At 56.1% G+C, this 269,169-nt stretch overlaps 8 protein-coding genes across 14 annotated transcripts; 5 read left to right on the forward strand and 3 right to left on the reverse strand.

Moving 5' to 3' along the window:
* Positions 1-670: 670 nt before the first annotated feature.
* On the forward strand, positions 671-99,122 carry SRCIN1 (SRC kinase signaling inhibitor 1). Its single transcript, XM_065699503.1, has 25 exons — positions 671-944; positions 20,748-20,898; positions 39,137-39,199; positions 57,562-57,845; positions 58,822-58,908; positions 61,674-61,991; positions 68,939-68,962; positions 80,736-80,928; positions 81,225-81,423; positions 81,617-81,710; positions 82,095-82,924; positions 83,221-83,313; positions 83,470-83,513; positions 83,839-84,017; positions 84,353-84,528; positions 84,742-84,872; positions 85,526-85,673; positions 86,465-86,777; positions 87,764-88,013; positions 88,187-88,341; positions 88,442-88,594; positions 89,206-89,319; positions 90,521-91,660; positions 93,190-93,327; positions 96,314-99,122. Exons 1-25 carry the CDS (start codon positions 768-770, stop codon positions 96,719-96,721), a joined length of 5,862 nt encoding a protein of 1,953 aa, XP_065555575.1. The 5' UTR covers positions 671-767; the 3' UTR covers positions 96,722-99,122.
* Positions 99,123-99,714: 592 nt separating this feature from the next.
* Positions 99,715-127,205, reverse strand: ARHGAP23 (Rho GTPase activating protein 23). Of its 2 annotated transcripts, none has more exons than XM_065699112.1 (24): positions 126,936-127,205; positions 115,191-115,370; positions 112,833-112,857; positions 112,015-112,107; positions 111,537-111,615; positions 111,372-111,426; positions 109,504-110,875; positions 108,466-108,621; positions 108,229-108,340; positions 108,080-108,137; positions 107,814-107,951; positions 107,416-107,715; positions 106,286-106,347; positions 105,849-105,979; positions 105,560-105,678; positions 105,322-105,477; positions 104,619-104,697; positions 104,206-104,279; positions 103,992-104,081; positions 103,718-103,843; positions 103,536-103,577; positions 103,353-103,446; positions 101,933-101,964; positions 99,715-101,819 (listed from the first exon to the last, which is right to left on the reverse strand). In XM_065699112.1, exons 1-24 carry the CDS (start codon positions 126,984-126,986, stop codon positions 100,815-100,817), a joined length of 4,629 nt encoding a protein of 1,542 aa, XP_065555184.1. In that variant the 5' UTR covers positions 126,987-127,205; the 3' UTR covers positions 99,715-100,814. The 2 variants fall into 2 exon arrangements, with proteins under 2 accessions (XP_065555184.1, XP_065555183.1); XM_065699111.1 differs by lacking the exon at positions 126,936-127,205 and adding an exon at positions 117,970-118,295.
* Positions 127,206-134,393: 7,188 nt separating this feature from the next.
* Positions 134,394-156,584, reverse strand: SOCS7 (suppressor of cytokine signaling 7). The gene is made up of 10 exons (XM_065699412.1): positions 155,663-156,584; positions 150,551-150,615; positions 147,622-147,726; positions 146,788-146,889; positions 145,851-145,981; positions 145,212-145,380; positions 142,617-142,745; positions 139,805-139,940; positions 138,836-138,993; positions 134,394-138,585 (listed from the first exon to the last, which is right to left on the reverse strand). The coding sequence occupies exons 1-9, from the start codon at positions 156,517-156,519 to the stop codon at positions 138,873-138,875; spliced, it is 1,815 nt and encodes a 604-aa protein (XP_065555484.1). The 5' UTR covers positions 156,520-156,584; the 3' UTR covers positions 134,394-138,585; positions 138,836-138,872.
* A 22-nt stretch (positions 156,585-156,606) lies between these two features.
* On the forward strand, positions 156,607-169,306 carry GPR179 (G protein-coupled receptor 179). Of its 4 annotated transcripts, XM_065699404.1 has the most exons (12): positions 156,607-157,073; positions 157,916-158,394; positions 159,246-159,354; positions 160,120-160,213; positions 160,624-160,820; positions 160,946-161,014; positions 161,747-161,856; positions 161,938-162,176; positions 162,525-162,663; positions 162,748-162,853; positions 162,940-163,086; positions 163,344-169,304. In XM_065699404.1, the coding sequence occupies exons 1-12, from the start codon at positions 156,846-156,848 to the stop codon at positions 168,696-168,698; spliced, it is 7,272 nt and encodes a 2,423-aa protein (XP_065555476.1). In that variant the 5' UTR covers positions 156,607-156,845; the 3' UTR covers positions 168,699-169,304. The 4 variants fall into 4 exon arrangements, with proteins under 4 accessions (XP_065555476.1, XP_065555474.1, XP_065555475.1 ...); XM_065699402.1 differs by lacking the exon at positions 156,607-157,073 and having other exon boundaries at positions 157,232-158,394; positions 163,344-169,306; XM_065699403.1 differs by lacking the exon at positions 156,607-157,073 and having other exon boundaries at positions 157,232-158,394; positions 160,630-160,820; positions 163,344-169,306.
* Positions 169,307-170,235: 929 nt separating this feature from the next.
* MRPL45 (mitochondrial ribosomal protein L45) lies at positions 170,236-174,929 on the reverse strand. Its single transcript, XM_065699413.1, has 8 exons — positions 174,830-174,929; positions 174,327-174,519; positions 173,753-173,870; positions 172,867-172,965; positions 172,341-172,389; positions 171,703-171,852; positions 171,449-171,622; positions 170,236-170,950 (listed from the first exon to the last, which is right to left on the reverse strand). The coding sequence occupies exons 1-8, from the start codon at positions 174,872-174,874 to the stop codon at positions 170,891-170,893; spliced, it is 888 nt and encodes a 295-aa protein (XP_065555485.1). The 5' UTR covers positions 174,875-174,929; the 3' UTR covers positions 170,236-170,890.
* Positions 174,930-179,570: 4,641 nt separating this feature from the next.
* On the forward strand, positions 179,571-213,700 carry NPEPPS (aminopeptidase puromycin sensitive). The gene is made up of 23 exons (XM_065699409.1): positions 179,571-179,981; positions 188,148-188,232; positions 195,149-195,226; positions 196,242-196,363; positions 197,233-197,340; positions 198,450-198,650; positions 199,092-199,188; positions 199,294-199,327; positions 200,664-200,778; positions 201,751-201,915; positions 202,245-202,349; positions 202,611-202,671; positions 203,497-203,606; positions 204,205-204,268; positions 204,847-204,986; positions 205,498-205,632; positions 207,134-207,353; positions 207,950-208,092; positions 208,841-208,897; positions 209,366-209,473; positions 209,701-209,856; positions 209,967-210,014; positions 212,205-213,700. The coding sequence occupies exons 1-23, from the start codon at positions 179,859-179,861 to the stop codon at positions 212,355-212,357; spliced, it is 2,628 nt and encodes an 875-aa protein (XP_065555481.1). The 5' UTR covers positions 179,571-179,858; the 3' UTR covers positions 212,358-213,700.
* A 4,299-nt stretch (positions 213,701-217,999) lies between these two features.
* On the forward strand, positions 218,000-241,697 carry KPNB1 (karyopherin subunit beta 1). Of its 2 annotated transcripts, XM_065699408.1 has the most exons (22): positions 218,002-218,381; positions 218,657-218,715; positions 221,511-221,693; positions 222,527-222,727; positions 224,333-224,485; positions 225,306-225,365; positions 225,660-225,749; positions 225,935-226,045; positions 227,573-227,674; positions 228,887-229,111; positions 229,468-229,659; positions 230,811-230,941; positions 232,116-232,263; positions 232,512-232,583; positions 235,021-235,165; positions 236,776-236,858; positions 237,438-237,545; positions 237,805-237,948; positions 238,041-238,146; positions 238,490-238,604; positions 239,169-239,330; positions 240,226-241,697. In XM_065699408.1, coding segments are annotated over exons 1-22 (2,631 nt in total). In that variant the 5' UTR covers positions 218,002-218,341; the 3' UTR covers positions 240,227-241,697. The 2 variants fall into 2 exon arrangements, with proteins under 2 accessions (XP_065555479.1, XP_065555480.1); XM_065699407.1 differs by lacking the exon at positions 240,226-241,697 and having other exon boundaries at positions 218,000-218,381; positions 239,169-239,334.
* Positions 241,698-246,654: 4,957 nt separating this feature from the next.
* TBKBP1 (TBK1 binding protein 1) lies at positions 246,655-258,174 on the forward strand. 2 transcript variants are annotated; one of them, XM_065699410.1, is made up of 11 exons: positions 246,655-246,839; positions 247,692-247,923; positions 249,478-249,702; positions 249,778-249,900; positions 249,981-250,085; positions 250,529-250,682; positions 250,761-250,921; positions 251,010-251,059; positions 254,756-254,874; positions 255,560-256,305; positions 257,115-258,174. In XM_065699410.1, exons 3-11 carry the CDS (start codon positions 249,481-249,483, stop codon positions 257,241-257,243), a joined length of 1,809 nt encoding a protein of 602 aa, XP_065555482.1. In that variant the 5' UTR covers positions 246,655-246,839; positions 247,692-247,923; positions 249,478-249,480; the 3' UTR covers positions 257,244-258,174. The 2 variants fall into 2 exon arrangements, with proteins under 2 accessions (XP_065555482.1, XP_065555483.1); XM_065699411.1 differs by having other exon boundaries at positions 249,829-249,900.
* Positions 258,175-269,169: the final 10,995 nt, after the last annotated feature.

Below are 269,169 nucleotides of genomic sequence, written 5' to 3' on the forward strand. Positions count from 1 at the left end.
GGGCTCGGGGGCCCAGCCGGAGCTGTACGCAAAGCAGGAGGCCTCCCCTTCCTCCTCCTCCTTCTCTTCCATCTCCTCCTCCTCCTCCCCCCCTCCCTCCCCGAGCAGCACCCCTGGGGGGGATCCGCAACAAAAGGAGGGAGGCTTTGGGGATGCGGAGCCCTGCGCCAAAGGGGAGGATTTGCACAAAGATGCCTCGAACAATGGAGCCTCGTTAGGCCCCGGTGAGCAGGCGGAGCGGCCAAGCGGAGCTTTACCCGAGCGAGCGCCTGCCCCGGAGCCGGCCCCGGTCTCGGTACCGGAGCTGGCGGGGGGGCCCGGCCCGGTGCCCCCCGGGGATGGGGGGGAGCCCCGTCGGGAGCACTTCGACCGGCTGATCCGGCAGTCCAAGCTGTGGTGTTACGCCAAAGGCTTCAACCTGGACGGGAAAAGTTTGCGGCAGGGCGGGAGGCCGGAGCCCGGCAGAGCTTCAGAGCTCCCCCCCACCGGCTGCAAACGGCCCGGGAGCCCCGGTGCCCCGGTGAACCGGGCTGCGAGGGGCAGCGGCGCGGACGGGAGCGGCAAACGCAGCCGCCCTGCCCGCGGCACCGGCGGGGAGAGGCAACGGGGCTCCGTCAAGGGGGGGGCACGGAAGGCTCCGCGGAGGAACGCCAGGAAGGGAAACGCTCCTTGCAAACGCCTCGGCAACGCCGGGCCGGCCCCGCCTCGGAATTCCTTCAGCCTCATGGGCAACTTCCCTTGTATTCCCTCCCTGGTCGTGGGGGAAGATGGGGACTTGTGTCCTGCCTCTTCCCTGGGGGGCAAAAACTCTTGGGCTCTCTCCAAAACTCACCCGCTGTGGAGCTGGCACTTGGGGGGCAACGCCATTCCCGTGCCCCCCAGCCTCAAGTTCCGGGGCTGTAGCTTGGAGGATCTCTAAGGACAGCGCCCGGCCCGGAGGAAAGGTTAACGGGCAAGAGATGAAAGCGGTGTGGGGGGGGACCCGGGGAGGGGGTCCGGGACGGGACGGGGGGGTGTTTGCGAGCAGCCCCCTCTTCCCACCGAGCCCCGGGAGCGGGGGTCCCGGCCTGGGGGGGCTGCCCGAGGAACCGGGGGAGGGGGCCGCAGGGTGCGAGAGCGTTTCGGGGGCCCCGCTCTGGTCGTGTGGGAGATGCGATATTTTTGTGGCCGTGTAAGTGCCGGGGGCCGGTGTTGGTTTCCTTTGAGGATGAAGCTAAAGCCTCGGGGGTGGCGATGGACCCCCCCCCCCCCGTACCTGCCTTCCCCATCCTCTCGGTGTGCGGGGGGGTATTCCCAGCGAAGGGATTTAGGATGAACCGCGGAGCTGAGAGCGGAGGAAGGGGCCTCCCGGTTAAACCCGGGAGAGAAAAGATCCAATTTCTCCCTTTTCCTGCAAAAATGCATCGGATTAAACTATTAATAATGACAAACTGAGGGCAACAACGGTGGCCCCGAGCACAGGCACTGGCCTCCGCTTGGGATAGTCCCGGGAAATCGGGAGCCGAGATTCCAAACCACGGCGTTACAGCGGGGCGATGATGATTTCTGTCTGTTTGAGAGACGGGAAGGGAAAAAAAAAAGGAATAGAGCAGGAAATTCAGTTTGTTAAACCAGGATTCTTGGAGAGGAAGTGATTTGAAACTGCTGCGCCTATGTTAGAGAAAAGAAAGGAAAATTAAGGATGAAAACTGAGCAGGAAAAGGGAGGTTTTACAGGGTTTCAGGCCCGGTAGCCCGAGGGCAGCGTTTGGAAAACCTTCCCCCCCCTGCCCCCCAAAGAAATCGGATCCGGAGCATTGGCAGGAAGGGACAGATGGACAATTTGATCCCGACCGAGCTCCGGAGCGGAATGCGGGGAGGAATGCGGGGGGAATGCCTCTCCTCCGCGGAGGAAACCATATCCCAGTTTAACTTTCCTTGCGAACCAGTGGCTTTGTAACCGGCCCTTTTGACTATTCCTGATGTGATTTCCACCCCGCTTTGGCATCAAAGCCCTACGGGTTCTCTGAAGTCCGCTCTGGTTTGGAAAATCAAAGCTGGTGTGGGGGGGGTTTCCCTTTTTTTTTTTCCCTTCTTTTATTTTTTATTGAGGGGGATGTGGGTTATTTTTCCCTCCGTTCTTTGCAACAGAAAATATTCGCAGCCCACGGCCGGGAATCGCTCAACGCCCGCTCGGGAATTTCTATTGTTTCCTTCCAAAACTTGGCTCCCCGAAAACTATAATTAACAACAACAATAATAATAATGATAAAATTCCCTTTCCAGTGTCTTTTGCTGGAAGGGAAAGGGGAGCCCAAGGGGAATCATCGCAGGATTCAATAGGAAAGATCCCGATCGGGCCTGGCCCGGTTTGATTTGGTTGGTTTTTGGTTTCATTCTATCAATGGGTAAAAAAAAAGGGGGGGTGGGGGGAGAGGAAAAAGGCATTTTTGAGGTCAAAGCGTATTTCGTCTCTGTTAATCGCAGTTTTTCTTGGAGACGGGAATTGTTGTTGAAAGCGATGTTTGTTTGACTTGGGTTTTTAGAGGCTTTTTTTGGTTAACTGCGGGTTTTGGTTTATCTCTCCCCCCCCCACCCCAACCTTCCCATGCAGAAAAGGGGGTTCGGTTCCCCCCCAGATATTCAGGTTTTATCGCCGAGGACGCTCACCAAAAAAATCACCCCCCAAACCCCCAAACCCTGCGGGGGGGGCTGTGGAGAAAAGCCGATTTTGGGGAGTTCGCACCTATGAATAAGGCAAATGGGGGGGGGGGGTGGGGCTTACCCCAGGGGTCTCTGCACCCCCCAACTTAGGAAGAGGACATGGAGATGGGGGGGTAACGCTCCCGTTTGCCGTGTAACCCCTGAGCACGATCGCTCGCTCCCGGCCCGTGACTGCCCTGAATCCGGATCGGGTTAAAAATGTATTTTCTAGGAAAAAAAAAAAATACCCAAAACAATTGAAAATGAAATAAAATTGAATTTAAAGGCAATTGCGGGAGGGAGCCGTGACCGCACAAAGCGGCGGCCGCGCTCCGCGCCCGCGGAAAGCGGGCAGGAAACCCCGAGATCCGCGCAGGGAATGAATGCCGATATATATACGTACATATAAACGTATGTATATATATATATATAGATAGATAGATATGTACAAAAGCAGCAACCCCCAGACTCCGCCGCTCCATCTGCAACAGCCAAATAACTCAGGAATTCTTTTTGTTAAGGGATATAAACACCTCGGGAAGCGCGCATGGTGGTGGTGGGGGGGTGTCCCTCCGCATGTGCGGGTCCCTGGCTATTTATCTCAGTGTATATTTGCCTATGGCCGTGTGGGTGTGCGGAAACCACGGCGATTAATTCCTACACGATATGGGGGGACGTGAATCAAGCCGTAGGTATTGATGTGCCGAGCTGGGGGAAGGTGCAGGGATCTGTATATAATGCGGGGGGGGGCTGTAGCAGGGCTGTGAATAACAATATAAAATACCTCAAAACTTGCCATCCCCCGCTTTTGAATGGCTCCTCAAGCAGCAGAACCATCCCATTCCCAGCAAATAGTAATAATTATTAATATTAGCCATAATTATAATCCCCTTGGTTGTTTTTAAACCAGTTTTAAAGGGAATTAAGAGATTTAAATAAAGAAAAGCCAGCTTCCTAGCGATCCTCTAGTAGGAAACTGGAGGGTGGGGGTGGCCTTGCATTGAAAGTAAATAGAATTCAATTTAAAATGAAAAAGAAAGGAAGCCCCAAATTATTGTCAGAAATTGCCCATTTTGCCATCAAAACTGAACAAACCAAGCGCTAGATGGGTAGAAGAAGCAATTCCTCCGCGGGACACAGTGAGCTCGAGGTTCGGGCCATACAAACTAGTTCTGGTTTTGAGCTAAAAGATCAACTCGTACGGCCAGGACAGCGTAAAGGGTATAAAGGCACCTTTCTAAGGAGGTTACTGCGTTGTTTTATCTCCAAACGGGTGCAAAAGAAGCAACAAAAATGTCGATTTTCGTGATTTTTATTTGATTTTAATCTTTTTTTTTTTTTTGCCCCCATAAAAACCTTTGTGTTGGGAGGAGAAAACCGAAAGTATCTTGTAAAAAAATACATTAAATAAAATAAAACTTTTATGAAAGGGCGCTGCTTTTAAAAACGCAGCTTTAGACTCAGGAAAAGAAAATATCTCAGCTTGGATACGGTTGTGGTGCTTTGTAATCCCGGTTTGTGAGGGTTTCTTTTCGGGCTGGGGGGGGTTCAGGGATCTTTGCTCTCTCTTTGCGTTGCTGGATTCAATATTACCCCCCCCCCCCTTCTCGGTTTTAAACTGTCCCTCGTTTCGTGGGTGCTTCTCTGCTGGACCCCCCCGGATCCAGGGATGCTTCTGCCCCCCGGGATCATTCCTCTTTGAGGGGTGCTGTGGGTGGGGAGGGGGGGGGGGGATTTCCCCGGGCTGGGCCCATCCAGCGGCCGATGCTGCCGTTCCCCTAAACCACGCTTTTCAATACAACCACCCAGGGGAGGAAAAGAGCCTTTTCCAGCCATGGATTGGGATTTCTGCTTAGATTTACTGTACCTTTATTTATTTGAAGTTGTTGTAAGTATATGACGATGAAAGTGTTAATTCCTGCGTGCAATATGGAATCTAGGCTGAGAAATAAATACCTTTTTTTGTTGTTTTTTTTTTTTTTTTACAGAACTGGCTGATATTTGGCTTTTTTTTTTGGGGGGGGGGGGTGGGTTGGTGTTCACCCATGTGTGTGCAAGGTGTGGGTGCTCTCGGGGAGTGCTTGCTTTAAGGGGGTGTGTGTTTGTGCACCCAGAACACGTGTGTTTGAATGTGGGTGTGTGCATGCGTGCGCTTGTGTGCTGGGGAGGGAGCGTGTGCTGCTGGTCCGTGTCCAGCTGTGGCCGTGCACATCTGGAGCATGTGCTTCGCAACATGCGCTCCTCCACTTGCCCCCACCCATGATCCTGGCACCCTCCCTTGTCCTGGATCCCCTATCCTGGGATCCCGGCACTCTCCCATGTCACTGATCCCACACGGATCCGTGGCTCCTGCTCCCAGGCATGTTTTGCATGTGCGAGCATGTCCCTGCATGTTTGTGGCCACATCCTTGTCTCCACACAACTCCATGCCCTACATCTGTGCGAAGCAACATGCGTGTGCCCATCACATGTGATTGCACACACATGTGCTCAGCTGCTTGGGGGGGGGTGGTGGTGTTTCCGTGGACAAATTTTGCCTGAAAGCAACATTTTTCCTCGACATTTAATGGAAAATCGATAGCTTTTCCCCCTCTAATTCGTAGCCCAGAGACTGCTCCCCAAACATGTGTTTCTATTTTGAGGGCCTCAGGAGGTAGTGCCCCTTAAGGCAGGAGCACGCCAGATAGAGTTTTAAATCCCTGCCAAAGGAAAACACACCCAAGGAGTGGAAGATCCCCTTGAAGCAGCACCGGTAGAGCCAGACCCCAGCACAACCCCAAGAGTAAATCAGAACGAGCGACCCAAGGACCAAGTGGGTTTTTATCAGTGCAACGTGTTGAAAGGGCCTTAAAGTCTGTTCTTTTGGATGCGAGTTGAAATTCCAACCTGGGAAGCATTTACACAGCTGGGAAGATTCTCTGTCTAAAGCAGGAAAAATGGGAAGAGCAACAAAACGCACCCGCAGTCAGGACCTCATTAGGTATTATTTGATGGCCGCAATAACCATCTGATGCCCTTGGTGCTGCAGGTAAACCCCCTTGAAACTGCCTGACACCCACATCACATCCCAATATCGATCTGCAAAGCACCTCTTTACAGCTTTTTTCCCTCCCCCTCCTCCTTTCTGGCAGGGAGGGCAGGAATCCACGTTAAAATGAATCCCATTTCAATAAAATTTACTATTGGGAGAGGCAAAGCCTGGGAGCAACCGGAGCAGGAGGCAACGGCCCCGCTCCTGCTCTAATCACAGCCAAATGACCCTGCTCTTATTATTATTATTAGCTTTTAAAGAAGGCAATTTAATAATGATGTTAATTATCTGCAGGGACCTGATTGGGGGGGGTTGGGTGGGTGTCCCCATCCCATCTCCCAACTCCTATTTGTGACGGGTTCATCCCCAAACTGAAGTTTGGGGGGGAAGGAGCAAATCCGGAGCCTCACAGCAAGGTGTGGGGGGAGCTGAGCTGCATTTATTTAGTTTAGTGTCAGGGTGTTAATGATAAATTAGATCGCAGGGAAGGGGCTGGTAAAGCAGCAAGCTGGGAAGCAAAAAGCAGCCTAACCCCCTCCCGGGGCCTGGGGTGGGGGGGTTTGAGGTTGGGAAGGGGGTGAGGGATTAAGTGTCACTAAAGGCCTTTCATTTACCGTGTTTACATGTAGTCAATAGAAGAGAATGGACAAGGGTTGCTTGTGAGTTATGGGGCTCTTTCGAACTCGGTATCTCCCTAAAAAAATGGAGCTATGGATGTATCCCTAAAGAAAAGTCTTGGGACGCAATAAAGGGCAAAAAATGGTAAGGAAAAAAAATTAAAACAAAATTAAATAAAGTAGTTAAAAAAAGAAAAAAAAAAGAGAAAAAAAAAAAAAAGGAATTCAGGAAAAAAAAGGGAATTCAAGAAAAAAAGGGAAAGAAAGATCGATACTCCAGCTTCCTGGGAGGGTGGGAGCCCACAGAGCACCTCAGAGGATCCTTCAGCTGTTCCATAGAAATCTATGGGCTCAAGAGGTGGAGTTTAGGCTTTTAGCCATTGAAGGGAATTACCCTAAATGAGGCCAGATGGGCAACTGTGGTCACCCCCTCCTCAAAACCAGGCTGTTGTGGTAAGAAAAGGGGGTTCAGGGGTTGGGTTCTGGTTCTTCCCCTTTCCCCTCATCATCAATCCCATCCTGGGCTGGGGGTGTCAGTGCCAATGGATCCCAACTGTGGTCCAGTTTGCACCCCCCATGACTGGCAAAGAGCACGGAGTCAGGATGGGGTTGTGGCAAAGGGATCTGGGTATATGTGGAGTCAGGATTCATTTCACCCCAATTTCCCAGATCCACTCTCTCTTTTCCAAGAGGATCCAGCCCATCTGCACTCTGGTGTCCACACACTCAGGGTTTTTATCTTGAATCCCACTTTTTCCTATAGTTTTGGCCTCATCCAGGCTTTTAATCAGCTGGAAATAAGTGAAGACATTGCGAAGGAAACTTGGGATCCTGCATGCAAATGGCATATCCTAAAAAAGAAAAGGTATGATCCATCGGGATGTGCTCTGAATTCCATTCTCCCCAAGCAGCTCTGAGTCTCCAGCAAGGGCCGTGCTTTGCTATGGTTTCAAATGGGATAAAACCCCCTCCTTCACTTGAGCAAAGGTCTAAGCTGAGGGATTGTTTTCAAGCGATCTTTAAATTTCTCTTTGGAGATGACCTTGGGAGGGGGAAAAAAAAGAGAGAAATCACAAAATTTTGCTGTTAAATTTAGAGTTTTATGTTCTTAGTTTTAACTATTTCGATGCAATTCGCAGCATCTCATTTGCTGGGGTCACTTTTCCCCATGGATATTGGTAACAAAGGCAAAAAGTGAACTGAGGGCTGGATTTTGGGAGCAGGGAACTCCTTTATGGGACCACCTCATGTCCTCAAGGGTGGTGGGAGCTTGGGGAGGCTGGAGGAGATGCTGTACCCACAGCCTGGTGGGAGGGCAGGGATGCAGCGTGCTGCTGTTTCCTCTTTGCAGCCTGTCTGCAGCTGCTTCCAGGTTGGAAAACCTGAACCAAGGTGGTTGTGGGTGCTGCAGATTTGTCCCCCTCTTCATATATTACCAAGTTTAAAGCCCTTGAGATGAATTGCGGGTGAAGAGAAGGGGAGGAACGTGGTTTTCAAAAGCGATTTTCCTTATGTTTTATTAAATGTGAGAAAAATTAAGACAGGAAAAAGGGTTTTGGGGGGGGGGGGTCTGGTGTGTTTTCTGCACGATAAACCTTTGGTAGGTACTAATACGTGTAGCTGTGTTCCTATGTTGTATGGGTGCTCATGTTCTCAGCCATCACACGGAGCACGTATGTCCACGTGTCCATATATGTAATATACATGCTGTCACAGAGCCCTGTGGTCCAGGCAAGCTGAGTGACGCCACCCCCCCATCCTCCTGCTATATGTATTTATAACATCCCAGGGGTGCAGCTCTGTCTCTCTTGGTTTAAAACAAAACCAGACAGAGTCCTGAGGGTCAAAAGGGAGGTGGGGGAGGGCTTTTCCCTACCTACCCCCAGACAAAGATCCCTTTGAATCTAATCAAGCAGAAAAGAAACCCCTTTCCTGTGTGTTTTTGTATGAGGGGAGAGGGGTTAGGGCTGCCCTGGAAGGGAAAAGGAAAGGAGATCCCATTTTTCCTTTCAACAACGAGATCTTTATACATGTTCTCAAGAAAAAAAAACCAACCCTAAACCCAACCCAACTGCAGCAGTGGAAGGATGTGGCTGTGTTTTCCCAATGGACAAGGCGAAGGTTGGGGTGATGCCTTGGTCTATAGGGGTGTATGCCGGGGAATGGCAGCAGAGGGGTCAGATGATGCTTGCAGTGAGGGTGGGGAGGGAGGGTTTCCAGTGCTTCCACCCTGCTCTGCTGCCCTCGGAGGGTGCCTGGTGAGGCACAGGCCTGCCAGCAAACAGCAGTGATGTCCCACTGCAGCCCATGTGCATTCTCTAGCAACCCAATTTCCTACAGGAGACTGCTCCTGCAGCACATCTGACCCTGTTTCCATCCAGATTAACCAGAAACCCTCACCAAGAGCCTATTTCCTATTGTCTGTTGCCTGCCAAAGCCCAGCTGAAGGGCCCAAAGACCCTCTTGTGCTGGAGGGTGTTTCCTTCCATGCAGAACACTCCCACAGCCTCGTGCTTCTGCTTTGTGATGGTTCTTCTTGATGACGTTGGGCACATCTGGACAGAAGCCACATCCCTGTCCCCTGCCACAGGGTGACTGAGGAGATCCATGCACTGCAGGATGAGGATCCCATTGGGGTGTGATGCAGGATGAGGATCCCATTGGGGTGCGATGCAGGATGAGGATCCCATCAGGATGCGATGCAGGTCTTGCTGGTATCACCCCTGAAACCTCTCAAGCCCAGGAAGTCTTTGCTGTGCCAGAGCTCTTGGGGTCCCCATATAGCAGTGCTGGGGTCCCAGTGTGAGTATACTGACAGCACTGCTCTCTGGGTGCTTTTAGTGACGTCCTAACAAACCCATCCCTGGTTCTTTTGCCTAAGAGCTCATCTCAGTCTCCCCTCTGGCAGGTTAAAGCCATTCCCCTTGTCCTGTCCCTACAGGTCCTTGCCCAAAGCCACCCTCCAGGTTTCTTGTCGGCCCCTTTAGGCACTGGAAGTTGGTCCTCAATGAACCCTGCTCTTCAGCGCAGACAAGGCCTCAGACACTGCTTTTTACATCCTTTTAACTAATACCACACAACAGTGATTTAAGCTGATCAGTACAACCTCCCCGTGTCAATGCAAGGATCCTCATAACCTCGGTGTTTACACTGAGTACGGCAGTGTTTCAGCTATAAAAGCACTTTCAAACTGACATTAACTGCACTGTAACGACATTAGATTGACTGGAGTTGGGTCAAACGCTTACCAAAAGCCTGCTAGAAAGAAGCTGCCCTCAAATTTATTGCCAAAGCGTTAGTGGGGAGCTCTCCTGGCCAGGCTGGGCTCACATAAGCTGGTTTGCACCTATGTCCCTTTGCTGTGTGCAGGTGGGAGCTGCAGCACAGGGGGAACCCTTGGGATCAGAGGCCCCCCCTCTCTGCTTCAGATGCAACCTCTCTCCTGGTGGAGGGAGCCCCAAACTGCTTCTGCACCTTACCCTGGAAGTGCCCAGCTCTCCCTTCCCTTCCCATCTTACTGCACGACTTTTCCTCCTCTGCCTTCTCTTCTCCCCAGGGAACGGGCCGTGCTCTGCTCTAACACTGTTGTGTTTAAAAATAAACCAAACAAGGTATTAAATGAAAGAAAAAGCTATAAAAGCAAATAAAGAAGCTATTATTACTATTTCCCAAAGCCCTGGTCCTGCAGTCCCATCCTCTGCATATTTTCCTGCAACTGCCAAGGAGGATGGAGCTGGAGCACGAAGGCCATTTCCAATCCTATGTGCAATGCAGGGGCTTTAGTAGGGACTGTGTATCTGAGCACACAGGTTTCGGTGTACAGAGAGATAGAGACCAACCCCAGTCCTGCTTAATCCATCATGTAGCAACAGCTTTTTGACTCCTATTTATGCCTTCCTATAAAGCCAGGAGGGACCATGAACATCCTTCTCCATAGCAGCCTTTGCCTTAACAGTGACTATCCGACTGCCTCAGAGCTTTCCAGGTACTTTGGCTAGTGGCATTTCCCTGGGATAGGGAAGAGGAGCCCCCCACCACCTCTCCTCTCTGGATGGGTCCATACAGTGATCTTGGAGATGAAGGATGAGCTTTCCACTGCCTGAGCTGAATTTTGCTCCTCACTCTGCCGGGATTCTGGCTGCAGACCATGGAATAATGGAATACTTTGTGCTGGAAGGGACCGTAAAGCTCATCCATCTCCAACCCCTGATGCGGACAGGGACCCCTTCCACTGGAGCAGCTTGCTCCAAGCCCCTGTGTCCAACCTGGCCTTGAGCACTGCCAGGGATGGGGCAGCCACAGCTCCTCTGGGCATCCTGTGCCAGCGCCTCAGCACCCTCACAGGGAAGAGCTTCTGCCTAAGAGCTCAGCTCAGTCTCCCCTCCCAGGGAGGGTGAGGGCTCCTCACAGCTGGGGGCAGTTTGTTTTCTAGCATGGGAGGGAGACCAGAGGAAGGGTTTGCAGTGTTTAACTTGAGCTGGCTCTGGCGCATCCTCATCCTCCCCACACGGTGGCAATACAAGCTCGGTAAGCGCAGGGGCTGCAGGGGGATGCTGCTGCTCCCGGGCTCTGCTCGCCCAGATGAGGGCTTTTTTGCCCAGAAATGGGTGTTTTTCGCTTGTTTCTCCCGTTGTGCTTTGGCTGAGCTGTGCTGTTGCAGCGGTAAAGGGGGGTGGGCATCATCCTGCCTTTTCTCCGTACAGGGTAACGCGTGGGGGCAAGGGGACCAGCGGTGGGTTTTGTTCCAGGGAGGTGGTGGCTGTGCCCATGGGTGGCAGGGCGCAGGGGTCAGGGATGCTCTGGGGTTAAAGTCTCTCTCTGGCTTCATTCCCCATCCCAGAGCATGGATTTAGCTCCACGGCAAGGGCTGGTCTGGAGCTTTGTGTGAAGCTTCTGAGGCTTCCTCCAAGCAAAGCCCCTGGGGACCCAACAGGTCCCATGGAGCCCCTTGCACACCCCTGCACCAAGTGCCGCAGAGGTGGAGGATTGCTGAGGCCTCATCCAGGCTGGGACCTGCCTTGCTGGGTTCTAGAGGTGAGCAGCTTTTTGGCTACCAGGACTGAGATTTCCAAGTGTTTTCCCACTCTTGATTGGGATAAAAAGGTGTTTTGGAGCCAGTGGGAAACCCACAGAACCACCTGATTACTGAGCCTTTTTTCTTCCTGCCACTTCAAAAACTTTGGCTTGACCTCTCTTAACATTTTTTCCCTATAAATAAAGTGGTGAATTAGAATGTATAATGGTTTAAAGGAAGAAAAATTCCAGCACGTTTCTCTTTGGTTCTTTTCCTTTAACAGGGCAACTTCTCCACCCCAATAGTTTCAAGCCAATGAGCTCCATCTCAACCAGCTGGAATTTTCAATGAAAAATATTGAATCCAAACATTCCCAAACAGCCCAACTGTTAGCAACCAACAGATGCATCCGTGTTCATTAGCCTGGATGCTCATAGGAGCTGAGCGGCATCACTGGGCTGAGTGTGCATCCCTGCTCTGCAGCCGAGTGTTCCTGGTTCTGTGGGCGAGTGTTGGGAACGTGCAGCTCCAATGTGTGTTTCTGGTGTAGGAAATGCTTTGTAATGGGCCTGGTCTGTGCTGTTACCACCTGCTTGTGCTGCCTTTGTGTTTTCCAGCCATTTCCCTGCTGCCAGCCTGGTGCTGTGTCTGGGAAAGGGAGGATTGGCCAGGTAGGATGGGGCTTGGAGCAAGCTGCTCTAGTGGAAGATGTCCCTGCCCATGGCAGGGGTTGGAACTGGATGAGCTTTAAGGTCCCTTCCAGCACAAACCAAGCTGGGATTCTGTGATTTCTTGGAGCAGGAGGGATCAGGGTGGCAGCCACTGTGCTCTTTCATTGCACCCAATACATTGAGCTGGCCTTGCTGCGTTGTTCTGAGTGCTGGAGGTGAGCACTGTGTCTTCACAGCCAGAGGTGGGTCTGCCCTGCATGGATGGATGGGATGGGCAAAGGGAGGAGGGTGGCATCCAGCTCGCAAGAGGGGGATCAAGGTCCTAGGGTGTTTCCTATGGTCAGGGGTGAGTGATGGGGCTCGCACCCATCTCCAGCCCATCACCTCTAAAGGTAGCCACCGCTTCTCTTCACGTTTCACAGGCAGCACCTCGATGCCCATTAATGTGGATGTCTGATGGACCCAGCCAAGCTTCCAGACATCTGATCTGGGGCTGAGGGGTGCAGCCCCTCCTGGTCTGCTGCTGTTCTCCCTTTCCCCCCCACACCCGTGATGCTCCCGAGACAAAAGGCAAACCAACGACTTTTATTTCAAAACACGAAGTAAAATTAACAGGGGAGTGAGGGGGGGCGATGGGGGGAGCGAAGCTCTTCTAAAGAGCACCAAATTGTGTTGCTATGGAAACGGGAGGAGAAGCCCAGTAGCTGATGCTCTCCTGGGGCTCGGGGCTGGCTCTACCAGCCGTGATGTTTTCTCATCTCTCCTTCCTCTCTTTTTTTCCTGCGTAATTGTGTTTTTTTCCCCCTTTCTACCCTTTTGGAAGTTCTCTTGGTGACTTTGCATCGGGTGGCGGCCCTGGCGGGGGTTCTCTGCCTTAGATTTGCCCACAGGGCTGTAGGTAGGAGGCTTCTTCTGCCAATGCCCAGCTCCTGCCTGCTTGGAGGTCGTTCGAGCTGTTTCATTTGGGGCACACAGGAGGAAGAGCCCTCACACCCCATCCTCCTTGCAGCAACTCCACTCTTTAGTGCGGTCTGAAACCAAAATGTGCTTTAAAATCCCCAATTCCCTCCCAAACCTCTCCATGTGTGGTGATGGTTGCAGGCTGTCTGCAGGCTCAGGTGTGTGTCGGGCATATTTAGCTGGGAATAGTGGTGCTTCCCAACAGCTCCCATGGTTTGGATGGCTCTGAGCACCCATAGGTGTAACTCCAGGACCAGCCCTTGGCAGATGCACTTGGAGCATCTTTGGCAAACCCAACTTCCAGCATTTTCCAGCCTAGTTGAGCATCCTCAGTGTGCAGATGGTTTGGGACACTCATGGCTATCGACCCCTGTGCAAGCTGCTGCTCCCAGCAGCTCCTCTCCCAGTGCTGGTGCTGGGTTTGGAGGTGCCATCATGTGGCATCTCTGGGAGTGAGGAGGATGCTCATGTTCTCACTGAGCTTTGGTTTTCTCAGCGTTCCCAAGTCTTGTCCTCCCTGAAGGGAAGCTGGCATGCATGGGAATGGCTGTGGGGTGAGTCCTGCATCATTTGCTCTTGCTGCTTGACGTGTGTGTGTGCCCTTGGCCTTGTAGAAATCCTAAAACTGGGTCAGAGAGACCCTGGGGAGAGGACAAAGCTGTTGCTGGACGTGTGGCTCAAGGCAGGGTTAAAGCTGCAGGCACTGCTGCCTGTAACACAGGGACCTGTTGTCCCCTGCTCATCTGATCAGGTGAGAATCTGCCACCCATCACTCGCCATCATCTCTGCTTGTGCAATTCACAGCCCCAAAGGCATTTCAGTCCAAGCAGGAGGAACTGCAAGCTTTTGACTTCAGGGAACCATTGATTGGAACATCTGCAAGGCCAATTTACCCACTGATGACTCCAAAATCAAATCACTTCAGTCCATGTTAGGACCGGAAAGGGTGTGTGGGTCCAGGGAGGATCCCCCTGCTCCAGGCAGCTGCTTTATGCTGGCTCTGGAAGTAGCTGGCAAAGTATTTAGGGGTGGGGAAAGATGCTGTAGAAAGTAATATTTAATTAGCCCCAAGAGGAGCATTAATTTGCAGTCTTAATTTGAAGTCTTGCCAGAGCCTGTTGTATTCCTACACCGTTTAGCATAAAATAGGTCTAGAAGCTAATTTGTAGGTCACGGTGATTTGATTGCATATGTAGGGCTGTGATAGCCCAGACTGGGAGGCTTTGGGGAGGAGGATGATGGGCTGCGAGCTGGGTACCAATTACCACCTGCCCCATGAGCATCCCTTCCCCATCCCTCACCCCCTTTTCTCCTGTGAAGTAGTGGTAATGCCACCACCCTGCTCCTGGCTTTCCTCATGAGCGTTTGTGAGGTGCTCTGAGCTTTCTGCATGAGTGGAGGTTGTGTTCATCGCATTCCCTTTCTCCAGGCTCTCTGAACTTCTCTGGATGTTTCGTGTCGTCCTGGCTATAACCCAGATTATAACAACTCCGCAGCTCCACATCCTTCTCATGTTGTTGCCCCCGGAGCTTGCTGCAGTCAGCATCCCCCTTCCCTCCCATGCTCCCTCATCAGACTCCGGCCTCGCCAGCAGCTCTTGGGAAGCTGTGCCCAACCTCTCCTGTGTCTGGAGAGCTGTCTCCAGAGAACACTACAGATTTATAGTATAATAGCATCAGCAAGGCACTGAGCCCATCAGAATGGTCCTACCCCCCCCACCCCAGTCAGGAGAGGGGAGTGGATGCAGCCCCTCTGTCTGCAGCCTGGCCGTAAACCACTCCAAAATGCCCAAACAAACAGTCAACCTGGACCCCGTGCCGATACATCCCATGTCCCCTGGGAGAGTCAGGCTCTTCCCTTTGGCCCGCATGAGATAATGCTTGCAGATAGTTCTTTACCCTCTCAGCAAATAGTTGCCAAGCTGCTCAGTGAGGAATAGAGGTTACAGGAGGGAGGAGGTGGCTCTGGTTCGCTTGTTGGGTTTATGCTAAAGAGCTGACATGAAGAAAGAGCTCTTCTTTGAAAAACAAGGGAAACCCTGTCACTGTTAGCACCATTTCATGCTCTAAACTGCAGATCAGTCCTGCTAGTTTCCAGGCAGCCTCTTCCTGCATGTAGGTACATCTCCTGGGATAGATGGAGCTCATCCGTAGCTCTGGATACTCCTGGTATGCTGGGGCAGAGCTCAGCAATGGCAATACTTGAACTGAATGCTCCCAAATGGTGCTAAAGAGTGGTCATGCAAAAAGATGCTGCTTTATAGGCCTGATTTTTTTAACCCCATCTGAAATACTTTGCCAACCCAACAGCCCTTTCCCCCAGGACTCCTTTCCTCCTTTGCCTCTGCACTTTGCTTCCCTTGCCTTTGCTGAGGGTTTCTCCTCCTGGATGCCTTTGCAAGGAGCTGGTCCACATCCCCTGCGGTGACCGGTCAACCACTCCACCCTGCATCTTTGCGCCAGGGATGATGGGTCCCCGCTCTGCACAGCTCTGCACCAGCCTGGATAAGCTTTGCCCATGACAGCGTGTTTCTGATGGTAGGTGGGCTTGTTTCCTTAGGGAGATGCTTTCCCCTCAGAGGCATATCCAGCCTCTGGCGACATGGCTAACAAGGAATTGCAGAACGGGAGAGCTGGAGGGGCCCTTAAAAGGTAATCTCATTTATCCCTTGCCCTGAGGCAGGATGAACTATTCCTATATGATTTCTGACAGATATTTGTCTGCCTTGTTCTTAAAAGGCTCCGGTGATGGAGATCCCACTCCAGCCTCCCTGGCCTGTCTGTCGCAGGGCTCTAATAGACCTTATTATTAGAAAGTTTTTCTAGCTATCTAGTCAAAATCTCCCTCGCTGCAGTTTAAGCCCATTATTTCTTGTCCTTTCCACAGCAGACACAAAGAACAGATTATTCCTGTCCTCTGCTGCTGCCCTTTATGTCTTTGAGGACTTCTCATCACGTCTCCCTCGGTCTCCTCTTATTCAGACTAAATAAACCCTGGTGTCACCAGCCTGCCTGCTGCCTCCTCCCTTTCCATGGGTGACAGTGCTGTGGGATGGGGTTTGCTCAGTCAGCTTCGATGGGTGAAGCTACAGCAGCATCTGCTCCAAGCCAGCAAAGGGCTGCTCACAAGTGGCATTTGGATGTGTTTTCCTTCTGGAAGCTGTGACCTGTGTAGGCTTCCCACAGGGTCACCAGGGAGCTCTGGGGAGGTGATGGTGCCTTTGTGCGATAGCTATGGAAACTGCAGGGCTGGGCTCTGCTGCAAATGCTGAGCCACATCTGCCTGGAGCCAGGCTCAGGACTTGCTGGTGAAGAGGCCAAACGTGTGCTGATGGACCCGTGTTGTCCTCACGCTGGGTGTTTTGTCCTCCTGGCAGAGGAGGACCCAGCTTGGTGGTTGCTGCCATCCTCGTCCCTCCCATGCCCTGGGATGGAGTCCTTGGCACATCTGATGCTTGGCTGGGGATGGATGCATGCCACAGGGATGGACAAACAGCTCCACTGCTGCCAAACCCACTGAGCCTCAGGAAACCTGAAACACCCGCGTGTTCCCTACCTGCTTTATCCCAGATTTCTCCATTCCCACCAACTGCCCATCTCCCCCCATCTTCTGAGCAACTCTGCCTGCTTTTAGCTCCCTGTAGCCACCCTGCAGCCACCCAGCTCCCAGTGCCCTCCATCCAAGTGCTGACCCCTTGCTTAGGCTGCAGCTCCCATTTGCACGGTTGATGTTTAATCACCGACCTGCCTGCCACATCTCTTCCCTCCTGTCAGCACTTTGCAGTGTAATGACTGTTTTGTTCCTGGCTGTCAGCTTTGCAGGAAGCAGTTTGCCGATAATCCAGGAGAGGAAACGTGGAGTTTTTCCACACCCACCCCTCTATTCTTCTGGGTTTCTTAAATATATGTATAAAGTGTGTGGTTTTCAGGCATAGCAATTATTGGTGTTTAAGAGGGTGGGCATCCCCACCTCTTCTCCCTGCATCCCTGTGGTGATGAGCTTGGCTTACTGGGATATGGAATCTTTATCCCCAGTGCTTCAAGCATTTTATCAAAGCATTAAGTGGAGCAATGGGAACTTTGGGGCCTTCTGCACCATTAATGGGAAAAATCACTTAGGGAAGCACCGTGGCTTAGGAGATGCCAGGAGTCCTGGCACCAGTGGAGATGATGCTGGCCCCTCCATGTGGGTTGCTGGTTATTGCCCTGGCTCCACATGCAGGTGGGGAGGATCCTGGTTTCCATCCATCTCTGAATGTAACAGCAGCTCATGCTGACTCCTGTCTGGCTTAGGAGATTCACCACTATTTTGTGGTCCAGCATTATGGTTCACCAAGGTTTTCATTAGGGAAATCAATGAGCCACATCATCCTGGTGCTGCCTTGGTCATTGGAAAAGCATAAATAATGCTGAAGCCTGTTGTGTCTCCAGGGCAACAAGAGCGACCATCAAACAGGTCTGGTTTCTGCGCAGAATACCCAAACCCCATCGTTCTGGTGGGTTCTGGGCTCAATAAACACCATCTCTCTGCTTCTTTGCAGACCTTGGTGGTGTGATTGTTAACACCAGTTCAGTGTAATCAGGGCAGGGCTGGGAGAGCCCCATTGATCCAGCTTTATCCTGAAGTCCAGTGGTTTCTTTGGCTCTGAGGGGGTGAATCCTTCAGGCTAAAGGTTCAGGAAGTAACTTCTGCCACCTGCAGCTGCTCTGTGCAGTGAATGGGCTTAACTTTTCCTTCCATTGAGCCAGGGAAAAATACTTGGCAGGCTCCTTGGCTGTGATGAAGTCTGGATCCGGACTCACCTGCAGCAGCTATTAGCATCATGGCAGTGGCAGGGAGCTGCTTTGCAACCAGGTGTGCTGGATGGATGCTCACCTTGTAGGGCCTGATGGCTATTGAGATGCAGAGGGGTTGTGGAGCTGCAGGTGCTGCTGAGCACCGTGGTCCCAGCTCCTTCCCTTCTCCTTAGTTAATGGCAGCCTTCAGCCCTGCAGGGTGATGGATGAAGGGGAAACAACCGGCCATGGTGCCTGTGTGGATGAGGTTGTTGCCCAAAAGCCTGGGTAGTGGTGTGCAAGCCTCATGCAGTGAGACAGGTTTTCCATGCTACTTGCACAGCCAGCTCTGCCTGCAGGCTCTTCCGTCCCAAGAATATGATTTATTTGCTGCATCTTCTGGCCTCAAGTGGTTTTGAGCAGGTTTATTGGAGAGCTGGTTTCTAGGCAGGTTGAATTAAGGATGGGAGCTTGTAAGCACTTATTTTTCTTTCATCTCCTCCTTGCTCTCTCCCTGCTTGACTCTGAGCTCTTTCAGGGATGACTTCCCAGGTCCTGGTGTCAGAAACTGATGTGAATGGAGCCAGACAAAACCTGACTCGAACTATGAGGGTTCAGCAGGTCCTGGTTTCTCCCTGGTCTGCACCCCCTTTTTGTGCCCAGCCCTGGATGTCCACGATGCTCACGCTGTGCAGGCCAGGCTGTGGTTGCCAGAGCTTGTGCAGACCAAATGGACACATCTCAGGATGATGAGGGTAAACCGTTTCCTCTGCAGACTGGTACCCAGCTTTCATAAGAGCACTAAAAAAGTCCCACAGAGCACAACAGCTTGTGAGAGCCTCCCCACCACCCACCTTCCCTTAGAGGCAGGCAAGTATGGAGAGCCCAAAAATAGAGATGAAGAGTCCCTGAGGAAGCATATGGCAGATGGGACCAGATCCCTGACTATCGGGTGTTCTGTCAGTGCTTTAACTGGATGATCATCCTCTCTGCTTAGCTTTAAAGTATTGTGCTATTCCTCGTGCTGAGGGGATAGACTCTGCCTGTTGGGTTAATGCCTGTGAGGGCTTCTGAGGACTATGAGGACTTAGTGATATAGAAGGTAGATTAGGGAGGTTTCCCCAACATTTTAAAGCTGTGATGCCTTTTGAAGTCTCCTTAAAGGAGAAGCCCCATGGGGAGCAGAGGGGATTAACTGGAGGAAACCAGAAGAGAGCAATCGTGTTGCTGCACCAGAGCATCCCTGGGTTTCATACTGCAAATGGTACTTGAATACTCCCATCCTGTGCTGAAGTTCTCCTCATAAAGCACTCACTGGAGCTTGTTTCCCCCATCTCTTCCTTTTATTTCTTGTTTTCCTTTGCTCGTTGGCTTCTGGAAAGCGACTGATGGCTTTGCCTCCTGGCCAGAGCTGGGTTAAAGGGGGTAAGAGCCTTTCCTGGCTGCCTTTTGCAAGCTGGAGCACAAAGTAGTGTCTTTGGCAGCTCTGAACCGAGTGCCTGGCTGTGAAAGCACAACCCATGGGCTTCCAGGTACCTTTGTGCTGGGCTGCACTGTAATCTGCCACTCCAGCCATCACTTTTGGGATCCAGCTTGTTGGTTCAATGCCCTGTGCCACACCAGCATGGCAACAAAACATGCAATGCAAAGCTGCCGGGCCCCCCTGAGCCCTCCTGATGGACCTGGTGCCCATCATGCATCTTGTAACCCCAAGGGGGGACTTGATGCTGAAGACGGGGAGCAGCTCCCATCCCGGGAATTGCAGCTGGCTCTTGCATGTAGGTTATTAGTCTCTTGCAAGCACCATGGATGTTAAGCCAGAGCAGATCTGGGGCGGGGCTCTGGACCTGTGCATGCAGCATGGAGCAGGTAGGACCACTGCGAGCTGGCTGTGCCAGATGCTCTTGCTAGGTACAAGTAAGCCCAGGCTGCCTCCATCCTTGGCTTTGCTATGGCAGGAAACAAACTTGCATTGAAGCAGTGACTGCATCCAGGATTTAATTAGCTCCAGTTGCCAAGCCCAACCCTGATAAGATCACATTGAAGGTAAATGTGAGTGGTGTTTCTGTCCTAAACAGCATCACATCAGGAAGTCCTTTGGGGCTTAGATGCAGGCAGGGAATGTCGGTGCTCCTGCCCCACTGCGGCATTCCTGTTCTGGTTTGGATCGTGACTTTGTGTGCTTTGGTTTAGTTTTCTAGCTCTGTTCCTTCTGATGCAGCCGATGCTCCCCAGGGCAAGGCACTGAGCTCTTCCCTCTATTCAGGCTGTGCTCTCCTGGTCATGGTCCAAGCCAAGTCCTGTCACATCACTCCTGGCACGGGGCGAGCTGGGCTCACTCGTCCTCTGCAGCTCCCCTTGCATCATGCATTCAACTCCTGCATCCCCTCCGGCTCATGGGGCTGAACATCATCTTCACAGCCTCAAATACCTGCAGCCGGGCAGGCTCCACTCCATCAACCCATGTTTGCTAATTCCTAGGGACTGCAGAGGCTCTTATCCCTGTCGGAGCTATGGATATGCCCTTTCCAGCTGCTATCCTGGGGATCAGCCTGTCTCTGATTTAAAGGTACAGTCTGCAGGCAGCTGCTGCTGCACTTCAGGAAAACAAGGGAAGGAAAAGTCCATTGGAGCCGGTTTCCTCGGGGCTCACCAGCTCTTGGAAATGGATTCCCCACCCGGGTGGCTTTGTGTGCGCCTCTGTCCTCTTACACATTCCAGGGAGTTTCTCTCCGGGTGGAGGAGAGCAGGGCAAGGAAGCTGGGAAGGAGGGTGTGTTCCTGTATAAATCAAATGGAGAAAGCGCCATGAGCACAGGAAGATGCTGCCGCCTTCATAGGGAAGAGGAGAGCCGCAGTCGCCAGCTTTAGCTTTTCAGGAAAAGCTTTTCCCCACCTTGCGCATTTCAGACTTCTCAAAAGTTTTCCTCATTTGCACTGATATGAACCCAAGTTTTCTCGAAATCTTTGCCAAAAATCCTTCTTTTTCTGTGTGACAGGAGAGAGAGAATCAACAATCTCTGAATTGCCAAGCCCGGATCAGTGAGTCAGTGGGAAGCAAGAAGGAAACTTCGTGCGATGCTCCCGTTGCTCATCGATCGCTGTGGAGCACGTCATCCCAAACTGCCTCCCATCGCCGGCCCTCCTGGGGTGAGCACAGCACGGTGCTGGGGGAAAGCAGGCTGCAGGCACGCTTCGGCATCGACCTGAGCATGGCTCTGTTAACCCATATGGAAAGGCAGATCCCTGTAAGCTCCTTAACACCATGTGCTTTGCAGTCCTGGGGTGTTGCTGGAAATGGTACCAAGTCCCTGACTCTGATTGGAGCATGATTGAGCTGCTGGCATTGGGGAGCTCATCCTCTAAGTCTGGAGAACCGTCTAGCAAACCACTGACACATCTCCTATCCCTTCTGACCCAGATTTCTGGTTCTTTCTGCTGCAGAAATAGCCTTCAAACTCACTCTTTTTAGACATTTCCACCTCCCAGCGTGGCTGCCCTGTGCAGGGCAGCATTCACACACATCCTCCCACCCAGGGCAAGCTCCTCTTTGTACCCTGGGTGTCATGGGCAGCACAAGGACCCTCTTGCTTGAAGCAGAGACAATTCTGCTTCAGGAGAGTGAGGACCTGGAGGAATCAAAGTTATTGCTGGCCCCAATTCGATTCCTTCTCCATCGCTTGCTGTTACTTTGGGGCACGGGGAGCCTGTGAGCTCGCTCTATCTCTGCTAACGCCTCAGGACTGCCTCTGTGCTGTCTCCTGGTGGCTGTCTAGCCATCAGCTCAAGCACAGCCATGCTAAATAACATTTAATCCCTGTCTTTGAGTCTTCTCCCCTACCCTTTTCCTTCTCTTTCTTGGCTGCTGCAGACAGCGCTGCTCTGCCTGGGCTGTGGCATTCACCCATGAGCGAGGTGTTAGCTGTGACTCAGCTCTCTCCTTGCTTTTCTCCTTCCACAGTGTCTTAATCCTAACAGTCCCTTTATTTTTGGCACCGGATATTGCCCAAACTCTGCTCTTCGCAGTCCCTTCTCCAGCCCATCGCTGGCATCTCCTCTGCTCCTGTCTCCAGCACCGCAGGGCTGCTCTCGACCTTGACTAATGCTGCTTTGCCCCATGCTGGACGCTGCTGTGGATGCGGCTCTTCAGGTCTGATGGATTTGCTCTTCCCTTTGCTCCTCTCTGCTGCCCTTCCTCCTCCCAACACAAAACAGGTTTAATAAATCAGCTGCTGTTTTTTGCTCTCCTGCCCTTCTACGACCTCTCCCTGCTTGCCCCAGCACGTCTCCTTCCCTTTTAACTGTCAGCATCTGCCTGTGATCAGCCTGTGATCACTCATCTCCCTTGTCCCATTGCTGAACGTCCCGGCAAACACCTGGGCTTTCTCCTGAGATGCCCCAAGGCTCTGGAGAAACCCCCATAGCCTTCTATGGGCTTCCGGATGGCTCCTGTTTCCCACAACCTTCACTAAACCCTGGGGACTAGTAAGATACTGGTGAACCGAAGTGATTTCCATCGTCCATACTAACGTGTCCTTGTTGGGATGAGGGCGGTGCATGGCTCTGCAGGGTGTGGGGACATCCTGCGCTATGGCCTGGCCAGGTTTTCCAGCCTCCACTGACCTCTTGGCTGCTGCTACATCCCCAACATCATCCTAAGGCCATGGCTGGCTTGGTTCAGAGGGCTTTATTCTCTCTGTTCAATGGAAGGCCCTGCCATTGCCACCTACGCTGGGTCTACCGGGGGGTCTGGTAGAGGCAGGGCTGGTGGTATCCTTAGCAGTAAAGGGAAAGGTGGAGCATGGTGAGCTCCAAGCCTGTGCTCCCCCCAGGGTTCCTAAGGCGGGGGTCAGTGCAGGATTTCTTGCCTGGTGAGAGGAAATATCGGTCATCGCTGCAATCAGCAAAGCTGCTCCTTGGGACGAGGAAATCCTCTTAAAGCTGCAGGGAGAACACAAGCCTTGTAAAGCATCCGGCTTGTCTTCCCCTGGAGAGGGTGTGTGGTTGCTGGGGTGGCTCTGTAGGGAGAAGGGAGGCTCGGATGGCTCCTGTGAGGATGCAGAGCTGTTTGTCCTGGGCACAGGTCTGCCCAGTGGCCCCTGAGGACTGTCCCCAGGCAATGGCCAGGCTCTGGGACAGCGCTAATTGTGGCTGAACATCCCATAGAGCAGGGACTTTTGTGAGGCTTTAGGGGACAAAGGGTCCACACATAGCAGAGAAAGGTGCCAAATCTGGGCTGAAGAGGGAGCGGACCTGACTCCCTCAACCTCTTTTCCTTCTCCTCGTCTTTTCTTGCTCTCCTGCTCCCTCCATCCCCCTCCTGCTCGGATGTCCATACATTATGCATCAACAATTCCTTGCCGACACAGCACTTGTGGAGAGAAACCTGGCTATGGGCTGGTGAAAGCTAGAACCTCCTCTTCAATGCTAACCCAGGGAGCTGGCCACAGCCTCCAGACTTGGTGCAATTCACAGCACATCCCACCCTCCTCCTTGCAGCCTTTCCTGGCAAATCCGTGGGGGCAGCCCAAATATCCTGGTTGAGCTGGAGAGACTGGGCTGGGGATTAGGAGTTGGGATCCAGCCTCAGTTCCCTTGTGTGAGCTCTCCCAGGTTCCCCGCAGTGAAATTTGGGCAGGTATAGGTCAGCCCTCCTTGTGTGAGTGATGCAAGGAAGGTCTTGCAGGTGCTTTGCGGTCTGCCTGGTACATGGGTGCCTTGCTCAGCCCCAAAACGTGTCATGGTCACATCTGTCCTCGGTTGCCATGGAGACTTTTCCTCTTCCCAACGCCCAAAGGAAAGCAGTGGATAACGGCAGGGCAGGGAGGTGCTGCTGGAGCACATCACCCCAGGAGCCTCGCGCCTGCATGGCCTCTGCCATCCTGCATCCCAGGGCGCGTGAGATGCAGCATCCCCTTCACAGCTCTGGTCCAGCTCCCAGCGGCTCAGCTCCAGCCACCGGCTGACTTTAGTGGTGTGATGGCGCTGGGTATTGATGCAGAGCTGTCACTACCCGGGGCAATCCCTGCGGATGCAGACATGCGATCCAGATGTGCAGCGATAGGTACAGCTGCTGCGGGTCAGCCTTGATGCCAGTGTGACTGTGGGTGAGTGAGGACCCGGCTCAGACCTTTGCATTTGGGTGGCCACATTAGGGCTGGAGCTCTTTTCCTTTCCTAAGAAACAAGCTGAGTCCAAACGCCCCGACCAAGGCCTCTGCTCTCCTTTGTTGTTTGAACTTCTCTGGTTTCAACCCTTTTCCTTCAAGCTGCTGCAATTAGAGGTTGTCACCTCCTTCCATCACCTGCCTCCGTGGAGGATGGGGTGGTTGTCCCCATCCACGCTCCTGGATTTGCTGCGGGAGGGCTGGGAGACAGGGATCACTCTGTCTTTGGAGCTTGCTGTGCAGACGTGAGCTTCACAGACCCATTCCCAGTGGAAATCAGGCATGGACAGGCTCCGAGAAGGACTGTCGGCTTCCTCACGTGCTCCAGATGGGAAGGGACATGCGGGCAGCAAAGGGCCCCTTCCTGAGACAACAAAATCTATCCGTGGTGGTGGCTTTGCTGATAAGCATCTGCCAATCCATATATTATTTAACTGTTCCTAAGCCCTCACCAGTCACTGGGAATGTGGGCAGCCAGCTCCTCCCAGCTTTATCCCTGGGTGGGAATGCTGGGGATTCATTCCAGCCCTGCAGTATTTCCTGTCTTCTAGATACCTTTTATTGCTTGCCCAAGCTCGTTTCTGGAGCACTCCAGCCTCTTCCTTGCCCTCCCAAAGGGAGGTTTCCATGGGCTGAGGCAGTTGGGGCAGAGCAGGGATGTGGCAACGCCACTTCCTCTGCTCTGTTTTCCTGGTTTTACATTTGGGGAAGGAATAACGTGGATCATAGTTAGAGGATGTAGCATTATAGGTGCGGGGCTGCTCAGAAGTGGGAAATCTGGGCATTGCAGGCACGAGAGTGGGGGTTTAGGAGGAAAGGGATTGGTTGGTGGTGCTCAAAGAGGATATAAAGGCTTCCTTCAGCCTTCCAGGTGGCTTTGGGAAGAAGATGGAGCGTGTCTGGATGGGGGGGGAATGGCAAAGGCACGTCCCCAATCTCTGCGTGTGGCAGGACCGAGCTGCGTGACTGGGTGCAGTATAAATGGAAACGTGTGGCCAATGTGGGCAGGGGCTGGGCATGCGGGTGAACGCCGAGGGGACAGATGTGTGTGGGATGGCTCCGTGTGAAGCTATATTAAACGCATGAGCAAGGCAGACTCTGGTGCTTCAGATGCTCAGCTTTGCTTCCAAGTCTCCCTGCTGAGGTGGGGAAGGGAGAGGGATGGTGCTGGGGAGCAGGGCTGAGCCATAGTGGTCTCATTTTGCTCCTGCCCCTCTCCTGCTTTTGGGATGGGTCTGCAGGGATTGCACATGGGATGAACAGGGTTTCACCCACTAAATCTCTATGGATAGAGCCTAAACCCTTTGGGGGGGTTTTTGGACTAAGGTGCCACACACAGAGCATCAATAGCTGCTGTTAATGTCGGGGATGAGCTCAGAGCAACCCATCCTGTGCTGACACAGGCTCAGGTGATGCTCACACCAATGCTCCCATCAAGAGGTCCACTTCCAGCCTCTCCCGAGCCCTGGGTTCTTGCCTTGGGCGGAGCTTTTATAGAGAACCTGGGGCTTATTTATGTTTCTAGGGGAGGAGGGGGCAAGCTTAGCACTGTCTGGTGTGAAGTACCCTGTTAATGGGGATGAGACTCCCCAGTGAGGTGGGTGGCAGAATCAGACCCTTTTTGATGGCTGCAGAGATTGAATGGAGCTTATTGCTGGGGGAGTTTCCTGAGACCAAGAGGAGGGATGTTGCAGGGCTAATTAGAGCATCCTATTAGCCTCATGGTAGTAAGGTTCTGGGTTACTGGGTCTTCAGGGTGGTTTGATCCAGCTGGGTGCTGACCCTCATCCATCTGTGGCAGGAGCTCCTGGTCCCCAGAACCCTGCTCAGCCACTGCAGGGGTGAACTGCTCTGGCCAGCTTGGGCTGCCCAGCAGAGGAGAGAGGATGAGGATGGTTTTGTGTGTGTTTGGGGAGGGCTGACTAAAGACAAGGAGCACCCAAGTCTCACGTGTGGCGGGTGCTGTGAAGGCCTTTCAAAGGCAAGTGAGGCAACAAAAGAAATGGATGATAAATAATTGAGAGCTGAAGCTCAATTTTCTCCATGTCCAGCCCAGCGGTGAAGGGGTCTTGAGCCCTTTCTGCAGGGCTGAGGGGGTTTGGGGATGGGAGGATGAAACAGCAGCCGAGATGGGGAGAGCAGGAGGTCGAGGAGCCTCTTTTCATCCTTTATTGGGAAGGGAAAGGATGCAGGTCTCTGCAGTGGGGGTGTTTGGGAAGACCCAGCCCCTATGCGATCCCATTCCCTCAGCTCTTGTGTGGGTCCGAGGTGTTGGCTCTTCTGCTGGAGTGCCAGCTCCTGGTGTGTTGTGGCTCCGCACATGGAAAGCCACATTAAATTCCTCTCTCTTGGTGCCTGCAGGACCTTCCCTCTCCTTTCCCCTTCCGCAAAGCCTCAGAAACAAACAGACTTGTGCTCCCGGTTGACTTTCTTCCATGAAACCTTGGATGTTTTCGGGTCACTCCCATGACTTTGGGTGGATCCGGCTCGTGTCCCCAGCCCACTGCATTGACTTCCATAGGGGAGCCCCTGGGGACATGACTGCCCTGCCCTGCCACCCCCCAACAGAGGCACTTGGGGGGTGACAACCCCACCGTGTCCCCAGGACCGGCCTCTTGTGCACGTGTTTTTAATGGGGTTTTGAAAGCAGGAGATTGCCTCGTGGTATCTTGCATGCAAGGTTATTGGAAGGAGACCAGCAAAGGTCCATAACCCCTCTGCTGATGAGGATGAAGTGCTTGTTTAATACATTTTTAGCTTTCAAATATTTCTCCTTAATGTGTTTTTGAAATGACTGGAGCTCTGAAGGGAATATGTAACTTGTTAGGAAATAGATGTGCCGATTAGGCTGCGTTTCAGCTCATTCAGAGACGTTTCACCGCCTCGCTTGGATCTGCTGTGATCAAAACCCCTGCCTCTCCGCAAGCAGGGCCCCCCTGCCAAATGCCTGGTGGCACCAGGAAGCTGTCACAGCATCGCTAGGCTTGGGTTGGGTTGTTCTGGCCCTTCCCAGCTGCACAGTTTTATGTCCATCCCGGATACCCCAAAATGCTTCCCATCTGCTCCATGGCGGCCAGGTTGGCTCCCATTCCTAGGAGGGAACGGTTGACACCCTGTCTCCTTGAATTTCCCACCTGATGCTCCATATAAAGTAAAGCCGTTGTATGGAAAACCCCAGAGCCCCCAGGGACAGCGGGATCTGTCCCATGAAGGTTATGTCCTTTGGTTTGGGAGGTGTGGGGTGGCCCCATGGGGTGATCACGCTCCCCTCGGGCACAGCAAGGTTCAGACTTTCCTGGTGGCAGCTCTTAGAAAGCAGCAGATTAGGATTTGGTATTAAACCGGAGACTGTTTTAATGCCGTGGGGAACTTCAGCTCCTCTTAATCTGCCTACCAGCAAGACACAGGCTGGGGGGGATTTCACTCGGAGTTACAAGCACTTCACCTCTTATTACAGCTCTGAAGTGCTCCCAGGTCTAACAGCAACTCTTTCCATCCCCATGTTTCATTCATCACTTTTCTCTCCCTAACCCGCACCCCCAGCAGGCAGAACTGCCCTTTCCCCTTCTCCCATCAAGATGCAGTTGCAGGTGTGCATGATGGTGATGGGGCGCACTGGGAGGTGATGGGGAGCATAGGACCAGCCTGCTGGGGTGCAGCGCATTGCAGTGGAGCCCTGGGATGCCCCAGTCCCCCCTGGCCATGCGTGCTGGGGCGTCCTGCTGTCAGGAGCACATCAACCGCATCAAGATGCACTTCACTGGTGCTGGAAAAGGCTTTTGCCCCACGGATGTTCTCTAATGGAGCCAACGTTGCCGCACTCCCCGTGCCGCTGGGCAGCAGCTAATGCAGCGCTGCAGGGAGCATGGGGCTGGTGTGAGCTGGTGTCTCTTCCACCTCCCTTTCCCCATGCTGGGGAGGTGCTGGTGGGCTCAGCACCCCACAGGGATGGGAGCAGCACTGGTCTGGAAGGAAAGGTAGGAATCCTGCGAGCCCCTCGTGCTGCTCCTGCGAAATAGCGCAAGACAAAGAGGATGCTTGTTTAGTTTTTCCTCCCCTATCCCTCCCCTTTCTCCCTGGTGGGACCTTGGGTTTGTATCTCTTGGCAAGGAGGTGCCAAACGGGGGTGAGGTACCAGTCGGGGGGGCACTTTTATGTACCCATCACGCTGCTGCTCTCCTCTCTCTTGGAGCCTGTGGCTGGGTCTCCACCATGGTGGGCACTGCCAGGGGGAGATGGAGCCTTGGTGAAGGTGCCCTGATGCCATCACTGCTCTTTGCCTTCTGCTTGTGCAGGTGCCACACGATGGACAGGCTGTGGCACTGTGATAGCTGGGAGTCTCACAGGGCCAGGTATGGTCATTCCTCTGCTGCCAGCACTTCCACCACCCGTTTGGCTTCATTTCCCATGTCCTACCTTTACCACAAATCAATCCCATTGCCCAGGCACGATGCCACCCACCCCACCCTCTCCCTAGGGATGTGCAGACTCTATTTTGCCATCCGCTTTCGAGGTATATAATGAATAGAACACCTTAGGGATGCTCCTCCTGCACATCACCCAGAGCTGCCTCTCCTGTGCATCCCCCATGGGTCCGGCTGCCTCCTCCGCTTGTCGGTGAGCGACGGCACACCGGGGTATCTTGCCACCGGCCCCGGATTGCTCCTGGCATTTGATCTAGCCACCTATCACCGAATAAAACGTAGGGGCCTTTAAGAGGGAGCGGAGAGGGGGAGCCGTCTCCCCGCACATTAATCTCTCATGAGCTAATGTGTTTTTCCCATTTGTTCCTTTGTACATCCCGAGCTGCGCGCTCCCACGCGCATCCCTCCGCGCTCGCTCCCGCTCGCTCGCGCTCCTGCCTCCGTCTCCCATGCTCGCTCGGGCCTGAGCCCCTCTCGGAGAGAAAGGAAAGGAAAAAGCAGGCGAGCAAGCAGAGCAGGAATGGGGAATACACCCTCTCAAGGCATGTCACTCTCACTATGTGCATCCATTCTTAAGTAGCAGGTATTTTTTTTATTCGTGTTGGTTTTTTTGCCTCCTCCCTCCATCTCAACCGGGGCAGCATCGCTGATGCCCAGGGTGGGGGAAAGAATTAGCCCTGGAGTTTGCTGGTGGTGAATTGGTACCCTGGTGGAAGGGTGTGCGTGAAGGCGGTGATGCTCCGGAGGGGTGTGTGTCGGGATGGGGCTGCACTGGGGATGCGGTGCCTTGCCTGGAGGCTCCCCCTGCGCCGCGGACCGATGGGCTGGGGGGATGCTGAGCTGGTGCTGGTGGTGATGCTGCTGCTCGGGGTTGGTTCGTTGTTGGGGCTGCCTGGTTCTGGAGGGATAAAGTAGCTGGAGAGCCACTGTCCTAGAAGCACCGGTGCAGGGAGCTGGAGCAATGGGGTGCTTGGGGGCGGGGGCTCACCGGGGATGCTCGAAGAAACCCGTTATTGTGCCGATGGCTGCTCCGGCTCCGTTGTTGCAGCGCTGTGCATTAAACACGATGTTTTGCTGACCGAGCCGGGCTGGATGCTGCCAAGCTCTGGATTTCCTTTCTCTGTGAGCTTGTGGAGACAGATGGGTGAGGAGGAGGGAGGCTGCGGGTGCTCTCCTACCTGCTTTCTCCCTTTTTTTGTTCCTCTCCAGCTGCTGCTGAGACACAAAGGGCAGGATGAGCCGTAGGGCTGCAGGTTGCCCCTTTCTCAGCATCCTTGCAGGAGGAGGAAAAATACCTGGGTTTGGGTGTGGGGAGAGGCGCTGGGGAGGGAAACTTAAAATAACTCCAAAGGCTCCCTGCCCTGTGCCACAGGCAGCTGCTCCCTGCGTGGATGGGGCTAACAGGTCCGCTCCCCCCTCCCTGTGTCACACAGGAGCTGCCCAGCCCCGGCGGGTGACAGGGATGCTGTCGGGGGTCCCTTTGTCTGCCCTCGCTGTCGGGAGCACCCAGCAGCCTCTCCCCTCTTTGTTCTCTCTGTGTTCTTCGCCCTGGCTGTGGTGAGCCAGGCTGGGGAGTGGTGATGCTTCAGCCTCCGCGCCCACCCACCCGCTGCTGCGTGGGTACCAGCACCCAACTCCCAGGGAAGTTGGGTTTGTCTGTGCTTAGCCTTGGGAATGCGCCTGCGGAGTGGGGCCCTTGGGAGCTGCACCCCTTTGTGGGCATCTTGGGGTGGGAAGGGGGTCACATCCAGACACCTCTTGCTTAGGGATGGAAGGGGTCCCTCGGCTCGGCTGGTCCAGGGTGGGTGGGTGTCCGTTACCCCAATATCAGGCAGGGAATTCAACCCTTCCCTGTTGCTAAATAGGACCCCCAAACTTGCTCAAGCTCTGCCTGGGTCCAGCTGTTGGTGTGGGGGCTGCTGGTTAGGATCCCCCCCTCCTCAGCAAACCCAGCCCAGGGCGGAGGAATGCCTCCCCCCCCCCCCCCCCAAAGCTGCCCAAAGCCCCATGGTGGCTCTTCCCTCATTTGAATGAGGAATACATCACCAATGTGCTAATTACCCCCCACCAGCAGCTGAAATGGTTCCCCCAGGGAGCTGTTGGTGGGCTGTGACCAGCCCGATGGGGAGGGACCGGGTGGGTGTTTTGGGGGGGTGAGTGAGCACCTACAGGCCCTGGCAGCTCCAGGGCTGGCGCATTTGTATGAAGGGAGCTTTAGTCTTTGTCAGGAGCTGTCCCTCCCCTCCCAGCAGGATGGGCAGGGAGTGGTGCTCACCCCGTTTGGTTTTAGCTGGAATGTCCTGCTTGTACTCTGGGTGATGCTCTGGGAGATGCTCATCCTGATCGCGGGGAGCTGGGCTGGAATGCGGTGGGGGGGGAACAAAGGGGGGTGATGCTGAGAACTGGTGTGGCGATTGCACTGGACTGGGAGGGAAGCATCAGTGCCAGGCTCAGTCCTGGCTCCCCACGCAGGAAAGCTGCACAGTTCCCCCAAAATGTAGGTTTTCCCTTTTGGGGAAGGAGGATAAAGGCCCCTCTCTGCATGTGTTTTGCCTGGGGCATGACCCTATTCCATGCAGGGAGGGCACCTCTGTCACTCCACATCCTCCTCCTCCTCCTCTCTCCTTCCCTTCCCTTGTTCCTCACAGCATCATCCTCACAGCAAAGGCCCAGCCTGGTGGGAAACACCCACCCCTGCCTGCCTCTGCTTTCTTTCTCCACCAAGAAATTCCCCATACCAAAGTCTCGCTATGGGAGCAGGAGGCCCTGGGTGCCCTTCGCTGCTGCAGGGACCCAAGTGGGTGCTCCCTTGGCACTGGCTGAGAGCATCGTTCCCCACGGACCGCTGCTGTGGGGCTGAAAGACCCCACAGCAGCGCCTGCTGGGGGGAGCAGAGCAGGAGGGATGCAGCCCAGCAGTGCAGGGTTTAATTATAGGCATTGATTCCTCTGGTTGCCACACATCGATCCCAGCTGGGTGCACGGTGGCTGCCTCTGCGCCCCAGGGACATGCCTGGCACGCATGGATGCGTGCGAGTGATGTCCCACAGACTGGAGAGTGGCCCAGGGCTGCAGGGAGCATCCCCACACAGCCAGGGCTGGGTACCTAGTGAGAGGGTGAGCTGGATGTGGTGGGTTAAAAGAGGAGGTGAAGGGGTCTGGGTATCCCCAGGGTGCTGTGTGTGTGGATAAGTGGTGCTGAGGCTCCTGCTGTTAACGTTTTGGGGAGAAAAGAGGGAGGCTGCAAGCATGGAGAGGTGTTTGGGAGAGGCTCGAGGGTGCAGTGGAGTGGGGTTTGAACTGAGCACTGGGAAGCTGCAGGGTGCAAACAGGGAGGAGGAAGGATGCTGTGCCGCAGGCCCCGCTCCTGGGGGGAATCACTTCCCCATGATGTTGCTCTGCTCCCAGTGCTGGGGTAGCATCCCCTGCTTGCTGCTACTTGTGATTTATGAAGCACAAACTGCTGCTTGCTCCAGCACTGCAGCTCTTGGCTTGGAGGTGCTGGAGCTTCAGTAAAGCAGTGTGATGGGGACCAGCACCCACGGCCCTGGGGCACCACTGCCATGGGGCTGGGTGAGGAGCTATGAGAAGGACACAGATCTCCCTTTTGTGCCAGCTCTGTGGCTCTGAAGTTCTTCCATCACCAGTGCTTTGCTCGGTGGGCTCTGTCCCAACCAGGTTTGATGACCATAATTATTACTGCTAAAACACCTCTAGGTGGGTGAGGCGAGGGATGCTAGGTCTCAGGTCCCACGGGTGTAGAAGCTGCTTGGCCAAGCTCTGCAGAATTACTGGCTTCAAAAAGCAGCCAGCAACCCTGTTAGCATCACCTGGGCAGGTCTGGAGCCCACCACGGGTCCATTTGAGTGGGTCTGGAGCCCATAATGGGTCCATGCGAGTGGGTCTTGCCCATAGGCCTGGCTCCATCTCCAGCAGCCGCAGCAAGGCAGGAGGATGCTGGCTGGCCCCAGCTCACCCCCGTGAGCATCTTCAGCTCGAGCTGGGTGCTGTTCCCCATCAGCTGTGCTTGTTCCCCATCGAAGGTCCTTGTTAACCCCCCTCCTGGCAGTGCCAAGCTGCAGGTGCACCAAGGCTCAAAGAGGCACCCGGAGCTTCAATGCTTGGTAAAAAATCACTGATTTGCTCCTCGCCGCCCAATGGGGATAATAAAAGTTGGCTGTCAGCTGTTTTTATTTTCTCCCTCCCCCTGCCTGGTTTCCACTTTCAGAATGAATGCAAATGAAGATTTTTTAGGGTGGTTTTTTTTTTTTTTTTTTTTCCCCTTTTCTTAAATTCATCTCCAGCAGAAGGGCTGATGGAGAGGGCTGGTGGGGGCGGGAGGAAGAGGAAAGGAGGGGGGGATGAACACTTCTGGTTTGTTTGTTTTCCCCTCACCCCCGTGCTGAAATGTTCTGATTGCAAAGGGAGGAGGGTGAAGGCAGATGATGCATTTGGGTTTCTAGCATAACGAAGAGCTCCGGCTGGGGGAAACGTAGCGCCTGCACTCCAGTTCCAACTGGGAACCAGTTTTCCAGCATCTCTAGGGAAGGAGAGTCAGGAAGCAGCTTCTTTTCCAGTCCCACGCCATAGCCCCTTGCTCAGGTCACCCCATGGTGTCTCAGCCCTTGGAACAGGGCACCTGGAGGAGGATGGGCCATGGTTGTGGGTGGAGGTAAGGGCTCCATCCTCCTCACCCATGGGTGCTCTCTGCCCTCAGCTCCAGCCAAGCCTGTGCACAACCTCTTTGGCTGGCGTTGTTGGATCTCCTCCACCTCAAGTTTATATATTTCAATTACAGCCTGTTAAAAGCCTCCATGTTTCAAGAGCTGCCCAGATTTATGGCTCCTGTCCTGCAGCCAGCCTGGGCATCTCGTGCCTTTCCCTTGCTCTGGAGCTGCAGCCTCACGGAGCATCATGGCTCAGCCCCCGGCCTGGGTCTTGCTGCCCCACAAGCTCTGCAAGCCACAGTGATGGGAAACAGCGTGAGGCTGCTGATGTCCCTGTTCCCTGGCATTTTCCCTGTGAGCACCCTGGGGTTATGGGCATCAAAATCTTATGGTCAGTGGCTCCCATTAATGGCCTTGATTTCCCATGGGATACACGGATACCCAAGGTGGGGAAGGGATGCGGCAACTCCCAGCGCAGCAGCTTGACTTCCAGAGAGATGGGTTTGAGAAGTGGTTGTGGCATCTGCTCTGGTTTCTGTGGTTTTCTTTTGTGATGGGATATTTGGAGCAGAACTGGGACCCAGCGCGGAAAGACAGAGGCTCCAATCCTGTTCCCAGCTGAGCTCAGAGGGAGCTGTTGTGGGAGTGGGAGAGAGGGATGGAGAGGTGGAGTGGGATTTCTGCAGGATGCATTTCCCAGTGTAGGATCCGCCTGGTCCTTTCTAAGCCCCATGGTGCAATTAGGGAAGGAAGGAGGCAAAAGAGATGAAAATGCTGAGGGGAATCCAGTGATGTGGAGGGAGGAAGGGGCTGCACTGGGTTTCCTCTCCAGTTGGATCCAGGCTCAGTGCCGCAGCCAAATTCCCATGGAATTGATGTGCATGGAACATATGCATCTTGCAAGCTTATAGTCAGCCTCATGGCACTGCCTTGCCCACCTCCGGCTCTGCCCGGAAGCTCCTTAGGGATCATGAGTGCAGCGGGATCCTGATGGTTTTGGGTACCTGGTGACAGGGATGCCGTAGAGAGAAACCCCTCCTCCAGCTGCCCAACATCTGGGCCTGGCAACTCCTCTCCCAGCATTACCAAAGGCTTTGAGTGGTTCTGCCCTTCCCGAGCATTCCCTCGCTCGATCCCATCCATCTGTCAGTGGCTCGGAGGCGGCTCGGCCGAGCTGAGTGCTCAGTAATAGGGTGTGAAACAACCACCTGCCAGTTGACTTTCCTCCTCGCCGTGGTGCTTGGCAAGGGCAGAGCTGGAGATGCAGAACCTCTCCTCTCCCCTGTTATTTGGAGGGATGCTGTCACGCCGCTCAGGGGTTTATTTGGCTCGGTGGTTTTATGGTAATGAACCAGCTCTCGCGCTCCGCAAAGAGAGAAGGGAAGAAAGTGTCACTTCGGATCTTCGTGCATGGAAAAATACAGCACCTCCCTCCCGCGATTCCAGTTGGAACGCTGGGAGAACGCACTGGGAGACAGGCAGGAATGGAGACAGGGGGGTCTGCCTCTGTGAGGCAGCATCAGTGGTCATCACCTGCCCTGCTTTGGCCAGCACATGCCTTTTCCTGGCTTCACCATCCTCTTTGCAGTGACCTGCTAGAGCCACCCTGGTGGGAAGGCCCAAAAAACCCCATATTTGCTCCTTTTCCAGAATCATGGAATCCCAGCCTGGTTTGTGTTGGAAGGGACCTTAAAGCTCATCCAGTTCCAACCCTTTCCCCGGGCAGGGACCCCTTCCACTGGAGCAGCTTGCTCCAAGCCCCTGTGTCCAACCTGACCTTGAACACTGCCAGGGATGAGCCCATCCCATGGATCCATTCACATGGATGAGCCCATCCCAAGCTGTGCTGTCTGTGGGGAGGGCCGGAGGGGCAAGGAGGGCAGGGGGTTTGGAATGAGAAGACCTCCTCCCAGTTGCTATGGGGTTGGCTTTGATCCATTTTGTTTCCCAGATCTTTTCTTGCTTCCCTGATCATTTTTGTCCCTGTGGAGCATCTCTAGTAGGGAGGGAGCTCCAGTGCCTGGCAGCCCTTGTGACCAACAGCCCTGGGGACCAGCAGCCCATGTCTACATGGGCAGCAGGTGCATGGTGGGGCAACGAGAAGCATGAGCCTGGTGTTGGCCAGATCCAGCTCGGATCAGTGGGTGTCACCAAGGGATGTGAAGCAGAGGGGATGCAGCCTGGAGAAGAGAAGGCTGCGTGGAGACCTCATAGCAGCCTTCCAGTACCTGAAGGGGGCCTGTAGGGATGCTGGGGAGGGACTTTTCGTCAGGGACTGCAGTGACAGGACAAGGGGTAATGGGTTAAAACTTAAACAGGGGAAGTTTAGATTGGATCTAAGGAGGAAATTCTTTCCTGTTAGGGTGGTGAGGCACTGGAATGGGTTGCCCAGGGGGGTTGTGAGTGCTCCATCCCTGGCAGCATTCAAGGCCAGGTTGGATGAAGCCTTGAGTGGGATGGTTTAGTGTGAGGTGTCCCTGCCTATGGCAGGGGGGTTGGAACTGGATGATCTTGAGCTCCTTTCCAACCCTAACTATTCTATGATTCTATGATTCTATAATGTGAAGCAGAGGGGATGCAGTGAGGGAACATGAAGCAGAGGGGATGCAGTGAGGGGACGTGAAGCAGAGGGGATGCAGTGAGGGGACGTGAAGCAGAGGGGATGCAGTGAGGGGATGTGAAGCAGAGGGGATGCAGTGGGAGCTGCAGAGCCGTGGTCCCCCTTCTGCTGACTGTGCCTGCTGCAGATGAGCACTTGTGGCCCAGGGCTCCAGCCAGCCCCACGCTGGGTCCCTTGTAGAAGCGGGGGACAGGGCTATGGGGATCCCATCTCAGTGGCCCCACTGAAAGCAGCACAGCAGAGGCAGCTCCTGCCTGCTTGCCTGTGCAACAGGCAGCCGTGGCGCTGCCCGCGGGCGGCAGGATCTGTCTCATTTCAGGAGGATTAATGATTCCAGCATCATTTGAAAAACATTATATGGCTCATTAAAAACACATTGCCCAGACTAAACACAGAGCAGTTGCGTGTTTCCAGCCCTGCCAGCTCACCTCCCCGTGCCAGCCTGTGGCATTGCCCTCTGCCCGCAGGGCTGCAGGGGATGATGGGGAGGATGAAGGCTGTGCTCGCTGTGTGTGGACCGTGGCCATCCACCTTCCCTTCCTCCTCCAGCTTCTTCTTCCAGGAGCAGCCAGGGGCAGGCAGCCAGCTCGGGAATGCTGTTCCCTTGGGATTATTTGGTGACGGGTGTGCTTTGGGGAAAGGGCATCAGTGCATGGCTGTTGGGAGCATCCTCTGCCCTCACCTCCCCTGTGTGCCAAGAGTCGAGGCTCATGTGTGCCCTCTAAAGGGACCTGATTCCCAGGGGAAGGGGACCAGCAGTGTCTCCTTCCCCCCCCAATACCTGCTCTGTTTCTCCCTCCTCCTTTCCCACACTCCTCCTCCTTTCTCTCGCCTTCCGCTGCTTCCTTTCAACTCTCTCTGTGGTGGTGGGAATCAAAGAGGAGAGCAGTTTGGGATTGTCAGTCCTTCCTCATCCGCTGCGCTGCGTGAAAAGCGAAGCCGCTAAAGGACACTCAAGGACATTCAGATGGCGCCTTCCCCACTCCTCTCCCTGCCCTCCTCCTCTTCCTCACCTGCAGAAAGCAATGCCCTGCTCCTGCCCTTCTCAACCTGCCCCATGGCACAGCCAGGGCTTGACCAGGCTCCTGGCTCTGTCTGGGCCTCTCGTTTGTTCTCGCCATGTGAGGTGCCCAGGCTCTGTGGTGAAGCAGCATCTTCTCCGTGCATGATGTCCCTCATTAGAGGACGGGGACCCGTGTGGCTCCCTTGAGGCTTGCACAAGAGTGCAGAAGGGCCCCTGGTAATGCTGAGCCCTGTGGAACCAGCACATGGATAGGATCCCTTTGGTCCGGGAGCTTCCAGGAGCAGCTCCATCCCCAGGATGCAACAAGACCTTGAGCGAAGGGTTGGCTGTGAGTCGGCATCTCAGCCAAAGTAACTCTGGGGAGGTTGTGCTGCTCCGCAGATAATAATGAGCTCTTCTGAGCTGTCAGTCCCAGCTCTTCACAAAGCAAGTCTGTTATCTCCCTTCCACACGTGGGGAAGCCAAGGTGCAAGTCCTTGGCCCAAGGTAACATCAAGTGAAGCAGAGACTGAAACCAGGAGCTGGGATCTGCTGCTGGGCCTCAGCTTGGGATGCTCGGCAGTGCTGAAAACACCCCCAGCCTTTTCCTCCCCCCAACACCAAGAACATCCTGAGGATGAGATTGGAGAGCTCAGTCTTAGTCTATGGAAAATGTATCAGAGGAACCACGTTTGTCCCCCTCCTTTTATGGTTTCATAGAATCCCTGAATGGTTTGGATTGGAAGGGACCTTAAAGCTCATCCACCTCCAACCCCAACACTTTCCACTGGAGCAGCTTGCTCCAAGCCCCTGTGTCCATCCTGGTCCTGAACACTGCCAGGGATGGGGCAGCCACAGCTTCTCTGGGCAACCAGCACCTCATCACCCTGGGTAGGCTGGTACCTATGGCCCAGCACCCTGCCCTCAGTGAGGTACCACAGCCACGACCAGCAGCAGCTTCACTCCGGAATGGTTCCTGGTGTATTCCAAAGCATGGCTTCAATCATTAAACCTGAACTGCAATTATCAAACAAATGAATAAAGCACATCCAGGAAGGATTTCCCACTTTTCTGTCTTTGTTTCTCTCCTGTTGTGCCTTGAAGGTTATTTACTCGCGCTGGGCGTGAGATCCATTCCCGAACCACAAGCGTGTGAATCCACACCCTGATCCGTAGGGATGCCCCGAAAGAAGGGAGTGGGGGGGACCTGCATATTCTGAATTCCCCCTGCTTGGATCTGAGGGTGAGATCCCACCACAAAGCCAGGGATAACAGGGAGCATCCCGGGAGCGGCAGAGCAGAGCTTCAGAAGCGTTGGGATGGTTGCTGAGTCCATCAGTGCCGTTTATTGTGGGATATTGAGTTAGAAACAGCATTCATCGCCCTGCTACCCTCCTCCTCCTTCTCCTTGCTGGGCAAGTGGGGGCCCCAGAGAGTCCCCCTCAAGCTGCCTCATCTCACCCCATGGCTGAGCCCAGAGGGCAGCGATGGAAGGACTGACATAAGAGGAAGAACACGTGGAGCGGAGACAGGACAAGGGGACAAATGTCCCCTGGCTGTGATGGATGAGCTGAGCTGCCTCTTGGCCACGGGAGCTGCTCTGCTCCCTTTGCCAGCAAAGAAAGAGACCCTTGTGGGTGCTGCGGTCTTGCTGGCTTGGCCGTCCCCTGCCTGCCCCTGCCCTTGTAACCCCGCTCCTCCAGGCACAGGGGCTTGCGGGGCGGGGGGGAGGACAAAACCCCCCCATGGCCCTAAAACAAAGGCTCAAAGCAGCTCGGGGCTGTTTTGCTGGGAGCTAGGGCTCAGCGCCTGCGGGCAGGATGCTCGGGGAGGGGGGGGGGGGTCTGGCTCGGGGGGGCTCTTTGGCAGAGCCTCTTCCCCCCTGTATTCACCCATCTCGGTTCTCAGTGTTGTGCTCATGTCTCTCCCTGTGCGGAGGTTCAAGCCCCACAGAGCCGGGGTGAGGAAGGTGCTTTTTGGTGCTGGTGTTGCCGAGGCTGTGCTGCTGCTCGCATCACCTGGAGGCTGCGCAGCTTCATGACAGACAGGTCCAATCTGAGCGTGTGACAGAAAACACCGTGATAAGCCCATCTACTCTGAGTCCCCCTTGCTCTTCCATGCCCACAACAAGCAATCTGCGCCTGGGCTTGGCAAGACCCCACAGCAGCAGCGGATTGGGGCATCCCGGGGTTCATTGCAGCCCGTGTGCACGGATGTTTGCTCCCTTATGCATGGGAGCAACCCCCCTGCGTGCAGACAAGGCACCGTGGCCATGGGGTGGAAGGGGGCTGCTGCTCCTGTTGCCTGCACAGTGAGGCACATCCCGGCTCCCCATCGCTCCCCGCACCGCGTTTCATTCTCAGATGCTTCCTGCTGCTGCTCTTTTGTTTCACAATTATGATGTGTTTGCTTGCTCTGATTTATTTCTTTATTCCCCTCCATCCCTGGCAAACTTTCCCGCTTGGATCGCGTTCATTCATGAATCTCCTCCTTTCCTGTCCCTAACCAGGGCTCGATCGAATTGCAGGAGGGAAGAAGCCAGGACTCTGTTCCCTTTGTTTAAAGTCTCCAGGTCAGTACCGGGGCTGGGGGCCAAGCAGCGTGCTCCTCCCCATACCTGCTTGTTTCATGTTTGATGTTTGCTCCTTCCCCACCCTTCCTCCAGGTGCAGGGAATGTGGTGGGTGAAAGCAGCACCTTGAGCTCGTTTTTGGGTGCTTATAGGAGGTCTCTTGTTTGCATTGATGGTTAAGGCATCAGCCCCCATCCCTTCTTGCAGGGGAGGGTTTCTGCAGTTGGAGGCATCACTGATGCTCCAGGAGGGACCGTTTCTCAACTGAATGCTGGAGCTTGCAAGGTTTGGGTTTTTCCTGGTTGGGATTATGAAGGGAAAGCTCTCGAAGGGGAATGAGAGGAGGATGCTGGCTCTCTGGGGGTTAGGAGGAGAGGCAGGTGCCTTATTTAGGAGCCGGCTGTGGAAGTGTGGCTGGTTCAGAAGAGCTGTAAGAGGGGAAATGTGGTGGAATCTGTTCAGCAGCAACCCCTGCTGGGTCTGTCATAATAATAGATTTGATTTCTGTGGCATCTGCTGGCCTCTAACAGGCTGTTTGCGTTGCCAGAGTGTCTCTGCAGTGATTTCAGCTATTCCTTTTTGGGAGGCTGAAAAGTGCACCAGAGCCCTGTCAATCAGGGCAGCAGCCCCAGGCTAAACAACCCCAAAAGCAGCAGCATTGATCAATGAAGGTGATCAGGGAAACATCTCCCTTCACCAAAACCTTGTTCATCAGCAGCATCACTCAGTGGGATGCCCTGGGGAATAGCAATGGGATGGGCTCTTTAGGAGCTGTCCTGAAGGCTTTGGTGGCTTCCTGCCCTGGAGCAGGTAGATTTTCTGTGCTGGTTCTAGCTTGAAGGTATGGGGAGAGGCACCAGCCTGTCTGTCTTATGGCATGAGTTTCTTAGACATGAACAAGCTCTTTACTGTGAGGGTGGTGAAGCACTGGAACAAGCTGCCCAAAGAAGAAGTAAATGCCCATTTACCAAAGAGGTAAATGCTCCATCCCTGGTAGTGCTCAAGGCCTGGTTGGACAGGGTTTGGAGCAACCCGCTCTAGTGGAAGGGGATTGGAACGGAATGATCCTATCCAAGCCTAACCATTCCATGATTTTCTGTGGCTGTCAGGCAGGGCTGTGCTGGGGAACCCAGGCTGGAGATGGAGGAAATCAAGCTTGTAATAGGTGGGGTGTGCCAGGCTTCCCCAACCCAGAGCATTCGAGGTGTAAAACCAAGGCAACGGAACAGTGCACTGTAATTTAATTGCCTTGTTGGAATGAACGCATTATCCCATGGGATAATTGGAGTGGGGAAGCAGGATGAAGACCGCAGCCCACAGCCAGGTCCTGCATCCATATGAGGGTGTGCCCTGGGGTGCTAAACGCTGTTCTAGCTCATTTCCCACCCTGGAATTACACATGGAATTACATTCCTGGCTCCAAATGGCATGCATGCTTTGCCCCTCAGCTGGAGAGCAGATTGCACAACTGCTTCCTTGGGAGAAGGCTGGAAGGCTGCTCCTGGCCATGGCTTCTATTGCTCCTCATAGGAGGTTGGAGTTGGCTCTCCAGACTGGAAGCCCAGCCAGCCCTGGTAGGTTCATCACTGGTGCTCATGGCTGCAGGTCCTGCTGGTATTGAGCCTCAGTGTACTGGGGGAAGAAGAAGCCTAATGGTGATGCTTTGCTGGGTTTCTAGTTCTTGAATGGAGATGTTAAAACCAGCACAACAAGGAGGGCTGAGGGGTGGGGGTGAAGCGTTTGTGGGATTTTCTGCATTCAAGGGATCTTTTTAAGACCCTATTTCAAGAGAAAAACCCTTCTCATCACCCAGCTTGACCCCAGCTGTGTGACAGAGGCTGTAAAGTCTCCGCTCTAACTCCCGCATGGAGAAGGCAACTTCTGGCTGAGCGGATGTTATCTTTCACCCGGCCTCGGTTCAAAGTGGGAAGTGATGGAGAAGCCGCCCTGCTCCATGCAGGCGCTCCCTGGTCCTGTTGAACGCGTTTCCCTTCTGTGTCTGTGCGTCTGACGCTTCGGCTTCCAGCTATCAGATCCTGTTCCGCCTTTGTCTGAACAAGATTAAAGAGCCCCCGTTCTCAGAAGCTGCATCCTAGCCGAGGTGAACGTATAGACAGTTATAAGGTCATCCTGCAGCCGGGTAACGATGCCACTTAATGAGCTTGTCTGCCATGGAAAGAAGGCGGCTTTGACCCCTTCTGAAAGGCTGCTGGTACCTGCTTAGGTGAACAGACCCGCGGCTTGGCGATGGGAATCAGCGCTGCTCTTTCATCCTGTCTCGTGTTCCGGCAGTGATGTGGTTCAGGGTAACCCTCGAGGCAGGCAGGGAGGTTTGTGAGGTGTCTCTGGTTTCCCAAGTTCTATTGCGAGCAGACAGGATGCAACAGGGACTCATTAGATGGAGCCGAGCCCCAGGACCGAGTGGGGAGAAACAAGGGATGGAGCTGAGCTGGGAAGGTCCATGCAGCCTGGATGCTGAGGATGCACTTGTGGCTTTCCCAGGGGAAGGACAGTAGCCCCAGGCAGGAACGATGCTGGCTCATACAGACCAGAGGGCAAGGGACTCCTGGCTGCCATGGGACAGGGAATGGGGATGTCCCCATCTGTTGTCCAGTGGTTCCCCCTCACTTCTCCCCTTGCTGGGGTTCCCCAAGTCAGGATGCTAAAGCAGCCCATGCTGTCTGAACACTTTTCCCTGTTAAGCAACCCAGGGAGGAATAATTCACAGAGTCAATGGCTTTTTAATATCTCTGTGCTTCAAGTCAACTTCCAGTGCAGTCATTTGCCTTTTAATTAAAATCATTGCTTCCCCCCCAATGCAGTTTCCACCCCAACACGGTCCAGGGCCATGGAACCCCATGGGTGATGGAGCTCTCTTTCCAACCAGCACCCAGAGGTGGATGGGGCTGGTGGTAGTGGGATGAGCCCCTGGTAATGGGGGGTCTCAGGAGTGTGAAGAGATCCCCAAAATAGAGCCAGGAGCGGGTGGGAGGGACATGGCCCCTCTGCGCTCCCTGTGGGGTGTCTGCAGTGCTGTGCTGACAGGGAATGACGAGCTCCAGACTTGTCAGCGCCGGTGATGTACCTATAATTACTGTCTGATGTGCCAGAATTAGACTGGGAGCTGAGGAGTTTGATGCAGACGTGAGTGTCCTTGGCTGCCAGCAAGAGGTTTAACAAGTGCGAGGCTGCAGGCAGAGCAGATCCCATCCCTCCCCGGGCGCTGCTCCTCTCTTTTCCTGCTGGGAATGAATTTCTGGGAGGGATGGATGAGGAGCAAGGTGCAGCCCCGGCCATGGGGTCTGCAGTGGATGCTGCTGCTGGGGTATGGGTTGTTGCATTCAACTACTGGTTTCATGGCGCGGCGTGTGAAACCCCAGCTCCCCACTGTGACCAAACCATGGGGCTGACCTTCCCCATCCTCCAAACTGCATCTGAGCACCAACCTCGTCCCAGCATTCCATCAGTGCAAACCCATCAGCCCCTTATTCAGAGCTATATAAAGCCCCCAGATGGCTGCACACCCTGTAGCATCCCTTCAGTCAAGGCACTTCTGTCTATCTCCTGTACCACTCGCCTGCTTCTTACCACGGTTTCTGGTTCTCAGCTCCCATCCGTGGCTGTGGCCGTCTGTCACCAGCAGTGCTGGGTGTAAGTGATGGGTACTCCCAGCCTGCACCAAGGTATTAAAGCCTTTATCGTAGTCCAGGGCCTGTAATTCACAGCACAAGAACCAATAAATGGGAATGATTCACAATCATTTAGCAGCTTCTGCTCAGGAAGAGGGAGACCAGGACCTCAATTAAGCTATTTGTAAATTGTTAATTTAAGCATTTCACTCAGATGCCTTAAATTGTTCCCTCCTGCAGTTTACAAATGGGTAAAGAGCACAGAAATATAAATGGAGCGGTGGGGAAATGCCATTTAGTTTCCAGTTTTTGGCAGTGGTAATAGCACTGTTGCTAGCGGTGCTTTGATTTAAATCAGAGTAAACCAGGGCTGCCTTCAAAGTAAGATTGACTGGGAAGCAGTGGCCTTCTGGTAATGGGGACTGGCACAGAGGCATTGAGGGTGTGATGCTCCCATGGGATGAGGAGCTAGGGGTTGCCAAAATGCCTGGGCAGCTCCGGAGTCACTGATCCCAACCCCAGGGATGTGCACTTGAGGCTTTTTTCCATGCCCTGCGAAGTAATTGTTAAACCCCTTCTACCTTTTCTCTGGGTTTAAGCCAGGTGACTGCTTCCCTTCTGGCATGGATGTCCTGGAGAGCTTTGGCTTTCCAGGTGGGCAAGGAGCATCATTGGCTGGTCCAGATGGATGCGGCTCCCAGGGCTTGCTGTGACACCCCCGATTCATCCCATCCTGCAGATTTACCCCCAGGCACTCAAAAAGTTTGGCATTTGCAGAGCTGGTCCATGCCAGGTGGTTTTAAGAGTCATGAGCCTCATCTGTGGCACTTGGGAACTCTGCTCCCCCAGAAAGTGTCAGGGAGGAGGGAGCTTGTGGTCCCCTAAAACCCAGCACAGCCCTTGCCAAGGCTTTCTCTCTGCAGAGCTAAAATGGAAAGCTCCTTCCAGAGACCTGGACCAGGATCTGATCCTGCACCAAGTGCTGCTGCAGCTGGCCCTGGCGTATGTTCCCTTTGCTATTTTAATGCAGAACGGGGCACGTCTCCTCTAAACCCCCCCCCTCCAGGAAGGGACAAGGCTCAGCTCTGAATCCCGTTGTAGGAGTGGGATTTGCTGCATCTGCGCTCAGCAAGTGAGCAAAGGGAGAAGGGTGCTGAAGTCCCCTGAGCGTGGAAGGACTTGGTGCTGTGCCACGGCACCGGGTGGGAGCCGGGTGCTGCGGGCGCCAGCCTGGCCCGGGAGGTGTTGGGTGCTGCAGCAGCTCGGGGCTGCGCTGTGCTGCCAGGCGCCGCTCGGGTTGTGCCATTTGGGGAGCAAACTCTCGCTTCTCGCTTCTCCAGGCGGGTTTTGGCTTCCTCACTAGCTGGGGAGCAAAGCCCCAGCCCCACGGGCTCACCAAGCGGGCGCCCGAGGGAACAGCTTGGGATGCGAGCGGAGCCGAGCCCCGGCGCACGGCAGCACCGGTCCCCGTGGGAGGCTGATGCACCTCCGGGTGCCAAGTTCTCCCTTCGGCTCCACCTGCCACCGCTTGGCACATCCCGGCTTGGATCCCTGATGGGCTCTGCCAGCGCTGCCGGGTGATGCCAGCCTCGGCAGATGTTGCCTGCAGCCTAGGCAGGCGGAGCAGCCACGTGGAGCTGGTTTCTCTCCTGCAGATCTGTTGCCTTTAGGGATGAGCCATCTCCCGAGCTGCTTTGACACCTCCGGGTGCTCGTTGGGGTTTGAAAGAGTTTTTTATTACTTAAGAACTTATCAGCTATCAGTTGGCTGGGTTTAATGAGAAATTATGCTCCCTGGCCCTTCAGCTGTGAAATGCATTGAGTGCCTTTAACTGTGTGGTGTCAGAAGGTCTCCAATGGATATTTTATTTTCCTTTTCTTTTTCTTTATTTGGCTTCTTCCCCATTTCTAATAGTAGCAGACATGCAGCTGGTATGGTGCAATCAGTGCCTCTGAGATAGAAAAGACCTTTCTGTCCACCCAGCTCTAAGCTGCCCTGAGACCAGTGCATCCCTTGTGCACGGGTGAGGGTGTTCCTCCTGCTCGTGACACCCTGAGGACTGAGATAAGGTCTGATATAAACAGCCTGACCCACAATCAGTCCCGACCGCTGGATTGAGGCAGAGCTTGTGTCTTAATGGGGCCTTTTCTGGCCCAGTAATGGGCATTGTGAGGTGAGAAGGGGAAAGTGAGACCCCGATTTCCCATCAGGTCTGCACTGCCCAGCTCAGTGTCGTGCCAGGTTGGATGCTTTAAGCAGAGGCTCCTTCTTTTTCCCCCTGAGGCTTCAAACGCCTGGGGACAGGCAAGGAAAGGCTCTGTCTGTGGCTGTGGTCATGAGGATGGGCAGACTGGCTGCTGCAGAAACAGCTTGAATCCTGCCACTAGGAATGGGGCATGCTCATTCCCACAGGGTGGACCTGGCCACAGCAGAGCAGCACAGAGCACGCAGTGACACTGAGCATGGAGCTGGGGCTCCCAACATAAGAGGGATGTGGACCCATTGGAGTGAGTCCAGAGGAGGCCATGGGGATGCTGCGAGGGCTGGAGCAGCTCTGCTCTGGAGCCAGGCTGAGAGAGCTGGGCTGGGGCAGCCTGGAGAAGAGAAGGCTCCTGAAGGGGAGACCTGAGAGCAGCTCCAGTGCCTGAAGGGGCTGCAGGGAACCTGGAGAGGGGCTTGGGACAAGGGCCTGTAGGGACAGGCCAAGGGGAATGGCTTGAACCTGCCCGAGGGGAGACTGAGCTGAGCTCTTAGGCAGAAGCTCTTCCCTGTGAGGGTGCTGAGGCGCTGGCACAGGGTGCCCAGAGATCTCAAGGTCCCTTCCAGGCCAAACCAGTCTGGGAATCTGTGACCTGCTCCTGGTTAACTCCTCTTTGCCTCTCTGAGCATCCTTGGCTGCCTGGTGCAGCAGGTTTCTGCTCCTTCTCCAGCACTGGAACTCAGCATCTCTGCCCTGAGCAGCATCGCCTTGGTCAGTCCCCAGTATCTTGTAGTTCAAATGATGTACAATAGACCTACTGTGTGCAGCGTGTCAGGGCACCGCATGCATGAATATTGCTGTATAGACTGCGTGTGCTGAGCCCAGTTGTGAGCAGACACAAAGCTGTGCTCTGTGTCCCGGCTGTATTCCCACCCCATGACTGTCTCACTGTGCAGATTGAAGTGGTGCCGGGGCAGAGCGAGGCTTCATTGTGCTTGGGGCTGTACACAAGCATTGTGAGATGCAATCGTCTTTCTAAAGAGCTTACAGAGTAAATAGGAGGATGGAGAAGGAGGAATTGGCTGATGGAGGGGAGAGGCTGGAGCTGGCACCAGCGGCTGGAGAGCAGGCATAGAGCAGGGCAATGGGCATCCTTCTCCCCTGCAGGCAGGTTTGATGCTGTTGCTGTCTGAAAGCAGCTCCTTGTGTAGCTGCTAAGAGCAAGCCCATGTCTGGGTTGCAGGTGTAAATGGGGATGTCTCACCCTGATGTGTTATCTCCTCTGCCCAGCCTCTCCCTGGGAATTGCATTGCTGGCACACAGCTGGTCCCTGGTGAGGATGAGGTGTCACCGAGCAATGGGCTTTTTGCATGTACAAGTGGCTCAGGTTTGCACTGCAGAGAAGTCGGAGCCTTGGAAGCCCCAGAGGGGGAAGATCTGCCTCTGATTTGAAAGCAACCATTTGCCTCCATGACTGAGCAAGGCTGGGTGCAGGGAGTGGTGCCTCTTCCCATGGTGACAGCAGGACCATCCCTGTGGTGATGGTGAGGCAGGCAGTACTGGTGGGACCTGGGATGGGAGATGATGGGAGCATCCTTGGGTAGACCTGGGTGCTCGGTGCTGCCCTTGGCTCCAGCCCCCATCCCATGGCAGCTCAGTTCCCTGTTGGAAATAAGGGATGTGTGGGGGTCTGCCCCGCAGGAGCATGGGGACCATCCGTGTGATGGACGTGAGACAGCAGTAGATCTGCAGGCGGGCTCTTCTGAGCAGCTTTTAACTGATAATAATGCTTATTTACTTCTCATCACAGAGCAATCAGAATTAAAAGGTCACCCCATCCTCTGGCCCTCCCCGCAGCAGGAGTGAGCCAGGTTTCAGGGATCAGCAGGAAGGACAATTAATCCTGCTGGCAGTAATGGTGTTTGCTTTTCCCGTGTAGCATCCTCCCATCCCCACACACTCTTTGTGCCCCAAACCTCCAACTTCAGCTCTAGCATCCTGTGGTAGGGAGCACAGGGGAGATGCTGTGGGTCCTGGCATGCAGGAGGTCCCCAGACCTGCTGTTTGCCCTTGGCTGTGTCTCCTTGCCTCTCACCTCTGTTGCCTGTATTGACTCAAAGCTCTTTGGAGCAAGCCCTACCCCTTCCCCACGGTGTTGGCCAAGCAGAGCACAGCCGCTGTGCCAATACAAATAACACGCAGGGTACAGATGATAGTCATGATAGCAGTGTAAAAGGACAGATGCCCTTGGTCCCAAACGAAAGGAGGAAGGGGAATAGGCCCCCTCTATGTGTATGATGTGCAGGAGCCAGCTCCTCCTGAAGTGCTCAGCAAAGAGGAACATGGTTTTGGGGGGCTGTCAATGCAGAACATGCAGTGAATGCCTGTGCCAGCTGTGACTCACATCTAAGGCTGTTGGAGAGCCTGGAAGGGCTCCAGCCCTCTCAAGCTTCTCCCTTCTTGTCCTGCCACTGCTGGGCTCTGAGCCACGAGTGCTCCTGACCCCCCCCCCCCCCCCACTCCATGAGTGCCTCAGTTTCCCCATCTGTGAAATGGGGATAAAACCTACCTATGGGTCTTTGGTATGAGGGCTCTACAGCCCTTCCCAGCCAGGACTGAGTGGGCTTGGGTGGTTGTAAGTCCATGAGAGAACCCTCAGGATGTTGCAATGAGCTGGATGGAGGGAGAAACACTGGGAATTGGGGATGGAGGAAAACAGGGGGAGTTTGCAAAGCCACAGTGCAAGTGTCCCCCTAAATGCATGTGCAGGTAGTTTTGGGATGCTGCTGGAATTTGCTCTCAATCGCATTGCATCAGTGTTTGGGTGCTGGGTGCTGCTTGACCATAGGGGATCCTTGCAGGACAGGTCAGGGCTTTCCTGGGGTGTCATGGCCTTGGGTTGGGGTAAGCCTGAGTTTTGGAGTACGTGCGGCGAGATCAGCATCTTCCTTGCGGGGAGAGGCAGGCAAACACCCACTGAAATGCAGGCACAGCAATGGTCTTCATTAGCCTGGGTTAACCAAGAGGACCTGGCTTGTGCCTCCAGTATCCCTTAGGTCGTCACTGCCTGTTCATCACCCATTCAGGGTGACTTCATCAGCCCCTGCCAAGGCCAGCCTGGAAATGGGCTCTGCTGTTACCCTGATGCCCTGTACATGCGCATCCTCCAGGGTTGCACCCAGAGCCAAGGCGGATGCGGGAGCATAGGAAGGGCTCCTTGAGCCGATAGCCCATCACCAGCCCTTGCTTTGGCAGGGCAGGGAGGGGACAGTGGCAGCGCTGGTGGCTGAGCACCAGCTCCTGGCTCCTAGCCCATGTGATGTGTTTGAGGGGGCACGTTGACATTTCCAGAAGAAGAGAAAGAAAAAAACACACCCGGAGACCTACAGGGAGCTCTGAGCCGCCTGAACCAGGAGAGCAGGAGACACGGGCATCCGAAGAGGAACTGAAACGGGCAGGGGGGGAGAAGTTGCTGGGATAGGGAAAGGATGTGAGGAAAAGTGCTGGCTGGGAGCCGGGAGGATGCAATGGCGGCTGGCAGAGGAGCTGTGCCACTGACTGTGAGCCATGGAGACAGCCCTGCCGCGCTCCCCTCGCTAGCCTGGGGACAGCAGTGGGGACTGACGGGTGCCAGGACCCGGGTGGCAGCAGGGCACCAGCTCCGGAGCTCCTCCGGCCACCCAGCACTGCTCCGGCTCCGCTTCCCGGTGCGGGGGATCCGGCTCTGGATGTGAGGGATCGGTGTCCGCAGGGTTGAGCGCCGCCGGTCGCTGCGTGCAGCTTTCCTCGGGGTCAGCGCCGTGTGATAAGGTCGGTACCACCCCAGCTCGCTGCATACGTGTTTAATAACGATCCGATCCTGTATTTCATTAACACAAGCAGCTCAAGCGGCTCCATCCGTCTCCTTAGATTTAACTTGACGTGCTGCTTTAAATGCCAAGTGATCAGGAAAAGCATCTTTCCCTCGGTTTAAACATATGCGATGAGATGCGTGTGTTTGTCACACAGATTTCGGAGCCCTGCTCCGAGCCGTCTTCTGGTTCCTCTCGGCTGCCTGGGTACCACCATGCTTCCTCGCTGGGCAAAGCATCCCTTTGGAGCTTCCCCTAGAGCCGTGCCGAGGCTGCGGGAGCAGGAGAGACCCGCCGAGCCCGGGGACTACAGGCTGACTCCGTTGCTCGTGGGTATGGACCAGGGGGGTGACGTGATGGGGATGCAGGCACCAGGTGATGCTGGTCCCTCGGGGATGGTCCCAGCACCATGAAGGTGGGCTCTGCCCCCTGGGAGGTGATGGTGTGGGGCTGGGTCGGGTGCTCATTGGGGTGGGAGGAGGCAGCAGGGCTGCAGGCAGATGCTGCTGCCCTCCTTTTGCTTGACTAAACCTCGCTGCCTGGACAGCTTCTGACTGGTGCTGGTGGAAGGGCTGGAGCTCTCCCTGTGATGTGCCCTGGTGTGGGTTAAGAAGTGCAAGAGAGAACAAGAGGGTTTGCTCAGTGCCAGCAGGAGGGATGGAATCTGCCTCTGGGGATGGTTGCACCTCATCCTAGTGTCACCTAACGCATCCCACTCCGAGGTGGGATGTACTGGAGAATGCAGTGCCAGCCAGGCACTGTAGGGACTGTGCGCCTCGGTGTCCTCATGCCCTGTGGAGAGGGGATGACGTGTCTCAGCAGCATCCCCATGCCATGTGCGCGCAGGGTCTCTCATCAGGCTGTCAGTGAAGCATTGTCGCATCTCATGCCATGATTTCGGATTGGGAGAGGCTTTGGATGTGGGTCTGAGCAGGTTGTTTTCAGCATTCCTGATTTTTAAGTAGCTGTGACTAACCATGCTGGCACAGCGGGCTGTGGCCACCCGCCTACATGCTACCTGGGCGCTTATAAATAGGGTCTGTTCTCCACACCCCATCAGGAGCCTTCCTGAGCCCCTCCATAACACCAAACCAGCTTCTTCCAGCCTCTCCCCCGCAGCCATCAGAGCTGGCATCACCCCATCTCCTGGCAGGAATCACTCAAAAAGGCAGCTCCCCCATAATTCCAGCCTGGAGGCTGCGGGAGCAGCACTTGGTGCTGTGGCTGGACCTGCTGAGCTCCGGGCTGTGCATCCAAGCACATCACGATGGCAGCAGGAGCCAAGTCTTTGGAAGAGTTGGGTCTTCCCGTGCCAAGGCAGAGATGGGCCAAGTGTTGTGCCGGGCTGAGCAGCCAGTGGTCCCCAATGTGCCAAGCTGGGAAAAATCCCCCTCCTAGGCGCTTTCTCATGGAGCTGAGCTCTGTGGTGACTCCAGGCTGCAGCACAAGGGCTGGAAAAGCCATGGGTTTGGCTTGGATTCTTCCCTTAGTGATGATGGGGAGGTGGTTCCCTCCCTCAGCCCTGCCGTGCTCTGTCAGATGAATTAGCTCCCGATACGGTGCAGCACGTTGAAGCTCCTGTCAGCAGCTCCCGCGGTCAGCATCACTGTGCTGATGGCAGGAGATGAGAGGTGCTGCTGAGCTGGCTTAGAGAATCGCACCCAGTGCATTTGGCACAAGGGGCATGAGCATCACCCCTGCATCATTTCCCTGCACGGGAGGTGCCTCCCATCCTTTAACCTTCCTCTCCATCCACTTGTTGCATTTTGTCTCTGCCTCCGATCTCAGGCTCTCCGAGGTGAAGCTTTGCCCGTGTTCCCAAGCCGCTGCATCCCTTGAGCAGCAAACGGACTCCTGTGTGCCCGGCTCTTGGCTATAACCTCACAGTTGCCTGTGGCCATGGGCCCGGCTGGAGGCTCCTGTTGCCAAATCCCCGCTCCTGCTGCCCGTTCCTGTTTCTCCCGTCATGGAAGCGGTTGTGGCAGCCTTGCTCTGTTTAGTGACTCCCCTCAGTGTCTCATTAGAGGGAACAATGGTCCTGTCAGGAACTCATTTCTGATCGTGATGTGTGCTCCCTCCTCCTCTCTGCCAGCACCAACTCACCCCCTGCATGCTCCACAACCTCCTGGTGCCTCTGCACTCTTGCTCTGCTTGCAGAGAGATGAGAGTAAGAAATGAATCCAAAGCTCTGACTGTGAGCTCAGATGATGCCCTGCCTCCAACCCTCCAACCCTCCTTTCCTCCATTCCTCCATCCCTCCATTCCTCCATCCCTCCATTCCTTCATCCCTCCATCCTTCTCTCCATCCTTCCATCCATCCCTGGAACTGCACCACATGCAGACATGCATCTTCCCTGCTCTCTGCCACACCAAGAGCTGGTTTGGGGGTCATTTTCTTCCAACTGGACCCAACATCTGCTTGTAGAGGAAACCCTGATCCCTCCCCTTCTCCCACCTCCCTCCCTCTGCTCTGGGCTAAGAGGAACCATCGATTTGGTGTCTTGAAGTGATGCCTGACAGATTGGAATTGATTTCCAGAGCCATTTGTCTGAGCAGCTCCAGGCGGGAGCACCCAGGACCCGTGCTGTGACTTGGCTTTGCAGGAGCGTGATGGGTATGGCTGTGCCTCTGGGGCTGTTCCTGAGCTGTGCCTCTGTGCCTCAGTTTCCCTTTCCCATCTGGCTCCAAAGGAGGTCTCCAGGCTCAGATCTGGCTGCTTCCATCCCAGCTGCCAGGCTGCGCTGCGTCGAATCACTGCTGCCTGTACGTAGGATGTGACCACAATGTGGCTTGTGTCTGTGCTGGGAAGAGCCTGATCCCTTCCAGCCTCTCCTTTATTTGTGTCCTGCATCCCCAAGCTGTTGGCATGTCCCAAGCCATCCCCGCCAAGGGCACATGGGCTCCTTTCTCCTCCCATTGCCAGCAGGGATGCTCTCCATACACAGAGGATGCTGCTGCCTTCAGCCTCCTGCTGACAGTCAGAGAGGAAGCTGATGGCAGGGCAAAGATCTGCCCTGGCTTTCCCAGCCTCCCTGTGCCCTTTGCCCATCTTATTTGCCCTTGCCCAAACATGGGAAGCTCCTTGGGGATCGATGCTTCCCATTGCTGGGGTCTCCAGGAGGGCAAGGACATGTGGGGAGAAACTTCCACTTGGATGCTGCTCTTACTGCATTGCATAATGCATGATGAGGGCATTTCTGCCCATCAGTTGCCTTCAGAGCATCCCCTGGTGCTGTGTACCAGGCCCATGATGCAGGTCAGGTCACATCTGTGCTTGGTGCTGTCCCCTCTGGTCACTGAAGCACTCGGGTGAGGGTAGGGATGGTTCCCAGCTTGGACCTGGCAGGAGATCCCAGGGAGATGCTGAGTCAAGGAGACAGGGTGAGGAAAAGGAAGGACAGGGGCTGGCTGATGCTTTTCAGCTGCTGTAGTGGGATGCTCGTGCTGTGTGCAGGCAGGGACAGGCAGAGTGGTGGCAGGAACACCACAACAGGAGCTGCAGGATGAAGTGGACAAGGCTGGAGGAGCTTCTTGTGTGCCAGGTCCTCCTTTTGCAGATGGCAGCATGGGGACCAGCCTGGCTCATGTGCCTCATGTCAAAGGATGTGGGGATAGGGCACAAAGTGAGCAGTCGGGCGTGCTGGTCCTGCTCTTGGCACTGCTGTCCATGGGATCTAGGAAGTGAACTCCTCTCCCGTTTCCATGTGCATGTGTGGGTGTCATAACACCCGGCGAGGTGGGAAGTAGCTGCTGCTTTTCACAGGGCCAGCCAGATGGGATTTCTCCTTCGGTTTGGGTTTTGACAATGACATGGGAATTTATCCGGTCTTTTCTCTGCTTCCAAAGTTAAAGGAGCTTCTTGTCAGGGCAGTGCAGTGGAGAGCTGCCAGCTGGATCATCCCATGCTCCAACTGGGAAGCAACGAGGGGGCACCAACATTGCTTTGGACAGGCTCCTTGTCAGCAGCATCAGTAGGGCTGGCACTGGTGGGGTGCAGGCAGGGTGCAGGCAGCATCCAAGGCACGTAGAGGCTGGGGACAGGCAGGTCTGGAGGGTCGCATCCGGACTGGCACCGTGTCCTGGCTGTGGTTCCGGTGGGATCAGCACAGCCCCAGCTGGGAAGTTCCCAATGAAATAGTCAGTGTGTGGGGCTTTATTTTCCTTGGTTCCACTCGAATTTGGGAGTGAAAAGCACGGCGGGGAGCTGCTGAGCCCGGCCTAAGCTGGGAGAGATCCTTTGGGATGGGGAGAGGAGATGGGAAACCCACAGCCCCCACCTCCCAGAGCATGGGCATGGGGAGCTGTGTCCTGGCATGGGTGTTAATGGTCCCTCATGGGTGGCCTTGGCGTTGTCTGGCTTTTCCCAGGCAGTTCGGTGCTGGGTCTCCATCATCCCAGGAGCAAGAGGATGGAAGGGATGCTTCAGCTTTCACTCCTTGTATTGCTCACCCAGCACTGAGTGAGGGATGAGGAGAGTGTGCAGATGCCTTCACTTCAACACCCGTGTGCTGGGATGAGCCCTGGGTCTGTCCCACACCTGCCATCCCCACGGGATAGCGGCATCCATAGCCCGTAGGCTCAGCTCAAACCAGGGATGTATTCCTCTGCAGACTGATTTTAAACGAGACCTGGCTCTGTAAAGCAATGGTGATGGCTGGGTCCGTTTGGCTCACGGTGGTGTTTTGGGGGGAGACGACACTCGTGTCCCCCCTGATGTATCACTGCTTCATTGCTGCTCCTGGGCACAGCTTCCAAAGCAGAACACCAACACATGTGCAGCTGCAGTGCTTTTGGGCTGTGTTTGCTGGTCCCATTGTGGGGGTGAGATGGGAGCTATGGACAGACCCCACAGGGCACTTGACCATCCCGAAATGCGTGCAAACAGAGCATGGCTGTGCAGGCATCAGGGATGCCCTGGACAGCAAATGGCTCTGAAGGTCCCTTTACCCCACCAGGTCCTAGCTTGGGTAAAGGTGTTAACTTCTGGGGTGCCCACTGAGTTCGGCTGTGCAGCACGACAGGAGTTAAGTGTATCCAGATCCATGGATGCACTTCGCAGTTGTGGCTCCAGTCCCCAGGGCCTGGCAGCAGCACGGCAGGGAAGGGGTTAGTGCTGAGCAGAGCTCTGGGTGCTGGGCAGCCTCCGTGGGTGCTGTGCAGGCAGTGGGCTGGCAGTGCAGCAGCCGCAGCCTCTGGGAGGAAGGCGAGAGCATCCCAGAGCATCGCAGAGCTCTTCCCTCTGCCTTAATGGCCGGGTGCGGGGGAACCGCATCGCTCCGGGGGGCTTCTATTCTTTCACCTCCCTTTCTCTCGGAGCGGGCTCTCTCCTTCCCCTCGCCTCATCCCCTTCTGTACAATTGCTTTCTCGGGCTGTGTTTCATGCTCCGGTAACTGCCGCTGCTTTCACGACCCGCGTGAGCTTCGCTGCCTCATGAAGATTTATGAAACTGCAGTAATAAACTGTGTTTGAAAGATCCTCTTCGTGATAAAGCCCTGCCAAGCTGCCTGGGGGGGGGATCAGAGAGGACCGTGCCGCCGACCCTGCCGTTGTTCTTGCTCCTGTGGGGCAGCACCCGCAGCACGGGGCAGGGTTTTAGGGATCTTTCCCATCCCCGTCTCCCTTTGAGGGAGCAGGGCGCTGGTGGAGAGCCGCTACTTGAGCTGCAAGAGCATTACCCAAAGCACTTCTGGTGCTGCTGCTTTCCTGGGACGGAGGCGGTGGCCGCATCCTGCTAGGAGCCGGGGCAGTGGTCCCGGGACGGGTGACCCCTCTGCTGGCAGGTAAGGGAGATGGATGAATGAATCGGCAAAGGGAACCGCGCTCCCTTAACCTCCGGCTGCTCGGAGAGGGACTTGCCCGGATTTACCGTGGGATTTTGGTTGCGCTGGGAGCCCTGCGCCCGGCCAAGGAATCGCCTCCAGCCCCTGGAGCCCCGGGGGCTGCCTCCGCCGGGCCGTCGAAGCAGTTTTCCAGCCGTCATGGAAGCTGTCCGGCTCCCCCGGGTAAGCGATGGGGTGGTCCCTGTGCTGGGGACACCCCGCTTGGGTGGGCTGGGGCAGGGCAGAAGGGGGACCGTGGGCACTCTCACTCCGTTGAGCTACTTGGGAGCAGCCTCTGGAAGCACTTAGCAGGGATCTGCGGCTGCTGGCAGCGGGGCAGCCTGGGTGCGGGTACCACTGCTCCAGCATCCGTGCATGGGATCTGCACAGGGGGAAGAGAAACAGCTTGGTGGGAGGTTTTGTCCCCGTCCATGGCAGGAGGTTGGAACCAGATGATCTTATGATCCTTTCCAACCCTGTTCTATGATCCTATTCTATACTTTCGGGTGGCAGGATGCAATTATCCCCTTGAGGTGAAGGCAGGAGGGATTAGGAGGGATGGAACCAAATGATCTTTAAGGTTCCTTCCAGCCCAAACCATTCTATGATCAATGTCCTTTCCCCATGCACAGTGCCAGGGAAGCACGATCCTGCGAGGTTTAAGGTCTCTTTCCAAACGAGCCCCTGTATCCCAGTTGTTGGCTGTTATCAAATTGCCTCCTCCCACTCCGGGCTGGGATACCTGAAAGGGGAAAAGGTGGCCAGCATGGGGACAGGTACACGTGTGTCTGTGGTGGCTTTTCCTCTTCTCCACTTAGTGGGGTTTATGGACCATGGGCTGCCTGATGAGGGATGTGGGAGCGGATGCAGCACAGCCGGGAGGGGAAGAGCCCCCAGTGGCTTCCAGCTTTGCTCTGACCCCAGTGCAGGTTGTGCAGGGCTTTTCAAATCACCCTTTTTAGCAGTCGGCAGAGGCAGAGAGCTGGCGCGTTCCACTCTTGGAGCATGTAATTAGGGAGCTGGGATCTGCATGCTGATGCATGGCTTGGCATCGGGAACAGGAGGAGAAGGGTGGGAAGGAGCTGGGAATGTGGCCTCACCCCAGGGATGCTACACCCAGGGCTGGTGAAGGCACTGGGGAGGTGGCTGCAGGGAGCCAGTGCTCAAGGCCAGGTTGGATGGGGCTTGGAGCAAGCTGCTCTAGTGGAAGATGTTCCTGCCTGTGACAGTGGTTGGAGCTGGATGAGCTTTAGGGTCCCTTTAACCCAAATCCACCTGGGATTCCATGATCTCGGGGTGTTTTGCACGGGGCAGATGTGCCACCACGATGTGGTGATGCAGGGACCTGAGCAAAGTGATGAGGGAACGGGAGCTTCAGCCCTCGCGCAGATTCCACCTCCTGGGTAAGGGGGTGAGGTCACGTTTGGTGATGGAGCTGTGGGGGACGGGAGCTGGACCGGTTGTGGTTTAGAGGAGGAAAGGGATGTTCAAGCTTTGGCAAGGGTAAGGATGTCCCCATGGCATTGCTGGGAGCGTGATGTCCCTGCCTGGCTCATAGCAAACCCCGTTGTACGACCTTGAGCAGAGGAGTTATGTCTGTAGCACACACTGGAGTCCTGTCCTACATTAAAAACACAATCAGTTGATATAAAGCTAATACGTGGTGCTGATAAATAATTAAGGGAAAAGGAAAAACCCGCTATGATTTGCTTAACAGGAACTTGGGACTGAAGGGGGTGGGGTGGGGAGAAGGACAAGGAGAGAGATGAATAATGGATCAAGGTTAAATGGTGAGTGAAAAAGGAAAGCTGTAACGTGGTGAATCCCTGCAGTACGCTTGCTGCGGCTTGCCAAACTAGTTAGAAGTGGCAAAGACAGCGTTGGGCACGGTGGCAGTGGCCAGGACCAGCCCAGGGCTGTGGGACACGGGCTCTGATACCATCAGACCCTCACAAGTGGCTTCTTGGTCTGGGCAAGGGGCTATGGGCTGTGGGGTGGCCCCATCCTGCAGCCAGGCAGGAGGTGCCAGGCGCTGGCAGCATGCAGGGACTTCCAGGCATCCATCAGCGCTGGCGCTCAGCACAACTTCCCAGGAAACCCACAACGTGCAGCTCATGGATTATTAGCAAAGGGACGAGCCCCTTTCCCTGCGCTGCCTGCACCCTGCCTGCACTCACTGCCTGCTCTGCTACTCGGGATGGGGTGAGCTGGCTGAGCGGGACAGGATGGGATGCAGCAGAGGGTCCCGTGGTGCTGCTGAGTTTGGTGCCCATGGGTGCTGCAAGCAGCGGATGCAAGATGGGGTCTGATGCTATGTGGGGGGGGGGGTGTTTCTAGCAGGACCTGGCAGGTAGGACATGGGGGTCCTGCATGCTCTCATGGGCATCAGCACAGTGCAGGATGGGCAGACACCAGCATCCCCTCGCCCTGGCTCCCCTTTCATTTTCTTTTTGGCTTATCCATGTGTCCATGTCCCCCCGTCTGTCTGTGCTCTGGAGCAGTGCCTGGCTCCTGTGTCTTGTCTGTTCTGTTTCAATGACCCAGCACTGTTTTAGCCATCATTCGGTCTGAACATCGTGGTCTCGGTGGCATCCCAGCCCCTCCGTCCCTCCTGCTCCCCCCCTGCCCCATTCATCTCCTGCCAAAACCAGGCCCATGCCCGTTACCATTGCAGGGGCATAAACCCTGCACCCACCAACCCATCCCACTGAGGGATGCCCCTGCTCCCATCCAGGCTCTGCTCACCTCTAGCTTAAAACCCCCTCCCTATCCCCAAATCTCAACACCCCACCTCTGCCCCATAGCAGTGGGGCTGCCCCAGGGCTGATCCTGACCCCACTCTGCTCTCCCCCTCCCCGTGCAGATCCCGAGAGGACGAGCACCCACATGATCTCGGCGGATGATGCCGAGTACCCACGGGAATACCGGACCCTGGGCAACGGCACCCGGCGCTTCTCCAATGTAGGGCTGGTGCACACCTCGGAGCGCCGGCACACCGTCATCGCTGCCCAGAGCCTGGAGGCCCTCACCGGCCTCCAGAAGTCGGAGATGGAGCGCAAGAGGGATGCATTCATGGACCACCTGAAGAACAAGTACCCACAGCATGCACTGGCGCTCCGGGGGCAGCAGGAGCGTATGCGGGACCAGGTAAGGGGCTTCTTCTTGGGGGTGGAGGGGACGGGGACCACATCTCACCTTTTGAGGCTGGCTGGGGGAGAAGAGGCTCAGTGGGGGCTTGGATGGTGCATGAAATGGGTGGCTGCTTGCAGTAGCCTGAGGTGGAGCATCCCCCAGGTCTGAGGAAGAGCATCCTCTATCCCTGGGGAAAAGCATCCTCCAGCCCTTTTGGGGAGCATCCCTCAGCCCTACTAGGGAGCATCTTCATCCCTCCCCAGAGCCGGAGGGCTCCCAGGCAGTTTCCTCCAGCCATATGAGTGGATGCAATCCCACTGGCTGTCAGCAATAGTGGGGAGGAGAGGGATGTTTCCCCATGCAGAGGGGTGGGGGTGATGGCTGCAGACCCCAAACTCACCCAGAAAGGGGCAGCTGGACCCATGGGCTGGTGTTTGCAAACGCTGCTGCATGCCTGGCTCTCCTCTGTGCTATGAACCCCCCAAAATTGAAGATACTGGTGCAAAACCATGATGTGAGCAGCACAAGAGACAGGATGGATGCTTTCTGAGCTGGGGGGTCAGTGCAGCTCCTGGGGCAGATATCTCCTCCCTGGCTGCCCAGGTGCTGGGGGGCTGATGAGCTCAGGAGGGGCTATGGGGCAGGATGAGGCAGTGAGGAGCTGTTGCTCTACCCCAGCATGTGCTGCTGTGCAGTGTGGGATGGGGATGGGCGATGCATGCCAGGCATCCTCATCCTTTGGCTACCAGTTCCTCATGGAGTCAATCCCACCCCAAGGACCTGCTGGTCGTTGGAGCAGGACATGTGTGGGCACCCCTGCTGAAAGCAGCAGAGCCCAAGGGTTGAGTGGTCCCCATGGCTGGGGGTGCACCCCTGGACCAGGCAGCATCCCCGGGTGCTGGGGAGCCCATCCTGGTCTGGGTACCAGTGACGTGCCAGTGATGCTGTCGGGGCAGTGATAAATCCCCACCTAAACTGGCACTTCTCTAAGGAGGCACAGGGGAGGGTGAGCACGGAGCTGCTGGAGGAAGTGCCTGGAAAGAAAAATCTTATATCATCTCCAACTAGACACCTCCCGGCGGGATGCAGGCGCTGAATCCCACAAAGAAACCAGCTTTGTAAGGAAAACCCTGCATGCCGAGGCATCGGCATCGCTGTCTCCTCTGTGTTGGGGTGCACCGGGAGGGGGGGGGCACTCTGCAGCCCCTCTCCTTGCCCAAAGGAGATCCACAGCAGCGCAGCATCCCCATTTTGGTGAAGGGCTGTTGGCTGGTGGTGGCTTGGCTGAGATGGAGAGGTGACATTTCCAACCAGAGTGACATTTCTCAGTAAATAACCAGAAATCTTTCCCCTGTTATTGCAATGATTTCAAGACTATTTTGTGTGGGTTTTCATATCAGCAGCTACAAAGGAAAAACCCAGCTCCTGTTGACTCAGGGTCTGAGCTTTGTGGAGTTTTATCAGGTGAAAGGAAAATGAGTTGGATTCTGGAATGATCTTGTATTCCTGGAGCCCCTTGCTCAGGGCTGTGGGTCCAGGTTGGCTCCATCCCCGTGCCCTGGGCATGATGGTAAGGGCTTAGCTCCATCCATCAACCCAGCCACAAGCATCACCTCTTTGCAGCCAGTGGGGAAAGAAAACACCCAAATCCCATTCTTCTTCTCTATTTTTTTGTTTCCTTTCCTTTTTCCCCTTATTTTCCCTGCGGGTGGTAAATAATAACAGGGAGAAAAATGCAACTAGAAAACCCTGGAAACCCCAGGGGCCAACCTTTAAATGACATTGGGATGCAACACTCTGGGCCTTCCTATACCGTTTGAAGCTTGCTTTGCTATTCTAGGGGAGCCTGGCAGGTATTTCCGATCAGGCTTTGCTATTATGTTGGGGTTTTATGTGTCATTTCAAATGTGTTTGCCAAATCAGAGGTGAAGAGAAGCATTTCATGAATGTCAACATCCCTTTCAGCGCAGCAAAGCCTGCAGCAAAACGCCATCGTTCCCATGCTGAGGAATTGGGAAGGGAAAGCAATATTAATTTTAATCGTATGTATATGTAACAGAGCAGGGGGGAAAGAAACACAAGGAAATCATTGTACCAACACCCAACAGACTGCTAGCAAAGCTGCGGAGAAGTCCAAGGAGGCAGCGAGCTTATTTAAAACCCAGATGGGAGAAGGCGTTAAACGGGAACGTTAACAATAAAGAGGGGAATGGGAATTGGGATGAGGTGGCTGATGGAGCACGTTGGCTCCTGGGCTTTGAGGCTGCTTTGGGGGGAAATCCTACTCTGAGAAGGGGAGATCTAGAAGGAGAGGGATGGCACGGCTGGGATTCTTATCAGTGTGCTCTGGGATGCACGGTTTGAATGGGGCCACCCTGTGGTACCCAATGCTGAATACACGTGCACCTATATATCTATATACCTGTATACCTATATACCCATATACCTATATATATATACCTATGTATCTATCCCATATACCTATATATCTATATACCCATATACCTATATATATACACCTATGTATCTATCCCATATACCTATATATCTATATACCCATATACCTATATATCTATATATCTATTCCATATACCTATATATCTATATATCTATATACCCATATACCTATATATCTATCCCATATACCTATATATCTATATACCCATATACCTATATACTTATACACCTATGCATCTATATACCTATGTCTCTATCTCATTATATTTATATATAGATATATATAAAGTTAATAGCATCTAAACAAAATAATTAGATGATGGTTCAAAGGGGTGACCCCATCACCCCTCCCTGCTTCCTACTAATGCTCACATTCCTATTGGATGTGCATTTGGGATGGGGCTCAGAGGGTATGTACCAACCAGGACAACATGGTTTTAATGCAGATAAGTGATAAATCCCAGAAAAGAAGGGATTATACCCCCTCCTTTGCCTGTAAGCAGGTAAAACATCATTCAGCCCTGTGTGCTCGGGTGCCCTGCAGCTCCTAAGCTGCAGCGTGGGGTTAAATACTGCAGCGGAGCTGGAGCAGAAGCGTGCCTCATTCAGGGCTACAGGAAAGTACATAAAAGCTCGGATTTTAGCTTGTCCAGCTCTGCTGCAGGAACAAAATAATAGGGAAAGGCTGGAGCCGAGTGGGAACGTGTTGGTGGCTGCCTGACAGCAGCAGATCTGCAGCTGCACAGAACAAATCCGACTTTGGAATCAATAAATACCAACCAGTGCAGATGGATGTGCTCACAGAGCCAGGCCCTTGCTCTGTCCTGCCTGCACAGGCAAGGATGCAAGCAGGATGCAGGCAGGATGCAATGGGGATGCAGGCAGGGTGCAACAGGCTGGGGAGATGCTGCTTTGCTGCAGGTGGCTCAGTGCCTCAGTTTCCCTGATTGAAGCGTGTGTCTTGGCTGCTTCCCCACTCCATAGGAAGGGAGAACTTGCAGAGAACTCAGGGTCCCAGAACCCTGGGGGACTGCTGAGGCTGTGCCAGTCGCATTCGGGTACCCTGTGCTTGCAGTTTATGGGGTGTGTGAATGGATGCATGCACCACGCTGCCAGTGCTGGGGCCTCCAGGACCTACCCCTGCCCATTGCACTCCCAATTCCCCCCAGCACTTACCCTTGCCCGTTGCCCTGCCATTGCACTCCATTACATCCCAGCACCCACCCTTGCCCCATTGCACCCTATCGCCCGTCTCTGCCCCAATACATCCCTATTGTACCCCATCGCTCCCCATTGTACCCCATCACACCCCATCGCACCCCCCCATTACACCCCATCACTCTGCCCCGCCCCTTTGCCCCCTCTGGGCCCCGCCCCCTCCGGGAGCGCGCTCCCCCTCCCGGCGGCCCGGCGCTGCTGCGGGGGGCGGCAGGTGGAGTCGCCGTTGCCATGGTGACCGCGCCCCCTATCAGGGCGGGCGCGCGGGGCCGGCAGCGGCCGCAGCGGCGGGAGGTGGGGACTCCGCTCGGCACCGCCCGCCCTCTCTTCACCCCCCCCCCCCCCCCCCCCCCGCCCCTCCGCGGCCCGCGCTGCCGATCTGACCCGAGCGAAGCCGAGCGGAGCCGATCAGAGCCGAGCGGGGCCGATCAGAGCCGAGCGGGGCCGAGCGCGCCCGGCCGGCGCTGCGGATCTCACCTGCCGCAGGTACCGGGGCCGGCGGGGCGGGCGCGGCGCATCCCTCCGGTGTCGCGGTCCCCTTCTGCATCTCGGGGTCCGCCTCCCCTTGCCCGGATACCCTGGGGTCGCTCCCACCCATCGCAGCACCCCCTTCCCAAACGTCCCCTTCCATCTCCCCCGACATCCCGGTGTTCCCCTCTCCCATTCCCGTCACCGACCGGCGCTCCCGATCGTGCCCTTCCCTTGGCCGCGGCGCTCAGTCCCCCGTGTTTCTCCAGCCCCTCCGCCCCCCCTCCAGCCCTCCCTTTCCCCCAGTTCACCCCATTTCCCTTCCGCGGGGTTCCCCCCACGTCCAAGTCCACAGCATGGAGCGGGTGGCAGTTTGTGGGTTCCATCGTCCCTGCATTACCCTTCGGTGCAGCAGCTGGTGGGGGGGGGGCCTCACCCTGCTCCTCCCGGTGCACGTGGAGCCATGCAAAGCCCCCCGCGGTGCCTGTGCCAAGCCCACTGCGCAGTCCCCATCTTCCAGGGCACCCCTGCATTGTCACCCTTGTCCCTGCCCTTTTGCAGGGGACACCGGTCCCCTCTGCCCGTCTCAGGCTGGGGGGGGGGCAGACGGAGAGGGGCAGATGGTGGCCTGGGCATGCAGCATCCCTGCGCCGTGTGGGATCTTGTCTCACCTCCAGCTCACTTGGCCGAGCATCCTTCCCGTGGGGGTCCTGCCAACACCATGAGGACCCACCCGGGTTTGAGCCCACCCCGGCCCTTGGCTTAACAGCATGTCCCTGCAGTCCCCATGGTGTGAGGTTGGCATTGACTTGTTCTCATGGAGTGCCTGACTGGGCTGGGGGTCCGCCCCATAGGCACGGGGTACCTGGACCCTCTGCTTTTGCCAAACCAGTGCCCAAAGTGAACCGGTTGATGGGAGCTCGCTGGGGCAGCGGGAGCGAGAAGCAGGGCCCTTCGTTGCGCTTCCCAGGGTCTCATCTTGGTCTCCAGAGGTGGAGCGTGTTGTGAACCATCACAAAGTGCTGTAATGGTGGAAGAGAGCGTGTGTGCCTGTCAGGAGTAACATGAAGGAGCGTGTGTGTGTGTCCCTGTGCGCAGCCAGAGCTGTCTCTATTTGATTCCCTTATTTCTCCCCTCCTGGGAACGATTGTGGGCTGATTAAAAGAGACCTGATCCACGGTTTGGCTGGGAATCAGGTTCTCAGGAGCTGGGAGTCAGTCGAAGGTCCGGGGGTCACCCCGCTTCCTGAGAAGTGGATAATAAATACGGCCGTGTTGATGACAGCAACGGCGGCCCTGGGGAGGGAATTCATGAGCCTGTGGTGTAGTCCAGCAGGGACATATCCATTGGACACCCACCAGGAATCGGATCCGACTCCATCCCGGCAGCAGGTGGGATGCGCCTGGCGCGCTTCCCTGTCTGCACTTGGGTTCCCAGTGCTCCCGGTTCCTCACTGTGGTTCCCAGGAGCACAGTGCCAGTGCTGCTGCCCCTGTGTACTCCGGCTCACACGGATGCGGGGATGTGACCATGTGCATCCATCCCTGCCCCTCCACTCAATTTCCTGCTGTTCTTAACCCAAATGTGCCTCCTTCTCCAGAGGGTCCGTCCTTCCTCGCTCTTGTCATGGAGTTTCTCAGGGATTTGCCATCAGGGATGAGCTTCCTTGGCTTGGAGGCACCTGACGGAGGGTGGAGGTCACCCCAAAGCTCTTGGAGGGGTCCAAACCCTGGCGCTGTCCCTGGCTGAGTGTAGTGGGGAGTGGATGGATGCTCGCTGCCTGCTCGCTGCTGGGTTTACCTTGCAAGTCCCTATTGTGCTGGTCCACCTACGCCGTGCCGTTGCCATAGCTACTCTGCAATCTGATCTGCCCAACTTCTGCCTGCTTCCCCTGCTTTCCCCCCGAAACCTTTGGCCCTGCACCTTGGCTCTTCTTCCCATGGCCCGGCAGCGGGATGGAGGTTGGAGGGGATCCTGATCCCTGTGCTGGGGTGCATGGCTGCTTCCTGCTTTGGCCGCTGCGGGGTATGGGCAGTGATGGCACAGAAACCTTGACTTTGGAGGCCACAGAAGGGGGATTCTGAACACCCAAACACAGATGATCCTCAGCAGAGCTACTTGGGGGTGCACTGCTAGGAGCAGGCGTTGTTGATTTGCTTTGTATTGGCATCAGGAAAGGAAGGGTCAGGAGCATAAATCCATGGACATTCAAAAGCGCTTGTGCTCTAAGATCACCTGGGTGTTGTAGGTCAAGGCCATACTGCTGCGGGAGTGCTGATGAACCTCTCTTGGAGAGCAGGCTGGGGTGTGTGTGCAGATGAGGGATGGTGCGGGTTGCTAGGGGTCCATCGGTGATACCTGCCAGTGGCTCATTGCCACAAGCCATCTGATGCCATCTCTTGGTGGCCGTCAGAGCATCTTTGGGCTGGGGACTGGAGAGAGGTGTCATGAACCTCAAGTATCTGCCTGAAAGACAAGCAAAGCAAGCCTCTTGGTACCCTTTGCATGGTGGGGTCTGGGGTGGGTGGCTCCTTGAACCCCCTCAGGAGCCCAGGTCTGATGGGAGCCATCCCCTGTGCTCCCACATCCCATCCTGTCTCTCTCCTGTGTGCTGAGATGCTCAGGTTTGAGAGGTGCTCCTGCAATAATTGCGAGGCCTCTGATGACAGTATCTGCAATGCACAGCGCCGGGGTCGCTCTTCACTCTATCAGGTCCCTGTTTGCATTTGACTCTTTATCTTGTCATTTTGCTATTTCCACTTCCATTCAGTTTCTCTTGTGCTGAAAAGCATTAAAAAAAAAAAAAAAAACCAACTTTAATACGGCAAAAGCAGATTAAATTCCCTTTACTGTTATTTTTCAAGGAGAGTTTTGTTTGTCAAGACATTGTGCCTGAGGGGGACTCCATCAGAAACTGCAGCTCCTGAAAATGGGTGAATTAAGAAGCCTCTGTCCCTCCCTTTGGCGGAGCACACTGGAGCTGCTGCCTGCTTTAGAGGGATGCATTCAGTGCTGCCTTGTTAATCACTAACGGATCTGTGTTCTAATTGCTAACCTGGGGAAGTCTGCCTTGGTCAAGGCAGTGACTCACTTGGATTTCCTCCATTTACCTCCTGTCTTCTCCTGGGATAATCTCATAAAGACTATAAAGAATATGATTGTTAAACTCCACTATGTTCTTCAATACACCCCCCCCCCCCTCTGGTTTTCCTCTCTTCTGCAGCACTCATGCAGGTGCATCTCTCCAAGCATTCATGCGTGCATAGGTTCCCTCATGGCTATGGGTTCACAGGAGCATCTCAAGCCCCGTTTTGCTCTTGTTCCAGCTGGTAAACGTGTGCCTGTGCACACATGTGCACGTCTGTGCTTTTAGGGGGGCCCCAGTCCTCATTAGTCCATCATTTTGCAGCATCATGGACATGACTTTCATCGCAATTATCATCTCAGCCTTTGTAATTCTCCATACCTTCTGCACAGCCCTGCTGCAAGCGAGCTGCCTGGTTTATTGCTTGTAACAAGGCTGTCGCTTCAAATCCTCTCTCAGACCATTATCTCCCTTTGATGCTTTTGAAGAGCCAGCGATATGTTAATTCTACCTTGGCCTTCTCCTCTCTGTACAAACCCTCCTTTGCCAGCCTGGCTGGCTGGCGGGGTGCTTGCAGGGGAGCTGGGGCTGGCCCTGCTCTGTCCCCTGCCTTTTGGGTGAGCTGCATTTAAGGCTGGGACTGTCCCCTGTCACTGTGCCTGTGCTGGGGGAGCGTGTCCTCTCTGCTTTGGGAGATTTGGGGTGGATGAAGGACAGGCTGGTGCGACAGCAAAGCCTGCAAGGACAGATGGAGACCTGAAAGGTGGTGTCCATCTCCTGCTTGGCCCTGGTAGACAGCACCAGATTGTAGGTCCTGGACAGCCCTGCCTCTTGGCAGGGAACGGGCAGGGCAGGCAGCGCATCCCCTACCCCGCATCCTACCCATACCCAGCTCCTTTGCTTAGGGGTCCAGCATCGCTCATGGGGATGCCAGCGAAGGGGCTGGATCCAGGGACCTGGGAGTTTGTGTTTGTGCCAGGGCATCCTGGTGTGTGCTTCAGGTCATGCAAACCAGCCCAAATTGCTTCCAGAATATTCTTGATTCCATTCCACAGCACTTGGGGTTCAGACAAGCTCATCACCGGTTTGGTGGGGAGTGGTTGTGTGCGGTGGGGATGTAATTTATGGACTTTGTGATAAGCCTGTCCAGTCATCCTAAAATAATAAATAAAACACATACCAAGGGCTGGCAGGAGATAGGATCAGTAATATCAGGGTCTGAGGAAAATTACTGAGCCTCTTCAACTGCAAAAGGAAGAGTATGGAGGAAAAAACCCAAAGTTGCACAAGGACAAAGTCAAGAGCATCCTCTTCTACCACAGACTGAGTTGAGGCCCTTTGGGGACTGGGCCAGACTGGTATTGACCACTCTTCCAGCAGCACTCGGCCAAAATATGTATTGAGGCCCATTGCAGCCATTCAAAGCACAGAGGACCTGGGGGGGATGCGCATCCCCTCAGTCCATGTTTTCAGGCACCAGGCACCTCCGTGTTGCCCTCCTGGGTGGGGGGGTTCTCGTGCTTCCCTCCTTGTCGGGGTGTACTGGTGGGGAGAATCGGATGCCAGAGGGGGCGAGTGTGGCAATGGAAGGGGATGAAGGCTTCCCTCCCGGCTGTGGTTTATTAAGGGTCTCTCGTGCAGCATTTCCTGGGAGGCAGCATCCAAGCCTGGCCCTGGGGAGTTCGGCTGCGTGCAGCTGAGCAGCAGCGGAGCCACAAAACTGCTGCCCTGTGCAGCTTAGCTGGAGCTGTTTCCCCGTCAAGGCGCAGCACGTCAAAGCCTTCAGGAGCTGATGCAATGCTGCTCACCTCCCCGAGACAGTGAGCTCCGAGGAGGAACGTGCTGTGGGTGTGAGCTTCTACCCGGGGTCAGATGCTTTGGCTTGACACAGGGCAGTGCTGCAGTCTGGGATCTGCTCCTGTGCATGGCCAGGCAGGTACCAGTGCTGCCAGTGGGCCTTGTGCCCAGCATCTCACCCCGGGCTGCAAAGAGCTGCTGGTGCAGCGGGTGTGTTAATTGTAGATGTGATGGATGGAGTTGTTTAGGACCAAAAGGCATCCTGAGGTGGTTTCTTACTTCCAAGTTCCTGGTGTTTTGAAAGAGCTCGACATGCCCAGGATAGGCTTGGATCCTGCTGGTTGTTATCTAATGGTGCCTGGTAATCACAGCTCTGGGCTTCTATTTCTGGTTCTGCCTCTGAGTCACGATGTGCCCTTGGAAAAGACCTTTGTGCCTTGAGGCTCGTCTGCATGAAAACACTGCAGCTGTTTGACTTCAAACACTTTTCAAACCGTTTTGGTTTGGTGGAGGCAAAACTTTGGCTCTACGGATGTCTTGTGGAATATGGACGTGAACTGCATCTTGAATGCAGTTCACACGAATAAGAGCATCCTGCTGATGCTTGAGATGAGCCAAGTGGATTGGTGTTTATATACATAGGCTAGACCTGTATTTACCTTGTCAGCAGAAGGGTTAATTCCCCAGCAGCGAGTCCTTGCATAAATACTCCGTGATGATCTTGGCAGGCATCAGGACATTGCTGGGACTGGTGGGGAGAGGGAGCTTGGGGGGGGGGGGGGTTACTTTCCATTTAAGATAATAACCCCAAATAACAAACCAGGTTCGCAGCCGTAGTGATTGTGGTGGAGAAATAACCGCTGTATAAAAGCGAGGTGATAGGCGGGTGTGAGAGGGGAGAAAAGAGCAGCCGAGCACTTTGATCCCAATAAAAAGAGCGCTGGGACAAAAGTTGCTTTGTCCCCGTTTCTTCCACCCTTCCCATTATCTGCTCATCTCGGTGCTATCAGAAACGCTTTCCCTTCCAGCAAGGTGGATCCTCACCAGGTCTAACTTCCCTCCCAGGGGGGTATTCCTCAAGCCCTGTCTTGCGGTGCTGTGGGAGCTGGCTCTGGGCTGCATGGCACTGGGGGATCGTCTCCAGGGTGGGATGAAGCTGCTTGTGCTGCTGCTGTGCCAAGTGCGTGCCCTGCTCTGAAGCGCATCCCTGCTTTGCCCACATCTCTCCTGTCCCCATCCGGTCCCCACATTGTCCACTGGGCTCCATCCTGGTTGTGTGAGCCCAGTGCTGCCCTGGGAGGGCGTCCCCAGTCTCTAACTCATATGCGGCTATTGCCGTGAGCCGCAGCTCCGAGCATCCTCAGCACTTAGAATCATAGAATAGAATCATAGAACCAACTAGGTTGGAAAAGACCTTCACGATCATCAAGTCCAGCCATCAGATTTGATGATCTTAAAGGTCTTTTCCAACCTACTTGATTCTCTGGTCCTATTTTGTCCCCCAACCCACTGGTGGTTATCAGCGGGTGGCTGGGGAGAAGGAAGCTCCCAGGCTCTGCAGCGTGCTGGGCTGTAAGTGATGCCAGCTCCTGTCACTCGCTGTAGCACATTGACTTGGCACCGGTGGAAACACTGTGAAGAAGCAACAGAGGGAGGTGGCCAGGGCAGGGAAGGGGGATTGGAAGATCCCTTTATAAATGAACATCATCCTGGCTTCCAGCGCCAGCTCCCAGGGCAGCAGCCTGACCACCACTTGGGCTATGGGCACACCAGTGACTCCAGTAGCGATGCTGGGCTGCCATCCCGCTCCCTGCTTTGCTTTGCTTCCCTGCCTTTGCACCCCAGCCTGCATTCAGTGCCTGTCACCATCCCTGCCTGCTTGCATGATCCTGCTCCCCCTTCACCAGCCCTTAGCAGCATGAAACTTAAGGAATCCGTTGGGAGGGGACTTGAAGCAGAAACGAGAGCAGGTTTAATGTCGCCGTTTAAAGCCAACAATTCTCAGAAGGAAACCAAAAGTCAAAGCGGAATGTTAATGTTCTTTTTTGTTTTCTTCTGTTTTGTTGTTTGATTTTTTTCGTTAGCAACCCAACTACTGGAGCTTTAAGGTCAGTATTCCTGATTTTCCATGCTTCTCTTTGAAATGCATGCACTTTTCCATCCTTGCCTCGTCTCTGTCTGTGTAGGGGGGGGCGGGAGCTCGGGTGTTTTGTTAAGGAATTCTGTGCCAAAGTAGTTTGTCCTCAGCTCAACAGCAATTGAAGCTCATGAGATGGATCTTTAGGCTTTTGGGTCAAGTTGTGGTGTAGATCCAAACCTGTTCTCTAAGAGGGGTGATGTGTGTCCTGCCCTCCTTTACACCACATGGTCAAATCCTGCTGCTTTGGAGTTATTTGATGGCAGAAGAAACCTTAATGCTGGGTAAAGGACAGGCTGGTGGTGCTGAGAGCTGCGGGAGGGGAAGGGGCAGCTCTGTCCTGCGTTGGCCATCACATCTCTGTCTCCATCCTCTGCTCTGTTGTTCGGGTGTTACGGTACCAGCCTGTTCATCAGGAGGCTGCAGGAGAAACAGAATAGAGAAATCCCAGCCTGGTCTGGGTGGGAAGGGACCCTAAAGCTCCTCCAGCTCCAACCCCTGCCACGGGCAGGGACCCCTTCCACTGGAGCAGCTTGCTCCAAGCCCCTGTGTCCAACCTGGCCTTGAGCACTGCCAGGGATGGGGCAGCCACAGCTTCTCTGGGCACCCTGTGCCAGCGCCTCAGCACCCTCACAGGGAAGAGCTTCTGCCTAAGAGCTCATCTCAGTCTCCCCTCGGGCAGGTTCAAGCCATTCCCCTTGGCCTGTCCCTACAGGCCCTTGTCCCAAGCCCCTCTCCAGGTTCCCTGCAGCCCCTTTAGGCACTGGAGCTGCTCTAAGGTCTCCTTAAGGAGCCTTCTCTTCTCCAGGCTGCCCCAGCCCTCAGTCATTAGCATTTCCTTTATTGCACTGGGATCTTTGTGCCTAAACCCACCTCTCCCAGGCTACCCAAAGGGGACCATGGCAGGAACCTCCTGGCAGCAGCAGCAAGGGTCTGATTCCTGCCAGCACCTTGCAAACAGTTGCCCCATTGTCTGGCAGGGTGAATGCGCAGTCATCCCCTTGCCCTTCCTCCCTCCTGCTCGCCCAGGGATGCGGTGGCAACACTTCAAGGCCAGGCGTGTTGCTGGATGACCTTGGCGCGTTATCCCTGGTGGGTTTGCTTTTCCAGTGTGGAAAAAACAGGCTCTTGGATGGCAGCGGCGAGCGGAGGAGCTGTAGAATGCAGAATATGTGCACTTGCTCCGAGTTTGCATTCCCGATGGACGCGCGGTGTCAAAAGGGTGTGAGCAGCAGCTCCCCAAATGTTCAGCTGTCTGAGTTCTCACTGACCACGTGCTCCCGGTGACATTCCCGACGCTGGGAATGGGGGAAGGTGCAAAAGCCTTCATTCTGTTTGATTTTTTTTCTTTCTTTTCATAAGTAAGAAGTAAAATGGGGACAAACTTTAGGAATTCGCGCACCCCAGAGGGGTCCTCTTTGGCAGCAGCCACAGGGGTTTGCATCCACAGAGATTGGGATCTATTTCCCCACCCAAGCTTGGAAGCGCCTTGCATTGCAAGGGCAGCGTCCTGCCTGGATGCATCCACAGTGGGAATGTGTTATGGGATAAATCACAGCTGCCTGACCCCATAAACAAGTGGGGCATGAGGCAGAGGCAGCTGAGGATGCTTGTCATGGGGAGAGCCCTGCGGGGATGCTGAGCCCACAGGCAGGTGCTGGGGGCTTCCTTGAGGCCACTGCAGCCATCTGCATCCCCTGGGGTCTTGTGGAGCTGCAGGCTTGGCCTTCAGTTGGGAAGCTGCGTTCTCAGATAAGAAAGCTTTAGGTTCCCTGTCCATGCCACCCATCACTGCTGGGGATGCAAACTCAACCCTTCTCCAAAGAGGGGGGCTGCAGCCAGAGCCCCAGCTGAGGGGGTTGGAGGGGATTGGATGGTGGGAAGGACTGTGCCAAATTCCTAGGGACACCAGGGATGTGGCTGATGGATTCCCAGGGCAGGACCTGCTCTGCTCTTGCCCTGGCACCCCCATCTGCAATAGCAGGTGCTGATGGGGCTCTTTTGGGGCTCTCCAGGCACGTGATTTGGGGAAGGGGGGGCTCTGCATTGCTGTGTTTGTCTGTTGTGGCTGTCTGAGGATGAGCAGATGCTCCTGTGTCGGTGCTGTCGTTGTAGAGGGGGTCCAAGCAACCGCACGATCCCCAGCCCTTTCCATCCTCTGCATCCCCTCGTGTCAGCAGGTCCTGCCACAGCCTCTGCCCTGCTCCATCCTCCTGCCCCAGCGCATCCTTAGGGTTTCTGCACTTGCCTCTAGATGGAGCCAGCCCTGCTCAGCTCATGGAAGTCCCTTCCCCTCGCATGGAGCCATTGATCCTGCTGCTCCATGGCCATTGTCGTGCCTCTGCTGGTCCCTGAGTCCCCAAGCAGATGCTCGAGTCCCTTAGCCAGGACAACCTGGTACCCACCCGTCTTCCCATCACCTAAACCACATCCCAGCTCGCAGCCCCCATCCCTTCCCAATTTGGGGTTGTTCAAAACCGTGTTCTGGGCATCAGCACCTCCAGGGCAGGAGCATCTCAGCCCTGTGGGCTTGGGAGGCTCCAGGGACTCATCCCTGCATCCAGGGATGCAGCAAAGAGAGGCAGTACCGAGGGCTGGGGGCTCCTGCTGTGCTAACACAGGGAGGGGGCTGGCTCCTTGCTGTCACTTATGGGCTGGAGGAGGGATGGGAAGAACAGAAGCAGAGTCTTGGAATCGCTCCTTCAGTGCCAGGGCTTTAAAAGAACACAAAAGGGACTAAAGCAAAAGGTAGTGAGGAAAAGAATGCCTGGGATGTGGAAAGGGGAAAGCAGGAGGGGGGACACAGGACACCTTTGTGGGGGACCCACAATGTGCTGTCCCTGCCCAGCTCCGGCTCCAGCAGCACTCGGGCTGCAGTAGCTTGGGCAGGGCATGGAGCTTCCCAGGAATGCCATGTCTCCTTAGTGGGAAGCCATTCCCATCCCACAGCAGGCTGGGACTCGAGGCGTTTCCCTACCTGGTATTACAGGCAGGCAGTGCTATTTACTTGTAGGAGACAAGCAAATACCAGGCAGGCTTAGCTGCTGTATCCTGCTGCTCCTGCACCAGCCCTCTTCCCTGTAGCCTTGGCATCCACCGTGCTCTGTGGGACTGGCATTTACCAGCTCTGTTTTGTTGCTCACAGGAGGAGGGGTTTGGGCTGTAACCTCTGCTTTTGGGGCGCTTGCTGGTTTTCTGCCCTGTCCATGTGAGCTGCTCTGGGTTATCTGTTGATCCTGGGTGTTGTCGTGATTCATTATCTCAGCAGGGATGGCAGCAGCATCCTTAGTGGAGGGATGGAACTGAGGTGCAGTGGGACTAGGTGACACATTCAAGGCCAGGCTGGATGTGGTTCTGAGCAACCCGATGTAGTTGGGGGTGTCCCTGCTCATTGCAGGGGCTTTGGACTGGATGAGCTTTGAAGGTCCCTTCCAACCCAAACCATTCTATGATTATATGATTCTATACTCAGTGGAGATGCATCAGAGGGACCTGCACCCATACCTGGGCTGATATCCCAGATCTGGGGCTCTTTAACCTCCAGATGAAGTTATCAGTGGGGTTTTTTCCACCTCAAACCAGCCCCTTCAAGCCTTTTCCCCCCACCAGAAGCACCGCATGTGTTAACCACAGCCCGGTCTCCCTGTATACAGCTGTTAAAGCAAATCATGCCTGGGATGCCAAAGAGCTGAGCCTTGTCACCTGTCACCGCGAAGTCCTTGTCACTAATGCTGCTAACCCGTGTCCCTGCTGGTTTCCAGCCTGTTCCAGCTCCCATCCCTTGGTGGCTACATCCTGGTGAGCCCCAGCAAGGGTTTGTCCCTTCTTTCCCTGCTCCCCATCCCCTTTCTGCTGCTTCCCCACACCCGGCTTTGCTTCCTTCCCGCCAGCATCCCTGAAGGATGCAGTAATTTGCTTATTTTGGAAGGTGCTGTCACACAAGGCAGCGTCGCCAGAGAACAGGGATGGAACACAGCCGCCGCTGTGAGGAGCGGGATGAGCGTCCAGGGATGGAGGCAGGACTTGCACCCTCACCCCCCTGCCACATAACCCATCTCCTGCAACCACCACAGCCTCAGGGGATGTGCTGCATCAGGCTTGTTTCTGGTCCCCCCCTGCCCAGTCCCATTTGTCCAGGGTCTCACACAGGATGCTCTCCGTATGGATGCCAGGCTGGAAATGCCTGTGTGAGGCACGGAGAAAACAACCCCAGGAACAAAAGCACTTCTGCCTTTGCTAGGGGATTAATGGTTACCCATCCCAAGGGAGCCAAGGTTGGACCCAGTGCTGGGAAGTGGGGATGAGTGGGCACAGCGAGTTCCTTCACTAGGGCTGGTCCCAGCTCCCAGCCCCTCTGCTCGTGATGGATTGGGATGGAGAGGGACCACCACCGTGGCAACCATCAGCCGTCAATATTCATGAGGCTGCAGAGGATCCAGGCTTTGAAATATTCATCAGGCAGGAGGCTGATGGTGCCAGCAGGAAGGGGAAAAACTGCAGAGAGGGGACAAGCAGCCACCCGTGTCCTCCACGGAGCTGGCAGGGGCATGTCTGAGGGCAAAAGGGTGTTTTCTGCTTCGGAATATGACATCCAAGGGTCGGGCTCCAGCTCATCACCTTCAGAGGCTCGGGCAGCTCCTGTGCTTTGCAGGGCAGGATGCTGGTGTCAGGAGATGCTTGCTGTAGGAGCACCCTATTTCACCCACGTCACCCGTCCATGGGGCCTGTTGCAGGGTATTGAGCACCCACTCAGCTCCTGCTCACATCTGGCTGCCGGTAGCGGGCTGTGCACATCTGGCAGGGAAGGCCCCTTGCTTTAGTCAAGGGGTCTGGTTTAAAAAAGCCTAATCCGATTTTAACGCTAATCCTGTTAACATTGAGATCAGGATTAATTCTGGGTTAATCGGGATAATCCTGACAAAATGGTGAGCATTAGACGTGGGATGAATTATTGCTGCCGTGAGAGGGAACGCTTGGAATTCAGTGGCAAGAGGGGTGGGGGATGCTTGAGAGGGATGGAGAGGCCACAGCCCCTTTGCGTGGGAGACACTGGAGGTATATCCCTTCCTATGATGCTCAGCACCCTGCTCAGCACGTTTCTTCCACCTTTGCTGCTGCAGCCCCACTTACTTCCAGTTTTTCCTCCTTTTCTTCCTAGCTGAGCATCTCCTGCTTGCTCTGTTTTGGGAAGCAGGAGATGGGGTGCTGGAGTGTTTCCCTGCATGGAGGTTTTGCTCAAGTTCAGTGCTCCTGGTTGGTGGAGATGGTGTGAAACATTGCCCAGGGATGTAGAAGGGTCAATCCTGCTGGGATCAAGTGCCAAAGCTGGGATGTGCAGGAGCAGGGCAGCACCTATGGATGTGTGGTACTGGGATAAGCCGGGCTGCCCTTTGAAACTAGTTTGAAACTCAAGAGCTGATACCCAGGCTGGTGGTACCCAGTGCTGGGGATGCTGCGTCCCAGTCGAGGATGCTCTGTTCTGCCCGGGGATGCTCTCTTCTGCCCAGGGATGCTCTCCAGGAGGGATTCGCAGCCAGACTCGAGGTGAGGAGGTGTCTGCTGGGGAAGTGTCCCATTACCTGGGCTCTGCTCCTCTTACAGAGCAGCCGCCAGCTCCTCGCTGACTCACTCCCTGGGAGCATCAATAATTAAGGATGAGCTGAGTTTGTTAGGAATAAGTGAGTGAATAAATGAATGAATGAATGAGAGAGTGAATGAATGACTGAACGAACGAAGCAGTTTGTGATGTGCTGGCACCGGGTTGTTTGCAGAGGGGTCAGATCACTCCTGATGGGGTGAGCTGCCCAGGCTGCGAGCCTCACAGGCATTGTCCAGACACCAACTGGAGTCCGTTTTGCAGGGAAAAGTTTCAAGTCCCAATGCAAATGTTTTCCTTGGGAACGTTTCTCCAAAGGATAAGGATGGAGGAAGCTCAGATCTGTCCCCAAGCAGCCCACTGAAGCAGCACTGAGCTGGTGTGGTTGCTGATGGAGGCTACACCTGCCTGATGGAAGGCTCTTCCCAGCATGGGGAGGGCCAAGGGATCGCACCCGCTGTTTTTTCCCCCCATCCCTTTGTTTCTGAGATACATTTATCCAGGGAATGGTGTGGGCTGGAAGCTGCCAGGATGGGTGCTCCCCTCTAGCAGTGTGCCAGAGTCTGGGGATTCAAGGCAGGAGGCCTCGAAGCCCAGCAGGCAGGGGTAGGGATGCAGGTAATGCCTGAGAAAAGCAGATATCTTAATCATGGGTTATATATATTTATATCATTTTTATAGATAGACAGATGGAGAAGAGTGATGGAGAGCAAGGGTCCAAGAAGCATCAGGCGGGTCCCTACATGCAGGGTCCTGTTACCCTCTCCCATGGCTCTTCCCAATGCCAGCTCCAAGGCATGCTATGGAGATGGCACAGAAAGGTGCAGTAGCTCACCCTGGTCCCACAGCAAGAGCCTGGGGTGACTCCCAAAACACCCTTCCTTACTCCCAGCATTGCTGCTGGAGGCTGGTGGTGTCTCCTCATCCCCAGCACAGCCCGGACCATTGGGATGCTGAGCTCCATCCCGAGAGCTCAGCAAGCCACCAGATGGGATCTGTAGTCAGATGCTGGATTAAATGGTGAGAGGGGGGATTATGAGGAATTAATCCAGATCTGTGTCCAACCAGGGGCTAGGGCCGGGGCTTTATGCACTTGGTAAATAACCGGTTGCATTGCTTTGCCCAGGGCTGGCTTTCCCAGCTCCGTGCCAGCTGTTTCCCAAGCTGGCCAGAGTGGATTTGAGGGAGCTCTTTCCTTTATCCCCATCATGTGGCTTGGCAGAGGAGATGCAAACAGGCAGCAGCACCCAGTGCTGCAGGACCTTCGCAGGGCTCCATCCATCCATTCCTCCCTCCCTCCCTCCCTCCATCCATCCATCCATCCATCCATCCATCCCTCCATCCATCCACCCACCCACCCACCCACCCATGCAAGGACGATGCTCAGCCAGCCTGGATGCACTCTGGTGCATCCTCCTTGCCAACGGGACAGGATGGAGCATGAGCTGGAAGGGACCCGGAGCAGCCTCCAGTCCCAGCAGTGCCCAGCACAGCCCGGGCAGGTAACAGCCTATGGTGTTAGCACGGCGAGGGCTTATCCATCCCAGCTGTGAGCACAGGTCTGTATCGGTGCCTGGGGGCTGTTTGGGCTGGGGTCTGGGGGGAGAGGGGCTGGTTCCTGTGCCAGGACAGGGTGCAGAGCTCGGGATGAGCTGGGCTGGGTTCTAGGTTGAGGGCAGAGGAGCTATGTCCCTTGTGCATATCTCAGCAGGGTGCTTGGGGACCCCCTTTCTATTATCAGGGGGGTCTCCTTGTTGCAGGTAAGGACCTTACCATGGCTGAAACACCCCCAGCACCAGGGATTGCGGAGCGCGGTGTGTGATGAGCAGAGGGGTCAGGCAGAAGTGGGGCTGAAATGGTTCCTTCCTCCTCAGGTTAAGTCAAACGCAGCCCTCGGAGCCTGAGGTGCTTGTGGAGGCTCTGCTGCATCCACTGGGATAAACCCTCCAGCTCCAGGGTCCTTTTGCCTGTCTTAGGAAGGGAGTGGGAAGACGATCGAGCTCCAGTGGCTTTGAGTTTGATGATCACTGCGGTGCCCATCACTGCTGGGTCCAGAGGGATGTCCCCATTCCTCACTAAGGAAGGACCTTGGGTCCTTCCCTCCCTCCAGCTCTGAGCATTCAGCCCTTGAAGCTGGGGAGGGTTATATTGGAGAGGGGTGCGGAGGAAGGAAGGGAGGGATGAGGACAAGAAGAAGGGAGAGAAGGAGGAGAGGAGCATCCTTACCTAGCCAGGCAGATAGAATGAAGCTGCTTCTGCGCTGACAGGAAAGGGATTGGTGGGAGTTTTAGGAGCTGAAAGGATTGCTTAATTGTAGCTTGTTTTTAGCTCTGGGGAGATAAAAGACAAAAGCCCCCACGTCTCCTTCCGTTCTCCATCCCATCTCTTTCATTTAAGGCTCCCAAGGAGGTGTGGGGGTGCTGGGGATGCTCCTGTTGCCAGCGGCGTTGCGGGGATGTTCCCACTGCTTCCCAGGAGGAGTCTTGGGGGGGGGACCTGGGTGCTCTGTGAGTGGGTTTTCACTGGGAGAATCACCAAAGCAGCACCCATGGAGCATTCCCAGCGTGCAGGGCTCTGCTGCTGCTGCGATTCCCCCTGCTTTCAACCAAGGGCTTTAAACCGCTCCCTGGCAGGTCCCAAGCAGGTTTCTTCCCCAGGGTAGGCTGCAGATGCCCTGGCCTTGGTGCCCATCACCGCAGCTCTGCCCTCCCAAAGCCTTTCCTGCCCTTGGTGCCTTGGGAGGAGCTGCCCATGGCCTTGGGAGGTTTTTGGTTTGCTTTTGGGCAGCTGCTTCGCTCCTTCCCGTTGTGCTCTGCCCATGAACCTGCTGCTTCCCGTGCTGCAGGCATCCCTGCGGGTGGCTTTAAGCGATCAGGCCAAGGGCAATGGCTTGAACCTGCCCGAGGGGAGGCTGAGATGAGCTCTTAGGCAGAAGCTCTTCCCTGTGAGGGTGCTGAGGCGCTGGCACAGGGTGCCCAGAGAAGCTGTGGCTGCCCCATCCCTGGCAGTGCTCAAGGCCAGGTTGGACACAGGGGCTTGGAGCAAGCTGCTCCAGTGGAAGGGGTCCCTGCCTCTAGACCCATCACCCCTTGTGCTATCCCTGCAGTCCCTGATGCAAATCCATCCTGCATCAGATTGAAAGCTCATCCCATGCACACGAGAGCAGGGGCCATCCATCCCAGCAGTGCAGACACTCCAGATCCAGCAAGGTAGGATTGGGCCCCCACAAAAGCATCTCCAGGAACCAAGGACCCTGTTTAAACTCCACGGGGATGGATGAAGGTCCTGACACCGCTGGGATGAGCCACGGCCTTGCTGCGTGTGGTCAGGTCTCACCTTGTCCAGGAGGGCTGTGAATGGGGCTGGGGGGTGCCGGGGTGGCTGGGGGGCCACCTCAGCATGGGCACAGGCAGGATGTGTGGGGCTGAGTTGCCAGGTTATTATCTCCTAGGAGGAAAAGCCATTAGCGAGGCAGAGCAATAAAACCCAATTCCCTTGCAGTCAGCTCATTATGGTCTGCTGGAGGCCAAGGACAGGGCATCGCAGCTCCCCGCTGCTGCTGCAGGGACATTGGGGGCACCCAGGTCCCACAGCAAAGCCGGGGTGGCTGAAAGAGCCACAGCTAAGGAATGGCAGAGACCCCCCCACCCCATAGCACTTGGGTGCCTTGGCTGGGGGTACCTGGGGGTCCCATGCCCCACAGCAGAGGGTCCTGTACCCATGGAGGTGCCCTGCAGCAGGGGGTACTGGGGAGGTGGATGCAGCTCTTGCCCTGGGGTGCCAGTGAGGGCTCTGTGGGGCAGCTGGGAGAGCATCATTGCAGAATGGTCCCTTCCGGGCTGAAAATCCATTCCTTTCCATTCATTTCCATCTCGCTCTTCTTTGCCTGGCTTCTTTTTTTGCCGGATGCCAGGATTGGCTCCATCAGAGCAGCTTTAATGACTTGGGGTCAGCTGGAGCCCAGGGAAAGGGGTCTGGGCTCACCTGGAGCAGGGCAGCTCCTGCAGGCATCCTGCAGGTATCTGGGAGCTATCCCACAGGCTCCAGTGCCCACCGTGCTTGGGTGTTGTGCTATAGGGCCTGTAGGGACCATGGTGTGGTGGGCGGTTGTGCTGTATGGTCATTGGTGTGGTGGGGTGTTGTGCTATAGGGGCTGGGGTGTGATGCCATTAGGGACCGTGGTGCATTGGGGTGTTGTGCTGTAGAGACCATGGTGTGTTTGGGTGTTGTGTATAGGGACTGTGGTGCATTGGGGTGTTGTGCTGTAGAGACCATGGTGTGTTGGGGTGTTGTGTATAGGGGCTGTGGTGCATTGGGGTGTTGTGCTGTAGAGACCATGGTGTGTTGGGGTGTTGTGTATAGGGGCTGTGGTGCATTGGGGTGTTGTGCTGTAGAGACCATGGTGTGTTGGGGTGTTGTGTATAGGGGCTGTGGTGCATTGGGGTGTTGCGCTGTAGAGACCGTGGTGTATTAGGGTGTCGTGTATAGAGGCTGTGGTGTGTTGGGGTGTTGTTTATAGGGGCTGTAGGGGCCATGATGTGTGGGGGCTGTTGTGCTGTAGGGGCTGTAGGCACGCTGGTATATTGGCATGTTGTGGTATAGGGACTGTGGTGCATTGGGGTGTTGTGCTGCAGAGACCATGGTGTGTTGGGGTGTTGTGTATAGGGGCTGTAGGGACTTTCGTCATCTGGTGTGAACGCTCAACAGGTTTTGAAGCCCGGTTGAGGTGTGGGCTCTGGCTGGGGGCGATGTGGGTGGTGGGAGCAGGGAGGGATGGATGGAGATGGAGCAGGGTGAAGGCATGGAGCAGAGAGAAAAGGGCTGCCAGGAGGGCAGAGCATGGATCACATCCTGGCCATGTACTTCCTGACCCATCCCTGCAGCCATAGATCCATCCTGGATCGGGAGCTGGGAGCAGCACCATAAACCCAACCCAGGCCGGACGGTGATGGGGAGCCACAAGCCCCACAGGTTCCCCAGGGCTGTGCAAGGATGGAGACCCCCAAAATCCAGCTGCTGACCTGGGTTAGAGGAGACCAGGTCTCTCCATCACCTCCTGCTCACTGCAGCTTCCTCACCCGTGGATGGTGCTGATCCAGCCCCACTTCCCTTTCTTGATGTAAGCTGTTCAGCCTCAGCGCTGCCAACGTGCTTTGTGCTGGAACAACAACAGAACTAAAGCCGTCGATTTTCCAGCAATTAGCTACATAGAGCAAGAACATTTGAAGCCATTGGAAACCCCGCCCTGCCGGATTAATTAACACCCCCCCATTAATGTCTAATTTAAAGGATGATGATGATGCCTGTTATCATTTCATACTGCTGCTTCTTTTCGATCTTAAAATAGAGCCCTTGTCCCTTCCACGCTGCCTTTTCCACCCCCCGGGAGCTGCTTGTTCTCCCTCGGTTTGATTTGCCAACATTAAAGACGGTGTCTGGGAAAATCCAGCTTTTTATTTGGAGGGATCCACGGGCAACGTCGGCTCCTGTGGCACCTCCCTGGGTGTTTGGAGGCGGTGGTGCAGGCATCCAGTGTGCGGAGCCTGAGCTTTCTATGCTGTTGGATATACCCTTGGCCAAGCGAAATTGGACTCGTGGCATATTAAATCTTTACTGCTCAAACCCCAAATCCATTACCTTCCCCCGGCGCAGGAAGCCATAAACCTTGCTGCTGCTTTGCTTCCAGAATAAGCCAGGCATTTATGTTTCCCGGGAGCTGGTTCATTGGTGTAATGGATGTGTAACCTCCTGTAATTGCTAAGGTTATTCCAGCGCTCGCATGCGAGCCTGGCTCTGTCAGCAGCTAGCTAGCACTGGTTTTATTTCCACTGGGTTGCTGATGGGAGAACTCAAAGGTGCCTGGAATGGCACTGGGAGGCTTTGAAGTACAGCATGAAGAGGAAAACGGGAGTGAGCAATTGCAGGAGGCAAGGGGGCTGTAAATGGTTGTAGATGCTTAGAGGAGATGGAGGGGGCCTTGAGCTGGCGCTGTGTCTGGACCACAGCAGTGTGCTGACTCATCTGGAGAGGCAGGAACGAGCATCCCTGCATCTCCATCACTGTGGGAGGCGCAGGAGCAGCACCCAGGGGAGCTCAGCCTGGGGCTGGGGTACCCAGCCCAGCTCTCCTCTGACCTCTCCTCTTGCAGACAAGGAGCTCCCGGCACTCCCAGGGCTCCCAGCCTGGCTTGGCCGATCAAGCCAAACTCTCCTTCGCCTCGGCCGAATCCCTGGAAACCATGTCGGAAGCGGAGCTGCCCCTGGGGTTCAACAGGATGAACCGGTTCCGGCAGAGCTTGCCCTTGTCCCGCTCCACCAGCCAGACGAAGCTGCGATCACCAGGTACCATCAGGGCTGTGGCCAGCCCCAAGACATCCACCGCCACCAACCATCTCTGCTGGCAAGATGCCTGCATGTGCCTGGTGTGGGATTGGCTTGGGATTGGCATGGGATTGGTTTGTGTCTGCCCAGATAACCCCCGATGGAGGTGGGGGCACTGCAGGGTGGCCAACCAAGGGGGATGAGCTGCCTTCGGCCTCACTGCTTGAGGATGAGGCTGGGTGACCAGTGGGCAAACCCTGCATTGTGTGGAGAAGGGATGTGGGCGCCTCACCGCTTCCTGCTCCCTCTGCTTCCAGGGGTCCTTTTCCTGCAGTTTGGGGACGAGACGAGGCGCGTCCACATCACCCACGAGATCAGCAGCATGGACACCCTGCACGCCCTCATTGTCCACATGTTCCCCCAGAAGCTCACCATGGGGATGCTGAAGTCTCCCAACACGGCCATCCTCATCAAGGACGAGTCGCGCAATGTCTTCTATGAGCTGGAGGATGTCCGGTGAGGGGCGGGGGGGGGTGCTCAGAAATCCACCACAGATTGATTGCTCCTTCCTTTAAGGTCATCCCAAGCAAGGAAATCAGTGGGATAAGGAAGCAGAAGGGTGGGGGTGGGTGCAATCCTGTGTCTGGGACTTGCTGGGGGCTCGGTGGCTGTCTGTCTGGGATGCTGATGGCTCTGTCTCTCCTTCCAGTGACATCCAGGACAGAAGTATCATCAAGATCTATCGGAAAGAGCCTCTCTACGCTTCGTTCCCAGCTTCACACATCACCAACGGTGACTTGAGGGTAAGGGGGGGACAGTTGTCACAGGGTGGGTGCACCCAGTGGGCTGGAACCAGTGAAGAGGGAAAGCGATGGAGACAGGGACTTGGCAATTGCTTGTGTTTTTGGAAGGGGTGATGGCTACGATTCATCTTGCTCGGTTCCAGCACTGTTAAGTGTTACTTTAAGAGAATGGATGTTTAGGGCCTGACAGCAGGGTAGTAGACATGATAATTAGGAGATTCATCAGAATAAATCATCCTGCTGGATGGGAATAAGGGAGATGCCGACAGGTGAAGATGCAGGAGCTGCAGCTCTCGGGGATGCAGCAAGGCAGGGTCCCATCCAGGCGGATGGAGGGCAGGGAGCTGCTCTGCAGGTGCTGACCCCCCCTGCCCCTTTCCGCAGCGGGAGATGGTGTACACATCCAGGGAATCCTCTCCCACCCGCCGCCTCAACAACATGTCCCCGGCTTCCCACCTCGCCTCGGGCTCCCCTCCACCGGTGCTCCAGTCCTCGTCGCCATCCCGCTCCCGCATGTCCTACAGTGGCGGGCGCCCGCCTTCCTACGCCGGCAGCCCCGTCCATCACAGCGAGCGCCTCTCCAACCTGCCACCGGCCCAGGGCGTCTCACCCAGCCCCAGCGCCATCCTGGAGCGCCGGGATGTGAAACCGGATGAGGACTTAGCCGGGAAGAACGTGGTGCTGATGAAGAACGAGGGGCTCTACGCCGATCCCTACGGCATGGTGCACGAGGGCCGGCTCAGCATCACCTCCACGCAGTCCTTGGCTGGCATGGGAGACCCTTTTGGCTACTCGGGGGGGCTGTACAAGCGCGGCTCCGTGCGTTCCCTCAGCACCTACTCGGCGGCCGCCCTGCAGACGGAGCTGGAGGACAACCTCTACAAGCCCAATGCCCCCATGTACAGCGACACGTACGGACCCGGTCTGGGTTTCCGTATGCCCCCGTCCTCCCCGCAGAAGATGGCTGATGGGCGGCTGGTGGACGTGCAGCCGGGGCAGAGCCCGCACAGCCCCTACTCGGGACCCCCCAGCCGCTCCTCTCCTGTCCGTCAGTCCTTCCGCAAGGATTCCTGCTCCTCCGTCTTCATGGAGAGCCCTGTGAACAAGCCACGCAACCCCAGCTCCTCCGGCCCTCCGGAGCTCTTTCCTGGCCCTAGCGATCGCCCGCTGTCGGGGTTTGGCTCCCCTGGACCGGCTAAAGACACGGAAACCAGGTGAGGTGGGACGTGGGTATGAGCTCTGCTGCACTGGTGGTTGTCAGTGCCACTGGGGAGGGAGAGGAAGAGCAGAGGAAGGCTTTGCCCTGTGGTGATGGGATGGGCGATGAAGCACTGAACCGGGGGTCGCTGGAGGCACCAAGGGGTGAAGGGGATGGGTGTAGCTGCTGCCTCCCCTGTGTCCCTCCTTGGGACACGCAGGGACCCAGTGGGTGGGAGACAGGACAAGGCTGAGGGTGTCCGCGATGCCCAAGCCACGACTTCACCCAGCCCCTCTCCCTTCCCCACGGCAGAGAGCGGATGGAGGCGATGGAGAAGCAGATCGCCAGCCTGACGGGGCTGGTGCAGAGCGCGCTGCTCCGCGGCTCCGAGGCTGAGACCCCCAGGTAAGGACTTGGACCCTGGGGTCTGCTGTGGGGAGGGGGATGCTGTTTGCTTCCAGGGGACACCAGCCCCCCCTGTGCCCCTGTGGCCACCCCTGAGCCGATGAGGATGGAGGTGCCTGGTCCATGCTCTCACTTCCCTCCTCTTTTACATTGCAGTGAGAAGACAGAAGCCACCAATGGCGGGACCCCCCCATCAGCGTGTAAGTAACTGGGGAGCCAGCCCCTCACCCTGCCCCATGGCTGTGGGGAGTCCTGGGGTGGGCACAGGAGTGGGGGTCTGCAGCCCACACCGTGCGCTGGCAACCAGCAGGACCCCCTGTCCCACTATGGAGCATCTCCAGGGTGGCATCCATGGATCCAGCATGGTGATGCTGCGGATGGGGTTATTTTGGAGACCACCCCGAGCTGCCGGACCCAAGCATGGGTTGGGAAAGGTCTTTCCTGGGAAAGCAGAGGCACGGAGCCTGCAGCCTCCTCCAGGCTGGGATATCTGCGCTCAGCACCCTCTGCTTGCCCTCTCCGCAGCGACCAGCCGCAGCAGCATGGGGACACCGGTGCCCGCGCCACCACCGCCCTCCGCCACCAGCACCCCCGCGGGGCAGCCCACGGCCATCACCCGCTTGCACATGCAGCTGCACCTCCACGACCTGCAGCAGAACGCCAGCGACCTCCGCAACCAGCTCCAGCAGCTCAAGAAGCTGCAGGTGGGTGTTTGGGGGCTCTCATTGGGGTGGCTCCAGACCCGGGGCAGGAAAATCCCCCTTTCCCGGTGACTTTGCATGGGGCTGGGTGTGGGAGAGTGAGGGGATCCCTCCCCACACTGAACCCCCCGTCGCTGCTGTGAGGGTGATGGGGCACTGGAACAGGTTGGCCAAAGAAGTGGTAAATGCCCCATCCCTGGCAGTGCTCAAGTTTGGACACAGGGGCTTGGAGCAAGCTGCTCCAGTGCAAGGTGTCCCTGCCCGTGGCAGGGGTTGGAGCTGGATGAGCTTTAAGCCCCCTTCCAACCCAAACCTTTCTATGATCCTGGTCCCTGCAGCTGCAGAACCAGGAGATGGTGAAGACGATGCTGCGGCGGACGGAGACGGAGATCAGCGTGCGGGTGACGGACACCATGCGCAAGCACGAGGACCCGCTGCAGCGCCAGCGCAGCTTGGTGGAAGAGGAGCGGCTCCGCTACCTCAACGAGGAGGAGCTCATCACCCAGCAGCTCAAGTGAGCCAAGGCTGGGTGTGCAAGTGGGTAGAGGGTCCTTGTGCGTTGACCTCCATGGGTGGAAAGCAGCAGCTCTGCCACATCCAGGCCACATCCTTGACTGCATGTCTAGCATGTCCCCAGCCCACTTGTTCTTACCCCTGTGGCCACCCCCGGGGCTCTGCAGCATCCCGGTGCAGCAGTGACACCCCTGCCTTGTCCGTGTGCTCACAGTGACCTGGAGAAGTCGGTGGAGAAGATCCAGAAGGATTTGACCCACAACCACCGGCTCATCCCCGTGCAGGAGCTGGAGGAGAAGGCAGTGGTGCTCAAGCAGCTGGGGGAGACGCTGACAGACCTGAAGGGTGAGGACCTTGGGTGCTGGAGAGGGACCCTTCACCATTGACTGCAGCGACAGGACAAGGGGTGATGGGTTTAAACGCTGCCCTTGATTCTGCTGCTCCTGCAGCCTCCTGTTCCCAGGCTGTGCCCATCCTGCCTTTCACAAAGAGATGCTCAGCACCCCAATTGGAAGTAGCAGAGCCAAAGCAGACAATTAATGAGGATTTAGCAGCAGTCGCTGAGGTTGCAAGACAAGGGTCCATGGGGTGCTGTGGGGAGCACCATGGGGCACAGGGCAGAGGTAGGAGCTGCTCCCTTTTCCTGCAGCCTTTCCATGTAGTCAGGCAGATGCTGAGCAGCAGGGATGCTGAGCAGAGCACTGGCACCTGCTCCATGCCAGCCTTTGCCACTGAGTCCTGGGTACCAAGCTCTCAGCTCCAGAGCAGGGTTTGGTGCTTGTGGATGTGGGGGGGACACCTTCAGGGGTTAAAATCTGTGCCTGCAGATGGATGGAGAGAGGATAAAGGACACGGGGAGCAGGAAAGGCACCAGCCCCAGCTCTTCGGGTTTCATCCCGCTCCATCTGGCAGGGTCCCCTTGCCTTGGGTGTGATGAGCAGGGGGGTTTTGGTGGCACGAAGAGGCTGTGGTGACCCCCAGCTCTCCCTCACCCCCAGCCCAGTTCCCCAGCCTGCAGAGCAAGATGCGGGTGGTGCTGCGGGTGGAGGTGGAAGCTGTTAAGTTCCTCAAGGAGGAGCCGAACCGCCTCGATGGGCTCCTCAAGCGCTGCAAGACGGTGACGGACACCCTCGCCCAGATCCGTAGGTGAGCAGCTTGGAGGACACAAGCGGTCCTTTCACTTTTCCCTATGCCCTCGGTATGTGTGCTGTGTCCTGCCTGCGCTACAGGTGCCGATCCCAAAAGGATGGGGAAAGAAAGCTCATTTTTCTGCTAAGGAACCAAAAACCACCCTCGGTCCTTCCCAGAGTGTGTGGGAGCCCCTCTGTCTACCCTGACTTTTCCTGATCACCTTGGAAAAGCATGGAGGTGTATCCAGATGGAAAAGCAGCCTCAGTGTGATCAGAAACCTCTTTCCCAAGGAGCAGGAAAAGGTTCCGCTGGAGGAAAATCATCTTCCAGATCTGATGATGGTGCTGGGCTGAGCCTACCTGCCTCTTCCCATTACGAGCCCTTTCGGATGGCTCACAGCTCACAGCCTCAGGCTCTTTGTTAGCCTGGTTTCCTATGGAAATGAGCTTGTATGATCACAGTGTCTGAATCTGCCCTCGCTGTCATTCCCTATCCCTCGTAGCTCCTAAATCCAAAGGGCAATTTCAGCCAGATCTGACAGAGGGGCAGGGCTTGGGAAGATCCGTTTTCCTACCAGGTCCATGCGAATGGACAGCCAGGTACAGGAGGCTGCAGCATCAATACCAACCCCTTCCCAGCCATCCGAGAACCTCAGCCTTCATCCCCGTAGCGCAGAGTTGCAGGAGGGCGAGCGTTTTGGTGCTGTGCCTTTGGTGCCTTTGGTGCTGTGCCTTTGGTGCCTTTGGTGCTGTGCCTTGGCACAGTGAAACCACCCGTACCTGGTGCCATCGCTCTGTCCCTTGCAGGCAAGTGGACGAGGGCGTGTGGACGTCCCCCAGCAACCTCAGCCAGTCCCCCAAGAAGGTGGCCCCCGAGACAGACTTCAGCAAGGGGCTGGAGTTGGAGATGCCCACCAGCCCCCCCGTCAGCCTCCACCATCTGACGGCGGCCACCGAGACCCTGGGCATGCCCGGCTTCGGGCACAGCCCCCCCCAAACCCAAAGCCATCCCTCCAAGGGTAACAACCCTTCCCGAGCGCCGGAGATGGTGCCAGCCAAGACCCAGACGGGCCCTGAGACCCCCAGCAAGAAGAGCGCGGACAAAGCTGTATCCGTGGAGGTGAGAGCCTGGGATGAGTTGGGGCTTGGAGGGGGGCTCTTCCAGAGGGTTTTTCCCTATGGAATGTGCATCAAAAGGAGAGTGAGTGACAAGTCGAGGGAGGCGATCCTACCCCTCTGCTCTCGTGAGACCCTGCTTGCAGCACTGTGTGCAGTTGTGGGGTCCTCAGCATAAGGACATGGAGCTGTTGGAGCAGGGCTACAAGGATGCTCAGGGGCTGGAGCAGCTTCCATACAGAGCCAGGCTGAGAACATTGGGGCTGTTCAGCCTGGAAAAGAGAAACTGCGTGGAGATCTCAGAGCAGCTTCCAGTGTCTGAAGGGGGCCTATAGGGATGCTGGAGAGGGGCTCTTCGTCAGGGGCTGTAGTGACAGGACAAGGGGTGATGGGTTCAAACTGAAACAGGGGAAGTTCAGGTTGGATACAAGGAAGAAGTTCTTTACTGTGAGGGTGCTGAGGCGCTGGCACAGGGTGCCCAGAGAAGCTGTGGCCGCCCCATCCCTGGCAGTGTTCAAGGCCAGGCTGTACAGAGCCTTGGGTGACATGGTCTAGTGTGGGGTATCCGTGTCCATGGCAGGGGCTTGGAAGTAGCTGACCTTAAGGTCCTTTCCAGCTCAATCCAGTCTATGATGGTTTCCAACCCAAACCAGTCTATGATCCTATGATCCTATGATTCTATGATTCCATGGTTCTATTCCCAGCTGAAGCTGTGAACAGGAATTGGTTCATCTTCTCCTCGCTGTGTTTGCAGCCAACAGGGTGGCTGAAAATGGGGAGCCCCCATTAATGTAGCTTTGGAAGTACCCCCTAATTGCACACTGTGGGGGGGGGGGTGCAGCTTGGGGATGGGCTCAGCGCTGTGTCCCCCCCATTCCTTCTGGGCTCAGCATCAGTTTAGGGGCTGGCAGGAGGGTTGTGGGTCACATCCTGCCTGCAAGGGCAGGCGATGCTGCCATGCGTGGGGGCTGCAGCGGGTTCTTCCTGCAGGCTGCCGAGCGGGACTGGGAGGAGAAGCGAGCGGCGCTGACCCAGTACAGCGCCAAGGACATCAACCGCCTCCTGGAGGAGACCCAAGCCGAGCTGATGAAGGCCATTCCCGACCTGGAATTCGCTGCCAAGCACAAGCAAGCCCCAGGCAGCGGCAGCACCGCATCCACCCCCGAGCACAAACCCTCCAAGCCGCAGCACGCACCGAAATCAGGGGGCAAAGGAGACCCCAATGGCCGCAGGGGCTCAGGTATGGTGTGGGGAGGTCACGGGTCCACCTCCATAGCCCAGGGATGGGGCGCTGTGGCTGTGCCATCCCCAGTGGGTCTCCCTGGGCTGAGCAGGAGGGAGCTTTGTGCCTTGGGTGTTGGATGAGAGGGGCAGGGACAGGTCTCGTGCCCTCACAGCATCGTTTGTGCCCAGACGAACTGACGGTGCCGCGGTACCGGACCGAGAAACCTTCCAAATCGCCACCGCCTCCCCCTCCGCGCCGGAGCTTCCCCTCGTCCCACGGGCTGACCACAACCCGCAGCGGCGAAGTCATCGTCACCAGCAAGAAAGAGCCCGGGTTTATAAAGGTAGCGAGCAGGGGGGTGGGCTATGGGATGGTGCTTGGGCTGCTTTGAGGGGGTCACCATCAGTGAGACCCCCCCTCACCGCCCTGCTCCCCGCTTGCAGAAGGCCGAATCGGAGGAGCTGGAGACGCAGAAGCCGCAGGTGAAGCTGAGGCGGACGGTGTCGGAGGTGGTGAGACCCGCGTCCACCCCTCCCGTCATCGCCTCTGCCATCAAAGACGACGACGACGAGGACCGCATCATTGCGGAGCTGGAGGTGAGCGCGGGAGGGGCTGCGGGATGCCCCAGCTTAACCCGCACCGCAGGCGATGCCACCCTGTGCCCCGCTCCCGGGAATGCGATGGGATGCAGGGAATGACATCCCCCAGGCTGCCCCCTCCTCGCCTGTCTCCCAGCAGGAGCACTGGGACATGGGGATGGGCAGCATGGAGCTGTTGCACCCAGCCAGACCCCTCGCTGCCTGGTTCATGGTCTCTCTTCAGCACTTCCACCCCATCATGGGCTTTAAGATAACCTCACCTGGTTTTACGCAGCTTCAGCTGGAGGGGTTTGTGTGCAGGGCATTGCAGAGATCCCACCCAACCATTGTGGCAGGCTCTGAACTCCCCGAGGCTGGCTCTGCCCCACATCCTTGCCCCATTTGCTACAGCTGAGGTGCCCAAGTGGGTAGTGGATGGCTTTTCCATGGCTGGTTTTCCCCCAGGAGGCCGGGGGACCGGTGATGCTGCAGGACAGGGCTGCATCCACATTCCCATGTTCCGCTTGAGCCCTGCTTCTGGTGTGACCACCACAAGCATCCCTGCAGCCACAGGCTGCATCGGTACCCTCAAGCCTCCCTCCTCCAATGGCCCGTGTTTGACTCCCTAGGTCTTTCAGAGAAGCTCTGCCTCCCCTTTCCTCCCCAAGCTCCGATACGATGCTGCCGTCTCCCCTGGGCACGCAGACTTGTGGCCCAACGGAGCCTGCATTGAAGGATGGAAGGTAACAGCGGACGATCCCTCCTCCTGCTGACGGGCTGCACTTTAACCACCTCCTCTCCCACCTCTTTTTAACTCACTTCTGCTTCTTTCTCTGGTTTAACAAACTAACGGCTTCTCTCCACTCCCTCCCTCACCACCACTGCGTGTACGGCACTGACCCGGCACAGGACCCAGCACTAACCCCTGCATCAGCGGCACGGCGCTGCTGCAGCTCCTGCAGCCACATGGATGGGAGGATGGAAGGGGACACCCCGGCATCGCACTGGGATGGGCACAGGGAGGGCTTGTTGACCTCATGCCACGCTGGGTGCCCAGGGAGGGTGTCACTGGAAGGGGGTCATGGTGGGTGGTGCATGTCTGCACAGGGAGAGCCTGATCCATGGGCATGATGCAGGTGAGGGGCTGGACCAGAGGCTGGTGGCTGCTGGGACCCAGTTGGGTTTGGCTCCATCACCCCTTCAGGCCACCCCTGCCCTCCATCCTGTCCTGGGCTCCGGGGTGGAGGGAGCAGGAGGAAAGCACCTGGAGAACGGATGGGAATGGAGCAGGGGATACCCAGGGTGGAGGGACAAAGGGGGCCAGGACGTTGGGTATCACTGAAAGCATCTCGTGAGAGGAGCTCTGCCTCATCCAGGGCAGCTCAGGTGCTGCTGGGGTCTGGGTATGTTGCAGGGGTCCCTCCCCTGGGACACCCAGCACCAGGGCTGAATCGACCATCTCTGTCCCTGTGGACAAGGACCCCTCTCCCCAGAGGTCAGACTGGTCCAGCTCTGGACCCAGAGCTCCGCAGCCACCCCAAAACCTGTGTCTCCTTGCCTGCTTATCCTGGGTGCTACTCAGGGCTCTGCTCTTGCACCAGTGCCCTGCCAGTTTATCCCAGCATGGGAGAGCTGGGTGGTTGCAGTTGAGTTTCCAAAGGCATTCAGTGCAGCGACACCAACTCAGTTTTGCTGAAGTCCAAGCAATGTACTGCCAAAATCTCCCAGAAACACGTTGAAAACACTCCCTGTCTGTGCTGTGGGTACCAATGGGATGTCAGGGCTGGGCAGGAGGGAGCTGAGCATCTCCCTCCTTGGTTGAACGCCTCCCTGCAGCACTATGATGCCCGGAGGTAACAGAAATAGGGTTTCCAAGTGGTGTGTGCAGCCCCTTAGTGCTCTCCATCACCTCCTGCTCTTAATGTGTCTGAATTCTCTACCTAGGAGCCGGGGAGCAGGCCCTTCTCCCTCCCGCAGATCGTGCTCACCCAGTGGGTGTCAGAACCAGCGTCCCCCGAAGCCGAAGCAGAGGTTTGGGTGGCAACGGGCAGCTCGGACAATGGGGACCTGGCTGGCCCCATCGGAGCAGGAGGGGTGGGAAGGAAATGCCATGAATCCACTGGTATCTCCAGTCCTGGGGACCCTCCAGGCTCAGCCCTGCAGCCCTTGAGCAGCCCATCCAAGTCCATTCAAGCCCATCCCATGGGCTGTGCCCATGGAGCAGGAGAGACTTGGAGGTTCCCTCTAGCAGCCAGCAAGGTCCTGCCTTTCTCAAGGCATAAAATGGGCTGTCCCGCGGTGGGAGAAGGAGGAGATGTTGCTCTGGATGCCTCCAGCAAGCAAGAAGGCAGCAGCAAGACTTCCCACCGAGGTTCCTTGGCTGCACATCCCCAGCGAGAAGCAATGGGTCCTGGAGCTGGAGAAGCAGCGCTCCCGTCCACCAGTGCAGGCAGCAGGAGGCCCGGTGCTGTCCCCCAGCATCCCAGTGATGGGGACCCCCAAGTTGGAGCTGGGCAGAGCAAACAGGGGATCTCAGTCCCACCTGGAGACCCTGCATGGAGGGAGGACAGCTCACCAGCGCCAGCCTGCGTAGTCCCACGTCCTGGAGCTTCCCCAAGCAGGGATCCAGCCCCATTGGGAAGTGGACAGTCCCAGGCTGAGCTGTCCCATGTCACAGCATCACCGTGCCAGGGTGGCACAGAGGATGCTGGGGTTGGGAGGAAGGCAGCAGAGGGGGGCTGCAAAGGGCAGTTGTCCCCTCCCTGCTCCATGACCCCATGCAGCAAGGAGATCTATGAAGGCACGTACCAGAGACTGGATAGCTTGGAAGAAACCATCCGTGAGCTGGAAATGACCATCAGTGAGATCAGCAGCCACCCCGCGGCTGAATCTGTATTCCCTAAAGAGCTGCTCCGACCAGCAGGATCCAAGGATGCCGGTGAGGAGACCAAGGAAGGTCTGAGGGATCTCAAACATGGTAGCTGTGATGATGGGACTATCCTGGACCTCAGTCAGGCCAGAGATGATGCTCCCGAGAGCCTGTCTCCAAGCAAGACCAAGCCACCTCTGCTACCCAAGCCACAGGTTTATTTCCTATTATCCCTCTTGCTGTGCTCTGCCCTGGACTCACTCTGATGTCTCTCTTCCTCCACCTCTACCTGCTCCCTCTCTGTGACTCCACCTCCAGGCAGAGCCAAGGTGGAAAACAAATCTCTTTCCTTCCCTGTCACTCGAAGGGGTTTGGGAAGTGCAGGAAAGCAGGAGGGAGATTGAAGGCAGCGTGAAGACAGGCGATGCTGCATCCTGCCCCTCACTGGTGCTGATGCTGCCTGCGCTGAATTAGACCCTCGCTAAGCTGGTATCTTCTGGCCAAGCGGGTTTTGGGGCTGGTGATGAGCATTCCATGGGGCCAGCGTGGTGACAAAGCAGCATCCCTCCTTTATAAGTCCTTGTCTCAGGAACTGCAGTTGGAGCATGGCAGATGTTTCTTCTAATTACATCCCAGCGCAGGCTGCCCGGAGCCATCCAAACTGCTTTCTGCTGGAATCTGTGGCTCGGCTGGCTGGATAAGCTGGGAAAAGAGGGTGGAAAATGCCCTCAGCCACTTCTGCTCCCTTATTCACAGTCAGTGCTGGGGAATAAATCTCCTTCTCCATGTGCAGCAATGATCTGAGCCCTGGTTCCTGGTGCCACCGAGGGTGGCCCTCAAGGGGATGCAGCTGCAGTTTCTCCTGGTGTCACGTCCCCGATGGAGCCTGGATGTGGGGATGGATTCGTGGCTGTGTACGTGCAGGGGTAGGCACAAAGCAAAGCTCAGCTCAGGCTCTGGCAGCAGGAGCTGGCTTAGTCCCAGAAGCAGAGCAGGAGAGCGCAGGGCTTGTGGCACCTCTCAAGGATGCAGCAAGTTGGATGTGAAGGCTGAGATCCGGTGTGTGCTCGTGCCAGGGATGCTGCGGCGCTGGGTACCGAGGTTCCCTGTGCTGTGAGGTGCAGGAATCCCAGTGTCTCATCTATGGATCACAGAGCAGGGCAGGAGGACACGGGGTGATAGCCCGCTGTCCCTCTCCCAGTGGAGGTGCAATCTGGGCAGCAATTGCACGTCTTTGGGGCAGCATCTCTGGTCCAGACTTGGCTTGGGGCAGGCAGGAGACATGAAAGAGGATCTGGGGTGCCCCACTTTAGGGACCTGCAGTACCAGCTTCCCTCACTGCTGCTCTACAGCCAGGGAATAAAAACCACTGCATTCCCACTGCTGCCGTTTCCACCTGGAATCTCCCATCGCCTCTTTTCCTTTCTCTTGGCCGTGCAGCCCTGCCCCGGCAGGGATGTTCTCCTCCTGCCCTCGGTCTCTTGGTGTTTGCCGTGTCTGCCCCTAACTCCCTCTTTGCGTTGCAGTGGTGGCTGTTGATAAGTCCTGCCTGGTTCCTGACCTCGCTGGTGCTGTGGTGACCTTGTCCTTGCCTGCATTTGCCTCTATGGGCTGTCCAGACACGGTGGTTGCCACAGGAGCTGGGTACAGCTCCATGCATCCGATGTTCCAGCTGCCCATGGTGCTGCTGTGAGCTTTCATCTGCCGGTTTTAATCCCCTTCCCCAAATCCTCTGTCCCAACAGAGCGGTGGCGTCTCCATCCCAGCCATGAAGGTGGTGAACCCAGCATCCCGGCTGAAGCAGAGCCAGCAGGGCAGCCCCGACAAAAGCAAGCACATAAAGCAGCGGATGGAGTACATGCGGATCCAGGGCCAGCAGCAGGTAGCTATCACCTCCAGCACCATCCTGACCAGCTCTCCTGGCACCAGAGAGAGCCACAGGCTGCCCATAGCCCCAGCATCTTGGGTGCTGCTTTCAGGAACTGGCTCTCTTGGTCCATCCCTTCGCCTTGGCTGAGCCCAGTGGGGTTGGGGGCACAGGGATGTGACTCTTGGGGTGCAGAGGGGGCTCTTGCCCTGGTCTATGCCCAGCACGGTGGTTTCCATAGCTGGCTGCTGGGAATGGGGATATGGCTGCATAATGGGAGTGACAAACTCATTAACCAGTGTGGTGTGAGGCTGAAGCCAGAGTCATTTGTGCCGCAGCTCAGTGATGGACAGGGCTGAGCTCTAGGGTTGGTCCCCTCATCCTTAGGGACCCCAAAGCCTCCTTGCAGAACATCTTGGCCATGGTGATGGGCTGCAGAGCTGCGTGTGTGGCACAGGGGCTCCAAGGGCTGGGAAGGGAAGGGAAGGGATGCGCAACCCATCCCAGGAGGTTTCGGAGAGCCAGGACCCACCGTGTCTGCAGAAGCAGCTTGTCCCAGGAGGGGGTGTCACAGACAGAGGGGTGGAACCTGGGCAGTGTGGGGGGAGCTTAGGGGAGGGCCACAGCAGCTGGAAGAGGAGCGCTTTGGGGTGGTGTGTGAGTGTCCCAGCCCTCTCCCATCCCCTGCCATGGTGCTGGGACTCGGTCCCCGCTGTTCTTGCTGACACCCCAGTGCTGGCAGTGGCTTCTCCAGCTTGCTCAGACCACAGGCAAGGTAACCACCGCCAGCACATTGCCCTCCATCCCTCCTCACTCCTCCTCTCTCCATCCCAGCCCTCCCCTCCTGCCTCCAGTGGGCAGCAGGACCTCGAGTGGGTTCACCCCATCCTCTCCTCCCCACTCCCTGCTCTGTGTCTCAGTCGCCTTTCCCTGGGCCTGGCATTAAACCACCCCAAATCAACCTGGTTTTGCTCATTCTGTTGGATCCATAAACCCTATTGGATAAGCCGAAGGTTTTTCCCAGCTGTTTAAGCTGGGCTGGGACACATCATGCAATTTGGGCGGTTGTTGCATGAGCAAAATAGGTACCTTGTGTCCCTCCCAGATCCAGCAAGAGGGTGCAGCCCCTCTATTCCCCCTTGGCTGCTCCGTTGCTGGATCAGAGCCACTCAGGTCCTGTTTGTCGTGACCACAACCGAGATGGTCCCAGGGTCGTGGTGAGACATCCTCAGGAAGGGTCTATCCTTGGTGTCGGGGTCTTCCTGCCAGTCACCCCCAGCACCAGGGAATGACAGGGCTCCTGTCCAGGGCTGCCCCATGGGCTGGGGAGGAGAGTAACGCTGGTCAAAAGGGCTATTCCAGGAGCTCTGAGGGGTTGGGAAGCATCGACCTGTCCTGGGCGCAAAGACCCCTTCCCTGGAGCCCACACACCAGCACAGGCCTGGCTGTCCAGTGTCACCATGCCCCAACCTCGGGCACTCACCCGGTCCCTAGCTCCCACCTATGCCCTCACTGGGGTGGCTGGGCCAGTTTTCCATGGCACTTTTATCCTGGATGCCCTCCCTGTACGGGATTTGGCTGCGTATCCCTGTGCCCAGCATCCCACCCCACTACAGCAAGGATGAGATGGGGCTGTGGAAGCCCTCTCCCCATTCATAGAATCACAGAGTGACTTGGGCTGGGTCCTTAAAGATCATCTAGTTCCATTCCAGGAGGGATTGCAAGCATCATTCCTGGTGCCCTGGCTCCCTTTGGATCACATTGGAGTAGGATTGGGTCATGTCACTGCTGGTGGCCATCACACCAGTGTGATGGGCATAAGGGTACAGGGTGGGCACCGTCACCTCTCAGAGGAGCTGGAGCTGATATGGGGCTGCCTTGGGGCTGCCATGGGGCTGCCATGGTCCTGCTGTGGGGCTGCTGAGGCTCTGCCCTGCTCGGTTGAGGGTTGATGCCCACCCAGACCTTGGTGGCATCCCCGGCACCAGCCGGAGGAGCTGGGTGCTGCGCTGTGCCCACCTCGTCTAACATCTAACACTGCCCTTCTTGTCCCCCCCCACCTTTCTCCCCTTCACCCGCCTCTGTGCCTGCCTGCCTGTCCTTGTGTCTGTCCGTCTGTCTGTGTCTCTCTCGTTTCTCTCCTCCTCTTCCTCTCGGGGACGTCCCTTTCCCATCCAGTAACGCGTGGGACCAGCCTCATCTCGTGCTCTGTTTGTGGTGGACCTTTTCCAGCTGCTTGACCTCAGGCCTAACTCAATGCTGCTTCTGAACAAACTCCTGTTTGGTTCTTGGCTGTGTTGGTTTTCGGTTGTTTTCCTTTATTCTGTCTTTTTTTCTCCCTTTCTCTTGTCTTTTTTTTTCCTGTAAGAAACTGTTTGACTTTCCACCCCTTTCTCCTCCTCCTCCTCCTCCTTGAATCTTGCTTTTCTTTCTAGGCCGCTAGACCATCTAAAGAGGCTAGTGAGACTTCCCCCACGGTCTCAGAAAAACCCGCATCTGGCAGAACATCCATCCCCGTATTGACTTCCTTTGGGGCAAGGAACTCCTCCATCTCATTCTGAGCATCCTTGCCAGCTCAACCCAACTGCTCTCCTGCTCCTGGGGCCGGGCTTCTCTCTTCCTTGGGCTCCTCCTCCCTGGGACTTGTCTTCTTGAGGCACCTGGAGGGATTCACCACCCGTCCCTCCTCTTTCTGTTTTATATCCATGTCTTTGCTCCAATGTGGCCGACCTCGTGTCTCGCCTCTGCTCCGCCTCGGCCCAACTTGTGTCTCGCCTCTGCTCCGCCTCGGCCCGACTTCTGTCTCCCATCTCGCTCCGCAATGGCCAACCAGCCACTTTCTGTTTCTCTTTCTCTCTTTCTCCTCCCTTTCCCTTTCCTTTTCCCTTTTCCTTTCGGTTCCTTTGGGTTGCTGTTGGTTTGGTTTTTCTCTACCCTCCCCTCCCTTCCCACCCCACCGTTTTCTATTTATTTAAGAGCTCTCAGAGCTTCACTCCACCAGTTTCACCAGCTTCAAGCAAGGAGGACACCGGGCAGCACCCAACCCCGCTGCCCATGCGAGCAGCACCCATTCCACCCCGGAAAGGTGGGAAACAGCTGCCGAAGACACCCCTCGATCCGACCGCTCGCTCCCGGCCATCACCGAGCATCCCGGCCGCCGCGACGCCGAGCCAGCGGGATGAGAGGATGCTCGGAGCTCCGGCCAGGTCTTGGCGATGGGTGGCGGGTGGCACGGCGGCCGCGCCGTGTCCTTCACCGGTGCCATCCCGAGGGGGTGCCGGGGCCATCGGTTGCCCCCCGGGCACCAGCCCCAGCTCCCCCAGGGGAGGGGGGGTGGGAAGAGGGCTGGGGAAGGAGCCGGGAGCAGCCCCAAGGGGTGCCCGGACGTGCCGGAGAGGCCGGAGGCTGAGGATGTGAAACGGGGAAGGGGTCGGAACGGGTCCAGTCAAGCTGCCATCGCCTTCGGGTCGCAACGTAGCACTTTAAATGGTCACTTGGGTGGGCGCAATGTGGTGCTCAGGGGGCTCGGAAACCTCATTGTCCCCTCCCTGAGCACCAAATACCCTTGGGGACAAGCAGGTCCCCAAAGCCCCCTGCATGGGGATCCCACATGGTCCTTCCCTGGGGAGCAGTCCCATCCCCAAGCCTGGGGGAACACGGAGGGGGTCCCCTTGCCTGTGTCCCCCCCCATTAGCACAGTGAGCTGGGTGTGCACTGGGTGTGCAACACGAGATTGAATCACTCCTTTCATTGGCCAGTTTGTCCTTGGGTTGGTTTCTTTTATTACTATTATTTATTAGTATTATTACTTCTTTCCCTCCCCCCCCACCTCTTTTTTTTGTATATCGATCATTTTTGTACAGAACAAGCCTTTTTTGAATAACAAAGAGAAGAAAAGACAAAAAAAGAGACAAAAAAAAAAGAGAAAAAAAAAAAAGAATCATGATGCAATTTCTTTGGATTGCAAAAAGCAACTCTTTACATTTAAGTGAAGTGTCTTAACATTTTATATTGTTTTAAGAAATATATTTACATATTATATATATATAATATACGTACTATAAATAGAAATATATAAATATTTAAAGAAAAAAAAAAAAAGAGAAAAGAAAAGAAATAAATCTCGTCCCGTCTGGTATCTTAGGGGGTGGATTTGCTTCCCTGTTAGCCTATAGCTCCTTGTGATTTTGAGAGGGTCGGTTCCTAGCGGCTTGTGAGCCCTCGTGCTGAGTCCTCATTCTCCATCCAGCACCTTCCTTGTCCTGTCCCCAAGCCCATCCCTTGCCGGAGCAGGGGGTGGAAGGGGCTGGGTGCCCCCGGGGACACTGGCACCCATGGGTGATGGCCCCGGGGACGCTGGCACCCACCTCCCTGCAGCAATAGCAGTCACTTGATGTGTGTTATTTCCTTTTTGATGATTTTTTCTTGGTACCAAAGTGAAATACTGTAGCAAAGCCGCAGCTTCTTATGGCCAGGATGGGGTCCCCCCACTCTTCTTCCCCAGCCCCATCCCACCCTGACCTACACCCATCCCAGTGCTCCCGTGGGTCCATCCTACTGGCACCCAACGGGCAGCACCCTGTGTCCTGGGATCTCCTGTCCCTATTTGTCCTGGGGGGAACAAGTGCCACCAGCCCCCCAGTGACACGGACATGTGGGTGCAAAGTGGTCGGGGTGGGGAGGGAGCTGTAGTTAGTGCAGCCCCATCCCAGTAGCACCCATGGGTGTTCCATCACCCTTCCTACTTGGAGCAAGCTCCAGCTGTTGGGATGGGGGGGTCTATTCCCTTTGCTGCACTCTGGCTTTGTCCAGGGACCACCCCCCTCCCAGGCATCACCATTGGTGGACCCCCACCTCCATCCAGATCACCTTGCGATGGGTGATGGGATGCACGGTGATGGGTGATGCAGTGCACAGTGATGGATGACGGGTGCACTGGGTGATGGAGTGCACTGGGTGATGGGGTGCACTGGGTGATGGGGTGCACCCATTTCCTCCATCCCCCCCCCCAACCCTCCCCACTGCCCATCAGGCTGGTTTCTCTGTGAGCGTATGTGTCTCTGCGTGCGTGTGCGTCCGTCCCTTCATGGCATCACGCAAACCCTCCGCGAGCACCGACCCCGGTGCCGGCGCTGAAGCAAAGAGGACAAAAACCGACATAAACCAAACCCTTCCTTCTGGTTGAGGAGAGATAAAGAAAAAAACCACGGAAAAAGACAAAAAAAAAAAAAAAAAAGAGGAAAACATTACAAAAATGATCCAAAAAAAGAAAGAAAAAAACCAAGGAAAAGAAGAAGAAACCCAAGCGCTGCCTGCATCGTGCATGTGTCGGAGGCGCCCGCTGCATGCGCACCCCGCTTTACTGTCTGGATGTTGTTTAAGAAAAAAGGTTACTTGTAAAAGGACAAAAAAACATGAAAAAAGAGAAAAAAAAAAAAACCCTATTCCTCCTACTCTTTAGAAGCTGTTTTTTGGGGTTTCTACCGCGTCGTGTGTCTCCGCATGAATTTTTTCTCGTGAACTGTTTTAAAAGCAAAAAAGGAATTCAAGAAGAACCAAACCCCCCCAAAACCGAGGTGTGCGAAGGGTAAAGGTGGGCTGGGGGGAGCTGCCCCCGCCGCCCTCCCTGCCCCGTGCCCGCCGCTGTCCCTGTGTCACTGTGGATGCCATGGGTAGTTCTGTGCACAACGTGACCATTGTAACGTGCAAACGCCAATGACAAAGGGTTGCTTTTGGTTGTTTTCTTTTCCCTTTATTACTTTTCTTTTCTATCAGAGTGTCTGGCTTTAATAAAATCACTTTCTTTTTTTCTTTTGGGTTGTTTTCTCTCTTTCTGGCAGTTTTTGTAACCCCCCCGCATGTTTGGTCTCTTGAGGATGGGGTGAGACATCCCTGCTCCTGAGACCATCCCGGTACCACATTCCCTTTAGAAGATGGGGTTTAACATCCCTGCTCCTGAGACTCACCCCAGTCCACATTCCCTTTAGGAGGGGGGGTTGACGTCCCTGCTCCTGAGACCACCCTGGTACCACATTCCCTTTAGGAGATGGAGTTAGGCATCCCTGCTCCTGAGACCACCCTGGTACCACATTCTCTTTGGGAGATGGGGTTGACATCCCTGCTCCTGAGACCACCCTGGTACCACATTCTCTTTGGGAGATGGGGTGGGACATCCCTGGCCCCCAGACCAGCCCAGTCCCCCATTCCCTTTGGGATGGGTCAGTGGAGGTGTGGATCCATCTCCTTTCTCTCCAGGCTCTAGAAAAGGCTGGGATAAATCCTTCCTTGGATGCTGCCAGTGCTCCAGGCCTTGTAGCACAGAAAACAGGGGAGCCCTGCCCTGACCACCACCACCCCCCCCCCCCCCCGCCCCAAGCAGTGACAATGAGGCAGGAAACCACCTCCTTGAATAACCAGTTTATTTCCAGTATATAGACCAGGACTGGAGTGGGATGAAGCAATGGAGGGGCTGTGGTTGGGGGTGTTGTGTTTTGGGGGGGGGGGGGGGGGTTGCACTTTTGCATATACCAGCTCCATGGCCCAACTCATACAACACGCCGGGGGGGAAAACATGCAGGAGGGGGTCAGAAGTCATCACTGGTCCAGCACATCCCCTGCTTGGGGCTGGCCCTTTCCATGGAGCAAAACAGCTTAAAAAACCCTTTAGAAACCCTCTGCGGTATCTTACAGCGCCGGGGAGTGTATTTACAGGGGGGGGAGTAAAGAAAAAAAACCCAACTTTACAGCAAATATTTGCAGAACGTATGAGAACGACACGGGGAAACAGTGACGTGGCTGGAGCCCCCCTCCCACTGACACCAGCCATGGCCCATGGCAAGGCTGGGGGGGGGGGGGGTCCCCGTGTCCCCTTCCTAAAGTGCTTTTAGCCTGTGGGGTGGGGTAGGAAGGGGAACGGGGCTGTGCCTTGTGCCATGTGCCTCACACCGGGCTGTGGCTCATGGGGTGCAGGGGATGGCAGCGTGTGTGTCCCCCCCCCTCATTGCAGCAGGGTCCCCTTCTTGTCACACCCAGCCCATGGGGGCACCATCCATCGGGCCAAGGGCCACCCCGGCTCAGCCCAGACCCATGGCACAGAGCACACCGAGGCCCCAGGGTCCCAAGCAGAGGGTCCCCAGCCCGAGCTCTGTAGGGTTCCCAGCCCAGGGTCCGCAGGGCTCCCAGCACAGGGAATGTCCGTGGCCAATGCAGCCGCAGCGCCCAAGGAAGTGCCAGCACTTCCCATTGCCACGGACACAGCAGAGCCTGGGGTGGGGATGGTCCCCATGGGTCCCTGGCGCTGCCCACCGCTGGGACATGGGACCCAGCCTGTCCCCAGGGCCACCGCCTGGCTTTGGCCCCGCCGGGACCACGGGGCCTTGTTAAATAAGAGCAGCTTGTCCAGAGCACACTTAAATACAGGAACAAAGGTGAGTCCTTAAGTTAAACCCTCTGGGTGATGGGGAGCTGTGGGGGGCACATCCCGGGGCCGGGGGGGGGGGGGGTCACAGACACTGTGGGAAGCGCAGGGGGGCCGGGGGACCGGGGCTGCCGGGGGGGCTTTTGGTACCCGCTGCCTCACCGGTGCTGCCAGGCTGTGCCAGGGGCCGGGCTTTGGTGGACTCCAAGCTGCTGAGCCCCGAGTCCTTGTCCCGGCAGGGTCCTGGGGCCACCTCCATCCCGCACGGCTCCTTCCACTCGTTGCAGTTGAGGTCCTTGATGCCGCCGGGCACCACCACCGTGTGCCGGCGCCAGCTGCTCTTCTTGCGGCGCGTCTCCGGGGAGTGGGCTCGGCGCAGCAGCACCCCCATGTCCTCGGCAGAGCCCCGCAGGCGCTGCCGGAGCTGCTCCCGCAGCGAGGGACCCCAGCCCTGCTCCTCCTTGGCTGCCACCGCGGGGTCAGCGGCCGGCCGGGGCCGCGCCAGCTTCCTGCGGGCCAGCGTGTCGCACTGGATCAGGCGGTGGGAGTTGAAGGAAGGGCGGCTCAAGAGCCCCTTGTCCTCATCCCCGGGGCCACCGTCCCCCTGCCCCAGCCGGCGCCGGGCGCCCTCCCGGCTCTCCGTGTCCGTCTCCATGTGGCTGAGCTCGCTGCGTTCATCATCCGCTTCCTCCCCGCGGCTCCCGGCCACCGACTGCACCTCGGAGCACAGGCTGCGGTCCATGGTGGACAAGGTGGAGTAGCCCGACACGATGGAGCGGGCGTCGGGGGCTGGCTCGGACGCGGCATCCCCGGGCTCCAGGGAGCTCTCCCGCTCCATCCCGGCCGGGCTGGGGACCACCGGCTCGGTGCGGGTGCCGCGGGGGGCTCTGCCATGTCCTGGCAGGGTGGCCGCGGTCCCCTCGTCCTCCTGCTCCCAGCCTGGAGCATCCCTGCGCTCCGCGTCGTCGTCGGTGCTGCTCCCGACACCCTCGGCCTCTCTCCTCTTCTTCCTCTTGCGTGCGGCGGCCGAGACGAAGGGGATGGCGAGGAGCTCCCGGTGCGACGGTGCCTTTCGCGACGGCCACGTGCCCTGGGAATGTGGTGATGCCAGGGTTAGGGATGGCGGTGCCAGGGTTAGGGATGAGCTCCATGTCCAAGCCATCGCATCCCTCCCTGCCAGCCCTCAACCCAGCACCCTCTTACCTTCGGTTTGGCGGAGCCGCTGCGGGTCAAGCCTGTAAAGCAGAGGGGAAAGCGGGGTTAACCAGGCCCCCCAGGAGATGGGTGAGTGCTGGGGAGGGGAGCTGTTGGGTAGAGCTGGGGGATGCTGCTCCATTCCCCAAACCAGGATGGGGACATGCTGGGGCCATCAGACCGGCTGGTAAACAGGGATGCCAATGCATCTGGTGGTGCCTAAAGGCTTGAGGGGCTCCAGTGGTGCCCAGCACCACTTGCTTGGCGTAGAACCCCAAAGTAAGGATTGGGATAAGGGGGATGCACACAGCCAGGACCCCAGCAACAGAACCCCAACCCTCCCATGGCCACAGGGCACAGAGGGGATCTGCAGTGAGCACGGTGCTGCCATTGCCACAACACCAGGATGGGGCACAGGGAACTGGATCAACATCACAGCCTTGGAGCGGGGTCTGAGATGGGCTGAACCGGAGAGGGCTGGGACTTGACCCAGCTCCCCAAGGTTAAGGGGTAAATGGGGACATGGGGGTGACAATCAGCCCTGGCCCCGCTGCCGCAGTGTGAAGGATAAGGACAAGACAACAGACACCCTCTCCCACCCCGCATGCCCCAGGATGGGGTTAACAGCCACTGACGATGAGAGAGGGGGAGGCAGAAAGGGGGTGCAGACCCTCCCCGGGGCTTTGAGACTCCCATACCCCAGTATCTGAGTGTGCTGGTCTTGGGATACCAGCGCCCATCACTGCTGGCGGATGCCAGCAGCATCCCCAGTGCTGCCACACGAACCAGCCCACAAGAGAACCAGGATTAAAGGGTTTGGGGGTCCCCAGGTGCTCAGCAGCCCCTGGGGCTGATGCTGGGGACCCTAGGGACAGTGGGCAGGCAGGACAGGACCCTCTTCCCTCCCTGCTCGCCCTCTCTCATGGTCACCCCGAGCAGTTAGTGCGTGAGCAATGCACCCAGAATCAAACTGTACCCGCTCTAGCTCTCGAGGAGGTCCGCTGGAGGAGGAAGAGGAGGAGGAGGAAGAGGAGGAGGAAGAGGACAGCACAGAGAAGTTCAAGGAAAGAACGTAAGAAATCAGTCGAACATCAAAGTCCCCAGGCTCTGGGTTGGCAGCATGGGCCAGAGCAGGGGTCCCATGGGCTGCCGGCTTTGAGAGGGATGGGGAGCAGCCACCGGAGAGAAGGTGATGGGACAGGACAGGGAGGTGGCCCTGCTGGCACGGGGGGGGGGATGTCCCCACTTTCCAGTGGGGAAGGCACCGGGATGTCCCGCTCCAGCACACCCGGGTTTGCCATGGCCACGGTGAGACGGGCTGGCTGCCCGTGGGGGTGCGAGCGTGGGGGGACACAGCAGTGGAGAGGGGCCTTGGGGTGTCCCGGTGCCAGGACCGGGGGGGACCAGTGCCACGGATGCTGCTCCTCACCTGCAGCATCGCCAGGTGCCGCGGTCCTGCCGATGTTGGGGAGCAGGTACTCGATGTTGGGCACGGACTGAGCCTCCTTCTCATCCACGGGGGTCTGCAAGGGGACAGTGGTCACCCCGGCTCCCATCCAGGCTCAGTGCCCCCCCTGCCCCACCGGGACACCCCCATGGGGACGGGACTCACCTTCTCGCCCTTGTCCTCCTTGTCACTGAAGAACCAGTCCGACTGTGGGGGGAGATGGGAGAGGGGTCATGGACCGATGAGGAGCTCGGTGTGACCAGGGAGCCCCGTTCCCCATTCCTGGGGTGCGGATCAGCCTCCCCTCCATCCGCACCGATGCCCAACTGCCCACCGGTGCCACTCACGTGCTGGATGAGGGTCTCCACGATTTTGTAGCGGTCGGGCATGTGCGTCACCATGTCGGTCATGTTGTCCTCAGATGTCCGCACCAGTGTGGGGCCGAACACCAGTGCCAGGTTTCGGGGTTCCATCTGCAACCGGAGCCGGGTTAGTGCCTGTTCTTTGGTGTTCACCGCTCCATCAGGCACCCTTCCCACCCCACTGCGGCCATGGCTCAACCCAAGGTGGGGATGCTTGAGGTGAGGCAGGGGTCTAGGAGAGCCCCAGGATGGGCAATACCTTGTTCTTCTCTGAGTGGTCAGCGATGGTCTTCAGGTGGCCCACCAGGAACTTGAGTGTCTCATAGTAGTGACCTGGCAGGTCCCGTATCTGTGGGGAGGGACCAGGTCACCTCTCGGCTCACCCCCTGCACCTTCCCCATCCACACCAGCCCTCAAAGTGCAGAGCTCCAGTGCTGTGCCCCCCAACCCCAGACCCTGCCCCATCTCCTTACCAGCTTCCGCAGCGTCCTCATCCTCTCGCTGGCATCCTCTATCCGGTTGGCCTCGATAAAATCATTGTACTTGTCTGAAAGTGGGACATGGGGGGGGTCAGAGCTGGGACAAGGGGACCGGGCACCCCCCCCCCCCCCTCGAGGCCAGGGACCCCCGGGTGCACCAGATGGAGGTGTTGGGGAGGTGCTGGTGGGGTCCCACAGCGATGGGAGGGACAAGGACAAGGGCTGGCCCAGGGGACTCATGGAGGATGGGGTCTGCAGTGCCTTGGGTGCTCACTGGCTCACTCTGTCACAGGGTCTGGGGGGGCCTGTTCCCAGCATGGGACAGGCACTGGGGATGCCTGGTGACCACCATGGCCATCAGCACAGGGTCATCTGTGGCCACTGATGGCCCCGGTGCAGTGACTCACCGTCAGTGAAGAGGGGCTCGGGCAGCTTTCGGAAGAAGGACTTCAAGAGGCTGCTGATGACGTTCAGGTCCTGCCACCGCTGTGGGGGGAGAGGAGGATGCTCAGAGGGACCACACCAGGCAAACCCGGTTGCCATCAAAGTCCCCAGGTTTGGGGACTTTGTCACCAACACCGAGGGGGGACCCCAGCCTGCGCTGTCCCCGTCCCTGCATCTGGCAGGGAAAGACCTGCGCCGTTGCAGCAATGTGACGAGATGCAAGAGAACAAATGCGTCCCCAGGCTGGCACCGACACTGCTGCCACCCGCCGCTAGGCGGCCCTGCCACTCCAGGGACGGTCCCAGCGATGGGGACAGGGATAGGGATAATGATGGAGACAGGGATGATGATGGAACGACAGGAATGATGATGGTGATGGAGACAGGAACAATGACAGAGACAGGGATGATGATCATGTTGGAGACAAGGGTGACGATGGGAACAAGGATGATGATGGGGACAGGGATGATGATCATGATGGAGATAAGGATGATGACGGGGACAGGGATGGTGATCATGATGGGGACAGGAATGATGACGGAGACAGTGATGACGATGGATTCAGGCATGCTGACAGAGCCGTAAGCCAGGACAACAACCTCCGAGCATCCCAGCAGCCTGGAGGCAGGGATGGGGATGGGGACGCGGAGCCCAGCCTGCCCTCACCTCGTCCTGCAGGTTGATCTCGGTGGCTCCCTTGTTGAGCTGCTCCTGCAGGCTGGACACCACCGCATTGTTCCCGGGCACGCGGTAGATGCCCATGTACTCCAGCCCCCGGTCCTCCACCACCTTGCAGCAAGCTTCGACGATCAGGGGGACGTTCTGCAGGGACAGGGAGGAGGTGATGGAGGTGCCAGGGCTGCGTATGGTCCCCAGAGGGCTGGCACTGCCACCACGGCTGTACCTTGTTGTCCGGGGCAGGCTGGCAGTCCTCCAGCCTCACGCCAAAAGCCCTGGGGGCAGATTTCTTGTTCTTCTTCATGATATTGATGCCCCACGGAGCTTTTTGGGAGCTGCTATCATCTGGGGAGAAAAACACCCGCAGCATCACTTGCTAACAAGCTGGGATAAAGGGAAAGAGCATCCCTACTGCCCTATAGATATGAACATGATGGCAGCCCAGGGGTGAGCCCTCCATCCTGGCAAAGCCCCTGGGTTTGCCGGGGTGTCCCACAGGCAGGGCTAGGACCTACCTTTCGTGACGGCCGCATCCTGCCTGGGGGACCGGGGCGCGCTGGTTCCCGTCTGCTTCAGGAACTCGGCTCGGATCCCCAGCCCACGAGGGCCCTTGGGTGAGGAGGAATCGGGCTTGGTGCCCGCGGGGCTGCAGGGAGAGCAGGAGGCTCAGGTGGAGCATGGCCAGGGGAACACCAGCCCGGCGCAAAAAAACCTCCTGGCATCTCTGCCCAGCATCCTCCAGGACCCCTGGGGAGCACTGAGCTGCTTTAAACCCTCTGCTCGGCACCAGTTTGGTTGAACCAGACCCTGCCGGCAGCCTGAGCGCAGCCGGGCGCAAGCAGCACCTCCAGCACCGCCCCGTCAAGGCAGGCGCTGGCTTTGCTCCATCACTTTACAATCGAGGTGAATAAAGCACTCGGGGTCTCGGTGCCCTCCGGCCCCGGGTCCGTACCTCACTTTCCGGTAGTCGTTTAACTTCTTGTTGATAAGTGCTTGGCTGGCAAAACCGGGGTCCTGGGGAGGCAGAGAGAAGAGGGGAAGGGAGAGCTTGAGCAGCGCATCCCAATGGAGGCCCCAGGCAAGTCCATGCTCTGCCGGGCACCACGCGGGGCCAGGCAGGACCAGGCAAAGGCAGGAGCAGGTCCCTGAAGTGCTGCCCTGCTGAGGTCTCCAGAGCTCCTTGCCACACACACGAGGTCCAAGCCGGATGCGGAGGCTCAGGGATGAGCACATCCCTCCATGGCACGCACATCTCCATCTGCCCATGCCAGGCGCACCCGCGGCACCACGGAGCATCCAAAGACACGCGCCTTATCCCTGTGGGGTGCTGCCCGCACGGTCCTGCCCAGCCGCACCAGCAGGTCCCCAGACAGCTCCAACCTGGCAGCACCATCCCTGCGCTGCCAGCACCACTGAGCACCCTCCAGAGAGGGGCTGTGCCACAGAGAACCAGAGACTGCACCGAGCTCAACGCACCCTCCAGGGCCGGAGCCTGCCACAACCCTGGCACAATCACAGCAACCAAATGAGGCCGTAAAGGCACATGCAGCTCCTGCGCTGGAGCCCACATCCTCGGGGAGCAGCTCTCCCCATCTCACACCAAACAACCCATCGCACAGGCCACTGCAAAGGGTCAGCCCCGACCTGGCACCGGCACCACACGGACACCGTACCCAGCGCTGCCAGGCAGCTCCCTGCCCTATGTCTCTCCATGGAAAGAACCACAACACAGCACGGTGAAGACAAAACACACCACGGCAGAGCCACGCGCGCTCCTGTCCCTCCACACAACCAAATGCTGCCGGTGGATCCGGCACCAACCCTGCCTGCGGCGCATGGAGCATCACTTCCAAGCACCCCGACGCACCCTGCCCTGGCCAAGGCCAGTGGAGCCGCGTTCTTCTTGGATGCCGCGGCACCATGAAGCCCTCATGCACCCCTGGGAGCACAGCACCGTGAGCTCCGCACCAGCCCGGGCTGGCCGTGGCCTGGGGAAGCAGCACAAGGCAAAGAGCCGGAGAGAGCCGAGGCGGTTAGTGCCGGGAGAGCCAGAGGCAGGCGGGAGCCCCATGTGGCTCTCACCTCGCCCTCAGCCTTGCTGTTCTCCCTGATGACTTTGATCCAGGCCAGCATGTCTTCCCGATCCTCTGCCTGAAAGAGATATTCACAGAAGTCAGCGGTCGTCAGGCGGAAGACGTGCTTCCTCTTGGTCTCGCTGTAGGAGATGTCCACCAGGCACGCTTGGATGCTGATCGGCGGCTCCTCCTCACCTGGGGCCGGGGCGCAGGTCACCGCCTCCCGCCTGTCCTTGCACAGGTACAGCGAGTGGGTGCGCAGCACGGCGAAGACGCGCTTCCACTGCCGGATGCCTCCACCGACCTTCTGCGGGGACAAGGGACGGGGCACGGACCTCAGGGATGCTCGACGCGGGGAGCGTCCCCGCTGCGGGGCCGGCTGGGCTCGGGTGGGCGCCCGCGTACCTTCCCCTTTTTGGTGAGGATCTGCTTGCAGTGGAGCCAGCCCTCCTTCCTCACGGCGCTGAACGGGACGTCCGAGAGGTCGGAGGTTGAGTGTCTTTTGGAACGGGCGTCTTCCGACGTGCCAAGGCTGTCCAGAGACTGTGAGGGGAGCAGAGGGCACCGTGAGGGTGATGCCTTCATGTTCCACCAGGGCTCCAGCCAGGCAGTGCGACCCCAGACCACCCTCCTATAGAGGTACCCAAACCTCAGCATCACACAACACTCACCCCATCGGTGAAGAAGCTCCTCAGCATGCGGAGGCTGGGGACCCGGCTGGGCATCCTCCTGGGGGGAGAGCAGCCCCCGTGAGTGGGATGATGGGGAGGGAATGGGAGCCATGTGGTGCTGGGGCTGGGAATTGGGGGTCCAACCCTACCTTAGGATCTTCCCCTCATCCCGAAAGGCATTCAGACCATCGTCGCAGGACTTGGAGCGCTCGGTGGTGATGGCCAGCAGGTAGGATGACCGGCGGCCAGCCTTGATGCTGCCTGCGAGGGGGAGAAGGGCAAAGCCCAGTGGGCACGGGGCAGAGCTGCGGGGTGAAGGGATGCTCCTGCTCATCCTGCCCCACACCATGGCTCCCGGGATGGTTCTCCTTCCCCCCAGCACTTACTGCAGTCCTGGGAGTAATGCCGGCTCAGCGCAAAGGCGAAGGTGGGTGAGGAGGGGCTGGTGGCAACGGCGGGTGCTGAGTTCATGGCACTGGAGACCACGGAGGAGGCAGGAACGTGCTTGGCCTTCAGGTCGATGCTGGGGCTGGTGGGTTCGTCTATGAGAGGGGTGGGCGATGTTAAAGGAGGGGTTGGAGTAGCGGAAGACCCTGCTGGGACCCACTTCTGGCACAGGGTGGGTTTGCACTGCCTGGGCTGGGGGACATGTTCCCATCCCCAGCAAAGCCAGGATGTGCCCAGAACCCTGCACAGAGCACACGTACCCCATCCCAACCCTCCCCTGGGGTCCCTTCCCTGCAGGCTGCAGTGAGGGATGGGGCAGAGCTGGTGGCTGCCCCAGATCCACTTGGGTCCCCATGGGCAGAGGTGGCTGTGCAGGGAGATCCCGAGTGAGACAGGGAGTGCATCATTCCATGTCTTCGTCCCTGCTTCGGAGCAGGGCAGGAGCGTACAGGGCTCCAGTTCACACCCAGTAAGAGGTACCAGGGGCTGGGCAGGGGATGCTGGACAACAGAGGGAGGGATCATTGAATCCCAGCCTGGTTTGTGCTGGAAGAGACCTTAAAGCTCCTCCAGCTCCAACCCCTGCCACGGGCAGGGACCCCTTCCACTGGAGCAGCTTGCTCCAAGCCCCTGTGTCCAACCTGGCCTTGAGCACTGCCAGGGATGGGGCAGCCACAGCTTCTCTGGCCACCCTGTGCCAGCGCCTCAGCACCCTCACAGGGAAGAGCTTTTGCCTTATCTCCAGCCTGAACTTCCCCTGTTTCAGTTTAAACCCATCACCCCTTGTCCTCTCGCTACAGCCCCTGATGAGGCTGCTGGAGCCCAAACCCTGGTACCCCATCACCAACACCTGCACCCCTGCTTGGGGACACCTCCATGGACGGATGCTCTGAAACTGTGCAATGCTCCCCGTCCCCACACGTGTCCTCCCTGGCACGGGACTGCCTAAACCCCCCTCCTGGAGCCAGCCCCACTCACCGATGAAGGGGATGGACGCCAGCGAGTCCTCGGGGGCCGCCAACGGAGCCACGCGCCGGCCGTGCCGCTCGGCTGCCGGTCTGTCCCCTTTGCCACTGGGCTGTGGCGGCTCACAAATGTCCATCCCCTTCACCCCCTCGGGGAAGACAAAGTTCATCTGCCGCAGGGGAACCGGCACCTTGCGGCCCGAGGGCGGCTTCTGCCTCAGCACCACCTCATCCCTCCGCTCCTCCGGCTGCTCAGGCACCCGGCTGCTCTCCCTGGATGCAGCGGGGACCGGCGGGGGTCCGGCGGGCGGTGGCACAGTGGGGACCACGCTCTCCAGGAGCGGGGTGGCCGAGCGCTGCGGGATGCTGAAGGTGGGCAGCCCACCAAAGGCCGGGTCACGGAAGGAGAGGGCGTGCAGCAGCCCCGTGCGGCGCTGGAAGGACGGGCTGTAGCTGCGGTAGCCGATGTACCCCGAATCATCCGCGCTCTGCAGGTTGGGCTGTGATGGGTGCTTGTGCACGGGCGCCGGCTCCCGCGAGGAAGAGGAGGAGGAGGAGGAGGAAGGCGTGAAGGAACCACGCGGGATGTGCTGCCCCACCGTGGTGGCGACCCGGCAGAGCCTCTCCCGGTCAAGGGGATGGGCGAGCAGCGCGCTGGGCTCCAGAGCCTCCATGGAGCGCCCGTATCTACCCAGAGCATGGTCGGAGCGGGCGCGGGGGGCCCAGCTCTCCCGGCTGGGCTGCAGCAAGGTGTCATGCGAGGCGCTGTGAGGCCAACCCCGGGGGGCCCTGGCCGAGCCCCCCAGCCGGTCCTGGGACACGCTGCGGGAGCGGGGGGGCATGGCGTGCCGGCGCTCCTCCGAGGCGCTGCGCCGCGGCTCCTGGCTGCTAAACCAGCGCGACAGAGCCTGATGGCATTCCTGGCGCCCCGGCACCCGCTGGCTGCCGCTCATTGCATCCCTGCGGGAGCGACCGGCCCCCGACAGCCCCCCGGTGCCCTCCTTGAAGCCGCAGTGAGTCCGGTGCTCCGGGAGGTGCTTGGGGAAGCTCGAAGGGGTGGCGGAGGGGATCCCGTAGCGGTCGGATGCGCTGGGGCAGGCGGTGCGGGAGAAGGAGCCCGGGTGGTGGCCGTGGGGTGCGGTGGGGCGCGGGGGGAGCGCCCCGGGTTGGGGCTCGTCGGGGCGATGCGCGGGGCTGCTGAGCGGGGATGCGGCTGCGGCGCGGTGGGGACGGGGGTCCGGTGGCTGTCCCGGGGGGGACTCGGCACCCCGGGCCTGGAAGGTGTACGTCTTGCGTGGGTAGCAGATAGGAGGGGGCTCGGGGATGCTCTGCGCCCCGCCAGAGTATGGCTCATTGCCCTTCAGGTAGGCATCCTGGGAATACGCCTGCGGAGGGATGGGGGGGTCAGGGACACGGCCCCCCATTCGCAGTTCCCACCCCATGAGCAAACCCCCCCACTGGGGCCAGCTGGGCAGGCCTGGCTGCAGCACCCCCCCCCCCCCCGCTTTTCCAATGGGGCCCCCCGCTCTGAGCAATGCTCCCATCAACACCAGCCCTTCCGCCTTCCCTCTGCTCCTTCCCAAAATACCCCGGCACGGCTGCCGGGCCCGGTTCTCCCGTCTCACTTTTCACAGCCACCGCTGACTCCGTGCCCAGGGCATCCTCAGAGCACAGGGCAGGCACAGGCTTCCCAGGGCTGTAAGACCCCCCCCAGTCCAATGGGAATGGGTCCCTCACACTGGGTGACACCCAATAGCAAAGCCAGGGGGGGTGGGTACCATCAGGGATCGACCAGCCCCTTGGGTTTGGGAGGGCAGGGATGTACAGGGAACCCAAGCCCTGGAATCAGCCCAGTCCCTGGTACCCACATGGTAAACTCACCAGTTGGAGGATGTCCTCATCCTTGGGCATGATGGAGAGCTCCAGCACATCATCACTGCAGGGAAAGGGGATGTTATCATGGAACCATATCATGGAACCCCAGACTGGTGTCTGCTGCAACGTGTCCAATCCATGTCACCTCCCAGCCCCAGGAAGGGGACTCACCTGTTCTGGATCAGCGCGATGACTTGTGAGTAGGTTTTCCCAATGATGCTCTCCCCATTCACCTTGACCAGCCGGTCCCCTGGGGAGGAGACAGTGTCACCACAGGCACACGGGGAGCTGCTGGCACGGGGCTGTCCCCACAGTCACTCACCGCAGGGTTTGAACATGCCCAGGGCTTTTGCCAGAGGCAGAGCCAGGTCCCGTTTGGCAAGAGGAGCTATGGGAACCCCAAAGCCAGCCTAACCCATGGGACCCCAATGCTGCTCAGAGCATCCCAGACCAGGGACAAAAGAGCAGAGCCAGGGGGAGGAAGGGGGAGAAAAAGCAAGGGTCGTAAGAAAGCAAGCAAAATAAGCAATGAACTCCCTGTCAGAGCAGGCAGAGCATCATGTGCACCACAAGCATCATGTGCATCGCAAGCATCCTGTGCATCGCAAGCATCCTGTGCATCGCAAGCATCCTGCGCATCACAACTCACCGGTGCGCAGCCCAGCCTGGTGCGCCGGCCCGTCCTCCCGCACGCTCTTCACAAAGATGGTATCCATGGGCTCCAGGCGGCTCCGGGGTGGACCTGTTCCCAGAGGACAGAGCACCAGGGAATCACCAACCCATCCCATGGCAAGGAGCATCCTTGGTCCCTTGCGGTACCCCCCTTGCCTGCCCCTGGGACGTGTGGGGCACAGCCCTGCCGTGGGCAAAGCTTGGGACAGCTCAGCTTGAAGGTCTGCTCCAACCTGGTTGATTCTAGGATTCTCCTCAGCGTGGCTGCAGCCACACTCCTATGCAAGGGTAAAAGCCATCGGATGCTGCCAGAAATGGAGGGCAGAGGATGGATGGCAAAGGGACCGTGTCAACAAGGGATGCTGAACCCCCTGGGGACCATGCGGAGCGAGGCCGGTGTCCTCCCAGCCCTAACGGGTGCTGAGTCCAGCCCCTGCTGCCTGCTCTGGCTCCCTGGGCCGTGTCACCCCAGGAGCACCGATGTGTTCTGACACCTTCACATCCACTCACGTCAGCACCAGCCTTGGGGAGGAGAGCAGGGCCATGTCCCTGTCCCCAGACACCCTGTGCTTGGCCAAGCTGCCCACCTGAAGGGGCCATGCCACAGCCCCTCTGGCTTCGGGACAGACCCCTCCTTGGGCACAAGGGCCAGTGAACATCCCAAGGGCTTTGGGGACACCAAAACACCACGGAGTTTCACCACCAGCCAGTGTTTAGGGCTGCAGTGCCAGCCAGTGGGGACAGTGAACTGTGACAGCCCCATGCGCCCATGTGCAGGGTCCCTCCGGTGCTCACCTGCTCGGTTCCCATTCTCCTCCTCCTGCCAAAACAAGAGAAACACATTCATTTGGTGGCCAGGACACAGCGGAGGGGACCAGGAGGGGACCCAATGGGTGCCAGCGCCATGAAGCCCCATGTGAGACCCACCGCAGCCCCCTGGTACCCAACTGATGGGGAAGGGGCTGGTTGGGGAGCAGGGGAGCAGCAAAGACCCCAGCCAGCCCTATGGTGGCATCGCACCCTTCTCCTGGGCCACCAAGTAGGGGAGAGCCTGAATGCCCGCAGTGGGGTCCTAGGGGAGGGATGGAGGTGGCCAGGGGCACCCATGCGACCACAGCACCCAGGCGGTGGCAGGGACCCCCCTGGGAAGGGGATGGGTTTGAACAGGCATCCTCAAGGCTGCAGTGGGCATTGCAGGGGGGTCCCAGCATCCCATTCCCAGCCACGGGCAGGGAAAGCCCTGGGAGCCAAGTGGATTTGTCCCTTGGGATGGGAACTGGGAACTGCATGGGTGGGCTCCTGCCCCGCATCCTCCCATTGGGATCCTCCTATAGAGCCAAGCTGGGGCAGCCACATGGGGCTGCACCCACCGTGCTGAGCACCCAGCCCTGCCATGGAGCCCGCAGCATCCTGCCTGTATCCCAGGGAGGGACCCAAGCACCAGGAAGGGGATTTTTGCCTCCACAAGTGCCGGATCCTGCTGTCTCCAGGGAAGACACAGGCTCAGCTCCAGCCAAGAGCAGGGACACAGCCCCAGTGCCCCCAGGATGAGCAGGTCTCTCTGGGGTGCTGGGATGGGACCAGTCTCCATCCCAGTGAGGGGGCTGGAAGCATCTCTCCGTTGTGGGAAGGAGAAGCCTCATCCTGCAGCCTCGGCACCCACCATTGCCTGTGCCGCGGTGCCACGGCAGGCGATGGGGACACCGAGAGGCCCTGGAGGCACGGCCTCACCCACTCCCTGCCCCTCCTCACCCTGCGGCACCCAGCACCCTCCCTGGCCCCCGGGGCAGCCCAGCAGCGCCGTTGCCATGGCTGGGGCTGAGGCACGATGCGGTGAGCAGGGCTCTGCCGTCACCCTCCCGGCTGAGTCAACCCCACCGAAACTCAGCCCCCGGACCTGGCTGCCCGCCGGCACCCATGGGTGCTGAGCCAGCCGCACCGCACCCTGCCCCGCCGGCTCCGGCTGCCGGCAGCTATTCCCAGTGTTCCCAGCATCTTTCCAAGAGCATCTCCTCCTCCCGGCGCTGATCCGGATCCTTCCCACGCGGCCCCGTGTCCTCCTGCCCTGGTGCCCAATGCAGGCATCAAGTCCTGGAGGATGCTTTAGGAAGTGAAGGGGGTCCGTTCACTCCATCCCCATGGGCAAAGCTTTTCTGCTCAGGGCCGTGTTGCCGGTGTGAGCAGGGAAGTGCAGGCAGGATTTAGGGAAGCAGGATCAGGAGCCTTGGAAAAGCGCCGTGACTGAGGATGCTGAGTGGGGATTCCAGGGAACTGCTTCTCCCCACCCTGTGACTCACTTCCCACCGTGGTTCTCTGTGGGGAGGAGGCAGCCAACGGCAACCCATGGGGCAGCCAGAGCCGTGGGGCTGCGAAGCTCCGGGGTGATGGGAGCATCCAGGTCTGCTCACCCGGGAGCAGGGAAAGGGCTGAGATGGGTGATGCAGCCCCCAGACCCTTCTCCCTTCATCTGCATGAAGCTGCCACTGCAGAATATGGGGTGAGAGGAGGATTTTAGACCCCTGGAGCTTGGAGCTGGATCATTGCCTTCAGGTGCGGAGGGCACCACGGTCCATGCTGGAAGCTGCTGGGTGCTTTGGCATGGTCCCTCTATCCCAGTGGAAAGGAGCTCTCTGGATGAGCGTTCCTTAATGGCTCAGAGGGTGCAGGAGGTGATGGCCAACCCAGGGTTGATCCCTCCAAAAGGCAGCACCCAGGAAGGGTCCCGGCTGCAGCCACTGGGTCCTGGGACAGATCCAGCCCAAAGCTTCCAGCCAGGAAAACTGGGAGCCAAAAATGGGAATTGCAGTGCCGGTGTGCGGTTCACTTCAGCTTGAGCAGCATCCCGCTGTGCCAAGCCTCCCACTGGCCTCGGGGGCTCTGAAATGCCTTTTTCCTGCCATTCCCAAGGATGCCAGAGCCACGTCCGGAGCTGAGGGATACTCTGCTCCCACAGCCAGCCATGTCCCTGCCAAAAGGCTTCGGGACATCTCCAGAGGCACTGTCAGCTTGCTCAGAGCACATCCCCAAGGGCTCCTTCATCCCAGGGGACCCCAACCAAGCAGGCAATGGACAGCCCCATTCCCAACCCTTACACCACCATCCTGCATCCCAACAGCCCCAGGGGTCCCTATGGGGGGGGGGTCCCAGCCCTACCTTGGTGCTGCAGTGCACCGCCGACTCCGGGGGGTAGACGATGAAGTGGCGCAGGGTGAAGCCGAACCCCCCCTGCGAGCTCTTCCGCAGCAGCACCGTCTTGGGGCCCACCCAGGGGAAGGAGCCCTCGGGGGGCACGTTGGCGTTTGGGGATGCCCCATCTCTCCGGCCTGGTGTCGGCTGTTGGGGGGACAAGGAGGAAGGTGTCACTTCTGGAAGCGGGGTACAGGCAGTCCCCCCCCCCATGCCTGCCCATCCAAAGCCACGCGCTCGGGGCTGGGATCTGCCCAGAACTCTCAGGAACCCTTTTCCCTAATCCCAAGGAATTCCAGGTGAAAACCAAAACTCCTTGGATGGGAACTTTTGGGATAGAAAGGAAATTAAAAGGGGGGGGGGGGTGGAATGAGCCATGCCTGGGGGTCTGGATGGGACCCAGGAGGCAGCGCAGCAGGATTAGGGATGGGAGCGGATGGGGGAGTTGGGGACAAAAGGTCCCTTTCCGATGACGCTGTGGTAATAACCTCGGGCAAGCCGGAAAGAGCCGCTGGATGAGTGACGCTTCCCGAGACAGGGCAGGGACCTGGCACCGCGACGGGTGCTGGCAAAGGAGCCTGCCTGGAGCAGCAGATGGGATCAGGAGGGCCACGGCTCCATCCCAGTGCTAGGATGGGAAACACGGCCACGGCAAAGCCATGGGCATCCAGCCTGGCACTGGGAACAGAGCTTGGAGACAGCAGGAAAACAGACACCTTGGCTGAGCCCGGGAGGGTTTGTAGCGCTGCCCTGGTGAGGGATGCGGCTGCACATCTGGCTGCACATCTGGCTGCACATCCACCAGCCCTGCTGCGGCAGGAGCAGCCCCACGGCCAAAGGGAGCAGAGGGCCCTTCCCAGTGCCCCGGCAGCACCGATTCCTGCTGAAACGGGAGAACCCAGCACCCTGGAGCTGCAGGGCCAGGCAGGGCAGTGACGGGCAGGCAGGACGGGTCCTGCACGAGCGGGATCTCTTTCCCCACCGCAGCAGCAGCAGCCGGGACTCAGCCCATCCATGAGGGTGTTAAAATTCAGGCGCTGTCTGGGTTGAAGCGATGGATGGGGAGCAGGGAGGGGAAAGGGACACACAAAGGGACAGTGGCACAAAACAGCCTTTGTCTGTGCGCTGCTGAGTGGGCCTTTTCGCTGCCGGGGGGGAAATGTGACAGCAGCTCAGCAGGGCCAAGGCTGAGCCCCCGGTGCCAGCACGTCCCACATGGCCCCACTGTTGGGGGTCCCGTCCCCATGGGGATCAAGGTCTCCATGGTGAGGGCACAGCTCTGGCACTGCAGCCCATGAGGCATCAGCCTGGCACAGCATCCACTCCATCACTGCCAGGCCCAACCACAATGGCTTTGGGTGCTCGCAGACAAGGCCAGGTTGGACACAGGGGCTTGGAGCAAGGTGCTCCAGTGGAAGGGGGTTGGGACTGGATGAGCTTTAAGGTCCCTTCCAACCCAAACCAGGCTGGGATTCTCTGACACCACAGATACCCCAAAACATGGCAGAGAGCAGCAATGCTCCAAACACCAGCACTGCAGAGCCAGACACCCCCCCCCCAGCCCCCAGCACCATACAGGGGGTAAAGCTCCCCATGAGCCCTCAAAGCCCCACTTGGTGACCCAAATCCAGATGGCAACGGGCGCCCCACACTCCCGGGGGAACCCCCATCCCTTTGCCCCGGGGCCATCCCGGCGCCTGTCCCCATCTGCGCCCTCCATTGTGTCCGTGGCTGCTGGATTATTTTTAAGCTGACAGCTGAATGTGCCCGGCTGATTTTAACCGGCACAGACAAGCCTCGGAGAGGGCAGGATCAGTGCAGACACCACCACAGCACCGACCCGCAGGGATGGGGATGCGTCCCTGTGCTCACAGCCATGGCCATGGCTCTATCCCGAGGTTCTGTAAGTCATGGAGGAGGAGGAATCACTCGGGAACGCTCCCATCCCACAGGGACCCAGTGCCCTGATCCCGCTGCCAAGGATGGGGGTTTGCCTTGCCCTGATTAAGTGTCCTTTGGGATTGTCGCAGCCTCAATGTGGTGGTTTTCCCACTCCAGATCCCTTGTACTCCCCATATGATAGAGGGAGTCGTCCACTGCAGAAACCCAGGGACCCTGCAAACCATCCCAGACCGCCGTGCCTCAGTTTCCCTCTTCACCCACCCCATCTTGGAGCTTTCTGAACTGCAAAGCCCCCAGTGTGGGCTTGGACGTGCCCCTAACTTGGACATCCCCGCAGTGGGAGATGCTCCAGCTCCCCCAGCAGCGGGCTGACACTTGATTTGTCACCTCAGCCATTTGTCCCCAGCACCCCGTCCCCCATCCCCGCAGAGGCCAGTTCCTCCCTGGCTTTTTGGCTTGATTCTAATTGCAATTAGGGCCAGACAACCCTAACGCCTGCGAGGTCCCTTGTCGTCCCCTCGCCAGCACCGGTGCCACCTGCACGCCCTGTCCCCATGCCACCTCGCTGCCCCACGGACAGGCAGAACAAAGGAGAGTTTTCTCTGCACCCCGCGGGGCAGGATCCAGCCCCACTCCCGGACACGGCGAGTGGGACTCAAACACCCAGGCACAGCCCTGCGCTTGCCGGCAGCTTCCAGCCCTGCACCGGGGAAGGAACCGGCACCCCCGACCCCAACCCAGGGGACACAGCGCAGCCCCCGCTCACCTCCCTGCAGCCCCAGCGGAGCCCCCCCCCCCAGCCCCTTCCCTCCCGTCCAAGCCCACCGCGAAGCTCGGTTCTCACCCGGTGGCACCTGCGGGTGCGGGGCTCTGCGGGGCCGCGGTGCGGGCTGCCCGCAGCGAGCCGGCGGAGGCTGCTCAGCCACAGGCAGCGCGGCTCGGGGGAGCTGCAGTCCACCCCCACCGGCCGCTCCAGCCGCCAGCCCCTGCCCGCTCGCTCCACGCTCCACAGCCGCTTGCTCAGCACCAGCACCGGGCTGGGGGCTGGAGGGGGCCGGGGGGAGCCCCGCAGCACCCGCCGGGCCCCCCGAGCCCCGCTGGCAGCGCTCTCCTCAACCATGCGGCGAGGGGCGAGGGGGCTCAGCCGGCAGCCGGCGCAGGCACGGGCTCAGCCATCGCCGCCTTCCGTGGCTGCAGCCCTGAGGTGGGACGGGGAGGGTGGGATGGGAGGGTGGGATGGACGGAGGGAGGGACGGAGGGAGGGAGGGAGGGAAGGAGGGAGGGTGGGGTGGACGCAGGGTGGGATGGATGGATGGAAGGATGGATGGATGGATGGATGGACGGAGTAATGGATGGAGCAATGGATGGAGGGATGGGTGGAGGGATGGATGGATGGATGGATGGATGGATGGATGGATGGATGGATGGATGGATGGATGGAGGGATGGATGGAGGAATGGATGGAAGGATGGATGGAGGAATGGATGGAGGAATGGATGGAAGGATGGATAGAGGAATGGATGGAGGAATGGATGGAGGGATGGGTGGAGGGATGGGTGGAGGGATGGATGGAGGGATGGATGGAGGGAGGGAGGGATGGATGGAGCAATGGACGGAGGAATGGACGGAGGAATGGACGGAGGGATGAATGGAGGGATGGATGGAGGAATGGATGGAGGGATGGATGGAGGGATTGATGAAGGAATGGATGGAGGGATGGACGGAGGAATGGATGGAGGGATGGACGGAGGAATGGAGGGATGGACGGAGGAATGGAGGGATGGACGGAGGTATGGATGGAGGAACGAAGGGAGGGATGGAGACAGTGATGACTGGAGGGTGGGATAGACACAGGGTGGGACAGAAGCAGGATGGGATGGATGGATGGATAGATGCATGGATAGATGCATGGAGGATGGACAGCCACACACCCCGGATGGGGCTCCAGCCCACTGTCCCCCTGTGCCTGCGGTGTCCCTTTGCCAGGACTTTCCCTTTTTCCCTTCTTTCTTTCTTCCAGGTTGCTGTTTTCTGTTTTCCAATCTGCCCCTTCCTCCTCCATCACCCCGGGGCAGCATCCACCCTCAACGCTTCCTCCTCGCCCTCCTCCCGGCCCCTTCCTCCCTTCCTTCCTCCCTTCCTTCCTTCCTTCCTCTGCTCACTCACACAGGGCACCAGGCGATGCTGGGGATGGGGAGGGGGACACCCCGTGGGTGCAGCAAGTGTCCTCCCTGCTTGGTCACAGACAAGCCACCAGTGGGCTCTACAAGGGGGCTTCCAGTCACCCCTGGTCCCCTCTGTCCCACACAGCAAAGACACATGCACAGCCCCAGGCTCGGCTGCTGCAGCACCGCAGGGACCAACACAGACCCTGTGGCAAAGGGCGATGGCTCCAAGGCCATCAGGCACCAGGAGGCAAACCAAGAGTTCCCCCCATCTCCCATTTTGGGGGATACCCAGGGCTGCAGCGCCTTTGTTGCTCCCCATGCACGGAGACATCAACCCCTACGGTTCAATCCTGGCTCCCCTGAGCTGAGCCGAAACAGGGGATGAATATGGAAAACGGCAGCACCGTGGTGAGCACGGACACCAGAGCAGGGCGATGCCTCCCCCCTTGTCCCTGCCCCTGTCCCCGCTCAAGGGGGTCCCGCGCCGCATTCCTGCCGTGCTGGAGGCCGAGGAGAGGCACATGCGGCCGCGCCGGGACATGCCGGGCATTGCTGGGATTGCAGCCCGCAGCCCTGGGGCCAGCGTCCTGCTTCCCGTGGCCCCTCGGCTCCTCTGCCCCCTCCGCTCCACCAGCGGGACCAGCACGGTGCCATGCACCCAATGCCCGCAGCCACCAGCGAGGGGACAGTCCCTGGGGACCCCCTGCGTGGTGGCAGTGCCTTGGCATCCGCAGGATCACAGAACGGTGTGGGTTGGAAGGGACCTTGAAGCTCATCCAGTTCCAACCCCTGCCATGGACCCCTTGCACTGGAGCAGCTTGCTCCAAGCCCCTTTATCCAACCTGGCCTTGAACACTGCCAGGGATGGGGTATCCCGCACCCCCTGCACTTCCCAATGGCATCCAGCAAAGTCTCCCCTGGTCAAAGTGCCAAGGTTGTGGCCCCAAACAGCCCCACTGCTTACTCCAAGCCCCGCTGAGGGCTGGCTTGGTTGCTTGGTGACACCATGACACCATCCCAGCACCTCCGTGCTGGCAACCCAAGGAGAAACTGAGATGGGAAAAGGCAGGAGCTGAATCCCTGCCATTGCCATCTCCCCCTGTCACCCTGTGTGCCTGCTGGGGGTCTCCCATAGGAGCCACTCCGGTGTGTCCCAGCAGGAAGAGCTGCCTGAGACAAGGATAACAGAGCTGAGGGTGCGAGCAGAGCCCGGGGGGGGAGGTGGGGGGGGTGGGTAGTGGGGGGTTTCTTTTAGCTAAGGTGGGGTAAAAAGCAGCTTGCCACAGAGGGATGGCTCCATCCGGGATCACCCTGGGACCAGCGGATGTGATCCTGCCACTTCCACTCACACCTTCCCCAGCAGCACTGAGCCCGGGGCAGGGGGGGAGGCGCTGGGGGTCCCTGTCCCCCCAAAGTGGGGGGGGATCTCGGGGAGGATGGGCCCCAGGCTTGTTCCTGCAGCCCAAAGCAGGAAAGGTCAAGCAGCGTTGGCGGGGGCAGATTCCACCCCTTCGGAATGCGAGCGCTCCTGGACGCCTTCCAAACCCCTTGTGTTTTGCACAGGAGTGTCCTAAATACGCAGCCAAACAGGAGCAAGGGGGAAAGGCAGCGGCGTTCCCGGCATGCCCCGGCACCGGCACACGCTACGGGAGGCTTGGGGACGCGCACCCATGGGTGCCGGTGCCGGCATCGCCTTCCCTGCCTGCTCTCCCGGCCAAACCCACTGGGAAACTGAGGCACGGAGCAGCCCAGGCAGCGCTGCCCTGGCTTTGCCAGCCTTTCCCAAGGGGGTCTCCCTGTTCCCCACCTCCCTGCCCCATGGCTGCTGCTCCCACCCTGCCCAGGCCATGGGGACACCCCCAGGATGGAGGTGGTGGTCCCTTTTGGGGGGGACACCCCACCACATCCCAGTGCCACCAGCGGCAGCTGTGGGGCCATCACAACCCCTGGCACGCAGCGAGGATCACGTCATGCCTGGGGCAGGAACAGAGGACAGAGGGACAGGCAGCTGCCGGTCCTGCCGCCACCACGGCGTGCTGGGATCGGCCCCAGCATCCCTCCTCCAGCACCGCTTTCCATGCGGGAAGGAGTTTTTATCCCAGCACGGAGCCCCACAGCACACAGGGAAGGGAGGGGACGCAAACATTAATCCCTCCCGAACGGTGAGCTGGGATTAGGGTCAGAAAAATGAGGTTTTAATAGGATTTTTGGGGAGGAGAAAGCCGCCTTGAGACAAGAAGTCATTCCCAGCCCTTGGATGGCAAAGCCATTACTTGCTCCCACTTCAGGTCCCCCCAGCACCCTTTGGTCCCAAGCAGCATCTGGGGAGGCATCACCCCAAAGGGAGCCAAGAGCAGGGGCTGCCTGCACCCAGCCCATGCACCCCAGGGCATAGTCCAGCAGCAGGACGTGGCCATGGGGATGTGGTGCAGCAGGGGGACAGCACGGAGGTGACGGCGCTGGGAGAAGCCAGCCCCATCCTTCGGGATTACCAACCCCACGAGAAAGCGTTTTAATTCTCCTTAACCCAAACCAGGGCTGAGGAGCTTTGCAGCTCAGCAGGGATTTGGGGGGGGGGGGGGTGCTGGCTTGCTTGCACACAGCCAGCACATGCTCCCGGCCCCCCGGAATGCCCCAGCACGGCTGCATCCCACAGGGAGATGCTGGGAAGCGGATGCACATCCCATGCAGAAGCAGCAGTGGAGGCAGCAACACTCAGTGATGCAGAGAACCCCCCCACAGGCGCCTCCCAATAACTGCCAGCAGGCCCCATGCCACATCCCAGCCTGGGCAGGGACTTATCGGGATGGATGCTCCATCCATAGGCAGGGTGGGAATTCTGGGGATGGTTTTTGGTTGTCAGGGCTGGGGATGCCCTGAGCATCCGCTACGATGCTCAACAGATTCCTCCCTTCCCACCCCATCACTGCACCCAGGCCAACCCCACAGATGTCCCAGTGGAATGGGGCATGGCCACCAGGACAGCTTGAGTGCCATCCTCATCCTCACAGCCAGCTCCGGGGATGGCACAGGATGCGGGATGTGCAAGGCTTGGCAGCACTGGACCCACTGCCAAATCCCATCCCACACTGGGACCATGTGCTCGGCTGGGGAACCGCATCCCCATCATCCGAAGCAGCCAGGACAGGGGGGCTGTTTCCTGGGTGACACCAAGCCAAGTGCTGAGGAGGAGGCTGGAGGAGCCACAGGCCGGCTCTCGAACATTCCCCCCGCTCCGCTCTGGGTGTGAACGTGGGGAAGGAAATCGCCTTGTTCCTTCCCAACACCAACTTTTATCTCGACAGCGTCTCCTTCACAGCCCCGCGCCGGGTCCCCGCTTGGCTCCATCCTCTCCTGGCCACATCATAACCAAACTGAGCTCCCTTTAGCAGGATGTGGCTCCAGCTCGGCCCTCTCCAGCACCCAGCACCACATCTCCAAGAGCCCCCACAGGGCATCCCTGCCAGCCGGGATGAGGGGACACCACATCCCTCCCCGTGGGGCCACCATCCTGAGGCCTCTTCCTTTAAGGGCATCCCCAAACCCCCTCCATTCCCCATCCTGTGTCCCCCAAGTCCGCAGGCACACGGCTCATCCTTAACACACAGCACCATGGGGGGAAGTGGCTCCACGGGCACAAGGGATGGGATCCACACCAGGTCTGAGCTCAGTGGGGATGTGCCCAGTGGCCCAAACCCTGCAGGAGAGGCTGGGAAGCACGGAGCCAGAGTGACACCGAGGAGGTGACCGAGGGTCTGCCTTCACCCCCAGCTCCTCATTCTCTCCCTGTCCTAAGTGGTGTTATCAGCAGCGAGCCCTAGAAAAGGACCAGGATCCCATTTCCTGTTTTTCGCATGGAAACCCTCAAATAGAAGCTGGCCTCATTATTGCAGGTTTTCGGGGCCCTGTTTTTTTCAGCAGCACTAACAATGAGCCATTTCCTCCGGCGGCTCCGAGAGGCACCTTACACTCCGCTCCCGCTCCTCCACGGCGGAAAATCCTACCCATGGAGGTCAAGGGAAGGAGCTGCCGGCTCCTTCCAGCCTCTGCCCTGCTCAAGGCCGGGGGCCCGGGGTGGGGGCCAGGGCTGCGCACCCCTCGCATAGTGGAGGGACCCCTTGTCCCACCCTGGGGTGCTGCCTGTGCACCAGGGATGGGGTAGAGCACGGTGGGGGGATGCTCGGGGAGGGGGATGCGCACAAGGGACAAATCCCGCATCCCTCAATGGATGGAGGAGATAAAGAAGCCTCCCTCCAGCCAGTGCGAGGACAAGAGGCATCCTTGGGTACCACCACGCTCTCACAGCACCTCCTGCTCTGCTGCAGCCCTAAAACCCAGCGGTGCTTTCCTGCCATTAGAAGCAGCCCCACATTCTTCCACAGCCTACGCGCATCCATAAACCCAAGGGCCAGCCCGGCCCCCCCTGCTCCATCACCTCCCCATCCCACCCAGGGACAGCAGCATCCTGCCCCTGGTGCCACACCAGTCACCACCAGCCCCGGCCCCCCGCCTCGCACGGCACTCAAAGAGCCCAGTGTGTGCCACAATAGCACAATTGTCCCCCAGAGCCATCGGGCTCCATCCCACCCGCCCCGGGGCTGCCCCACGCGCTCGGCCACATCAAGGGGCCCACTGTTGCCATCGGCCTGGCTGGGTGGGGAGAAGGCAACTGTGGGCACCCCCATGGCGGCACCGTGGGGTGACAGGTCTGTGGGTGCTGCTATGGGGGTGCCAGTGATGGTGGGTATCTTACAGCAGAGCCCTGGGACCTGCCTGGCTGCATATCAGGGGGGGGACCCAGCTCCGGATCGGGAATTATGGCTGGAATCTAGTCCCTATCCCAGTCTGGACACGGCTCGCTGCAGCCCCAGCTACCTCCGGCTGCAGCAGGGTCTTAACCAAGCAAAGCACTTGCAGGCAGAGGCGAGGGGGATCCTGCTGGATCCCATGCTGGGGTCAACACCCTCATGGACAAAGCCATTCCATTACGGCCACTTGATGACTCCCAACCACCCTTTTCCTTGGGGAGAGCCCAGCTCCAGCTCCCATTTTGGGACCAATCCCCTATCCCAGCCACATCAAGAAATGCAAGGGCTGGGAACCACAGGGCATGCAGCTGATTCGACGTGCCGGACCACGACGCCGCGGGTCTTGCAACACGTCTCGCTGCGGCAATTAGGGAAGACTTAATGAAATCCTGGGATAAGCAGCCACGGAAAAGGGAGTCACAGCCGCTTTGGGTGCTCGGAGCCAGGGCTGGAGACATCTGGTCCATAGCCAGGAGGTTGGCGGCAGGTTTAAAGCAGCCACCCTGCTTTACAACCTGGGGCATCCCAAGGCGGGCCGGCTCCTGGAAAGCCGGATGGGTTTGGGAGCAGGAGGCAGGGCTCAGCCCGTGCAGCCGGCCCTGCTGCTCGCGGCCCAGGTCGATATTTTCCAACTTGAGAGCTTAAAATAGGTCATCTATCTCCATTCCTTTTTAAATCAGGTCCTGCTGCCTGCTGAAGACAAACTTGGTTTATTAATGGGATGGCACCGACCTGAAACCTAAGCTTTTTTGTCCCCTTTTTAATGAGAATAAAAAGCCATTCCCTGGAGCTCAGGAGCTTCCCAACACGACCCCCTCATCCCTGTGTGGTTTTTTCCCCTGCTCTGCTTAAAGTGGGGAAAGGCCCCAGAACACAGCTCCGAGGCCCCTGGATCCGGTCATGCAGCTCCCACCGCACCACCGGTGCCAGCCCCAGTCCCAAACCAAGAGCTGTCACCATGTCCTCCATGCTTGCAACGTCAACCCCCCCCCCCCCCAGAGACCACAGTCCCCGCTCCCTGCAGTGGTTCCTTGGCACTTCACACTGCAGATGACAGCACCCGGGCAGCGCTGCCAGCCCCGGGAGGCTTTGGGACGTTAAACATCACCCATCAGTCCCCCCGCGGTGCAAGAGACGGGTGCCAGCGGTGCCAGCACATGAGACAGGTCAAGGTTAAAGCCACAGCAGCAGCGAGGTCAGAACCCTTCTTGGGGACACCACGGCTCCAAAGCCCCCCAGGGTGGGCAGCCGGACCCCGGGGTGGCATCAAGCCACGTGCCCCAGCGCGGCGCCGGTGCCAGGTTTTGCGCTTGCGAGGCGGGATTGCGGCACCGAGCACAGGCTTTTCCTGTCTTTCAAGTTCAGGGCTCAGAAAGAAAGGGAAGGGAAGGGAAAGAAAAGGCATTAAGAAACTCAATTTGCCGAGAGCACCGGTAAATAGGGACATGGGGACGGAGGCAGAGCCACATGGGGATGAGGGCAGCATCCACTGGTCAAAGGCTGGGGGACAGGGGGGTGCAGCCCCGCGGATGGCCGAAGGGCTGGATTTCTGCTTGCTCAGCACAAAGTCCTCGCTGGAGGATTGCAAAGCGCCTTCCACCACCGTAATAACTTGCCCCCAAGTCACCCAGAGCCCCAAGTCACCCAGGGGGGCAGAGGTGGGCACCAAGCAAAGCCCCTACGTTAGGTCCTGCCCACCCAAAAGGGCAGATTTCACCCCAAAAAGCAGCCGAAAAGCAGATTTCAAGAGCGTGGCAATTCTGACTGCAAGCGCTCAGTGGTACGGAGTAAGCAGGGAGGAATCTGAAGAGAAACCATGATTAATGCTCAGCCGCTGCAACGAGCAGCACTCCCCATATCTGAACCATTTCGCACACCCCAATTAATCCTTTGAGGCTGGTTATTAGCCCCATGGCCGGGCCGAGGAAGCCGAGTTCAAATAACCAGGAACTGAGGAACAGAGGCCGAATTCAGCTCTGGGGCAAGGACGTGCAACCTCTGCTCAAATCAGCCGGCGTTGTGCCAGCCCGGCACCGCGGCCGCATCCCCGGCTTGCCCCCCACCACCGGCCCCCAGCGCCGTCCCCATCCCCACCCCACGCCTTCGCCGGCCTTTGGCATGAAATGGGCAGGAAATGGGGTTTTAGACGACGGCTGGGCTGGGCTTTCTTGGCACCACGCTGCTCCCAAGGGAGACGGGAATGGCCCCAGCGCCTGCAGGGCGATGCCGGTGCCCACGCCACGGGAGGAGCATCCGAAGCGTGGGGCAGTGGGGATGCAAATACCTTGGAGGCTGAGGGCCTGCTTGAAGCCCTGTGGAGGGGCAGGACAGGACCTCGAGGGGCTATGGGCACATTGAGGGGGGGTCTCTGCCTGCCCAGTGCCAGGAGTTGGGCAGGGATGGAGTTGGCAGGGATGGAGCAGCCGGACCCAGAAGGAAAGAGCCCAGCCAGAAGTTATGGAGGAAACACACGTGGGTGTTTGCGGATCTTGTCCCACCAAAGGGAAGCCCAGCCCCGAGGTCTCGCCTTCAGCCCCATGGCCGGATCCAGGCGCCTCAGCCCCACCGCCCTGCCACGACACCGCTGCGGATGGTCACGGGTGACGAGTCACCGCGGCCACCATCGCCCGTGGCACACAGCCCTGTGAGCGGGACTGGAACCCTCTGGTCCCACCGTCCTTGACCCACTGCCCCAGCCCCATGGCCCCCGAGGAGCCCGGGCATCGCCCAGCCCTGCTGCCGGACGTCGGCGCCATGCCAGCACCCCCAGTTCCTCCCAGTTCCCCCAGTCCACAGCCTCCCCGCTCCACCCGGTATCACCCAGTGCCGCTCACCGCGAGGGAGGGCGGCGGGATCCCGACCAGGCAGAAGGCGATCCCATTCATCGGGGCGCGGCGGCCGGGCTCGGCTCGGTCCGGCCCGGCTTAGCAAGGCTCGGCTCAGCTCGGCTCAGCTCGGCTCGGAGCAGCCTGGCTCAGCCCGATGAGGCTCGGAGCGGTGCGGTCCCGCCCGGCCCCGCACGATCCGGTCGGGTTGGGCTCGGCTCGGCTCGGTTCGGGCTGGCCCGGCCCCGGCCCCGGTTGCGGCTCCGCCTCCTCCGGGCGCCCGCGGCGACGGGCGGGGCGCGGCTGGGACCGCCCCGACGGGAGGGACCGCGGGCACCGGAGCGGGGCGGGCACCGGGAGAGCGGGATGGGGAGAGCCGGGACCGGGACAGGGATGGGAACCCGGGGACCAGGACCAAGCAAGGGACATCCAGGGACCGGGACAGGGCTGGACAGGGACACCCAGCGACCAGAACAGGGCCAGGGCATTCAGGGACATGGAGGGACAGGGGACACCCAGGAACAAGGACACAGATGGGGATGGGACACCCAGGGATGCGTGGCGGACACCCAGGGACCAAGACAGGGATGGGGATGAGACACCCCAGGATGTGCAAGGGATAAGCCAGGCCAGGACAGAAGGACAGGAACCAGGAACAGAACTGAGCAGGGCAGGCAGAGGGGGAGCGGGCAGAGGGATCATGGAACAGCAGGACAGGGACTGGCAGGACAAGGCCAAGGCCGGGCAATGCAGGAGGAGGAGCACGGAAGGGCACACGGACAGGAAACACCAGGACAGGGGGACGGGAGTGACGGGGACTGGCACAGGCAGACACGGGGACGGAAACACCGGGGTTGGGGCTGACGGAGGGACAAAGGCTGACACAGACCCACAGGGAAAGGAAATGGCAAAGACGGGAAACAGCAGGACAGACGGACGGAGCCTGGCCTGGCAGACAGAGGGACGGGGGCAGCCAGACAGGGCCCAGCCCGGCTCAGGCCCCTTGGACCACAGCAGAGCATCCCAAAGCTGTCATTAAGCAGCCACGGAGCAAATTACCCCCCACACCCGAGTCTCGGGGCGCAAACAGCACCTCAGAGGTGCTGTGGTGATAGCAGGCGACCGCGGTGCTGCGGCACAAGCCCAGAGTCACCACAGGCTTGAGCTCAGCGCATGGCACGGAATAGGCACAGCCGGGACCCAGCACCAGCTTTGGGGTGATGGAGGCAAGGCCGGAAGGGAAATGCAGCCGCACGTGATGGGAAAGCAGGAGGAGGCAGGAAACCGGGGAGGAGTGATGGGCACAGCCCACGGGGACGCACGGACACAGGGGCTGGAGCTGGGGTTCAACAGGGCTGAAGCCCATGGTGGGGCTGAGCACAAAGGGGGCTGAGCCCAAGGCAGTGCAGGGCGCAGCAGGGTGCTCGCCCGGTCTCCCATCACAGCACCCTGAGGGGGTTCCTCTGCTGCAGACCGGTGTCACCATCCCCATCCCGGTCCCCAGCAGGGACAGGGCTCCATGCACCAGGAGGACACCCAGGATGCACAAGCACCAGCTCACACCGCGCACATGGTGCAGTCCAGGCTTGTGCCAAGGGCTCTGGCACATCCATGCCATGTCCTAGGGTCAGCACCCGGCTGCCAGCACCAGGGTTCCGTGACACAATTCAGCAAGTCTGTGTCAGCAACGACTTCCTGGAGAAACCTCAGCACCACCAGAACAAACACAGGACCGAGCCGCCGGCCACGGAAACACCGGCAACCGGGAGCTGGAGAGAGGCCACAGGGTCTGATCCTGCTCAAGGGCACGTCCTGCTTGGCTGGTGGCTCCTGCAGTGCTGCTCACCCTCCACGTGCTTCGCGCACAGCCACACAAGCACAGGCGGATGGGACAGCACCTCCATTCCAGGATGCTGAAAATGCCACTCGGGGGTGCAGCATCCACAGCAACAGAGAGGTGGGATGGGGGGGTCCTGCACTCTGCCAGCACCCCAAGGGGACCCACAGCAGCGCTGCCACCACGGCTGTTCCCTGCCTTGGGAGCCATCCCACAACCGGAGGGAAGGACCAGTCGGATGCGGATGATGGGACGTTTCCTCCCCTGCAACCAGATGCCTGCAGCCTGTCTCTGGCCACCCTCCACCCCTGCTCAGCACCCTACAATGGGTCCCTCTGTCCTCAGTCCCCTTCATGGGTCACCACCTCCCGCCTGTGTGCAGCGGAGCAGCTCCGGGTCCCGCTGGGATGCGCTGCATCCCTCCCGCATGGACCAGCCACAAGCCTGGCACTGAAGAGCCATTGCTGGCAGGACTTGCACGTGGACCCCAGTGTCCCCCCGTGTGGGCCCCCCAGTGCCACCCTCACTGGGGAGGTGACACGACCCGAGCCGGCCATGGTCACCCTGATCCCACCCAGAGGCAGGGATGGACCCTCGATGAGCTGAGGGACAAGCAGCCAGCAACAGGTGACCCCACTGTGGGGTGCACAAACTGGGGAGGGGGGGGGGAACTCAAGGAGACCCCCCAAAACCCCAGCCCCTCTCCCGAGGCAGCTTTTCCATAGGGATCACCAAGGAGAAGGTGCCACCATGCCCCCACCAGCTGATGCTCCATCCCTCCCTCCTCCTCCCGGCCCTCTTTGTCTCCACCCCAGCACCAAGACCCCTTTTGCAGCCCCGGGGGACACCCGGCTCCCCCATCCCCATGTGCAGGGATGGGACGGCACCGGCACAGCATTCCCAAGCTACCATCACCACTCACCCATAGCCCATTCCATAGCCATCCACCCGAAAACCGCCATCCCTGCCAAGGCAGCCACCCCGCTGTCGGGTTCAGCAGAGCAGATCCACCGCATCTCAACCTCCTCGGTGCCCATCCCAAATCCCAGCAGCTGGAGAAGCGGATCGGGGGGGGGGGGGGGAGCGTGAGCCCCCCACCCGCCCAGGCTGCCGCTCCCTATGGAGCCACAGACAAAGGGAAATGAGAGGAGAATCCCAGCTTTAGGTTTTAACCTAATCCCATGAATTCAATGAAGAAAAGCGAAAAACCAGGGCACCGGCGTGGCCGGAGGAGCAGCAGCATCGCAGCAGGACACAGCATCACCGAGGCCAGAGCAGGACCTTGCGCTGCCCATGGGGACGGGTGTTGGGTGCCCATCGGGAGGGGACTCCCGGCGCTCAGCACCCCCCGGCCCCAGGCAGAAGACACCTCCCAGCCAAGAGCTGCTCTTCCTTCGGCAACCACCGCGGCACGAAGCCATTTTGAGCCGGCGGTGGCGAGAGGAAGGGGTTACGGCCCCAACCCCTCCTTCCCCGGCTGCGGGGATAAACAAGAGCAGGGCCGGGGGGGAGCTGGGATGGGATGGGGAGAGGAAAAGGAGCAGAGCCGCGGTCGGGGGGGGGGTTTTATGTGCTCATCCCACAGCAGGGAGGGGCTGAAACCCTGCTGGGAAGCGGGGTGCCCCCGGGACCCCTCGCTTCGGGCATCCCCGGCTGCCCACGGCGATCGGGGATGCGGCCGGGGCTGGCCGAGCTGCCGGTGCCCGCCCCGGCACACGCCAACCTGCTGCTGCTGCCGGCCTAAAGCCACCGCGGCTGCTCCAGAGGCGTCGCTGGCGATGGGGAAGGCGTGCGGAGCTCCGGAGCTCCTCTGCATTGCAGCTGGATGGGCACGAACGGGGATGTTTCCAGCGGGAATGCGAGCTCTGAGACACGGGGGGGGTTTGGGTGTGGGGGCACCCACGCTCACAGCACCAGGGAGGATGCTGGAGCGGGGTTGCAGCCTGTGGATGGGGACGGCAGAGCATCACATGCAGCACCCGCCTTGGCTTCGGATGCTCTCGTGGGGTAGATGGACGTGAGCTCCTGCGGACCCAGGCTGGGCAGGGGGTGTTCACAAGCACGCAGACCCCAACACAGAACCATAGAATGGAAGGGGCCTTAAAGCTCATCCAGCTCCGGCCCCTGCCACGGGCAGGGACCCCTTGCACTGGAGCAGGGTGCTCCAAGCCCCTGTGTCCAACCTGGCCTTGGACACTTTGCTGCGCGCTGGGGACGTGTCATGCCCAAAGCAGTGGCTCTGCCCTGGTCCCCCTAAGCAGCCCCAGAGCAGGGGCACACACGAGGCATTAAATCCTTCTCTCAGATCTAGGCCAAGCCAGGATGGGGCCGGTGGAGAAGACCGGAGGCAGAGCCTGGGGGGTGCTGAGGCTGTGGGAAGGGAGCTGGACCCCACGCTGGTGCTCACAGCAAGTGGGGTGAGATGGAAACCTGGGGCAGAGCAGGGACCATCCCCTCTGTCCCCTCCCCATCGGGTGAAGAAACCATCCCCATGGCAGGGACCTGGGCTGGGCAAGCACCCATGGGTGGCCATGCAGGGAGCCCACGCACATGCCACAGCCTGTGGGAGCGCTGGTGTCGGTGGGGCAGGGATGGGACACGAGGGCCCAGGGTGGGCAGGCAGCGACGGAGGGGTCCTGGGGGCCCTTGATTCATGGTCAGAGGGGGCAGCTGGTGGCTGATGATAGGGTGGGATGCAGGCGGTGATGGGGAGGTGCTGGGGATGATGCTGGGGAGGTCCCGTGGGGTGATGGGGGAGCAGGGAGGTGATGGGGCTGTGCTGGGGAGTGATGGGGGAGCAGGGGGGCAATGGGGAGGTGGGGGGGGTGATGGGGGTACCAGGGGGGTGATGCTAGGGCGGGATGAAGGGGGTGATGGGGGAGCAGGGGGGCAATGGGGAGGTGCGGGGGTTGGATGGAGGAGCAAGGGGGTGATGGGGGTACCAGGAAGGTGATGCTAGGGCGGGATGAAGGGGGTGATGGGGAAGCAGGGGAGCGATGGGGAGATGCTGAGGGTGATGGGGAGGTGCCGGGGGTGATGCTGAGGAAGGCGGGTGGGGACCGGGCACGGCAAAAAGGGATCCCCGAGCAGCAGGTGGGGAACACGGGGGAGGGAGGGGGGGGGGTGCAGGCGGGGGTCTCCCCGGCAGCGGGAGGGGTCCCCGCGGTCCCGGTTGGGGGCTGTCCCCAGCCTTCGGTCCCCGCAGCGGCGCCGCGCCCGGGGGTGCTGGACCCGTCCCTGCGCCGGTGCCGGTGCCGGCCGCTCCTACCTGCTCCATGGGGCCGGTGCGGCGGGCGGGCCGCGGGCCATGGGCCGGTCCCGATGCCGGTGCCGGTGGCGGTCCCGGTGCCGGTGCGGCCCCGCCGCTGCCGCTGCCGCCGCCTCTCGCCGCCGCCGCCCACGCCCGGCGCCGCCCGGCGCATCCCGGGAGCGGCGTCATGTGAGCGGCGGCGGCGGCGGGGGGGGGGACCGCGCCCGGCCCCCCCCCCCGGGGAACCCACCACAGCCCCCCCCCCCCCTCCAATCCCGTCACATCCCAACCCCTCCATCCCATTCCCTCCACCCCAACCCTCCCATCCCAACCCCTCCATCCCAAAGCCCCAACCCAACCCTTCCATCCTGTCCCCTCCATCCCTCCTTCCAGCACCACCTGGCATCCTGCTTCCCACTTTCCCCTCACATCCCCTTTTCCTCTTCATCCTCCATCTATCCATCCACCCATCCATGCATCCTTCCACCCCTCTTACCCCTTCCTTTTTCCATCCATCCATCCACCCACCCATCCATCCACCCATCCATCCATCCACCCATCCCTCCTCACCCTTCCATCCACTCCTCCCTTCTCCCGAGGGATCCGGGGGGCTGCAGAGGTGCCGGTGTCTGTGCCCGCTCTCGGGTGGCCCCGGGGCAGCTTTGGCCGGCACTGCCCCGCCAGCGGCACGTTCCCGGTCCCATTCCCATTCCCATTCCCATTCCCATTCCCAGCCCCGTTCCGGCCGCTCCCGGCGCTTCCCAGCGCGGGGCCAAGCCCTGGGTAAATATTAGCTCGGAGGCAGCGGCGATGCCAGGCCCAGTGACCCGCTGGGGCAGCGCCAGTGCCCTGCGTGCCAGCGGCACGGCCCCATTGCCCTGCATCGGCTCCCGGCGTGGCCCCGCACCGTGCCTCGGTCCCCCTTCCATAGCCCTGCATCGCAGCGCTTTCCCTTGCATGTCCCCATGCTTGCCCCAGTGCATTGGGATGAGGATGAGGATGAGGAGGGTCAGACCCCCCTCCATTCCCTCCACAGGGTCCAGCTCTGCCCCACCCCGCACAGGGGGGACAGGACACCCCTCATGGTCCAAGCAGGATTGGCTTAGGAAGGGAGCCAGGGCTGGTGGGGGGGGGGGGGGGCCCGTGCAGTGACACCCCAATGGGGTGCTTTGGGCAGGCTCGGACGTGGCACAGGGTGCGCAGCACCAGGAGCAGTGATACTCCAAACCCCCCCCCCCCCATGCCCCCCCCCTCCCCGAGTCCTGGGGACCCATCAGGGTTGTGGGGAGGGGGAAAAAGGGGAGCCCCCTCCTCAGGGCTGGGGGGGGGGGGGGATGGAGAATGGGAAGAAAGAGGCTTTTGTCCGGGGGCTCTGAACCTTGCCGGGGATGGGGAAATTCGCTGCTTTCTGATGCTAATGAGATGTTAAAAATAAGCTCCTGCGCAGCGCAGCCGTGGTGGGGCTGCTCCAGCGTGGCCGGACAAAAGGGGCTTTATGGGGCTGGGGGGGCACTCCGGGGGTGCCCCGTTCCCACCCAGGGCTTGCGGCTCCCCCAGGACCCCATCATCCACCAAAGGGCAAGAGGCAGGGTACAACCCCTGACCCCCTCCCCTCCTTGCGGGCTGGTGAACCCCAAAACCTCTCCGATGCTGCCCCAAAGGGGTTGGGGGCATCTCAGCTCCAGCCCCCCAGGCTCGGTCCGACTGAGAACCAGATCAAGAGGAGGCCTCAGATGTTGGGTCTCTCCGTCTGGGCCCATCAATGGGGTCTTTGTCCCCATGGCAGGGGCACTGGGGCAGAGCCCTGCACCAAGCCTACAGCCAGGACAGCAATGGGGCAGGGTGGGGGGGGGAGAGCTGCTGCACCCCAACCCCTCCTCACTGCCCACAGCCAGTGGTGAAGGAGGAAGAGGAGGGCCGGGGTGTGGGGGGGGAAGATACAGGCTCAGCCCCATTCTGTCACTCCACAGCCTCTGATCTGCCAAACCCGGGGGTGTTCAAAGCATCAAACACAGAATTAGGGGGGAAGCACCACGCAGTGGGGATGAGGGGATGCTGGAGGCAGGACGTGGGTACCTCCACCCCTTGGATCCCCCCCTCACCCCCCATAGCGATGCTGCAAGGCAACACAGAGCACATAAAGCAATTTCTACCGAGTTTATTTCAAACCCCCACTCTCTTCCCTTCTCCCACCCCCCCCCCAGCCAAAAAAATACCCCCTAAAACCATACCCCAAGAGTCAAACCGACGCTGGAAATGAGTTACAACCACTGGAATCCGCTCTCCCTCCCCCAAACCAAAGGAAAAACCAACCCCAAACCTGGGAATTCCACACCAGCTTCCCCCACAGGACCTGCAGCAGTTACTAAACGGCTCCACACCAGAGGCCAAACATGCCTTTAATACAATATATACAGCCAAGCCCCGTTTCCCACCCCCAAAAAAGAACCAAACACACCCAAAAGTGCATTGGTGGTGTTGATATCAAAAGCATCCCTGCTCGCAGCTGGGCCGGCGAGGCTGGATTTACCTCTTCTGTGACTTTTTTAATAGAGTTTAGGAAAATAAATTATACCAGCAACTATCTGAATAAATTAAAAGCACGCACACACACACACACCAAGTGAAAAGGGCAAAGGAAGCAAAGCTGCTTTGCTACCCAAGGGTGGTCCCAAAGAGTCCTTGGCCATGAGCAGCATCAGGAGCTGCGCCCCCCCCTCCCCAATCTGCTCCTTCCTCCTCTAAAGGCAAACCCGGCTCCCCTGGGGGATGTTGGTTGGGGGGGGGGATGCTGTGGGTCTGGGTTGTGCTTTTCAGCTGGAGGCACAAAGAGGGGGGACCCCCATCAGCAAGGGGTGGTTGGGGGGGTCCCGCCTGCCCCATCACACCTGGAAGACTCTGGGCTATGGGGGATGCTTGGGTAGATCGCTCCAGCTCTGGAAGCCCTGGGGGGCTCGGGTGGGTGCCAGCATCCCCACACTGAGCCCTCCAAAAGGTCAGGTTTTAAGGGTAAAAATCATCCCAAAGGCAGACCTGAACTGTGAAGGATGAAGGGAAAGGGTCAGCTCCCTTCCTAGTGGAAGCAGGAGCATCCTTTCCTTCTGCAAGCCCTGCTTCCCAGTGGTTTCCTCCCCAAAACGCTCCCAGCCAAGACCCGCAGCTCAGCCTGCGCATCCCCCTGCACCCATATGGTAACGAAGGTCCCCCTCAAAACCACCTTTAGGGTCTAAAACTTGGCCCCACATGGGAGCACCCCATGCCTGGTGCTTTCAAACCCACTGATTCTCTCTGACTGAGCAGCTCAAGGTGGCTCCCACCAAACCAAACCAAAGAGGAATCCTTTTTATCCCTCCTTTTGGCCTCAGAAAGGACGATGCTGAGCTAAAGACTTCCCTGTGGGGAAAACTGCCCTGGGCTTCTTGGAATTCCCTGCTGAAGTGAAGCAGGCTGCAGGGAGAGGAGCAAAGTGGGACCTTGCTACCCAGGTGCACCACGTGGCTGAAGGCTGCACCCATCCAGCTGGAAAAGGAGCTTTTCCATGGATGCTCTCTGCGCTTTGGTAGTTTTTATATGGTCCATTTCATGGATCATCGGCCCCCCTCTCCCTGATGGAGGAGGAACAAGGACCAGCTCTGCAGAATTCAAGGTTGGACAAAGGAGGCTATAAAGTTTGGTTCCGAGTCAGCAGGATGAGAGCATCCTCCAGAACCAACTGACTAAACCATTCCAAGCAGGATGCAGACATTACCTGGCCCTTCCCCAAACAGGGATAGGGACCCGTTGGCAAGACGGGATTGACCTCCCCAAGATCCCACCACAAAGACCCCTCTTCTTGTTCCACTCACATCCAGCCTTGCAACAAGAGCTCTGAACCTTCTCCATGCTCAAACAGATCAAGTCCCTCCTCTTACACCTGGATGGGAAGGAACTCTGGGAATAGCCTTATTTTAGCTGGATTTCAAGGGAAGGCTGGTAACTCCAGTTACCCTTGGGATCACATCCAGCACTATCAGCCCCAGTGGCCTCTGACCACATTCCAGCTTTCCTGCCTATCCTGAAGCAAGGAGGGCAAGTATTGCCCCTAAGGCCTGGCTGCTGCTTCAGCAGCTCTGAAAGCCAGAGTCACCCCATCCACCTCAAGGGGAGCACTGGGGGTACATGGGGAGCTCCTGGGCCACCCCAGAGCAGGGCTGTGTGGTTCCACCCCAGGCAAGCCCAGCACTGGGACTCTGCATTGGTTCCCAGCACCAGTTTTCCTTGGTTGGCTTCTTCCCCTTCCCAAACCCAGCCTGTGCCTCTCCATCCCAGAACAGGGATGGATGGAGTGAAAACGATGCCGTTACCATCACACGAGGGAGAAGACCAGCTTGTCCCCAGCTTTGGCAAGGGGAGACTCCCAGCTCCCATCTCACACATCCAGGCCATCACCTATCCATGCCATCGTATCCTTGCCTCCAGGGTCAATTTGGGAAGCTTGGCAGGAGACACATGCCCCAGGCACGCTGTTCTGCACTGGCATAGGGTTGGGCACGATAGGCACCAGACCAGGCTTGGCTCTTGGGGAAGTTTTTCCTTCCCAGCATAGGAATAACTTGGAAGACCCAGATCTTCAGCACACGGACAGCCGGGATGCTGTGGATATTCCACTTTCACCTGCACAAGATGCCTTTTTCCCCCTCCCCGACATTCACGCCGTGCTGTGCGTTTCACTTGAAGCAGTTGCATTCATTTTGCAGGCTCTGCTGGTAACTGGGTATGAGCTGTAGGTCTACAGCCAAGCGAGGGAACATCACTGTTCCCCACGCAGGGACACGGGAGCTGTAGGCTGGATTAGCTCCCATTTCACCAAGGGTCGGGATATGCCGATGAGCACAACTTGGGGCAGCTCCTGATAAGCCCTGCCCCAACCATGGGACACAGTCAGTAGTGAGCAGTGTCTGATGAGGTATTTCTACACAATCTGAAGCTCAGTTTGTTTCATCTGGAAGCCAAATCCTTTTAAAAACCATCCTTTTTCCTCAAAGGCCAAAAACTGAGGCCAGAGGTGACGGTGAGGGGAGGAAGGACAGGGTTTGTTAGCACCCATCGTAGCAACACTTGGCAGAGGCAACTGGGGGGGGGTGGTGGTTCTCCAGGCTGCTTTAAGATCCACAGGACTGTGCCTGATTCAAGGGCTCAGATCATTCTGCAGGGCAAGACCAAAGTCCTGGCAGCTCCCGAGTGCTCAGCTCCATAGGCCCAGGCCACACAAGAGCATCGCATCTTCAGCCCACGCTGCTGCAGGGTTGAGAGCACAGGAACATTTGCTCGTGTAACTGCAGGAGGAAAGATGCTTCTCAGCATCCCTTGGAGCAAACTTTAAACTCCATGAAATGCAAACTCTTTGCAGACCAGGATTTGAAGGGGTGAAGGGGTCTTTTATAGCCAATGCCAAGCCCAGAAACACAGCAAGAGCAACCACCTCTCTCTTGGCTTTACTGTTTCTGAACTGCTGTGGTTCCAGGGACATCCCAGGGAGAGGAGGAAGCAGCAAGCTCAGAGCTCAGATGCTGCTCCAGGAGAAGCCTCACTTATCTGCTTCTTGCTCCGAGTCAGCCCAGAGATGCCTCTTAATGCCCCAGCAACTCCCAGTCGAGCTCCTTCACAGCTCAGCACAAAGCCACTTCATTCACAGCTTCTGGAGACAGCCAGAGAAAGGCTGAAAGTGCACGTCCCGTGGCTCTGCAGGACTGAGATCGCTGGAGCAAGTACCTTTGGTCCACGGACTGCAGCCAAGAGCTGCAGCCGCAGCTTTGCCACCTTCCTTCCACTTATCAGAGGCTCAAGCAAAACCTTCCAGTGTTTGCTAAGGGGACGATGCCTCCTCAGAGGAGCAGCCCATGATCCCAGCGCAGCAGCAGCCATTCCCTTTGGCAGAAGGCTCCACGACATCCAAACGGCTCCAGTGCTCTTCCTTCCTTGGGTCCAACTTAAAAGCATACAGGCCCATCCTGCAAATCCCAGTTGCAAAGCTCAGCTGCCCGCTGTTCAGAGCTCCGTGCTTCCCAGAGGTTATTCCACGTAGCTGCATGTCGCCGTGGCTCAGTCTTGCCTCCAAGCAGCTCTCTGGCTGCATCTCCCCATCAGTAAGGGCCAAGGACCAGTCTTGCCATCACGCCTGGAGCAGATGACCTTCCCAGAGAGTCCCCATCTCTCTTCCTCTCTCCCCACCTTGAAGTTTCCAAGGGAGGACAATAAAATTCAGCTGATCAGAAGACAGAATTTCTCATGCTGAAAATAAAATCAAACCCAAAAGACATTAAAAAATAAAACTTTCCCAAAGTTGTAAATAGTGCCAGGACATTCTTTGTTCTGCAAGGAGTCCATGAGCTGGGCTCAGCTGTCTCCCCTCTCCCTCAGGCAGGAGCTGAGGCTCTTGTTCCCCTTCTGCTGTGCTTCTTAGGAGTCTTGGAACCCTCTTCTCTGTACAAAAGAGCTTGAGAGCAGAAGCAGCCCCGCAGAAGCAGGCTCCCCGTGCGTGCCTCCTTCCACCACAGCCAGGCTTGGGCTACAGGATGGCAACAATCAAATTCCTAGTGGGGAGAATAAAGGGGAGAGGGATCAAGCAGCCTGCGGGATCTGCCCCAGGCTCCAGCTGGCTTGCACAAGTGTGAGCACAAATGTGCACAAGGAAGCTGCAGAAGCCTCATCCCCTCTCCAGGGAAAGCAATGGTCAAAGAGGGAATGGCCACAGCTTCTCTGGGAGGGTTTTGTGTTTTCATTGCAATCCAAGGGAAGAGGATGATCTATGTTTGACCCCACAGAGCAGCAGCACACACGTACCATCAGTGACAGCAACAAGGTGAGTGAGGCAGCCTCGCTACGTGGAGGAGTCGGTCTCCTGCTTCTGTTTGGAGATGAGCTGGGCTTCCTTCAGTGACAGATACACCTCCTCCTGCGGGTCGTAGTAGTAGAACTTGCGGATGTAGGAGATCAGGGGCCTGGCGAAGGAACGGGCAGAAGCTTTAACCCTGCACCACAACCACACCAACCAGCACCAGGATAACCAGAACCTCTCCGCCAGCCCACCCACATCCAGCAGGAACTTTGGGGTACAGGAGCCTGTACCCCAAAGCCTTGGCATTGGCAGGTAGCACCTCACTCCCGAGCTGGTCACCACTCCTGTATGCATCCCTACACACCTCAGGATATTTATCATGTTATCCCAAGGCTGAACATAAAAAGGACATGGAACTGTTGGAACAAGTCCAGAGGAGGCCACGAGGATGATCAGGGGCTGGAGCACCTCCTGTATGAAGATAGGGTGAGGAAGTTGGGGGTGTTCAGCCTGGAGAAGAGAAGGCTGCGTGGGGACCTCAGAGCAGCTTCCAGTGTCTGAAGGGGGCCTATAGGGATGCTGGGGAGGGACTCTTCATCAGGGACTGTAGTGACAGGACAAGGGGTAACAGGTTAAAACTGAAACAGGGGAAGTTTAGATTGGAGATGAGGAAATTCTTTCCTGTAAGGGTGCTGAGGCACTGGAATGGGTTGCCCAGGGATGTTGTGAGTGCTCCATCCCTGGCAGTGCTCAAGGCCAGGTTGGACGAAGCCCTGGGTGGGAGGGTTTAGTGTGAGGTGTCCCTGCCCATGGCGGGGGGGGTTGGAACTGGATGATCTTGAGGTCCTTTCCAACCCACACTATTCTATGATTCTATGAAGGAACCAACTATTCCCTCCCAGAGCCCTTGCTGCCGGTACAGACACCTTCTCACTGCTAAGGTGAGGGTCAGGGAGGAAACCAAAGAGACTTACTTGGGCAGCGGGAGCTCGGGAATGTGGTCTATTCGGACCAACTGCCTGATCCGAAAGCGGCAAAGGTGCTGAAGGGATTTGACATTGCTGAACCTGGAGACTGGATACAGCAGCTGGACAGGCGTCGGAGGGAGACCTTGGGAATAAAGCAGTGTTGGAGGCGTTATGTTAGGAAGAAACCACTCCTGATGCAGCAAGGAAAAGCTGGAGCTCTCTGCAAGGCTGCATTCGATAGCGCATCATCCCAGGAGCCCACTGCTTTGGAGCTGCTTGGGAATGGGGGAGCCAAACCTTTCAGGGTTCAGCCTTCCTCACAACGCAGCAACAGTTCATGGGGCGACGGTGGAAAAGCAGATCCTGGGATACCACAGGCTCCCAACCACCCCTCTCCATGGAGTCAGTATAAGCGATGCTTCATCTACGAGAAGCAACAGTCTGGAAGGGATGCAGAAGGAAGCCAAAGGAGAGGGCAGGCAGCATGAGCCGCACGTAGGCTTTGCTCTGCTCAAGCCTCTGGGCAGTTCTTGCGCAGCATTAAAAAGCTGGGGGATTTGGCCAGCTCAAGCTGCTCATTCTTGGGGTCACGAGGCTGGGCACAAAGGCAGCTCCCCACGCAGGCAGCAACCTCGCAGGGCTGGAAGCGAGTTGCATCCAGCCTTCCCTCCACCCCACCTCCTCCATCAGCGTTACAGGCAACAATCGAGCCCTCAGAACCAAGAGGTCGGTGCAGGAGCATCAGGAAGGCTCTTTGGGAGCTGGGTTCATTCACAGCACAAGGTTTTATCTGTCTTTGCAGGAGGATTCAAAGCCAGTCATACTCTAACCCCCTCCTGCTGGCTTGTCTCCGAGGGCAATGGAGAGAAAGGAGAAAAGGGAAAGCTCTTCACACTAAGATGGGCTCAAAACTGCTCCGGGCAGCTCAGGAAGCTGTGAGCCAGCTTTTGAGAAAGCAAAGAACAGCAATCAATTGAAGGCTGGATTCTACCCCCCCCCCCCATTCTCCTACAGAAAGGAATTAGCCTCTGGGAGCTCAGCCAGCAGCTACGGGGCCGCAGCACGAGCTCCGCACACTGAGCTCGCCGCATGCCTCGCTGCCAGGAGCCAGATGCGAGCTGGAAACTGCCCCTTCCTCCGAGCAGCAGTTAACGTTTGGGCAGGAGAACGGCACTAACGAGCACACTGGGGAATGCAGATCCTCAGTGTTCCCCCATTAAAGATCAGGCATCGGGGTGAGACCTTGTTTTGCAAGGATCAAGGAGCAGCGACCCGAAGAAGCACCCAGGTTCAACGCTGGACCCGGATGGAGAAGTGCAGGACCAGGAGCCAGCACAACCTAGGGGGGGGACCAGGCAGAAGGGACCCCTCAGCACTGCTTGGGGGGGGGCTCTTTCCTTGATATTTTCTAGAGCAAGTGCTTTCTAAGGTATTTCCCTGGAGTCCTCAGCCCTCAAAGCCCTATTCTCAAAGGGGAGAGGTGTCAGGATCAGGAAGGTAAAGCATCTTGAAGTTGAAAGGACTGTTTGAAAGGAGGATGCATTACAAAACCAGCTTCCCATCCCTCTCCTCCCAAAGCACAGCCATGTTCTACATCAGCTCTCCAGTTATTGGCAGTGCCTGCAGCAGAGGGCAACACTGAACAGATCCAGGCTGTGATTCCAGCACTGCTGGGAACCCTGCAGAGGAGCATCCCATCCCTCCTCCCCTCCAGCCTCCTCTGGACCACAAACTCTTTGGGCCAAATCCTCTCCATGCTGCAGTGTCAGGGAGGTCACCATCAGGGTCTGCAGGCAAGATGGCAATGGAGATAGGGAACAAATTTACTGCAGGCATCCTCGCACTCAGTCCTGCCCCTCTCTGCTTCACTGCCATCACCCATCTCACCACGGCAGCGTTCCCATTCCTGCTCCCTTTTGTTCCCAGCATCCCCACTCAGCCGTCCTCCAGATCCTGTTCCCCACTGCTGCTCCCTCACAATTAAGGGGCACATTTGCCCACTTGGCAAGCTCTCCCCTTCCTTTCACACTGGATTTTTTTGGCCAGCTTGCTGGTACACCAGGACAAACGAGTGAAACAAAAAGCCCAGAGGATACTGGTCCAGTTGCCTGCCCAGATTTAGCAGGCAGGAGATGTGAGCCCATTTAAGGAGCCAGAGCTTGATGGATGGGGAAACAAGCACTTTGCAATCCCAGCAGCATGCAATCAAACATGCTCCAACAAAGCTTCGCTAACACTCCCTCTCCCTGCTTGCAAGCACCTGCCTGTTGATGGGCTCTGGCATCAGGGTCCCCCCAGGGACTCTGAATCTACAGCATCTATCAAGTGAGCTGGAGGCTCACTTTGAGCTCACACTTGGAAACGTTCCCACAGCTCAACTTAATGTCTCTCCCTCCTGACAGCCCCAGGTGGGTTTCAGCTGAGGGAGAGCTGGGAAACTACAAAGCATGGAGTGGTTCTTAAGAACAGCAGCACTGAGACTGGGGGAGGGAAGAAAGAGGAGCTTTAGTAGCCAAATAGCTGCTTGTTGAGGGAGTAGCATTCCCGTCTCCAGCTCCATTCGTCATAGTGTGAGTTTGTATTATGTTTCCACACTCCTGGAAAGAAAGGTTTAGGAGGTCTCCTTACCACAAGTCTCCACTTCCCACAAGTGGTGCAAGGGATGTGCTCCTCAGGATCCTCCTGAAGTCAGTGGGCAAGGATGCAGAGGAGGGCATTGAGCCCAGCAGACCAAAGCCACATTAAACTGGCTCTCTAGGACAGACCAGCAGCTGATGACAGAGTAAAGCCTCCCCCAGAGGCAGAGCAGGACACTCACCTGGAACCCTGGATCGGAGGAAGTAGAGGAACTTCCCGTTTTTGGAGTGCATGATTGCTCTCTTTATGAACTCCACCACGGACTGGCAGCGGTCTTCAAACTTGGGATGGCACCAGAGGCTGAAGGTCCCTTCCAACAGAACAGAAAAGGCCTCACGTTACAGGAGCACTGGTAGCAAGAGGAGCCATTTAGCTGTGAGTGATGCTCTCAAAGGCCAGGTGAATGCTCCAGGCTGACAACTTAACCTAGGAAGGGCACTAAGAGGAAACACCAGTGGCACCACCTTGTGAAGATGCTGTTCCACTGGAACCAGAGCTCTCCAAGAGCTGAGGATACACAGAAAGACACAATATGACAACTACAACCCAAGGATGACCTCAGGTCAGGCTTGCCTGAACTTGCAAGCAGCCTGCAACAACTGCTGGGTCTAAAACTACCAAGACATATTTAAACAGTGCATTAAGAGATGTCCCTGCTTCTCTGCAGCATCCCCTCAACAGCACTCGCAAAGCAAGCCACCGCATCGGAGCCCATAAGCCCACACATAGGGGTATGTAAGAGCAGTGAGCCAGGTGTTGGAGTCCTCTTCTGCCAGCCCTAGAGCTGTCAAGGATCACTTATTTCGGCAGCTTTATGTCCTTGCTGGCTGTTCCAAACACCTTAATCCAAATGACTGTCGAGCTAGAAGCAGGGGCGAGGCACACGGATGCAGCCCTGCCTGTGCTGCCACCCGACACGGTGCATTGAGCTGGAGCAGCACGCTCTGCAACTGGAGAGGGGCCACAGGGGCAAGCAGGCCCCCTACCCTGCTTACAGATCTCCAAATAGGTTGAGTTGAAGCCTCACATCAGACCAGCATCAGTCTTCACTGCAAGCAGACACCTCCTCCTTGCACCAAAACGCAGCCATTTATCCCCTGTCGCCAGCTAAATCAGAGGTACCCAGGCCAGCAGCCCCCCCCAGCACCATCACAGCCTCTGCAACACCAACGTGCTACAGAAACACTAGAGGAAGCATCTCTGTTGGATGTCCAGCACTCACAGCTTTCTGTAGGGTGGACAGCAAGCAGCAATACAGGGCTATAGACAGCCCCCAGCTTGCTCCAGTAAGGCTTTACTGGGAGGAGATGCCTCTCACCCTTGCCACAGGCCAGTTTGGGAGCAACGATCTGGGTTAGCACGTGCTAAACATCCAGGATCAGCAAGCACAGGTAATTCTTGGGAATCGTGGACCTGTATGAGCCCTTGGGCAGTGAATGCAAAGGACAAGCACCAGCGTCCTCAGCCTGCCTAAAAATAGGCAAATAAATGCTGGTTTCTTCTCCTCATCTACTTGAAACCTGAAGGTCATGCATTGCTCTCTTTATCATTCCCCGAGCCTCACCATTTGTCATCTTCAGTGGTTTATCAAAGTGCTCCAGTCTGCAGTTTTCCAGGGTGCTGCAGCACATGCAGCACAAGGCAGGCAGGCCTGGTGGGGGGGGGAGCACAGGGCTGCTGCCCCACATAAGACACAAGCACTGCACCCAAAAAATGCAGTCCTTGATGCGATTCCATGGCTGGGAGAGATGCTCAAGGGAAGGTGGCAGCACCAAGCTCCATCCATGCAGCAAGAGAAGAGTGAGGAAAGGGAAGGACGCTGGGCTAAGGATGCTCGGAGAAGGGAAATATCCCAACCCCAAAGTAAGCAGCCGGACAAGCTTGCTCCAAAACTCAGTTATGGAAGAGAATCCATGGCACAGGCAGCCTCACATCACCCCCACCTGAAAGAGATTCTTGTAGTTTCTATACAAAGACAGGGTGATGGAAATCCTTCCTTCTCACAATGGTCAGGGACAGGGGAACTGGCTCTAGATGGGTTACAACGAATATTGGACCACCTCCCCATCAGAGGGGCTCAAGACCAGAAGAGCTGCCAGGTTTGGCTAGCAGAACTGGAAGAGAACAGCAGCATCCCTGGAGCAAGGACAAGGAGAAAAGGATGAGCTTTGCTCTGAAGGGCTGCAAAGCACTGTTTTCCACAGCAGGTTGGCTGGGAAGCTTCTGACCCCATCATTTGCAGGCACAGTTAATGACAAGGCTCTCTAGGCAGCTGTTATTAAAGCTTGCCCACTGGGCAAACCTCAGCCTGGAACCTACTGCAGCTGATCCCACTGCTAAGCATCCCTGGACAGGGGGAGAACAAAGCAAGGTGCTGAGCTGCGACACATTGAGATCACTTCTCCTTTCGCAGGGGGAAAAGCTGACGGGTGATGGCTTATGCTGTACATCACATCTCAGTGCCACAGGGTCCCAAGGACCTTGCCATCATCATTTCTTCAGGAGCAGTTTTCCAAAGCAAGGCCTAAGGGAACTCTGGTGCTCCCCAGTTTTAAGGAGAGTCACTTCTTGAAGCCCAAGAAGCAAAGTCAAACCTGGCTTCTAAGGCCTCTTGCAGAACCTCAGCACAAGAGTAAGGACACATTGATGCTGCTCCCCTTCTTTTGCCAGCTCTGTGCCCAGAGCACTGCTCTGGGACCTTGACATCAGACTGGTCCCCAGCCACAGGCCTCTGTGGTCAGCAGCATCCCCAGAACCACCCATGCGTGGCTCTTACCTCTGTAGTGCTCCATCCTGGTGTGATGGGTGATGCCCTGCGACCGAAAGCTGAGGCTCAGGATGTAACGAGGATCAGAACTGTCTCGGACCAGAAAGGACCCATCTGGTTTCCCCTTCAGCTTCATCTCTGCATCCTCCCAGTTCATCGGTCCCCAGTACCAGCCACACTAGGAAGAGAGACAGCAGAACATCAGCAATCAAACACAACAGGGTTTGCTCTCGTTAATTCCTTTTAAATGCTAAATTGGAAGTGCCCTGTTGTATCCACCTAGAAGTAGGAATGGTTGGGACTTGCTCCTGGATGAGAGTGCACCATCACACCCCTTACCAGCTAAAGGCAGTGAAAGAACAGATGAGATGAAAGCATTTCATTCCATACAATGACTCAAAGACCTCACTGGGACAAAGGCAGGAGGCTTTTTCCAGTCCTCTCCTAATCTTGTGCTCCCAAGTCTACGCACCTCTAGTGTGAGGCATCCCTGCCCATGGCAGGGGGTTGGAACTAGATGATCTTGAGGCCCTTTCCAACCCAAACCACTCTATGAAGTCTGTAAAGGGGACGATTAGACCCAAAAGCAGAGCTTAGACCCAGAGCCTTTCCCTTGGGGCTGCTGCCACCAACCCACATCTCCGTTACCTTCTCCAGCTCCCGCAAGCTGGCTGCGAAGCTGCTGGAGTCGGGGCGGTACAGGGGGCACTGGAGGTGCTGGGCGGGCTGGCCGGGCATCGCCTCCATGGGCCTCAGAGGGACAATCCGTGGGAAGGCATCTGCAGAGGGAGACACAGCCCAGGCCTTGGTCACCCTTAGGGAGCTCAGCACAAGGATGCGTCGCCCCGTCCCCCTTGCATGGCTCTGGAGGTCAAGATGCAGGAGCTGCAGTGGGGAGGAGGAAGTTGGGCTGACCCACGGGAGGGCAATGTCCTCGTGAAGGACACAGGGGAGTCACTACCTGCTCCTCCAAGGTGCCTAACTCAGCGCCTTCACTGCTGTTTCCTTCTGCTAGCTCAGAGGGAAGGCCAGGGAAGTGCCCGGCAGCACCCATTGGAAAGAACAAGCACAGCCTGAAAAAGGGGCAGTTAAAGCTCTGTGGGTGCTGAAGGAAACCGAAAGCAGGAGGGTAAATGCACAGGAAGCATCCCAGTGTGCTGTTCGGTTGGATGCGCACCAGGCTGGCTGGCAGAGCTGGGGCTCCTGCACCAAGCCCTGCTCCCACAGCTCTTTCCCATCCCTGCCACTCATTACCATGTTCCCTGACACAGCACAAATTGGGGTGGGCTGAACCCAAGAGGAATCAGAGCAAACGGGAGATGCTGAACTGAGGATAAAGCTGGTGCAGGGACGAGCTTCAGCAAAACCCCTGTGAGCAACGAGAGCCACAGGGGAACTGGAGCCTTGACACAAGGGTGCCTGAGCACGCAGCGGTGCAGGACCGCACGGCCCCGAGCAGGCACCGCGGGCAGCACCGCTGCTGTTAAAGCCCAAAGTGCAGCCTTAGAATTCACCAAGCAAACCCCCAGAAGGTTCCAGATCCCTCAAGGGAAAGCCAGAGCCTTGCTGCTAAAGCTAAGCTGACCTGGGGCATGGGGTGGAGGAGGCGGAGGCAGAGGGAAAGACTGCAGGGAGGAGCCCATTGGACCCACTAGGACAGATGTAGGCAGCGTCCCACTGATATCATCTAGGAGAGAACAGAGGCAAGAGAGATTCAGAAAACAGGAAAGCAAGGGAGCTCTGCACTGCCTGACACACACCCGAGCAAACCAGCCCCTGGTGCTGCCTGGGGCAGCCAAGATGGAGCTTCCCACCAGCAGCTCAGCATCCTCCTCTTGCTGCTGCTTCACACCAGCTCGGAGCCTCACACGCACTCCAAGAGTGGAGGAGCCTGGTTTCCAGCCCAGCAGCTCCTCACATGCAGACCACAGGCATTTAAAGGAGGATTCACAGAGCCGGTACATGGGATGTGCAGTTTAAGGTGCTGCTTGCTAAGGCTGACTTGACCCATCCGTAGCTTCTTCACAAAGGAGCCTCCTCCAGAGGAGGATGAAGAGCAGCTGAGCCTGGCTCCTGGCGTGCTCCCGCTGACTACAGAGCACAGAAAGGAACCGGCCTCGCTGGGTGATGGGTAGGAAGGGGAGCAGTTCCCACGAACAGCACAAATGCTACAAAACCAACATGGTGCCCCCCCACCCCACATTGCTGCCCCATCACCCTCCCCTCCTGGCTGAACCAGGAGAAACACTGAGGCTGTCAATGAACAGCAAAGGCAATCCCCTGCTAGGGACAGGTGAGCAGGCAGCGAGCCCAACGCCAGCGAGGCTCAAGGCTCTCCCCTTCCCTCCCTACAAGGGCGGATGGGCAGTTCCTATGTTCCCACAGGGACACATGGCAAGGATGCTCTCGGAGACAGTACCTAGCAGGCTGAGGCTTCGTCGCGGTGGAGGTGGTGGAGTCGGAGGGTGAGGGGAGGTCAGTCCTCGCTGCGAGATGTCCACGTCCACCAGCGACACCGTTTCACCTGGGGGTTAGTGGAGCAAGACCGTCAGTATCACACCTGCTCCAGGGCATGGGGAGGGGGAAAGGGGCAGGAATCGCTGCAGGGTTTGGAACACAACCTCATTAGCTGCTTCCCTTCGGAGACATGGATTAACTCGGCTGCTACAGCCCACAGGTCAGGCAGAGGAGAATGACACCAGTACTGAATCCCACTGGAGTCCAACACCAGGATGCTGGGATGAGGAAGGCACTGAGACCTTTCCAGCAGCAAGTTCATAGCAAGCAGAGCTCATCAGCGCTGCACTTTTACGCCAAAGGCCAGGAGGGTACCAGCTCTTCAAATTAATAAGAGGGAACTGGACAGGCTTTAACATTAAATAACTGGAATTTGCTGAGCACTAAAAAGGCTTCCGACCCAGGATACTGCTGGGGGAAAATAACCACACAAATTAAGATGTCTAACTTCAACCCAGAAAAGCTTAAAACGAGTCTAAAATCATGGGAGAGAAAGGAAGGCAGCAAATCCAGGTCAAATCAGCCTCAGTATTGGACTGATACAGAGGCAAAAGGAAAACACCTAAATCCCAAAGAGAGATCCTAAGGGGTGCTACCACAGCCACGGCTTAAAACTGAGTTTAACCAGGCTCTGATGGACACCAGCACTGGAACCCCATCATCCCAAAGACCCGAACCATGGTCTCAAGGACAACAAGATCTGGCTGCCTCAGATTTCAATTCCTGTGGGCAGGGAGCTCCTCTCCTGCTCCAGATACCGTGCACAGCATCACCCATCTGACAGCGTATTCACCATGCGTTAGAGAGGACAAGATTGACTCAGCTTCCTTCTGCTTTTAAGACTCCTGTCTATTAATAAGCGATGGCAAGAGGAGTATTTAGGGTGGGTATTATCCAAGGTACCTTGTCCCTGGGGGGTTAAGGGTGTGAGCACACACACATGCACACAGCCACTCCTTCATTTCCACACCTTAACAATAAGGTGCCCGGGCTGCATCCACCTTGGACAAACAAAACCAAAAGCCAACCAGGCTAAGAGGGGGGGCAGGAGCTCAGCTTCCAACCCTTCCCATGCAGCAGGAGGGGCAATGGTAGGCTGCGATGGGCTTACGCTTCCAAGGGGTGCTCAAGGAGAGGTGAGGGAAGGCAAGGAGAGCCTTCCCAAAGGCCTTCCCTCACCCCACAGACCAACCTGGAAGCAAATCCCCAAGGAATTCCTGCAAGCTGGGCCAGCCATTTGAATTCTGTCCCAGCCTCAGAAAACCCACGATGCAGGAGCCATGAAAGAAACCAAGCCGTGCAAGACTGAAGTCAACACCAACCCAAAGCCAGATACTCACTCTGGGGATGATGCCATGGTTTTCCGCACAGGAAAAACCCCTCCAAGGGCACTGTCACTATTGCATTTGTACTCACAGCCTCCCCCAGCAACAGGTGGCAAAGCAGCAGAAGCAGCTTTTGCCTGCACCAGCCCTGATTTGCAAGGTGACACTGAGGAACCGAGTCCCATCACACGAGGAACAAGTCCTCAACGTGCCACTCCATCCTCAGGACATGGGCTGAAAGGATGTAGGAATGGAGAAGAGAACAAGCACCAGCACAGCTGAATCACCCTCAAGCGACTCCCCTTCTGCAAGAGCTGAAGGAGCTACAAGAAACATCAGGAACGGATCAGAAGCTTCCAGTTCCTAGTTTCAAGCAAGTCAAATGAATGCTCTGCCTTGAAGGGAACTTCTCTGACGTTGAAACCAGTCTGGAGTAAGACAAGACTTCACCATTACTCTCCAAAGAGGCTTTGCCCTGCTCAGGGGCACAAAACACACCCACTCTCCATCACCTATGCCAACAACAAGAGGCTTTCAAGCTCTACCCACCAGCTATGGCTGCACAACACCCTTTTGATTCCTCTGCTCTGCACTAAAACCCTCAATATGAATCTATTTTGAATCTGACCCCCATAACAGGCCATGTAAACCCCCCCAGCTGATAAATACTCACTTGTGCCCTTAGATTCCTGCTCATGCAAGCCCTGAGACAGGAGTCACACAAGGAAGCCCCAGTGTGGCTGGGACTGTTTTGACTACGAACCCAGACCACAGGAGGCACATGACCATGACTGGGAGCTTTTCAGTCCTACAGCTTCCAGCCACCAGCAGAGCAGGACTTCCCCTCACACCATTTATAAACCAACTTCCCCCCCGCCAGCAGAAAAGGGAAGGTCAGAAATGAGCAGGACAAGGGGAAAGGGGGAAACCATGCTCCACAAATGAGGTTTCGATTCCCACTGCAGAGGCACCAATGTTGGTGTATGGTCTAGGGGGGAAGCAGGGCTTGGTCCTAGCCCCTCTCAAGCCAAATGCCTTTGCTCTATAAGGGATTTTCCAACCCCCTCGGATGCAGAGCCCTGTGCAGAGGAAGGACCAGGACCTTCACCTCCAACTTGTGTTTCAACAGGAGGAATTGCAAAATGCTGATGTGCAGCCATGGAAAGGGACTTCTTACAAGGGCCTGTAGGGACAGGCCAAGGGGAATGGCTTGAACCTGCCCAAGGGGAGACTGAGCTGAGCTCTTAGGCAGAAGCTCTTCCCTGTGAGGGTGCTGAGGCGCTGGCACAGGGTGCCCAGAGAAGCTGTGGCTGCCCCATCCCTGGCAGTGCTCAAGGCCAGGTTGGACACAGGGGCTTGGAGCAAGCTGCTCCAGTGGAAGGGGTCCCTGCCCGTGGCAGGGCTTGGAGCTGGATGGGCTTTAAGGTCCCTTCCAACCCAAAGTATCCTTAAACACAAACTGACCTTTTCACAGCCAAATGTGCTGTAAAGCTGCCAAACCCTTACCTGTGAAGAGGGGGCTGAACACAACCGGGGAAAAGGCACTTTGAGTTCTTGTCAGTCTGTGTTTCCTGTTGGAAAAAAGGAAAACGTTGTTAGTGGAGGGGAGGCGACCTCGTGCATCCCACCCAAGGAAACACCGCTTGACCTCCTCCAACCAGGAGAACCTTCCCCATTCCGCACTCCAGGAGCTCGAGGCATCTCATTGCTTCGTGCTTATTGGACTCCTAGAGCAGTGCTTTGGCCTAAGTAGGGCAGTCAACCAGTAAAGCCAGGTCTGCGTCCTGCTCCCAAGCAAATCCATAACTAGGGAATTAATAAAGCCTTTAGGAAGAAGAACCCCAAGCAAGTGTGGTAACCAGAGCCCAGAAGCTGTTTCACAACCGCCGTCTCGCTATTGCTCTGCAGCAGCCATTGCCAAATGCCTTCGACAAACAGGTTTGGTCCCTGAGCAATGAGGGGTTGTGCCTGGAGCGAGCGCATCGAGTGCCCTCGCGCTGCGTTTGGAGGACGCCATCTCCCCCAAAGGGTGCCAAAACGCAGGTGAAGGGCAGGCGAGCTAAACCCGGACCTGGGGAGATGGATGGAAGCAGCTAAAGATGCACCTCTGACGAGGACCCAGCAGTTCGCACGCAGCTTGCTTGCCAAACCAGTGGGTTTATAACGAGGCTGTAGCCAGCACCGTGCTCTCCCCATGCAAAACCCCTCCTTCCTATTGCAGTGCTAAGGGGGTTTATCCAGATGTCGGCACAGAAACTGCTGGTAAACTGAGGCACAGAGTATGGCACCCCCAGGACTCGAATCCAATAGAGAAACACAGCCCTGGTGCCAGACACTCAGTCCCACCTGAAAGGGGAGCACAAGAATAAAGATCAGCTCCAGCTTTGACAAAGGTCTTCCCAGCATCCTGCAAGGCCCATCCCAGCGCTGGGCAGCGTGTACCAGCTCTGTAGTGGGTCAGACAAGGTTACTCCCAGTCAAATAGTGCAACTCCACTGTGCTGACCAGAGGAACCGGTCCCATTGCGTGCAGGCAAGTGATAGCACCAAGACCTGCAGGAGCTCTGAGCCCAGCTCTCCTCACAACCCAGGGCACATCAATTCCACTGCAAGCAAAGGGCTGACACCGTTCTTAGAATCACAGAAGAGTTAGGGTTGGAAAGGACCTCAAGATCATCCAGTTCCAACCTCTTGCCATGGGTAGGGACACCTCACACTAAACCCTCCCACCCAAGGCTTCATCCAACCTGGCCTTGAACACTGCCAGGGATGGAGCACTCACAACCTCCCTGGGCAACCCATTCCAGTGCCTCAGCACCCTCACAGGAAAGAATTTCCTCCTTAGATCCAATCTAAACTTCCCCTGTTTAAGTTTGAACCCGTTACCCCTTGTCCTGTCACTACAGTCTCTGATGAAGAGTCCCTCCCCAGCATCCCTATAGGCCCCCTTCAGACACTGAAAGCTGCTCTGAGGTCCCCACGCAGCTTCTCTTCTCCAGGCTGAACAGCCCCAACTTCCTCAGCCTGGCTCCATATGGGAGGTGCTCCAGTCCCTGATCATCCTCATGGCCTCCTCTGGACTTGTTCCAACAGGTCCATGTCCTTTTGATGTTGAGGACACCAGAACTGCACACAATGCTCCAGGTGAGGTCTCACGAGAGCAGAGCAGAGGGCATCATCTTCTTGGGCATCATCCTCACTCTCCAGCCTCCTCCCAGCAAGAAGCTGACCCTGACCCTTAAACTTGTGCCTCAGCCCCCAGCTCTGCTCTGAGCCTCCTCCAAAACCTGGACAAAGCTGCAGCCCAAGGCAGCTTTGGAAGGATCACTCTGAGCAGATGCAACTCAACCATCCCATAGGGAGAAGAAACCTGAGTTCCGGGCTCATATTCCCAAGTGGAGCAGATGGGGGAGTCCTCACCTTGTCACAGAGCTGCCCAAACGCTCCTCTTGTTTGTGTCCAGACACATCACCGGGGCTCATAGTATTAAATGTTAATTCACAGCTATAAGCTTGCAAATAAAACCACTATAAACACTCATCCTGATACATCGACCCCATTCCAAGGTTTGGAAGCGTTTCCATTTTAAGCCTCTCACACCTATTCGAGGGTTGGATGGTTTTCCCTCTCCAAGGAGGATGATTCCCTGATTATCAGCCACACACACACACAATTACACTTCTGGACTAATATCAACGAAGCTTATAATATAGTAACAGCTCTGCTCCCTCCCACTAAGCCAGACGGAAAGGAGCATTGCTGGCATTTTGCTGTTACCAAACCAGCTACATTTTATGCCAACGTTTTACAACCATCACTTCCTGAGATGCCTGGTTTCAAGCAAGCAGGGTGAGAGCAAGAAATGATTCCCATGAACTGGGTCCTCCACTTCCCAACTCAAACCAACCAGCTTCCAGACATCCTCCTCCTGCCCTCAAGCTCTGCAGCATCCAAATGATGCTGAAATGGTGCTTCCCACTCATCCCAAGGCCCTGTTAACACCAAGACCAGTCTCACCCAGCCATCCAAGCTGGCCGTGTGCTACTTTATGCTTGTAATAACATGGAGGCATGTGAAGAACCAAGGTCACCAATGCAGCTATCGGCCAGGACCTGGTACCAACCTGGCCAGCGATGTGCCAGCTGAGGTTTGCCTGCATCCACCCATCCACAGAACCGGTGCCTAAATCCATCCTCTTCCCCTCCAACTACCTGGATGGGAAGCTTGAGCAGCAACTCCAAATAGCAGGAATTCTGCTTCAGATGGATGTTTAAAGGAAAAAGGAGTCGGGACAGATAACACCCACCACAGTCCAAGGGAGCACCCTTCATCAAAGAGACTTGCTAGTCAGCAACAAGAGCCCCATAGCAAGCAGAGGCAGGAATTAACCCAAAAGTTGCTCTGAGCCCACCTCAGCAGCAGCTCATGGGGAACACCACATCCATCCTATATTAACAGAGGCCATAAACTCCAGCTCCCAGCAGAACCAAGGGGAGGTCGTGTTGCTGATGGAGCTGGTGCAAGCCAGCAGACAGCATTCGCTGGGGTGGGTTCAGCCCAGTAAAGGCCATAGCAGAAGAGAGGAAAAGGAAAGCACCGTCTGCTGAGGTCAAACATTCACTTCCCAGCAAGCTTGGCTTACCTAAACCTAACTTGCTTAGGCAAGGATGAGCATCCCTAGCACCCCAAACCACTCAGCCTCATTGATGAGACCTCCAGGACCAGCAGGGACCATCCCATCACTGCACAGCCTCCCAGCAGAGGAGATGCCAGCTCCAAGCACACCCATCCCACAGCCCAAAAGCACGGGAGCTGCACTCCAGGGAGCAAAAAGCATCATTCAAATAACGCAGCCCTCGTGAGCAGGAGGGGACACCGGAGCTGGCAGCAGCGAACAGTCCCTGAACCACAGAAGTTGCTGCATCAGGCACCTTGAAGTAACCTCTGTTAAAACATCACCTACTTAGTGCAGGGGAGTTGCACGATGCTGGAGCAGAAGTGACCACTGAACCCAGGCAGTGATAATGGTGCTTCTCCGCTCCTGACCCGCTTAAGACACAGCTGCCAACCCCGCACTGCCTAACACCAGTGCTGGAGGAGGTCCTGGGACTCCTTCCTGGCTCTCATCAAGCACCAGGATGGCATAAACCACAAGCCCATTAGCAGAACATTATGTCATTACAGGCTGGCTACCATTTGAGGCCCATTCAGTCATTTGTGGGGAATGAAGCTGCTGTATAAAGCTGCTTCACCACCTCATACGAAAAGCCAGGCTCCTCGCAGGCACATGAGCTTGGCAGGGCTCAAACACCCTCCCAGCAGCCACAGGGCTGGGAGCTGAGGCTGCCCCATCTCAGAGCCCACCCTCTGCTTCAGAACAGAGGTAACTGTGGCCTCTGTTGCCTTTTGGGCTGTGCAAGTGTCCTGGTACCACACCTGAGCCAAGGTCAGCATCTTCAGAGCAAGCCTGGAGAGCTCCCTGCTCGCCCATCAACAGGTCTTCACCTCACCACACAGCCCAAAAGCCTTACACAGGGTTACTTAACCCCACAGGGAAAGGGCTGTGCTGCAATACCCGAAGTCCATTTAGTTATTGGATGCTGCTCCCAGGCTGCCTGCACAGCCCTTGGGCAGGCCCTCCCTGCCTCCTCCATGAGGGATCTCAGTTCTGCTGCTGGAAATGCTATAGAAGGTGGTTTCTGGGCCACCAGAGGCATGAGCCCTTTACCCTCCTCGGCTGGCACCAAGCAGCTCGTGCCTTCTGCTGAGACATGAGGCTGAAGCAGGAGTGCTGCAGCCCCGGGTCCCACACCAACACGTCCCAGGTTATATCCCTTCAGCCTAACACATAACCCAGTCAACCTCTGGTTGCCTCCAGCTACATCCTCCTACAGAGCATCACCCACCATCACCATCACCACCACCACCACCACCGAGGCCAGAGCCCAGCGGTGACACCGGTGAGCCTCGGGACATCATTCTGCAAGAGGAAACACCGACCCCTTGGGCCTCAGCACAGAACCACCAGAAGCCATCCCCAGAACACGGCACTTCCTTGCTCAGCCATTGCCATCCCAGGGCTCGAGCAGCTCCTCCGAGCCACCCTCCGCTGATCCTGCTCCCGGATGTTTTTCCACCATCCCCTTTAAGGATGCGAGGCCCAGAGCACCGGGTTCCTCCTCACCTGCCTCTCCTGGGCGCCAGGAGATGAGGCCTCAGCTTGGAAGAGGCCTGAACCCGGCTCGGAGCCCATACACAACAGTGATGCCCATGTGCAGGGTGGTACCTGCTCATCCTCCACTTCCATCAAGGCATCACAGCCCTGGCACCCCATATATCCCTGCACTGTGGGGCCACACCGCTGCATGCCCTGTGCTGCTGTCACATCAACCCCAAGCTCCCCAGGCTGTCATCAACGCAGATGAGTGCTCCCCACAGCCCCCACCACCCCAAACCCATCCCTACTCCCCGCAGCCCCCATCCCACCACCCCAAACCCACCTCTGCTCCCCGTGTCCCCCTCCGCATCACCCCAAACCCACCGCTGTCCCCACAGCCCCCATCCTATCCCCCCCCGCCAAGGCCGGACACGGCCCCTCCGGTGCCGGTACCCCCCGTACCTGCCCGCCTCCTGCTCGCGGCCGCGGGCCCCGCACACATCGGTCAGGCTGCCGGCCGAGGCGGGCAGCTCCCCGGCGCGCCGGGCCTCGGTGCTGGCGGCGGCGGCGGCGTCCCCGGTGGCTGAGCCGCCGCTGCAGCTCTTGGTGCGGAAGAGGCGGCTGAGGCGGATCTTGAGCGAGCCCTTCCTGCCGCCGGGGCCGGCTCCCCCGGGGGCTGCGGGCGGCGGCGGCGGCGGCGCGGGGCCGGGGGCTCCTCTACCGGTAGCTCTGGCGGCCGCGCGGCCGGGGGACCCCGGCTCCTCCTCGGAGCAGCTCCCGGCCTCGTCGGGCTCCAGCGCCTCCAGCACCAGCAGCGCGTCGCTCGTCTCCTCGGCGGCGGGCCCGGCCGGCGGCGGCCCGAGGCAGGGGCACCCTGCGGGTCCCTTCGTGGCCAGCCCGGGCGGCCGCAGCCCCAGCGCCGCCAGCTGCAGCTCCAGCCCGCCCGCCGGCGGGGCTCCCCACCCGGTCACCGCCTTGGGCTCCAGAGCGCAGCGGTGCCGCGGGCAGAGCAGTTCCCCGCCGCCTCCCGCCGGGCCCCCGCCGCCCGCCGCGGGGCCGCCCTCCTCGCCCGGCCGCCCCTCGGCCGCGTTGCGGAACACCATCAGCTGCGGCGGCGGCCGCGGGCCCCGCAGCGCCGCACCGCCCGCCAGCCGCCCGCCGCCGAGGCCCAGCGGCCCCGCGCCCGCAGCGCCGGTAACGGCGCCGCCCGCCGCGCCCGCCTCCGGCCCGGCCACATAGCCCAGGAGCCGGCTCAGCACCCGGTAGGAGGCCGCAGCGGCCGCCGCCGCGTCCCCGTCGCGCAGCTCGGCGCGGTGCATGGCTACGGCCGCCGCATGGCCAGGGCCGGCACCGGCACCGGCACCGGGACCGGGGCAGCGACCGGGCCGCACCGCCCACCCCCCATCACGGCGCTGCGCCACGCCCCCTCGCTTCCGCCACAGGCCACGCCTCCTGACGCAAACCACGCCCCCTCGCTGGATGTGCGCACGGCCCCCCTCGGGTCGGGGCACTTTGCGGTGGGGGGGGGGTCGGGCAGCTCTAGAGCAGCCCCGGCAGCGAGCAGGGAGGCGGAACCCCCCCCCCGGCAGCGGGCAATGCGCGGGTGGATGGCGCCGTCCTGTGGCGGCTCCCCCTCGGCTCCTGCATGGCTCCGGCTCGGCGCACCCCAGGGCTGGAGGCGAGGCGCCGGGCACGGGCCCCAGCGGCCTCCGTGCCTCAGTTTCCCCTCTGCAACCAGGGCAGTGCTGGGAGGGAGCTGGGACAGCATCGACTAACTCGGGGGGGGGGGGCATCAGGCCCTGCCGTGGGGACCCTGCACCCATCACCTATGGGGACACCCCTATGGGTGCCCCCCTTCCATCCCATCGCCGGGGTAAGGGGGAACTGAGGGATTGAGGCCGGCACCGTATGGGGAACCTGCCCGGGGGGCTGCGGGAAGGGGGGTGATCGGAGGAATGCTCCCAGCCCTGTTGCCATGGCTTCCCGTCAGGATGCGCTTGCATCATGGCCAGCCTGAGGGGTGCAGGGGTCCCCCCGGGGCTCCGGGCCGGGGGTATGGGGTGTCCCCACGAGCCTCCAGGCCGGGCTGTGGGGGGGGGGGGGGTCCCCATGGGGCTCAGGGCCGGGGGCTCCGCAGCACCGCATCCGAGCAGGAGCGCAGGGACAAGCGGGGGGGCTCCGGGCCCCGGCGCCCGCAGATGAGCACGTTTTGGAGCTGGTGACGTCTGCTCCGGCATCACCGAGGCAGGAAAACAAGCGGCGGAGCGCGATTCCAGCGCTGTGGAGCCGAGCAGGCTCCGGGGCACCGCGCCCACCATGTGCCCCCCGGGCCGGCCGGCGGGGCCGCAGGGGTTCGGGGGGCTCCGCTGAGCCCCAGCCATGGGGCCGTGGCGGTGGCTGCTGCTCTGGTGCTGGCACACGGCGCTGCTCCGTGGCCAGCGCCCACAGGACAGCCCCCCCCGTCCGGCGGGGTGGTCCCCGGCTCCGTCACCTCCCGGGGTGCCCACAGCGGAGCCGGGGGACGCCGAGGGCTCGGCGGCGGCTCTGGCGTTCCTGCGGACGGGCGATGCGCGGCGCCTGGCCCGAGCCAACTGCAGCCGGGGGGTCCCGGCGGCGGCCGCTGGTCCCGGGCCCCCCCCGGCGCTGCGGGCTGCGCTCCGTGCCGCCCCCGAGGCGCTGGCCCACGCCGCCAACTTCCTCAACATGCTCTTCCAGACCAACGACATCCGCGAGGCCAGCGTGGCCGAGGACGTGGAGTGGTACCAGGCGCTGGTGCGCAGCCTGGCCGAGGGGCACCCATGGGTGCGCAGGGCGGTGCTGGCCCTCGATGCTCACCCGCTGGCCGCCAAGCCCCGGTTGATGCTGCAGGCTACCAAAGGGGATGGCCAGATCCTGCTCCAGGATGTCTCCGCTGCTGCTCCGAGCCTCGGTAATCTCAGCTGGGACAACGAGTGGTTCAATGCCCTCAAATCCCAGCGGATCCCTGCCCTCCGCAAGCGGGTGCTCAGCAATGACCTGCGCAGCATGGAGACCCCCAAGTGGCAGCGGGGTGACAGCTACGTGGGGGACCCGGGCCATGTGCGGTGGTCCCCTCCGTTCCTCGAGTGCCGGGACGGCCGGTTCCTGCCCGCCTGGGCTGTCACGCTCTCCGCTGCTTTCTATGGGCTCAAGCCAGACCTCAGCCCTGAGTTCAAGTAAGTGGTACCCGGAGGCGCTGGGGGGTGTGTGTGTGTGTGTGTGTAAAGAGCGTTGGGGGTGCCCTGTGTGCATGCTGGGGATTGGGGTTGGAGGCAGCACCTTGGGGTGCAGGCAGGATGCTTTGCCAGCACCCTGCCTGCATCCCTGTGCATGTGCATGGGTATTTGCACACCCGTAGGCACAGTGTGGACCCTTGTCCCCACTCAGGCTGCCACCCCCCGAACCTCCTACCCTGCCATGGCCACGCTGGGGGGGGTCCCTGCTGCACCCCAGGATCCCCTGTGCAAGCAGTGACAGTGGGGGACAATGAGGAGGGAAGGGGGCTCCTGGGTTTAGTCCTGGAGAGGGGACGTGTCCCTGTTTCCAAGGGGGATGCTGTGTCCCCCTCGGAGCACTCAGGGGAGAGGGTTGGTCCTGCAGGATGAGGGATGGCACCAGGGGCCACCCCAGCACCTCCTATTTCCCAGCCGTTTGCTTTAAAGCCCCTTTTGAGAGGCAGGATCAAGAGCCAGGAGCTACTGCTCCAGCTCCAGCCTCCCCCAGATGCAGCTCCAAGGGGGGACGTATCATAGAGCCATGGAACCATGGAATGGGTTGGGTTGAAGGGACCTCAAATCTCATCCAGTTCCAACCCCCTGCCACAGGCAGGGACCCCTTCCACTGGAGCAGCTTGCTCCAAGCCCCTGTGTCCAACCTGGCCTTGAGCACTGCCAGGGATGGGGCAGCCACAGCTTCTCTGTGCCACCCAAGCACCCAGCACCCCCGTGGTGCCTGTCCCAGTGGCACTGGTGGGGCATGGGGCCCATGCCGGCTGCGGACAAGGGGTTGATCCCATCCCTCTGTACAGGGGTGTCGTGCGGGTGGACATTGAGCTGCGGGACGTGGCCATTGACCAGTGTGCCAGCGGGCCGGGCTGGTTCGCAGACACGCACCGCTGCGACCTCAACAGCACCCAGGTACCATCCACCAGCACCCAGCACCCCTTCCCCTCACCCGGCAGGGCTCTGCCCCCATCCCTCCCTCCGACTGAGCTTTATCCTCTCCCGGCCCATCCATCTGCTTCCTTCCGCTGCAGCGGAGGGGTTTATTGTGCAAATCTGCCCTCTCTGTGCCAGCAGCAGCGAGTGACCTGGTGCTCCCTGCCCAGACACCACGGGGATGGGTGGGCAGCGATGGGACAATCACCCCCATCCTCACCGGTGATGCCCACTGGAGATGCCAAAGCCCTTTTCAGGGCTTGGCGCAACCATCAGCATCCCCAAGCAGGGCCAACAGCGCAGCGACACAGCTCAGTGTGGTCCCCAAGTGGGAAAGGCGTCACCAGCTTCTCTTTCCTCCGGAGGGATGGGCTCTGGTGCTGGGAATGTCTCCAGGACACAACAATACCCAGAGAAGCTGCCAGCACAGCCCATTGGGGGCAGGATGCGGGCAGGGGGGATTAGGGCAGTGCCGCTGCCGTCATGGCTGGGCAGGATTAGTGCTCTCTGCTGCATTATGTGTCCATTTAGGATTTAGGGAGGGATTTGAGGGCCAAGCTTTGGCTTTTAATTCTTCAATGTTTAACGACTGGTTCCTCCTGGCCAGGGGGAGAGCGGCCTGGGGGCAGGTACCTGTGAGATGGGGGATGCTGGAGCCCCTGGTGCGGAGGGGATGCAGGGATAGGGGGGAGCGTTTGGGCTGTGGGATGAGCCCTTCCATGCATCCCAGCCTGTCTCCTTCAGTGTGTCCCGCAGGAGAGCCGCGGCTTCGTCCTGGGGAGGTACCTGTGCCGGTGCAAGCCGGGCTTTTATGGGGCCAGTGGAGCAGCCCAGGCAGGTGGGTGCTGTGTCCAGGGGTCCCCATTTCACCCAGTGGGATATGGCCACTGCAGTGGGGTCTGGGGGGAATTTGAGAAGCCCAAGGCAAGGAAAGAGCCTCCAAGTGATGCAGTGATTGCAACCATGAGTAATGAGTGATAGAAGAGGAAATGGCCTCAAGCTGCACCAGGGCAGGTTTAGGTGGAGCTGAGGAACAATTCCTGCCCCAGAGGGTGCTCAGGCATTGGAACAGGCTGCCCAGGGCAGGGCTGCAGGCACCGCCCTGCGAGTGCTCACACACTGTGGAGACGAGGCCTCAGTGCCATGGGTTAGCGGTGGCCTTGGCACTGCTGGGAATGGTTGGACTCAACCTTAAAGGGTCTTTTCCAGCCTGGCTGGGTCCATGATAACTCTGTGATCCTATTCCAGACACAGCGGGGGCAGACGGGGGGTCCCTGTTGGGATGCCGGCCCTGCCGCCAAGGATGCTCCACCTGCGAGGATGATGCTCCCTGCCTGATCCAGGAGGACCGGGCGCTGCGGGCGGCCGTGCTGTCCTGCCAGGCCTGCTGCATGCTGGCCATCTTCCTCAGCATGCTCGTCTCCTACCACTTCCGACGGAGCAAGGCAAGGTGTCCCCATGGCCCACCCCCCTGCCCTGCTCCCATCCCATCCGCAAGCCCCACGGGCTCAAGGAGGGGGATCTCCCTGCCCTGGCTCCTGGCTGCATCCTCACACCTGTGTCCCTGCAGAGGATCCGGGCATCCGGAATCATCCTGCTGGAGACGATCCTCTTCGGGTCCCTCCTCCTCTACTTCCCAGTGAGTATCCAGCCGGGAGAGGACTCGGTTTAAGAGCCTCTGCAGCCTGGCGAGGGTGTGGAGCTGGCCCCGAGCAGGGCATGGGCACAACTCCACCTAATTGGGGATTCGCTGGCACAGCCCCCGGTGCCTCCAGTATAAACCTTGGGAAACCAAATCCGTGCTCTCCCGCTGGCTGCGGGCGTTAATCCCTGCCCAAATCCCCTCTCCCTCCCACAAGAGCCGTGGTGGGTGCTGTAGAGCCAAGGGGGAAGGATGGCAGCGGTGAGCGCTGACTGCATCCAGCTCTGGGGCAGCAGCACAAGAGGGATGTGGAGCTGTTGGATGAGGCCAGAGGAGGCCATGGGGATGCTGCGAGGGCTGGAGCAGCTCTGCTCTGGAGCCAGGCTGAGAGAGCTGGGCTGGAGCAGCTTGGACAAGAGAAGGCTCCTTAAGGGGAGGCCTTAGAGCAGCTCCAGTGCCTAAAGGGGCTGCAGGGAACCTGGAGAGGGGCTTTGGACAAGGGCCTGTAGGGACAGGCCAAGGGGAATGGCTTGAACCTGCCCGAGGGGAGGCTGAGCTGAGCTCTTAGGCAGAAGCTCTTCCCTGTGAGGGTGCTGAGGTGCGGGCACAGGGAGTTGGAGCTGGATGAGCTTTAAGATCCCTTCAACCCAAACCATTCCATGATTCCCTGGTTTCCAAGTCTCCATCCATCGCTGTTCCACCACCAACCCCTCTCTCCCCCCACCTCAGGTGTTCATCCTGTACTTCAAGCCCAGCATCTTCCGCTGCATTGTCCTGCGCTGGGTCCGCATGCTCGGCTTCACCATCGTCTACGGCACCATCACCCTCAAGCTGTACAGGTACCGGAATGGGGGGGGGGCTGGATGCTTGTGCCCCCCACAGCAGGGACCCACTGGGGCTCACCCCTCTGCCCCTCGCAGGTTGCTGAAGGTGTTCCTGTCCCGCACGGCCCAGCGGGTGCCCTACGTGTCGAGCGCGCGGGTGTTGAAGATGCTGGGGCTGATCCTGGTCCTGGTGCTGTGGTTCCTGGCGGCCTGGACCATCGGGATGCTGGAGAACGTGGACAAGAACATCCCGCTGGTGATCCGCACCCAGACTGCCGGCGGCCTCCACTTCTACATCTGCGGCCACGACCACTGGGACTACATGATGGTGATCGGTGAGACCAGCACCCTCCCACCCCAGGACCCCATCCCATGAATGCAGCCTTTCCTTGTCTATTTAATGTGCCTGGAGCCTGGAAGCAGGGCTGGGGCACCCGAGCTGCTTCCCATCCTCTCCTCTGAGCATCCCCAGCACTCACCCTGGGGCAGGGTACATCCCTGGGAGCTGAGCCCTGGGATACGCCAAGGGATGCTCTGCACCAGAGCCAGCAGATGAACACACGGGGCTGGATGTGCCCCAAGGCAGGGAGGTCCCAGTGGGTAGCAGCACCAGCACCCATAAGAACACACTGACAGTGACGGTGCTGGGTGCTCAGCATCACTCCCCCTGCTCTGTTCCACAGCCGAGCTGCTGTTCCTGCTGTGGGGCAGCTTCCTGTGCTTCGCCACGCGCGCCGTGCCCTCCGCCTTCCACGAGCCCCGCTACATGGGCATCGCGCTGCACAACGAGCTCATGATCTCGGCCACCTTCCACGTGGTCAGGTAGGACACGGGGCTGCGAGGAGCTGGGAAACGCCATTCCCAACCCCGGCAACGCCAAGGAACCCGTGGCAAATCCCCTGCCAGGTTCATCATGGTCCCCTCGCTGCATCCCGACTGGACGCTGCTGCTCTTCTTCGCTCACACCCACGGCACCATCACCATGACCCTGGCGCTGCTCTTCATCCCGAAGGTAACGCTCATCCCAAAGGATCCAGGGGAAGGGGGATCCCGGCATTTTGGGGCCCCCCGTGTGAGCTCTCCCCTCGTCCCCCGCAGCTCCTGCACACAGGCTCGCCGCTGCGGGAGGAGATCACGGCCGAGGTCTATGAGGACGAGCTGGACACGCGGCACTCGGGCTCCTGCCTCAACAGCAGCATCGCGTCCGCCTGGAGCGAGCACAGCCTCGACCCCGATGACATTCGGGTGGGTGCCACACTCAGGACCTTCTTTTGACGCTTGCTCTGCAGAGTAAGAGGTGCCTTTTGCAGTCTTTCTCCTGATGCAAAGCAGATGGGGTGGGAAGAACAGGGTTGGGGGGGGGCACAGGGTGAATCCCCCAAAGCCACGGGTGGGGAAACCTCCTGCATCCCTTGGGATGGAGGGATGGGGACTGGTTCGTGCGTGCAGCCGCAGCCCCATTGGACGCGCTCTCCTCTCCCTGCTCTCTGCCCGCGGCACAGGAGGAGCTGAAGAAGCTCTACAGGCAGCTGGAGGTGCACAGGATGTGGCGGATGGCAGCGCTCAACCCTCACCTCCCCAAGCAGCGCAGCGCCCGCCGCAGCCTGGCCCGCTCCATCGCCCGCCGCGTCACCGAGCTGCCCGAGGCGCTCGCACGCCGCCGCAGCAGCAGCACCAGTGGGTCCTCGCCCAAGCAGCTCCTCAATGCGGGTACCACCGACCTGAGGATGCGGGGTGATGGCTCCCGTAACGCTGAGGGGGTCCAGGGGGGTTCGCCCATCCCTGCTCCCCCCCAGGAGCCTGCGCCGGGGAGGAAGATGATGGTGACGGCGGCCTCGGAGCAATCCGACAGCGAGTCCCTCGATGCTGCTCCACTCGTGTACAAGTCAGCCAGCGCCCAGAACCTGGTGGGGCACGGGCAGCACCCCCTGCCCCGCGCACCCCCCTTGCACAAGTCGCTCAGCGTGGTGGCTGGGGCGCAGGATGAAGCCCTGCTCGCCGCCAGCCGCGCTGCATGGGGGAAGCAACACATCGAGCATCCGTTCACCCCGGCCTCGGGGCACCCCATGGCACAGGGACCCCCCACGGAAGCTGGGAAGCCCCAAAGCCCTGAGGCTGATGCTGTCCCCAGCCCCACCGAGGGGTGCTCGCAGGATGCGTCCCCCCTGGGCGATGGCAGGGTGCAGAAACACGTCACCTACGCGCCCGTCAAGAGCATCAGCGTCGACGGCTCCCATCACCCAGGGCGGGTGCGGATGGTGGTGGTGAGGAGAACCCCACCACGGCCCCCCGTGCGCTGCCAGAGCCTGGGGCAGCGGGGGCCAGGGGCTGGGGACAGCCTGGGGACAGTGGAGCCACCCATGGGACCTCCGGCACGGGTGGGAGAACCAGAGGGAAGAGCAGCAGGGATGGAGGAGGACGATGCGGGGTGCACATCGCCCGCAGCATCCATCCCGGCACAGGTCTGTCCCTGGGAGCTGGTCCAGGAGGAGATCCTGAGCCGGAGGGAAAGAGCCACCCAAGCAGCAGGGTCGGGGACCAGCGGGGACACAGCAGCCGCCCCCCCCAGCATCAAAGCATCTGCCCAGAAGACGTCGCTCCGGAGCCTGGGCCTGGCCATCAAAGCCTTCAACCGCTCCAGAGGGAAAAGCATCCCGAAGGGAAAAAGGGAGGGCGAGGGGAGCCTCAGGAAAAGGGGACACGAGCAGGAGAGGGGCAGCAGGAGGGAGAGGCGAAGCCCGGCAGAGACATCGGCCGTGTCCCCCGCAGGGACCACAGGCTCTGAGCAGGTCCTTTGCCAGCACAGCAACAACGCCAGGGCCGCTGCGGGCGATGGAGAGGAGCCGGGTGAGGAGCACGGTGCTCCCCATGGGGATGCGGATGCAGAGCACGAGGCCCCATCAAGCTCTGGTCACCAAGAAGGAGCTGAACATCCCCGTGAGCCCCCGGTGGTGGTGGCACAGCCCCAGCCCCAGCAAGGGGATGATGCTCCAGCGGCCACACCAAAGGAAGGGCTCGAGGGACCCAGCGGGTCCATCCCCTGCCAGGACCACAAAGAGGTGGAGCAGCCACGGGCAGGACCCATCGCAAGCAGCTCCATCAGTGATGGGCAGAGAGCGGCTGCTGAGGAGCTGGAGGCTGAGATTTGTCCCCGAGGAGCCCTGGATGTCCCAGCAGGAACCGTGCGCCAGGAGGGGGGCAGCAGCCACCCCGAGCCCCTTGGGCCCGGGGACATTGGGAAGGTCCCTGCAAGGAGCCGGAGCGAGGAGGTGGCCCCTGCGGGCAGGCAGGCAGAGGTCTGTGCTAGGGACACCCAGGCTGATTCCAGCATCAAAGCAGGGATCTGCCCCTGGGAGGAGCACAGGGGGGACCCTCAGCACCCCAAGGAAGAGCTGGGCATGGAGAAACCATCAGCAAACCCCTCAGAGCTGCTGGAGGGGCCTTTGGAGGGCAGGAGGGTCCAGGTTTGCCCATGGGAGACCCTGGAACAAGGGAGGACCATGAGAGCAGAAACCGGCCCCTGGGACACGGAGGGGGCTGAGCCGGAGCAGGAGGGGCAGGAAGCAGAGAGGAGATGGGCGGGCGAGTGGGGCAAGAGCATCAGGGCAAGGTCCCTGGGGATGGTGGGAGCTCCAAAGCCACCCAAAGCTGCTCCCAGCAGCTCCGAGCTGCCAGAAGGGATCCCAAAGAGCACTCGGGCTTCGGTTTGTCCCTGGGAAGCGACAGGAGCTGAGGGTGATGCAGGAGGAATTCGCCCTCGGGAAGGGGAAGCAGCCGCATCCAATGCGGGGAGAGCAGAGGATGGTGACGCTTCCCAAGGGGAAAATGGGATTTCCCCACAGGCAGCAGCCCCAGGGGGCACGGGAGGGATGGGTTTGGCTGCAGACAAGGGGAGCACCCAGCAGGGATGTCCCTGTCCTGGGGAAGGTGCGGAGCAGCGCAGCACAGGGCTCACAATGGGACACCCAGCTCTGCCCAAAGCTGCATCCAAGCAAGCAGGAGCCATCGGCAGCAGCAAGGCCAACGTTTGTCCATGGGAAGCGGAGGCTGAGCCGCTCGCCAAGGCAGAAATCTGCCCTTGGGAAGAGCCTGAAGCTCCATCGGGGAAGGACAGAGCAAGCCAGGACACACGTGGCACTTCCAAAGGGGAAAACCAACCAGCGACCAGAGGACTGGAGGGCGTCAAACCAAAGCGGGCAGAGGTGGGCGGCCATCAACCGGAGCACAGGAGCAGCAGGAGCTTCGCAAATCTCATTAGGAAAAGCATGGAGAGCTCAAAAGCCAAATCCAAGAAATCCCAGAGCGTGGAGAGCATCAAGGAGGAAGTTTGTCCATGGGAGAGCCTGGGCACGGAGCAGCCCATGGAGCATCCCCGTGCCAGGAGCCCAGTTCTGCCTAAAGCGCCTCTGAGGGCATCCCAGAGCAGGGAGAGCCTGAAGGCAGAGGTGTGTCCTTGGGAGGCTCCAGGAGCTCAGTCCATGGATACAGCAGAGATCTGCCCCTGGGAGGGGGCTGCAGCTCCGTGCAAGCAGCTCAAGCCAAAGCAGGGCCCTGCGGGGGTGCCCAAGGGGGACAAGCGCATCACGCGCCAGGCAGCGCTGGCCAGCCCAGGGAGAGCTTTGGAGAGGGGCAGCAGCAAGCGAGAGGCTGCGTGTCCATGGGAGAGCCTGGACATGGAGCAGCCCATGAAGCATCCCTGTGCCAGGAGCCCAGTGCTGCCCAGAGCACCTCCAAGGGCATCCCAGAGCCGGGAGAGCCTGAAGGCAGAGGTGTGTCCTTGGGAGGCTCCAGGGGCTCAATCCATGGATAAAGCAGAGATCTGCCCCTGGGAGGTGGCTGCAGCTCCATCAGGTACAGAGGAATCAAGGCAGGACAAGGATGCTCTTTCCATACAGAGCAAAACCCCTTCTACAGGTCAAGATGTCTGCAGAAAGACTGGAAATAGCACCCCTGCAAAGGAGAAAGCAAATCCCAACCATGAATCCATCTGTCCATGGGAGAGCCTGGACAAGGAGCATCCCATGGACCAGCCCCGTGCCAGGAGCCCAGTGCTGCCCAGAGCGCCTCCAAGGGCATCCCAGAGCGGAGAGAGCCTGAAGGCAGAGGTGTGTCCTTGGGAGGCTCCGAGGGCTCAATCCGTGGATAAAGCAGAGATCTGCCCCTGGGAAGTGGCTGCAGCTCCATCAGGTACAGAGGAATCAAGGCAGGACAAGGATGCTCTGTCCATAGGGAGAAAGAGCCCCTTTACTACTGAAGGTGCCTTCAAAGGGATTGGACATCCCACATCCACAGAGGAGAAAGCAAGCGTGGAGAGCCTGAAGGCAGAGGTGTGTCCTTGGGAGGCTCCGAGGGCTCAATCCATGGATAAAGCAGAGATCTGCCCCTGGGAGGGGGCTGCAGCTCCATCAGGTACAGAGGAATCAAGGCAGGACAAGGATGCTCTGTCCATAGGAAGAAAGAGCCCCTCGCCAAGGGAAGGTGCCTTCAAAGAGGCTGGACACAGCACGCCTGCAGAGGAGAAAGCAGGTGGGGAGAGCCTGAAGGCAGAGGTGTGTCCTTGGGAGGCTCCAGGGGCTCAGTCCATGGATACAGCAGAGATCTGCCCCTGGGAGGGGGCTGCAGCTCCGTGCAAGCAGCTCAAGCCAAAGCAGGGCCCTGCGGGGGTGCCCAAGGGGGACAAGCGCATCACGCGCCAGGCAGCGCTGGCCAGCCCAGGGAGAGCTTTGGAGAGGGGCAGCAGCAAGCGAGAGGCTGCGTGTCCATGGGAGAGCCTGGACATGGAGCAGCCCATGAAGCATCCCCATGCCAGGAGCCCAGTGCTGCCCAGAGCACCTCCAAGGGCATCCCAGAGCCGGGAGAGCCTGAAGGCAGAGGTGTGTCCTTGGGAGGCTCCAGGGGCTCAATCCATGGATAAAGCAGAGATCTGCCCCTGGGAAGTGGCTGCAGCTCCATCAGGTACAGAGGAATCAAGGCAGGACAAGGATGCTCTGTCCATAGGGAGAAAGAGCCCCTCCACAAGTGAAGGTGCCTTCAAAGGGACTGGGCACAGCACGCCTGCAGAGGAGAAAGCAGGCAGGGAGAGCCTGAAGGCAGAGGTGTGTCCTTGGGAGGCTCCGGGGCCTCAATCCATGGATACAGCAGAGATCTGCCCCTGGGAGGGGGCTGCAGCTCCATCAAGTAAAGAGGAATCAAGACTGGACAAAGATGCTCTGTCCATAGGGAGAAAGAGCCCCTTTAGAAATGAAGGTATCTGCAGAGAGACTGGACACAGCACGCCTGCAAAGAAGGAGAAAGCAAATCTTGACCGTGAGTCCATCTGTCCCTGGGAGAGCCTGGACACGGAGGAGCAATCCCTGAGAACTGCAGCATGGAAAGAGCCATCCAAGAAGTCGGACAGCACAGAGAGCAGGAAAGCTGAGATTTGCCCCTGGGAAGCAGCAGAGCCCAGTGACTCAGAGGAGAAAATTCCACAGGGAGCTGATGGAGCATCCTCCCCTGGGATGGGAGAGTCAAAGCCAGGGCTGGGAGCCAGCACCGTGTCTCCACCAGCCCCAGGGAACAAACCCAAGGGCAGACCTGGCAGTGAGGCCAAGCACAAGCCCCTGAGCCGCATCCAGCCTCTGCGGGGCCCTGGGGCAGAGCTGCTGCCTTGGGGAGTGGGTACAGCCCCTGGGGCAGGCAGCAGCCCCAGCCCAGCTGAGGTTTGTCCCTGGGAAGCAGAAGAGGCTCCACCAGCAGATGACAAGACCAGCACAGACAGAAGGAAAACCTTGGCAGTGTGTCCATGGGAGGTGGAGAGTGCGGATGCCACCCAGAGTGGAACCGAAGCTGATGTCTGCCCTTGGGACCATGAGTAGCTCCCTCTGGCCAGGGCCATCAGCTGGATGCAGACATCGTTTTCATGAACAGAAGGTCTTGAGCTGAAGGCCGATGCCCAGTGGCACAGCCCAAGCAAGGACAGAAGTGTCCAGCAAAGCCAACGGCATGGCCACACTTCCAGCGGTCTCTGGTGGTGGCCTTAGGGACCAGTGCAGTGAGGGGACAATGAACATCTCCTGCCTTCATCAAGCTCTCCAGAGGGGTGCAAGCACCACCCATCATTTGCCCACAGGTAGGTGGCCCAGTGCAGGGTCCCTGTGGTCCAAGCAGGCACCTGAATATGTTAAAATACATAGGGAAGAGTCAAACCAGGGCAGGAAGATGATGCAGCAGGGGAGGAAACCAGCTTCCCTCAGTGAAGGTTTTGGCTCTCTCTGAATCCACACAAGGCTCAGAGCTTGTCCTGCTGTTCCTTTGTCGTTTGGTTGCACTCTCCTTAGAAAGGGATGCTGGTGTCATGTGCTGTCTGTGGTCTTCAGCACTGAGTGTTCGACGATCATCCGATGGTGTAAGTAAGCATACATACAGAAAATAAAACATACTATCTGCAGAGCACACACTTTAGTGGCTCATTTATGGGGTGTGGGCAAGATACTGAACATCTTGAAGAAGGAGGGGCAGCAGAAAGCAGCGAGGCTGGAAAGGAAACCCAGAAACACAAGTGGGTGAGTTGCAGAGGTTTGAACAATGGCAAAGCTGACTGGGAGCCACACACCGGAGACTGGAAGGCAAGGCCTTTCTCCCTGGAAAAAAACAGCTACTCCACCAGAAAACTCACTCTTCTCATCCAGAGCCAAAGAACCTGGTCTGTAGGTCCTTGTTGAGGAGCCATGTCCATACCTGCTTGTGAGCTGCCCAGACACCAACCAGGCAGCTCATCCGGGTTTATTTTAGCTCCCAGCCCAGCTCCCATATGCTGGAGCACTGAATCTCTCCTCTGCTCATGAAGGAAGTATAGGCAGAAGGCTCAGTATAGTAGGTTCTTTCAGGAAAGGCAGACAGATTGTGACACCCCTCTGACTTCCCAAAAAGATGAAAGGGATTCCATTGCTGGCTCCTCTCCTAACAGAGCATAGGGATGATATTCTGCCCTTTCAAAAGGACACAGAAACACTGAACAACTCTGGAAGCATCAGGAGCCGTAACTCTTTCAAAGAGCAGTCTGTACAAGAAAGAAGGAAACAATGCTCTTAACTCACAAGCCCTGGAAAATGGCTGAGTTAAAAAGTAAGACAAGGCTGAAAAAGAAAATGCTTTGTTATCTGATAACCAGTGAGTATTTTGCTCTGTGACTGGAAGTAAATGGAACTCACCTGAGCAAAGCAGAGCAAGAACAGATTAGCAGACTCACTGCCTTGCTGTCAGCCATGGAAACAGGAAACCTGTGGATACACATTTTCCCAACCCACTCAGCCTGCAAAAACCAGGGCCCTGATGGGAATGTCGTGTCCACAGGATGGTGCCACCCCACTGCTGAATTCAGAAGCAAAACCTCAACAGCAAAGAGAAATGCTCTTTCAAGAAGGCAGAAGATTTTATTAAGTTATCAGTGCTGTGCTGCAGCCCCTCTGGGAAGCTGGGCCCTTCACAAGCATTCACTCAGCCCGAGTCCAACCACAGCACCCGCTCTGGAGAATGTGATTTCAAGTGTGCTTGCCTGTTCTTCCCTGTTTTCTGTCTGGGAATCACTACAGAGAGGATGGGAAAAGAAAGTGCTGATGCCTACTGCAAGCTTGAACGAAAGGCCAGCAGGTCTCTGCCACTTCCCAAGGCAGAGGCAGATATCCCATGTCTGAACAGAGTGCTGCTGCCAAGGGCTACTCTCACAGGGCAAGCTCAGGACAGGGCTAGCCTCAAGAGCACTCCTGAGGAGAACAGACTTCCTGTCTTCACAGAAACACACACAGGGTTAAGCTGCAGCACACTAAGTCTACCTGGATGGAGTAAAGCTCTTCTCAGAGCTCACCTGAATCCCCCCTGCCAAGCCCCTCTTGTTCTTTAAAGGCAAATTCTTAGTGAGCAGAGTCCATTTCTGAAGCTGCTTTGTTTGTTGACTGCTCACTGGAAAGGCAGAGCCATATCCAAGCTGTTACCTCCGCAGCCATTCTCCACTTCTTCCCCCCACCAGGGTTGCTTGCACAGGCTGTCTCTGTACAGGCTCTGGAACTCCCTACTTCATTTCTTCGTACTCTTGTGAGGGTTCCAAGGTTGGGCCAGGAATCAGCACGGTCTGAAAAAGCAAGGAGCAAAATCAGCATGACACAGAGCAGCTCTAAACCTCTGCAACCGGAAATCTTCATGTTACAGTGCAGGCAAAGGGGTGAGCAGCAGGTCCTGGCAACACAAAGGCCTCGCACACAGCAGATGACCAGATGGCAGCAGCATGGGGGAAGGACATTGGGAATGGGATGATATGCCTTCTACGACAGGATAGTTCTCACCTCCTTCCCCTCTAGAACCTGTTTTTAGTTAACACAGGAAGACCGAGTGCCTGCATGGCTTTGCCAGGCCGTGTGCAGGGAGCAGTAACCCCCTAAACTATCACATACATCACAAATGCCCTCAGCCTCCTATTAGAGCTTCCAGGTGCTAGAGGTTGATAATGCCACATTAATAAGCAGGTCTGCTTGCAGATTAATCCACCACCTTCCTGTTACAGGAAACTCAGCTTTGGTTTTGTCCAGAATTATCCAGGGATCACATTAGTGCCTTTTGCTGGTGGCATTACCTTCACAATGGGGTCCTTTGGAGGAGCCCACTCGGGAACAATCTTGCCATGCATCCTCCACGTGCCGTATGGGTTCACCAAGTACTTCTCAAACACAACGTACTCCAGAACATCCTTGGGCACCTGCTCCCCACCATACATCAGCCTCCCAAAGCGGTCATAGATGGCCAGAATCTGTAAAATGAGCCAAGTTAGGCTGGGCTGGCAGGAGGTTGGAGTCAGTTGGGGAACACAAGGAGCACAAGGGGATGTACCTGCCGCGTGTGCATCCGCACTGTCACCTGCCCATACAGGTTGCCTCGGTTCATAACGCTCTCGCATCGAACATGAACCACCCTTGGGGGCTCCAGTGACTCCACAAACTTCCACCGGATGGTTTTGTACCTGTTCCCACGGACCATCTCCTGTAAGGAAAAAAAACCAAGCACCAATTTAATTAGGATGTGAATTGAATCATAGAATCACAGCCTGGCTTGGGTTGGAAGTGACCCTCAAGCGAGTTCCAACCCCCTGCCATGGGCAGGGACACCTTCCACTGGAGCAGCTTGCTCCAAGCCCCATCCAACCCTGGCCTTGAGCACTGCCAGGGATGGGGCAGCCACAGCTTCTTTGGGCACCCTGTGCCAGCGCCTCAGCACCCTCAAAGTAAAGAATTTCTTCCTTCTACCTGACCTAAATCTCCCCTGTGTAAGTGTGATCTCCACTGCTGAAGTCTGAAATAACAAGCATAGTACTATATACAATGAAGCATTTATTCATTAGCTCATATTGTGCTTTCCCTCCCGGCTCTGTCTCTACTGTATCCAGAACAAAATGAGACAGATGGTCAAGTTTAAAGCCTTAAAGACCATGCAAGAGATGAAGGACAAGCTGCATCCACAGGAACGCTTACCGGGTAGCAGCGCTCTGTCACCAGGGAGTGAAGTTTCTGCTTGTTAAAACTGCAAGTGAAACACACCCAGTTACTTGAATACGCTTATTGTGAAGAGGCTTATTCAGCTTCCTGCTTCCCCAGAAGACGCAGTCTACTGGCAAAACAGAAAAAGCAAACTCCTCAGCTGCCAACTCAGCACAAAATCAGGATCCATCACCACTTCATATCCCAGCAATTCCCTGCAGCGTGATCCTGAACAGCACCACGCATGCACTCATCTGCTGGTGACACTCGAGGTGCAACAACTCAACTCTCCTGCAGGGCAGGTGGAGGGATTTCCTGCAACCTGCCTTTCCTTATCAAAATGAGTGGATCCTGCCAGAATTCCCAACATTCTCCTCCTCACAGAGATGGGGGCAGGAAAAGATAAAGTACTTGTTGTAGAGAAGGTACAAGGATTCGAAAGACAAGGAGGAAAAGCAGAGTATATTAGCAAAGAGCAGCAGGTTCTACCTAACTGCATCAGTCAGAGAACAGGTCTTACTTTGCCAGGCAATTGTGAGCTTCAATAAATATCTCCTGTGCCTTCTCTGGGAAGGTTTTAGTGCTGAAATCCAGATCATGATCTTTTATCTTCCGCAGACTGAAAAGATAAGAAAAGCTTTACTGTAAGGAAGGAACAACTTGGAACTGTCTTGCATGTTTCAGATGATGACAATGCTCTTAATTCACTTCAAGCCCAGCTTCTACCAGGAAGCAACTGAGAACTGGAGACTCCCCACTAAGACATAACCTCTGGATGCCTGTAAAACACACACAGGGCTGCAAACCCAAAGGATCCTCAAGAAAGGTGGGACTGTTCAGCCTGAAGAAGAGAAGGCTGCATGGAGACCTCATCGCGGCCTTCCAGTGTCTGAAGGGGGCCTATAGGGATGCTGGGGAGGGACTCTTCATCAGGGACTGTAGTGACAGGACAAGGGGTAATGGGTTAAAACTTAAACAGGGGAAGTTTAGACTGGAGATAAGGAAGAAGTTCTTTACTGTGAGGGTGGTGAGGCACTGGAATGGGTTGCCCAAGGAAGCTGTGAATGCTCCATCCCTGGCAGTGTTCAAGGCCAGGTTGGACAGAGCCTTGGTTGGCATGGTTTAATGTGAGGTGTCCCTACCCATGGCAGGGGGGTTGGAACTGGATGATCTTAAGGTCCTTTCCAACCCTAACTATTCTATGATTCTATGAAAATTAGTGCACGATACCCATCCACAGCAGGACAGGAGCCTTATGTTCATTCTCACCCCAGGGACTCCTGCTTAAGCGGTACCACAGCAACAAAGGAAGAAGAGGGTAGCGAACAACCCCCACCATCTCACCCCGCAAGACAAAAGCGAGCAAAACATCTGCACCATAGACTGATTAAAAAGGAGGCACGTACGCGAGCTGGGAGGCAGCAGTCTGCTTCAGCTTCTGCATCTTTTGCACCACCCCGTCTTTGGATAGGGATGTCAGGCGGGCATCACCCTCGGGAGGGACGTAGGGGTCTATAATATCGGCTGCAGGAGAGAAGAAAGGTCAGGAGGAGGCTGGAAAACAGGAAAATGCAGGAAACAAAGGGGCAGCAGCATGGCTACTGCGAGCTGGAGCTGGGATTCCACCCTGATAACATGTTAGCAATACAAAATATGAGCATGCAGAGTGTTTCTAGTCTAAGCTTGTCAGCAGTGACAGACGCCTGCTCTGCCCTCCTCTTCCATACAACATAGGCGGATAAGAGACATCCAGCAGCAAGGAACGTGACCTCCCTTGCTACTCCTCATCCCTAGGGACGAAGGGCCAACAGCCTGGCACACTTCTGAGGTGAAGGGCAGGCGCCACCCCTCACCAGGAGCCAGTGCGCGCAGCTCAGTCTATTGCAGACACTGTCACCAAGGTCACTATGCTCAGACTCATTGCTCCACGCTGACTGCTGCGCGTTAGCTAAGGGGAGACCAAAGCAGAGGTTCTGCCACCTGTGGAAGCCATGTAGAACATCCGCTCCATGCGGTCCTCAGGCATTCTTGCCACCAAAGCCCGGAGTCTCTTCTCCTTCTCCTCAGGGCTCAGTTCCCTGGCCCATTCGGGCACAGAAGGCTTCTTCTTCTTCGTTCTCACAGGGACAACGACACCGGCCGGAGCCGCAGCACGGAGCACGGCCCCTGCAGCCTTGAGAGACACCACAGAGCCGCGGAGTGAGCCCAGGAACACCCCCAGCACCGCCATTTATCCCCCTTCTTGTCTCCCTGACAAGGACCAGACGGAACACACTGAGCGCTGCCGCTTGGAGCCCGCCCTGTCCCACAGCCCTGCACATACCCTTGTGTCTAACACCCCACATCCCTTCTCCCGCGGGCCCTCACCCTCCCCACAGCCCTTTCCCTTTCCCATTCCCATTCCCATTCCCATTCCCATTCCCATTCCCATTCCCATTCCCACTCCCACTCCCATTCCCATTCCCATTCCCAGCTCAGCGCACCCTCAGGCCCAGCCACCCCAGTCCCGCCTTCATGGCGGCCGCCATCTTCTCGCCGCGTAGCACGCCGGGATGTGGGCGTGACCAAGGGGGCGTGGCCAAGAGGTGGCCGCGCGCGGGGCGGGGCGGGGCCAGCGGGAGCCCGCGCTGCGGCGGCGAGTGGAAAATTCCATCGGCTGCGGGGGGGGGGGGGGGGGGGGGGGCGGGGGGGAGGGGGAGGCTCCGCCCATGAGCGCAGCGCCGGGGGGCGGGGGGGAACCCTGAGCTGGGGGATGCAGCGCGGGAGGGGGGTCCTGCCTCGTGCTCCCGGTGCACAGGGAAAGGGGGTGCGGGGAGAATGGGCCCCCCCGGTGCGGACCCCCCGGTGCAGGGGGAGTGCGAGATGCGGGGCCCCGCAGCAGCCGATGCCCGGTGCTCGTAGCCCCGCAGGATGCAGCAGCCCCCGGGGGTGCGGGACACGGGTCCCCCATGGGATGCAGCACCTCGGGGGGATGCTGCACCTCGGGGGGATGCAGCACCTCGGGGGGATGCTGCACCTCGGGGGGATGCTGCACGTCGGGGGGATGCAGCACCTCGGGGGGATGCTGCACCTCGGGGGGATGCAGCACCTCGGGGGGATGCAGCACGTCGGGGGGATGCTGCACGTCGGGGGGATGCTGCACGTCGGGGGGATGCTGCACCTCGGGGGGATGCAGCACCTCGGGGGGATGCTGCACCTCGGGGGGATGCTGCACGTCGGGGGGATGCTGCACCGACACCTTCAATCAAACCCGGCTTCTCCCGACGCCCCTTCCCTTGGAACTGCAGCTCGGGGCCAGCCCCGTGCGCTCAGCACCCGTCCCCAGCAGCAGGACGCGGCTCTGGTCCATCGCGCAGCCCCAAAGGCGCCGCATCCTGGGGGTGTGAGCCCCGCGGGGCCCGCACGGCCTGGCCCTGCTCCCAGTTGGCGTTGGGGTATGTTGATCTTGGCTCCCCGGGAAGCGTTGCTCCATCGGACAGCTGGTTAATGTGTAGTGACGGCTGCGCTGTGCCCGAGACCGTTGACCCCGGCCCACGTTGTTATCTGTGCCGGTAGGAGCGGCCCTGCAGGGAGAAACGGGGGGCACCGGGGGGCACTGGGCACCGCAGGGTGCGGGGATCGCATCTGCATCCCTGCGGCAGCTCCCAAAGGCTGGCATGATGCTTGTGGGGGCTCAAATACAGGAGAAGGGCAATGCCCCCCGCCCCGGCAGGAAAACCGGAGCCAGTTTCTCCTCTGGAAAACAGGGATCAAGCCATGGGGTTGTGGATCCTGTCCCAGAGCAGCCAGGGCTGAGTCAACCGGCCCCATGGCCCCAGCGCTTTCCCACACCTCCGGACTTGTGGGGCTGGATTTTTCCAGCCCGTCCGGCTTTCCCAGCTGCGGAGCTGCCCTGTGATGCCATCTCAGCCGGTTTTACCACCCTGAGCAGCCATTCCAGGGCTCTGGAACCCCCCTGGGGCCACGTCCTTGCTGTGGGCATTGCTGGGGAGCACAGCCCAGGAGCATCCCTACCTGCTGTGGTCCAGACTGGGGCAGCAGGCAGAGATGCTCCCAGCAGATTTGGCCTCTGGAGATGCCACTTGATGGTGTCCCCCCAGCCCAAGTGTGACCTTCCTCTTGCAAAACCACCATGCAGGGATTCACCCCATCGGAGTTCAGGACCGGGACTGGGATTTGGAGCATCAGTAAAAGGTGCTGATGCCATTTCCCTCCATCCTTGTGCAACTCGCCCCAGGCACAACAGGAGGGTGACGGTCAGACCCGCACGCACGAGGGCAGGAAGCCATGCACAATCCCTCCCAACCCAGGCCCCAGGAGCCACTTTGCAGCTTCCAGGCTGTTGTCCCCATAGTCCCAAATACCAGAGATTCCTGCCCTAAGCCTCCGGCCCAGACCTGCAAGGCAGGATTAGCTGGTGCCCTCCGGCTGCTCCCACTCTCAGCAGGGACGACACAAAAGAAAAGCCTCTTTTGGGATCTTTTCCTTTTCTTCCCCTTTTCCCCCCTTGTTTTCCTGCACTGACAGCGGTTGGTGGCTGCAGAGGCTCTGGGATAATTACAGCTCCTGGCTTCCACCCCATCCATTTGTCCCAGGCACTCCCTTCCCCAGTCTGGCGCTGCAGGAGAACCCGGTTTGGTTGGGACACGGCGGAGGAGGCGGCTTCCCCCCAGCTCTCTCAGTGGAGGTTCTCTCTTTCTTCCTTTCTTTCTTTCCGGATCCTTGCTGACAGCAGCATCCGTCATCCAACAATATCCCCTGCGTGGACCAGCAGCCGCAGATGGCACCCGGAGCCCTGTGGCCACCGAGCCCTCTCGCTGTCCCCAGTGCAATGAGGGCACCCAGTGACCTGCGTGGCCATCGGGGACAGGAATTAAAGCTCAGAGGAGACAATCCCCGCGGTGCCTGGCAGCTCTGCTCCAGGAATAGGTTTATCCTGCCCCGACCTTGTGCCTGCCCAGCCCCAGACGTGGCTCTGCCCAGGCAGGGTCAATGGTGGCCACAAGCTGTGCCAGGGCATTGGAAGCAGAGGCAAGGTGGGAGGAGAGGGGCTTATAGCTCCGGGAAGGTCTCTTAGCATGGATGTGGTGTTGGCTGGGCACCTCCCCACTGGTGTCAGGGCATCCACAGCACATCCAGGTTGAGTCGTCCTCCATCCAACCCAAGCCAAACCACCGGATCACCGCTGAAGCCCTTCCCTCACTGCAGCAGAGATGGGACACCACCATCACCCATCACCCCATCACCCCACTGGCATCACAGCCTGGAGCTCTACCACCACCAAAACTCTCCCTAGCACCACATCCATGCTCTGTGGATGTCCCTTGGGGGACATCCATCCATGTCCCTTGGGGCTCTGCACCGCACCAGAGTGCTGGGAGGTGCTGGTGGCAGCTTCCCTACTCCACTGCTGCGATTCCAGCTGTTTCCTTGTCTCCCTTCCCCTCCTCAGGGCTCTGCAGCACAATGCGGCCCCACTGAAGCCCCAGATGAACCCAGGCCCCTTGGTTTTCCTAATGTCTGTACCTTCCCTATGCATCCCACTTCGTGCCACCGGCTCCTCCGTGTCCCAGCAGATCCCTCTCGCTCCACAGTAACTGGCATTTTGCACAGCGAGCACCGCTTTCAGCAAAGAGAAATCTCTTTGGGGATTGGGGGGGGGGGGGAAAGGAGGAATTGCATTTCTAGTGGTGGAAAGCAGTTAATGCTTTCCTGCTGCGTCTTAAAAGGAGGGAGGTTGTGGCACCCACAAAGATGCAGCATTGTTCCTTTTGGGGTGCTGAGACTTAAATCAGGTCTGGGTGTGGGCAAAGCCACCAGCGCAGGCTCCCCTCTTCCAAAGGAATTCCATTTTGCGCCTCTTTCCCCCCGCCCCCCATATAAAGCCTTTATTAAGAATCTTTTAAACTTCCTGCTGGTGTTTGTCAGGCACCCAAAGAGCCATCCAACATCACCCGCTTGGGCCATTTATTACCCTGTAACCGCTGCATTGTGTACGGAGCTTTTGAAGAGGGATTCCTCACATAGCATCCTCCACCAGCCCCAGCGATGCTCCGCCACCCTGCAGCCCCCGGCGGGGGGAGTCCCGAAGGGCTGTGGTACCCAGGGCGGCTGCTTGGCGATGGGGAACAGCGCCTCAGCACCCTCACAGGGAAGAGCTTCTGCCTAAGAGCTCAGCTCAGTCTCCCCTCGGGCAGGTTCAAGCCATTCCCCTTGGCCTGTCCCTACAGGCCCTTGTCCCAAGCCCCTCTCCAGGTTCCCTGCAGCACCTTCAGGCACTGGAGCTGCTCTCAGGTCTCCCCTTCAGGAGCCTTCTCTTCTCCAGCTGTACAAATGTGAGGTTTAAGCCGATCCCATTTCCTGGCGCTGGACGTTGGGGACAGTCGCACCCCCCTCGCTCCATGAACGGAGCTGCCTTATCTGGACCGGGCAGCACCCAGGCAGGATGGGACCGGTGTCCTCCACGTACACGGGGCAAGCGCTGCACGATGGGGTGATGAGCACCCCGCCGCCGTAGGGTGCATCTCCCAGCACCACCCGGCTCCGGGGGCACCATGCAAGACCCACTGGTACCAGTGTACCGGGAGCCCCGTTAACGGGATGCCCCGTTCCAAGACCCACTGGTACCAGTGTACCGGGAACCCCGTTAACAGGATGCCCCGTTCCAAGACCCACTGGTACCAGTGTACCGGGAGCCCCGTTAACGGGATGCCTCGTTCCAAGACCCACTGGTACCAGTGTACCGGGAGCCCCGTTAACGGGATGCCCCGTTCCAAGACCCACTGGCACCAGTGTACCGGGAACCCCGTTAACGGGATGCCCCGTTCCAAGACCCACTGGTACCAGTGTACCGGGAACCCCGTTAACGGGATGCCCCGTTCCAAGACCCACTGGTACCAGTGTACCGGGAGCCCCGTTAACGGGATGCCCCGTTCCAAGACCCCCGGGGCATCCCGGCTCTCCGCTAACGAACCGTTCCGCTCCTCCCAGTCCCGATCCCTACAGAACGGGAACGGCACCGAACCGGGAACGCAGCCCTGCGAGCTGCGCATGCGCCTCCATCCTTTTACACCCGCTTACGCAACGCGCTCGCTCTGTACGTGCGCGGCCGCGTGGCGCCGCCGCGCGCGCGCTGTTCCTTCCTCCTCCTCCTTCCTCTTCCCCCCCCCCCTCCCCTCCTCCCGGCTGCCTCGTGCCGGGAGCGCGCGCGCGCGCCCCCGCCCCTCCCTCCTCCTCCTCCCTCCTCCTCCTCCTCCTCCCGCCGCGCCGCCGCCGCCCGTTCTCGGTCCCGCTGTGCCGGTGCGGGGCCGCCGCCGCCGCTTCCCGGTCCCGTTCCCGTTCCCCGTTCCCCGGTCCCGTTCCCGTTCCGCCGGTGCGGGGCCGCCGCGTCCCCGGCAGGAAGCTTCCCCGCTCCGCCGCTGCCCGCCGCCCCGCCGCGGGGGGGCGCAGCCCCGTAACCCTCCCTTTCCCCCCCCCTCCCCTCCCCTTCCCTTCCCCCGGGCTGCCCCCGCCATGCCGGAGAAGCGGCCCTTCGAGCGGCTGCCCGCCGACGTGTCCCCCCTCAACTATGGACTCTGCCTCAAGCCCGACCTCATCGACTTCACCTTCGAGGGCAAGCTGGAGGCCGCCGTGCAGGTAGGGCCGCGCTCCGGCCCCTCCTCATCCTCCGCCGCCGCTGAGGGGACCCGTGCCCTCAGCCCGCCCCTCTCGCCGCCGGGCCCGGCTCCCTTTTCGCTCCTTCCCTCCCTCCGCCAAGGCCCCATCTCCCCCTTCCCATTCCCCTCCTCACCGCCGGGCCCTTGGGGCTCCCCTCCCGGTCCCTCCAGGGCCCGGCCGAGCCGGCCGGGCAGGTGCAGAGAGGCCGCTTGGGGCTCCCCCCCCCCCCCCCATTCAGCCCATACACACACACGGACATGGACCCCACGGCCCGGGGCCTGGCCCGGGGGCCTCGCCCTGCCCTCGGCAGCGGCCTGGGAGGCGCTGGGGGCCTAGCCCCGGCGCCGCGGCCCACCCCCCCGCCCCCCCCCCGTGCCGCCTGCCCCTGTGTGTGTTAGGATGGACATGGAGCGTTGGGAATGCGCTGCCGCGCTGGTATCCCCGGCCTGTTGCCGGCCTCCGGGGTGCTGCTTTTATCCCTCTCCAGCCGTTGCGATGGCTCGGGATTTTGCTGGAAAGGCGAAGAAGCGCACATGCGGTTAAAGCGGCGCTCCCCCCGGTGTGGTACGGTGAGGTGGTAGGCCTCGGTGTCATAGGAAGCTGGAGCCAGAGGCTCGGTGAGCAGTGGGAAGGGTGTGCAGGCTGAAAGCACCGGCTCTGCTGCCTTGTCGGAAAGGCAAAGGCTTCCCCGTGTCCGTGCTCCGCAGCCGGGATGGTTGATGGAAGCCCTGGGGTCTCGCCAGTCATTCCCAGGCTGCTCTGCCAAGATTTCCTAAATCTCCTTCCATGCCTTGTGCAATGGCTTGGAATAGATGCAGAACCGGGAGAGCTCTTCCTTAGGACAGGATGACTGTGTTGAGGGCTCCCAAAGGCTTGAGGGAGATAATGCTGGGACGCAGACAAGAGTTAAAGCGGTGATTAAAGCCTTGGTTTCAAATGAGGCAATAAAACTGCTGAACCTGAAGCACAGGTAACAGAGGGAGCCCGTGCCTGCGAGTGGGTGATGGTGAATCTTGTGACTCTCGGGACCTGGAGGGAGATGGCCAGAGATGAGTAAGTTTGTGTCATGTGGAAGGAGCACTGAAAGCGTGAATGCCTATTGCAGAGCCTGCTCTGAGCTCAAGTGCTCAGGCTGCTGCTCTCTCAGGCCTTTCAGTGGGATGGTGCAGTTTGAGACATTCCCAATCTCTTCCGTCTTAATCCCAGCCACCTATTCCTGTCCTCGCACCCAAGTTGCTGCTCCTCAGGCCTGTTACAGCTGTGGGGCTGTGCTGTAAATGGGATCACTGAAATCATCCAGGTTAAAAATAACCCCCGGGGGGGGGGGGGGGGAGGGGAGTAGTGGCTTTTTAAGCCAGCCTTGCTGTTGAGGAGAGCGTGGTATTGAACAGCAGCCTTGGAAACTTCAGCTAAACGCAGGAATAACGAGGGTTTGGAGGCTTCTGGTGGAGATGGTGGTTGGTTTTGTAGTCCTGGTGAGGTGTTTGTCATGCTGTTTGCTGTGCAGGGGCATTGCTCAATGAATTCCTAGAGCAATGGATAGCACCTGGCAATGTGAAATCCTGGACTTTCCTACCAGCTGAGGGCATGTGTTAAGGAAGAACACTGATCTGTCAGGTTCAAGGTTGTAAAAAGCCCGCGTGTTCACATCACGGTGAGCTCACCTGGTGTTCCCACGGGAGAGGGAATGAACAGAAGTCGAGGGTGAGGCTTTGAGAACGTATCTGAAGTACATATCTTTAGTTTTAAATAGCTTTTAGCAATCGTCGGCTGAATAATCATGAGGCCGCATCCCAGCTGCATGCAAGCAGGCACAAGAGAGGTGCAGGAAGGTGCATGGGATGAGTGTTCACACGCTTGTCTTGAACTAGAAACCCAGACAAGTTTGTGGCTGTGGGTGTCCAAAGCACTATAAAGGCACATTCCAGAAACTTAGAGGGTGGAGAGAAGAATAAGCAGCTCACCTGCAGTGCTGAATGGACAAGATGCTTTTTGCACAAGGGGAATGGCTTCCTTAAGAATATGCGGACATTTATTAGGTTTTTATTCCTGAATCTAGAAAATAACTCGTTTGTGTGCTATTGGTTCAGTTATGGACCCCTTGGCTGTTTCTACTAGCAGCTTGCAATGAGGTGGAGTGTTGCTCGTGTTCTGTTTGCAGCATGCTGGAGAGCTCTGGCATACGTTGTGCCGTTATTGAGGGGAAAGTGCTTTTATGTTAAGGCACAAACTTTGAATGTTCTAGATTGTGGGGAGGGAAATACAGATGCTGCCTCCTCTTGAAGAGCCAGGGAGCCAATCAAGCATAGTTCTTAGTCCCTCTGCTCCATTCCAGCACAATAATGGCTGGGCAAACAACAACCCCCGTCAAGTTCTTAAACCAGCGAGACTTTCTTACCTGTGGGGTGAGTACTGAAACTTTGACACCAGAATAAATCCTGTTTAATCACAAAATGAGGAAACCATCTCATTATGTGCATCAAAAGTGTGTGTTTGCTTTGGGGTGTCTTTGTATCTCCAGTAGCAGAGTGGCATTAGGGAAGGCTGTGATATTTAGTCAAGGTATTACGAGGGAACACTTGGTCAGTCAGGTTGCTTTTCTCACTCAGAGCTGTTAAATAGGATTTGGCAGCCCTCCGTGTGGAATTTTAGCCAGTCTCTCGACTTGAGCACCAAGCCCTAAAGAAATGTTAAATAACTTTCCAGCCTTGGCTTTGGGGCAGTGCATTTGTGTTGGCTTTTGTACGTAGAAAGAACTTAACGCAACGCTTTGTCCTTATGCCGCTATAATAAATGTTACACTTAACATGGCTCTTTCAATTAAGCTTCAGAGGATAAAGCCTTGTATGATTCAAAAGATAAGGCTATTGCTTCTGTGTCAGCGGTGACCAGGTTCATTTCAAAGCCTAAAAGAGAAATGATACGTGGTAGAGGTTTATTGGGGCACTTCTAGTTTTCAGGTTAGGAAATGGGCCCTTTGGGCAGTGTTTGTTGGTTCTTGATAAAGGAATGATACTGGAATCTGCCCCTCGATCTGATTTCCATCAGCTTTTGAAGCTGTGTTGGTGAAGTACCTGAAGTTTTGTCTGGTTCTGTGAAGTTTTGTCTGGTTACTTGAGATGTTTAAATATTATCATATGATAATGATAATAAATAATGTCATGTGATTTAAATAAGGGTCATATGAATATTTCTGAAGCCTGGAGAGTTGTGTAACAATTATATAAACTGTCAGTATTATAATTGCCATTTGTCACAGTTAAATCTTCCCAAATCCTCGACTGAACTGTTTCACAAGGACCCCTGATCACAGCCAGGGCACACCGTGGCTGGGGGAGAAGCAGACATTGTGTGTCGGCAGCAGATCCGGAGCTGAAAGAGTCGCCTACTCTCAATCCTGTGCTCACTCTGTCAGTTATGTCCCCTTTAGCATTTTAAGCTGTTGATTTGTTGGGCGTGTGGGGCTGTCCCTGAATGAGCACAGTTCAGTTCTCTCTTATTTTTGGGTGGAAATAGTTCATCTACTTTATTCATCTGCTCGCTTGAGGTTTCATTATTCTAACCCTGATTCTCAGGCTCTGGTTATCAGTGCAGTGCACTCGTATTACTCAGTGTCTAGGCCAAGTTTTTTCCATTCTGCTTCTGACTCTTGGGAGGCTGAACCAAGGGCTGGAACAAAGAGGGGATGTGCAGCACAAGTCACCAGCAACAGAAACTTCTGGCTCCCAAAGTTCAACCCTTGTTTTAAGCTTCTACGTGCGAGTTCTTAACGCTGTCCTGGCTCCAGAGATGACCTGTCTGGTGTAGAGCTCCAGGAAGGTGCATGGTTGTCCTCTAACTTCCTGGTATTTCCCTCTATATAAACTACCTTCTTCAGAGAGTGTTGTGTGGTGATTCATTCCTTTCATTGGAAATGGCATTGAGGTGTTCCTTGGCTGCAAAGCAACCTGTCTCTATAAAGAATTTACAACCTGAGGTGGATGGCTCTCTTCAGTATCTTTTGCAGTCCCTTTAATATGTCTTAAGGATACTGTTATATTTAGCAATGTTTAACCTGTATCTGTTGCTTTTTATAGGTTAATTATGCAGTGTCTGCTAGACTAAAGACTGTGTAGTCTTCTGATCCTGCTGCATGCCAGATAAAGATTTATTGTGATGCTCTTCTATGTAAACCTTGGAAAAAAGAAGCTTTAATGGGTGGAGTATTTGTGCTCAGTATCTCTTGGGGGGGAGAAATTGTGTTATCCAGCATTGTAACTTACATTTCCAGCCTGTGAAATTAGATCTGAATCTGAGTGTTGGAGTCTAGAGCTTCAAAATCAGGACCTCAGGGCTGTGTGTACCCTGGTGACACAAGCTTCCAACCAGGAATGCCTTTGCTCCCCTTCAAAAGGCCCCTTTCAGTTGTGTCATTCATAAGGTGAAATGATTGCATCGATTGTAGTTACATAGGGGTTTACATGCTTGTGTGTATTTGACACTCCTGAAGTATGTAGTTGGATGCTCTTTGGAATAAAGTGAGTTTTTCCAGTAGTGGCATTGGTAGTTTACTAGTTGTGTACTGAAATTTGCTTGAGGTGCAGATTAATAAAGCTCTTCATTCGTTTTCTCCTTGAAGTTCTGAGTTCTTAAGAAGATCCTACAACACAACCGAGGTAATGTTAGGTGTCTGTTCTTAGGGAGTAAAGTGCTAAAAACATGCATACTTGTTGTAATGCTACATTTAGAAAAGGACTCTGAAGCCGAGTGACAGGATCTTTACCTAGTCTTACAACTGGCTCTTGGGAATTAGCTTTGACTATAGATAATGTCTTTTGGTGCCCCTCAGCCTGTATTTCAGGTGGGCTGGCATTCTACTGAAGCCATTCAAATTCTTCTTTGAAATGCCCTAAAAAGCTTTTTCCATCAAGTCCTTTCCTGCTCTGGTAACTGGGGAAAATCAAAAGCTTCACAACACCTTTGCAGAGCCAAATGATTTGCCCTTTCAGCTCTTCTTCCATCCAGTGATGTTATCTTGGAAAACTTCTTGGGAGAACTTCAGCCGTTGTCTCCTATTAGGTGAGATTTTCCTTCCCAGAGCACAGGTGCAGATGTGCAGGAGGTTGGGAAGTGTCTAACACCAGGTTACCACCACAGTTAAACGTCTGGAAGGGCTGCAGTTTCGTTGCAGAGCAGACCTGCTTGAGGTGTCTGTGCCTGGCTACTCTCAACAGGTATTTTAATGTTAGTAGGGTTTCATCAAAACCAACAGCTTTTAAGTGTTGAAACACTCCTTAGATCCAGACATTGGTTTTAGTTCATCTGCTGCTTTTAGGCATGTCAGCCTTCTGGCAAAGCTACGTTCATTGTGGGCATTTGGTGCTTGCTCTTGCCTTGATTAGCCTCTTCTTACTGAAGAGTAAATGGATTCGATTCCAGAGCAAGGTGAAGCAGGGTGACAGTCTGCACGTACAGACCTTTGTAATTGGTTATACCTGATGCAGTGAGATGCTTTTTACCTTTAAATATGATTGAATTCATGAAAAGCACTGCATGAGCAGAGCATCTCTCTTGCAAAGCACGGTACTAGTAGAAATGGCCAAGCAGTTTCAGGGTACCACTTAGAGCAAAACACGTTGATTCACCTTCATGATGTCTGGTGTCTGTAAGCATTAGGGCATGTGCTCTTGTGGGATGAGTGGTTGGAAGTGTGCTGGGCAGTTTATAGCTTTGTTTTGTGTCTGTATTTAATGTTTTTTAGTGGATCAGAGGGAGGGGGCTCTCACAGCCTTTGTGCCAACATGACATCTCTGCTTTCCCCACTGAATTCAGTGAGTGCTCTGCACAGTGCACTGTCGGCATTCACATCTGCACACTGAGTTATGCTCTTCGTCTTGGGGAGTTGGAGGATAAACACTTTATAGGCTGTTGGTTCACTTGGCCCCTTTAAATGTTCTCTGCTGGGTTGCACTCTTGTAAAACTGGCTTGATGCTTGTAGGAGGTAAGGAAAAACCCCTGAAAATAGGCAATTGCCTTTCTAAGGCACCTCTGAAGCTGTCTCTGCTTAAACCTAAGCTTATTTTGCAGGCAGAGCGCTGCACTCAAAGTTCTGCTGTCCTCAGAAGAGGTTGTTTTTTAAAGATGGAGCCTATTGTTCAACCCAGCATTGTCTGCAATTTGGACAACTCTTGCTGCATCTTGAATTCTTCATGAAGAGAGATTTGGATTTGTAGATTGAATAGAGGTCCCTCTTAGACACTTAGAAAAAGCTTTTCTCAGTCTGATTTTTTTTTTCTGTGTGTGTTTAAGAAGACCTTGAAAAACCCCAAACCCTCATGTAGTGACGAAAAGTGCTGGGCTTTGATCTGAGGCTCTGGAAAGTGTTGTAATCCTTCAGTTGCATGCACACCACGCTTGTAAATCTGTGCTAGAAGCATCAAACCTAACCTGTGTCGCTTCAGCTGCTACACTTGTTGGTTTTGTGCTCTGCAAGGCTGGCGGTTGTAGAATCAGGTTAAGTTTTGGTTTCATTACCATGAAGAGGCAACATGGAGCTCTTGGGCTCCATACGATGCACTGCAGCATGACTGACAGGCAGGGTTTGGAAGGAGTCACTAAGAGTTAGGCTTGTCAAAAGGTCTAAGCCCTTACATAGAATGTGTTATACACAACTCTGTTCATAGGAATAAGCCAGATTCAAGCTGGGGACTGGGGCTAGAAAGAATCTGCTGTGTTAGGTTTGTCATGTGTCAGCCATGTGTCAGGTTGGCTTTCCCTGGAGTATCTGGTGTTAGCCCTTTAGTTAATTCGATGGACCCTTCTAGGGATGGGGGTTCCCCTGTTAAGATGTATATTTAAATTTCTTAAGCCTCTCTTACCCCTGACTACACCTGACTTTGGTTTTTATGTACAGAATGACAGAGGAGCCATTCCTTTAGTAGGCCTGGGTACAGTGGCTTAGGACTGAATATCTGCTTCTGTGTAGTCCCTTGTGTAGATACCAGCTCCTTTACATCAGAGTGATAAAGTCAACTTCAACTCTGACCCTTCAGCTTCTTATTTTGGCTGTACTTGTAATACATGCAGTTCCATTTGGCTGATGAGTGGTGACTTGGTGTGCATGGGCAGAGCACTTTGCTACAGGGGAGCTCTGCATTTGATGGAACCAGTTCCCACCACAGAGTGGTCCAGCTGGTTTCTGCTCTGTACAGACATGGGTAATTGGTGTCAATAGTGTGTTTTAAGGTTATAATAGTGAAAAAAACCAAGACGGGTAGAAATCCTTAGGCTAAGGAACTTACAATCTGGGGCAGGAAGCAATTCCTATGTGCCTATGTTAAACTGTAGTTGGCTGTTGTGGAAATTCTCTCTATTCGTAGAGGTGTTGCCTACTCCTAGAAAGTGTATCCTGGACTAGCGGAGTTACCAGTTCAGTCCAGTGTGATGATTCTGGTGGTTTCAGCCATAAGTTTCTAAATAATTCCTAGTTTAATTCCCAAATATTTTACCCCATCGTAATTAATTGATATTTAATTTGAATTCCTCTGTATTCAAGCTCTTGCATCCAAATAGAAAGCTGGCGCAGTGAGACAGTTTATTACTACTCTGGGAGCTGGCCACTTGTTAAATAAAGCAAAGCTTGCCTAGCCAAGAGCTGGCAGAAGGAAAGCTTTTGGGAAGATGGAAAGGCAAATTTCTTGGCAGATGTTTTCAACCTAAGAAGCTCCTCCAGTGGTGTGAGTTGAGCACACGGTACCCAAGGTTGTATTTCTGAGCAGCTCCCAAAGATGTAAGTTTGGGTTCAAAAGCTTTGAATGTAGTCATCTCTGAAAGGATGCTTGAGGCTTTCTATCTATTTTTATTGGTCTTGGATTCCCAGCCATGTACAAGGCCCCTATTGTCGAGCTCTCATACCAATTTTTAACAGGCAGTCTGTTCCCTTAAATAACTTCCAGCCTTGATAAGTAGGTCTGGATGGCTTGAACAGGATTCAAGTGCGCATGTTCTGCCACAAGGGAGAGCAGGCAGTGGAGTATCTCTTTCCTTACCGCTCTTAAACACTGAGTTTGATTTCACTTGATGGCAGAGGGGGTTTGGGGTTAAAGGGAGGTGGGAATGCCTACCCAAGGCAGCACCATTTGATGCTCATCACATTTCTCTTCCAGGTGAAAAATGCAACCAACCAAATTGTGATGAACTGTGCGGACATTGACATTATTACAGCTTCCTATGCGCCGGAAGGAGATGAAGGTAGGATTCTTTTGTTGCTGGAGCTTTTACCTGTTTATCTATTTCATTTCTGATGTGAGATGCTGCTGCCAACAGTTAACAACTGTGATTGCAACATTATGTAAGAGTTTGATAAGCTAAACTACCCCTGGAAGCACAAAATTTGTTATCTAACCTTCATTCTCTTGTCATTGCTACGCTTTACATCATGTTTAAATACATTACCTTGAGCTTCCATGACATCTACTTTCTACACCACGGTGCCTGAGTGTTGTAGGCTAAACGATGTTTGACTGTTCCTACATTATTATTTATCTTTATCCTGGATAACTGTGCAGGAACATGATCTGTGCTGATGGACTTTGCAATATTGACAAAATCTGTGACGAGGGTTTAGATAAGGAACGCATCAATAATAGCCTGAAGCAGGAATTACTCATTGGGAAGGGTTTGAAAAAGTACAGAAGACACTTTATTGACGTCTAGCAAGATGGTGCAAGGGTAAGGCAACATGGGGAAAGGAGAGGGGCTTTTGACAAGGGCCTGTAAGGAAAGGCCAAGGGGAATGGCTTTAACCTGCCAGAAGAGAGATTGAGATGAGCTCTTAGGCAGAAGAGCTTAAGCAGGGTCACAGGGAAGAACTCTGTGAGGCCAGGTTGGATGTGGTTTGGAGCCAGCTGCTCTAGTGGAAGGTTTTCTTGCCCATGGTAAGGGGTTGGAACTGGATGAGCTTTAAGGTCCCTTCCAACCCAAACCAGGCTGGGATTCTATGATGATTCCATGATCCTATGGCTAATGGATTTGTACGTGGCAAGTAGAATGTCTACAACGAGTCATTGCATTTAAACTGGTTTGAATGATTTTTAACAGAGTATTAAAGAAACCAGAGGGCTTCTTAAATACAGTTGAGACCAGGGGCAGTGCTTAGGTGGATGGGGAGCTCTGTCCTAAGGAAGTAGCTTTGGCTGGGTGTGTTGTGGAAAAGTAGAGCTCACAGCAGGAAGTGCAGTCGCAGGGAGGGAGGGTGGCAGGCAAGAATATTACCAAAGAGCTTGGAGCCTGGCCACTGGCTTTCGATAGTGAAAGAACAGAGCAGTGCTTCCTGCTTGCTCCATTCGGGCTCGGGGTTGTCCCCTAGTGCTCCATTCCTGCTTGCCTTTCATTAGTGAGCTTCAGGTGATTGGGTGCCCCCAGGTTGCTAAGTGCTCCTGGAGCTATTTCATACACTGAGTAATGAAGTGATAACAAGAGTGGTAGTAATAGCAGAGCGTGTGTGGAGTCTGCTCTTCCTACCACCCTGCCATAGGCCCAAGCCACCTATTTTGTCATTGAGAAAATGAAAATGAGTGGAAAAGGTACCTAGGAATAAAGGCTTTTTCCAGTCAAATCAGGAAAAATACATAAAATAGAGAGGATATCTATTTTAATGTATTGTATTTGTTATGTTCACAGCTGATTTCCCTCTTGTAGGGGTCTGTTTTTCTCTTCTTTTAACAGCATATACTTGTAACTTCAGAGTATCAATAGTAGAGCTTAATGGAGACCTAAACCCAAGCACACTGCAAGTGAGCCTGTGGCTTAAATTCATCCATTCTGCTTTTTCAGACAGCCTTGAACGTGGTACTTGGGACACGAAAGAACACAAATGCAGCTTCTTGTTGTATCCTCAATACTCGAGGTGCAGCTTTGTTGCATGTTTACTATAGCGATACTCAGGCTTCATGGGGTTAAAGCATATTTTTCAGTTTGGTAAAGTGCCAGCTGGTGTAATGGCTTTGGAAGGAAAATTGCATGGAATTGGCAGGCTGTTTGCTGGCACCTGTTGATACAGATCCAGTCAGACTTACTAACGCTTCTATTGTGAGCAGCTTTTGGATGGGGATTGTATAACTGGTCTCAAAACCAGAGTCTGAAATACAGCCTAGTGAACCAACAGGAGTATCAGCCACATCCTTTGGATTGAGTTGCTTAGGTGAGCCTCATACCAATGGGAGAGTATGTTTGAAAATGAGGGAGAAGTTGGGGATATTTTCCCCTTTAAAGGCTGGAGTGAGGAATTGTATCCTCATAGCTCTGTACCTTGGTGGGGAAGAGTTTCTCTCCCATGTGCTTGCAAACATGAGACAAAAGGTAATCGACTGCTTATCTTCCTTCAAGTGTGGCTCTGTAGCTGTGTGGAAAAGAGACCTTCTTGTCCAGGAGGTCCCTTTCCCTTGTTTGTGCAGGTGAGTTGGTGACTTTGGTGCAGAATAGTTGATTCTTTCCCTCATAATTCTTGGTAGTCTCAAGTGCACTGTGACTTGTACGACAGGAACCTTGGCTACAACTGTGGGCCGTGTTTTCCCTCCCCTGCTATTCACTTTTAAGGGTGGATAACAGCAGAGGGTAGAGCTGAGATTTGAATTTGAAAGTTTAATGCAGATTTGCAGAAAAATCAGATTATTGCCCAATATTTGACGGGAAGCTGAGGGAGCTTTAAAATCAAAGTCAAAAATGGTGCTGCATAATCCACAATGGAGTGATAGTGAATAATAAACTGGGAGAGATGCGTTGTGCAATGCTTCAGAGTTGAAAAATCCTGTTTCATCACAAAATGAGTGTAGTGATTGGAACTGGAAGTTGTGGATTTGCTGTGTGTGCCAGGTATGCTGTAATGGAACAAAGCTTCTCAAAAGACTTGAGTTTTCCATTGCTGAAGTCATGAGCAGCTCCTCCCACTCCTCAGAACGAGCAATTGGGTTTGTTCTTTCCAGAAGCTGCTCTTTAGCATCTGTAGTCAAGTATCTATAGTGCAGCCTTAGCACTTAGGTGTGCACTTGCTGTGCTGCCTCTGTCCAAATGATTGGCTTTGCTCAGCTGAATGAAGACCTGAGAAGTCATTCTGGAGCTAGTTGGTTCTTCAGTTTAATGTGACGGGATTGAGTTTCATGTGCAGTACTTGGAGTGTCCTGTAAATCTCTCTTTTAAGGGGCTGTGAAATTGTGATGGAGTCATAATCAGTGAACTGCGTTGTCTTCAGCTTGGAAAGCTTTTCAGATACAGCGGGATCTAAAGCAGCTTCTTCAGTTTAGAGATGCTTGGAGGGTGGTAGTTGGCAGTTTCTCGTGGAAAATGAGAAGCAACCGTAGTGATGTTTGCTTAGCAGGAATCATTGAGTGAATTTTGATTTGTACTTCAACCTTTCAAAGGTTTTAAGGCCAGAACTCATTGTTTTAGTGTTTGGGACATGCTTGAGTGCTAGTGCTAGGTGCAGATTATACCAAAGCCACGGCTGAAAGCTGAGCAGTGTGCCCCAAGTGTATCTAAGCGATGCTTTCCCCTGGCCTGGGAGCACAAGCACAGCACCATGAGCATCACAGTCTGAGATCACTGTGCTGCGAAGGGGAAGCAATGCTTGTCCTCACTCCCTCCCATCTGCTGGAGTTAGTGGTTGCACTGCAGAGCATCCCTGTGGATCAGGAAACTGCACTGGCTAAAAACTGCCTCTACAAAGGGAAAAAAGAAGGGCAGCTTGGAGACACATCACCTCCTGACCCTGATGATTGTATGTGGATGCCAGTGGAAGGAAGGGAATGGGAACATGCAGCTGGGGCCAGGTGGGAAAAATGAGGCTATTGTCTCTGCCCTTGGCAAACTAGATTTGTTTAAGCCAGTTGTGCAACCTTTCATTGTAGAAAAGCTCATCTTCATCCTCTCTTCTGGAGAGGGCTTGGCGTGACAGAATGTGTAATGGTGGGGTTTTTAAGGAGGCCTGGGCTGCGTTGGCAGGGACAGTTTGGGAATATCAAATACCTCTGACTCCTTGAAAGGATTTTACAACCACTGGTTCCAAACACACGAGATGGGAAAGGGCTCGAAAGCATTAGTGTTCTAGGGAATTGAGTCAGCATAGCTCAGTGGCTGATGCTGGAGGAGCTCAGCGTGCGCTATGTCAACACGTAGCTGCTTCAAGCTAACATGCTTGATTTGCAGGTAGAGCAGCAGTGTACGCACTCACTGCAGCTCAGTTGATGACTGCAAGTTCATTAAGCCACCATACCTTAATTGTCAGGGACTCCTTCATGTCGTGGAATGAGGGCTACTTGAAAAAACACCATCTCTTGCACTTGGCTTCATCTTCAGTTCGAAATACATGCACATTTGCTGCTGCTTCAAACCTCTGGCTGGGATCCCCGTATATAAGCATGTAATACAGCAGTTAATGAGCCCAATTGCTGTACTCTGGTTGCTGTGCAGTTTCAGAAAGGCCTCTTTGGAGGGACTCTGATTTATTTCCAATGCTATTGTCAACTTTGATATGGAGTGCTCCGAGCTGGGGAGAGTTGCGAGATCAGATCTTTATGCTTTTTCTTTCCCAAAGACATGGAGCACTAACAGCTTTTTCCTTTCTCATGCAGCTTGGTCCAGGCTCTGTACTAATGTGCTAGTGATTAACTTGCAACCTTGCCGTGCCAAACTCTCCAAAGTTCACAGGCTGCCAAAATTGTGTTGTTCTCTTCAGGAGCTTTTGTATTCAATGCGGTGAGGAATTCAGACAGCCTCTTACTGCAATTACATCTTTGTTATAAGCAGTTCGCTTAAACTCTTAACAAAAAGTATTGTTGATGGCTTTCCATGGTTCTTTTTTCCTCTGGATTAAATTAATGGCACTGAATAGTTAGTTTATAAAGAAGAAAGTATCTTTGAATCTTTCATTTGTATTCTGCTGGTTTGGAAATTGATGGATAAGCAGCTTCTCTTTGGAAATGGCAAGAAGTTGCTGGAGCTGAGAGTGGAAAGACCCCAATTCCTCAAGGAGTACCCATGTTGTGAAGCTGGAAATGAGTGTTATTTTGTGGTGGAGGTGGATAAAGCTTTTATGTGTTCATGAGATGGTCAGGACAAGCAGGGCTGCAGTATCACACAGCTCGGCCTCAGTGGGGATTGGGATCAGCCTGCGCACAAGGCATCATTCCTGAGCTGGCTGTTTCCAGCCCATTTAAACTCTAACTTGTTTAAACCTTGTTTCTAACCGTGGTGTAATTGGGATCTAATGCTGGAAAAGTCAGGTTGAGAAGCCCTTTGAAACACGGTTGTTCTCTACAAGGTGTTTTCCCAGGGGCAAAAAACACCTAAAGGTCTTCCTTCTTCCAGCGCTGGGCATGTTTGCCTGTGTCTTTCCTATGGCTTTCCTAGTGCAGATTCTAAAGGTTGTAACATATCAGAGCTACAAATTCCAATACACCGAAGAAGAATTCACTTTTGGGATAGGAGGAGGGGGAAACTTGATCTCCATTGTCAACCTTTGGCAGAAGATCTGCATAACCCGCATTCTTCTGTATTTCTCAGTTTTAGTAGGTTAGAACTATGATCCTCAAGTCATGGTGTTGTTTGTCTTTGCTATCAGATTGTTTCCATTCGAAGCTGTAAAAAGATAAAAATGGGTTTGGTTTGGTTTGGTTTGCTGTGGTCATTTTAAACACACACACAGGGGGGGAAGTGTTTCTGCATTCTTGTACTGATCTGTATCAGGCATTTCGCAGGTTTTCCTTCAGCCTCTGACCACAGGCTGTCAGCTCAGCTCTGCAGGTTGTCCAGCAGCAGGATTCCTCCCTGGAAGCCTAACATAAATTCCCAACAGGTATCCAGCCCTGCCCAAAGTCACTAATATGCTATTGCAGAACAGGTTTGTTGTCTGTTGGACTCTTAAAGATAGCCAGGGTCAAAATTCAGTGCCTCTAGATGTAGTCAGCACTCAGCTCCATTCGCTGTTGTGGGAAGCCCACCTGGGATGTTGTACATTAGCATTGTTCCCTGAATATCTTCTCTCTGACTCTTATATCATCTCCTTTCCTGCCTCAGTGTTCCCCAGAGTTACAAGAACCAAAGCTAAACTTCTACTTTGTGTTGCTCACTGCCCAATGCTTGCTGGCATTTTGATGTCCTTGGCATGTATTCTGTTTGAGTGGTCCATCTGATCCCTCTTGGAGTTGATTTTAAAAGTCTTGGAACTCCTCAGTACAGACCAGTTCTTGTACTTGACCCTCTAAAGAACATTTTTTCCTTGAATTTGTGCTGTATTTTCTTTTACAGCTAGAGTTGTTTTATTGTAAGCACTCGTGGATTATGTACCCTGGCATGGTGGTTAGCTCTGATTAAACACTGAGCAGAGCCCTGTGAAACCAGTAGTTAAGACTAATGCATTCATGCAGTTCCTGCATTTGTTCTCTATGAGCAGAGGTTGGTATTAACTCTGACTTACAGCTGAAATCATGCTATTCCAGAATAAATAGCACTTTACATTGTAGAATAGAAACATGTTTCCTGTTGTCACATATGGAACAACTTAACTGAACATCTCGTGAGCGTGTTCCGGCTGCCTCTGAAACCAAATACCTGGATCCTTGCAGGGATACTTGAGCATGGAAACAGGTCATTGTAAATTAAATTATTGTTTCAAACAAGCTTTGTTCTTCAGAATTCCCTGTAAGGAAGGAGCTGATAGAGTGGAAGGTTTTTCTTTTAGGATGTTTCTGTATCACCACACTTTCCAGCATTCTTTCTTTGTCCTTTGTGACCATTCAAAGCTAGTATCTACTTCAGCAGAGAACTGAAGCTGTTCATTGAGTCTTTCTTCCTAAATCAATTTAAAAGTACCTGTGAAAGTTCCTAGAACCATTTCATGATCCCAGGTGTGTTTTCATTTGATCTGAGTGATGTGAGAGGGCTGGGACAAGCAGCTTGTATTAGGAATCATTAAATCTCGGAATGGTTTGGGTTGGAAGGGACCTTAAAGATCATCTAGTTTCAACTGCCAGGTTTCATTGGTTGCTTGCATTTATATCTTTCTGGATTATTCAGAAGCATGTTGTTGTATTTGGCTGATTCAGTTCATTTTAAATGTTCAGAACATCTCTGGGCCTTATTTCAAACCGAGTGGTCTGTTTGTCTGTTTCAGAGGTACATGCCACAGGGTTCAACTATCAAAACGAGGATGAAAAGGTTACTCTTTCCTTTCCCAGTACTCTTCAGAAAGGTAAGAGCCATTTTCATGCTTTTAGCCATGTGTTCAAGACATTTGCACTTGAGAAAGCTGGAGTAGGACAGCTCTGTCTTCCTCGAAGTCTGACCGGGACTGCAGTGCTCCCTGGGGAGTCTGTTCACTATAAGTCACTTTGTGAACCCTCTGGAGTTGAAGATGCTGTTTCACTAATGCTGATGTTTGCTTCCAACACCTCAGGTGACTAATTCTTTACCTGCTCTTGGAAGTTAGGCTCAGAAGCTATTTATGTTAGCTACTGAGGCTCTTTTCCTCTTACCATGAAAGAGCTGATCCGAATTACTGCAGTATTTTCTTAGGCATGACCACACTAATTTATCTGAAATGCTACAGTTTTTTGTTCTGAGAAGCTTGTCAATTGAAACTCAGCTCCTTGATTTGAATAAAGCAGTTTTAGTTCATCCTGACCAATACAAATAGAGAGATTTGAGGGTGATAGAATTTTCATGTTTCATTCTATGGGGTGTTGGCATTCTGCCTCCCTGATCAAGATCAGGTTTCCCCTTTTGCACTGAGACATTGAGGGCAGAATAAATCCTGAGACTAATTGACTTAGAAGTTTGAATGCAGCCAGTGCTCTGTCTTGCCTCTTGGAGTACATTTCATAGGATGCTGTTATTATGGAGTAGCCACCTCTGTATTTGCCAGCCTTACTCAAAGGTAAGGATTGTGGGATCAGGCATCTCAGCTGGCTGGAGGGAAGTCCTCCTGGTTATTGCATTGTGTTTAGAAGACGAGATGAGGTCTGCAGCAGCCTCTGCTTGCTGGTCAATGCTCAAATGCTGTGGTGAGTCTGGCTCTGGCTGCATTGTTCTACTGGAGCTGCTTTTGTGGAAGGAGAGCGAAGGGTTTGAGGGAGGCCTGCAAAAGAAGCGATGGCTGGGGATGAGATGAAGGACATCAGCTGAGTGGCCTGGCCTGAAGGTCCACACCAAATAAACCTTGCATTTGCCACATGTGAATAACAGTGTCCCATCTGTTTCTGTTACAGGGACAGGGACACTAAAGATAGACTTTGTAGGGGAGCTGAATGATAAAATGAAAGGGTTTTACCGAAGTAAATACACCACCCCTACTGGAGACACACGCTATGCTGCTGTCACTCAGTTTGAGGTATGGGCTGTGTTTTTCTTTGGGGGGAATGTTGTTCTTAACACAGGATTTACACTTAGAAGAAACAAAGACACAGTTTCCTAGCTTTAACTCTATTCATTAGGTTAACTTGCCTTTAGCATGGAGGGATAATACTAAACCCAGCCTTTACGTTGCGAATTCAAGGTCAGTAAATTCTGGATCTGGCAATTCCCCAGCTAAGGATCATGCTGATGTGAGATGCATCGTATATATCCAATAGCAGTGTTTAAGAACAGCTCTTTATATAGATGTAGTCACGTACCTCTGTATAACTTGCCTTTATGAAGTCTATTATATTAATACGACACTTTGCCTTTATCTCCGTATCTTAATGACACCCAAAATATGAGCCAGATTCTGCCTTAAGTATTACATAAACCCTGGACATCACAACAGAATTATAATCCCATAGTTATCTGCCTGGTTATATAAAAGCAGGGAGCACTTCCCTGGTACAAATGGAACGTTTCATGGGTGCAGCGTGCTGACAGAACACAACTAGGGGGTCTTGTGTGTACGGTCTGTGAACGCCTGGGTGCCCTCTCTGCTTTCACATGACTGAGCTTTGCTTGTCATGACTCTGCTGAATTCCACTCCGCCTGTAGAATTCCATCAGAGCACAGAGTGCTTTTCAGCTGCTTTTTATTAGTTTCCCTTAAAACCAAGAGAGAAATCCAAATAAAACGCTCTAATGCAGAGGTCAAGAGTGTCAGTGAAGAGGCTCCACACCAATGACTCGCCAGCATTTACCCAACTCCTTGCCTCTAAAATGTGCTGCATTTTTCTCTGTGTGTTATTGCCACAATCTCTTGCCGTTTGGTTGTTTAATGCTCTTTTGTTTCCTTCAGGCTACTGATGCTCGCAGAGCTTTCCCTTGCTGGGATGAGCCTGCCATTAAAGCAACATTTGATATTTCTTTGGTGGTTCCTAAAGACAGAGTAGCTTTGTCCAATATGGTAAGTTCTTGATGTGTGAGCAGACTGTTTTAAACGAAGCTGTAGGAACCGATTATTTGAGAGTTAATAGTGTGTGATGAGATTGCGATGTCAGGTCCTAGCCCAAAACCCTAACAGGTTGTACAGACCGCAGCGGCGGTGGGTTAAAAAGCTCTTAGCATATGTCAAACCACGTGCTGCTTGATGAAGAGTGACTGCAAAGAAAAGAGGCCTTCATGTGTTGATATAGCTGTTATAGCTACGTAAGCACTAGAGATAAATAAGCATGTTTTCTGCTCCAGGGAATTTCTGGGATAAAGCGTGCAAGTAGATGTATCTCAGTCACAAATACAGGTTGCTACTTGATATATGGTGCATGTATCTCTAGATTACGTTGCTGGAGAAGAGCAAGTCAGTTTAAAAATAGACTTTTTTAATGCCAGTAGCTGACTTTCATTGTTACTTGTAAAGGCAAACCTCACCCGCGTGGTTATGGTTTCTGACCACGTGGTTGTGGTTTCTGTTTCTCTTCATCAGGGACTGGAGCGATAGGACAAGGGGTGATGGGTTCAAACTTCAACAGGGGAAGTTCATGTTAGATATAAGGAAGAAGTTCTTTACTGTGAGGGTGCTGAGGCGCTGGCACAGGGTGCCCAGAGAAGCTGTGGCTGCCCCATCCCTGACAGTGCTCAAGGCCAGGTTGGACACGGGCTTGGAGCAAGCTGGTCTAGTGTGATGCATCCCTGCCCATGGCAGGGGGTTGGAACTGCATGATCTTAAGGTCCTTTCCAACCCTTGTTATTCTTTGATTCTATGATTTAAAAGTGAAAGCCTGATGCTTTACTGGGATGTGGGCAATACTTTCTCTGAAGGCCAGCAGCTGATGGCCGGAATATGAAATATGCATTCCATAGTAATGGAATGTAAGTTCTGAAAGTCCACGTCCATGGTGACGGGGCATTTTTAGTTCGGAAGGGGAACTACATCATGGTCTGTATCTTTAAAATCATTGTCAGAGGAGTCCGTTCAGTTTTAAATGCATGACTCATACCGATGGAATAGTCACTCAAATGGATTGTGTAACCCAGTTCCACTTCCACGAAACTAACCATTTCCTTTCCTGTTGGAAGAATGTTGTTGACAGGAAGCCGTACCCGGATGATGAGAACCTGGTGGAAGTGAAGTTTGCCCGTACCCCGATAATGTCCACCTATCTTGTAGCCTTCGTGGTGGGAGAATATGACTTCGTAGAGGCCAGGTCCCTGGATGGTGTCTTAGTGCGTGTTTACACTCCTGTGGGCAAAGCAGAACAAGGAAAGTTTGCATTAGAGGTAAATGTGCTCAGGGTGACTTTGGTCCTGCTGCAGTGATCTCCGCCAGCCTGGACTCCTCCTTCAGTTACCTCGGTCCACACAGAGCTCGTGAGGCTGCTTTTGTTTGCTTTAATGGCTCGGAGAGACTGGGCTTGGTATTAAAGAGAATGGCAGCTGTGGGCAAACTGATGTCTCTAATGACAAAAACATACGGTTTAGTTCAGCTCTGATTTGGTGATGGAGACTTGGGCTCAAAGACGATGAGAAATGCTGAAGGGTAGGCTACAGCCTGGGAGAAGAAGGGGATGGGAGTCTTCCAAACCATTGTGCTCTGGAAGCTGGGAATGGGGCTTCTGGAAGAAATCTTGTGTCTGCTGCTTTCTTAGGGCAGTTTCAGTCATAAATTTCCAAGTTTCACCAATTGTTCTAAGTTAACATTTCTCCTCTCATTTCTTACAGGTTGCTGCTAAAACTCTGCCTTTTTATAAGGACTACTTCAATGTTCCTTACCCTCTTCCTAAAATTGATCTCATAGCTATTGCAGACTTTGCTGCTGGTAAAGTAACTCACTTTATTGATGAACTGTCTTTTATTTGAATTTCAAACCTTTAGGAAGAGGTGTGTATCAATATCAATAAACCTTTGTATTTATTTTATAAAGGTGCCATGGAGAACTGGGGCCTTGTTACTTATAGGTATGCTGTTAAAATACTGTCTTTCCCCCTCTTTGTTCACTAATTCTTGGAAGTAATTGGATTAGTTGTAGGCAGCTGTAATTATTGGGTATCATCCCAACTAAGACTGAGTAAATACCTTCAACTCTCGCTTCGGTTTGGATGATTTTGACTTCTGCAGCAGCGTGCATTGTACAACCCTTAGGAAGGCCAGAATGAGTTAGTACAACCACTGTCCAAGGGCGTGAGGTTTTGAAGTGTCTGGCAGTACTGCCTGTTCCACAAGAGAACTTTCTTCATCCCTTTCCCCCCCCGGCCCCTGTAAAAGTGATGTACTCACTGACACAGCTGGAAGAGTTACTTTATGTCATAGGCAAGTTGGTAAATTACACCCACAGTACAACCATGTGGAGACAAGTAAATTACAACGGACTTGCCTGCCTTTTCAGTTTGCTTTTTGTTTTCCTTTCAGCTGATCAAGCTGTTCTGCTTTTGCTTGATATTATTCCACTCTCTGTGCTCATTGTTAGAATGCTTTTCCTTCCACTTCGGACAACATTGCTCATGTCAGCTTTGGACTTTAAAGCCTGGAATAGTTGGGATTTCTTCTGCTACACTTTTTAATTTGGCCTTTAAAACTGAAATGGAAAATTGAGCCCAGGTTGAAAACTAAACCCAGATCTACTTGTCTGCTTAGCACAGTGCCAATGAAACCTGGTATTTTACTCCTTGTAGAAAAAAACCCCATTGTGCTGTTAATTCCTCCCCTCCATACACTGTTTGGCACGCTTGCTCCATCCCTTTGGGTTGGCAGAACCTGCAGGCACCATCCCTTTTGAGATCCCCTTTGAGTGAGCCACCAAGTCCTGCTCATGATAGGGGGGTTCTAGCTGGTGTGCCTGACCTAGGAAGTGCTTGTGTGTCTACATGTGTGTGCCCTGTGTGGAGACTCGTGTGCAGTGGCGAGTGTAACACGGCTGGTTGTGCACTTGGAAGAGCTGGAATTCCTTTGGGGATGAGGGAGGGAGAGACTTGCTGTGCATCCATCATGCAGTGCAAAGGGAGTTAAGGGTCCTAGATTATGTAGGTGAGCTATTTTATAAATGAAGGAAAATTTCTTGTTCCTGCCTGGGTTTTTGCGCTGGTTTTCTTGCATGCCATAAGGAATTACTGCTCCAAAGCATTCCAACAGCTGTGGAACTTCCCAAAATAATGTCTAAACTGAAACACCTTTTGGTTTTTCTCAGTTGCACTGATCACTTTTTAGCTTGCTTAGGTCATTTAACCTACTTTTGATTGTGTTTTATCCTCTGGGCATGTACCACTCTGTTGAGTTTTCCTTCTCTCTTAACTACAGGGAGACTGCATTGCTCATTGACCCCAAAAATTCCTGTTCTTCATCTCGCCAGTGGGTTGCTCTGGTTGTAGGACATGAACTTGCTCATCAGTGGTTTGGAAACCTTGTGACCATGGTATCTAACAGTTACACGTTCTTCTAGTTCTCTTTGACATGTGCTTCATATCATGTGTGTGTTCAAGTGCTCCTTTGTAGCAGGCATGCTGTATTGAAAACAGACATTTCACTAGTGTTTTATTACCACTTCCCTCTTTACTAGTGTGTTCTTTAGAAGTATTCCTAGATCTTTTCCATGTGAAGTGATGTTTAGTTGTTTGAATACAGTTAAGAGTTGAGTAGGTGTTCCATGGGAATGATTCTGGTTAGCCAGGTTGCTTGGAAGCAGTAATCCACTGTTTCCCTTTCAGGGAGGCACAATTCACTCATCAGGCTTCTTATACCAAGCAGGCTGAGTTACCAGCTCAGCCTTGCAAGTTCTGGTCCAGTAGCTGAGAAGTTGCTCAGTAGTAGCTCATCTGAATTACTCTGGATATCTGGGGAGCTGCCTGTCCGAACGCTTTAAGTCATTTTGCTGGGAATAAAAGCCAGCAAAGGCTGAAATCTGCAAAGAAATCCCATTTAGTGCTAAAACCTGAACCCTCTCTGTCAGCTTCTGCTCCTCACAAATGGTTTCAGCTTAACTCCATTCATTAGATCCAACATTCCTTTTCCCAAGACCCTGCAAGCAGGTGCTTGAATCCAGGTACTTTACAGGTTTGGGAGTTCCTTGTGTTGCAAGCATTCGGTAAAACGTGCGTGGCTTCTGCAGCCCCAAATCAGCCAGTTTTAACTTAATTTGGAATCTCACTTGTACCTGAGGCATTTTCCTCCATTCAGAGTTTGTAAAACTGAAGGGGAAGATGGGGTTTGGGTGCCGATTACTTCTTGGGTTGAGGACTTCCTTATAGAGAGGAATTTGTGCTTACAAGTGTTTCTCTGATTGGCATTAAACTAGGCCCTTAACAGCTTATCTTTGCTGCAGACTTACTGTGGATTACATGAAGCTGTTTGGAAGCTTCTTCTTCATTCTGCCATCTTCTCTTTCCAGGAATGGTGGACCCACCTCTGGCTGAATGAAGGATTTGCCTCCTGGATTGAGTACCTGTGTGTGGATCACTGTTTCCCCGAGTATGATATCTGGACTCAGTTTGTTTCTGCTGACTACACCCGTGCTCAAGAGCTCGATGCCTTAGACAACAGTCATCCTATTGAAGTAATTCTGTCATCTTCTATCTTCTATTTCCACTGGGGTTGTTTTTGCATTTGGGTAAGCGTTGAACCAAAGGATTGAAGCAAAGTCTATTCGATTGAATACCAAAACCTTAGTTAAAGTATGTTTAACCTATAAACCAATCCTAACCCAACCATATGTGGAGAAGCTGAACTGCCCAGGGGCAGAGAATCCACTAAGATAGCTTAGTGATGGATGTGCATGTGCTTTCTACAGGGAGAAGTCAGCTCCTTAAACACTAGGACAAGCAAAATCAAAACCTTAACGGCAGTTAACATGGTTCTGACTGTGAGTTATCCCATTTACCACAGGTTAGTGTTGGCCATCCCTCCGAAGTAGATGAAATATTCGATGCTATTTCTTACAGCAAGGGAGCATCTGTAATCCGAATGCTACACGACTACATTGGTGATGAGGTAAGAAGATTGTTGTTAAAAAGCCAAATGTAGATTGTCAAATCTTTTCACAGTAAAAAAACTCCCTTAAATCTATGTTTTGTATTTGGGCTCTCTTTAAACTTACCAAGGAGAAATAAGATAGTGGGAAAACGTAGGAGTTACAGATGTACGTACTGATCCTAAGATTCCTTGGCTGATTCTTGAATGCAAATGCAGTGTGGAGGGAGGACTGAAAACCCTCCCTCCTGGTGCCATTACACGTTCAATTGTATGTTCCAGGACTTTCGGAAAGGAATGAATCTGTATTTAAAGAAGTTCCAGCAGAAGAATGCAGCTACAGGTAAGTGTTGGTGGTTATGTGCTTTACAGAGAATTGATTCCTGGAAACAAATTCTTTAGTGCTAAAGTGATGGATTCTCAAACAGCTGCTTTTCCACCCGAAAGAACTGAAATGCAAGGAACTAATTGGCTTGTTTCTGGTTTCATACAATGAGTCCCCTGCACAGCCAGAATTCAGCATCCTTTAATGGTTCTCTCTCTCAGGAGTACGTGGTTGGGGTAATCTGCAAGCGCTGCATTTCGCCTTGATAACCCCATCTGTGTACTAATCTAATTTAGAAATGGAGTATGTTGATTTGCCAAGTAAGCCTTTTTGCAAGCTTCCTTTTGCAGTATTGATTGCATGTATGATTAAACAGTTCAAAGTCTTCCCTAACATCTCGCAGCGCTTTCTTTACTCAAACCCTTTTTGTGTAGCAGGCATAAATATGGAAGTGGAACATCGTGCTCTAGCAGCCAAAACCAGCCCCTGTTGTTCGATCAGCTCTTGGCATAATAGATGAAAAGCTTTAAGGAAAAGCTTTTTCTGTTTACCATTTTGAATATTTGATGCTCCTTTTTGCTCATGTATCACAATGTGTCTTGATTGCATTTTTTTGAGTAGTAAAGAAGATTCCTTCTCCCTCTTTTCCCCTTACGAGTGGTTTAAACTATTGCCTTTTTCTTGCCTATCATTTGTTATGGTTTGATAAAAGCACAACCCAAAACATGAAGGACAAACAGGAGTAGCAATACAGCCTCCCCCATCCGGTGCCCATAGCGTGTCCCTAATAGTGCCTGACATGGCAAGACTCTGGGAGTCCTGAGTCAGACTTCTCTTCTGCAGAGGATCTCTGGGAAAGCCTGGAAGAAGTTAGTGGGAAACCTATTGCTGCTGTGATGAACACATGGACCAAACAAATGGGATTTCCACTCATTTATGTGGAAGCTGAACAGGTAAATCTAACTGTGTGGTTTTCAGCGCTTCAGATGGCAAGTTCTGTCTTTAGCACCCAGTTATTTGAATCCCTCTCTTTGATCAGGAGGCAGCACAGTGGGTCACCGTTGAGTGACAGTTCTGTGTTGAAGAGAGGGGAAGTGCAGCTCACTTGAGGAACCTAATGCAAAGCAACAGGGAGTTATTCCACAGGCTCTCTAGATCATGTGCTGGGAGTTTGCTGACCTTGCCTCTTGGCTCTTTGTGTGTGAAATGTGTGCTGGGGGGAAGGAATATCTGACTTAGCTCCCTTTGCCACACGTTTTGCTTCTCCCTCCAGTTCAGTTGTGCTTATTCTACAAGATTGCAGGGTGAGTGAGGATTACTGCCTGGAAGCTGAAGTCACACAAATTCAAATGAGGAATGGGGTATGTGTGTGTTAACAATAACAGGGATGAATGCTTTGGAATGGTTTTTTTTGGAATGCTTCTTTTTCTAGAGGAGTATAAGTTACTCCTTTGAACAGAGGGCACAGGAATGAATCGTGATATAGAGAAGCTGAGATGAGATATTCTGAGAATTCCTTTTCCTCTTCTCCCTTTCTTTTCCTTCCCTCAGCAAGAAGATGACAAAGTGCTGAAGTTAGTCCAGAAGAAATTCTGTGCCAGTGGACCATATACTGGTAAGATGAGTGCTAAAAGCAGGAATGGTGTGCTCACTGCTTGCTGTGCAATAGCAGGGATGAAACCACAGGCAGGTGCTCTCCTTGGGTTCAGGTGTTGAAGTATCTGTTAAACTGCAGAAAAGCCAAGCTTGACTGCTTTCACATGTGGTTTCCATGTCCTCCTTGCATGGAGAACAGTGTTCGTCTGCAGCCTTTGGTTTGGGTTTCATTCCAAGATGCTTTTCTGATGGCCAGTTTAAGGCCATCTGAGGAGCTGTGGAAGCTGCTGGCTTTATAGAAGTGCTGAGATAAAAATGCCTCAGGAAGCAGCCAGCACTGTCTGCAGACACAGATTCCACCCATTTTCCATGCTTATAGAAATTAAAGCATTTGGCTTGAAAGGTGATTTGGAGATTCTTGGGGTTTAGCTTTAGAACTGCCCTTTTCCTTCAGATTTGTGGCTTTTTAGATTTCAATCTAAGTAGCCTTGCTTCAGCTGCTGCTGAGCCTTGTCTGAGCATCAGGCAGGGTATCTCAGTGTTGGGTGCACTCATCCTTTGTCCTTAGCCCTTCCTTTTTGTTATTTCTTCTTTCAGGGGAGGATTTGCCCATGTGGATGGTCCCCATAAGTATTTGTACAAGTGATGACCCCACCTGTGCCAAAATGCAAATACTGATGGACAAACCAGAGCTCACCTTGGTTTTGAAAGACACCAAACCAGACCAGTGGGTGAAGGTGAGCTGACACCAAGAACATATTCCTGGAGGGAAGTTTGTCACTGTCAGGTTCCCTCACATTTCATTTACCTCTTCCTTTATTCTCCCCCCTCCCCTGCAGTCTTGTTTTTCTTATGGAAGGGCCTCTGTGCTGCTACTGAGTATTAGCTCCTCTCTGTAACACTTAATGTAGTCCTTTGCCTTCCCAGACTGGTCTAGACAATGAAAACCTGAACCTTATAGAAGCCCAAACCATAAAACCAGTGTGCAACCAGCATTTGAGTTGAACTGGGGGGGCTTTCCTGGTACCCTGTGGCAGCCCCAGTTTAGTTAAAATCCATCCGGAGCAAAAATAGTCCTGTTCATCTTTCATTAGTGGGAAAGCTTTTGCTGTAGGCAGATGAGTACAAATCTGTAAGTTAAGGTCTATTACAGACACCAACTAAACTGAGAAAGGTCCAAAAACTAAAAGGCATTTCCTCCTTTATTCCTTACTTCTAATTCTTGTTTGCTCTTTTGGTACTTTTCAGTTAAACCTTGGAACAGTTGGGTTTTACCGTACCCAGTATAGCCCTGACATGCTGGAGAGTTTAATACCAGCCATCAAAGACCTCTCCCTACCCCCTGTGGACAGGCTTGGCCTGCAGAATGATCTTTTCTCTCTGGTAAGCAACCCTTTGCTGCTCTGTTTAATAAGAGAGCTACAGGAACTGCAGAAATGGGTGTCTGAAGAGGCAGCCTCAGCTTCTGGAGGCAAGGTGCCTTTGGGATTATTGCATACATCACAGCTATTACCTTGACAAGTTCGAACTTGTAGTCTAAGACTTAAAACCCTATGGAAGCAGTGTCTAGAACTCCTGTTGCACTCTGGAGGGGAAGAACTGTAGGGTTTTTACTTCCAAAATCATTTTGAGAACCTGCTTTAACTCCTCAAAATAAGGAGATTTCAGTGATGCCCTCGACTTTATCAAACCCTGTCAGCACCATGTGCCTTATGCAGTTGGGCTTGTAACTGTCCTCCACTGGAGGTGCCTGTTGGGGCTTCTCACTGGGACTGCCCCCAAAGCTGGTGTTGCCAGCTCTGAACCATCAGCTGCTGTACTCTGCATTTCACAGTGTGTTTCTTCTTCTTGCTAGTCAGCAAATGAATGGAGACTTCTAAACATGTGGGCTTGATACCCTGCCTCTCTAGCTTGTAACTCCTGTTGTGGCTTAGTTGAAGGGGTTTGAGACTGCAGTCTGAGTCGTTTCCCAAATCACAGAACCATGGAATGGTTTGTGTTGAAGGGACCTTAAAGCTTATCCAGTTCCAAACGCCTGCCACAGGCAGGGACACCTTCCACTAGAGCAGGTTGCTCCAAGCGCCATCCAACCTGGCCTTGAGCACTGCCAGTGATGGGGCAGCCACAGCTTCTCTGGGAAACCCAATGAGCAAATCAGACACGTAGGAACATTGTGTTAGACTCCTCCTTTGGTTTCAGTATTAATCCTATTTTTATCATAGGTGAATATAGCTTAGATAATAAAAATTGATCTTCACCTCTTTTCCAGTACCATAAATTACTGGTCTAGTTCCAGATTAACAGAAATGGTTGGAGGCATCTACGGGAGGTATTATCAACTGCACTAAGTGTAGAGGTGTTTTCATGCCTCTGTAAAGCAGTTCACATCAACTCTCCCTGGGAGGGGTGCAAAGGCAGTGGTACTTCTTGTACTGCTTCATGGGTGCAGCAGGAAGCAAAGATGACTTCTGCAGCTTTTCATTCCCAAAGAGCAAAACTTCAGTCTCTAAATCTTTACAGTTTTTAGTTAAAATAAGATTGGTGGTGGGTGGCTGAGAATAACTCTGGGGGTTTGCTTGTGCTTGCCAGCATTGCTGCAATTCTGTTAAGTCATTTTATTTCCTTCTCTGTTTCTTGGTTGTAAAATGTGCTTAGAATTGTGTAGCTGTCTCCTTGTAAAGTGCTTACCTGTGTATAAAAAGCACCGTGTGCCATGAGGTGCTTTGACTCCAGTGTTAAGTCATCGTGGCAGAACCCTGCAACAGAGAAACTAGAGTTTATACGCAGGCTGTGCAAACTGAAGGCTATAAAATAATGTGATGAGCTCTTAAATACCTTAATTCTGTTTGGAAGTAAGATTAATCTGTGTTTTTTCCTCTCCCAGGCCCGAGCTGGAATCATTAGCACTGTAGAGGTTCTAAAAGTCATGGAAGCTTTTGTGAATGAGCCCAATTATACTGTGTGGAGTGACCTCAGCTGTAACCTGGAGATCCTCTCAACTCTCTTGTCCCACACAGACTTCTATGAGGAAATCCAGGTGTTCGTGAAAGATGTCTTTTCACCAATAGGGGAGAGACTGGGATGGGACCCCAAACCTGGAGAGGGTAGGAAACTTATGCTCTGAAATCCAGTAGTGCTTTTGGAAAACTCCTGTGTAAATCAGCCACCAAGATATTGGGAACGGGGAGGGAAGGGAGGAAGAAGAGGCTGAAGTAGGTGTTCAGGGGTATTTCCATGCTTAAAACCAGACAGACAAACACAAACTCCCACAATAACCCCCTGTTATCAGGCACAAGCTAAAATGGTCACTGACTGATTACAGATCTTCTTTAGCTTTGCATCTATTGGTGTGCCTAAAACTCATTAGACTGCAAGGATGGAAAGCCATGTGTGTGCCTGTTTACTTGTCCTAGCCCTGTTGCAGATGCAAATGGTTACTAGTACAGCCTTAGCTCAGGTTACAGGCCTAGCCTGTTGTGTTTGGGCTGGAATCATCTTCTCCTGACCCTCTTGCCCTGAAAAAACCAATGTATTCTCCAGCTGGCACCAAGGAAGGTGAGAAAAGGTTTCTTTAGATATCCTCAAGCGTGTGGAATGATTCTTATGCAGCTCTTTCCTGATGACTTTAGGTAGAAGAACACATAATTGTTGAATTGTGTCTCCAAATAATACTGTTTTCCTCCTGCTCCTTACTCATTAGGTCATCTAGATGCACTTCTGAGAGGGCTGGTCTTGGGCAAACTAGGAAAAGCTGGGCACAAGGCGACATTAGAAGAAGCCCGACGCCGATTTAAGGACCATGTGGAAGGAAAGCATGTGCTGTCAGCTGATCTGAGGAGTCCTGTAGGTTACTGTAGATGTTGGTTCTCTAAAGGCTGTCCCCTCTGTCTTAGGACTGTGTGCACTGAGCTCTTGGATTTCCAAGAATAGGGAAGCTAGAGGCAAGGTATGGGACCAGCTGGTTTTGGCAGATGTAGTAGGAGCATGGAGAGAAGGCCAGTTATGCAGAAAATGACACTGGGGAGCATGGTACAAGCATCTGTGTCTCTTGAATCAAGTAAGCCTCGTCTCTCATGGCCAATACATAGTCCTAACTCATAAGCTCAGCTGTACCCACACTGACTGCCACAGGGCAACTCTGGTCTCTAGAGTGTGTTGCTCTTTGGGTTTTGAAGACTATTTAAGTGCAGTGCTGAACTTGAGCTGACTTCTCCTCGCTTGCATCCAGCCACGACCTGCCTGCATCCTCCAGGTTCGAAAGCACCGTGGTCAGCTTGGCTGTGCAGAGCACGAAGTCTGACTATGGTGGATATGGATTGAGTATATATGAAGTACTTAATACTTAGGTGTGGCTTGGTACAAAGATCTCTATTTCTAGTGTTTTGCTGTGGTTGAAATTACCAAAATCATGCTGAAATTGAGGAAGAGCTGAAGGAGTTGATGCATCTTTCAAATCCACTTTTAACATGGAAGGGATCAGTGCCAGATCTGTTTGCTTGTCTGAAATCTAACCCAAACATGTAGAAATTGATGGTTGCATTTCTGAAAGTGTGGGTTTTGAAGGACCTTCCTTGTTTATGCTCTGTCTTAGGTATATCTAACTATTTTGAAGCATGGAGATAGTACTACTTTAGACACTATGCTGAAGGTGAGTGCACACTCTCGTTACCACTGCCAGCTTATGCAACGAGAAGCTAAATATTCCACCCTACAAGTTCCTCTAAGACGTAGTTTGTCTGCACACAGGCTCAGGCTGATGTTCTACAGATGATGTGAGCTCTTGGGCTTCCTTATGGGCTTCCTTGGTCCGTGTGTAGTAGGAAATTGCCACCTAGTGGAGTGTTGCAGCTCTCAGTTTAGGATTCTTTCTCATTGCTGGGAGGCGTGGTCCTACTTGACCTTATATAGTGGTGAAGATGAGTTTATTACTACTGGTAATTTCTGCTGATGTACATGTAATGAGGTCTGTAATGTGGAGAGCAGCAGGATGATTCATGAACAAGTTCAATTTGTCTTGTATTACCCTTGACGACTAATCTGGCAGCTCTAGTTCAGTGCTGGGTAAGAAGTCAGCATTTAATCCTGTGCACTAATATTACTCCCTTTGGCTTTGAAGCTTCACAAGCAAGCAGACATGCAGGAGGAGAAGAACCGAATCGAACGAGTTCTTGGAGCCATCTCTCAACCAGAACTGATTCAAAAAGTTCTCACCTTTGCACTTTCAGTAAGTCACTGGGAAAGCTGCTCCTTCCTTCACCTCTGCTGACAGAGTGCTTGGAATGCATTAGAATAGGAGGAATAGCCTTAAGGATTAAATCTTTGAGTTGTATCTTAAAGCTTGGGAGGGGAAGATGAAGGTGGTGTTCAGAGATGTGATGTAGGAGTGCATAAAGCCAGGATGTTGTATTTGTTGGAACACTCTTGAATACCTGTCTACACTTTCACCTTCAGGAAGAGGTACGTCCCCAGGACACGGTATCTGTTATTGGTGGAGTAGCTGGAGGCAGCAAGCAGGGGAGGAAAGCTGCTTGGAAATTTGTAAGGGACAATTGGGAGGAACTTTATAATCGATACCAAGGTGGATTCTTAATATCCAGACTAATAAAGGTACGTGCAGCTGAGACAAACCCTGTCCCTGTTCATGTACAGGACCAAACCTAAACTGATTTGAGATGCTCAATGCTTACCCTTGGTTAATGTGGTGTTTTTTCCTTCAGCTAACAGTGGATGGATTTGCAAATGATAAAATGGCTGCAGAAGTTAAGGTAAGACATTGTAAGGAAAGGAGCGATGAACTTCATCTGTGACAGACGTTGTGTGCCCTGGACTGTAAGCACTGATGGAAGAGGCATGAGTCTGTGCTTTGAACTGTGGCTCTGGCTATTTTGTCTATTGCCCAGTTCCCAGATTGCTTTAGGTTATTTTATTGAAAGGTGTTAAATTGGCATTTTCAGAGCAATGCGATTCCCGTTTCATTACTTTCACGCATCCAGCGCAGTTTCTGGCAGGGATTTAAGCCTCCCCAGAAGAAAACCTTTAAAGATAGCTGTAGTTGTCACAACTTCTGTAGTAAGCTGAGACTGAAGCTGCCACTTTCTCCTTCCCCAGACTGATAAAACGCATTTGGGGCTGACAGCACTAGCACCCAGGGGAATTAACACAGCAGGAATTAGTTAAATTCTATGTTAAAAAGCTTTATGTGATCATTTGTGCCGGGTACTAAGGGCAAGGCTTTGATGCAAAGCAGATGAATGTGTTTGTAGAGAGTCTGTTGTGAAGTCGGTGGCTCAAGGCGATGGGATTTCAGTGCTGGGCTCGAGCATCCCCTCGCACTTGGGAGCACAGGCACGGGGCTTGGTGGAGTTCTGACAACGTGGGGAGCTTTTATCATTTACTCTTTGCCCGTTTACAGGGACTCCTTCCTGGGAGAAGAAACTTAAAAATATGGCCCTTAATTATCACTTTCCTGTTAGGGAAATTCCTGGGAGGGGTTCTTATTGAAAGGACAAGCTGAGCCATGAACTCCATCCATCAGTGTTCATCACCCAGTGATCTCTTCTTAGAAAGGATTTAGTAGCAGAAGTGATTTCAGAGAGGAATCTTCCTCTTGAGTTACTTCATTCTTAAAGAACACAAACCACTTCCCAGACCAAATCACAGCTGCTTTCCAGGATTGCTTCCTGAGGCAGCAGGCCTTTAGCTGCTGGACTTCATGTGCCTGAGTCGCCGTGTCACCCTGTAGTGGACATGAGGGTGAGGTGATCTGCCCAAGCCTGCTTGCCTGAGCAGGGGGATGACTCCCGGCCGTGCCAGCTTGCTCTGCCCTTTAACCAACCCTAAAATGCAAAGTCACAGCAGCCTCTGGTGCAGTTTCTTCAGCTGTTTGCAAGGGATCGATATTGTTGCTTCTGGAGGAAGAAATGTGAGACTATTCAGCAAAACTCCTGAGTGCTGCTGGTGCTTGGAGGTCATTATGCAGCTTGGAAAGAGGCCTAGGTAGAACGCTCAGCAATCTGATACCTAGACAAATGCTTCTGCAAAATGACTCGAGGCTTCTGTTAGTGTCTTCTTCCAAGTATCCAGAAATACACACTTGATTTGCTGCTCGCTTGTTGCTTCCCAATGAGGGACTGAACTCATCTCTTCAAGTGCTGCTTGCTGTCCCTGGCAGCAAGGACAAGGTGGGGCAGGAGGCGGTGTAGAAATGCTGCTTTTCCTGAGCAGAGAAATGGAGCATTTTGCTGTTCCCTCTCTGTACCTGAAGTCGCCCATCTTGCAAATGCGATAAGCACCTTGCAGATGCCTCGGTGTGTGATGCTGGTGGGAGCAGGACTGTGGGCATAGAATCATAGAATAGTTAGGGTTGGAAAGGACCTTAAGATCATCCAGTTCCAACCCCCCTGCCATGGACAGGGATGCCTCACACTAAACCATGTTCCCCAGGATGCTGGCCTTGAGCACTGCCAGGGATGGGGCAGCCACAGCTTCTCTGGGCACCCTGTGCCAGCGCCTCAGCACCCTCACAGTAAAGAACTTCTTCCTTGTATCCAGCCTGAACTTCCCCTGTTTCAGCTTGAACCCATCACCCCTTGTCCTGTCCCTACAGTCCCTGATGAAGAGCCCCTCTCCAGCATCCTTGTAGCCCCCTTCAGACACTGGAAGCTGCTCTGAGGTCTCCACACAGCTTCTCTTCTCCAGGCTGAACAGCCCCAGTGTTCTCAGCCTGGCTCCATACAGGAGCTGCTCCAGCCCCTGCTCATCCTCATGGCCTCCTCTGGACTTGCTCCAACAGCTCAAGTCCTGATGTTGAGGACACCAAAACTGCACGCAGTTGGGTCTCAGCTCAGCCGCAGAACCTCATTCCCATGGCTGTATAACCCGGGGAACTTGGTGACTTCTAATCTCCCCTGTGCCTGGCTCCCACCCTGATGGCTGGTTGTGTGCTTTCCGTACAGGCCTTCTTTGAGAGTCACCCAGCTCCATCAGCAGAACGCACAGTGCAGCAGTGCTGTGAGAACATCCTGCTCAATGCAGCTTGGCTCAAGAGGGACGCCGACAACATCCACCAGTACTTCCTGCAGCGCAAGGCCCCACCAGCTATGGTGTGAAGCTGTGCATGCCCCTGCTGCAGTCCTGCTGCCGCCTCATGGGGAGAGGGAGGAGCGACCCAACACCTGATTCGTATGCCAAGAATTTGGAGTCTTTTTCTCAAGCCAGTGGGGATTGGACAATGAATGTAGTTTAACTGGTTCCTGCTCACACTCCAGATTGAAATCCTAGTCAAATTCTCAGCAATTCAGAAAAAAAAAAAACCACCCACAAAAACCAACCACACAAAAAAAAAGAAAGGAAAAAAAGAGAGAGAAAAATGTGTAAATATGATAGTAATAAACTAGAGCATAACAAAACTGTGAAACTTCCTCAAGCCTTGTCAGTGGTTCAACTATTTAACACCCCCCTCCTGCCACTTCTTGACAGATGTTCTGGTTTTTACACCCTCCCCTCCCGAAACCAAGCTCAATCAAAGGAACCCACTGGTTTCTGGGTCAGTGGAGTTTTGTGGCGAGCCTGGGGCAGGAATGGGTGAGTGCCTCTGAGCGTGGCGGTGTGGAACAGGTCGCTGGGGAAGGCAGGTAGCTGGTATAACATAGAGTCCGTGCATCATTGGAAGCGCGAGGTTTTGGGGAGAGATGTTCCTGCAGCTCCCCCCCCCCCCAACCTCAGGATAGCGAGTTCCCTCCCTTTTGTGTTATCTCTCAGCACAAAGACAAAATGTTCTGTTGCTCTTCGGTTTTCCTCCTTGGATCCACTTGCTGATGTCCTTCTTAGAGATAACGGGATTGTAAGGAAACATCTTTCATAGCCACATTAAAGAAGAGAAAGAGTCATGCAATTTGTTTGGGTTTTCTTTATTACCCCCCCCCCCCCCACCACCACCACACACACTCCCTCCCTAAATTGCACCCTCCCCATGCATGCAGATGAGGAGGTGACTCCTGTGTGGCTGGTTCTCCCGGCTGCTCTTTGGGGCAGGTCTCTCCTCCTCGAGACACACCGTTAACCTGGCTATAAAAGACCCAGCCTTGTCCAAGCTCCTCCTGGCCGTAGCAACAGTAGCTTCTTGTTCCTGTCTGTGATGTCGATGGTAATTTGATTCAGAAGCCTTAAATTAGTGATGACTGACGTGCTGATGAAGTCCAAGCTCTGTGCCATCATTCCCTTCCCAAAGCAGCGTGGTCTACTAACCAGACACAACACCCTCTAATTACAAAGGTTGGAGTTCCGTCTCTTTTTACCCTTTAACAGGAATTCGTATGTGGTGTGGCTTAACTGTATTTCGGAAGGTCATCAGACTAATGTCAGACTGCTTCCCTCACCCATTTTTGTGCTATTGTTTAAAAAGAAAACGAAGATTAAACCAGTTGGCGTTAATAAAACTGTCAATGTGAAATCCATGGCCTCATCCTGTGTTCTGTTTCAAGAGCGTTGCTGCTTTCAAAGGACCTCAGCCGCGTCCGTGGTGTCGTTAACAGCTCCAAGGAGAGCCTTGTTCGCAGCCTTCTCTTCCTCTGCTCTCAGGGCTTAGGGCAGCTGAATGAGCACGTAGACTCCAAGTGTAAGTAGATCTTTGTGCAATCTGAATCAAGAGTGGAGTTGAGCGCTTTAACCAGGGAAAGGAAAAGGGAAAAGAAATGTGAATAAGCAGATTTCTGTTAAATACCTGAAGACTCGAGGGATCTGCAAGAAGGAATAGGATTGGGCAAGTACTGCTGATGCTAACCGTGATGAGCAGGGATATGCACCAGGTCAGCTACTAGCAAGGTGCAGAGCTCTTAACCAGCATCATGTTGGTTCCTACCCCTAGGGCTGCTGAAACAAGGCTGAAGCAGGAATTCTGTGCCTCCCCATCACATCTGTTAACCCGCCTGCAGGTTTTCCCTGCTGTCAGCACTGCAGAGCCGATGGGATTTCAGAGGAGTAAGCTGGTTTCTCTTCTGCTTCTTGCACATGGACAAAATACCATGCAAAGCTGTGATTCCAGCGGGAGCGGTGATGTATGAAACGAGAAGGGCCGGAGCTGCAAGCTGGAGTGATCTTGTTTGGACTTTAAACAATGCAAATGACAATGCAAGCAGTGGAAGGAGAGGGCCAGAAACAACAAGGTTGTGGTCAGTGAGCAAACTGAATGGTCTGCAGCAGACTGACCCGGCCTGGGCTCTTCTGCATGCAAAGAAAGTAGATTTGAATCCTTCATGGAAGTGATTTGGGATTTGGCCACTTAATGTGAAACCTTTTTCATCACTGACACTGGTTGGGGTTGAAGGGACCTTAAAGCTCATCCAGCTCCAGGGACCCCTTCCACTGGAGCAGCTTGCTCCAAGCCCCTGTGTCCAACCTGGCCTTGAGCACTGCCAGGGATGGGGCAGCCACAGCTTCTCTGGGCACCCTGTGCCAGCGCCTCAGCACCCTCACAGGGAAGAGCTGCTTCCTTATCTCCAACACTTCCATACTTGCGTGCGGAATATGCTCCATGTTTTAAATGACAGAAAATCAGGGCAGCAAAGAAAGAAACTTGTGAACCTTTAACAAAACAACCCAAAAAAAAAGAGCAAAACCCCAGCCTTGACTTCCCAAATCCTTCTTTAACGTGAACTGACTTGTGTCTGTGCAGGGTCATGAGCTGCAGTGAGGTTTCTGCGGTACCCACCACTGACCTTCCCTGTGATTAGCTGTTACATCGCTGTGTTTCAGAGACTTCACACCCATGCGCTGCTGTAAAGGTACCTTAAACACATACAAAACACTTGCACGAGTGACAGTGCTCCATGATGGGCCATCATAAAGGAGTTTTGGCCACCAGGATCATGGCTTGTGGCAGCCATAGGGCTGGTACCAACCTTTTCCATTGCCAAGCAGGTCCTGGTTAGCAAAGGCAGATGATCTGGGGGGCTCATCCTTCAGTGACGATGTCAGCGTGAGCACCCTTCCACCCCCATGGAAGAAGGATCAAGCAGTAGCAACCGATCCCAAACCCAGGCTGAGCAGCGCCTGGCTCAGCGAGTCCCATTTGGGCTCAATTTGCTGCGCTAAATTTGTGGCTTAAGGTTAAAATGATTCATGTTCCAGTGAAAATGTGTGGGGAAAATACACGGATGTGCCAAAACTCGGAGCCAAAGAGAGCTGTGCTCAGCTTGCATCATCTTCGCTGCGGTCGTGTTGTGGACTCTTCCTTTACAGGCACCCAAACCAGGAAGGAAAAGTGAGGTCATTTTAAGACCGAACGTGCTTGGAAATCATTCCCTCTAAGCAAGGAAGCCCAGGTGAGCGTCTCTGCTCAGCCTTGTGTGCTGGTGGGATTGCAACCATTCGAGGCTTCCATTTAATCACCTGTTAGGAACATCCATCCCCTCCATCGCAGCACCTAAGTGGGACTCCTGGCTGCTCCTTGCGAGCTGATGGAGCACACAGGAAGCCACCCTGCTGCTGCAGCTCAGGCTTAGGGCCATGCTGAGCACTAAGCAGCTCCGATGGAAGGTTTTGCTCCCGATGGGAGGATGCACGCGTTGTCCTTGCAGTGCACGTGGTGGTTCGTGTCAATGAGCTGCTGCTTGTGGTAACTCCTTAAACCTGGCATCAGCTGGACTCTGGATTTACGGTGCTTCCTTGGAGGTTTCCACTGAACTCCAAGCGTTGGGTGGATATAAAGTCAAAGATCATTCCCATCCCTTGGAATTGAGGTCGGGTTTCCTAAAGGTAGATCAGCCCCATAGGCTCAGGAGGGGAACCTGCTGCTTAGTTCTTGTTCTAACCATACAGAACTAAGCCCAAGGACCCTGTCTCTGGCTCCAGCAGCTCCCTGCCAGTGGCTGTGGCCGTTTATGAAGGCAGGAGATGATACAAGCCTCTGTAATGTGAATGCTGAGTATTCCATTTATGGCCATGAGGAGAGGAGAAAACCAGCGCATGGAGCTCATAGCTTCAGCCCCAGCACTACCGGGGGGGAGCTGGCTCCAGAGCCTTGCCCATCCTCATCTGACACTGGGGTTTGGGGCTTTCATTGCTACCAAGGGCAGATCTGCACAAAGGCCTTGAATCTTCCTCTCCTGGCTTTCCTATGGGAGCAGTCCCTATGGAAAATCATCCTGGGGTTGTAATGGTCAGTGTTCTTCTGGGCTGTGTCCTAGAGCCTCAGGAATGGGGAGGGCAATAGAGAAGCATCTTGGAGCTGCATCCCAACCGTACCTGCGTGAGGCTCCCCTGCTCCCATCCTGTCCCTCTTTCCCTCTGCACTGTTTCCTCCCCAGTGCTGCTCAGCGAGTCGACTTTGATGTGCTAACAGAGAACTCCATTCCTTCAGGCTGAATAATGTCACAACGCGTCCGTTCTGTTCCGTGAGTCAAGCTGTAAATAGTCATTGGTCTTAAAAAGAGGCAACGATGTGAACTGTTGACAGCTCTGCCCATCCAGACTCTGCTGCTGTGTCACTGGGGAGCAGCATCCTCTGCTCTCCTCCTGCTAGCACCGTGGGCCATGGGCATCCCCATCTCAAAGCTTCACAGGCCCTCATTCCAGAGGTTAGGCTCAGCTTTGGTTTTCCATGTGGAACGGCTGAGACAGATGCAGTAAACGCTGTCTGCAACAGGATGAGGGCAGCAGGACAAACAGCATTCAAATCCCAATGTATGGTCATCTTTTTGTGGGCACCCTGTGCCAGCGCCTCAGCACCCTCACAGGGAAGAGCTTCTGCCTAAGAGCTCAGCTCAGTCTCCCCTCGGGCAGGTTCAAGCCATTCCCCTTGGCCTGTCCCTACAGGCCCTTGTCCCAAGCCCCTCTCCAGGTTCCCTGCAGCCCCTTTAGGCCCTGGAGCTGCTCTCAGGTCTCCCCTTCAGGAGCCTTCTCTTGTCCAGGCTGCCCCAGCCCAGCTCTCTCAGCCTGGCTCCAGAGCAGAGCTGCTCCAGCCCTCGCAGCATCCCCATGGCCTCCACTGGCCTGGCTCCAGCAGCTCCACGTCCCTCTGGTGCTGGGCCCCACACGCCTGTGCAGAGCTGCCGCATTCACCCCGATCCCGTTTCTGGGGCGCAGAACATACCCGAGGGATGATTCATTACCGGGAGCAGCAGAGGCGGCAGGGCCGGGCCGCCAGGGCACCCTCCCTTCTCCCTGCGGCCTCGCAGCTCCTTTATTCCCCGGCCGCAGCCTGATCGCGTTACTAATTGCTCCCTCCCGGGGCCATACAGGGAAAGAGCCCTGCAGGTCACGGAGCCGCCGTTACCGGGCTCAAACTCTTTTAACGAGCGGGACCGGGCCGCACCGAGGCACCGGGGGAGCGGCCCCCGCAGCGGGGACCACCGGCTCCGGCCCGGTTCTCCGCTCCCCGGTACGGCCCAGCACGTGACCGGGCGGGGGGGAGGCAGGACCCCCCCCTTCCCTCCCCTCCCCTCCCCTTCGCCCCGTTCACCGGGGCCGCTCCGGAGCTACCGGTGCCCCCCACGTGTTCGCCGTTCCCCTTCCCCGCGCGCCACCGGGGGGCGCCCTCCTCGCCACCACCCAATCACCGCGCTCGCCGCCGGAAGCCCCACCCCCTGCCTTCCTTTCCCGCCCTTCCCTTCTCTTACACCTCCCCCCCCTCCCCACTCCCCCCTCCCCCTCCCCCCCTCCCCCCCCCCATCTCCACTACCCTCCAATAGCCAATGGGGATCGCGCTCCCTGCCAGCCAATCAGCGCGGCGGCGCGGGGCGCGCGCGGCTGGTATCCCTCCGCCGCCCGCCCGGCCCCTGCTCGGTGTGTGTGTGTGCGTGCGCGCGCGCGCGGCCACCGCCGAACCTCCTCCTCCTCCCCCCACCCCGGTTGTTCTCTGTCTCCCTCCGCCGCCCGCAGCAGCCGGAGCCGCCGCTGCCTCCGTCCCCCCCCTTTCCCCTTTCCCCCCCGCCCGGAGGGGACCACCCGCCTCGGCCGCGTCCGCGGGGCAGGCCCCGTCTGACCCTAAACCCCCCCCTTCCCCTCCCTTCCGCCCCGCTTTCCCCCCCCCCCCCACCCCTTCCCCTTTCCCTCTCCCCTCCTCCCCTCCCGCCGGAGCCACCACGCCGCCGCCATGGAGCTCATCACCATCCTGGAGAAGACGGTCTCGCCGGGTAGGGCGCGGCGGCGGCGGCTGCGGGCCCGGGGGGGTTCGCGGTGGGGCGGGGGCCGCGCACCCCTGAGGCGGCGGCTGAGGCTGAGGCCCCGGCGGGGTGTGGGCCGCGGCGGGGGGAGGGGTGGTGGGGAGCGGGGCCGGGCGGTGGGGGGATGGGGGGGTTGGGGGGGGGGGGGGGCAGGGATCGGTGCGGCCGCGGTGTCCCCCTGAGGGCCGCGGCGGTTGGGCCCCGCTGACTGACGCCGGTTCCTTCCCCCCCGCCTCCCGCCGCAGACCGCTCCGAGCTTGAGGCGGCGCAGAAGTTCCTGGAGCAGGCGGCGATCGAGAACCTGGTGAGAGCCCGGGACCGGGGGGAACGGGACCGGGACCGGGACCGGGGCCGGTGGCGGGCGCTTCCCCTCCCCCCCCCCCCCAACCTCCACCCCGCCTGAACCGCCATGGGGCGCAGCCTAACCCTGCCCGCGCCCGGCCGCCGCGCCCAGCCAATAGCAGCGTGTCTTTCTCCTCCTCCAGCCAATAGCAGCGCGTCTTTCTCCCCCGCTAGCCAATAGGAGCGCGGCGCCGGCCGAAGGGGCCGCGCCGGTTGCGGGAGCGCCATGTGCGGCCGCGGCCATCGCTGCCCCGGGCGCCGCCCGGCCCCGCCGCTTCCCCCCTGCCCCGGGCCCGGTTCAGCCTCCCCGCAGCAGCATCGCAGCGATGCGCTCGGTGCCGGCGGGCTGCGAGCTCCGGGGGAAGGGGAAGGGGGGGTCAGGGCAGGCGGGCCTGGAGCCCCCGCCGTGACCTTCCTGAGGGGGGTGAAAAAAAAAGCTTAAAAAGGCAAAAATAGAGGAAAAAACAACCCCACCCCCCCCCCGCTCCTCACCAGAGCGGGGTGCGGAGGGGCTGGGGTGGTTCATTGCATCGCAGGGGGTCCCAGCACCCAGTGTTCCCGTTGGAGTCTGTGTGTTAGCATCAGGAGCACGAATCGTGTCCTTTTGGGTTCAAAGTCTCTGTTTTTGGTGTGCGGAGGTGCTGGCACAGGGTGCCCAGAGAAGCTGTGGCTGCCCCATCCCTGGCAGTGCTCAAGGCCAGGTTGGACACAGGGGCTTGGAGCAAGCTGCTCCAGTGGAAGGGGTCCCTGCCCGTGGCAGGGGTTGGAGCTGGAGGAGCTTTAGGGTCCCTTCCAACCCAAACCAGGCTGTGGTTCTGTGGTTCCATACCCTGGTCTGCACTGGTGTACGCTGGGAAGGCCACAGAGCATTGGAACTGGCCTTTGCTAAGTCTCAGGATCTCTCTGGTTGGATTTGAGGACCCTGGGCAGTGTTATGTGCAGTGTTGCAGGGTGATGGCTGGAGCTGGTTATGATCCTTGGCTTTCACGCTTTTAAAATGCCAGTTTTCCAAGGTTTCATTTGGATTTGCTGCATTGTGAGAGCCAGGTCAAGGTAGGGAGGAGAGGGCCTGGAGCTTATGATGGGGCTGAAAATGGGTGTCCTGATGTCCAATGGTCCAGCACAGGGCAGGAGTTGAAGAGCTCCATGTAGGCCCTGAGGTCTGTTAATGGCTCGGTTGGGCAGGAGGATGAAGGCTTCAGGACAATTCCCATCACAGGAACAGGATTGAGATGGGCAGGGGTAGGAGCTACAGGGTCCAGCCTGAGGTTCTGTGCTCAGGGCTGCAAGGGAGCTGGAAGTGGTCCCCCAGCTGGCTGATGGAGATGCACCTGCAGAGCAGCTCGTTCTTCATTTCCTCCCTGTAGTTAATTTAGACCCTTTTCTGAGGCTCTCATTGACACTTCCCATAGCTGTAAGTGCTGAGGTCACACACATCTGCATTTGCTTTGAGCCTCAGGCCTGGAAGGCTTCGTGTCACGCTTCTCACCTTCAGCTAGAACTCTCCTTAAAGCTCCATGAAAAGCCTGATGGTTTATTGCTAATTTATGGGCGAGAAATCCGAGGACATTTCTTCACCTTTCAATTTCAGTGCAGACACAGCAGTACTTTGATTTTTGTCCTGTTAACTTCTTAAATGCTAAATCAAACCAGAGCGTAAACCGTGATGCTTGGGAGGTGGGTTTAGTGTGTATATTTGCAGGGCTTCTGTCTGTTGCATTGAGAGGATCCAATGGCTTGTGCTCATCAGTTGGAGTTGTCCCATGTTTGAGTGTTGAACACACTGAGTAGCCCAGCTAAAATCTCCTTTTGAAGGGTTGTGCTTGGTCAGTGGTAATGTGGAGTCCAAGGTAATGGATTTATTCAAGGGTTCTCATGAACTTTGGGAAGTGAGGTTTTAAAAATGGCTTTTTGGTGCCCTAAAACCTTTGTATGTCTCTGAAGTTGGGTTACAGACATTATGGGAGCGAGTTGTGTGTAACTGTATGTGAGGTGGGTTCAGGAAAAGCGTATTCCTGCTTGGTGGGAAATGGGTTGAGGATGGCTTCCAGCCTTCCCTAGCAAGGTTTTCCTGGGAGGCAAAACCCTTTGGAGGGGCAGCTCCAGTGCTGAAAGCTCCCCACAGCAGAAGCCTCTGAAACATAAAGCAGTCAGAGGAGGAGAGGGTTGAAACGCGGAGGCATTCCTCACCCGCACCAATAGCAAGTGGCACGGATGCCAGGTATTTTTATCTGCATACGTACACCCTTTTAGAGGGGGGTGATCTCCATGCATGTCTCTGCCCCTTTGATGGCAAAGGAGGAAGTTTGTAATGTCCCAGCCCTGCAAAGCAGCGTCTGATTTCCTACTTGAGCAATGCCTGTGTTAGATTATAGTTTGGGTATTGCCTTGAAGCGAGGGACAAGTAGCAGGGAGTTACTCTTCACCGTGTTTGATACCCATCCAGAAAATACATAGCTTGGCGTGTGAGCCCAGTAGTTTATTTAAAGGAATACTTAAAGCAGATAGGAGCAAGGAAGGTAAAAGTCCAGCAAAGTCAATGCCTGCTTATGCTGCTTCCCAGCAGTTCTAATTAGGAACTTAACGCCTGTAATCGTGGGATAGAGCCCTGTAGTGGTGATGGTTTGATCATGGCCTGGTAGAGAAGGAGCTTTGGTGACTCTGGGACCCATTTCTCTGGGTTATTTGGGGTTTTCTCTGGGTGCTGGGAGGGGTTTTCCTCCTTACTGGTGGTGCTGATCGCGGCTCTCTTCCCAGCCAACCTTCCTGGTGGAACTGTCCAGAGTGCTGGCAAACCCTGGCAACAGCCAAGTTGCCCGTGTGGCGGCCGGCTTGCAGATCAAGAACTCCCTCACCTCCAAGGACCCTGACATCAAGGCTCAGTACCAGCAGAGATGGCTCGCCATCGACGCCAACGCCCGCAGGGAGGTCAAGAACTACGTAAGTTGGGTCCCTTTTTGCTCCTTCTCTTGTTTCCTCACCATGGGGATGAGGGGTGAGCGTCTTGTCCATCCTTTTGCACTTGAGGAACAGTACCTATCTGATACAAGTTGGCCTTACCCTTTATGTATTTCTTTTCATGTTAATAGGATCTGTATAGAGCAGAATAAGTTGGGTGGGTGATGATGATATCACTTTAGGCTTTTCCTATATTGCTGATCACTACAGGGGAGTTTGCAGTGCAAACAGGAGCTGTCCTATTGGGTACTGGAGCTATAAACCCACTGTATTACTGTTTTCTGTCAAGTGTCATTAGAAACCCAGTGGTTTTTCAGTTGATATATGGAAAATGAGGGGGTATAACTGGAAATACTGAAGCAAATGTGCACCCTCCACTTCTGAATGAAACAGTTGTTGAAGAGCACACAAACTGCAGTTAAAAGGAAAGAAAATTACTCAGCCCTGTTGAGATTATCATGGCATAACCAGTGCAGGACTTAGGGGGGTTTAACCCCCAATTTGTTTAGCGTTGGGAATGTTGCTTCCCAAGACAAGAAGTTGCTTGGTGAGTCGCGGCACACAGCGTTGTGTATGGGATTTAAAGGATATGATGGAAGCGCATGGAATCCCACAGCTGGATCTCACTTCCTGAGCAGGGCAGCCATGGCCAAGTTGAGTTCAAACACCATTTGTGTGTGGTCGTGGCTTTGTTTGCAGCAGGAGGAAGCAGAGCAAAGGGCTTCATTGGAGAAGGGGGGTGATTTGGGTAGCAGTCTTGTGCCCATCTCTCTTCTGTCTCCAACACAAACCATCTCCTGCCAATCTCTCCCCAGGTTTTGCAGACATTGGGTACAGAGACGTACAGGCCCAGCTCGGCCTCTCAGTGCGTGGCTGGCATTGCCTGTGCAGAGATCCCCATGAACCAGTGGCCTGAGCTCATTCCCCAGTTGGTAACGAACGTTACAAATCAGCACAGCACAGAGCACATGAAAGAGTCGACGTTGGAGGCCATTGGCTACATCTGTCAGGACATTGTGAGTATATCTGGAGGACTGGGCTGAGTATGTTTGAAGTGCTCTGGAGCCAGGCTGAGAGAGCTAAGAGGGGCTTTGGGCAAGGGCCTGTAGGGACAGGCCAAGGGGAATGGCTTTAACCTGCCAGAGGGGAGACTGAGGTGAGCCCTTAGGCAGAAGCTCTTCCCTGTGAGGGTGCTGAGGCGCTGGCACAGGGTGCCCAGAGAAGCTGTGGCTGCCCCATCCCTGGCAGTGCTCAAGGCCAGGTTGGACACAGGGGCTTGGAGCAAGCTGCTCCAGTGGAAGGGGTCCCTGCCTGTAGCAGGGGGTTGGAACTGGATGAGCTTTAAGGTCCCTTCAACCCAAACCACTTGATGATACCTAATAGGCTGTAATGCTTCCATGGGTCTGTCTTCTAATACTTGTCTGGAGGATGTCTCTGTGCTCACAGAACGATGGGCAGTAAACATGCGGGTGTTACCTGGAAGGACTGACCTGCTTTCATAGCACAAATCCAGGGCATCTCTCATAAGGTTCAGATTGAAGTCTGTGTTGCAGCAGTTGTATGATGGTGAGGGCTGCTGCTACAAAACTTCAGCTGAACGTCCAGCTGTGTAAAACATGACAGATGAGTGATAAGCTTTTGGTTCCTTTCTGTGTTGGGGAAACCTGACAGCTGCCTTCCATCTTGCACGAGGGGGCCCTTGATTCTTAATTTAGGAGGTTTTGATGCACAGCTCATTGAGACACCTTCTCCAAAAGGTGTCGTTGAAGCTGTGGCTGCCCCATCCCTGGCAGTGTTCAAGGCCAGGTTGGACACAGGCTTGGAGCAAGCTGCTCCAGTGGAAGGGGTCCCTGCCTGTGGCAGGGGGTTGGGACTGGAAGAGCTTTAAGGTCCCTTCCAACCCAAACCAGCCTGGGGTTCTGTGATGATCAGCATAGCTTGCAGTATCACAATGTGTTGCATCAAGTATCCAGTGTGAATTGCTAAATCCCTGGGTGCTGCCTGACCTTCCACTGGAAACAAAGTTTGCTGGTTTTTTGGTGCCACTGAATGCCTTGGAGAGCGTACGTGCAGCATTCGCTGATTGAGCCTCAGGGTAGTGAGGCAGAAAGGGAAGTCTTCCGTTTGGGGCTTTCATCAGGCTGCAAGGGATTGGTTTCACTGTTGGCTGTTAACTCTCCTTGCTCCTTGTCCAGGCAATGTATTTTTTCTCTATATCTAAAAATATTGGTAACTTTACCATTAAAAGTCTCTACCTCAGCTGCTGGTGTAAATCTCTGCCCAGTGTATAAAGGAATTGGAAATCAGTATGGTTTAACTTGCTAATTGAATGAAGTCAAGTAGTCCAAAGCTTTTTGGCCTATTATTTGAGACAGTGGAGTTTATTTAGCATTGGTGACTTGAATATCGGGAGTTACCTGTGCTCAGCTCAGTCTAATCTCCTGTCCCAGAAGCTGTAAAGACACAATGGTGGGTGAATTCCTTGCACTCGTGTTCCAGTCCTCCCAGTGAACAAAGAACTTCTTTTCCTTCAAACTTGAAGATTTCAGGGTCAAACTTAGGATGCTTTAAAATACAGAGGAAGCTTTTCAGATGGCAACTTTATTAACACTTCTTCTTAGGATCCAGAACAGCTTCAGGACAAATCCAATGAGATCCTGACAGCCATCATCCAGGGAATGAGAAAGGAAGAGCCCAGCAACAATGTGAAGCTAGCAGCTACTAATGCACTCCTGAACTCTTTGGAATTCACCAAAGCAAACTTTGACAAAGAGGTGAGGGGGGTGACAACTCGTGCCTTAAACTGCAAGGGCTGGATCCATGGTCTGTGATGAGAAATCATGCACCACGCTGAGTTTTGATGCATAATCATGTTGCAGCTGAGACTTGGATTCATTTCTGTAGGTCTGGTGTGTGCTTGTTGTGACATAGAAATACTGTGGAACCTCTCAGAGGTTCGTCAATGGAAAGGAAGTGTCACTGGCTTTCTTTTGGGTACATTTGAGCTGACCTTAGAGTTCAGCCTATGAGATGCTCTGCTTCTCAATCAGACTACCCTATAATGCTGCTGCGAGCGTACAAGCTTGGATCAGCACTTCCTTTCAAGTGGTGTGGCAGCAAGCCAGATTTAACTTTGCCTCTGGAAATTGTGGGGGGAGGAAGGCCTGTGAGGCTTCAGAAGAGGGGCCTTGGAATGAGACTGTCAAGAACAGGAAAATCTATTGATTTCCCTTTTCCTTCTTGGATTAAGTCTGTCCTCTAGGTCTGTACCAGGGAGATGTTGGGAAGATGGAATTAGTGTTGAACCTTCAGCTTAGAAGGTCTTTTAATGAGAACTTACTCTGCTTTATCTTTCTATTTTGGACAGTCTGTTAAGTGCTTTTTCAATTGGAAGTTTGGGATTCCTGTTTTGGGGAAGAAATGGTATAAAATACTGCAGTGAATAGTAACCTGTACTGGTCCTTCATGCTTAGAAGTGCTGCATGAGTGACTGTACTAGGCCAGACTCAAAACACACCCTCCACAGGCAGGATGCAAAGACTTTAATGCTTTTATAAGGCAATTCTAATGTTCTTTTTCTATTTCTTCTTCTAGTCTGAAAGGCACTTTATTATGCAAGTAGTCTGTGAAGCAACGCAGTGTCCAGATACAAGGGTGAGTGGAATGAAGGCCTTGGTTCATCACTGCACCTTTGTGGGGGAGCTGGCTCTGGCATCAGCAAGGAGTTATCAAGTGTTACATGGAGTAAACACTGTTCTGTTAACTGGCTCTGAGTACTCAAAATGAGTTTTATACTTAAAGCTAGAAGTTGTAAATGCACAAGCAACAACTTGCATCCTCCTACTAAAGACCTTTGTAGTTATGGAGTAAACCTCAGGCCAGGTTATTAATCTGCGGTGGGCTACAGCTTGGTTTGCAAAGCACTTGATCCGTTTTCTGCTCTGACAGGTACGAGTGGCTGCCTTACAGAACTTGGTGAAGATAATGTCCCTTTATTATCAGTATATGGAGACATACATGGGGCCTGCTCTTTTTGCTGTGAGTACCCAGGTTTCTCATCCCTTGTTGTCTAATCTTCCTGTGTTCCTTTGCCCTAATCCAAGAGTAAAGGCTTTCTTAAGTTCCTGGTTTGCTTTGCTTTCTTTGGCTGTGACTGCATGCTGGGAATCCCTCTCCTTGCTAAAACATCCTTCTCTCCCCTCCTTTCTTTCATGTTTCTAAAGATAACCATTGAAGCAATGAAAAGTGACATAGATGAGGTGGCTCTGCAAGGGATTGAGTTCTGGTCAAACGTCTGTGATGAGGAGATGGACCTGGCTATCGAGGCATCTGAGGTGAGCTTCCAAATGACCACTGGAAAGCAGCAAGTGCCCATGATCGTCTCTTTGGGAATGCTGAGGTCATGTATTTGAACCACACCCTGTTCTCCCAAGTGGAATAGTGTTGGAGAGCCCCTTGTGTGGCACTCATGGGTCCATGATGAGACACCATGCACCACTCTGATGCGATGTGATGCATGTCTGTGATGGAAGCTGAGACCTGAGGCTGCATGAAGCCTGTGAGACTGGGTGGCTGTGGGTGTTCCATGTGCTGCAGACAGCACAGAGCTGGGGTCCCCAGCTTAGTTTTTAGCTGCTGGCCTGGGTACAGTCAACTCTGGTTGGCTGATTCTGCTATTCAAGGTAAATAAAAGCCTGTAGCACAGGGGCTGCCATTTGGAATTCCCTTCCATAACTCTTTGGGCTGCTTCCTAGGCTCTGTGGCATTTAGTGTAGCTTGAACACAACCCCTTTTGCTTACTGGATTAGATTGGGATGAGCTGACTTTTTAAGTGAGCAGAATGGTTTTAAATGCCAGCCTGGCTGGGAATTAAAGCTGCTTGAGATAAAGATCCTCTGACAGCTTTGATGAGAACACGCTGTGGCATACAAGTGCTGGTTTTCTACAAATGGTACATGACAGCTACCTGATTGCTTCTGAGCATTCAAAAGTCAACTCAAGCTACTCCTGTAAGGTTCCCCTTAAATGTACATTGAACACATATATTAGGCATGCTGTCATACCAGCAAACTCTCAGTATCATGAAGGTCTTTGAGCTGTTCCTTCATTAAGGCAGCATCTTGAGTACTTGAGATAGCATGCTGAAGGGAGAGCATTTCTTGACTTCCCTGCTGTCTTGGAGGCCTAGTGGGCTCTCTTCTGTTGACATGTAAGAGACAGGACGTAGTCCTAACCCAGTGTGCAAAAAGATTGATCACATTCTGTCTAATCCAGTATTTATGAGTTAAGAATAAAGTGACGGGCTGAAAGGAAAGTAATCATTATCCCTTACAATGGATGTGGATGGAGATAAATTTGGGGCGGTGGTGTGCATGCAGATGCCGTTTGCATAAATTAGCTGGAGAGATCAATAACAGCTTAAACTTTGAAGGGCTCTAGATGAATCATATCCATCTTTAAAAGTAGCTAAATATATATTTATGTTGAATGCCCAAAAAAGCAAGGATAAAAGGACAGGCAGCAGCACGTAGGTTTAGTTTATGCGCTGCAGACCTTTTGCTGCTTCCACTTGGGGTCACTTGTTAATTATAGGTGGCTGCAAACTGAAAACATTCCAATTTGTCCCATGTGAGGAAGGAGGAGCTCTACGTGAATGGAATGGCAAATGGGACGTGCTTATTGGGTAGGACTGGGATTGGTGCTGGGTGTCCTTGAGGTTCCTGGGTGCTACAGTAACTCCAGGTTTGTGTTGGGAAGGAGAGGAAAGCATGCAAAAGGGAACTTGTGACGCCTGGAGTATATCAGTCAGACTTCATGCCTATATAGCCACTGAGAATCATTGTGTAACGTCTTTTCTCTAGGCAGCAGAGCAAGGAAGGCCCCCAGAGCACACTAGCAAGTTTTATGCGAAAGGAGCGCTGCAGTATTTGGTCCCCATTCTAACACAGACATTAACGAAACAGGTGAGTTGCAACATCCCTGTTGCGTGTCCAGGAAATCCCTGCTGTGCCTGCTTCCGTGTCCTGGGACAGCTGTTCTGCTGGTGCATGGAGGAGGAGATTGTCAGTGGTGGTCATCGCTCCCTTGCATGGGGGACTTCTTGATACGCTGGGTCCCAAAGGTGCTTTAGGTGCCCTGGGGTGGTTTATACTGGTGCAACATGTTCAAAGCACCTTTCATGGCAGTCCTTGGGCTAGGATGAGACATCATGCACCACTCTGACCGAATGATGCATTGTGTTTAGGGCTGAGCCTGGGAGACTGCATGTGGTGTCACTTTAATGCTGAATTCTGTTAACATGTGCTTGTATTTAGGGTTTCTAAAGAGGTTGGAGAGTTAATGTGTATTCTGTGCAGTTAATCTGTATTCCCCATGAAATGCTTGGGAAATGAAACCCAATATACAGGCTCTGCATCATTTGAGATCCAATTCTTGAGCTTTACTACTTGAACTGGGAAGCCCATGTTTGTTGAGTACCTAGTAAGCACTTCATAAGGACTTGTTTGGACTGTGCCTTGCAGCCTAATCAAAACTAATGGTATCATTTGCTGCAGCAGGTCTAATTATGAAAGAAAACTGTTAATTAAGCCATCCAGGACGAAGTTCATTTGGCTTACTGCAGTGAACTGGGGAAATGCTTGGTGCTCTTAGTGAAACCAGAGAATTGGTTCCCTGGTTTTTGTATTGCTGTCTGCTCAGCTGCAGAAGTTAAACTGCAGGAGGTTCTAAAGCGCTTGTTAAACCAGGACAGATAAAACAGATGAGAGAATCACAGGTACACAGCTTCAAAGGAATTTGGGAAGTGGCTGAGCTGCCAGTCAGGGGGGAACAAGCTATTTAACTACAGTGGCCACTCTGCAATGGCACGGATCAAAGGAACAAAAGCTCAACCTGGATGAGAGAGAAGCAGTTGGGAAGATGCATGAGGCTGCTGGAGGTGTGTCAGTAAAGAGCCGGCAGCCTTACACCAGGGTGGAAAGGATACAGATGATGCAAGTAACTCGGGGTGCTTCTCTGCCAGAGATGCAGGTGGTACTTCCAGACCTACATTAATTTCTAAATATAAAGCCTGGTATTAAGGCAGCGCTCCCTGCAGTAATCCAACACGGATGCACTGCCTGCGAGTGGGTAAGAGATGTTTTCCCCCAGCCTGACCAGGGGTGCTGTTCTCTTAGGATGAAAATGATGATGATGACGACTGGAACCCCTGCAAAGCAGCAGGAGTCTGCCTCATGCTCCTGGCGACCTGCTGTGAAGATGACATTGTTCCTCATGTCCTGCCCTTTATTAAAGAACACATTAAAAACCCGGATTGGCGATACAGAGATGCAGCTGTGATGGCTTTTGGCTGCATTTTGGAAGGACCAGAGCCTAACCAGCTCAAACCACTAGTCATACAGGTAAGATTCATTATGTTGTCTTGGAGGCTTTCAGAGCAAAAAACTTCCTGATTTATTTGGGGGAGGCTTTGCCCATTGCTCTTAATCTAAGGAAAAGCAAAAGGATGTCACCTTTTAATGATGTTTTAGTGAGGCTTGGTAGCCCAGGGCAAGTAGGTTGGTTACATAGCTGTGAATCACACAGACGTGCAGGGCTTCAGAATAACTGCCTCCAGTTCTCAAGTCTTAGCCCTGAGAAATAACTTCATGAATCTTAAAATACCAGTTCAAGGGGATACATTAAAATCCAAAGTGGTGACAAATGTCTGTTTCCATATATTGCCCTAAAATCACCTAAATTTGCAATGCTGTTCTAGGCAATGCCCACTTTAATAGAACTAATGAAGGACCCCAGTGTTGTGGTTCGAGACACAACTGCTTGGACCGTGGGCAGGATCTGCGAGATGCTTCCTGAAGCTGCCATCAATGACATTTACCTCGCTCCACTGCTGCAGTGTCTGATGGAGGGCCTGAGTGCTGAGCCCAGAGTGGCCTCCAATGTGTGCTGGGTAAGGCAGCCCCTCACTGGTGGATGTGGGATAAGCTTCTGTTGACGAGGGGAATGTAGCTTATATTCATATGTACAAATGCACACACACACACATATATATATATATCCAAATGTATATATACTCGGAATTAAATGGATTTCAGAGATGATTCATGGCTTGGTCATCCAGCACACAAGTGTGGTTAACACAAAAGTAAGTTATTTCAAGTCTGTTTTGGGGCTCTGGTAGGAAAGAATAAAGGAAGAAATGGACTTTAAGGAGAGAAATGATAATATTCATTGGTTTGAAACTGCCGTGGAAGCTTTCCCTAATAGCTGTTTAGAAGAGGCATGCTGCGATATAGCTTTTTTCTTGGGGACAGCTGGATTGCTGCCTTAACATTAAGGGATATGGTGCTTTGTTTCCCATTACCCCAGCCTGCTTCTGCAGTAGTTCCAAAGCTAAACTGAGGAGCATGAGATTTCCTTGTTCACTTAGAGCTGCTGTCCCGTGGGTTGGTTTGCTAACTGGAGTTGTATCATCGTCTTGATGGATGTCTACTACCAAACAGCATATCTGATCTTTCACTGTAAAGGGGGTGTGTTCCCTTTCTGCCTTTCAAAGAGAGCTGCTCAATAAGAATTGAGCTCGAGCTGAGCATCAGCATGTCAAAACAAGGTTTAGAAATGACAGAATTTGGTCTGTTGGTATTCCAGAGGTTTGAAGACTTCTAATCAGTGGGGAAGCTTTGCCCTGATCTGTTGATCCTGGCAAAAGCCCATGTAGCTGTGGCTTTCATCTTCTGACTATGATGATGTTGTGCTTTTAGACTAAAGGTGAAGATCAGGAGGCTTTCAACTCTTCCAACCCACCTCTCAGAGCGTTCCGATTGCTTTGCAGTTGGAAATTTCTTGACAGCTACTGGTGGTTGAGACCAGTGATGCTGTGCAGGTGTTGGCTTGCAGACAGCATGACCACCCTGCAAGTTCATGTTCTAAGTGTGAAATTCTCACCGCTCTTGGACCAGCGTTCAGGGCACTGGGCAATGAACTGCTCATGGAGGAAGTTATTCGTCCTGCACGTGTTTGGGGTGGAATTGTTAGAATGAAAACTGTTGGGATCTGTTTCTGGGCTTGTGAGTAATTGCAATGGTTGTTCTGTGTTTTCAGGCCTTTTCTAGTCTTGCTGAAGCTGCCTATGAAGCTGCAGATGTAGCTGATGATCAGGAAGAACCAGCAACCTACTGCTTATCTACTTCATTTGAGCTAATAGTTCAGAAGCTTCTGGAGACTGCAGATAGGTAACACTGAAATCACTGCCTTAAGCTCTGCAAAGATGCTGCTTTTCATTCCTTCAGGCTGCTGGTCCTCTTGCAGCTTAGATGTGAATGGTATTTTATCAGAACTGGGCTTTTTTTATATCCTATGGAATATAGAATGCTAATTCCCTAGAAGAAAGCTGTTCACACAGAATAATTTCGCAGTGTTTTGTCATATCTGCTTTTGGGAAATGTGGGGTTTCCTTCAGGAGCACCCGTTCCATGTTTCGCATTGAAGACCCCACACACACTTTCAGTAGTCCTAAGACTCATCAAGGTTGGCTCCGAGGCCACTGAATAAGCAGGATTGCAGCAAGATGTCATTAGAAATCTGTGTGTGTCGTGCAGCTCATTTGCCTGGGATTGTTTTATACCCTGGTTGTTGCTGTGATGTTACATCCATTTACATGAGCACCAGGTACTCCCAGAAGAGATGAGGACCTAGTTAAGCTGGATACTGCCCTTTTCCCAACTAAGCTGCAATATAAATAGATGAGGCAAAATGTTGTTCTCAGTTCTGCAGATGCAAGAATAAGGGTAAGGCTGAAGCTGTATTCTGCCTTGAAGGTCGAATGTATCTTGACAGCTCAGAGTTCAATCCTTAGATCAGTTCAATCGACAGTTGAAGCCTTTTGCTGCAGGACTGCTTCTTAAATGGTATCCCTGCCTGAACAGTTCAAAGCCTAAACTCTTCCTGTCTAATTGACATCCAACCAGAAGCACAGTGTCTGGCTCAAGGCTCCAAAGCCCATCAGTCATCTTAGCATAGATCTCAGCTCGCTTTATGTCAGATTTAACACCCTTGCCGAGGCCTGGGAGGGATGGCAGGGGTAGTAATGTATGCTGCTCACCTCTGGAGACCAGCTCTTCCCAGACAGGGGAACAGCACACTGGGAGATGTGGGTTTGAGGCTTTTTCTGTTCCTGTACTTGCTTGCCAGTGACTGAAAATATTGGAAGTCATTATTAATAGCAAATGAAAAGTCGTTCCAAAAGTAGTTTCACAAATTTCAGTTACTTTCAAGTCTTGGAATCCAGGAATTCAAGTGCTTCTGCTTGTCACAACACCAAAATTTAGCTGCTATACTAAAAAAAAGAGTCTTGTTTCTAAGCAAGCCTGAGCATTGGGAGCTGCAAATACATCCCTTCTGTTACAGGCCTGATGGACACCAGAATAACTTGAGGAGTTCTGCATATGAATCTCTGATGGAAATAGTGAAAAACAGTGCCAAGGACTGTTACCCTGCTGTCCAAAAGACAACTCTGGTCATCATGGAACGACTTCAGCAAGTGCTGCAGATGGAGGTGGGTTTGTTGCCATTGTGTGTCTGGGGTAGGAAAAGGAGTTTTGTTGCTGAGTGCATATGTTAGGGTATAATGTGGGTTTATTTTGTTAAAGGTGGGTAGATACATTAAGCTTCTGAACAGTAACTCTTGCCTTAAATTTGAAGGAGCACATTGCATCTCTGGAGCTCACAATGCTGTCAGAATCCACTGGGGTGGTGTGGATGGTGGCACAGGCTTATCACACTTGGGGTTTTGTTCTTTTACAGTCCCATATCCAGAGCACTTCCGACAGAATCCAGTTCAATGATCTTCAGTCTCTCCTTTGTGCTACTCTCCAGGTAAGTCCCTGTTTCCTGTGTTTGTGGTGATGGGGAAAGTGGTGCTTTTAGAGATGCTTCTGTTCCCCTGAGGATGCAGACGTGGGCCTGTTGAGAAGATCTGAATGAGGAAATGGGATCTTGTGTCGCAGCTGACGTGTGGGGAGGTAATACAAGGTTCAGAAGGCTTCAGTAGAGTACGACTTACAAAGTATAGGGCAATATGAATAAAGAACACTGTATGCAGCATGTTATGGGGTGTATTCACTTTCAGATTGGCCCTTATGTTGGCTAAGGGCTGAACAATTGCTTTGGCACAGACAAAAACCCTCCATAATGGCTTTAATTTGCTCATCTGCCTCTTGTGGTTGGTGTTCTTATTTAAAATGGCACTAATTAAAATGCACTGAGTGTCCTTGAAATTAAACATCTGGTAATGAACAGCCCGTGTGACTCCAGTGCAAGCATATTCCAGTTCCTTGCTTACTCCTCCTAAGTGGTCTTGATGCCTCCCCATTCCATTTCTTGCTTTGTCCTGGAGTTACTTTGATATAGGTTGCTCAGTGATTTTTCTAGTCTCTTCCTATTGATTGCAAGGGGAGTTTAAATCTCTCATTTGCTTTAGAAGCTTTTTCCAAACTCTGCTCTGTAGCTGTTTCCTTTTTGATCCCAAAAGCACTTTGAAACTTTGTGGGTGAATATAAATGAATCATCTATATGCAAATTCTTTAGTGTTTTCCTCTGCAAAGTTACATTTGTGGAAAATCAACTTCTTAAGTTGCCTATTTTCATTGCAGTGGCACTCGATGAGCTTAAAGGTCTTTTCCAACCTAAATAGCCACTTTTTTCCCCCAAAACTGCTGAGGAGGTTCATCAGACCATCCTGCAATAGGTGTTGGTTGCTATTGAAGCTTTCCTGTTCATGCTGCAGGAAGGGTGCTGCTGGGCTGTCCTGCCTAACTTACTAACAGTTACAAGGTGCTGCTTTAAAACTATATCAGATGTAGATTCAGCATCAACGTGGCTCTGGGCAGCTCAGGGAGAAGTGCTGTGTAACCTGAAATAAAAGCAGAGCATCTCCCTCCACTCAGATTTATCCCTTTGCTGGGTGGTGGTACCTGTGCTGTGCTGTTTGTTCTTGTAAGCCCAGCAAAAGGAGCCTTTTCTTCACCCTCAGGTAACAGCCTGTTTCTATCTCTTTCAGTTTCCCCTTCTATTAAGCAAGGTTAGGAGGTCTCCTGGGTGTTGCCTCCAGGTTGTTTTGGGTAATCCTTAACTTCATCCTGCTCATTCAAAAGCCCATCAGCAGCTCCTTTCTCTTGCCTATTTTTAGGGTAATTTCCCAAATAATGGGTAAATGGGAATAATCTGGCTTTATGTTGGGTTTTAATGGGGAGCCTTCAGCATCCAGAATCTCAGTTTTTGCCTCTGGGAAGTGTAGGGCCGGATTAAACTTCTCCTTTTAACTTGTAAACGTGTGTTTCTTCTTTATCACAAAGTCTGAACCGCAAGTATTTACAGTAATTGCTGCAGATACTTCAAGTAAACCTCAGCAAAGAGGCTCCATTTACATAGGAAATGCAGAGTTCTTTTAAATCAGGAGACATCAAGGTTGTGTTCTGTAGTTCATGTGCAAGGGATTGGCAGAGCTGTAGGGAGCAGAGCTTAGGTTAAGCTCAGGTATTTACCCAAGGTGTTCCCTTGGCCTTTCTGCTCACTGTCATCAGGTATCGGTTTTGCTTTGCAAACATCTTGCTTCTAAACCCATTCCTGTAAATGTGTTTTGCAGTGGTTGTGTGTTAATTTGTTCCCCATTCCTCCTGGCTAGGAGAGGTTTGACTGCAGTTAGTAAGGAGAGGTTTGACTGCAGTTAGTAAGGAGAGGTTTGACTGCAGTTAGTAAGGAGAGGTTTGACTGCAGTTAGCAAGGAGAGGTTTGACTGCAGTTAGCAAGGAGAGGTTTGACTGCAGTTAGTAAGGAGAGGTTTGACTGCAGTTAGCAGTAAGGACAGGCTTATGCCCTGCTTTAACAGCCAGCATTGCTGGAGTTTAATTCTGTGGTTTAGAAGCAAAGCTTACGTGCAACCCATGCTTGGCAGCAAGAGATTGTGATCACATTGCTGTGATGGAAAAGGGCTTTTTTGATAAGGCCAAGTATGGGCTGGTCACATTTAATGCCAGCTTACAAATGGAAAGCCTGGAGAATAGCCTATGCAGCAGGAAGGGTAAATTCAGCTTGTTCTGTAGCTGGAAAATTGAATGCAGCTAAAATGAATGGGACTTTGCACTTGCACTGACAAAGCAGATTTTTTGCAGCAGCAGAGTTCAAACAGCAGCTTCGTTTTTAGCAGCCCAAATGTGGTCACGAGTGTTCAGAGCTGAGCGCAGGAGATGGAAAGGCACAATCCAGGCTCACAGAGATGGAAGCAATTACAATCTCTTTCTCCTTTCCCACCCAGAACGTCCTCCGGAAGGTCCAGCACCAGGATGCTTTGCAGATCTCTGATGTGGTGATGGCATCTCTGCTGAGAATGTTCCAGAGCACGGCAGGCTCAGGGGGTGTGCAGGAGGATGCCTTGATGGCAGTCAGCACCCTGGTGGAAGGTCAGTGTTGTGCTGCAGAGCAAGGTTTTGCTCAGGAAGAGGTGAAGCTGGGGCAGAACTGGTTTTCCTTCCTTCTCTTTTTGTCTATATGACAAAAGCCGTGATGAGTTCCTTGTTTTGCTTGGGCTATGGTTTTGACCGCACATCTCACCGCATCGCTCTGTGAAGCTGAGAGTGGCTGGTTATGATGGGCTATTTCATGAATGAATGGTTAGGTTTCAGTTAACACAGTTAAAATGCAAATTCTGCCAGGAAATAAAAACCCCCTCTAGTGCTGCTTCATAGAGTGGCCAGCACAACCTGGTCCCTGAGCTGCTGCAGGACACATTTATCTTTGTGATTCATACTTACCGCTGCCTGTGACTCATGGTGGGTTCGTGGAGTTTTGTCAGGGGTGGATTTACAGTCATTGTTCTTGTTTCAAGGAAATCACTTGGGCAAAGATCAGCCTTAGAGTGGGTCCCAATGGGGGAAGGAAAATAGGGCTGTGGTGTTCCAGGCACTTTGAACTGCATGGCTTGGGTTAGAGGGTGGTAGATGTGGCATCACCCAGAGCTCTAGGAACGCACTCTGCTGTCAAAGGAGTGGGAAAGTTGAGGTGCAGTTGGAAGTCCGTAACCTCATTGCCTGACACTGCTGCCTTCCCTCTAATAAAAGCCAGGCATGGGTTGGAAATGGCCTTCAGGGAGATCATTTTGTAGAGAGGCTCATTTGAGTCGTCTTTTCCTGAGGCTGTTATCCTGGCTAGCAGGTGACAGGACCTGTTCCTAATGGAAGTACATCCCTGATTGGTCTGAAAGTGCCTTTGAAGTGCAGCAGAGCTAGTTTGGGCTTTTTGGAGAAGCCCTTTCCAATACCAGTGAGTTTGGAGAGCAGGTCTTCATCAGACTGCTCTTGAGAACGTTTAGTGGGATTGCCTGAGGAAGCTGGGAAGCGAATGAGAAGGCCAAGTGGGATCATTGCACACAGGAATGGAAGCGTGTTCCTCTTGAGACCAAGACCCTTTCACTTTTGGATAGAGAAGTCTGCATGTGTGGTATTAGAACTGCAAATGATTTAGAGAAGGGTCAGAGCCTGTAAAGAGCAGGAATATTTACATCACATTCTGGTTAAATATGAGCCCAGTGAAGAGTGTGCTTGAACTGAAAAGGCCAAGCAGCTCCTTCCAGAAGGAAGATGTTGAAGCTGTTATGGTGGTAAAGTGATGGGGAAAGGTGGATCTCACCATCCTTCCTAAGCATAGGAGGTGATTGTCTTCAGAAGCCTATGAGGAACTGAGCACTTCCAAACCATTTTAGTCCGGATGGACACATTCCGCTGGTGTTTGGTTAGTGTGTGAGGTGGAAGCGTTCCAAAAACCAGGTAGAAAATGATGTAGGGACGTGGTTTAGTGGCATTACCTGGGGTAACAGTTGAACTCAATGACCTTAAAGGTCTTCTCCAACCTAGTTGATCTATGTCTAATGGAGAACTGATTGGTTGGGCTTCTGTGGAACCTACGGGTACTGGGGCTGGGTGAAGTATAATGGTGGGTTGCTGTGTGGTTCAAGTGCAGCAAATACGTCTTAAGTTGGGATTTTTTTTCTAACGGGACTATTTTCCATGCACAGTCTTAGGTGGAGAGTTTCTGAAGTACATGGATGCCTTCAAACCGTTCCTTGGCATTGGACTGAAGAACTACGCTGAGTACCAGGTAGAGGTCAAACCAGGCAGCCCTGTTCACAGTCTAAGTTCTCATCTGCTCATGGATGCTGATTTCATCCATAAAATGGATGTGCCATCCATAAAATACCACAGCTTCTGGTGATGAAACCAGAATCGGAGCCCCACTTCTCTCTAATTACTGGCTGCATGCACAGATTTTGCCTCCTCTTTAATTCAGCAGAAGGCCTTCATTGACTTGACACCTGTGTTTTCACTTAATAGTTGGCCTTGATGAGGAAAGAGGTTGCTGCTGGCTGTGTGTTCCCATTACAAGGTCAAGCCCTGGTGTTCCCTGTGGGGTGGATGTTTCGACCACCCAGCTGCTGTGTTCACACCAAGTACCTGTCACTTTGGCAGCTGGATCTCTTTCCCTCCCCCTTGGTGAAGCAAGTTGAGCTCTTTGCAGCTTGGTGGTACAGCTGGTTAAGGAAGAGCCTCATCTGCTCTAAGAGGGTCGTTTAATGGGTGTAGACTCTCACTGCTTAGGGCTTTAATAAGCTGAAGCTGTAAGGATAGAACGTGGAAGACTGACTCACTGGGTGGGTGTCTCTTGCTGTTCTATTTGCAGGTTTGTCTGGCTGCAGTGGGCCTGGTTGGTGACTTATGCAGAGCCCTGCAATCCAACATCCTGCCTTTTTGTGATGAGGTTATGCAGCTGCTCCTGGAGAACTTGGGGGTGAGTGTTTACCTTCTCATTAGCCAGTTAGTAACAGTTGGCTTGCACACTGAGAAGAAAGTGGGAGGTGGGAGAAGCAGAAGTGTTAGGCATGCTCTGAAGATCTCGTGTTTGACAACTATCTGGCTTACTATTTGAATGGAATCCAAATTTATTGGGGGTGAGGATGTACGTTTCAAGGAAATGGCCTAATTTATTAGCTCCTCCCTCCTTACAAAAGCGATGCCACTGAATGTAACTGTGCTAAAATCTCTTCCAGAATGAAAATGTTCATAGGTCTGTGAAGCCTGAGATTCTCTCGGTGTTCGGTGATATTGCCCTTGCCATTGGAGGAGAGTTTAAGAAGTACCTCGATGTTGTACTGAACACCCTCCAGCAGGCTTCTCAAGCACAGGTCGATAAGGTGAGCCACTGGTGCTGTGCCTCTCCGGTGCATTAAAACCACAAGGAAGGGCTGGGCACCCACTGAGTGGTCCTTTCCTGATGCCTTTCCAGTCCGACTATGACATGGTGGATTACCTGAATGAGCTGAGGGAGGGCTGCCTGGAAGCTTACACTGGAATTATCCAGGGATTGAAGGGAGACCAAGAAAACGTGCATCGTGAGTACTCTGTGCTGCTGTGGTGGTGCTGGACTTGAGGTGGGAAAGGGACATGGGAAGAGCTGGGCTTGGTAAGCTGTTTCAAGCTGGTTGTCACATCTGAGGGCATGTCCTTGTTCATTCCCTTTGTGTGGGAGTGAATGCTCTGCTGCCAGCAGTTGGGAATGGGTTTGGAGCCCTTCACTGCAGTTCCTCTTCCTCTGGCAGTTTTTCCTCTCCCCATCTCAGCATTTCTGGGGTCAGGTTCTGCCTGTCTGGGACTATCCTGGAAGCCCTCTTCAAGGGCAGACTGTTCAACACAACCTGTGTTTCACCCTGCTCTCACCAAGCTCTTCTCTTTCAGCGGATGTGATGCTGGTGCAGCCCAGAGTAGAATTTATTCTGTCTTACATTGACCACATTGCTGGAGATGAGGATCACACCGATGTTGTAGTGGCGTGCGCTGCTGGACTGATAGGGTAAGCATCCCGATCCCATTTCAGCCTGCTCATTAGATAAATAGAAACCTTTATAAAACTGCCTTCATATTTGAAGCTGTGCTTTTATGACTGTCTGAAGTGTTTAGTGTCAGCTCTGGGGTGTTGGATGTTTAACCCAAGGAGTGAAGTGGTTCTGCAGGTGAGGTCCTTTAACTGACAAGGTGAAAATCCCTAGGTAGGAGTGAACACTGGGGATGTGTTAAGGAAATCCCAGACATAGGATTTGTCAAGGATGACCTGGGTTTAAAAACAAGCTCAGCCCCCCCCTTCCACCTTCAGCTGCCTGGGTACAGAGGAACAGGGGTCAGGATGGTTTAATCTTGTCTATGGAATTTAGGGAAGGGGGCAAGGAGATCGAACCTCTCCAGTTAGTCACAATTCCAGAAGACTTGAGTTTTCCTCTGCTGAAATTAGTGACCATATGCAGCATTTTCAAAAGGACATGAGCTGTGAGTCAGATTTCTCTTTGCTTGCAAGAGCTGATCGCAGTGGAACATCTGCTTGTGACACTCAGCCTTACAGCCTCTCTCTTTGCTTCTGCAGGGATTTGTGTACAGCGTTTGGGAAAGATGTACTGAAATTAGTAGAATCTAGACCCATGATACATGAACTGCTAACTGAAGGAAGAAGATCCAAGACGAACAAAACAAAAACCCTTGCTACCTGGGCGACTAAAGAACTGAGAAAACTGAAGAATCAAGCTTGGTAAGGGCTTCCACCCACCTCCTTTGCATGTTGCATAATTGTGAAATTGGCTAAACTCCTGAGTCTGAAAGAGACGCTTCCCCAAAGCCTTGTTCTCTGGGCGGTTGTAGCTCGGGTGGTTCTCTGTCAGCAAGCCCCATCTGTGGTCTTTGTCTATCAGAACAAATACAAACTGAGGAGCACAGGGAGCTGCGTGGCTTTCACAGGACCAGGTGCAGACCAAGGGGCTTCTTGTGTGTGAAATGTGTCCCCTTGCTAGTCAGGGACAAGCTGAAGCCTTGTTGACTCCTCAGTCCTACTTGGAGTTCAAGGAGCATCTGAAGAACGCTCTTAGTCTTTATGGTTTAGTTTTAGGTTGTCCTGCAAGGAGCAGGAAGTTGGACTTGATGAGCTCCCTTAAACAGGAGGGGTTTAGGTTGTGTGAGGGTGCTGAGGCGCTGGCACAGGGTGCCCAGAGAAGCTGTGGCTGCCCCATCCCTGGCAGTGCTCAAGGCCAGGTTGGACACAGGGGCTTGGAGCAAGCTGCTCCAGTGGAAGGGGTCCCTGCCTGTGGTAGGGGTTGGAGCTGGTGGAGCTTAAGGTCCTTTCCAACCCAACCCACTCTGGGATTCAGTGATCCTTAAGGGTCTCTTCCAACTTGAAATACTCTGAGCCGGTGATTCTGGTGAAGCACCTTTAGAAAGAAGCAGGTTGTAGAGAGGGGTAGGATGGAGTAAGTGCATTTGGGACAATGAATCTGGCACAGTTTTGTCACCCCAGCAGGAGAAGCTCCAAAGTGTCTGGTTTATTTCTCTCTTGCCTTCTGCAAAGTCACTTTTTTACCCCACTTACTGCCAGCTTCACCTCCTGCCCGCGGGGCTGGGGTTGCTTGTTGATGAACCCTTTTTGCTTACAGATCTGTTACCATTGGGATGACACCTGAGGCCCCCACTGGAAATCTCCAATCTTTTGAGGAAAAAGCAAAACAAAACCAACAAAAACAAAACCAACCACGGAAGTGAGGAGTGTGCACGGATGCTGAATGTTTGGGAATGAGAGGATGAGTGTGAGTGAGGCTTTGAAACACACCACATTGTGAATCCCGCCACAGCAGCAGCGCTGTCAGCAAGCTGAGCACTGACTTGCGTAGGAATCCCGGCGCCGGCTGGTTTTGGGAAGAGGGAATGACCCGATTTCTGTCCAAGGAATGAGCGAGTCTCTTCTTCAGGCAGACCAGGACCAGCTTCTCTGTCGTGGCCGGTGTAGAAGGGGAACACGGCCGGTTTGGTGGAGAGGAAACTGGGTTCAACTGTGGTGCTCTTGGCTTGGGCTGCTGGAGAGGGATGGAGCCAAGGGCTCCAGCCGCCTGCCCTAACCTTTTGCCGCACGATGCTGTCGGTGATGGGATGAGAGGAGGAGGTGAAGGATTTTCAGTCTAGGAGTGAGTGTGTGTGAATGAGGCGGTATCCACATTCTCAACTTCGAGTCATTGCAGTCTATCTAGTCCCAAAAACCACACAAAAATGATAAAAAAAAGACAAAAAAAAAATCAAACCACCCAAGGGTTAGCTGTTGCATTTCATAAACTAACCAGAGTTCAGTCTACTGATGCAGCGTAAGAGGTGTACAAATAAAAGAGGGGAAAAAGACAAAAAAAAAAAGACAAAATAATAATAATTAAAAAAAAAATAAAAAATAAGGAAAGTCGCTCTTTAGGGCTTTTTATTTTAGGGAAACACTGACGAATGTTCAGAGCTCCCGGTCCCGGTGCCGCTTTCCATGATCTTGGTTCATCCAAGCGCCTTTCCTTCCTTAATATTGTTCAACTGTGAATGTAGAAATGGGGGGAAAAAAAACCCAACCCGACCCCAACCTCTTGCTTTAGAGGGAATGGAAAGCAAATGGCAAAGGCGATTTCAGGCTTCAAACTAAAGTTACAAGTGTTCAGTGCTCCCAATTGGCAGTGAGAACGCGAAGGGAAAGCTCTCTCCTGACTTGGACTTGTAGCAGCCCCGACACCCACAGACAAATTGTGCCAAAGAGTTGAAAAACAAAAAGCAAACTTCAGGTAATAGCAAAAAAAATGGCAAAAAAAAAAACAACACCCCACAAAACCAAACGGCTTTGAGTGAGGCGAAATTCAATGTGCAACCAAGATCCGATGATAAAAATGCCATTTGGAAACTGCTTGGCCTTTTGTGCTCTTTATTTGATCAGGTTTAATGTGGTATTTGGTCTCTTGCTGCACTTCAAAAACAAAGGAAAAAGAGAAATTTATAGAAAATATATATATACTGACTTGAGCTTACACAAGACGGCACTTGTAAAAGGTTCTATTTTTCCACTGCAGTTGAAGATGAATAAAATGGTGTCAAACATTCCCCAATACTTCCTTTTTTTGTATTCTTGGTCTTTCCAGTCAAAGGGGAACCCTTTAACTGAGGATGTTTTGGTCGCTAGCAGCAGGCTGATGGGCAACTCGGACCTGAACCGGCTGCTGATGCTTCCCCGGCCACGCAGCTCTTTTGTGTTCACATGAAGGATCCGAATCTCTTCCTTTCCTCTTCAATGAGCCTTTTGCTTTTGAGGAATAGGCCCTTGCTTTTAGCTTGTCAGCAATAAGCCAAGACCCAACCAACCCCTGGAGAAGGTGCAGGGTTTTGAGACTCTTTTTCATTTCCTTTTAATGCAGCAGTTGAACTACCAGCATCTGACTCTGCAGTTTAACACGGGCATCCTTGCAAAGCTGCTGTGGGAGGGAGAGTAGCAAACCTTCGCCAGTATTCCCTTTTTTGTTGGTGTTCTCTCAAAAGCAGCAAGAATCTGCTTTATTCCCTAATTTCACTTTCTTTTTCCCCCACCCCTTCCAACTCGGATCCGAGGATCCAGGACAGTGGAGTCCCACTTCTGTTGCCCATCTGCACTGCAGCATCCACACTAGCTCTTGTACAGGGTATCAGATACGTGCCTTTCAGTGCTGGGTTCAGATCGCAGTCGAAGTGCCGACTTTTTGAACCAGTGTACGAAAAACAAAGCAGAAACTCAAAGGAAAGGAAAGAAAAGGAAACGAAATCCCAGGTTTGGAGAGGAGAAGGAGGAGCTCTGGGAGCTGGGAATGCCGGCCCGCTCCGGAGCACGGCCTGGGTGCAGGCCTGGGTCACCTTTCATAGTGATGCCTTTTTATTTTGTTTCTGGAGGTGGGGTGGGATTTCCTAAAAAAAAAAAAAAAAAAAATAATAAAAGATATATATTAAAAAATAAAAAAAAGGAAAAAAAAGGAAAAAAAAAAAAAACAAGAAAAAGCCATTCCTGAAGTTGGGGAGGGGACGTGGAGGGAAGCAAATCTGATCATTCCTCAGTGCTACCTGTTTCTGTCCTGTGTGGCTGTTCAGCTGTAGACAGCAGGAGAATAAAGTACACTGAGACAGTAGTGGAAACAAACGCGTGTCCGGCCTCTTTGTCTGGGGGCTCTGGGGTGGGTTTGGGGTTGATTTCAAGTGTCCTCAAAAGCAATTGCAGGCTTTTGCCTGAGGGATGTGGCAGCGCCTCTTCCCCTTGCCCCTGCTGGCTGCAGAGGGAGGGCAAACCCTGGTTTAGGGCTGGTTTTGTTCACTGGTGGCTTTAATCATCGAAGAAACCCGTTTCAGCCCGGTCGGGGCATCGCTGCTGGGGTTTGGTAGCTCTGGTGCTTGCACAGAGTCATGGGATGGGTTGGAGGGACCTTAAAGCTCATCCAATCCCATGCGCAGGGACCCCTTCCACTGGAGCAGCTTGCTCCAAGCCCCTGTGTCCGACCTGGCCTTGGGCACTGCCAGGGATGGGGCAGCCACAGCTTCTCTGTGCCAACACCTCAGCACCCAGGGTGAGACTTCGCATCCTGCCCTCTCTAACCCCATCTCTCAAAGCCCCCTTTAACCCGGCCCTGCATCCGCAGCTCCAGCCCCCTCCGTTATTAACTCCAGTTATCAACCCATCAGTTGTAGCTAGCGGAGGAGCCGGCGCATCTCCACTCCTGCCTCCCCATGGCAAAGCCCTCAACCCGCCCTGATGCACCAGCACCGCCTGCACCCACTGGGTGCTAACACTTGGCAGGGCCCCAGTGACGGAGGGATGGGGGGGATGGGTTTATTTACCTTCTAAATGAATAAAAACTGAACCAAAACGCTTTATTTTTGTTACTGATGGGGGGGGGGGGGGGGATTTATTTTTGCTGCTTCATCTTCCCAGCTCCCGCCGCGTCTCCTGCTGGCAGCAGCATCCTTGAGCTTGCGGAGACTGTGTGGGTGCGCGCTCAATGAGTGACGCTCGCCCGTTTCCTCTCGCTGAGGTGACAGCACTGTGTCATCTGCCATATGTGCCACCCGCTCCGGCACCCGGGGACAGCGCGGCCCTGCCCGCCCGTTGCTGGGAAGCTGGGGTGGATTCATGGAGCATCTCACCCGGAGGTGAGCGGGATGAGGGTGAGGAGCATCCCCCCCAGCCCTGCCCCGCAGCGCTGTGTCCCTATGGGGAGAGGAGAAAACCCACGTTTCCTGCAGCTTTGGGGAGGGGAAATGAAGCCACAAGTTGATTTCTAGCCTCAGAGGTGATGCTGTGGCCTCAGCGCCTTGCTGCAAGGGCTGCTGCAGCTCCCTGGTGCTGTCTGGCACCGCCGGCACTTGCTGAATGCAAGCGGTTTCCTAGGATGGCAGCACAGGGTCGGCAGCGTGGCCTTGGAGCTCCAGAGCCGAGGGGAACCTTCGTTTTAGAGCTCTTCTCCTGCGATGCTCCTGGTGTTGGCTGCTTGGGACTCCCATTATCCCACCGCAGGAGCATCACAAAAGCATCACTCACCTCTGCTCGCCTGGCAGGGACATGGGGCTTTGCTGCCCCAGCCGGAGCCCAGAGGAGCTGGGATCAGCACAGGTATAGAAGGGCTGTGCCATCAGGAGCGGGCGCTGGCACGGGGATTTACAGAGCTTTCTGCTCTCTGGTCGCGGGATGCAGCTTTCCCTGCTCCCCTGTATCCTCCTCCCCTTGCTGCTGTTGGGGAGCCCGGGTGCGATGTGGACGTCCTGGCTCACAGCCGATGCTTCCAGTCAAAGGGGAAAGGATCTGAGGTTCTCTCCACAGAGATGGAAGCGCTGCCGTGAGCAACCACGTCTGTTGGGAACGGAGCTCCGTGTTCCAACCTGGGACCCTGGTTGGCAGCAGGAAGCAATGGGCGAGTTCAGGGCTTGGCCTCATCTCAGTGGCAGCCGAAGCTGATGGGGCTGGAAGGGAAAACCTCAGCCCCAGGTAACGCTGCCGGGTGTCACCGGGGGGATTTTAAGTGTCCCCTGCCCAAAGGCTGGGTTCTGTCACTGGTAATAACCCAATAAATCCTCTGCCGTAAAGACACTGAGCGGTTTTGCTCAGGCAAAGTAAAGCCTTTGATTGCAGGACCCAATGGGCTCCTTTGTTCCTCCTGAACCTTGGTAAAGGAGGGTGACAAATGAGATGCTCCCTGAGGAAGATGAAGGTGATGTTTTGGGGTTCAATGGATGCTTTAGGACAGCTCAGGCCTCGTGTGAACCCAGGGAGTTTGCAGCCTGCGGGTAACGCAGGCTGTCCGAGGAGCCTCCTGCCTCCCCCTGCTCCCCATCAGTCCCCATCACAGGCACCAGATCAGCTGAGGCCTCATTGCACTGGAAGTGCATTAAAGAATTCCATTACGGAGCAAGGACGGGAATGTGGGAGAGAGGCAGGGTGAGAAACGCTTGGAAATGCCAGGGAGCTTTAAGGTCCCTTCCACCCCAAACCGTTCGGTGATTCTATGAAGCTGCAGGAGAAGAGCATCCCATGGGATGCCCGGTCTGAATCCTGCTCTGCCCATAGCTGCGCTCCCGGATGTTGCGCTGGCAATCGGGGTGCGATGGGGACCCCAAATGCCGGGACCAGGCTTATATGGGAGACAACCACAGGAGCTCGGATCACTGCTCCTGCTCCAGAGTCTTCCTCAGCCTCCCTCCTCTCCGCTGCCAACCCTGTGCCTGCAAGGCTCATCCCTCACGCACAGTGAACGCCTGCACCCGGTGACCTTCATGCAGCCCCTCGGGGGGGGGGCATCAGGCCCTGTCCCCCAGCGCAGCTCCTGCCTCGCGTTCGGAATTCCCTTGGAACCTGATGGAAACCTTCATTTGCACTTCAAAGCACTCGCAGCAGATCCGCAGGGCCGGAGCTGGCACCGGGCTGGATCCGGAGCCCTGTTTGTGGCACATTCCAGCCCCACAGCTCCTGCCCGGCCCCATGGGACTCCTCGGGGTCAATGGTGCCTTTCAGCCCAGCGCTGTGACCCCCCCCCAAGAGCTGTTTTCCTCTCCAGGCCGCTCACTAAAGCCAGCGGTGGTGATTCCCTGGTAAAATCTCCAACGGGAATGGCCCCATGCCCGGTGCCATCGGCCTCCCAAAGTGGTGCATTTGGGCTCCACAACCCCCAGAGGTGGGAATCACAAGAGCGCGCATCCCAAAAGTGGTACCCGCCAATGCCAGCCTGGGGCTGGTGCCGAATCACTGCCGCGCTGTCCCAGAGCATCCCAGGCTCCATCCAAGCGATGCTACAGCCATGCCAGGAGCCAGGATCTAGGATGAGAGCTCCTCAGCTGGGGTCTTCCCCCCTTTCGGGGAGCCAGGGGCTGGGTGAAGCTGATCCCTGGCTCTGCCTGGTTTTGACACCTTTTCCATGGGCTGTCATGTGATGGAGACGGGATGATTCCTACCGGGGTCTTCCATTGAGGAATGCTCGTGCAGAGCCATGGGTCTCTCCATCCAGGCCTCGGGGTCTGCAAGTGCCAGGATCTGTCCCCCAGGAGCACAGGGATTTGCTGGTAGAGCCCCCGGCATCGGCAGTGCTGGCAAAAGGAGAGCAGCTATTAATAACGCTGCGCAGCCACGGGAGAAAAATGGAATTCCGTAATGGAAGCGGCTCCGAGAGAACAATTCAGGGAATAAAATGTTCATGGAAAAGGGGGCGAAGGAGCCGAGCCCAGCCCCCACCGCGCGTCCCTGCAGCTCGGCTCTGCCGTTGCCCCCCCCCGGGGCTGCCCAATGGGGTGAAGCCCCCCCAGGCTCAGGACTCAGCCCCAAGCGGGGCGGGGGGGTCCCCGGTTGCAATGGGGGGGTCCAGGGCAGGGGGGGATGGCTCCGCGGGTCCGGGACACAGAGAGTGCCCCCCCCCCCCCGGTACCGGGACATTGGGAGCGCCCCGGAGACCCGCGGTGCCCCGGGAGGGGGAAACGGGGCGGGGGGGGGGGGGGGGGGGCGGCACCGGAGCGGGGGGGGGGAGGGGCTGGCGGCCGCCCGGTGCCCACGTGGTTTCTCGGTGGCTCCGGAGCGGAAGAAACGGCGGAACGGAAAGGAACGGGCGGCCGGGGCTGCGGCGGGGGCGAGACCGGCACCGGCACCGGCACCGGCACCGGCACCGGCACCGGCACCGGCACCGCGAGTCGCCGGGGCGGGGACCGAGCCGCATCCCGGCAGCCGCCGCCGCAGCATCATCGCATCGCATCGCCGGTGAGTGCGGGGCCTGGGCCGGGGGGGAAACCGGGCCCGGGAACCGGACCGACACCGCCACACCCGGACCCGCCTCCCCCCGCCCCATCGCGCCCCCAGACCCATCACCCATCAGGCTCCATCCCCGGCTCCATCCCGGTTCCATCCCCGGCTCCATCCCAGCTCCATCCCGGTTCCATCCCCGGCTCCATCCCAGCTCCATCCCGGTTCCATCCCCGGCTCCATCCCAGCTCCATCCCGGTTCCATCCCCGGCTCCATCCCAGCTCCATCCCGGTTCCGTCCCCGGCTCCGTCCCCGGCTCCATCCCGGGCCCCCCCTGCACCTCCGGTCCTGGTCCCCGCCTGGCGACCCCCGGGCTGGGCTCCGGAGGGGATGCGCAGTCCCGGGCCGGGTCTCTCCGAGGCACCGGGGCCGCCGCAGGCCAAACCCCTCCCCTTTCCCCCCGCCATCCGGTGCCCGGGACCCCCGCCGGGGCTGACCCCCCCCACCCCCCCCCCCACCCCGCGCTGCCGGGGTCGGGGCGCCGCGGTCCCGGCCCCCTTTGCACGCCGCTTCTGCGCTCACTCAGGGCCATGGCGGTGGCATCGCACCCCCGATCATTCCCCCCCCTCCAGCGCCGGGAGGTGACAGCAACGAGGAGGGGGCTTGGCTCCGTTCCGGGGCTGGAGCTCGGTCCTCACAGACCCCCAGAGTGCGCCTGTATTGAGGACACGGTGCTGACCCCCCTAATGCCATCTGAGTGCCAGCGACCCGCTGCCCGGCACAGCCAGAGCCCATCACCGTTGCCTCCATCCATATCCCCCCCCCCAGCATCCCGGTGAGCTGCAGCCCCGTTTTCTCTCTCGTTCAAGGTATTTGTAGGCCTCGAGGAGGCAGCGACCGCTGGGACCGTGGAGCGAGCATAGTAGCCGGCGCGGTGCCGCGGGGACCCTCGCCGTTGCCCCCGGAGCCTCATGCCGGAGCCGCCGCGCTCCGTGGCCCCTCTCGCGGCTCCCTGCTGACGCCTGGGACACGCGTGGCCGCGCCGCAGCCCTGCCCAGCCCGCACCGCCTCGCCCCGCGCCCGGGGCCCGCTGCCAGGCACGTGTCACGGTGGAACACGAGGGGGGGGAAACTGAGGCACGGGACCGGGGCAGGGAGGGGGTCCCGTCCCCAGCCAGCCCCCAAAGCAGGGCTCTGGGTACCCACGGGCACTGCTCGTGGGGTCTTGCATTGAGGGGTCCGCAAGGGCTTGGGGAATCTCGTCCTGACTTAAGGGGCTGCCTCAGTTTCCCCAAGGGGGTGATGGCGGTGCCCTCCCTGCCCGAGCGGGGGGGTCCACTTCATTGTGGATTTAAGGCCCTCACAAGAGGGCATGGAGCCGGGGGGTGATGTCCCTGTTTCCTTGTCCCAGTGGCGGCTCTGACTGCCCGGCACTGGCTGTAGGGTAATGGGGGGGTCTGTGTCCCCCTCGCTTGGGGCAGAGCGGGGCCGGGCTGCCCCCCCCCATCACCCTGCGGATGTCACCTCCCTCTCCCGGCTTTCTGCTATGAATTATTTGTGTGGTGACGGCTCCTGCCAGAGCCGGCGAGGCCGCGCCTGAGCAGCAGCCGCCGCGGTGCCCATGGGGGTCCCCATCGGCACAGGGGTCGGTGCAGGAGCTGCGGTGCTGGGGCTCACCCTCATGGGGCCCATTTTCCCCATCAACCAGCCAAGGAGCCACAGCAGATTTGGTGGCAGCCGCTTTGCAGAGCCCCAGCCACCCAAACCCCTGAGCAGGGACACATCCTGCAGTGATGGGCAGGGTCAGATCCCCCCGGCCCCATCCCGAATCCTTGACCAGGGCCGCATCCTGGCCATGGGCAGGATCTGGTCCCCAGGGCCAGCCCCGGAGCGGTGCGGGGAGGCTGGCGGTGGCTCCCGGTATATAGGGCACAGCAGAGGCTGCTGCCGCCGAGGCGTGGGAGCACGGGAAGCAGCTCGCGTGCGGGAGGAGCCGGCTCCCGGTGCTATTCCTGGTGCTTGCTCCCGGGGGGATGCAGGAAAGTCACCGCGTCCCCCCTGGTGCCGGGCTGGGGATGCTCCCTGCCGCCCCGGCTCCTGCTTTCCTGATGGTTCCTCCTGCGGGGGATGCCGGGATACTGCCCCCCCCACACACAACACCTTGTCCCATCCCCAGGGGATGCTGCGGGGTTGGAGCCGGGGCTGGTGCGGCTCCCAGGACCAACCTTCCTCCATCCCCCTTGGCCGATGGGAGAGGTTGAGCTCTTCAAGAGCCCCGCTCCATAGAACCATGGAATGGTTTTGGTTGAAGGGACTTTAAAGCTCCTCCAGCTCCAATCCAGCTCCAGGGACCCCTTCCACTGGAGCAGCTTGCTCCAAGCCCCTGTGTCCAACCTGGCCTTGAGCACTGCCAGCGATGGGGCAGCCACAGCTTCTCTGGGCACCCTGTGCCAGCGCCTCAGCACCCTCACAGGGAAGAGCTTCTTCCCTAGATCCAACCGGAGCCATCCGCAGGACCCGGCCGGGCTCGAGCATCCGGTGTCCCCACAGCCCAGCCTTTCTCTGGGGGGCTTTTGTGCTGCTCCCATCCATACCCATCCCTGCCATGGGGTCACCAGCAGCCGTCTTCTCTGTCCACCCATCCCACCCCAGGCAGGACATGGACTCCATGTTCGAGGACGACATCAGCATCCTGACGCAGGACGCGCTGGGGCAGGACGAGGACTGGCTCGACAGCCCCAACACCGACCTCTCGGGCGAGATGTGCTCGGCCTCCCACTTCGCCCTCATCACCGCCTATGACGACATCAAGAACCGGCTGACGGGGCTGGAGAGGGAGAACTCCACGCTCAAGCGCCGGCTCAAGATGTACGAGGTCAAGGTGAGGGGCACGGGGGGCTCAGGGTGGGCTGGGGACCGGGGGGGTCCCCGCTGACGCCCTGCCCCACGGCTGCAGTACCCGCTGATCGGGGAGTTCGGTGAGGAACACATCTTCTCCCTCTACGAGGCCAAGGAGACGTCGCTGCTCAAGAGCGAGAAGGCGTCGCTGCAGCAGCAGCTCAACCAGTTCCAGCACGAGGTGAGTGGGGCTGGGGGGCATGGAGGGGGGGGGGGGGGTCCCCGAGCTGCCCCCCAACCCATGGCTCCCTCCCTGCGCAGCTGCAGAAGAGCAAAGAGCGTGAGGAGCAGCTGGAGGAGATGATCCAGGCCTATGAGAAGCTGTGCGTGGAGAAGGCTGACCTGGAGACGGAGCTGGGGGAGATGGTGCGTGCTGGTGGGACACATCCGTGTCCCCTCCCCATGGCATGGCTGGGCAGATCCCATAGGGATGCTGGTGCCATCAGCAGGGCTCAGTGGGGTGCAGGGCTGGGGGGGCTGTGGCTGCTCACCCCCATTATGGCCACATTGGGGGTTTAGCGATGAGCTTTGCTTGGATTTATTCATGTCCCTCCCCACTCCCGCTCTGCCAAGGGATGCTCCCAGCCCCAATGTGGTGTCCCTGTTGTGGGCATCCCCAGCATCCTGCATCCCATCCAGCACCGGGGGCTGGCCGCACGCTAGGGACCAGATCCCACCTCACTGTGCCACGACACCCACCAGCTGCACGGGGACCCTGAGCGCTGGGTCTGCCAGGGTGGGGGGACAGGATGGCCCCGGGGATGGGTGCAGCGATGGGGGGGTTCATCCCTTTCCCCCTCCCCATGCAGCGGGCGCTGGTGGACACTCACCTGAGCCGCATCCGCAGCCTGGAGCAGCAGCTACGGCAGCGCGATGGCAGCACCTTCCCGGGGCTGGGCACCCCGATACCGGGACAGGAGGTGCCTTTCATCACCCTGCACCCCAACCCCAGCCTGACCCATGGTAAGAACCCCCCCCCCCGGGACCCCCCGAGCCCCCCCCAGGGCTCCGTGCCGGTGCTGAGCCGTGCCCTGCCCGCAGTGCTGGAGCGTGCCGGGGGCTGGCAGAGCCGGGGGCTGGAAGCTGAGCTGGAAGCAGCGCGCCAGGAGACCCAACGGGCCCAGCACCGTGAGGAGCATCTCAAGGCCGAGTGCGAGCGGCTGCAGGCGGAGCTGAAGCACCTGCAGGACACGCGGGAGCAGGTTCGGAGCAGGGACCGGTCGTGCGGGACCACCCCCATCCCTATGGATGCGGGTCCGGGTGCTAATGGGATGTCTGCTCTCCCCCCAGGACCAGTCAGAGCGGGACATGGCCTGGGTGAAGAAGGTGGGCGATGACCAGTAAGTACTGGGGTGAGAGCTGGGATGCAATAGGCATCCCCACCTCGGCAAGGGGGGGGTTTGGTGGCGGGTAGGACTCTGCTTTACACCCAGGGCGTCCCGCGGGGGGACAGGACCTCCCTTTGGGCAGGATCCCTGGGGGCTTCCCCATATTGAAGTGGTGCAGGGGGGGATGCAGCCCCCCAAAAGCACCGTCTGCGCCTCGGGAGTTTGGAGCTGACCTGAGTGGCACCGGCTCGGTGCCTGCGCTGCTGCCTCCAGAGGGCACTGATGGCTTGCGGCTGCCGCAGAGCTCCCGTCACAGCACCGCGCCGTGCCACGCATCCACGGCTGCGGGACACGGCACCAGGAGCACCCCCAGGCTCCTCGGAGCCACCGTCCACCCCTTCCGTGCTCCACATCCTGCTCGCATGTTCCTTTTTGCGCTGGTACCTGAGTGCGGAGCTAAGGTGATGCTGGGCATCCTTCCTCTGGTCCTCATGCTTGCATCCTGTCCCTCTCCTCGCTGCATCAAGGAGCTCCCGGAGCTCCGTCAGGGCAACCCCCGGCGCTGGGACAGGGACTGAACACCTCGGAATGGGGGTTCGGGTAAAGATACCCCCAAACGCGGGGGCGATTGATGTGGCACGGCTGCACCAGGGCCGGACCCCATAACTCTCCCCAGCAGCTCCGGTTCGGGGACTTTCCCTGACAGCAGCCGCCTGTAACCCGTGCATTGAGGCGGCGTTCCCGTTATCCCGCTCTCGGCCGGGATGCGGGAGCCGGAATTCACACCCCGCACTGTGATGCTGGGCTGGCACCGCGGCTCCTCGGGGCACGTCGGGGCCGCTGCCCCGGGGCCGCCAGCCCGTACCGAGCTGTGGACAGATCCAAGCTGACGCGCGGGGCCGGGGCTGGATGTCTGGGGGGTTCCCCCCTCCTTTTTCCCCACGTGTCGGATGCTTTTGCCGTTTCTTGTCCTCCCGGGGCTCAGGGCGCTGCAGGCACCGATGCATCCGCGCTGCCCGGGCGGCTGCAGCCCCATGTGCGCCGCACACCCCACGGGTGTCCCCCGTTCTCCCTCCGCACGTTTCTCCCCTTTCCTTCGCTTTATTGCCCAGCCGGGAGCGCTGAGCTCGCCCTCTCCCGACCTCCCTCATCCCATGCTCCCCATCCCACCCCATCAGCCCCCACCGCTAAAACTCCCAACGCGCACATTAACACCTCCCAGACCCACCTCGCTTTTCGGCTTCACTTCCCCACCTCGGAGTGGGGAAACTGAGGCACGGTGAGCCCCGTGCCCGGCACCCCTAAGCCGGGGGGCAACTTCCCCCCTCCCCAGGCATGGCCTTTCCCTCCCCAGCTTGGTGTTTTCTTGTAAATACGGCTCTTTTTTGTAACCCGCTCCTCTCCACCGCTTCTTTTTTGGGTGTGAAAAACGCTTTATCGGCGCTTTCCATCTCCGGGTGACTTTTCTGGGTGGCTTTTGCTGAATTACTCAGCGCGCCGCCGCTGAGCGGGGCGGGGGTCCCTCGGCCCCTCTTTTTGGGGTTGTTTTGGGGTGGGTTCTTTCATGGTTTTGCCCTTTTTTTGGGGTGTCTTTCTGAGGGGCTGGAAAGCTGCAGCACCAGGGGATGCTTTGCAGGACAAAGCCCCAGTTTATTGATACCCAAGGGGATGCAGTGCTGAGTGCTGGGGGTGATGGGTGCAGGCGGGTCGGACCCCTACCCTCATCCCTGTTCCTGACACCGTTTTGATGGGGTTTTATGGGGTTTAATGATTCTGGCCCCTTTGCCAAAGGTACCACCGTGCTCAGCACCTCCTTTGCCAATGATGCTGCACTGAGACATCCCCATCCCCTTCTCCCCAGCCCTAAAGGGGGGGGTGCCAAGCAGCTGCTGTGGTCATGCCAGGGCCCCCCCCAGCTCCTTGGTGGTACCTACATCTGCTTGTCTTCCAGTCTTCACCCACTGCTTGTTTACCAGGTGGGACTCTCTTGAGGTCCCCCCGAGTTCTTCCCCCCTTCCTCATGCTTTGAGTGGGGGGCACATTGCACCCCAGTCCCCCGGTTACCCTCAGCCCCTCACTTTGGTGGTCCCAGCTTGGGATGGGGTCTCAGCCCTCCGTAGCATCTCTGGCTGGGTGATAAGGAGGGGACACGGTTGTCGTGCCGTGGACCCAGGCAGTCGCATGGGATCCAGCCATTCCTACCGGAGCAAGGATGCTCGTTTTGGCACTTGGGTTTTCGGTGGCTCTTTTGTTCTCACGGCTTATCTGCAGTTGCGTATCAAACCCACAGTTTGCCTTGAAAGAGCGCCTTTATGGGGGGGGGAACACCGAGACCCCCCCCCGGCTCCCCTTTGCTGGCATTAAACCACCCAAAACCCCTTGTGGACCCCCTTGGCTGCGGGTGGGGGGCCATGGGCCAGGTCCCTGCCCTCGGAGGGTGAGGGGCCGGGGGCTGCTCACACCAGCACCCCCCCCCACCCCGGCACCTCTCGCTCCTCCACCCCAGCGCTGCGGTTTTGGTGCTTCCTCCCTGCGCCTCAGCGTGACTTGAGGGGAGCTGGGGGGGGGGCAAACCCAACCGTGGGGCTGGGGGTGATGGGACCCCCCCCGGCTGTGGGGAGCAGCTGCAGCCTCTGCAGCAGGGCCCTGGCTCAGAGCCGGGTGCCCACAATGGACTGCAGGGGGGAAACTGAGGCACGAGAGGTGGGAGCAGGCAGAGGCGCAGGTTGGGGGGGTCTGGGGCCAGTGGGGACCCGGCTCAGGACACAGCTTCCTCGTTCTCATTTGCTTTTGGTTTTCTTTCTTTCTCTGGGTCTGTTTTCTCTTTCTCGCTCTTTTTTTTTTTTTTTTTTCCTTTTTCCTTCTATTTCTCTCGGTTTTTCTTCTTTTTCTTTTTCCTTTTCTTTCTTTTTTATAATGATTTTCCTGTTCTTTTATTTTTTCTTTTTCTTTTATCTTTTTATTTTCTTTTTCTTTTTTCTCCATTTTTCTTCTTTTTTCCTCTTTTTTTCTTTTTCTTTTTTCTTTTTCTTTTTTCTTTTATCCTTTTTTCTCTTTCTTTTTTCTTTTTCTTTTTATCTTTTTAATTTATTTTCTTTTTCTTCTTTTTCTTTTTTCCTCCCTTTTTTTTTCTTCTTTTTTCTTCTTTATGTTTTCCTTCTTTTTCTGTTTTTTTTTTCTTTTTCCCCTTATTTTCTGATTGATTTTATTTTCATTCCCTTTTTGTTCTTTCCCTTTTCTTCTTTTTCTAATTTTCTTTTTCTTCTTCTTTTCTTCCTCTTCCCCCCCCTCCCCCCCTCCCCAACCAAAGTGCGATGCCGCGGGGGGGGGGGGGGGGGCCGGGCAGGAGTAGACCTGTCAGCTGCTGTTACAAGCAGCATCTCCCGGGTCCGGGGGGTGTCACAACAGCTCAGTTCTCCCCTCGGTGCGGATGCTCTGAGCCCCCCCGGCCCGCGGGGCCTTCGCGTCACCGCAGAGAAGGCGGCTTTGAAAAGTGACACCCAACTTGGGGAAGGATTTAATGCCTCTGTCAGGGCCCCCGCGAGCGTCGGGATTGAGGGGGGGGGGCTCCCACCTCCCTCCGGTTGCACACGATGCACGGCCACGGCTTTCCCCTTCGGAGTGACAAACCCGAACGCGGGTTTCGGGTGCCCCCCATGGGGAACCAGGGGCTGCTTCGCCCTCAGTGATGCTTCGTCCTCGCCGCAGGGTGAACCTGGCGCTGGCCTACACGGAGCTGACGGAGGAGCTGTGCCGCCTGCGGAACCTCAGCTCCCTGCAGAGCCAGATCCTCCGTGCTCTGCTGCAGGAGAAGAGCCTCAATGGTGGTAAGGGGGGGGGGACACACTGGGGGCTGGCACCCCATAGCCAGGCAGGGCTGGGGGGAAAATAATGGGGAGACCATGCTGGATGCCCTTGTCATCCTGCTGGTGATGAGCTCTTGCATGTGTTCATCCTGGGGAGCATCCCTCCCTGGACCATCCCTCCCCAAGCGCATCCATCTCCAAGACCATCCATCCATCCAGGCAACCTGGTCTTGTTGGATGTGTTCCTGGATCATTGCAGGGGTTTGGACTTGGTGAGCTTTGAAGGTCCCTTCCAACACAAGCTCTTTATTTACATTGGATATTAGGAACAATTCCTTCCCCAAGGGGTGCTCAGGCATTGGAACAGGCTGCCCAGGGCAGTGCTGGAGTCACTGTCCCTGCAAGCGTTCACACACTGTAGACAAGGCCCTCAGTGCCATGGGTTAGTGGCGGCCTTGGCAGTGCTGGTTGGACTGGAGGAGCTTAAAGGTCTTTTCCAGCCTCATTGATCCCATGATTCTATCCCTGGGACCATCCATCCCGAGGAACATCTGTGCCTGGGACCACCCATCCCAGGGAGCAGCCCTCTCGCCGGGGGTCCCCACGGCCACATCCCCTCCCCATCCATCCCGGCTGCACACGGGGGACATGGGACGCTTTCCTCCATCCTGACGCGGGGGGGTTTTCTCTGCTCTCCCCCCTGCAGGCCAGCGCCACTCCCCGCTATCCCACTGCCATTCCCCAGCCCCGCAGCGCCGCTCGCCCGCCCCGCAGTGCCCCTCGCCCGCCCCTCCGGGGCGTCCTCCCGCACCCCAGTGTCAGTCCCCAGCACGGCAGCGGCGCTCGCCGGGCCCCCCCAGCCAGTCCCCGGCCCAACAGCGCCGCTCGCCAGCCCCCGGCCCCTGCCAGTCCCCTGCCCAGCAGCGCCGGTCCCCGGTGCCCCCAGCCAGCCAGTCCCCTGCCCAGCAGCGCCGGTCCCCGGTGCCCCCACCGTGCCCATCACCGGCTTCAGCATCACCGCACCGCCTGCCCGGAGAGAGGATGGAGCTGGGCTACGCCAAACCCTCCAGCCGGCACATCAAGGCCGGCTTCCAAGGCCGCCGGAGCTACTCGGAGGTGAGCAACGTGGCTCTGTACCAGCAGAGCCGCTCGCTCTGGCTCCAGCCCGAAGCCTCGACGCTCCCCAAGCACCGACCCTATGGCGAGGTGTACTTGGGGGGTGCCGGGGCCCCCCTGAGCGCCCATGAGCCCTTCGAGGAACACGTCCGCTTCGAGAAGCAGTCATCGGATGAGGAGGATTGGGCACTCCCCAGCCCGCCCAGCCCCGAGGCAGGGGCCATTCGCTGCGCATCCTTCTGTGCCGGCTTCCCCAGCCCCGACGCCGACGCCGCGCACCGGACGGCCGCTGCCTATGCCCGGGCAGAGCACGCTCAGTCCTGGCCCTCCATTAACGTAAGTGGGGACCCCCAACACCCCAGGATGGGTTGGTGGGGTGCGGGGGGGGGGGGGCAAAGCAACCCCACTGATGTGCAGCAGGGTGGTTGCTGCATGGAGTGCCTCAGTTTCCCCATTTGTGCACCCAGCAGCGGGTGTTGGAGGGGAGCTGGGGGGGATATGGAAGCAGTGGCAGAAACCAACCGTATCCTGGGCTGCATCTAAAGGAGCACAACCAGGAGGTCCAGGGAGGTGACCCTGCCCCTCTGCCCTCGTAAGACCTCACTGTATGCGCAGTTCTGGTGTCCTCAGCATAAGGACGTGGAGCTGTTGGAGCAGGGCTACAAGGATGCTCAGGGGCTGGAGCAGCTCCTGTATGGAGCCAGGCTGAGAACATTGGGGCTGTTCAGCCTGGAGAAGAGAAGCTGCGTGGAGACCTCAGAGCAGCTTCCAGTGTCTGAAAGGGGCTACAAGGATGGAGATGGACTCTTCATCAGAGCCTGCAGTGACAGGACAAGGGGCGATGGGTTCAGAGTGAAACAGGGGGAGTTCAGGTTACATAGAAGGAAGCTCTTCCCTGTGAGGGTGCTGAGGCGCTGGCACAGGGTGCCCAGAGAAGCTGTGGCTGCCCCATCCCTGGCAGTGCTCAAGGCCAGGTTGGACACAGGCGCTTGGAGCAAGCTGCTCCAGTGGAAGGGGTCCCTGCCCGTGGCAGGGGTTGGAGCTGGGTGAGCTTTAAGGTCCCTTCAACCCAAACCAGGCTGGGAGTCTATGACATGACCCCCATGGGGAGCAAGCCGTGCTCAGCACCTCACTCTGCCCCACAGCTGCTGCTGGAGACGGTGGACTCGGAGGTGCGGAGCTGCCCGCTGTGCCAGCTCGCCTTCCCCATCGGCTACCCGGACGATGCCCTGGTGAAGCACATCGACTCGCACCTCGAGAACAGCAAGATCTGAGCCTTCCCCCCCCAGCCCCTGCTCCCCGACCTTTGGATGCTGCATGAAAACACACGAGGAGCGACACGGCTCCCAAAATACCTCCAAGTCTTCAGTAGCTACACAAAGACTGAGACCCCCCAACCCCGGAGCCCACCCGCCCTCCATAGCGGGGCTCCTTCGCTCCCACCTCGCCCCATCCCTGCATCCATGCCGGGTCCGGATGCTCGAGTCGGGGCAGCAGGATAACGCCATCCCGAGGGGACCCGACTGCATCCTTGGGTGTCATCTGCACCCTTGGGTGCTGCTGCTTGATCTCAGGGAGGATTCGAGGGGCCAGGTCCTGGATCTGGCCCCCAGGAAGCAGGTGAAGGGCTGCCCTTTCCCCAGGTCGAAGTTGGGTTTGGGGGGCAAAAGGTGGGGGGCAGCTGCTTTTTCTTGGTCCCCCTCACCTCATCTCACCGGTTCAAGCATCATTCCCATTAAAAGCCCCCCTCTCCTCCCCATTTCTCCCCACTCCCCACAATGATGCTGCTGAGAATCAAGCCCCAAGGTGCAGCATGGACCCCCCACCACCACTGCACTGGGCTCTGGGGGCTCTCCCTGACCGTGACACCCCCCAGTGTGGGGACCATGCACTCCCCACCCCACCAGCCCCCCCGCTTTAGGCCAGGGGTGCTGCTAACCCTAAGTCCCCCCCACCCCGTCCCCCCCTATCCCCCCACGTTCAATCTACCTCAAAGCTGCCTGGATTGGGGGGGTCCACAGCGCCATCCCCCCCAGCCGAGCTGCTCCACGCTGCATGTCCCCCCCTACCCATACCCTCCCCATGCACCACCGGGGGCTCAGCTGGGTGCTGCCTCCCTCCACTGCACCGGGACCCCCGGGGAAAGGGACCCACGTCCCCAGTGCCACCAACTCCAATAAACCCTTTCCAGTGCCCAAAATGCCATGGAGGGGTTGAAGCTGTCTCCTCTCTTTGGGTCCCATGGGGCAGAACTGGGGGGCTGAGGTATGGGTGCCACCCAGGAATGGGGATAGGGTGGCGGCCTGACACCAGGGTGGTGGCATTGGGGCTATTGGGCTTCATGCTTCCATCACCTGCTTGCATCAGCATCATTAGGGCTGATGCTTCTCCTAAAGGTGCAAAGGTGGGGGGCACCCCACAGGGCTCGGGGTCCTGGTGAGGGTGATGGCTGGGATGGGATCATCCTGATTATCCTGTGGGAAGGGTCTGTCCTATGCACAGGGAAGCCCTATCACTCACCCCGCAGGTACCGTTGCTCCAGCAACAGTGCTGGATCCACTCCTCTCCGTTATTGTAGGGCCTACAGCATCCCTGCCTGTGCCTGAGGGTCTGGGGTCTGTGTCCCTGGCTGGTTTTGCACGCAGTGGGGATGCGAGTGCAATGAGACTCCCTTAAACTCAGCTGCTGATGGGAAACCGCAGCTCCCTGCCCCTGGCTCTGGTAGGGAGCATCCATGTGATGAGTTGTGACCGTTCTCCGGCCTCTCTGCGCCTGGGGGAGGCTGCAGAGGGTGTCAGGGGCTCGGTCCCTTCTCCCTGAGCTGGGTGCAGGCTCGGTTCCCAGCTCGCTGCAGCACAGTGGCTGCAGGGTGATGGTGTGAAGGAGATACAGGCCCCGTGCCGCCGGCGAGGCAGCGGCACAGCGATGCGACCGGCGTTATCACACCCTCATCTCTGCATCTGACAGGGGCCGGGGGCAGGAAGAGCAGCCCCTATCCAGGGCTGAGCCAGAGCTGGGCACCGGGTACCAGGCAGCGACGGGGATGAGATGGGGGCGATGCGGTGATGCTCATGGGGATGTGATGCTGCAGCAAAGGGTCCTATGCTGGAGGGGGGATGAACCCACCAAGGAATGAGGCCTTATCCGTACCCAGGGTGGTGTTGAGGGTGGATTCATCAGTTTGGACTGGGAATGCACTGGGTTGGAGCTGGGGGGGGGGGGGGGGGGGCGAGAAGGGGGTGTCTGCACCCCCAAAGTCTCCATCACTCCCCAGCTCCTTGCTCTTGTGCTTTGAAGCCACGTGGTGGGTATCAAGCGTTGGTGCCGTTACTCATCCACCACCGACCCGGAGCCGCTTTCCCCCGGGGGTGGCTGCTGCTGAGTCAGGAGGATACCGGGCTCCCCCCAAAGGTGTGGGGACCCCCAGGCACCCCCCCAAACCCACCGGCCCCAGCCTGCAGCTTCTGAGCCATGTGGGAGGAACCAGGCGGCTCCAGGACATGCATCCCCCAAGGCAGATGCGTCTCCGTGCCCAGTGCGTGATGCTCGGTGAGTTTCGGGGTGCCTGCACCTCGGGGTTGGGGTTTTCACCTCCTGGGGGGCTGCCCTGCTCCTGTTGCCCTTTTGTGTGTGGGGCCAGGGAGGGCGAAGGGCTGGATATGACCCCAGGGGCCCATGCTCCCGGTGGGCACAAGGCTCAGTGGGGCTGAGTACCTTGGTATGCCCCATGAGCAGGACAAGGGTGCATCACTCCCCCCTTTGTAGCCCTCAATTCATCACCCCATGGGGAGCACCCCACCTTCACCCCGTTCTGCGTGGGGAAACCCTGACCCATCCCCACCGATGCCACCAACACCCCCGTGCCTCAGTTTCCCTCTCCCACCCCACTGCAGCCCCACTGCCCGGGGATGGGGGGGGGTCGGGTAGTGTGCGCAGCCCCGTTTCCTCCGACACCCCCCCCCCCCCGCCCCGGTGCTGCCGCCTCCTTTGCGCTCGCAGGAGGGAGCTCAAACCGCAGCGCTCGGTTGCGGTTTTGGTCTCGCTCCCACCCCCCCGGGGTGGCAGAGCCTTCACTGGGGCACCCGCCCGAGGCTGAACTGGGTGCTCCTGAGGGGGGCTGATGCACCCTGGGGTGCCTGATCCCGGCACCCGGTTGCTAGGAGCATCCTCTCCATATGCCACAAGCACCGCAAACCCCATTGGGGTTGTGGGGACCGGGATGATGGCAATGACCATGCCCCGCGGTCTGGTGTGGAGGTCCCAGCACCAGGGGGTGCGAGGACCCACGTCGGGGTGCGGGGCTCTCGGGGGGGGGGGGGTCACGCATCCGGCTGAACCCATCGGGTCCCCGGTGTGACCTGGGATGAACCAGTCCCACCTCAGCCACAGCAGGGCTGGGATGCGGGGACCCTCCTGCAGTGACCAGGGATGGGGTCCATCCCCTCCGGCCTGACCAAGGGCAGCAGGAGCATCCCTGTAGGGATTGTGCCTGGAAACACCAGGGATGGCTCAGGGCATTGTCCCCCAGAGCCCCCCACCCATGGGGGCCACGCTGCAGCTCTGTGTCCCTGTCCCCATCCCCTCATGTGGGTTGCACCTCAGCGTTTCCTACACAGCAGCTTCCTTTGTTTTATTTGACTTCTCCCACCAAGACCCCCTTATTCTGAGGTGGGTGAAAAGTTGCTTTTTCCTGAACACTTTCAGTTTTGGGGCTTCTTTTCTTTTCTCAGCATTTCTATCATTTATGGGAAAAAAGAACCAGTTCTCGCTTGCTCCTGCAGCACTGGAGAGGGGATGGGGATCAGGGATGCTGCTTCCCTATTGCCGGGTTTTCAGGGTCAGCTCCAAGCAGGGAGGACAGCGTCCTGGTGTCCCTGGCTGCCTGCGTCATGAAGGCGATTCTCTGATGTCCAGTAAGGGTTGTGCTCGCATCTTGCCCTGCGTGCTTCTTGCTCCTCCTGACTTTGCCCTCCGAAGGCCATCACCTCCCCCCAGAAGCTGATTCCTCCCCTTCCCAAACCGGACTGGGAATATCCCAGAGGACCCCATGGCTTCGGCTGGGGGCAGCAGCAGCTCAGCCCCGTGTCCCCTCCGTCGGGGTTTATAGGAAACGGCTCTGCGAGGAAGCGCCCGGCGCTCCTGCCCGGGTGAGCGTTTCTTTCCAGCCGTGGGTGCCAAAAGGCCCCTCTCTGCCGCGGATCCGGTGTGAGTCAAAGCCGGAGCCCTGGGGTTTAACCACAAGCCCCAGAGCTGCCGTGTCACGGGGCAGCATCGCCAGAGGCGTTTATAAGAAACGGAGGGGCTGCCCGGGGGGGGGGAAGGGACCCTGGGTGGCACCGGGGCTTTGTCCCCACCCTGGGGTGAAGCCCTTTGGTGGCTGCAGCGGTGGCCACGGGCTCAGCTCTTGGCCCTTGGCTTCTACAAAGGATCCGGGGCTGCTGCAATTCAGCTTCTCAGCTCGGCCCCTTCCCATGCCCACATCGCCCCAAGGTGCCCACATCGCCCCAGGGTGCTCACATCACCCGGAGTACCTTCATCCAGCGATGTGCCTGGATGAAGCCTTCATCCAGCATCATCATGGGTGCCTGCATCCACACTGGGTACCCAGTGCCAGCCTCACCCTGGTTGCCCACATCACCCCTGGGTGCCCGCATCCCCAGGAGGTTCTGGTCCCTGCACTGCCCTGGGATGCCCACATCACCCCTGAGTGCCTGTGTCCGGGCTGGGTACCCGGTGCCAGCATCACCCTTTGTGCCCCATGGCACTGCATCCACCCGGAGCGCTGGTCCCTGCATCACCCTGGAGTGCCCCATGGCCCCGGGCTGTCACTCTGCTGTCAGCCCCAGCTCGGGCTGTGCACCACTCACCGCTGGTCCCTGTCCCACAGGGGTGCTGGCCGCTGCCCGACCTCTCTCAGATGCTCTTCCTGGAGATACAGGAGGTTTTCACACTTGCCTCACCCTCCCCAGCGCCGGCTCCCCACAGCCTTGCAGGGGAATTGGTGGCACCCGTGGTCCCCGCGGACCTCCTGCCCTTCACCCCCGGGATGTGCCCTTCCCACCCAGGCAGGATGCGGCAAGTCCCCTCCTGGCCAAGCCAGCGCAGTGTCCTTCCTCATCCGTGTGATGGGATCAGCTCTTTAGCATCCATCCGTGCTCCGAGCCAGTGTGTGTGTGGGGGGGAACCACAGGCACATAACAACACGCACGGCCCCGGCTGCCATGTGCCCAGCGCCATCACAGATGCTGCAGAGAGACAAGTGCCACCGGCCCCCCCGGGGACACGCAGGCTGCCAGCGCCGCGCGTGGGACCCGCCGCCTCGCTGCGGGGAGGTGACGGAGCCAACGCGCCCTGACATGGGTCTCGCGTCCCCGTCCGTCCCGTCCCCCCCCGTCCCCCCCCCGCCGCGGTCAGAGCCTCGCCAGTGCTGCCGGGGGGGGACTTCTCGGCTGTCACAACCCATCTGCATCGGGGGCAGCGTCTGCCGGCGCCGTAAGTGGGGTTAAACTTGGGGTCACCCCGATCGAGCATCCAAGGGTCTTGTGAAACACAGCCCCCAAATCCCCCTGTGTCTGCGCCTGTGCCCCGGCCACCCCCCTGTCCCCGGTCGCCACGGGGGTGGTGATGCTCTGCTATAGGGATGCACCCAAAGGAGGGATGGAAATGGTCCCCCCTGGTTGCTGTGCGGCTCTTAAGGACAGCACAGTGGTGGCCAACCATGGTGGTGGCCCCGTGGCAGACGCGTCCCCTGGGGACCTGCTGCTGGGGACATTGTGGGGCTGTGACAGCCACGACCCGCTGGTGGCCCCGCTGAAGTGCAGCACCCAGCGGGCACCCGGGGGCCATGGGCACCCTGAACTCCCCGTGACCCACCGGGACAACGCGAGGCCACGGCGGGCACCGGGGCCACCACCAGCCCCACAGCCCTGCTCCATGGGAAGCCTTGGGGGGCCCCCAAACCCCTCCACAAGGCCCGGGGGTGTCTGCGGGGACCAATCTGGCCACCAGGCTGATGCAGAGCTGGGCTTCGGGCAGGAGAGATCCGGGGCTGGGGTCCCACCACTGATGGAGCACCCCATCCCCTCCCGTCTCCATCCCACCCCACTTTCGGCTCCCTCCGCGGGGCTGGACCCACAGGCGGCTCCTGAAACGAACCCGGCTCCGGCTCCTTCCCCATGACCTATTTTTAACATTCGATTGGAATCTTTTCCCCCTCTTCCCGGGTGCCAGCGCGGTGTCAGCCCCGCGTCACATCCATTAACGCGTGCGGGCCGTCATTTGTCACTTTGCATCTCCCAAAGGCCCCTCACCCCTGGGCACAAGCCGGGACCGGGGTCCCCACCGCGGGATGGGCGCGGGGGATGCTCCTCAGCACCCGTGGTTCGCGGTGTCCGGTGGGGGCGCAGCACCCGGGGCTGCCGCCCGTTTGAGTGCGGTGCCGGTGCTGGGTAGGAGGGTCCCCGGTGGGGGCCGGGACACCCGAGTACGGCCCCCCCCCACCCCGGGCTCGAGCAGCCGGTGCCGACACCTCCACTTCCGTCGGCAGGGCCCCCACGGGTATTTTTAGCTCCCGGCTCTGCCGCTTGGCACGCGGTGAGTGCCCGGCCCCAGCGCTGTGCCCCGGGCAGGATCGGACCGGCCGGAGCTGCGTCGGACCCTGCGGGACCCAATGGCGAAGGATGGGACCCAGTGGGACAGGATGAGACCCTATGGGGGACGATCAGCCCCTACATAGGATGGGACACTGAAGAGTTGGATGGGACTCAGCGAGGCGGGATGAGACCCTACCTGGCAAGACAGGACCTTGCAGCACAGGTTGGGTGCCTATAGAAAAGGATTGGACCCTACAGGACAGGCTGGAAAGCAGGGCTAAACTCAGTGGGGCAGGATGAGTCCTTGTGGGGGAAGATAGGACCCAGCAGGGGAGGATTGGACCCTATAGGGGATGATCAGCCTCTACGTAGCAGGATGGGACCATTCACACTAGGATGTGTCCTTGAGCAGTAGGATGGGGCTCAACAAGCCAGGGCGAGACCAGATCTGGCAGGACAGGACCCTGCAGCACAGCGTTGGAACCTGTAGAGCAGGGTTGGACCCTAGGAAAGCAGGGCTAAATTCTGTGGGGCAGGATGAGACCCTGTGGGGGAAGATGGGACCCTGCAGGGCAGGATTGGACCCTATGGGGTTAAGGCCCTATGTGCCAGAACCTTCAGACCTGGCTGTGATTCTGTAGGATAGGATAGGACCTAAAGAGGGAGGATTGGACCCTGTGGGGCAGGATCAGACATCACCATCTCTTCTGCTGGGTGCGACCATCCTCAGCCTCATCCCAGAAGGGTCCGGCCCCCCCATGACCCCAAGTCACCCGCACCAGGGCGGGTGATCCCGCACACGCCTGTGCCCGCCGGGATCACGCGTTGTCAGAAGCTGTAGCCCGTATCTCACCCATTGTCCCTGTCCCCCCCCACCCCGCACATCACTCCCCAGCCTTCGCCTCCCGCTGATGAAGGGGAAGGGCCGGGGGGCCCGAGCCCCGTGTGCCCCCGTCACGCTAAGCCGGCCAGACAGGGGCTGCAGCCCCCCGGCTGTCCCCAGGGAGCCCCGGCTCTGCACCGGGGATCTGCCTCCCGCTGAAGCAAATCATCTCCTACAGCAGCGGGGGGCGACACGGACCCCCCCGGCCCGGGGGGTGATGGAGAGGGGGGGGTTTCACACGGCCTTATGGACCCCCCCTGTGCTGCACATGGTGGGTATCTGTGCGCAATGAGCATCCTTTGCACGCCTGTGCACACACGCGTTCTCTTGCACACCCGTGTTTCTTTGCACACTCGTGCACACATCCTCACATGCCTGTGCACACCCCCCCCCCTTACACAGCCCCTTGCACACCCTTGCACACACACCAGGCCTTTGGCACGCTCACACCACCCGCCGTGCCCATCGATGCTCCCTGGAGCTTCTGCCCCACGGACGGTGGCACTTTGGACACGGTGACACCCGCACACGGTGACACCCGCACACGGTGACACCCGCACACGGTGACACCCGCGCAGGGACGCTGCGGGCCGTGCACACCCCACCTCCCACACGGGCTGGGATGAGAAAGAGGAGGAGGAAGAGGAGGAGGGACCGGAGCCGCGCTGCGGTCCCGGGTCCCCAAGAGCCGGGGCTTTGAGCAGGACCCCCGCAGGGATGGGGTGTTGGGGGCTCTCAAGGGTGGACCCCCCCCCCCATGTCACCCTGCCATGTCCCCCCCTGCATCACGGCGTTGGGGACACGGGGCTGTCGCACGGGACGCGGCACCAGTCGGGTTTTGGATGGCAGCGGCTGGAACGATGTTAATGACTTTTCTTCCTGTTGCTCTCCTTTTACACCGAGGGCAGCTCCGTAACCAGAGCCGCTTCCTTCCCCGAGATTAAGGAGCCGTCTGCTCAGTGTCCCCCCCCTCCCCGCTGACATCCCCCCCTCCCCGGAGCTGCCACCGACGTGTCACCCCTGGCTGGCCCTGGCAGCGCTGTAGAAGAGGCAGCACCCATGGGTGCAGGGTGAGCATCCTCCCGGCGCTGGTCAGGATCCATCCCACAAGCCAGGGTGGTGGTTTGAGGTTGCTCAGGGGAAGCCCCATGGTGGGACGGACTCCGTGCCCCCCCACCCCGCTCCCCTCCTTTCCACCGGACACCCCCTTCCATGGGGTTTCCCTCAAGTGGGGCTGCCGGTGGCTGGGGTGGAGCGTGGTGCTATGGGGCAGGAAGGAGGAGGGTGTCAGTGTTGGGGAGCAGGGTGGGGAGTGGTGGCATTGGGCGGATGGAGACTGAGCCCACCCCCCCCCCCAACCCAGCCACTCATTCCCCACTTGTCACCACCCGTGACTCAGTTTCCCCAGGACACCGATGGCAGCAGTGGGGGGAGCTCTGAAGCGTTGCCCTGCGATACAGCACGGACCGGGCAATGTGGCTCCATCTCTCCCCTGGGCTGCAAAGCCCCAAGGGCTGGATGCACCAAGGATGCTGGCCGCAGCCCCAGCACAGGCTGGGTGTCCCCTGGGGGGGTGGGTGTCCCCCACCCTGCCCCATCCACCCTGCCGTTTGCATTCAGGCCTCCATGAACACATTGCCTTCGAGCAGCAGAGAGATGCAAATTCCTCCGGGGTGGGGGGAGTATTTTTGGTTTTCCCTGAGACCAAATTTAGCCCCAGTGGGTGCCCGGTGCCTTCGTGCTCGTTTTAATAATGAAAACAGGAACGGGGCCGTTTACTCAGAAAATAACCCCAAATTTTCCCCTTGGTGCCCAGCAGCCAAATTCCTGATGGGAAAGCAAATATCCCACCCCTCAGCATCACCAGCACTGCCTGGATCCACCCGTGCTGGAGGGTGGCATGGGGACAGGGGGGCTTGGGGACATCAGGGCTTGCACGTTGAGGAGGGCTGGCTCCTGCCCAGCGTCTGTAGCAGGGATTTGGTCCTGGGGCTGATGTGCATGAGCGAAGAGATGCAGGATGGAGACATGTTGCAGGGATGAGTGACATGGAGCAGGGGGTGTTCAGGGTAATGCCCCTACAAAGGCTCTGACCCCCATCCCAATCGGTGCTGGAGACCCCAGGAATGGGGATATTCAACACTGCAGCTACAGGAGGAGAAACTGAGGCACGGGGTGATGCTGGGGCTCAGCTCTGGAGATGCTGTGGCTGCTGTGGGGAGGGATGTGGCCTGTGGGGCACATCCTGCAGCATTGAATACTTCCTCCCTCTTCCATGAGGGACCGGGCTATGGGGGACACACACACACACAACACACACTGCTGCCGTCCTCCACCATCCCCAACGCTGTCAGACGTGCAAAGTGCCGTGTTGCATCAGCTGTCTACAGAGAGGAAACTGAGGCATGGGGCTTGATGTAGCTCCGAGGAGGTCCTGGAGCACTGCGGATGGGGATGCATGGGTGCATTTACTGCTGTAGGGAGGTTTGGACCCCAAATCCCAGCGCTTCTTCACCATGGAGAGCTGAGCTCAGGCTGCTTGGTCCCTTATGGCAAGGGGACACCGCACTGGAGAGGACCGAGGCTGAGGATGCCCCCGAGCATCCCGGTCACCGTCGGGGCCATGGGAGCTGTTCAAGGTGACGGTCAGGACACGGCTCCCAGCTCTGCTTCCCCTCCTGGCCCCGAGCGAGCCCTCCCTGCGCAGGGACACTTGTGACAAGCAGCGCGCCGGGAGTGCTGCTGCGGCTCCCAGGGAGGGCAGCGTCCCCGGTGTCACTTTACGGGGGGGGGGCACACACACACACTCAAGGACAAGACATCCTGGGGACAGATCCATGCTCCTTTCCCCCCCCCCCCCCCCCGTGCCAGACCCCGGTGTCACAGCGACAGGGACCAGGGGGACGTGGGGTGACGGTGGCAGGTCCCCAGCCATGGGCACAGCGGGATGCTCGGGAGCCCGGCGCTGATCCCGCAGCGGGGGGGTTGTGCCTGTGAATTCATCCTCGCCGGCGATGGTATAACGGGAATGAATTAGCACGTCGTGATGTTGGGGAGCACATGTGCTGCAGCACTTGCTTCCCCCCCATTAATGAGTCACTCCCCCCCCCCCCCCATAACCCCCCCTCCGGCCTTTATTTTATCCTCCTAGAAAACAAAAAATGCTGGAAATTTCCATGTTTTCCTGCTTTTTCTCACTTGGGAGGGTGGGGGGGTGGAATTCCTGACTGATGGATGGGGAGGGGTTGCCCATGGATGGGGGGCAGCTTCCATGCTCTGACCTGGATGCAGGAACACCGTGGCCGTGCACGGGAGGGGGCACACCTTGTGTGCATGTGCGTGCGTGTGCACACACCAGGCCAGGCGTGAGCATGGGGTCTGCAAACCCCCCCCCCCCCCCCAAGCTGCTACATGCCCCAGCACCAGCCCTCTCCCCCCACCAAATCCCAGGGGATTAGAGGGCAGGAGGAGCTGGCAGGGAGCCGGAAAGGATGGGGAGGGGGTCAGCAGGAGGGGGCTTTGCATAGAGATTGAAGCTGAGAACCCCTCTGAACAATGCCCCCGGTGAAAAGCCGGATGGAATGGCTGCTAAGCTGTGTCTGATGGCCAATACACACCCCCTGGAGACCACCGAGGCCACCAGGTGACTCACTGTGGGGACATGGGGGTCCTTCCCATCCACCCCCTCCACGTCCTGTGCATCCTTAACTCCCCATTTCCTCCTGCCCCACAGCTGGACTCCTCCGTGGGGGAAACAAAGCTGTCCACATCCCTGTCGCCATCCACATGCCTGTCCCTATCCATTTCCCTGTCTCTATCCATTTCCCTGTCCCCATCCATTTCCCTGTCCCCATACATTTCCCTGCCCCATCCACCCCTGTCCCCATCCCTGTCCCCATCCCTATCCCATCCACATCCTTGTCCCATTCCTGTCCCCGTCACATCCATGTCCCCATCCTCTCCCGCTGTCTCCACCTGTGACCCTGAGGCCCAAAAGACTCAGACGCGTGTTTGCCACCCCCGGAGGGGTCCCACCAGCACCCAGGGACCAAGCCTGGACCCCAGGACCCGGACCCCCAGCCCGGTGTCAGAGTCCCTTGTCCTTCCACACGGTGCGGGAGCGGCAGGCGCGGGGATGCTCCAGCCGTGCCCCACCGCTGGGCATGGAAAGTATTGACGGGCTGGGGACCTGCCAAGGGATCCGGCCCCTCCGGCCCCGAGCGCCTCCGCGGTGGCTCCAGCGGCCACACGGGGACTTCCCCGGGCACAGCGGGGTCAAGGGCAGGTCCCGGGGAGCCCCGGCCTCGGGGTGGGCACCGGAGCGGGCCCCGGGGCTTGTCCCAGCTCCCCGCGGTGCTCCGAGCACCCCGACCCCAGGGAAGGAGGCCAAGGATGTCCCCAGGTCACCCCCAGTGAATGCGTGAGCCATGGGGGGACCCCGAACATCCGCACACGGTGGCAGAGGCGGCTGTGGGGGGGGTCCCCAAGACCGCAGGAAGGGGGGAGCACCCCCACAGGCCCCACGCAGCACCCCGAGGTGAGTGCGGTCATTAAAGGATCAGTTAAGGGTCCTGGGAGGGGTGACAAGACAGGGTATGGGGGGGCCCCCAGTGTCACCCCAGAGACGCCTGCTCTGTCCCCCTGCTCCCCTCATGCTCTGTCCCTGTGTCCCCATCCCTGCAGGTGTCCCATGGCCCCATGTCCTCATCTCCTCCCACCCCCCCC

The sequence above is a fragment of the Lathamus discolor genome, chromosome 20, assembly GCF_037157495.1.
Source record: "Lathamus discolor isolate bLatDis1 chromosome 20, bLatDis1.hap1, whole genome shotgun sequence".
Lineage (NCBI taxonomy): Eukaryota > Metazoa > Chordata > Aves > Psittaciformes > Psittacidae > Lathamus > Lathamus discolor.

What these genes read in the sequence shown, in the direction of transcription:
- TBKBP1 (XM_065699410.1), top strand. Translation starts at nt 249,481, where the DNA reads ATGGACTCCATGTTCGAGGACGACATCAGCATCCTGACGCAGGACGCG. An exon ending in AAGAAGGTGGGCGATGACCA is followed by an intron (nt 251,060 to 254,755) that starts GTAAGTACTGGG and finishes TCCTCGCCGCAG; the next exon opens with GGTGAACCTGGCGCTGGCCT. An exon ending in AGTCCTGGCCCTCCATTAAC is followed by an intron (nt 256,306 to 257,114) that starts GTAAGTGGGGAC and finishes TCTGCCCCACAG; the next exon opens with CTGCTGCTGGAGACGGTGGA.
- MRPL45 (XM_065699413.1), bottom strand. Translation starts at nt 174,874, where the DNA reads ATGGCGGCCGCCATGAAGGCGGGACTGGGGTGGCTGGGCCTGAGG. An exon ending in ACTGCTGCCTCCCAGCTCGC is followed by an intron (nt 172,966 to 173,752) that starts GTACGTGCCTCC and finishes TTATCTTTTCAG; the next exon opens with TCTGCGGAAGATAAAAGATC. An exon ending in GCTCACAATTGCCTGGCAAA is followed by an intron (nt 172,390 to 172,866) that starts GTAAGACCTGTT and finishes TTTCACTTGCAG; the next exon opens with TTTTAACAAGCAGAAACTTC.
- SOCS7 (XM_065699412.1), bottom strand. Translation starts at nt 156,519, where the DNA reads ATGCACCGCGCCGAGCTGCGCGACGGGGACGCGGCGGCGGCCGCTGCG. An exon ending in GTTCAGCCCCCTCTTCACAG is followed by an intron (nt 147,727 to 150,550) that starts GTAAGGGTTTGG and finishes ACTAACCCCCAG; the next exon opens with GTGAAACGGTGTCGCTGGTG. An exon ending in GCTTGCGGGAGCTGGAGAAG is followed by an intron (nt 145,381 to 145,850) that starts GTAACGGAGATG and finishes CTCTCTTCCTAG; the next exon opens with TGTGGCTGGTACTGGGGACC.
- NPEPPS (XM_065699409.1), top strand. Translation starts at nt 179,859, where the DNA reads ATGCCGGAGAAGCGGCCCTTCGAGCGGCTGCCCGCCGACGTGTCCCCC. An exon ending in TATTGCAGACTTTGCTGCTG is followed by an intron (nt 199,189 to 199,293) that starts GTAAAGTAACTC and finishes TATTTTATAAAG; the next exon opens with GTGCCATGGAGAACTGGGGC. An exon ending in TAATATCCAGACTAATAAAG is followed by an intron (nt 209,857 to 209,966) that starts GTACGTGCAGCT and finishes TTTTTCCTTCAG; the next exon opens with CTAACAGTGGATGGATTTGC.
- SRCIN1 (XM_065699503.1), top strand. Translation starts at nt 768, where the DNA reads ATGGGGACTTGTGTCCTGCCTCTTCCCTGGGGGGCAAAAACTCTTGGG. An exon ending in CTCATCACCCAGCAGCTCAA is followed by an intron (nt 84,529 to 84,741) that starts GTGAGCCAAGGC and finishes GTGTGCTCACAG; the next exon opens with TGACCTGGAGAAGTCGGTGG. An exon ending in GCATCATTGCGGAGCTGGAG is followed by an intron (nt 88,595 to 89,205) that starts GTGAGCGCGGGA and finishes TTGACTCCCTAG; the next exon opens with GTCTTTCAGAGAAGCTCTGC.
- GPR179 (XM_065699402.1), top strand. Translation starts at nt 157,580, where the DNA reads ATGGGGCCGTGGCGGTGGCTGCTGCTCTGGTGCTGGCACACGGCGCTG. An exon ending in GCGACCTCAACAGCACCCAG is followed by an intron (nt 159,355 to 160,119) that starts GTACCATCCACC and finishes TGTCTCCTTCAG; the next exon opens with TGTGTCCCGCAGGAGAGCCG. An exon ending in CCCTCCTCCTCTACTTCCCA is followed by an intron (nt 161,015 to 161,746) that starts GTGAGTATCCAG and finishes CCCCCACCTCAG; the next exon opens with GTGTTCATCCTGTACTTCAA.
- KPNB1 (XM_065699407.1), top strand. Translation starts at nt 218,342, where the DNA reads ATGGAGCTCATCACCATCCTGGAGAAGACGGTCTCGCCGG. An exon ending in AGGCGGCGATCGAGAACCTG is followed by an intron (nt 218,716 to 221,510) that starts GTGAGAGCCCGG and finishes CTCTCTTCCCAG; the next exon opens with CCAACCTTCCTGGTGGAACT. An exon ending in AAGCAAACTTTGACAAAGAG is followed by an intron (nt 224,486 to 225,305) that starts GTGAGGGGGGTG and finishes TTCTTCTTCTAG; the next exon opens with TCTGAAAGGCACTTTATTAT.
- ARHGAP23 (XM_065699111.1), bottom strand. Translation starts at nt 118,245, where the DNA reads ATGGTTGAGGAGAGCGCTGCCAGCGGGGCTCGGGGGGCCCGGCGGGTG. An exon ending in CCAGGCTGGGCTGCGCACCG is followed by an intron (nt 111,616 to 112,014) that starts GTGAGTTGTGAT and finishes TCTCCTCCCCAG; the next exon opens with GGGACCGGCTGGTCAAGGTG. An exon ending in ACAGCAAGGCTGAGGGCGAG is followed by an intron (nt 106,348 to 107,415) that starts GTGAGAGCCACA and finishes CTGCCTCCCCAG; the next exon opens with GACCCCGGTTTTGCCAGCCA.